The sequence below is a fragment of the Manacus candei genome, unplaced genomic scaffold (assembly GCF_025592945.1).
Source record: "Manacus candei isolate 608988 ecotype Guabito, Panama unplaced genomic scaffold, ASM2559294v1 h1tg000092l, whole genome shotgun sequence".
Classification (NCBI taxonomy): Eukaryota; Metazoa; Chordata; class Aves; order Passeriformes; family Pipridae; genus Manacus; species Manacus candei.
Genome location: NW_026138140.1, coordinates 380814 through 665336, shown reverse-complemented (window position 1 = coordinate 665336; position 284523 = coordinate 380814). Strand labels below are relative to the sequence as shown.

At 42.8% G+C, this 284523-nt stretch overlaps 10 protein-coding genes and 2 long non-coding RNA genes across 19 annotated transcripts; 8 read left to right on the top strand and 4 right to left on the bottom strand.

Annotated features, from left to right (window-relative positions):
- The first annotated feature begins 6786 nt into the window (after window positions 1-6786).
- On the top strand, window positions 6787-29257 carry SETD7 (SET domain containing 7, histone lysine methyltransferase). Its single transcript, XM_051768074.1, has 8 exons — window positions 6787-6934; window positions 11807-11936; window positions 16232-16433; window positions 18497-18686; window positions 20325-20406; window positions 21490-21607; window positions 21891-22048; window positions 23094-29257. The coding sequence occupies exons 1-8, from the start codon at window positions 6895-6897 to the stop codon at window positions 23272-23274; spliced, it is 1101 nt and encodes a 366-aa protein (XP_051624034.1). The 5' UTR covers window positions 6787-6894; the 3' UTR covers window positions 23275-29257.
- Window positions 29258-31392: 2135 nt separating this feature from the next.
- Window positions 31393-37239, top strand: LOC127460953 (uncharacterized). The gene is made up of 7 exons (XM_051768089.1): window positions 31393-31540; window positions 32049-32291; window positions 33140-33199; window positions 33829-33960; window positions 34771-34917; window positions 35723-35783; window positions 35933-37239. The coding sequence occupies exons 2-7, from the start codon at window positions 32127-32129 to the stop codon at window positions 36034-36036; spliced, it is 669 nt and encodes a 222-aa protein (XP_051624049.1). The 5' UTR covers window positions 31393-31540; window positions 32049-32126; the 3' UTR covers window positions 36037-37239.
- Window positions 37240-48195: 10956 nt separating this feature from the next.
- Window positions 48196-56893, bottom strand: RAB33B (RAB33B, member RAS oncogene family). The gene is made up of 2 exons (XM_051768087.1): window positions 56538-56893; window positions 48196-50893 (listed from the first exon to the last, which is right to left on the bottom strand). The coding sequence occupies exons 1-2, from the start codon at window positions 56784-56786 to the stop codon at window positions 50450-50452; spliced, it is 693 nt and encodes a 230-aa protein (XP_051624047.1). The 5' UTR covers window positions 56787-56893; the 3' UTR covers window positions 48196-50449.
- Window positions 56894-63996: 7103 nt separating this feature from the next.
- Window positions 63997-65545, top strand: LOC127460960 (uncharacterized). Its single transcript, XR_007899917.1, has 3 exons — window positions 63997-64071; window positions 65090-65169; window positions 65305-65545. It is a non-coding gene; the product is annotated as an uncharacterized LOC127460960 (long non-coding RNA).
- Window positions 65546-71441: 5896 nt separating this feature from the next.
- On the bottom strand, window positions 71442-109372 carry NAA15 (N-alpha-acetyltransferase 15, NatA auxiliary subunit). The gene is made up of 20 exons (XM_051768039.1): window positions 109166-109372; window positions 95962-96046; window positions 94988-95092; window positions 94207-94364; window positions 91753-91887; window positions 91449-91602; window positions 89011-89130; window positions 88266-88361; window positions 88026-88132; window positions 87518-87590; window positions 86622-86791; window positions 85942-86094; window positions 83774-83902; window positions 81094-81307; window positions 79756-79949; window positions 77511-77619; window positions 77052-77150; window positions 76187-76330; window positions 75661-75758; window positions 71442-72945 (listed from the first exon to the last, which is right to left on the bottom strand). Exons 1-20 carry the CDS (start codon window positions 109217-109219, stop codon window positions 72745-72747), a joined length of 2598 nt encoding a protein of 865 aa, XP_051623999.1. The 5' UTR covers window positions 109220-109372; the 3' UTR covers window positions 71442-72744.
- Window positions 109373-109743: 371 nt separating this feature from the next.
- Window positions 109744-112378, top strand: NDUFC1 (NADH:ubiquinone oxidoreductase subunit C1). 2 transcript variants are annotated; one of them, XM_051768095.1, is made up of 4 exons: window positions 109744-109870; window positions 110514-110617; window positions 111539-111621; window positions 112232-112378. In XM_051768095.1, coding segments are annotated over exons 1-4 (249 nt in total). In that variant the 5' UTR covers window positions 109744-109809; the 3' UTR covers window positions 112233-112378. The 2 variants fall into 2 exon arrangements, with proteins under 2 accessions (XP_051624055.1, XP_051624056.1); XM_051768096.1 differs by having other exon boundaries at window positions 111539-111689.
- Window positions 109957-138759, top strand: MGARP (mitochondria localized glutamic acid rich protein). Of its 4 annotated transcripts, XM_051768076.1 has the most exons (8): window positions 109957-109961; window positions 113348-113448; window positions 114915-115018; window positions 116072-116174; window positions 120780-121058; window positions 134588-134746; window positions 135454-135502; window positions 137326-138759. In XM_051768076.1, the coding sequence occupies exons 2-7, from the start codon at window positions 113364-113366 to the stop codon at window positions 135498-135500; spliced, it is 777 nt and encodes a 258-aa protein (XP_051624036.1). In that variant the 5' UTR covers window positions 109957-109961; window positions 113348-113363; the 3' UTR covers window positions 135501-135502; window positions 137326-138759. The 4 variants fall into 4 exon arrangements, 2 of the variants coding, with proteins under 2 accessions (XP_051624036.1, XP_051624035.1); XR_007899911.1 differs by lacking the exon at window positions 109957-109961 and having other exon boundaries at window positions 113253-113448; window positions 135454-135583; XR_007899912.1 differs by lacking the exons at window positions 109957-109961; window positions 134588-134746 and having other exon boundaries at window positions 113256-113448; window positions 135454-135583.
- LOC127460959 (uncharacterized) lies at window positions 125443-147723 on the bottom strand. Its single transcript, XR_007899916.1, has 2 exons — window positions 147631-147723; window positions 125443-125576 (listed from the first exon to the last, which is right to left on the bottom strand). It is a non-coding gene; the product is annotated as an uncharacterized LOC127460959 (long non-coding RNA).
- ELF2 (E74 like ETS transcription factor 2) lies at window positions 146698-181943 on the top strand. 3 transcript variants are annotated; one of them, XM_051768063.1, is made up of 9 exons: window positions 146698-146809; window positions 153680-153870; window positions 154865-155030; window positions 172682-172795; window positions 173590-173763; window positions 174837-174923; window positions 179058-179250; window positions 179622-179975; window positions 180222-181943. In XM_051768063.1, exons 2-9 carry the CDS (start codon window positions 153799-153801, stop codon window positions 180847-180849), a joined length of 1788 nt encoding a protein of 595 aa, XP_051624023.1. In that variant the 5' UTR covers window positions 146698-146809; window positions 153680-153798; the 3' UTR covers window positions 180850-181943. The 3 variants fall into 3 exon arrangements, with proteins under 3 accessions (XP_051624023.1, XP_051624022.1, XP_051624024.1); XM_051768062.1 differs by having other exon boundaries at window positions 146705-146809; window positions 153677-153870; XM_051768064.1 differs by lacking the exons at window positions 146698-146809; window positions 153680-153870; window positions 154865-155030 and adding an exon at window positions 165798-165962.
- Window positions 181944-187907: 5964 nt separating this feature from the next.
- NOCT (nocturnin) lies at window positions 187908-196447 on the bottom strand. The gene is made up of 3 exons (XM_051768073.1): window positions 196147-196447; window positions 190850-191119; window positions 187908-190009 (listed from the first exon to the last, which is right to left on the bottom strand). Exons 1-3 carry the CDS (start codon window positions 196334-196336, stop codon window positions 189174-189176), a joined length of 1296 nt encoding a protein of 431 aa, XP_051624033.1. The 5' UTR covers window positions 196337-196447; the 3' UTR covers window positions 187908-189173.
- LOC127460941 (AF4/FMR2 family member 1-like) lies at window positions 195934-225142 on the top strand. 2 transcript variants are annotated; one of them, XM_051768065.1, is made up of 24 exons: window positions 195934-196100; window positions 207680-207744; window positions 209933-210053; window positions 210550-210849; window positions 211634-211708; window positions 212060-212104; window positions 213109-213183; window positions 213535-213579; window positions 214587-214673; window positions 215345-215375; window positions 215773-215824; window positions 216551-216611; window positions 216714-216757; window positions 218073-218133; window positions 218236-218279; window positions 219783-219837; window positions 219969-220012; window positions 220642-220783; window positions 221900-221930; window positions 222328-222379; window positions 223108-223162; window positions 223294-223337; window positions 223932-224189; window positions 224935-225142. In XM_051768065.1, the coding sequence occupies exons 2-23, from the start codon at window positions 207710-207712 to the stop codon at window positions 224176-224178; spliced, it is 1746 nt and encodes a 581-aa protein (XP_051624025.1). In that variant the 5' UTR covers window positions 195934-196100; window positions 207680-207709; the 3' UTR covers window positions 224179-224189; window positions 224935-225142. The 2 variants fall into 2 exon arrangements, with proteins under 2 accessions (XP_051624025.1, XP_051624026.1); XM_051768066.1 differs by lacking the exons at window positions 215773-215824; window positions 219783-219837; window positions 219969-220012; ... (1 more) ...; window positions 221900-221930; window positions 222328-222379 and having other exon boundaries at window positions 223932-224277.
- A 3142-nt stretch (window positions 225143-228284) lies between these two features.
- On the top strand, window positions 228285-235872 carry LOC127460957 (E3 ubiquitin-protein ligase RNF4-like). Its single transcript, XM_051768097.1, has 8 exons — window positions 228285-228601; window positions 229986-230055; window positions 230885-230985; window positions 231935-231989; window positions 232718-232727; window positions 233922-234087; window positions 235114-235183; window positions 235517-235872. The coding sequence occupies exons 3-8, from the start codon at window positions 230948-230950 to the stop codon at window positions 235664-235666; spliced, it is 489 nt and encodes a 162-aa protein (XP_051624057.1). The 5' UTR covers window positions 228285-228601; window positions 229986-230055; window positions 230885-230947; the 3' UTR covers window positions 235667-235872.
- Window positions 235873-284523: the final 48651 nt, after the last annotated feature.

Sequence of the window (284523 nt, the reverse complement as noted above, 5' to 3'; positions counted from 1 at the left end):
TGGGTTTCCCAGACTAAACAAGAGAGCAGAGTACAGCTTGAATGTCATTACTGACAACATGCTGTGGTTCGTGTAGTTCATCTGGCGGATGCAGAGCCTCTTCGGCCATTAGATTAGGATGAAATTGGATTTAGAAAACAGAATAGCTTCCAGATAATGTGTGTATTCAAAAGGCTGGGAAATATGATAAACTTCTTCAATCTCAGGCATGACAGGCAATTTCAAATGTTAGGGAAGGGGACAGTAAGAAATGCACACACCAAGCAAACTCTATCTGTTACACAAGACTGATCAGTCATGAGAATTTATGGACTAAAAGTTCAAACTCAGCTTTTCCCTGGAAACTTTTCTCACAATTTACTCTATTACTTAATGTAACTACTTACTTTCCAATACTGAGTTTAGAGATTTTGTCACAGGCAGGCAAATGACTGGGTTAGAGCAAGATGCAGGCACTTTTTGTTGGGAAAAAAAACAACTTCAAGGAAAGAAGAATCTCAAGAATAACTCAGGTTTTTATAGTAAGGTGAGATCTATCTGCTTTATTCCTCCACTATCTCTGAGGAAAGAGAGAACTGAGATACAGAAGAGAAAAATTCTGACACCCTCAGCAACCACCATGCAAAATTTATTATTTGATGCACGCATCAAGAAGCCATAGAGAAAAGATGTGTACTGTTGGTACTAGGAACCATGGGCCATCTGCTCAGGAGTAACCTTTTACAGAGCCCTCAGTTGCAGAGGGAAGACTTCTGTCCATGCTGATGAGCAGCTAGAAAGAATGGCAAATGGCTCTGTAAGCAGTATGAGGCACACAGTCTCTGCCCTGTAGTACATTCAGCTGTATAGCCCAAGTCTTAAGCACAGCTTGTGCATGCTATGATATTATGATGAAAGAATTTGAAAATGTATATATATATTTCTTCCCATAGCATCCATTCTCTGAATTTCTCCACCCAAACGTATTGACAGGTGATCTTCCACATAAATTCTTCACATTAGTGACCTCAGGCCACCCATAGAATTCACACCTACAAATGGCATTCACTGCACCTGGTAAACTCCCTCAAGTAGCCAGTAAGGCATAGGGGAGGCAGGGGTTGTAAATTATCCCTGGAGAGTCTCAGTTTCCGTGAATAAACAGCCCAATCTCCATTAACCTAGCTGTAAAGAAGGGCCTTGGAAACTGGGCATTCCTGTTGAAGCTTTGCCAGTCTGTCAGATCTACCAGGTGAAACATTCCCAAGGAAATAATTCAGCGTTCATTCCAGATAAACAACTGGGACACAACCTAGTCTCTTCCATTATCGTGGTGTGTCTCAAATTTTGCTAGGCTGCAGAGCTATTCCCTCTGCCTTTCCTTAGGCTTGGTGATTTGTCCCCTCCCCTTGAAGGCAAAAGGGAAGTGTTGGGAGTATAAACTGAAAGAAATCCACCTGCAAGTCCCCTGCCACTTGATGATGAGGCTGGACAAACCACACCACCAGGCTGTACTGCTTTTTGCTGCCCATCTTCCCAGTCAGTGTCCTGTGGGCAGAGCTCACAGTTTGCAGTTTGGGTTTGATAAGATACTTCTTGACTTATCCAGGCTCTGCGGTTTTAAAAGCCCAGTTTTTATGGCATTATTTGGGGTAGCTCTGATCCTCTCACAATGAAAAGACTAGAGGAAACTTCAGTCCAGCCATCCAGTAAAACCCACCATCCCAAGGTATTCATACCCAGACAACCCCAGGGGCCTGACCATTCCCTGAATTTGGGAACATCATATAAAAATTGGACAAAAATGGCTGCCTTTACATGTGCTGATGTTGCAACTTTAACATATCCATAATGCTAGACATCCTCAGCATATACCCTGGCTGTTACAGCCCTGGCCAAAAGATATCAACCACAGCTACTCTAACTTGTTTTACAAAGGAAGAGCAATAACCAACTTCAGCAATAAGAATAAAATGAGAGTGTTTTGAATGTAAAATGGATTAATAAATTATATTGCTGCTTTGCTGAAGGGATGAAAAGGTTTTATTTGTGTTAGAGGAGCCATTTCTGTGTTACAAATGTCTGAAGGAACACTGTTCACAGCTCAGGAATCACAAGAGAACAATCCACTGTGCCTTGATTTAAGCCTTCAAGTACTGTCCTCCAAAAAACAGAGTATCTTGTAAACACATTCCAGATCAATTAAGCAACAGTCTGGAGTGTTAAAAGGGTTATTTCTTATTTTCACATTTCAAGTAGTTTTAGGAAGTGGTCATTCCCTTTTCTGTCTTAATAAAGCTTGTCCTACTTAGAGATGACAAGAGCCATTTGCTATGAGGTGACAGGCTGTACCTGAGCTCTGCCAGAAAGGGCAGCTGAGCAGGGCACACAGGGGTGCTGGGAGAGAGCTGGCAGGGCTCAGTGCTGAGGGGAGGGAAAAGAAGCAGGAGAAGGGTAAGAGAGGGAAAGCCATAAGGAAGGGGCAGAAAGGTAGACCATGAGGGATGAGCAGAGATCTAAAATCACAAAAATCTTCCAAAATCTCAGAGATACCAAATTTCTACTTGCTCTCTCCAAGCAGCTCCAACAGCCCTTTGGAAAACAGTCACTACTCCTTGCCCAACCATCTCCTCCCATGGGTGACAATGTCCTGGTGCTACCAGCCCCTGCATGAATTCCGTGACCTTAGGAGCACAGCTGGGATTCACTGGGATACTTTTTGTTGTTTTAATTAGGACTCTTATGAACTTAAATTAAAAGAGATTGTTACTGCTCTTCCAAAGTGAAATACAAAGCAGGTAAAGGAACAGAAATTTCATGCCCAACCTCACCACATTATTTTGTGTGTTTTAGTGCTCCCTTCCGCTGTGAGCTTGTTTCCAAAGGATCCTTACCACAGTCAGAGTAGGGCAGGGAGATTTAGGGTGTTTGTTTCCTCCCAGAGGCTGGCATTAAATAATAGGTAAGGCAAGGGATTGTATCAACAATAATACGATTAGACTGTTGGATGCGGAGTTAACATTTAAGGAGGGCAAGCCAGCATCAAGCCCCTGCTTAGGAGAAAATAAAAGAGGTAACCAGCCTTATCAGCTGGAAGAAGCTTGAACAATGCCTAATGATGTGAAGACATACAGTGAGCCCCAACACATCAGCTTGTCTGTTTAGGCAGTCAAAAAAGCTGAACACCAGCCTAGAGGCGCCCCTGCAGTCTGCCAAAACAAGTCCAAACTGATGAGACCCCTACACACTGCAGTGTTTGCTAGGGATTTTCTAGTTTGATGTTAAGTTTTCCCCCCCACTTCTCAATACCCAGCATGAAATGCTAAAACAGTGTGTTTACCATCATTTTCATTTAGCGTTCCTGTGCTGCTCTTACAGCTGCATTTGAAGTTAATGGAAATTCCTCTTTGAACATGTGAAACGCTGTGTAACTCTAAGAACTCTTGACAACAATCCGGCACTTGATATTTGCCAGACACTTTAATAGCTTCAGCCCCAGTCTCTCAGTTCTCCTGCTGTAGGCATGATAACGTGCCCAGTGCCATCGCTGTGCTGCAGAAATGATTTAATTAATGTGGGAGGAAGCTGGGTGCCATAGAGAGAGAAGCACAGAAGCTCTCACAACTGTCACCCTGTGTGAGGGGAAGGATAGTAAATAGAATAAGTGAGGCCTGAGGCTGTATGTGGAATGATCAGAGCAAAAAGGCAGCACTGTAATCATACAGCAAGGCATGGGCCTCTGAAAAAGAGTCTGTGGTTATGCAGTTAAAGGCACAAGAGCTTGTACACAGAGCTGGACACATTGCATCTGGAGGGGTATTTCTTCTGCTTGGAGAACTTGTAACCTTAGCATTTTTAGTGTGTGATTTTGGCCAAAAGGTGTGCTTTCAGTCTCAGTGCTGCTGTCTCATATCCTGATGAGCTTCTGTAGGTGAGCACTCACCACACTGCCATGTTTAAAGGTTCTGTTGATCTGCACTTTCTTATTTTTTGTGTGTAGGTCACAGCAGTGCCCTTTTCCTTTTTATCTGTTGTATTCCCTGGACTCTTGTTATCTCTTAGTGAAAAGGGTACCTACCACATGTTCCAGCTCCAGCCCCACAGCCTCATCTCCGTTCTGCTCACCAGGCATGTTCACAGCTTAAGCACATCACCTTTTATAACTCCAGCACTATCTATGTGCTGATTATGAATTAATCTCTTCAGAGACTCACAATTAGTGAAACAAAACACGTGCTTTGTATAGGGGGTCCTATTGTGCTCAATACTTACTCTTTCCTTTCTGGAGGGTTGATATCAGAATTGTTTTAAGTATATGGGTTTTAAACCACAAATCTTCTCTCACAAACGGCAAAACTGACTGTTCTTTAGTTGAATTAACCACCAGGACACAGAAGGAAGCCCTTCTGTTCTGCTCAAGGTTTCTGTATGTATCAAATCCTCCCCAAAGCTCTTGAGATTAATATTTTATAAGTTCTCATGTCAATTAGGTCAAATACTAACCTCGTTATTCTCCCATTTAAAGATTTCTAAACTCTCTTTCTGCAGACATATCTAATTATTTTGCTTTGCTAAGCTGTAGCTGTCCTGTTTTCCTGGTGGGATGCTGTCCCTGACTCCAGCAGCACTGCCTGGCAGAATGTGGCTGATTTGGCATAAACTTACTGAAACCTTCAGGTGGGAAGGGACCCCGGGGCATTCCTCCTACAGCCTGCTGCTCACAGCAGGGGCAGCTCTGAGGTCAGATCAGTCTGCTTGGCACTTTATTGGGTCTGTCCTTAAATGCCCCCAAGGATGGAGACTGCAGAACCTTTCCGGACAGTCTGCTACACTCTGCTCACAGGGAGCAAATTTCTTCTTATGTCATGTCTTACGTAAAGTGTTCAGTCATGCCTGTTGTCTCTTGTCCTCTCACTGCTGTGAAGAGCCTGTTTTCATAGCAGTGCTGGGTCCCCCTGAAGCTGCCTCTTCTCTGGGCTGAAGAAGCCTTATTCCATCAGTCTCACCTTATAGAGCCCCGACTGTCTGGGTCACCTCCAGTAGGATGGAGACACCTCCTGTGCTCCCAAGACAGCCGGCTGGAAGACCTAGAAACACTCTGACTTTCCTTTAAGGTGATCCCTGAGCTCTGGTGGAGGCTGAGGTCCCTGCAGTACACTGCACATGGTGACAGAGCACTGTCCTCACAGCCCCTGGGTAAGAACTCCCAGATTGCGCCCTCTGCTTAGGGCTGTCACCCTCCCTGCCACACTGAGATCCAGGAGTGTGATCCTGCGCATTTGGTGAATTAAACCCCTCAGTGTCATGAGGGGAAGCCCTGCTCGTTCAACCTGATTTCCTTCTATGACAGGGTAACCCACCTAGCTGATCTAGGAAAGCCAGTAGATAGAATCTTTCTGGACTTCAGCAAAGCTTTTGATACTGTCTCGCACAGTATCCTTCTGGACAAAATGTCCAGCACACAGCTGGATAACCATGTTATGCAATGGGTGAGCAGCTGGCTCACAGGTCGAGCACAGAGAGTTATAGGGAATGGGGTAACCTCAGGATGGAGTCTGGTCACTAGTGGGGTTCCACAGGGCTCCATCTTAGGCCCAGTTCTCTTCAACATATTCATAACAACCTGGATGCAGGACTCAAAGGAATACTAAGTGACTTTGCTGATGATACTAAATTGGGAGGAGCTGTCAACTCCCTCGAAAGCAGAGAGGTCCTGCAGAGAGACCTTGACCTGTTAGAGGGCTGGGCAATCACCAACCATACAAAGTTTAACAAGGGCGACCGCCGGAATTCTGCGCCCGGGATGGGGCAACCCTGACTGTGTGTAGAGGCTGGAGAGCAGCGCTGCAGAAAGGGACCTGGGGGTCCTGGTCAATGGCAAGTTGAATGTGAGTCAGCAGTGCCCTGGCAGCCAAGAGGGCCGACCGTGTCCTGGGGGGCATCAGGCAAAGCATCGCCAGCCGGTCGAGGGAGGGGATTGTCCCGCTCTGCTCTGCACTGGGGCCACCTCACCTTGAATATTGGGGCAGTTTTGGGCACCACAATATAAGAAAGATATTAAGCTATTAGAGAGTATCCAAAGGAGAGCAACAAAGATGATGAAGGGCATGAGGGGGAGCCGTGTGAGGAGCAGCTGAGGGCACTTGGTCTGTTCAGCCTGGAGGAGACTGAGGGGAGTCCTCACTGCAGTTACAACTTCCTTGGGAGGGGGAGAGGAGAGGCAGGCACTGATCTCTGCTCTGTGGTGACCAGGGACAGGACCCGAGGGAACAGCATGAAGCTGAGTCGGGAGAGATTTAGGTTGGATATCAGGAAAGGGCTCTTTCCTCAGAGTGTGGTTGGGCACTGAACAGGCTCCCTTGGGAAGTAGTCACAGCTCCAAGCCTGACAGAGCTCAAGAAGCATTTGGATGATGCTCTCAGGCACATGGTGTGAGTTTCGGGAAGGTCCCGTGCAGGGTTGGGAGTTGGACTCCATGATCCTTGTGGACCCCTCTCAACTCAGCATATTCTGTAATTCTATGCTTGTAGGACTCTGTTATAAGAGCAGCAGGTCAGTGCTCCTTGGCGTGAGGCGGGAGAAGGGGTGTCACGGCACTGCCAAGGGCTCACAAGGACGTGCACTGCAGCGATGCCAGCCGTGGTCAGCGGGCCGAGGGGGCTGGGCTGGTGTTCTCCATCCCTCCGCGCCGCTCGGTGCCGTGCCACAGGCTCTCCCCGGGGGACACGGCCCCGCATCGTCCCCGCACCGTCACGCTCGGGGACGGGGGGCGTGGCCACCGCCGCGGGGGCGTGGTCAGGGCGCGGCCGCGGCCCCTCCCCCGGGCAGGGGTGGGCGGGGCGTAGCGCGCGCGGCCGCGCGTGTCACAGCGGCTGCGCCTCGCTCGCGCCCGCCGCCGCCGCCGCCGCCGCCGCCATGGACAGCGACGAGGAGACGCTGGAGGAGGTCGTGGAAGGTGCGTGTCCCGCGGCCGTGGGGAGCGCGCCCCGCCGGGCACGGCCGGCGCCGCAGGGCACCGGCGGCCTCCCGCGCTGCTGGAGGAGTCCGGGGAGGAGCGCGGGGTGGCGGCGGCGGCGGCCGGAGCGGGGCGGCCGGGGCCGGCGGCAGCGCATGACATCAGCGGGGCTTATGCAACGGGCGAGCCGGGGCCGCCGCCGCCGCCGCCGCCGCGCACGTGGCGGGGTCTGGGCCGGGGGGAGCCGAGGCCACGGTTCCGGGCGGGCGCGCCGGGGGCCGCCCGCCGCTGAGCGCCCCGGGCGCGGCGGGAGGCTCCGCATCCCGGGCACGGCGGTGGCGGCTGCTCAGCTCTCAGTGTCAGAAATAACTAGTGTCACAAATAAACAGTCGGGGGGTTTTTTTGCCACTGCCGTGCCCCCGCTCGCACTCCTGCAGCCCGCGCTCCCCGCCCCGTGCGGTGCCCGGCGCTTTTCCCCCGCCGGTGGCGGAGGGGCCGGGGGATGCCCGTCCTTGGGGAGAGTGCAGGGAGCAGGGCGCTGCAGTTGCGCACCTGCAGATGGAGAAGGGAGAAGGGAAAAGGAAAGGCGGCTGTAAGAAATAGCCGTGGCCACATCCATGGGCAGCGGGGCGGGAGCCATCCGTAAGGGAGCAGGGCAGGCCACCTCCTAGCCAATATACACGCCCTGTGTGTGTGTGTGTGTGTATACACACCTGTATATACACCTGCATATACACACCTCTTGTCAGTGGAGGACTAACCCTTGGAGAGTTTTAAACCAGAGGAGTGAATTACTCTCCGGGAGTGAATTAGTGCTGGAAACCTCCTTGTCACGCAGGAATGCGGCTCCCCAGCGCAATGTGTCATCCCGTGAGGCGCCCGGGAGCCGGGCACGGTTCTGGAACAAAGCACGGCATCCCTGCGTGAAGGCGCCTGCTCTCCGAAAGGTTCCTCGCGGGGACCGCGGCCCTGCCGGGAGGAGCGGTCCTGGGTTTTTCAGATGCTGGGATTAAGAGCACACGGAGCAAGGAGCTGCCTGCGATAAGATGCTCATTGTTCCGCCATGGGCTGCTCGTATCCCTGTGGCAGGAGGATTAGGCCTCAGAGCATGTTGCTCCAGCGAAGGCATTTTGCACGGTGGCTTAGTCTGGCGACAGGTGCGAGCTGAGCAGCTGCTGCTCGGATCTGGGTTTGTTGTCTCTAGGTATGTGGTATCGGAGCCGAAGGGAAGCTTTGCTGTGTAAAACATGGGTGTGAGGGGACTGAGGTACGAATGGGATGTGCCCTGTGCCCTAAGAGATGTGGTTTTCCCCTCCTTTCCCTCCCCACTCCTCAAATCTGCCGATGGCAATTGTGTCTGGGGCAAAGAGTCATAGTTTTGATCCCTATGTCACAGATAAATACATATTTGCCATATCCTGGATTTGCTTAGCATTCAGCTAAGGAAGTGAATTTTCTAAGCATGTTTTATTCAGCAGTGTATATGAATATCTGTATATGAATATCTCTATTTGAATATCTGTATATGGGTATCTGACAGGAGCAGGGTGCTCTGGGGGTTAGGATGACTGGGTGGTTTTGCATTTACCAAAAGGAAGTTAGAAATATGAAAGAAATCAGCACTTTTTTTGGAGAGGGTGGGCGGGGGGAGGTTGGTTTTCTGTTGTTATCCCAAAAAAATCCATCTGGCACCTTTGTGGCCAGAATCTTTTATTGATGATGCACATTGTATGTCATCTGTTAAGTAATACCGACAATAAAGGGCTTTTATCTTTGATTTGTGTACATCAGTGGTTCCGGTAAGTGACCCCATTGTGAACTAACCCCTATTAGTGTAATTCCTTTTCTTGAAAAGGCTGAGCTTAAGAAGAAATCTTGAGAGACCCTTAAGGAAATAACAAAAGTGAGATATTGCAATAATTTAAAAATACGTTTACACCTTTTCCAAAAGGTTTGCTTTTCCAAATGGAGGAGAGTGATGAGAAAGGGAAGTGGAGCACACTGCTACCACTGAAATAATGAGGACTTTTTCCATTGACTTAATCTGAAACAGAAGGCCTAAGGCCTCAGCCATACAGGAAAAGTTGCATCTATGTTATGAAACTTGAAATTTCTTTTTTTTCCCCCTATTGACTAAGAGAGACTGTGTGTTTCTTGTTTTGTTGAAGTGTGGGGGGGGTGGCGATTTTTATTTTTTTTTAATAAGGGGAAATCTCTGGCATATTAGAATAACTGGATTCTTTGTATTGTGGCTGAGATTAAGACCCTGTATAGAGGCCATGGGATCAAAGCTGACCATTTAAGTCTGTGATATAGTCTCTGTCCTACTGTGCTAAAGTCCTGACATGCGCTCTGTGTGTAAGCATGGCAGCTTTTGTGCTGGGCTTTGCATTCCAGCAAAATCTTGACAAAACTGAATAGTCACAGAGAACAAAGTTGCAAGGGTTTTTTGTTGTTGTTTTGTATGGGTTTTTTAATAGTATAATGTACTGGTATTTTCAGTATGTTTTTTAAATCCAAGTGTTTTGTAAAAGTTTTGCCCCTATAGTGAGGGGGAAACTGGTGCTGTGTTGTTTAGGGTTTGTTAACTTACACCAATGTACCCTTCCCATTTTGATAAAATTGAGGCTTTTAATTAAAACTATAAACGTTGATATAGGTTTTTTGGTTCTAAAAGAGGTGTCCTCATAGAAATTTCACTGACCTTTTAGTTAACTAAACTGCTGACATAACTGCTGAAACTTTTCACTGCTACAGAAAGGAGTATCCTGACTGAATGGGAGTTAAAAAAGCCTTTTTTTTGTTTGGAAAGAGCAGCCTCTGTTTAAAGGGTTCTTCTTCAAAGTTATTAAAAGCCTTCAGTGATGGAGCTTTTTTCCTTCTGCCTTTTTCTCTCTCTTTTTACTCTATTATTTCTCTCACTTCGGTCTGTAAGCAGTGCCTGATTGGTTTTATTAACTTCTTAAACTTTTAGCTGTTTTCGATCTAATTGGGACTGAAGACTTAAACTGAGAGCTCAGTGATGTGCAGGTGTGAGAGAAACTTCGTGGAGCATGCATGGGAAGGGTGAAGGAGGGAATCCTGGCTCTTGGACGAGTTCAGATATCTCACTGGTATTTTCTCCTGTACACCTTTCTAGATGCATTTCCATACTCGATGTATCATGTGCAGGAGATGGGTAATGAAGATGCACAGCCTAACTTGGTTACTTTGAGGAACATTCATTTCTTTTTTTCCCCTTCCTGTATCTCTCTCTCTCTCTCTCTCTCTTTTTTTTTTTTTAAAGGTAATTTTACTTTGAAATAGACCAAAGTTTGGAAATAAATCCTGACAAAGCATCCTGTGCATGTGACATTTTGCTGTCAATCCTTCTAGTAGTTGCAAGGCTTGGGCAGGCCATGTACCTCATAGGAGAGGACTTTTGAACCAGATGTTTACCATGCCCTGGCTGTGATGTCCCTGAGGGGCTGTGGAGCATCCCAAGGAAGCAGTAGCTTATGGTGATGTGAAAGGAACACATGGGCATGTGTGTGCTCTCTGGGTACCCTTGTCCTTGCAGAACCTTCAGGGCTTGCATAGGTGGACCTCTGAAGCCACATAGGTGGCTGGCTTTTCCCACTGCTGTCCTGCCCAGTCCTGTTCCCTCTCTGGGCATAGGGCTGGAGATCTGGTAGTACTGAAGTGCCTCTGTCTGGTTGCCTGCATCAGCCTGGGCTGTAATTGCTTCAACTCACACTGAAGTTTGTTTCTGCCTTTCCATGTGTGTGTTGAACCTTTTCAGTTTAGGGCAAATTTGGTCAGGGGAGAGCTTGACCCAAAGCCTGTAGAAGTGGAGACGTGCTGTCTCTCATAAGGTATGTATGCATTACCAGGAGACTTGGGGAATCTGAGATCATTTTTTATTTAGAAGCATGGAAGAACATAAATATAGGCTGGCTTTTATTTACTTGACAGTTTTCATGCAGAATTTATACCTGCTGAAATGTCACGGGGGGAGTTTGTTACACCCCCCCAGGTGTATCGCTGTGCTGAGAGCAGCCCTGCTGAGCTCTGCAGCCACAGCAGTGCTCAGGACTCCAGCTTCACACAGGTAAACCAGGCAATAACCAGCCTTTAAAGCACTCTTCTGCCGTTTTCTCTGGGCTTTGTAGGGCCACTCAGAGGTGCAATAGGAGCCTTGTTATGCTTTAAATTAGGTTGTGCTGGTGAGGATCCACGTATGTTGCCCCTTTGCAACAGCTGTAATGGGGAAAACTGATATGGCTGGGAAAGGGAACAGGATGTAAAGTGAACACATCAGGAAGGCATTGGAGAACAGCGTTTAAAATATTAAGTACCAAGTTGACAGACATACTGCAAGCATTATAGATATTACATACTTTTATTTCTTTAAATTCTTGTGGATATAGCTGCAAGGTGGCACACCCACATTATTGTAAGACATGTATTTATCAAAAGAAAAAAATCGAACCTTTTGTTACTGTGTGTATTGAAGTGTAAGTTTATTCTGTTCTCACCAAGAAACACATGTTTTAGACAAAGAATTATTATATTTTTGAAGATGTATATTAATATAACTTAGAATAATATAAAACTTGTTTCTTTTAGAAACAATTTTTGCTTATTATTCTCTTCTCTCTTCTGTCTCTCATCCCCTTTCTTTTATCCTGACCCTTTTTTAAACAATGTGTTACACAAGTGCAGACTTCACTTGCACTGAGTCTCTGGTCACTGTTCTAACAGCAATGATTTGAATTACTGTTTTGTACTAGGGAGCTACTGCATTTCAAGCATCTACAGAATCTGAACAGGTTTGAAAATTTATATAATAATTAATGTGTTCTGTTGTTCTTTGTCTGGATTTTATTTCAGGGCATCTAGATGATGATGGGCTACCACATGGATTTTGTACAGTAACCTACTCATCAACAGACAGATTTGAAGGAAACTTTGTGCATGGAGAAAAGAATGGCCGTGGCAAATTCTTCTTTTTTGATGGAAGGTAGACTCTACCTCTTCAGCTTTTCTTCTATATTATTCCTTCTGCTTGCAATGATACAAACTAATTTACATTCATTGTATGCTGCTGACTTTCTAGATAAGGTTTCTCATTAAAAACTATAGCTGGAAAGTTTGTTGCTGCTGTAGCCGTTCCTCTGTAGGCTTGGGGGCCTTGTGTCTAATATGGTGCTTGTAGTTGTTTCCTAGTGGGAGAATACAGTGGTGTGAACTCTTTTAGTACTGTAAATTATGAACTAATTAGAAACCCTAAGAACTGGGAGGTGGTCAGAACTATTAGAAACCATGCTGACAATGGCTTGGACATCAAAGTTCAAATCCATAACTGCAGGTGGAATTCTTTGTCTTATAGTGCTGTACAGAGAGAGCAGGTGGACTGGGAGCTCCCTATGCCAGCCTTCATGCACAGATGTAGGACCTTGACAGAGAGGCTTATCCTCTGTTTGGTCTTGGAAATTGTTTAGTGGTTCGAGGACTGAGTTAAAGACAGGTTTGTTATCAACTCTAGTTAATCCTCTGCTAGTTGCTTGTGGCCTGATTTACTTTCTGAAAAGCCCCTATAACTTCCCTTCTTTTCGCTGGGAATTTGACAGTGAAATCAGGCCAGTCTGTGCCGATGCATGTGTTTTCTTCCCAGATTTTCTTTACAAACACCTTGTAAGTCTTCCCCCCCACTGCAGCATTCCTCTCTGCAGTTGCCCAGAACTTCCTCCAAAGGAGCAGCAGATGTATAAAATGACACGATTCTTCATGGTTTTGCAGCTGTCGGTGGCACTATGAATAGCAGCTGTTAAACTGACAGTCGTGCTGGGTCTACTCTCCGCCTGCTCAGCAAAGTTCTGAGCAGGAGTGGAGGTATTGTGCTGTCTCAGTGAGTCAGCTCCTTGTCTGTATTGGCCTTTGCAGTTGTTTCATACTGGAGATTGTGGGGGTTTTTTTCATGAGAAAGATAATATATTCATTCAGTTACACAGAAACCGATCGGGCCTCCAAGCCTGGATGAAGAAAAATCCCCACTGTTGTTGGTCATGGGCTTATTAAATCTGCTCTGAGTAACTGAAAACCAGGACTACCCAGCAGCTGACTTTTCCAAAATAGCTTTTTTTTTTTTTTTTAAATTGGCAGTGTCTCTATGGACACATGTGCATAATGCTTCTGTGCTTGTGGATGATCTCAGCAGAGCAGTTGCTGATTGTACAGTCAGAGGAACTGACCTGCTATTTTGTTTGTAGGGCTGCTCCTCCGTATAATCCAGGGTACAGGCAGTGCTCTGTGGGAAAAGTCAGGTTGCTGCTGAACCTTTTCTCTACTGCTTCAGTGTTGCCAGCTCTTCTCTCTCTTTTTTTTTTGGTTGTATAATTTTCATAACCCTTAAAAAAATGGAACAGTTGGCTACTGATGACTTCAGGAAGTAGCAGAATGAAAATATGCAAAAATAGTCTGTAATGTGTTTTTGGAAGATGGGGTATTTTTGTAAGACATTACATATTTTAATTTAGCTAAAGCAGCCTTAACTGAGCAGTGCCTAATTACTGAAGATGTCATTTACCTAGCTATGCCCAGCTAGCAAGATTGAGTTGCTCTCTGAAATGGATGGTTCAGGAATCGTGATATGTTGCAGGAAGAATGACCTGGCATAAAGCAGGACATGCTGTTTCCATTAACTGTGCCACGGGCCAGGCTGAGTGCTCATGAAGAAGAGAAATTAATCTCCAGAATTTCTCCAAACACCTCTCCCTTTGCAGTAAGTTAGCTGGTTTCAGCACTCCTGGGTCTGTTTCCCTGGCAGGCTGCTGGTAAAGGCTGACAGCTGCAGTTGGGGAGTAGCTGAGTCCTGTCAGATATTGGACAGGCTGCAGTGTAAGCACTCTCATTTTTTGAGTGTTGGGGAATAGGACTGGCTGCCTGGCTGCCTTGTTTGGTCAACGAAAACTTTCCCCTTTACTGGAATAGCTGCCCCCTTCCTGTTGATTATTTAAAGGAATGAAAACCTGGAATGAAATATCAGCCTGATTTTTTTCTCCCCCTTCAAAAAATGCAACAAACCCCAACATATTCTTTCAGAGAGAGAAGTTTCACCTCTGGCATACTCCCTGTTCTGCATTGTGTACTTGAGCTTTCCTTGGTGCCAGCACTTCTGGAGTGTACTTTGCAGAGCACTTGGCACAATAAGGGCGAGCCTGAGAGCCATGCTTGGCACAGAACTGCAGCTGCCCTTCTCCCTTAACTGGAAACTCCTGTAAACTACCTCCCAGAACACAGTACAAAACTATTCTTTTTGGGAAAAAGTTTCTAGTGTTCCCATATGGAGGCAGTGAGAGATGAATAGATCAGTTTATATGGATGTTAACGTAATACCTGGAGAAGGGAAGGGCATTGCAGTATTTCCTCCCCTCCTCACCCCCAGCTCTTACCACGGGTTTACTTTTTAGGTAATGAGTATCTTTAGTCCCTTCTAGGCATAATGGATAACGGGAAGACAGCACACCTGGCAGATCTTGACTTTAGTAAAACTTTATGTTATCAGAAATATGATCATATGAGAAGCAAACCAGAGAAATATAGGCTAGCTCAGAGTTTGTTTTAACAGGATATTTTTTTATGGAAGACACAGAAACTATTTATTCCTCTTTGTGCTGGTCAGGTTTTAGCTGCAATTATCATGTCTGGCCGCAGACACCACACTTTGAGAGTTAAAGACAGAATGTGGAGCAGGGTGGAAATAACTCAGAAACTGTGAAAAGTATAAATATTTTAGAGAACCTGAGTTTGAAGGACATGTACTTTTTTCTTCAGGTATCTTTCTTTTGATTTCCTTAGATGAGGTGGATCTTTTGGACACTATTTGCAGCTTAATACAAAGAGAGAACATAGAAATTTGAGTTACAGTGAAAGATACTTCTCCAATACTGAAGCACTGTTGTAATTTAGCAACTTGTTAACTTCAACTAATATAACTAAGGGTAACAAGAAGGAGGTTTTTTTGTGTTTTTCATTACTTAAACTAGGGGTGGCTGCTTCTTTTAAAGGGTATTTCTGCATGTGGACTCTGTGTGTGTTGTCAGCTACAATGAAATTCAAATCTAGTAATCTGTGATAAACTAAAGGGGAAAGTGGCATCATTTATAGTCAAGTAAGAACACTGATTCCTGGTGTTTCCCTCATCTACCCTGCTCCTTCCCTGTGCTGTGGTGCAGCTCTGGAGCAGCGTGGGTCAAGAAATTCATCTGACTGAAAAATAAAATAGTTTTCCTGCCCCTTCCTGCTTTGCATCTGGTTTGCATTGAGGCTTTTACTGTAATATATTTTCCCATGGAAACCTCAACCAGCTTGCCAAAGTTATGTAAAAACAGAGCACGAGGCTTTAGAAACGAGAAAGTGAATTCTGGAAAAAAACCATTCCTTCCACAACTCTTGAAAATCTGTTTTGTAAAATCATGTAAAACATGTAGAGTCGTGTGCTCACGGACACGTGTTTGGGCTTATACCTTAGATGCCTTCATCTGAAAAAAAACTAAGCAGTGAAAGTATGTGTACTGCAGCTGACTGTTAGCTGAGTGTGCTGGAGGAAAAGCTGAACAGTTTGTATTCCCTTATCCTAGTTCTAACATGAGAAAGAAGTAACTGAGTAGACCCCCTTTTATGGTTTATTCTTTGTGATGCAGACTGCGAGGTGTTACTGTGCCCTGTCTAAAGGGTTTGCAAGACAAAACCAAATTGTGAAACGTTTCTTTGTTCAAATCCAAGTGCAGCACTAGTTCTGTTTGACAGGCTGTGTTCCATTTTAATAGAAATACATGAAAAATGACAGTGCTTTTAGCAAACTCCTGTACAAATGGCTGCTAAGTGTATTGCTGGGGAGCTGATACCGAACTGTAGCGGGTTGCAGTTCGTGCTCTGTCGTGGTTCATCTGTCTGGCAGCTCAGTTTCACCTTGCCAGAGAGACCTCGGGAAAGATCCACACATGGCAAGTAGAAGGTCCTGATGTGAGAGTAGCCTGCTTGAGCAATAATTTCTCCTTTGACCAGGAGTGTCCATACACTGCTGTAAGTTGCTATTCCAGCCTACAGAAGAATGCTGAGCACTGTGATTTAGATGAGTGATGCTGTGCCCCTGCACTGTGATGAAAGGACACTGTAAGTTGTTTTCTGCCTTTGGAGCTCCACAGAAACAAGTTTCTGGTTTTCCTCTTGGCTTTCCAGTGTGTTGAGGCTTTGGGCTCACCTCAAAGAGAGGTGAATAGTTTTCCACTGCTGTTTTCTTTCTCCCTTTACCAGCACCCTGGAAGGGTACTACGTTGATGACGCCCTGCAAGGCCAGGGAATCTACACTTATGAGGATGGAGTGGTCCTTCATGGCACATATGTGGATGGAGAGCTGAATGGACCAGCCCAGGAGTATGACAGCGACGGGCGGCTGATATTCAAAGGGCAGTATAAGGACAACATCCGACATGGAGTCTGTTGGATTTATTACCCGGTAAGCCTGGCCACCTGCTCGCTTTGTTGCACAATATGTACCTTTCTTTTCTCCCCAGCTGAAACAAATACCCACCATGACTCAGTTATCCAAAAGTCAACACACAGAAATCTGGGTAAAAGATCTGTGCATTCTGATTTTTGGAAAACCCAACATACAGTTAAAGCTTTTCAGTGTTGAATGCTTGCCTGCCCAGTAGGCAAGATGCAGCAAGGCTGCAAGATGCCTCCACTGTCTTCATCTTCCAGGGAACCCAGCCCCTTGGAAGTGCATTTATATATAATTTGTATGTAATGTAAAAATAATATGTATAACAGTTTATGCATTATCTCTTTGAGAAGGCTGGGCCAATAGTTTCGCCACCTTGTAGTGGTGGCTGCAGGTGAGGAGCAGGGAAACCATGCAAATTATTGCAGCCTGCTGCTCTTATTTAATTAGACCTTGTCTCCATTTCTGCAGGGTATGCTGTGACATCTGGCTTTGCCCAACAAATCAAATATGAGGGGTGTGAGAACTGTGCCTCTTGAGTAGAGTGTGGACAAGTGCTTTGTTAATTAAGCAAGCCAAAATTTTATCTTTCTGAATTTTCATAAAAAACTTTCGCAAAAATTTTTGTTGTTCTTATATAGCCATCCTAGTTAAGGCAATAATGGTTGTACTAGTTTTTAGGGTTTTTTTTTAATTTTAGTTCCTATTCAGCCTTACACAGCACTCCAGACTTGAACCTTTCAGTCTTTACCTTGTGCCGAGAAGGGGAAAACATCTGCATGTAATTAAGCTGCTGGTCAAAACCTAGTCTATTTCTGTGCCACATATGGCACAAACTTTAGTTGCAGATTCATTTCTAAATGCTTACCACTTCATTTTATTTACTGGTTTTCACTGTTGCCGTTAAGCATGTGCTAGGATCAACAAATGCTTGGTGAACACTGCCAAAAGATTTTCAGTCCTAGTATATAAAATACAAACAGCTGACCCTTCAGTTCGTGTATCTCCTGCTTCATCTTCCAGCTGTCAAAGTGTTGCTGTACTTTCTGGAAATGTGGGTAATTAGAGGTTGTTTATCATTATCATCTTGCCAGACTTAAGGATGCAAAGTGTTCCAAAAAAACGCCTGTGCCATGGAAGAAATTCTTTCTTCATGGTTCTGTGCATGATGCTATGTGCACAAATTTTTCCAAGACTTCAGGTTCTCTGTTCCCCACTACAGCTTGCTTGAAACTCTTTTCATCCTTGCAGTTGAACAAAATGGTGTCACTTTGAAATAGAGTCTGTGCGCAGTGGTCTTGATCTAAATCAGTCTGTTGCCACATCACACCTGCTGGTTTTGCTCCAGGGTGTATTTGGAGAGGCTTCTCTGTCCCTTTTGAAATAAACACCTGAAGTGGTTAGACCTGTGCTAATCCATGCATCTCATTCTGCAGTTCTGTAAATAGACATAGCCTGAGTTGCAGGCAAATCACAGATGGCAAAGCCCAGGGCTAAAATGTGTAAACCTGAGAGAGGAAAAGTGTTGCTGCTGATGGCTTTCAGCAAACAGTTGTTCTCATTGAGCACCACTTGACATTGTGGGGGGGATACTGGGACAGAGACACTCTCCAGTCATCCAACAAAACTTTTTTTTCCCTTAATAGGCTCAGGTCTTTTAAGGCACCATGAATTAGCAGCAAGCAAGGCAGCGTTTAATTTTTTTCTTTCCTCCAGCACAGTATCCTACTAACCAGACTTGGACATCCGTGTGGCTTTGGGCCTTGGTTTGCAGACTCTTCGCATAAAAATTTTGCCAGTTGGAACTCTGTATTTGTGTCACATGGAAGGAAAGACCTTGGGTTTTGCCTATTCCAAACAACAGAGAAAACCCCGTTCACTTCTATTATCAGTTTTATACTAAGTGAAATGACTTTATCTGGCTTCTTCTTGGGTCTGCTTTCTCTCTCATTTGCACAATTTCATATCTGAATTAGATTGTTTTTTTAAAAAGTTGGGGAAAATCCTTTTCATTTAATGAAGACAGTATAGTGTAACTGAATGCCTTGCCTTTTCTTTCTTGCCTGTGCTTTCAGGATGGAGGCAGCCTTGTGGGAGAAGTGAATGAAGAAGGGGAGATGACTGGAGAAAAAATAGCCTATGTGTATCCAGATGGAAAGACTGCATATTCTGGAAGGTTCATAGATGGAGAAATGATAGAAGCAAAACTGGCAACTCTGACAGCTGTCGAGGATGGGAAACCTCAATTTGAAGTTGTACCAGGCAGTAAGTTCAGCTAACACAGAAACTTGTATTCTGCCAACTCTTTGCTACAGACAGCTTGGTTCCTATAATGCTCCCCCCTAGAGATTCTGGCTGTGATGAGCCAGTAAGTCTGTTAGTGAGAGTCCCCTTCTCTAAGTTATAAAGTTGGGTGGAGAGGCAGGTGGAGGGATTCCTTTGCCCTTGGTACAGGCAGGAAGTGCCCCCTGCCTGGTCCTGCCAAACTGCGTTTCATAGCCTTTCTCTCAGTCATGTGCTCGTGGGCACAGTCCTGTTTGTCACACACACCATCGTCCTCTGTGCCAGCAGGAAAACCTGCTTCACCACGTTACTGCTGGCACAGTTACAGGCTTTTTGTTAGTAAAATAACTACAAATGGAGAGGGAGGCCATGGTTTGGTTGTAGCCCTGACAGCTGGCTCTGTGCAAGTCAGTGTTAGCACTGTGAATGTTCTGGCACCTGTGTCACTGGGCTGGAAGGACACAGGGATTGCAATTAGTGAACCAGATTCAGTCATTGTGTAACAGTCTGAGTCACCAGCACTTCAGTCTGTCTAGTCCTGCTCATAGAGAGTGGCTGTGAAGTGCATGGGGGCAGGGTGGTGTCTGTGACCTGTGTAGCCAGTGCTCCTTCTCTAGGGCAGTGGTGGCTTGGACCTACAGTTCTGGAGTGGTTTTGTTGCTCTGAGGTGTGTGTGATGTTTCAGAGGTGTGTGGGTTAAGCTGCAGACAGGACCATCAGTAACAAGCAGGGACCATGATAATGCATTTAATTATTTTGCCAGCAGAGGTTGTCTCACTTGATATGAAACAGGCACATAAAACTCATTGACAAGCAAATGCACGTGAGTTTATTTTTTGAATCTCTCAGTTATGATAGCGAGTCAAAATTTAACTTAAAACTTACCTTCTAAGAGAGTGCAGTTGTGCTTTGTAAATAGGATTAAATTATACTCTGGAGGAAGCTGCCTTAAGCCATAACAGATCCTGGACACCAGGGGCAATGGCCTTTCATCAAACTTTGTAATACTCTGTTTTGCGGGGTTTTTCTCCCTATCTTATTTCTGCTTTCATCTTGACCAATCTCCCAGATAGTTCCCTGGCAGTGGAGAGAGGGATGTGAGAATCTAATTGGAGGTGTACCACTGAATTGCTTATTATTGGCAAGAAACAAATGACTGTAGCATGTGTGTTCTCTGACTACTGAACATTATCTTCTGTCTGAAGTATCTTCAGGATTTGGACTAGAAAATACTTTGTATTTTAAGTAGTCCAAGATTTTTTATAATTAATGTATTATTGAATGTATCCTTCTAAATTTTGCTTTGCTTTTAAATGATATTTTGAGACTCTGGGAGTGTTAGTTTTGAAAGACTGTCCAGTCCTCCATTACAGGTTGATAGTTTGAAGAAAATACATATTACCTTTTTGTGTTAATACTGCCACTCTAGTATGTTGAGGGGAAGAATCTTGCTGAAGGCTTTTTACAGGTACAGTTCTGTTTAGTACCTTTTTTTGGAAGCATAACATTTTTGTCAGACGTTAAAATTTAATTTTTGAATGTCTTGATTCAGTTAAGGGTTGCATGCTTTCAGTGCTGCCAATTAGTTTATTTCCTTTGTCGGCGTCTGGTTTTTTTTAGGCCCAGTATACAGTTTTGACAAATCTACTTCATCCTGCATTTCTACAAATGCCCTTCTTCCTGATCCGTACGAATCAGAAAGGTAGGCTTTTTTCCTTCTCCCAATGTTTCTTTGCTGTTATATATTTAGAGCCTAATTTTGCAAACCTTTCTCATCTAAAATTTTTAAAAAGGTTTGTAAGGGTTTTGTGAAATGGAAGCTGTTACTGTACATCAGTCAGTGTTTGACTTGATTGACTTTCTTTCCAATTCACACAATAAAATTGCGCTCTGGTGGATGAAACACAATGATACATTTTAAGAGATTAAACTAGGGTAATTTCTTAGCATTTCAAAGGCATGTTCAGTCAAGCCCTGGACTCCACTGTAGCCCACATATACAAAATGTTCTGACAAAAAATATGCTGTTCCCTGTTTTCTAGATGTGTAACTAGCTTACAGGGTGCCGCATTCAGGGTCTCTTGCTGGGTGGCATGTGGCATTTTCTCCCCTCCCTACAGATGTGGGAAAGCAGCAAGAGTAAATCATCAGCCTGGAGGAAAGTGAGATACTGTTTGTGACAACCCTGTAATGTCAAAAAACATTGCTCAGGAATTGCCTCATGATAGATATTCAGGAATATCTCTTCTGTGGTATTCCACAATTACACTTTTACCTAGACCTTTAGGGGGCCTTGCTCTGTATATACCTCAACTGTAGTCCTTTCCTGATACTCTGAAGTGTCTAAATAAGTGATTATTAAAATGCTGGCATTGATTTGCATTGAGTCTTTGAATATGTAGCACTTTACCTTCAGAACTCTTGCTCATCTGTGCATGTACGTTCCAGCAACCTCAGCTTGGTGGGGACCTCTGGGATTTGTGGTGTGTTATTGAGGGCGTTCCTGAGTTGAAGCCATCATTGAGGAGTAATAGTAGATTGGCACTTGCAAAAAGTAATTTTCAAAGTCACACCCACTTCCCACCAAATTTCAGTTTTGCCAAAATAGAGAGTGTGTAGAAGAGAGGAAGGGAAGGAGTTCCATTTAGAGATTCCGAATTGTTGTTATTATTAGCTTTATTGTTATACTGAAGTATTAGTCTTTATCCCAGTAGTGTTGTGATAATACTTCTTGAAAATTAAAACTGTAGCCAGTCACTAATTCCATGCCCTCTTCCTCCTGTAGGGTGTATGTGGATGTCTCTCTCATTTCCAGTGCTGGAGAAGGATTGTTTTCAAAAGTAGCAGCAGAAGCCAGTACAGTGATGTCCTTTTACAACGGAGTGCGAATTACACACCAGGAGGTAAAGAAGAGAAAAAAGTCAGTCTGAATTCTCATTGCTCCTTCTGAAGTTTTCTTCTCACAGGATTTTATACTCATCACCTTCCCACCTTTAAAATTTAATGTGATAGAGTTTAATTGAAAGAAAGTGCATGTTGACTTATGTATGGCTAAAAAAAAGGTGGTGGGTTTTTTTTAAATGACACACAGATGAAAAGCCTTAGTTGCATATATTTTGAATGTTGGCTTTCAAACTGCTGACAAAGTTGACCCCACAGACACTGGATTTTTGCCTTGCAAACTAGGTAGACAGCAGAGACTGGGCCCTCAATGGAAATACAATATCCCTGGATGATGAAACAGTCATAGACGTGCCAGAGCCCTACAACCACGCTGCCAAGTACTGTGCCTCACTGGGGCATAAGGCCAACCATTCTTTCACTCCTAACTGCATCTACGACCCGTGAGTAGAGTGCTGTGTTTTGGGGTAGAAGCTGCAGCCCAGCTCTCTGGGCTCACAGATTGTCTCTGGCAGCTGGATGAGGAGCAGTGGTGGGCTGGGAGCAATGAGTTCGGGCACTGAAGGAGTTTCTGCTCACCTAGGCTGAGTTGGAAATGGGCTGGCATTGCAGGTGCTTGATGTCTCTTGGGACTTACACCGTGGAGTATCTTGAAGTTTGCAGCTGCGTTAATTTTGTCAGGAAATTTATGAAATTCTTCTTGATTCTAAAATGCTTAATCACAGCTCTCTAAATCCTAGCTTGGCTAGGACTGCGCTGTCCTTTGCTGACTTACTGATGCTTGACCAGCACCATCAAATGTGCTGTTGTTTTTGAAACTCAGAAAAAATAAGCATCTTGCTGCTCTGCACCAGGAAGCTTTTCATGTTAGCTCAGTTGGTTAGAGCGTGGTGCTAATAACACCAAAGGCTGTGGGTTTGATCCCCATATGGGCCATTCACTTTAGAGTTGGACTCAATGATCCTTGTGGGTCCCTTCCAACTCAGAATATTCTGTGAATCTGTGAATCTGTATGCTCATAGCAAGGTATAAACAAACACACCTGTGGATACATCTATGTAGAAAAATAGTTTTCCTGCATTAAACAAGCCAGGTTCCTTTATTGTGGGACCCTGGGAGAAGATGTACAGAAGTATGTTACCATTGTTAGGTGGTTAACCTGTACTAAGATGAGCCATTTAGCATGCTCTCCAGTCTCTCATAATCTGTACTGATTTCCTGTCATGCAGATGTTTACCTCTGCAAACCCAAGGCATGTGGCAGTGATTAACTGTTTTATTTTTTATTACAAGCAAGCAGGACTGTTGAAAAACTTCAGATAATAGAGCTACTCCTTTGATATATCAATATTTTTGCTCTTGTTCTGAAATCTTTATGAGGTTGACTCAACGCAGTCTGCTCATCTGATATCAGACTATGCAATGCTACTCTGAACTGTGAGTCTGTAAATTGACAGCTGAGCCTAGCAAAGATGCTTCTTTCCCCCAGGTTTGTTCACCCTCGTTTTGGGCCCATCAAGTGTATCCGTACCATCAGGGCTGTGGAGAAGGATGAAGAACTGACAGTGGCTTACGGATACGATCACAACCCCGTTGGGCAGAACGGGCCAGAAGCACCAGAGTGGTACCAGCTGGAACTGAAAGCTTTCCAGGCTGCCCAGCAAAAGTGAAACGGGAGCGCCTTCTCCGTTCAGCAAACTGAAACAGAAACTTGGATCTATGCACTACCTTTATACTGAAAACTGGACAACCAGGGATTGTTCATACTGTTGCATCATAAATTTGCATTCTGTGTTAAGAGATAAGTTTCTTGCATACTAACTAGGTTTGACTGTGTTACTCATAGAAGATTTAAAATTAGCTAGCATTGCACCAGTCTTATCTGGAGAAATTATTTAATATTCTATACGAGATGTGGTATTCTTTGGTAGCTTCTGCTTTTGCACCATATGCAAAGATGCCAAAAGACTAGACAGAAACTAAAATGGGTATATTGTTCACTTTTAGTCGGCAGACTTAGTGTTGCTCTCTATCTGCCTAGGCATTATTGTGCAACTGCATTTTGCATATATGCCACTTGTGATGATAACAGTAATATTTTGATATTCTCTAATAGTAGCATAATTTTGCCTTTTTAAACCTTTGATCTGAATCTTGCAATAGAGCAGTTTATTTATTAGCATATAGGAGGCTGGGTTTTAACTCCCCTTTCCTCTTGTCTGAACGTTGTTCTTTCTACAAATCCTCTTTTGCAGGAGAAAATCCTTTCTAACTAGTGGAAAGGCTTGTGTGTGTATGTGAGAGTGCTGTGTGTTGGTCTTTGTGGCTCTCTAAATAGTATAGCAACATGTCCAAACATAATATTTATCTAGCCTTTACGGCTGGCTTATTTTATTTAATTTATTATTATGACATGCAAATGAAACTGTTCTTTGCATGAAGATTTTCTGAAAGGAGAGAACAGATTCGCTCGTTGAAGGACTTTCAGAAGTTCATGTTCTGGAAGGCAAGGCATTGCTTGCATTTGTGTCTGTGAGTTGGGTTGTGTATTTCACCTGTTAAAGCAGCCATTTCTCAAGGCAAAAGTTCTGGCAATGAGGTGCTTGCATCTCCCATAAATTCTGAGAAAGGAGGTGTATGTATTTGGGGGCAGGCTGTAGTACTTGGTAAAGGAGAGCTGTATCTTTAGTGTGTGTTCAGTTGACAAAGAATATAGCCTTGTAGCCATCTTTTAGTAGTACTGGCTTAAGACACAGTGAAAAATTAATATAGTATGAGGTATCAAAATAAGATATTTTTTTTTTTAAAAAGAAAAGATATGAAAAGATTGTTTTCGAAAGACAATGAATGTAAAAACATCACTCACTGCTCATATTTAGAAACAGCAGTCAATCCATAGCTTTGTTGTAGCCAACAGTGGGGGGTTGTGAATATTCATCTGTAGGGCTGTGTTCTGGGGTTTTTCAGGGGTAGGGAAATTGTTGTGCATTTTTCAGATACTGTGCTGGTCTTGCCTAATGCTGTATAAGAGAGAAATAATGTATCATCTCGATCTGGATACTGGAGCCTTTCTGGGACTCTTGATGCTCTCTTTTGGGCTTAGCAGCTTAGGGAAAAACTCAAATGCATTTGCAACACTTTCTTTAAATGTTTGTAGTTTAAAGAAGTTTGTATATATGTAACATAAATGATTTGGGAATCAGACCTACCTTTCTATTGCAACACATTTTGGTTGCTTGCTTGAACGGTCAGAGGTGTCTGGCTGTCTGGGGAGCTGGGCAGGGAGGATGTGTTGGGGACCTGCAAGTGGAAGGATGAGGTTGCTGGTTTGTGCAGTCTTGAGAATCCTTGCTTTGGTACCTGAGCAAAGTTAGGAATTACTCATAAGAACCTCTCTAACCTGGGGCTCTGTTTATTCCCTGTGACTGATCACAAACCTTTCCCAGCACCTCACCATTTAAGCTTGCACAGAAGCTACTCTGTGCTTGTGCTGGGGCAGGGGACAGGCAGGCTCAGGGCAATTTGAGGCTTTCAGTGGTGCTCTGAATGTGAGCTGTGGCACCTCCCGTCTCCTCGTGCTAGAGACTCAGCTCTGCACCCCATCCAAGGCAGGTGGCTGGCAGGGACTGAGCTGAGTGTGCAGAGACAGAACTGCACCTCACAGGTGAGGGAGAGTTCTCAAAAGTCAGTCAGGAGCACGGTCTCAGCAAATAATCCTCAAAAAGAAATATGCATGACTTGATCTTTCCCTGCCTGCTCACAGGTTGTTACTTAAATCATCAGCCAACTGCAGAGGAGCATTCCACACTGGTAGGGAGCTGTCATGTGCATCTAGTGGATTATTCTGCCAGGACCATGAAGTTTGCAAAATTGAGGCTGAGTTTTAGTGCAGGGAAGGGGGAGAGGGAAGATATGTGACTGAACCCTGCTGGGAATGGATGGTAACTCCTTCCACAGTCTTGATAACCTGCTTTGGACTGCTGGCCTCTCTGTGCTCGCTGGAGAATTGTGCTTAATATGTTCTGATCTCTAGAGCTCCTTTAGCTTCATTCCTGATCAGTCTCTGATTCCTCTGCTATCTCCTCTTTGTGTGGAGTTGCTTATGTTTTGATAGATTTGTCGGTCTTCATATTGCCTGATTTTTGAGATAAATAGAAAATAGGTGCTCTTTACGTGTCAGGCTTGAAGATTGTATCCTAAAATAGGGAAATTCAAGGAAAAAAAAAAAAAGGCACTGAAGTATCCTGTGTGTTCTCCAAAAATTTGGTGACAGTCAGGCAGATCCTTTTGCACACTGGTGTAGCCTGGTAGCATGCCACAGCTGTGGCTCTTGTCTCTGTTAGCTCTGCTGTCCTTCTCTCTGCTCTGTAAAATCTGTTGGTCTTTCTATAGCTCCCTTCTTCGGTGACCAACCTTCTATAAAAGTTGTGATTATGAAGCTGCTTTGGCTTGATTCAGGACCAAGCCTTTTAATTCTTCCTTGTTTTCTTTCTCTTTCTGGTCTGTTAGAGTGGAGCTGGCTGGGATGGTTTTTACCACTGGGTAGCAAAAGGGCTCAGTGTGTCCTTCAGAGGTGTGCATTGGCAGCCACTGGTTCAAACACAGGTTAGTTACAGAACTCCAAATAATGCCTTAACTTGGTCAGTGTATTGCAGCTCAGCTTCTGGGGCTCACTAGATAGCAAGACCAGCTTTGCAAAACTATTTATCAAGTAGTATGATGACATATCTGTAGACACGAGACCCACACCAAACCACGGTTTTAATTTGGGGCAGAGGAAGAAGTCATTTTGCAAAAAAATCCGTTTGGGTCTGTGGGATGCAGCTGACTGTTGGTGAATATGCAATAAATAAAGAAGCTCCACTTCTCAAGAGTCTGGCCAGGGACCTGTCCTGTCGGCACAGAAACTGGAAGGAGAGCTGATGCCTGTCAGCTGAGCCTGGGTGAGCAGCTGGCTCTCAGAATACTCGTTGTGATTAGGATAAGGAGAACTTGGAATTGCTCTTTCCAGGGAGGGATCAGTTCCCAATGTCTGCCTTTAGTCTGCAGTGCTGCACGTGGCTACTCTGTGATGGGAGGGTTGTTACCTGAGTTCCTTATGAGAAGGAGCCTGTATCAACCTGTATTAGGGGCTGCTGATGGTCTCTTAAAAAAAAAATAAATCTGAAGTGGATCTTCCTGCCGTGGCAGCACAGTGTTTTGTCACCAAGAATACAGAAGCCCAGTTTTCTGGAGAAGTGATTAATCTTGGAGACAAGAGAGCATGAGAAGTTAGAGCTGAGAGCTACCTGCTGCTGGGTCACTCCTCTGGATAAGAAGGAAAAGGGCTTAAGCCGTGGAGGGGGTGTCTCAAGTTGAGTTTCAAGCTATAATTTTACTTTTGGGGATCTATTAAAATACCTGGTTTTCCTTCACAAATCTAAAAAGGCTTTTTTTCCTGTTTTGGTTTTACTTTTTGTAGTAATTATAAAAACCTACCCTTCATAAAGACCTGCAAGTCTTAACTGTTGAAAAAGTCAAAGGAAATATGTGGATGATGCTCTTCAGCAGTTGGAGTGAGAGCTGTGAGAGCTTTTTGACTTTTTCCACAGTTGCAACGGTACCCACTAGGATGGCCCATGCTTTTAATCACTCCTGGGCAACTCTCCGTGCAGGTTTTGGGACCTTTTTGGAGGTCAGCTGCTCGGCCGTGCGGGGCTGCATGCTTTGGGAGTGACTGGGCAGCCTTCTCCTCAGCGCAGTCCTTCCAGATGCAGAGCTTGCAGCGTTGCACACAGTTGGCAGTGGCTGGGGTTTCTTTCCCAGGGTTGTAACCTGTTGCTGGTGTGTAAGCAAGAGCTCCATCAGGGATTGCGCACCCTCTGCCAGGCACTGGAGGAGCAGAATAGCCAACCGAGAAATGGTGGAAATTACCACTTTTCTGTTTCCTTCCCAGCTGGCTGCCCTTATCCTTCAGTCAAAACCAGTGCTCACTGCTTGGGTTGCACCAGGGACTGTACAGTGTCACTTCTGTCCCAGAGACCTCTGTGATTTTTGTCCTTTCGCTCAATTTGATAGTCTTCTAGGAAAATGCTGCCGTTGCGATGAGGTAACGTGTCGTACAGAGCCGGCTGTCTGCGGCTTTGTTTTCCTGTGGCACAGCAGAGTCGCTGGAGCCGCGGGTGCCTGAGGAATTCACCTCCATGCACTTAAGAAAAACCAAATTGTTCTGAAAACAACGTTACTGAAGTGTCTCCTTACATGCTGGGGTGCTGCATTAGACGCCTCTTCCTCACTTTGCGCTGCGCTGTCGTGTGCTGAGAGCATCGGGGCGAGGAGAGCAGGCGTGGGGGCAGCTTTGCCCGTGGGTGCCGGTGGGGCTCCGCGCTCACCCGTGCCCTGGGGTGAACTTGTTCCTTTTGCTTTGTGTACTGGAAACATGAGAACTCTATTTTTTGGACAATGAATTTCTAAGCAGTCTTATAAGGGATTTTTAAATAAAAAAAAATAAAATAAAATAAAATAAAAAGGTGCAAGAATGAGTGCATGTTTACTTGCCCCAGATCAAAGGTTTTGAACACTAAGGTCACTATCTGTTGAATGGACCCTCCTCGTGGCGCTCTTCTGTCTTCGGGCAATGGAAGCTCCTGCTCTTTTCCTCTTACCAGTTTTACTGTAACTATATTTTTTCCCCCTAGGAGAAATATATATACAAAAATTGTAAGCAATTAAACGCTCAAGCCATAAAATCACGAGTGCGGGAAGACCCTCTTCACAAGTTTTAACGTTTGTATGTAAAATGATGTTTGTATGAAATATTTTCATGGTAGAATGAATATTTAAACAAAAAAGTTCCAGTGAGATCTAAACCAAATTTAAAAGGATGTCTTTTTGTAAGACACACGTGTAATTGAATACCAGTAAGTAGATAACTATTTTTTTAAGGGGAGATGCAACAAATGATCCTTAGAATTACAAATGGTCGTTTCTGCTATTTGGGAAAGTATTTATGCAGCATTACAAGCAGCTGCCATAAATAATTGCAATAGCAAGGCTAGTCACATCTTCAAGACATACCTCTCAGCTTGTCCCTTCATGATATTGTACAAACGACCCATCCCTCCTTTCTGCAGTTTCCCTCCTAGAAAACTTTTCCTACTGTAACTGTAATGAATTTAACTCTGAGCTAAGATCCAGACTAAAATTGTGTATTACTTAACAGTTTCTGCTGGGCCTTCTGCTATTTTAATACTCCTTAGCCCATAATTACTGGGTGTCTCTGTTCTGAAGAACTAAGTGCTAAAGAATAATCTTTGGGGTAAGCTTATACACGTGTTAGCGGTTAACCCCGGAGTATTTAACTTGTATACAGTACTTGATAGGTGTTTTATGACATTTGTACTCGAACTATGAGCCTTACTGAACATCTGTAGGTTTATTCATGACTTTTAAAAATGGATAACTCTAAGAAAGATGTTTACATGAATGATGATTGCCCTTCCTTTGATGTTATGAATGAGGTTTTTATAGTGTGTTTGGGCGTATGTGCAAGGAAGCAAGAAAAGTGTTTCTGGGGAAAAACAGACTTGACAAACATTTGTAATAAGTGAATTTTAAAGATTGCTTTAATTGCGCTATGAAGGCAATGCAGATATTAAAATATTCAACAAAGAAGTGTTGTCTCTCCTTGTTATTTGTGTGTTGCATTTTTGGGCATCCTCTGACCTCTCCCCTGGCTTGTGTGTGCTGTGTGGCCACGGTTGTTGCTGATGGAGGGGAGCAGGATTTCACACAGTTAGCACATGTCTAGGCCGTGTTATATAAATAGTGAATGAAAAGCAGAACACTCCTGACACCACTGCTTTGGCATTTTTTCCTGGCACCTTTGCTGCTTATTCACTTCTCTGTTTTTCAATGCACATAACATGGGCTTCAGTTGTGTTGTGGTTTGGAAGAATATCCTCCTTGTATATGCTGAAGTGTCTTTAACAATTTTATTTTAAGACGTGAATGTGCACTGGTATGTTTTTCTCTGAGGCAGTTGGATGTGCAGCAGCTGTGCCTTCCAGGCAGGTAAGCTACTCCTCCGTCTCCTAATTCCATGTACACATCCTGCTGGGTGAATGGTGAGGAAAGGGACAGCGCTTTCAGTGCTGCCCTGCCTTCCTCAGTGCTTCAGTGCCTGCCTTGCTATCCTCTCTGATCACACTTGCTGTGATCTTGGCCTCTCATGCCTGTGTGCAAAAGCTGTGCCCTGCCCTCTCTACAGAGGGGATGTTTGGACTCCCTGTAGGGTCAAAGATGCAGAGAGGACTTGTTTGGCCTTGACATTGCCCCTTGAACCTTCACAGTCCTCGAGCTGGAAGGATCAGTGCTTGAGGTATATTTGCAAGCTGTGTGGGAAATGACACTGGGATTGTGGATGGTGCCATGGGCTGGCTTCACCCAAACTGGCTGTGTTCCAGTGCTGCACTGGTGTAATAATCCAGTACACTGTGGAGGTGCAGTGGGTTTATTTAAAGAAATTATACCTAACCTGTGAATTGATTTCTTAAAAATGTTTAAGGGGTAGGTAGGCTTTAGTGCTATGCTTGCTAGGATTTGGCTGGAGGTGCTTGAGTGGGATAGAATCATAGAATCATCCAGGTTGGAGGACACCCTCAAGATCATCCAGTCCAACCATCCCACCCGACACTTCCACTGTAACCTCCAAACCACTAAACAATATTACCCAATGCCAGATGTCTCAGACACCTCCAGGAATGGTGACTCCACTGCCTCCCCGGGCAACCTTTTCCAGTGCCTGGCCACCCTAACAGTGAAAAAAAAATTTTTTAATATCTAATCTGAGTCTCCCCTGTCTCATCTTAAGGCCATTTCCTCTAATCCTCTCACTTGCAGGCATGGTAGAAGAGACCGACCCCACCTCACTACAGCCTCCTGTCAGGGAGTTGTAAGAGCAGTGAGGTCCCCCCTGAATCTCCTCCAGGCTAAACAAACCCAGCTCCCTCAGCCCTTCCTCATAAGACATGTTTTCTAGACCCTTCACAAGCCTTGTTGCCCTTCTCTGAACACACTTCAGCACCTCAGTGTCCTTTTTAAAGTGAGGGGCCTAAAACTGAACACAGTACTCAAGGTGTGGCCTCGCCAGTGCCGAGTACAGGGGGATGATCACTTCCTTGGTCCTGCTGGCCACACTATTGCTGATCCAGGCCAGGATGCCATTGGCCTTCTTGGCCACCTGGGCATACTGCTGGCTCATGTTCTATCAACCAGCACCCCAAGTCCCTTTCCATTGACCAGCACAGGTTCTTATGCTCTTTCCAATGGAGGGCGGGCACTGATGTGCCAGGGGAGCCTTTGCCTGGGGGGACCTTAAAGATCATCCAGTTCCACCCCTCTGTCATGGGAAGGGACGCCTTTCACTAGACCGGGTTACTCAAAGCCCCATCCAACTCTTAAATACTTAAGTGTTAAACACTTAAACACTTCCAGGGATGGGACATCCAACAAACTTTCTGGGCAGCCTGTACTGGCTTCCCCAACACACAGTATTGCACACGTGTGTATATCGTGTGAAGCAGCACTTAAGGTTGCAGCTGGGGGAAAAAAAAAAAAAAAAAAAAAAAAACCCAAAGCAAGTTGCTGTAGAGAAGGGATGGGTGGAGTGCCCGGTCCCGGCAGCTCAGGAGTGCCCGGGGCAGCCCGCGGTCCCGCCCGGGGCCGGGGCGGGGGCGGCCGCTCCCCGCGGAGGGCGAGGCGAGGCGGGCGGAGCAGGATCAGCGCCGTCCCTGCACGGCTCCCGGCCCCTGCACGGCTCCCGGCCCCTGCACGGCTCCCGGCCGGCACTGCGGAGGCTCTCCCGGCCTCGCCGGGCTCTTTTCGTCCGGATAACGCTCGGGACTCTTTTCCCCCGGAAGCGGAGCCGGAGTTTTCCCGGTCCCTGCCCGGCCACAGGTGAGCGCGTAGGGCGGGGCGGCGCCTCCCGGCCGGCGGGACCGGGACGGGACACGGGAGGACACGGGAGGACACGGGAGGACACGGGAGGACACGGGAGGACACGGGGCGCGGAGCTGGAGCCGCCCCCGGACGGGACGTTCGGTGACCGGCACTAGCGAGGAGAGCTGGGGCTCTGCCCTGGCGCCTTCCTGGAGAGGTGCGGAGCTGAACTTCCAAATGGAACAGAACCCAGGCACCCGCCGCGCCCCTCGGGGCAGCAGAAACCCCGCAGGGAAAAGGACAGCGGTGGAAGTGACGGTCCCACCTTCCTCTCCGGAAGCGTCAGGAGCGCTGTCCCAAGCACCTGCCAGGCAACACGCCCAGGGATTTCCCAAAGGGCCGCTCACCTTTGGTCGCTGTCACCGCTGGCTCAGACAGATGAACTCTGTACTCCTGGTACAGGTCCTGCGCGCCGGTGCCCCCCGGGTGCTGATGCTCCTGTTCCTTCTCTCTCTCTCCCGCCTAGGAAAAGCTGTTCTTCCTCCCCTGGAAGGCCACAGCGCCGCTCTCCAGCCTCCGTGATTTATGTGTGACTCGGAGCAGAATGGATCGCTATCGATACTTCATCTTCAACCAGAGGAACATGGTGGTGCTGGGGATGTTCCAGATAGCCCTCAGCACGGTGTGCGTCGTCAGCGGGTTCATAGATGGCATTTTCAGAACAGAGTCTCAGCTGGGCAGAACCAGAGCTCCAATTTGGGCTGGGATGGTAAAGTTGTACTATAATTTCTATGCTTCCCCCCTTCTCCCCCCCCTATTTTCTAGCACTTATATTGGGAGTGGGAGGGAAGCCAGGATTTCTTGCTAGCTCTTCCCTGGTTTTCTGCTTTGAACCCAGTTAAAGTTTCCTTATCATGATATAGGCAGAAGAGTGCAAACAGACTTCCCTCTGAAGGAGCTAAATTAAATTCATTTCTACTCGATAATGTAGGAAGTGGGGCATAGTGACAGGAGACAGGGGGGTTGTTGCAGAAGCATAGTGACCACAGAGAAGCCACCAAAGATGAGGAGGGGAACACTTCATCCTCACATCAGATAGATGAACATCTGGGTGATGATCTGTGTCCCACAGCACAGTGCCCCTAATCCTCTGTACTGCAGTGGAGGTCCCTGCTCCCTGGCATTCAGGACCCTGCTGAGCCACACTGCAAGGAAATTGTGCTAAAGAGCTCTCTTCAGTCCAGAGGCTGCCCATCTCCTTTCAGTCATTTCTTTCTTTCCTCTGCAAAAGGCGTGTGGACTTGGGAAAGCAGTGCACATTTTTAGCACTTTAAATCAGACTTATTCCATCAGTTTCATTATTTGGCCAGAGCCATAAAGCTCCAGTCAGAGGTAGCAAGGCCATGGGGGAAGCAAGTGGGCAAGATGCACGTCACACATGTCCTGGAGATGCTGCAGAGGAAAACAGAAGAATTGAGCAATTCTCTTCCCGTTTCTGACCCAACAGTTACTCTGATCTGAGCCTTGAAAACAAGGACTTTTCATCTGCGCTGCAGTAGTTTATCTTAGGAATCTGATACTGGTCTCCCAGTTACCAACTCCTTTTGTGCTCTGCAGGTGATGGGAGTCCCAGGCGTGCTGGCTTTGTTCTCCTCTCAGAGGAAGAATCCAATCCTTGTAAGCTGGAGGGGTAGATGGGTGGTCGTGTGTGTATGGGACAGGGGCAAGATGCTGGGGCAGTCAAAAACTATCTGAGTAGGGAGTGAGCTGACTGGTCCTTCTGCAGGATTAAGAGCCCATTTCTTTGAGTTATCTGCAGAAGAGCTGCTGTGTTCATAAGCAAAAGGAGGATGCAGTGTTACCTCGCTTTCTGCTGCAGCAGACAGGCACTGGGTCTAATAACAAGCAAAAATCTGTAAAAGCCCTTGGTTTCAAATGCTTTTCTTTTGGTGGTCCTTCATGTTGTTAAGGACTGTTTACACTAAAGTAGGAAACAAAGGCTTGCACTTCCCAGGCAGGTCTCTCCAGCCATGCAAATTCCAAGGGGGGATATTGTATGTAAATACAAGATCTCTAAGGACAGAGTCTTGGGGTAGCACCTGTGATTTAGATTTGGCACTCAGCTGTAGCTCACAAATTCGGTATCCTGGAAACCTTTACTGCTTTGTGTTTGGCTTCCTAGTGACTGTTGCTACTTGGTACGTTGTTGTGTTATGGGAGGTCAAAGGTTAGTAGTTATAATGCTTGTTAGTACATTTGCAGGAGGATAGCTTTAATTCTTTTTCTCCCTAAAATTCTCTGTCTAGGTGAATGTACTGATAGGTGCTTCCATAATCTCTTGTGTTGCCATCCTCATCGTAATAGGTTATGGCTCCTTCACACTGAACTATGGTGAAGAGGAGGAGCTGAGTTCTGCCCCAGTCCATGTTATCCATACTGTAAGTATTGATATAATGATAATTTCCGGGGAACTAGACACTCTTAATCTGCAAACAGTACCAGGCACAGCTTATAGACAGAACCAGAATTGCAGGAGGTGTGCACACTAGGCCAGGTTAGCTGCTACTGCTTCTGAGTGCAAAAGGCTGTGGATTGAGCCATGAAAAAATACTGGTGCTGCTCATGAAAAGGTGCTGACTGCATTCCTGGCCTGGTTTGGGACAGCGATTGCTAGGCTTGAATCCTTTCCAGCATGCACTTTAGGTGATAAAGTTACAGCAGTTACAGGTCAGCTGGTTAAACCTGGGTATTGTTTCAAGTGTATCCTCCTCAGTAAAGCTGAAGAGAAGGAATGAGTTAGCCCTTTTATGCCTCAAACCTGGCACAAGCAGTGGCTCTCTGTGGGGGTGAAGGCATCCCAGGTGGATGAAGCTGACCATTAGTTTATTGCAGGACAAATCAAAATGTCAGGCTGCTAAGGTGCAGGACAGCAAGAAGACATTTCTCATTTTCAGTGTGAAGAAGAGCAGCCATTCCTTGGGTTTCTACTCATGGTTAAAACTATTTCCAAACCTGATGCCACTGCATAGCATCTCACATTTAAACAGTAGCCTTATTTTACTCCTTGTTCTGTTTGAGGATCACACTTGGCTTGTCCTCCAGAACTCAGAAAAGAAAAGCCTTTAATAACACTGACTATGGTCAATCTCCTACGATGCAGTCTCAGCATTCTTGCAGTCATTAGATTATTTTTGGTGGAGAGTTTCACTTTTTGAATGTGGCTTTAACGTCTCCTTTTCCGTTTGCAGAGGTTCATACTCAGTAAGGTGGTCAAGGGTGCTAACATAGCCATGCTGGCTGCATCTATCTGCAGTGCCTTTGTTGTGCTGGCCATGGCTTACTTGGGGTGCCGGAGCCTTCCACGCTGCTCCTGCTACGACAGCGTGACTGGGATGGTGAGTGAAGAGGCCAGGGCACAAGTTTATTCCTACTGAGGGGGGGTGGGAGGGGGAGAAACTGGGGAGAAGATGTGTTTTACTTCTATAAACCTAGTCTCAGCTTCACCTCAGTCTAATTCTAAGAAATTCACCTCAGGGCTAATTCTAAGAAATTAAGTGGATGTTAGAAGACATTTATACTTACTTTTTTTTTTTTTTCTTTTACTACCTCTCTCTTATTTACAGTCTAATGTACAACTTAACATAAGTTATCTCTATTTTCCAAACCGTTTTTGCTACTGTGGCCCCAGTTCCTATGAATTCCTCAAAAACTGCTCCTCTCACCCTTAAACCAACAATTGCTCCTGGTACAGCATTTCAGAGACTTACTGGTACTTACACACTAGAACTTCAAATTCAGTAATAAAAATATCTCCTGTACTGTGTGTGAAGTGTAGGGGGGATGATGACATGCCACATTTACAGCTGATTTATAAGGACTCTGCCTCAAGTGATGGGGCAGCTGCTGTAGGTCTCTGCTAAGTGAGATCAGTAAATACCAGCTGCTTCTCTGCTAGAATAATTCTATGCTGTGTTATTAAACATGTACCTCTGATCATCTGATTTGGTAAGGAAATAATGGGTCCAGGCCACAGGGCAGCTGTCCTTGGCTAAAGACACTGAGTGGGTAACGTGAGGTTGCTGTAAACTTTCAAGCTAAACTTGTTAGGAGGAGTGGGCTGCAGAGACATTTAAAAGGAATTCAGGTGTATCTTGAACAAATTCACAGGTGAGGTATTTGATGGTGCTGTTTCTTTCACAGGAATGGTTGCAGCCTACTGAGGACCAAAATCAGGCTGTGGAAATGGTTTGTGCTGTACAAAGTGAGTACCCCAGGGATAAGGAACATTCTGAAAAAGCTTTACATCCCAGGCCAAAATCCTGATAACCAAAAGGGAGGCAAAAGGAACTCAGGATTTTGTGCAGGTGTCTACATCAGGTTTAATGGTTTCCTCTTTCCCTCCCCACGCAGGCTCGGGGGGCAGAATTTTTAGCTTCCCAGATCGGTTTCCAGCCCAGGATGTGGAAGCAGAGGAAGACACATCCAAACCTCCACCATACACCAGACTGACTTGAGAAAGTGGTTGAACATTTTGTTCAAACATGGCAAGAGAGATGTAACAAGGTCTTAATCTTTAAAGATGGTTATGCACTTTTCCTTGGCCTCTTGAAAAACACACACAGGAAGAGAGAAGTATTGAATGCCAAACATTCAGCAGAGACCACAGTGCAGAGGAGAAGATCTGCAGGTGGTTTTGGACATTCAGACTTTGTATGGTTAAAATACCTCATTGCCTCTGGAAAGCGTGAGCATTTTTTTCCTCTGGCTTTTGTACTGAAATCATGTTTTATTTCACTAGAACTCATCATGCAATTTGTGTAGCACTGCTAGCCTTAGGTATTTAAATATTAAATACAACTGAATGTTTTTCAAGTGCTGTCTCAATTTCTCCCTCTTACTGAGTGAATTATTTGGATGATACGATACCTGGAGAAGAATAATGAAGGACCCACTTCAACCCTGAGCTTCAGAGCATTTTCCTTTTCTTCTTGGTAGAAGTAGGGGCAGGTAAAGTTTTTGATATGAAGCCTTGACAATGCCATTCAGGTAACTCTGTCAGAATGTGGATTCTGAGAGGTGTACATGTGTCACTACAATTAGTTTAATGCTGAAGTGTAATGCTAGAGTGTGGTAGGAACTGGAGCTGCAGTAGCTCCTCTTACAGAGTCACAAATACTCTGAATTCAGTTCAGGTTTTTTTGTTTCGACTTTGGAGACTGAAAGTTTAAAATAAATGCTTATTTTGAAAAATTAGTTTTCAAACCCAAAGGTATTTAGCTTCAATCTACCTATAAATGACTAAGAATGAGTGCCTGCTTTTAGAGTTTTTCTAATTATATACTTTTTCTTTTCAGTTAAGGTAATATGAGATTAAATTAATACTTAGAATCTTATGACTATGAATAATATGCTTTCAAGTAGAAGGAGGGAATGTTTATTTTTTTTTTTTAGCTAGGAAATGCTGGATACTTAAAAGATATGTAAAACTGAGATGGACTGGTGACTAGAATTTACTTGGTGTATAGCAAATGCTTATTACTTTTCAAGGTGAATGTTACCTTCTAGACTGAGCTATTTTACAAGATCATTGGTACAGACATATTCTGTGGAAAAATTGTGTTGGTGCCTTGCTAAACTTGATTTGCATCAGAGAAATTGCTCTAAATGCTTAAAACCAAACCACAGCAAGAATACAATAAAATCTTTATTCTCCTAAACCTCTTGTTAGGGAACACAGATGTTATTGTGAGGGAAAGACTTGAAGCACCTGTTCATTTAGCTCTTCAGTTTTAATTTGCATTTGATGCTGTAGTTTCTAATAGCTATCCTGATAGTCCAAATAATCACTCAGATGAAAAAGATGATAGCAACAGTAACCAATGCATAACAGGTAATGTACATAATGGAATAATTAGGGATTAGCAGACAATCCCTTAATATTTGCAGCCTAATCCTATGCATGCCAAACTCACACTTGATCTCCATTTTCCTATATCACTCAATTTTTACCCTTAGGCCTTCATCTTCATTTCCTATAGTTCTACTCCATTAAGCAGATCATCCTGAAATAGCCAGTTCCATTTGTCAGTCCTCTGTTCTGGTCCAAGGGTAATATTTCTCATGCCCTTCTTCCTTTTGTGTCTTCAGTGAAGTTTATCATTCTGTATCATACATTGGTCCAGAATCAGACATGTGATTAAACAGTAAAATGTAACTAGTTCTGAGCACTAAATAAGACCACTTGTTTCATCTTCCTTTCTGGACTAGGTTGGGAGTTATACTTAGCCCAGTCAAACTTTTGCTTACAGAAGATTAATTTGTTTTTCGTAGCATATGGCGTAGTATTTTTACTTTTTTCACAGGCTGATATATAAGGGATTAGACCTCAGGGACCTAAGCACTGCATTGTTTGGCATAAAACTTTGAGGCTCCAAATAAAATTTAATCCAGGAATTTTAGGACTCTTGGGACATTGGGATTAGATTTTGTTTTGAAAACAAAGCTGGGAAGAGCACTGAACAAGTGGGAAGTTGCTGCTCTGCCCCTTCTGAAATGCAGCCAGAGGAAGCATTGCTGCTGCAGTGTTTTTGTACAATAACTCTTTGGCTGAGCACTTCCCCAGGGTGTGTGGAATATAATTAGCACTGGTCTTTGAGAAGAATCACAGTCAGTTCTTCACCTGTAGCAGGACTTTTAACCTCCAGCTAATTCCAAGCTCTGGGAAAAGGAGCTGTGCTCACTGGGCATTCTGGTGTCTCAGGAAAAGTTCATGGAGAGCTTGTGGAAGTCCTTCAATTTATTGCCTAGTGATCTCTGAGCAAGAGAAAGTCCCAGATTCTGCTCCCTACTCTCTGGGCAGTTCCATGTGTTTTGGGTACTCATAATCACCAGATAAAATACAGAAATAAACATCACAGGTCATAGGAACCCATGGAGGGAGTTTCCAAATCTCTAATCTTCAGCCACCTTTTGGTAAGATACCTTATTTTATTTAGGATATAGACACTGGTCTTTTAGAAGACAAATAAGTTTTGACTTTCTTGTTGCTGTTTAATTTGCCCTTTAGCCAACATGCTGAGAAGGTATGTACTGCTAATGAAACACTTATGTGGAACTATCTTTACAAAACCAGCTCCCTCGACATCTGGACTTCCAAAAAAAAAAAAAAAATAAATAAAAAGAAGGGTTGGAGGTTGGACCTGATGATCTCAGAGGTCCTTTCCAACCCGGCTGATTTTATGATTCTATGATTTTGGGGCCCATTCTGCTAAAACTTATTACAGATCTAGACCAAGGTCTTCTGCTGTAGTTTCTCTAAGGGACCTCTCAGTCCTCTAAGGCAAGGAACTGGAGCTTCCAGTCAGCTTCTGTCATCTCCTGAAGTACATAAAATTCCCATATGTGCTTTATGATTCACTTTTAGGTGAATATCAAGTGTTTATCTTGCCTGCACGTTCTGAGCATGAAGTGGTAGATGACTTATCCCATGATGCAGACTAACACAGCATTTGAACAGGGCTTGGAGAGTAAGTTCCCATCTTGAGAAAGTGCTGTGAGTAGAAGGATAAGTCATGCCCACCATGAGGCATGTAATTCAAGGAATGACCTCAGATAAGATTTATCTTATTGAATCATATAAAGTGCCTTTTGTGGTCCCAAGAGTAGTTCTTGATTTTTTTTTTCTCTAGAGACTGAAATCTTTTTCATCACTAAAGTAAAAATGTCAGGTTTAGATTAGATACTAGGAAGAAAATCTTCACTGTGAGGGTGGTGAGGCACTGGCACAGGTTGCCCAGGGAAGCTATGGATGCCCCATCCCTGGAAGTGTTCAAGGATGGAGCTTTGAGCAACTTGGTCTACCAGAAGGTGTCCCTGCCCATGGCAGGGGGATCAGAATGAGATGATCATCAGAATGAGATGGTCACTTCCAAACCATTCTATGAAGACATTTTACACTTTTTATTGTAATCTTGAACAGAAAAATACTTAAACCTGTGTAATGAAGTCCCAGTGGACTCTGGCACCCCTCTGTATGTAAACCAAGTGTCTGTCTTACTGACTTTAACCATTAAGATTATTCACTGCTGGAAGTACAAAGAAAGGTACTCAGATCAAGAGAGCAGCCCCGAGCACCAACCTCCTTCCCCAGCCCTCCTCAGGTCACACAGTGCTTCCTCTGCTGCCTGGCTTCAGCCAGGGGAGCTGTCCCCATCTCTGGGTGCTTGGGCCAGCACCTTATCTTGGGGCTGCAGGTCCTACTCTGGCAACTGGAGGCTTGACTACACATCACAGAAAGCCAAAATCTTTCTAGCTTTAGTTCCAAGTACCTTCATGTGTTTGCCTACAGAACCACAGAGTGGTTGGGGTTCAAAGGGGCCTCTGGAGATCATCTTGCCCAACCCCCCTGCTACACCAACCAAAACACAGCTGGTGTCATGTTCACTTGATGGTGTCAGTGCTTGAATTACTTTAATATAGTAGTTCACACATTGTAATTCAAAAGGGATGCTGTGCTTTTTTCTCTGGTACAGTGCCTGTCAGTGAGAATCAAAGCACTGAGCGTGACTGCTTTCCCCATCCTCAGATGCTCCTGGCATAACTCCAAACCATCTGCAATGAAATGCTGGGGGTTTTCTCCTTGGTTAACATAAACTGCTGTTCTTGTACATTAAAAGAAAGCAAGACTCCCTGAGAGGTTATTGTGATCACTAATAGCTAAAAGCAGCCTGGCTTTATCAGTCTAAAAAGGATTTTGAGTTGCTAAAATGCACTGCTCAGCCTCTGCATCATTTCTGGGTGGAAGTTATGGTCCCATCCAGAAGTACTATTCCATAACTAGCCATTGCAGTATGAGATGGTACATACTAAACATCATTCAGCAGCGTTTGACTGCTGGTTGAACAGAGAAATCAGCTTTTATTGTGAGCTTGCAGAGCACACACGCTGCTAGTCCTGGTTTGAATGCTGCGCTGTTGCATCAGCTCAGGTAACTCCTGAGCTGAGGGTGGCCCCTGCCACCACAACTGGTGCAGGTCAGGTCCTCCTGGCACAGCTCTGAGGCACAAACTGAATACCCAGCCCAGCTTTGCAAGCCTTTGATCAGTGGCATTTAGTGACAGGCAGAGCTCTACCAGCATGGCAGGTACTCCTTTGGCTGTGAAATAACCTTAGCAGCAGACATTAGTGTGTAAAAGAGAAGTCTGCTCTATGCTACTTCTAAATAAAAATATAAGTAATTGATTCAGCAGCAGCTCTAAGGCCTTGAAGGCCCTTATTTTCTTTTAGAGTCCTTCCAGTGGTGCAACCACAGCATCCCTGTTGCAATACCAGCACCTCAGGTCACTCGCAGACACCCAGTTTCAGCAGCTCTTTCTAGGGAAGGCGGGTTGGTTTTCCAGAAAAGTGACAGCTGCAGTATGGAAATTGGTGGAAACTGATTTCCAGTTTAATGTCAGTCCCTCTAATTGGTTAGCACTGCAGAAAACACATTCCTGATTGCAGTTTCCAGTGCTATATTTAGTGACCTGTTCCACATGCTGGTTACGGCGCCTTCCCTGAGCCTGCCCATATTTCCGGGGACATTCCATGGCTTGTGTCACCCCCAGCTTTCACTGGTGGAATTCAGGTGCATTTTTATTTATCATGCATACACACATCCATAGCACCTCCAGTGGAAAGGGCCTTGCCATTTGTTCCCAGACTTTTCCTCACTGGCAATATCCCAGGAACCAAGCTGACTTGCCCTTTCCCTTTTTAGGGTGGGCAGGGTGGCTGCTGGAGGGAATGGTCACACACGACAGGGTGGCCCCTTGTGTCGAAGGGTGGGTGTCACAGCAAGTGCACCTCAGCATGATGCCTGCAGAACAGTGAAAGCAAAGTCCAGGGGGAAAAAAAATAGAAATTTCAGGTTTCACCTGAACCCAGAGCTTCCTCTTCACCAAAACAGCCTGCACACATGAGCGCTGCACTTCAGTCACACTCACCTTCCTTCACTTCAGAAATGGAAATAACCTGGTGTTTTGAAGAGGAATGATAGATGCCAACGTGACCCCTTGAAGCCAAACATCCACCTCTTGCTTGGTGTGTTGGAAATTGCTGGTCAAACCGGAGCAGCCAGGAGCAGGACACCAGCATCTCACTTTTGACATGAGTTCAGGACCCTGGTTATGGACACCAAGCACTTTGTGCTCACCCTGTGCCAGCATTATTTGTGTTAAGTCAAAGGCAAGGCGTTTACATCAAAAAACTTTTTTATCTTGAGTAGGCTGAGACTAATGTTGCCCTATTCCCTGATGCACAGAACAAGGCACACAAAATCCCCAGCCAGAGTTAATCACAGGGCCGTAATCAGAAAGCTAATCAGGGAAGCTGATTCTGTAAGCTAATGTTCAACTAAGGGCAAAGAATTTTCTGAAGTCATTTCCCGGACAGAAGGGGCAGGAGGTGCTGGGGAGGAGGGGAAGAGGAGGAATCTTCATTCCAGTGAGAATCAGGGAACCATTTCAGGTACTTTTTTGACAACTAGCCTGTTTGGCACTTTTTTATAGATAGTATTTTATATGTTTATATTTATTTATATTTTTATTTTTCATAGATATATGTTTGGTGCAGTTCCTCCCCTGTGATGCTGGGCTACTGGTGCTCAGGGTCAGGGCAGTCTTTACTGGGAACAAATCTCTTTCCCCTTTGCTGGCAAAAGGCAGCAAGAAGCCAGAGGATTAAAAAAAAAAATATCACAGCTCTGCATTTTCATAGCCCAGCCTCTTCCAGCATGAAGTACTTAAAAATTGAAGCCAAGCTTCTCTATAGGTCAAAGAACTGGCCTACAGAAGGGAGCCTTAAAAGAGCTGGGAAAGGACAGGAGTAGCAGTAATCAATCAAAATACAGATACATTCTGAAAACAGAAAGTGGTATTTGCCCGCAGCTGAGAGGAGGAATATTCACTTTCCTGGTTTTTTTTTTCAGTCAGTAGAAACCCCACCTAACATAACTGAAGCACGGCATGCATTTTTTGGAGTCAGTGTGTGTGATTTCTTGAGTCTTAGGATCATAGAACCACAGAATTGTTTCGGTTGGGAAGGACCCTTAAGTCCAACCACTGATCCTTACGGGTCCCTTCCAACTTGAGATATGATTCTGTGATTCTCCAACACTAACAGTGTGTAAGTATGGGGAAAAGTCCTTGGACTTAAATCTAACTTGCGGAGGGAAAGCCCATCAAAGCAAACAGCATAAACAGCATAACAGCATAAACAGCCTGCCACAGCAGCTTCTCTGTAGAGATAGGAACTGCTCTGTAAAGATAGACCCTGCAGCTCTTCAGGTCAGTCTAACCAAAACACACAATTAAACTGCAGAGTTTCACTTGCACTTTCTGAGCTGCTGCAGTAATGTATCTTTTTTTTTAGTTACATCTTCAACACTACCAGAAACATGTGCTTGACATTTATATGTCATCTTAATTTAAAAGAAAATTACTGTGGTTTATAATTCATGTTTCATCTTCTGGCTTCTGTCCACTACTTGTTTCTAAATACACTCACCACTTACTTCTTTAGTCAATATTAGTTGCTGTGTATATAGTGTTTATACTAAAGCAATACATGCAAATATTGCTAAAGCCCTTGCCCCCCACTCAGTAACCATGACTTAGGGTGATGGCTGGAGTTTTCACTTTCCAAATTCTTTGCCCTCAGGGCATCTCATAGCAGTTGCTTCTGTGTCTCTTATTTTGTCTGATGCAGGCAGCCTCCCAACCCTGATTGACCTAAATTTTTGCTACATCCAACAGCTCTTCTCTAACAAAGCCCAAGAGCTGGAGCTTTGAAGCAGATGCTGTTGCTGGACTCCCACCTGTGTCACGTACCACACAGGCACCTCACTGCTGTCACAAAAACAGTCTTCCAAGTGCTGCATTATGATGCCAAAGTGTGCATAACTATGATGGCCAAAAATACATGCATGTGAATATCCATGTTTTCTGGTCATCATTTTATATATATAAAGAGAATATATGTTATATATCTTTATTTATAATCTCCTATCACCATGTATAAAAATGAAATATACCTATTTCATGACAGGCAAAACTACTGAAATTGATTCTTTCACTTCAGATGCAATTTGACAAAAGCACAACCTCTGTAAGCCTTGGAAGCCAAAGGCAAGGGCTGCCAACCTTGTGCTTTCAACAGCAGCATCACAGTGACTTAGATATTAGCTCAGTATGGGAGTTAGTACTTCAAGGTAGTAATGAGGATGCACAGGAACCTGGAAACCCCCTCTGGATAGCACATGCCCTTTTTTTTTAATCTGCAGCTGAATTTTTAGTTGCCGAAGCCAGGAGCCCTTCACTGCTTCTGATTTGTGAGTGCATTAAAAATATCTTGAAGTCAATGGAAAAGCTGTTGCGTGTATTTTAGGGTCAGTTTAATCTTTTTCTTGTTGTGTGTTCTTCCTCAACTAAAGGAAGCACCAAGGGACAGAGGATTATGAAGGACAAGGAGCACCTCAAGCCCACTGAGCATTCCAAAGCGTTTTCTTGGGCAGGAGTGGGCGTGAAGGGTGTGGAATGACCAGGCTTTTATGTAACAGCAGCCAAGAACAAGAACCTGTACCTCCACCTTCTGCAACAGCCCCAAAAGTGCATATAACACACATTCCTGTACTTCACCAACTCCATTTGTAGCCCGGAGCCCTCCTCCTACTCTTTTAGCCACATGCAAAAAGAAATTCTCTTCCATGAACATGTATAGGGTTTTTTTTCTTAAACCTTCAGAAAATCCTAGCAGTCCCATCATCCCATGGCCAGGACTTCCAGTTTAACTGCAGTGTTAACAGATAGCATTTTACTTGAACTTCTCTTCTGACAGCTTCACTTTGTAGCACTAAGCCAAGACTCAGATAGGCCACTGGTCACGGGAAAGGAGAGGTGTTTTTACAAACACAGCCTCTGCTCTGTGACCTGAGATTTAGATGCCCAGAATGCTGTTTTTAAAAGCAAATAACCAAAGATTTTCATTAAGAGGGAGTTTAGCATATTGCCTCATGCCGGAGTCTTTTCTGGCTGTGACCTTTCCAAAGGAGCAGTGCAAACAGTACAAAAAATAATAATAAAAAAGGAAGTACTGAGCTAAGATCAGGGTCTTATGACTCTTCATATGCTCACATTCACACTTGTTGCTTCTTCCTGTTTATTTAAATACATCTCTCTGTGTGTTTGTGCATGCACATGTGTGTATGAAAAATAGAGGCTGTAATCACACAAGGTCCACGTTATTGTGGTTTTACCACTGGGATTTTCCATTCTCACAGCTACATCTGTGCAACACTCCACTGTTTTTCAGGGGGCTGATGACATCTGAAGCAGAAAATTCATTTCAAAAGGTGCTTATAAACTGTTAGAAAGACAGTGCTCTTTGGCACTCTGTTAACTTGCTATTGAAAAATATTAATATTAGTAGAAAGAAAAAACATGCACCACTATTTTCTGAAATGAAGATCTGATTATATGATGTGCTGCTCTTGCTCTCAAACACAGAGGCAGAGTTGCTGCTGTCAGCTTGCACTGCAAGCTCTTTGCTGTGCTATAAAGAGAGTTACTTGTTCTAAACAAGCACCTGACGTGAGCTGACTGTACAGAAAGATGGATTATGACGGGCAGATAAAAGGAGAGGGCCCTTGAGCTCTTTGGTGTTGTCAAATATAGTTGCTTTTCCTTGTTTCTCCGGGAGCAAGTAACTACCTGAAGATTTTTGTGGGACTGCTGTTGTTATTTTCAAATGTGTGAGCAAAGTCTGTTTTCAAACTCCATCTCTTAATGGAAACACAGACTGTAAGATCCAAATGCACCCTGCAGGTTTCAAAATAAGATGAAAGCAGACAAGAATCCAAAGCACATGCCCCCTCACCTTACTTTTTTTTTTTTTTAATATGGTCCATGTATTTCAAAGCCAATCTTAATTTGGGGGAAGAGAGAATAGGCTGCCTCCTTTTGAACGTTTGATACTGGCAATGCCAACTCTCATATACCTGAGGGCAAAGTGAGTTGCAAGCTCTACTATCCCAAAATAACAACAAGGAGGGAGAGAGGGAGAGTCATAAATCATAGCCTGATTTGGGTTGAAAGGGACCTTAAAAATTGTCTAGTTCCAACCCCCCTGCTGTGGGCAGGAACACTTTTCACTAGACCAGGTTGCTCAGAGCCCCATCCAGCCTGGCCTTGAACAATTCCATGGATGGGGCATCCACAACTTCTCTGGGCAACTTGTGCCAGTGTCTCACTGCCCTCACAGTGAAGAATTTCCTCCTAGTAAGCACAGCACATTTGTTAAATGCAGGCTGGGGAGAGGATTACATTTTGTTGGGGTTTTTGTTTTGATTTTTTTTTAATGGTCATTGGTATTGCTGGGAAATTTGCTTTCCAATAATTTCAAATGATTAGCTAAGGATTCTATCATTCCTGAATCACAGTGGTGATTCAGCAAAGGCAGAAAACAAAACATGTCTGTAATACCCACATGGAACGGGACTGAGCACCTCATGGAGTGTCCCTGAGTGACTAGCAGCTCTTACATGGCCTTCCTTTGGGACCTGGAAATAGCTTCCTGAACTACAAGGAGTTGCCTTCAGGAAGCACTTTAATACATATCAGTCTCTGACATGCCTGTTTTTCAGCTGGGAGGCTGTGCAGAGTCCAGGGAGCCCCAGGACATCACTGGAATCCAGCAGCCATTCCTCCTCTCTCTGTGTCTCTTCCCAGAATGAGGCCTCCTTTTGGCACCCAGGGTCAACTGACGAATTTCAAAAAGTCCTTCATCCTAAAAACTATGGAGGTTTTTTGTGAGCCATAGGATAATGAGTTTCTAACGTTACTTACAACTTTAGATTTAAGATTACATGTTGGTGTTGCGTTGATTTGCACAGGAAATCAGGCTGCCATTTTAAAAGGAACGTTACTGTTGCTTTAAAATGACCCAGGGCTCTCCTTTTTTATCTGGGAATTGCAGGTTGTTCAGTAAAACATCAGTCAATGACCTTGAAAAGCAGGACTTTGGAAAATAAAAGCCCATTGGAACTATACGTTCTGGTGAAAGTGAAAATACTCACAGAGGGCACAAGGAACACGAACTTCCGAGAATTTATAAAAGCAGGAAGTCAGCAGATGATCACCCAGGGGGAATGCTGGTGCAGGGCTACAGTTTAAAGATGGCACTTCTACTGCGTCATACAGGATGAACCAGGTAACAAGAGCATGATCAGCACATGATCAGATGTTATGGGAGACAAAGACAAAACCAGGTATTTTCGGCTGCAGGGTGAGCAAAGCCATAATCGTTGATCGGTTTTGTCTTCATGCAAAGCTGCCATATTTGAGGGGAAACAGTCACTTTTTTCTGCCTTCCCATTTTCCTGATTCCAGGAGGGAGAGCACTCGTGAGGCACAGATGAGGGTGGTGAAGGTCACAGGGAGCAGCAGAGCTGCCTCTGCCTAAACTCTTGTATGAAGTCCCACAGTACACCCTTCCATAAAAGTCAGAGCTTAACTTGTTTTTTAGATCATCAAGCTGTATTTTAGAGCTGAAATTAAAGAGAAAAATATGACTTTCATTAGGGGTTCTCATCTATTTTCACTATATCTGGAATGCTGGTTTTTAAAACTATTGACTTATGAAGATGAAAAAAACCAACGACAAAGGTGGAACTGTTTCATCTTTAATGACTTTTTGCTTTGGGGAGATTACAGTACACATAAAACCCTCATGGATTTATTTTGATGCTTCCTAGCATCTTGATCACGACGAAGACATGAGACATTAGAAGCCCCACGAAACCCTAATGCACAGCATGAGTACTAGGACACATCCAGAGCCTGTATCTCGACCTCTCGCCCTCCCCAAGTTGCAAACTGCTTCCTCCCTGGGCAGCTTTCTTTTACCAAGGTCCCTTCTGGTCACTCCCAAGGTCCAAACTCACATGGCAAACCATCAAGATAGATTAACAAAGAGATAACAAGGAAGTTAAGAGTTTTTATTTCTGAACATGATGAGACGAGAAGAGTAATGGAGAAGATTCCTTTAGGCTCTTGACATACGTTCAAGGGTCAGTAATTCCTAATTTTGTAACGGTTGCATCACTTGCCATTCTTCTGGAATCTGAAATAAATCCCAAACATACTTCTGAATCATCAGGTGGGTGCCTCGGATGCCTCAGATCCACCCGGAGCCATCACAAGGAAGCACTGACAGCAGTCCAAGTGTGGTGGCAGTCTTGTACAAAACTGTCACCCACACATACAGAAACCAGAAACTCTTTTTCCTCCCTCATAGTTTTTTTTAACCATAAGAAATTAGATCATCATTCCTTGTGTAATTATTGAAAACAAGTGATAACAGTTTGTGGCAAAGACAGTTTATTAGGTTTCTGGAATTGTGTCTTGCCCTCCCCCAACACATAGAAAATAACCCGACTTTACAATTTGGTTAAAGTGAAAATGCACATACAAAGTATTCAGTATTTTTGACATCCATTTTGGGGGCAGAATGTCACCACTGAAAGCCAGGAAGCAATACTGAATCCTGCATTACTGACCACGTTACTTTTATGGCAAAACCATTAAAACATGCTTTGTGCTGAACATGAAATTACATACTTGAACACCATTTCCACACAATTTTCATGACATGAGGGCCTTTATTTACAGGCTGTGACAACTCAAATAAAGCTTAACAGGAATGCAAATTTAACAGTAACACTGTAGCTACATCATTTCCTTACCTCAACCCCCGACCTGATCGACTGACTTTGAAATTCTGGGGTTATTTTATTAAAAAAGGAAAAAAACCCAAACACAAACCAATAGGCAAAAAAAACCCCCACACTTGTCAACCTCCTTGGTAAACAAATAATTAAGATGGATCCTTCTGAGAAAAAGGATTAAGGACATGAGTGAAAAACAAGCTGTCCAATAGGACTGTAAACCATATTTATTTACAATAGTACACAGATAAATTTAAGATCAATCCTTTTCTTAAAAAAACAATAAGTACACTAGTGTTAAAAAGGTGATTGTTTCTGAAAGGACTGTAAATTCTAGTAAGGTTCAGAGTGAATACAAAAGCTCCCTTTTACAAGTGTCTCCTAAGCAAAAATACTGTCACAGTTGAAGCAGCTTTATAGTATAACCTTTTGTTTAGATTATTTTTAAACATCTTCATTGTATTAGACCAAATTGAACGCTCTTTCTAAATCGAGCAAAAAGTCAATGCATTTTTATTTTGTCGGTTTAAGTTGCAGTGGAATTACATCTTAACAACTGTAATAGTTTACATAATACTAGTTATCTTGTTTCAATGATTTGTTTCGAATGTGATCACTAGGGTGGCAGCTTCTGAACTGGCCCTTCCATATAGTTTCCAGTCAGCAACACCTGCTACATAATAATAATAATAATAATAATTAAACAAACAAACAAACCCCTTCATTTATACTTCAATTCCTTCAAAAACTAAGTCACAAGACACTGTTTGACATGGCATGTGAATGAAGTCATAGATGGCATTCTATGGCTTACATTTTGCTTTATGAAATTATGTGCAACTTAGCACCATTTTTATTATGAAACTCGACCTTATTATGAAACTTGACCTTCGACAGAAGTGAAAAAAAAAGCGGCTGGAACTACAGAAGAAGATGGTTCTGGAGCAGTAATTTCCCTCCTCTGACCCCTACTAACTCACACTAGCAATGCCAAGGATGCCCCACATACAGCCACGACATTACAAGCAGGTTTTAGCTCAAAAATCTGTAATAGATGATGTACTTGGTAGATTTACTGCATGTTTCAAAACCTACTCTAGTTTGGATTCAGAAATATTTTAAGCAAGTCCCATATTCCTAACATTCCATCCTAGGCGTTCCCTTCCCTGAAATATGTTCTCAAGTTGGTTTCTCAAGATATTTGAGAAGCACTCATTGTCACTAAAATCCTCCAAACCCCCATCTTAAAAAACCAATATGCTTTTGCCAACTTCACTAAATCTTTTATTTACTTAAGTGTTTTTACTTACCCTGGGACACTCAACTCAAATACAGCACCCTTAGAAATATGTCCTCATTGAAGTTTTAGTAAGGTCAGAGAAGTTATGGACAGTCAAGACCCCAAATTTACCCCAAATCCTGTGCTACAGTACTTTCCATAAGAGGCAATGCATAGTTTAGTACCACATGCTAAACATAAAAAATTAATGAAGTTTTAAGTATCAAATAATAGTCTAGAGGTAGGGATAAGTTGGTCAATTCCCTTACCACTGCCATGAAGAAACAAAGTTCACAGTGGAATGACAGGCCAAACACCAGCAGTTTGCACTTACACTGACAGCCCAAACTTTGACAGTCCTGGTTTTTGTTTTTATAATAAAAAGGTATCTGCTTACTAATTTGCTAGCAGTCACCAAACATTCCTTCATATGCCAAAAATCTCCCCATCTGCTGACCCAAAACCCAAGCTCCCCGGCTGTCAAAAAACTCTCTTTCTCCTACATTATTCCAATGCAAGTAGCAACCAAAAATGTTAGTAAACTGGCCTACTATTTTATAACCTTACCACAAGTGATGAAAAACAACCTCAGGCAGCAAGAGTTCAAGCAGAATTGCTCTGTCAAAACTTCACATGAAAGTTTACGTTCCCATATATTTATAGTGAAACTTCAGTAATTCAGAAAGTACAATTACAAAGTGCAAGAGCATGAGATGGGCACATCTACACCAGGGAAAAAAAAAAACAAAAAAACAAAAAAACAAACAGAAAACCACATTAAAGTGCCAAAGGATTTGCTATAATTGCTACCAAAACCTGGAACTTTGCCAAGATCATAATTCTGAAGCACTTGCAAACAAGACAAGGTGACAGGCAGTGACAGTGGGATCTAACACCAGCAGGACGTGGCAGGTTTTGGTTCAGGCTTTATATGTATCTCGTCACGATCTGGGGGTTGACTAAGCATTAATGGCTTGTGACTTTTAAGCTTGTGAGCCAGTGTCATGAATATGGCCTCCACATGGTCATTGTCATTGGGGTTCTTGGCAGAGGTCTCAAACAAGGGCATGCTGTGGGTATCAGCAAACTTCTGCGCCAGGTCCGTGGGCACCTGAATGGCACTTCTCAGGTCACACTTATTTCCAACCAGAATCCGTGGGATGTCGTTGGCAAGAAGGTGTTGTTTGCACTCCTCTATCCATGAGGGCAGACTGTGGAAGCTGGCAATGTTTGTCATGTCATACACGAACACCACGGCGTGTACATTCCTGTAGTAGTGCTGCACCATGCTCTTCCTGAAGCGCTCCTGGCCTGCAGTATCCCACAGCTGTATCTGGAAAGGGAAAGGCAGCGGGAGAAAAACGTGGTTTACTACTCGTGTTGGAAAACAACACAAATTTACCCGTAGCAAGGGGAGTTACATGATCACAGAAGTCCACTCTTCTGAATTAATCGTACTGAAAAGTTTGTGCTGAAGAAAACTGTTGCATTTACACAATTTCTGACACTTTGGCTTTCAAAGATGCTCACGAATGAGGCCAGGAACAATGACGGCACAACTTGATAAAAAATAAAAATTTCTGAAGGTTTGTTGGAGACTGTACTTTTTAGGATTTTTATAAAAACAAATGCTGAAACCTTGGCAATAGCACTTTCATTTGAAAGTAACACAAAATACACGTTACCTCACAGTACAACCCTCAGATGACACGATTTTTGTTACTGCCAAAAATGTCATCTTCCCCAAAGTTTTGTTCGCCGTCTATTGTGGTATTACATAAAAGCAGGAAGAAATCAAGCCATGCTTGATAACACCACCACCACCACCAAAAACAGGGCAAAGAAATCTGTCCCTGCAGTGTATCCACTGGAATAAAACCCTCCCATGAAGAACACCTAACTTCAGCTTATTTAATGCCTAAACTGGGACCACGCTGTGGTTTGTAGTATCAAAATATGCATAAAAGGAAAAAAACCCCAAAGAAAATAATGCATAAACCTCTGCATGTTAGCTTAACATGTGACTATTGTTTCCAATACTAGGGTGTGGCTCTATCACACACATCTGAAAGGCAATTCCCATTTCTCGGGAAAAAGCTGAGTCCTGGCTTCCTGTCTGTCATGCACAGCTGATCCCTGATGGCTGGGGCAGATTGATTAGTATTCAGGCTTTTGAGCAGAAAATGTTTCCTCCCTGGGAATGAAAGCTGAGTTCTTCTTGAGACTCAGAACTCAAGGAATATTCAATGTTCTGTAGACAATGAAGGTAAATTTAAAATTCAATCTGTCCTCATGAAAGTTACAGCTGCTATGTAATCGTTGAAATTGTTCTCCCATTACCACAGTTCTGCATTCCTTTGATCCAAATGTTTCAGTAAAACTTCTTTTTTAGAAATTGCAAGCGTCCTGAAAGTTGCCTTGTTTACCACTTTTACCAGTGTCTTTTTACATTAAAAAAAAAGGGAAGTCCAAGTGCCAAGAAAATCTGCTGACAGCAAGAATTTAAGATGCATCACTGAGAGAGAGAAGGATTACAGTATCACACAAAATTGTTTTGAAACAGTAAAAATAGGGTGAAACCCAACAGAAGCAGATGCAAAGTCTTGATAACAGTGACTACCAATGAAGACTCTTCCTTTAAGCACAGGGTTCATCAGGTTGGAAAGTATTAAAACAGATGACAACCCAAATACACGAGTCAATCACAGGATGTTATGAATCACACGTGTGACAGACTGAAGGAAAAACATGTTTCAGATGGTGTGACTTTTCCTGCAATGTTATGTTCAGCCCCAGCCACCCATCCTCGAGAAAAACTCAGACCAGAGCAGTTGGAAAAGGCAGTTACTGGCTGCCTCAGGGGAACTGAGGATTTACATGAAAACATGGGAACAGCTTGGCTTCTGCAGCCTAGTCCAGTTCTCTGCAGCTTCTGATCCACAGACTTAAAAAGACCCGTGTGCAGCTTCTAAAAGGGTCCTTAAGATTATTAAGAAAAACAAGCCAAGTTGCCCTGCCTGTGATCACAGAAAATGATAATCAGTAGCAATCTGTCTCATTTTAGAGTAAAAACTCGCTTTTTGCCAATGGTATTACACTCCACACACAGTTGGCTCCATCTCCATTGTCTGTTAAGGGAGTTCAGACAATCAGATTAAACACAGGCTCCTAAGTTTGGGTAAGATTCAGTAACAGACCCAGGTGAGAGATACTTCTAGTTCTCTGCACTTGCATAGAAAGTGTTCATGAATGTGACAAATTAAAGAGAGAAGAAAGAAGCACAGATTGAAGCAATCCTATGTTCAGACAACATAATGTTAAAGAATTACTACAGATAAATCTTGGAAAATGCTGTATCAAATTTATTTAAAGAGGGAGCTCATTTCCACAGGCAGCTGTGAGCTTACAATTCTCTCCCCTGCTCATTCACAGAGCAGAAATCAGTCATGCTTCAGTCAAGCAAGTTCCCCAAGTGTATTGCCAGCCTTGGGTAAAGAAGGGGAAATTAAATTAAAGTTTTACATATCTTCCAAGGTAAGCTTAAACTACAGTTCCTCCTAAATTTTATTTACATGCAGCTTTCAAGCTTGAAGGGTGCAAATTAAAAATGTTAATATTCCTGGCAAGGAGTAGTTTGCACTGAGAGGAAAATCCTTTCCCAATATTGAAAACTTCACACTTTGGAAGTTTCTCTTCTCCTCTTTCCAGGTGAACTTGAGGACACTATTCCTCAAGTTCTATTTCTGCCCCTCCCCCCAAGTATTTTCTCCACTGAAAAAACAAGACTGAAAACATCCACATTAAGAGATGTGCACTGATGAAGTAACATTAAGGCTACTGTTTCATTATAAGTCCAAGACCATTCATCTTCAAGGGAACATATTTTTTTATAACAGCCCTTTAAAATGTGTATTTTGAAGATGTGGTTTAACAGCATAACTCAGTTAATAAAACTGTGTACAGAATCACTTTAGGGGAGACAAATGGCCTAATATCTATTAAATATATTGACTCAGCTATCACCTCCCACCTTCTGACTCCTTCTTGTGGATCCAGAAAGGCTGTTTTCTAAACAAGGACTCACTTAGCATGCATGGTTTGTAACACACTGCTAAAAACATAACTGGCCTTTGATAAAGATAAAATGGTAAACTATGTCTCCTTTTAAAAGATTTGGGCAAAAAAACTTGGAATAGCTCAAAGGTACAGAACACGATGTTCAGACTTTCTTCCCTGAATTTCATTTGCATCCTTTGCTCTTTTAATGTAGGTCAGCGAAGAGTGACATCATTGTTTGCATCAGTTTTCAACGCTTAGATCAACTGAGGGAGAGGAAAATTCAGAATGCAAAAAATTCATTTGTTGAAAGCTTTAATTTACTCGTCACATTTAGGTGCCAGTGTTTCATATGAAGCTGTTATCCTGCTGTAAAAGCTATGAAGGAATACATGTGTACCTATGTCCTGGAATTCTACACAATTGCTGTATGGGAGACCCCCGGACGAGAAGAACTGTGCCTGTGTTCCTGCCAGTGACACAGCATTTCTCCAGCTGTGAGGGAAACGCTCAGTGCTGTAGCAGCACAAGGAAGACCATCCAGCTGGCTGGGGGAAGGGCAAAGGGAGAAAAGAAGACATTACTTTATAACCTCCTTCAGTGCAAGAGGAAAAATTCCCTTCGGGGTACAGCACGGACCACAGTAACTCAGTTCATTGAAGCTGCTCTCTCCTGGTTCAACAGGCACTGCTGGAGCTCACTGCCACATGGGAGAAAGGTGAAGATGAGTGAGAGGAGGTGCCAGAAAACCAAAAATTGGTTCAAACTTGACAACACTCAGCATCCCACTAAGAGCTAGAGTCCTGGCCATGATGACAGAGTTTATTCCTTTAAAGCTCAAACAGAACTTCCACAAAGAACATGCCTCAGAAGAGCCTCCCTCAGGTCTCCGCCCCCCTCAAAGAGAGGTGGTGTATTCTGCAGGTAATTCTCTCAAGAGTGCAGAAAAACAACCTACCACAACATGTGCAACAAAATGGCACGATAACCTGTCTGAAGCACCTCAGAGCTGGGGATTAGGCCATGTTCTTCTTCACTTCTCTCCAACAAAGGCCAGGCAGAGGCGATGACAATGCCAGTCAATAAGATGGTGCTGACAAGACAATATCCCTCGGGAGTTTCTCTCCTCTGTCACGGACAGCAACAGACAAGGGAGTACAGAATTTCAGCTGTCAAAAAAGTTCTAGTCAGTGGTTTTCTAAAGGAAAACAAAGACTCCTATTCATCTTTATTTTTTAGTTAAAAAAGGATACGAGGTAAAGAACCGCACAAGAGTAGGAAAGCAAACTGGCTTTTCTACTCTTGTATGCCCTACACAATTTACTCAGCCAGTAAGTAAGCAAGGAAAAACTATAGCTTTCAGCTACATGACTGTAAGCTGTAATTATAAACACCAGGACTACTGTTACTTCCTTTTTCTACACAACTGAACTTTGGTCATGGAAACAAACCCTTATACAGAAGCAGACTTGTGCAGGGGATTCTCTTTAAAACCTGTTACTGCTGGTAAACAAACTGCATTTGTAAGCTGCTAGAAGACTGACCTGCAAATGACTGTCAGGATCACCACCAGCATTTCTCTATCTACCAGGCAGACTAGGTGTGTTTCATATGCTTTTATAATTTGCTTTCCAGCACAAAGAAGACAAAAGAGCATTTTTTTCCTCCCATCCAATTTTCCACTAAATTTAGTTCTGCAAGAGTAATCTTCAGCTAAACCTATAATCAGAGTAAAAGCACAGTCAAATGCAAGCCAAGTATCCAGCCCGTCGCTGTCCAGTTCTGCACCACATTTGCCCAAACCAATACAGCAAACAGAATCCTAAAAATGAAAAGTTGAGCCCTATTGCTCGATCCTGAACAACATTCAATTTCCTAACATTTTTAAAGCAAAATGATCATAACAGTGGCACCTAAGCAGCTTGAAGGTTCAAGTATGTAACTTGAACTTGAAGGTTAGAGTAACTGCAACCCTTGCCTAAAGACAAACGCAGAATTTCTGTGATGCAACAAACTGATGATACCACACTAAAACAGAGGTAAGAGATCTACCTAAAGGCCCGTTTTAAAGCGAAATTACTGATTAACACCTGGCAAAAGACACACAAAGGTTTGGCCTATGGTAGGAATTGTTCATCATCACAGAAACCTACACAGCAGCTACATTTCCGATAAGACCCAATCACACCAAACAGCTGGAGTGTGATGGGAGGCCTGGAAACTCCTGCAAGGGGCACGGTGCCCGGGACGCCCAGAGCTCAGAGAATCACAGAATCTGTAAGGTTGGAAAAGACCTATGGGATCATCGAGTCCAACCTCTGACCCAACACCACCTTGTCTACAAGACCACTGAGTGCCAATCCAGTCTCTCCCTAAACACCTCCAGGGACGGTGACTCCACCACCACCCCGTGCAGCACATTCCAATGCCCAATCACCCTCTCCGTGAAGAACTTCTTCCTAATGTCCAACCTAAACCTCCCCTGCCACAGCTTAAGACTGTGCCCTCTTGTCCTCCTATTGCTGCTTGCCTGGGAAAAGAAGCCAACCTCCGCCTGGCTGCAACCTCCCTTCAGGTAGTTGTAGAGACCGATAATATCCTCCCTGAGCCTCCTCTTCTCCAGGCTGAACACCCCCAGCTCCCTCAGCCGCTCCTCACAGAATTTGTGCTCCAGACCCTTCACCAGCCTCGCTGCCCTTCTCTGGACACGCTCCAGCACCTCAACATCCCCTTTTATCACCCACGGGCGCCCAGCCTTGGCGGCTGCCAGGGGCTCTAGGGGCGAGCCGGGCACCCGCACCCTGCACGCCCCGCGGTGCCGGGCGCCGTGCCCGGAGCGGGCTGTCGGGGCGGGCCGTGCCCGGAGCGGGCTGTCGGGGCGCGCCGTGCCCGGGCCCGGCTCGGGGAGGGCCCCGCAGTACCTTGATGCGCTCGCCGTCGATGGTGACGGCCCGCTCGCGGAAGTCCACGCCGATGGTGGCCTCGGTGCGCTGCGGGAAGCGGCCGGCGCAGAAGCGGAACGTGAGGCAGGTCTTGCCCACGTTGGAGTCGCCGATCACGATGATCTTGAAGATGCGCGAGCGGGCGGGGGGCAGCGCGCCGGGCAGCGCCCCGGAGCCCGTCAGGCTCAGCTCCAGCGAGGACTCCACGTCTCCCGACGCCGACGCCATCGCAGGCCCCGGGAGGGAACGGGACGGGTCGGGAATGGGAATGGGAATGGGAACGGGACGGGACGGGCGCGCGCCCGGGAAGCGGCAGCCTCCCGGCCTCAGCGCGCGCCGCGTCACGCCACGGCAGCGCGCGCGCGCGACGGTCTCGCGAGAGCGCGGCGGGCGGGGCCTGCGCGCGGCTCCGCCGCCGCCGCCAGGGGGCGCCAGGCACCGGTACCCCGGAATCGGGAACGGGGAACCGGGGATGGGGAACCGGGGATGGGGTCTGGGAATGGGGGCTGGGAATGGGGGCTGGGAATGGGGGCTGGGAAGGAACCCGCAGGGATGCGGTGGGACCCCCTGCACCCGACCGGGCGTTCTGCGCGTCGTTGCAAAACGTGCAGTGTGTGAACACTTTTTCTTAAGACAGGGTGTTCCCCGGTGTTTGGTCTTCGTGCGCCTTTTCCAAGCCTGTTCAAGGAGAAGGGGGATTTAGCCCGTGGAACAGAGAGCGGCTAATGAGCAAGCTTTAAGTGATGCCCGTGTGTTGGAAAAACAAATTACTTCTTGGTGGGATTGGTTAAGGTTTAGGGCTGGACGTGCTCCAGTGACCTCAGCGATGAGAAGGTGGCTGGGGGTGAAAATTAGAGGAAACGGAGAATTTGTATTCACATCCCAACAGAACTTATAACGGTACGGAAATTACAGGGTAAAATGAGGGTGCTGCTCCCAGGATGGAACACAGTCCACACGCTCCACGATGACTCCCCATACAACAATAAGCACCCGCTAAAGGTGGAGGGAACAGAGGGTGGAGCAGTGGAAATCCCTGCGGGGAGAGGAACTCAATAGCACCTGTCACTCAAGGGAGATAGGAGGAGATGCCCTGCTGCTGAGCCAACGACTGTGGCGAAATCTCTCTCCTTGGATGAACTTGGTTCATTAAAGCCTAACTGTGACATTAACACACACCTCCCTCCCAAAGTTACCCGCCTCCAAGGCACAACTACCCCCATCTGGGCGTGTGCCCTCTGGTTTTTTTGACTGTACCTTGAAAAGGGAAGCGGGAGAATTTTACACCAGTCAGTAACAAAGGTATTTATGACTAAAGTCACTCAAGCTCCATCTAAACGTAAAGAAATAGTATAAAAGTAAGTTGAGAATGGAGGAAAAGTTAGGGAAGACTCCACCAGAACTCCTGGGATCAGTTGACGGGCGGAACCTGTCTTCTCATTCTATAGGGACATCTGTTGGGTAAGAACCATACTCTATGCATGCTGGATACTTTTATCGGGATTAGAGCTTGTCTGTTTATTGCTTTAAATACATTTTTGCAGTCAGATACTGCCACTGGCAATCTTCAAACCTTAACCTGTCACAGTTTGTATCAATAAAGGGTGTTATTCTGTAAACTGTTAGTGTCAGTCCTTCCCCTGGGCTGGCAGTTACCTGCAGCAGGAACACACTGGAATAAAGTGGGAAGACCCACTGAGGAGTCTCCCTTAGGCTCAGCTCCCTGAAAAGGGCAGTCAGATCGCCCCCTCATGCAGTGGGACTGTTCAGTGAAGGGTCCCCATAACAGGACGCTGGCAGAGTGGTTGGGCACAAGGGTCTCGGCTTTCCTGGGGCACTGACAGACAAATCAAACACTAAGGGTCGAGGTGACATCAACCCAGGGAGAGGTTAACAAAGCTTGGGATGCAGGATATGCCACTGACAGTGGACACAAAGAATGAAGGATTTATGGGCCACAAGGACATGCAGCAGAACTCCCAAGATAAGGAGAAAACTAATAAACCCAAGTCAGCAACTGTGCTGGAATCAGCTCCGACTGGATAAAAGGTAATTCCAGCAGGGGGAGATGGGAACCACCGACTCAGGGACCCCCGACCCAAGAAACCCACCCACCCAAGAGAAGAGAAAGACTGAGCATGAGGACTAGTTAGCACAAGGAGTGATAGAGTCATTAACCAACAGAAGATAGAATACTAATTATTAAGTCACATCACTATGTGACTTGTAGCAAATAAACACCAGAGGGTGACCACAACAAACCCACCTTTGTTCAGCAACAAGCTGGGTTTTGAGCCAGATAAGGGAAAAGGCCAATAAAAACCAGATCCTGTGAGGTGGGATCATGCTTTTCTTCATGCCAATGTCCTCCCTTACACAGCTGGCTCAGGTGTAAAACTCCCTCCTGCCCCAGGGGAGGTGTTGGGACATTGACAGGGAGACCTCAAGGTGTTCATCCCTTCTGATAAGGCACAACTGGCTCAACTACAGTGGTGTGCAAAAAAGCAGTCATGTCTTAGAAGGGCTCATAAATCATCAAAGACCTCCAAAGTGGCCCCAGACTCATTTCTGGGGCTTTCCACCACAGGACGGTGTTACATCAGAGAGTGTAAACACCCTTCCTACCTCCCCCCCCTCACCCAGGGGAGATACCTGGATGTTACCACTTGAACCTGAGTGTGTATTAACCCATTGATCTTTGTGTTTCAGGGGCTTTCCCCACCCCCAGTGGATCAAGACTGTGACCATCACTTCAACCAATGGACATCAAAATTCCAACGGTCAAGTCTCCACTATCTACTCTTATCCTCTCTTTCTTTCTTTTCCATATATATTTTTTTAAGTGATATCTTTATACTTTTATATTGTTGCATTTCTATAGATAATAACCAATACGGCTGCATACCTCCTTTTCATTGCAACCAAACTGTTCTAAAATAAAACCTATGTATATATATATATATGTATATATAAACACACTGGTCATTCAGTGTCGTTTCCCTCTAACCCGCCCCAAGGGATCTATTAACCAGAACCTCAGCTACCCCACCTTCAGGGGCAGGATCATAACACTCAAGCAAGGTCACCCTAGAGCACATTGCACAGAATTGCATCCAGATGGTTCTTGACTATCTCCAGTCAGGGAGACTCCACAACCTCTCTGGACAATCTGTTCCAGTGTGTGGTCACCCACACTTCCTCACATTCAGATGGAACCTCCTGTGCATCAGTTTCTGCCCGTTGCTTCTTGTCCTATTGCTCAGCACCACTGAGAAGAGCCTGGCACCATTCTCTTGACACCCTCCCTTCAGATACTGATAGGCTTTGATGAGGTCCCTTCTCAGTTGTCTCTTCTTGAGGCTGAACAGGCCCGGCTCCCTCTGCCTTTCCCTGTAAGAGAGATGCTCCAGTCCCTTAATCATCTTTCTTGTCCTCTGCTGGACCCCCTCCAGGAGCTCCATGTCTCTCTTGTACTGAGGAGCCCAGAACTGGACACAGGATTCCAGGTGAGGCCTCACCAGGGCTGAGTAGAGGGGTGGGATCACCTGCCACGACCTGCTGGGAATGCAGATGGCAAGCAGATGGGAATGCTCTGGGAAGCAGATCTTTGCCAGCCCCTCTGCCTGTGCTGTGCTTCAGGCTGACCCCTCTGCTGCTGCCATTTACAGTAAATGAGCAAGTTCATCCCTGACAGAGAGGACACTTGGATTAAAAGTGATTGATGTATCTCTCCATAAGAAGGGAAGTATGGCATTGCTTTAGCAGTCTGTTAACTCACCAAGGGCATCAGCCTAGGAGACAGGTGAGATGTAGACATCAAGTTTAAGCAATGTCCACCAGCAACATTATTTTAGAGAGCTTAACTCCTACACTGCAAAGCAAATGTAGATTGCAGTAGTTGAGAGAACTGTTACTCGTTGGTGATTCTCTGGCCTGCAAACTGATAGCTGAGCCAGGATTCCTAAGGTTTGGATCAGATACCTAATAATAGCCACTGGGAGTCCTCCTCTTTACACTGTTACACACACCTCTGACCACTTGGGGCTTCTTGCCTGCACAAACAACAAATGATCCCGGGATCCTATAGAGCAACTGTCATGTGATTGAAGGGTAGTGCTTTGAGCAGCCTGTTATTACTAATATAAAAACAATAGGCTAGATTAAATAAAAAAAAAGTTAAAATATCCTGAGTTCAGAGCGATTTCAGTTACAGTGCCCATCTTAGTTTTTGTCACACCCCTTTCCCTTCCCTTGGACCAATCTCTAAGATTGTAGAGATGTTCCTCCAGCCTCTAGTCCTCTTCTGAGACAAGATGCCTCCAGTTATGCTGTCAAATAATTCATTCTTTCAAAGAAAGAGGAATAGTTTTGTTCTGTTGTGAAAGTGAGATTAAAAGGAGGTGAGGAAGTTATGTCACCAGTGAGTTGCTACTGTCCCTTGTACAGAATTGCTCCCTTTTGCAGCTAGAATGTAAAATGTGTTTGGCTGAGGAGAAGGAGCACGAGCAAACATATCTCTATAGCCCCATGATCAAAGAAGTAGAAAAATGCTAGTTCTAGTGTGGGGGGGTGCCCTGATTTGGGCTCTGACTAGTGTGCTAAACGGTGAGTTTAAACAGCTGTTCAGCAGGGTCTGCCAACAGCTCGTTTAACTGATTTTGGTCTGGGTTATGCCAAGAGGGCCAAAATGAATTATAATTAGATCTGAGCTCTTCAACAGCTTTTAACTTCTTTTATTTCAATGGCCAAGACACACCATCTAGTGGCTGAGGGCATTCCTAGTCATTACACTATTGTACTCTGCTAGTTATAAACTGACACTCCCAACATTTTGCCAGTGAATTTGCCTCACAATATTGCCAACAGCCACCACAGTTCCTGTTTTGTTGGCTGTGGACAGGCAGAACCTCCTTCACAGGGATCCACTGGAACACAGCTGGGCCCTGAAGCAAAGGACGTGCAATAAATAACCTGAGAGTTTAACTTTTGTCCCAGATGTGGACAATACCTGGGTATAGAGAGAAAAGTTCACTTTACTGAGAGACTAAAGTGCTCTTTACTTAAAAGAATTCACAGTTCTTCCAGGGGTCAGAATAAAATCCTGAGTGCAGTTAATGAAGCTCCTCATTCCCTTCGGGTTTCTTGGTGGTACTCAGGATTTGCCCTCTCCTCTTGCAGCAGCTTGCCTTAGCTTGAGATAGTAAAGGTACACGTGGGAGTTTTGACTGTCCTTTTTGAAATTCCTCATTACTCCAGTCATGAGACTTTGGCATCAGCCTTAACAAATCAGTAAGATTTGACATAAGGTGACTCCACCCACCCTCCCCACTCCTCCTTCTTCCAGGAAAGCTGTCCCTCAAGAGCAGGAGTTTTGGAGGAAGGTGGCTTCCCATCAGGAGGACAGCACTCATTGCCTCTTTTCTGCACTTGATTTCCAATTTAATCCTTTGATGGGCTGATCTCAGGAGATCTCAGGAGGCTCTTGGCTTAAGTCACTTTTATGTGAGCTATTTCAGTGTGGTACTCGAAATGTCATCACTTCTGTTACACTTGTAGGGATAAGGATGTTGATTAGATCCTTACGTTTCATCCAGCACAGACTATTTCTGGATGCTCCTTTTCCTTTCTGATGTATTTGAAGACCAGCAAATATAATTGAATTTATTTATAGTAACAGAATAAATTAAAAATGTTTCTTTCTATAGAAGCATTTGAAAAAAGGTTTTGGTTTTCTTCTTTTGCAAGGACAAGTACTTTTAATGTGCTCTTCGGATGTGCTCAGTGAATGAAGGCACAAGAGCCCAAGTTCACAGTTATTTTTATTTAGCAGATGTAGAATTTTCTAAGAAAAGGGATTCTGAAAATAGTTGCAAGTCTCTGGACTTGTGTAGCATTTTAAGAATAGTTATTTCTGTCTTCCCTTGAAGGCATATTTTAACATGTTAGTCCCATGAAAATGCAGACTGTTCAATGTCTAAAAATTACATCTACCAGGTTTTAAGTTAAGGAACAAATTAGGGGAAAAAAGAGTGAGTCTAAGGTTTTCTCATGTTGCTTGTTATTTTCTGAAGAGATGAAAAAGTTTCCAGGTGTGCCCTACTAATTTAATGACAGGTAGTTTAAAAATGCTTTTTAAGTTTCCGCGGAGATACTGTACCTCTGATTCCTTGTGGGGGCTTTGTCCTTTGGTGTGAGGCCCCACATCCTCCATTTTTGCAGGAAAAAGTGCTGTGGTTTTGCAAGGAAAAGTTCTACTATTGCAAGACTTGACTTTGCAAGTCTAAGAAGAGTTTGACCTCCCACTAACATATTTCTTTATGATAAAATACAGATGGCAGAAATGTTGGAGGCACAAAGGACAGCTTTTCAGGAGACAGGATTCAAGGACCCTGTATATAAGACTGAAAAAGCAAGTATTAACATACCCTGTTGAAATCATAAGGTCAAATGTCTCATCTATCTTTGCACTGAAATGAAGCTTTGACACAGCTGCTTTTGCTGCTGTTACCAGAGTGCGACTTTCTCATTCACTTCCAAGCCCTTGTTCTCATCAAAACTATAAACTGAAAAACCTTAAGAAAAGAAAAAGAAGTAAAAGCTTTCCCATTTCTAGCTTGTGCTTGGATTTTATCCTCATTGAGTGCCTGATGGGAGACTGGGGCTTTAATGTGGAGATCAGTGTGTGTTTTAGGTTGTCCGGATGATAATAGGCCTCATCCAGCAGACACGTCATCATTGTATTTGTCTGACACAAATGCAAATCCTCTGCATGAGAACCCTCTGCTTTGCCAAACATGGGCAGAGAAACTCTGGACCCTTAATGTTAAAGGCAGCAACCTCAGCTTTATGAGTGGTATTTCTGTAGGAGCACCCACTTGACATCCCTACTCATAAGAATGGGAGTGGCTGTGGGATTGCATCCAGTGCTTGAAACGCTGCTTGGCCATCTGGGTCTGTACAGAAATGTAAGGTCGTGCAGCCCTGGGATGGCAGTGACTGGAAGAACGAGCCCTTGGCCTGTCTGGGTAGCTGAGGGGACAACTGACTGACTTCTGTGTCGAGCTTGTCACAGAAACCCAGGCTCTCCAAACCTGTAGTGACGCTGCCTGCGCATCCTTGGTCCAGTGCTGAGTGTGCCCTCTGCCTTGTTGGGCTGGCTTATCCAAGGGGGGGAGGTCAGAGAAAACAGGGAGCACCCTTGCCAGCGGGGCTGCAGAGAGCACTAGCGAGCAGCAAAGCTGCTCTGAAGCGTTTTGATCTGCCAAGCAAGTCTTAAACTAAAAGCCATGTCCCTGCTTTCTCTCTCCCCGCAGTCGTACACACTGTGCTTAAGGGCTGTCTGCATGTCCCAAGGCAGCACTGCAGGAAGGCTCACCAAATGTCACAGAGCTTCTATATTTACCTGTCTTTATCAAGGCCCCCAGTCAATCATTCCAGGCAGCAAACAAATCCAGTTGTGATCTCCCAGCGATTTGCCTGCATGTTGGGCCCTTGACTCCCCAGACTGCTCGAGGTGAGGATACACCGTGCGTTTTGTTTTCTGGCAACAGGTTTTTCTTCAAATAGTATGATCTCAGGGTGTGGTTTTGTTACTTGCTTCTGCAAGAATAAGCTTCCCTTCTTCTCCCAGGCTCTTACTTGTCATCAAGGGCATAGTCCTACTGCGATTTCAATTAAAACGTTGAATAAAAAAAAACCACTGTCGTGGATTAACCCCAGCCAGCAACCAAATACAAGGGGTTTTTATTGTATGCAGAGTATACTGAACAAATAAATATAAATACTGCTTGTATTTATCCCAGTGGCTTAATGCTTGGCAACAGCTGGTGCATCAGCCTGGCACTGAGATTGGTTTGCTCCCTCAGTTTCAGCCCAGTTGCCACACAAGGCTTATCCTCTCTTTAAGTATCTAAGTAAATTTAGGTCACCATACGTTGTTCACATAGCATACATACAATCTGTGTACCTGTCTATAATTTATAAAAGGCAGGATGGCAATCAAGCCAGATTTGGTATGCTCCCAAGTTGTTCATTCATGCTTTTGTCTGAAAACCAGTGTCTCACATCCTTTTGTGCTCTCTGCTGGTGGAGATTTTCCCTTACTGGCACGCACTGCCTTGTGCAGTTATTTTTTTCTCCCTTCTGTCCAGGGAGGCAGAAATCCAGCAACCTCAGCAGCAGAGGGAGTTGTGGGGATAAGAGATCAGCTGCCCAGTGGTCCTTGTCACCTAAACTCTCCTCTGGTCTGTGTGGCATTCCCGATCCCCTCTCCATGGTTTTGACTGGAGTGGAGAACACAGAACAAAACTCTGAGAAAAGACAGTGGCAATGGGAGAGCTGGACGAGACTTGCACTCCCCCATCTCCCCGTGATCCCCTGGTGCCAGAAGGATACCCAGTGGGTTTTCCCAGTTTGAAAGTGCTCAGGGGTCACCTGGGCCAGACTACATAAAAAAGGGGGGTTGTTTGCCTAGGAGTGAGAGGAACCAAAAATTATGTCTTCTCTATCCCCCTTTGCTTTCTGTATTGTAGTTTGGAGCACGGGGGAATTCAGGAAGGAGGCCATACCCTAGGGGTCAGTGCCTTTGAACCGTTGCATGGAGAGGATTCAGGTGGGTGAGGTGCCTTTCAGGACAGCCCCTGCTGCTGCTGTACAGAATATATGGCTGTATAACGAGATCTCAGCCAGTTCTGCCAAAAAATATATAAAAATCTAATTGAAGGGGGTAATCATTCTCCACCATCAGGGTCCTGCAATACAGAATGTAAAGAACATGGTGAAAAGATGCTCATCAGAGGACAACATAAGAATTCAAAAGCACAGACAAGTTCACTCTGCAATGAAGCAAAGATTGGGTTTTTTTCCAGCTCAAGCAGTTACATTTCATTAAGACATTTATTGATACTGCAAGTGAAGCGAGATGAAAAGTTATGAACATTTGGTGATTCCTATGAAGAAAAAAAATGCATGATGTAGACAGCCAGAAGCCAACATTTTCCTAAAAAAATTATAAAAATACTTGCAGATTATAAACATAACTGCGAGAAAAAATAGCAGCTAACTAATAAAAGCAGCTTAATATATTATGAGTATATGGTGTAAAGTTTCATATTTTTGCAATAAAATCACACAATATATATGCAGTGGAGCAGAGCTGTTCCTGCTCTCAGGGGCTGACAGACATCCCTGTAGTGCTCTCAAAGGCTGGAGCTGTGGCTCGTGGTTTTGAGTTCAGGAGAAAGTGCCAGACACTGAACAAGCCCTCAAAGCCCCACAACTTGCACTTACCATGGAAATGCCAGTCTTGCAAGATCCACTCAGCAGCCACATCATTGCTCACAATTTATTTTCCCCCAAATAAATAGCATTTACACAGCCCCTGGGTTCACTGCATGAAGGCAAGATGTGAATAAAGTTAAGAGCAAAGTCTACTTTTGGAGTACTGCAATGGCTTCATCTGTAGCACAGGTGAGGCAGAGACTGAGGGTGATTCCTCCTTCCCTGCTTCACAACAGCTTAGGCACTGCAGAAATCATGCAATCCAAAATGAAAACATTACTTTTGTACGTATTCCTTCAAAAAATTAAGAAGATTAGAGTCCAGAACTCTGACATTGCTTTTCCAACTGTTCAACAATGGGTTAATCAATTGGGTTTTGTTTTTAGAGCAGTTTTTATTCACCTCCAGCAGGACCTGTGGAGGTTTCGTAGGTGGAGGAAGGCACTTAGCATGCAACCTTGCAGCATTTTCAGGGACAGAGGGACTGCAGAAAGATGTTGTCTTTCTGCTACTGCAGGAGGGACCTTCAGAACAGTTTCTAGAAGCATAATGAATGACAAGGTAGGAAGATCCTGATGGAGTGGAGGGGTACTGATGAAAGGTCAGAACTGAGAGATTTATGCAGATAAAATAATGCATGAACTGCCAGGCTACCCTGGTTCCTCATAAATCTTCTGTGCTTCAAGTCCTCTTGTAGACAACCACGAGGTGCTGTTCCCAGAAATGGAAGGGTGTGGTTTCAAAGTATTAAAAGTTCAAGGCAGGTGGTTTCCCAGCAGGAATACCCCTTCCCTCCCCAGAAGAACAGTGAAGTTACTGAGGACATGGATAAGGAAGGGATGCTATTTTTTAGGGGATGCTGTTTTTCAGAAGGGTACGAGGTGTCCAAAGGAACCTTGACTGCAACAAGCTCCTTTCCCATCCAAAGGGGTGAGTATGAGGATACTGCTGTAATCACTTCAGTATCACACTCACCTTCCCTGCAGGCATCCACAACCAAATGCAGACCCTGCAAGCACTGGAGTCCTTGTGCTCGCTGCAGACAGTGTTAACCAGAGCTTGTTATTCACTGCACACAATTGTTAACAAACATTTTTTTCAGGTAATGTTAACTGTCCAGTCCACAACACATTATAGGTTCTTATACTGCTGTGTCAGCAGTTTGCTGGCTACTTTTGCCCCAGTTTGTCAGCATTACCATATTATTTTGCCTGATAATTGCTTACAATCACAAGACATTCAGGGACACTGGGTCAGGAAAACTTCGGGACCAGGAGGACTTATGGGTGGGGAAGAGAAAGCTACATTTTATTATTTCATCCCCCAAACCCATATCTGAGGAAAACAGCAAATGCTTCTTCAGTCAGCTTGCTTCTGAACACCTCTTTTTCAAACCCCCAGGCTCTTTGGAGCCTGAAAAAAGCAAAGGATCTTTTTCTTTGTAGCTACAATTAGTTTCTAGGCTAGGACAGACAGCTTCCTGCCAAGGTGGTTCTTCTGCAGCCTGACTTCAAAAAGAATCACATCCTTTCCCTACTGACCTTTCTTCCTTTTGCGAGACCCACACCCCAATTAACAATCCATCAGCATGGAAGGAGACAATGGGGAATTAAGGGAATGAGCCAAGGGATCGTTTATTACAGAGCTGGTGGGCATCTAAGGAGGATGCTGGACCCTACAAGGAAACACTAGCACTCATTTACAAACAGAACTCAGCATTTTTATTCTTTGATTGACTTCCTGCCAGTTTTGATATTTGCTACCACCAGAGAAGAGCGTAAAAACACAGTACAACATTGTTAACCAGTTAGGAAGGCTGGAAGGGAAAGCAAATCCCGGTACAATAGCAAGTGGCTTGGTGGAGTTTATCATTAAGATTTTTTTTTTTTTAAACGGATCAGCAATGAAGCAATAAATATGCTGCTGCACTGAACCAACAACAGGACTTTCACTAAGTTCGTGGTTTATTGCATTACAGTTTAAAACTAAATGTTATCCATCATCATACATTCACCGACCAGGTAAATGACACTTTTTCATGTGTTATATGCTAAATGGCTAAAATTATGCAGTAGCTGAACTAGACTAGGACTAGTAGAGGTAGATATTGAATGGGCAGTGCCAGGCAGAAATATTTTGTAAAAGTACTTTTTTGTGTCTCATTATGAACAATTAACAGGTGTAACACTTTCAATTAAAACAAACATCTTAGGGAAGCTATTCTAAGATGCTTTGGATTTTTCAGTAATATTTCTCTTGCAATATTCTTACAAACCCTTTGATATGGTCCCTAGTAAACTGGACAATCTTTGTCCTCCACGTTTTCTGCCACGATTTACGTGAATACTAACATACAAAGCTAGAATCTTTGCGAACATACTACTCTTTGCTTGTACCACTCTAAAAGTAATACACATTTACAGCTTCCTTGGCATGGGAAGACAGCATTTATAGTATTTACAGTTTCAGTCATCTTTCTAGTAGTTAAAAAGCTATTTTATATTTAATCTAAAATGGGATTTCTATTATGCCACCTCGTTATAATTCACTTCAGTCTCCCTTTGCTGAGCTGCTCTATCAGTTGCTCCTTGCCATTCTCACTGCTGACTGTGTGTATGCTCCTGGGAAGAAGAGTCTCTGCCTGACACAGCCATTAAAACTGGTGTTTGCAGACTGCAGCTTTAATGTCCAGGAAATAAAGTCATGACAGCATGACCACAGGTTTTGTAAAAGAATACACCTTTCACTCCTCACCATATCACAGAACAGTTCACTATGGGAATGCTCCTGGAAGCAAGAGTCTTTCCCCAAGCTCAGCAATCATTTTCCTCCATCTGGAACTTCAGCTTTCATTAAAGAGCTTAAAGACTTCTCAATTCATTTACTAATAGACTGTCTAATTATACTACATTTGCACTGTTTTCCTGCACAGAATCCTAAAGCAGTGTGTTATCGCACAAGCATAACTCTTACTTCCACATAGTTCAAGCTATTATAAATTACCACGTAGGTCCAAACGGCATTTTTAAAGCAAAATTCCTTAGGGAAAAAGATTTCAAAGCCAGCTAGTTACCCCGTACAGAACACTTAGAAACTAACAGTCAAAGCAATCAGAAAAAGGGAAAAATAAGATTTTAATTCAGGTGTACTGAGCTGGATGATGATATCCAGTGGTTTTGTTGGCATGAGTGGCACATGTTCAGAGCACAACTGTGGCGACACAATGTGAGTGCTGCAGGAACGATGGCACCGCTGCTCCAACCCTCAAAGGCATCACATTAAACAAAAATCTTCAGGGTTCTTATTTGAACTTGCTCACGTGATGCTGAAATTGTATTTGCGCCTCTGGCTTCTCAGGCCTGATCTCACCCTAACCTCACCCGTGTTTTCTTCTAGGAAGACACTGACAATTCAATCTGGCTGAAGGAAGGTGCTGCACCAGCTTTCAGGACCTACTGTTACAGCTGTAGCTCCCCCAGACCTGGTAAACCCATGTTAAAGGAAGATTTAACAGGGTAATTATACACACCTCATCAAGCCCTAGAGAGCCCCCCGGGAAAAGTGGAATTTTTTCCCCATGCCGGGGGAAAAGCTGAGTGGCAAACTTCCTTCCTGACACAGCAGACATCAGGACGTGACTCCTTCCCTACGACCATGGAAGTACCAATACCTCTACTGAAAGAAACCCCCATAAATGCAGAAGAATATAGCTTTTAAGGCATTTAAGATGCAAAGGAATGAGTTGCTGAATAGATAACTTTGAGACAATTTTACCTGTTTGTTCACATGCATGCCTGTACGCTCTGTTCTCCACAGGGAGGAAGTGAGTACCTCAGGCACCATCATGGGGGCGAATGACCACTCTCAGCTACTTACAATTTGGGCCCACTTCTGACTCTGGCATCGCTTCATGCAACATACATTTGCACCATCTACAGTCTCTCATCTAGGGAAAATCTGTTGTTTGAATTCCTCCCCCCCTCCCCCGGGAGATATCCACAGCATGTCATCACCAGTGGCTCCACTGATGGTGAAAGTATCTTTCTCCAGCAAAACTCATGCATCAAAACAAATCATGACTCATGAGTAAGCCAACACTGACCATGAACGCAATCCCTGCTCACCTGTGTTGGCAGCCAAGCATCAATAATTACAATTTTGGATCTCAGCACGCAAAGGAAAGCTTTCACTGCAGCACAACACTCTGTGCTACCACTTCACAAGACTCATTGCACTGGATTGTAACTTCATTTCCAGCTCTTAAAACTCTTCCTCAGAAGCTAGCCTTGCATCTAACAGGAGAGAGATGAAGATGAAGGAATAAACAATTCCTTTGCCAATTAAAGAACCTTTGTCTTTAGGTGAACTCTTGGCTTAGTTTCCTTTCCTGGGATTGCAGTCTTCTGGAAGGGGATGAGGAACCTCTTTAATCCAAAAGCATCATCTCTGAAGCACTAATAGATGGCTTCAAGCAAGGTTATGAAGTAGTATCCTTGGGGAAAATCACGACAGATGGGTAGACGGAGGCTTTTGGAAGGCCCACTGAAATATCCTTTCCCACATTTGCATAATGACAGATAACAAGTAACTTCTTGATTCTAGTTCATCCATTTCAACGCAAAAACAGGCAGTGAAAAAGTAAAAGAAATAATCCCATTTATAGGCAGCACCCAAAAAAACAGTATTTGGAAAAACAGAATTTGCTCGATGCAATTCACAATCTGTTAAGAGTGAACACTCATCTGCCTCCAGCTAAGCATCAGAAGCCAAGGAAACGGCAGCAATACTCAGAGGCAAGGCCAAAAGCTCGTAGCTTGTGTAGGCAAGACTGAACCATCTTCAGTAGTTGCAGAAGACATGCAGTCCAAGTATCTCAGGCTGCAGAAATGACTGAGATTAAGACATACATACCAGACTCAAGTAAAGGCTCTGTAGGTATTCTAGTCCCTAAAAGCCCAGCAGGTTAAATATACAAATACAGCAACACAAGTTACATTTCCGACAGAAACTACACTGCAAACATACACAAGGATAGTCTAACCATGAAAAGAAAGTGGAGCTGAATATACAACAAAAATCTGTTCTTCTGACAGTTAAAAAACTACAAATCCCAATAAGTCTTCCAGGATTTCTTAACTGTACATGTCAATATCGCTGAATCCCATGATGTGGAAGAGGAAGGCTGTGTATCCACACGACAGATACTCTGTAACTCAACTTCTGCAGCAAAGAAGGCACTCACTTTGTAAGCTGTAGTTTATTTCTGCTCTGTTTTATATGATGAACCTACAAAAGAAAACATTTGAGCACTTATCTATATTATTAACACAGTAGACTCGTAGATTGAAGCTTGACTTGGAAAACAAAATTCAACCTAACACTGGTGGAACTTAAAAGCCAAGTAACAAAGCATTCTGTGTTATAGGACTTCCCAGACATTCAGTATTTACATATAATGCATTTGCATTTTATACTTGATGATCACCCATCAGGAGTGACATTGTTAGCATGACTGGACAGCACAGTAAGCCAACCCTGAGCTGCACTCTAGCAAACCCATTCATTTTCAAAGTACAACATAGATTGGTTTAAATATTCACACAATTGTTTTTCAAAACGTTTTATTGCATTATATTTGGTACCTTATGTTCGACAAAGGAAATTACATTTGTAACTGCAGGAATAAGAAGCTGGTCTGTTATTGAAAAAAAATTTTGGGCCCCTTAAAAGTTACAAAGTCTTGGGCTTGCCTGAAACAACTGAGCAAGAAATATATTCTTAAGAAATGTAGGGCTTCAAGTATTACAAACCTGTGACACTGTGGAAAAGTTCCAGAGGTATCTAAACTGCAGCACTTTTTTATTTTTTTTTTTTCTGCATAACATGAACAAGGCCTGCTGAGGTTTTAATCTATTAGTCTCTTGATCAGTCAAAATGGTAGTCAGGAGTTTTCCTCTTTGCAACTTCAAGCCATAGTATGTTCTCATTTTGTTTTCACTCTATGTGAAAAATGCATGCGATCTTTCTAATTAGTTGGTGCCACATCACAGTGCATAATTTTTATTTGGTTCTTGCATTACAGTTTTAAAAAGTTTGGCCAACCCACGCTGATAAGTTCACCTCAAGAACAGCAACGTCGATTCTCCCCTCCCCACCTCCCCCCCACCCCAGCCAAGTTTAATCCCAAGAGAGACCGTTTTAACTGGTTCCTTCAGTTAAAAACTGTGGTGCAAGAACACCAAACCGATCGTGTACAGTGAATTTCAGAGACACAACAAGCTTATTGAACACACTATGTTTCTTAATTCTGCTTGATATCCTGTATGTCCAAGCACCCCCAACATAGCACGTATGTTGCAGGTTTCTCTGTATATTCTGATTCGCGTTGCATACTTCCTATGGACACAATCATCCCCCGTATCAAAATCAGTCAGATGCTAAAGCCCCATCAACTCTTTGTGCTCAGTGAAAGAATCCAGTGCTAAAACAGCAGTTTTGCTGTCTGAGATAACAGTAATCTCACAAGACAAATTTAAAGTTAATATTTCTGCCACACACCTGCTCTGAGGGACACATACCCCTTCAGGTCTCATATAAATTAGTTTAAAAACATGGGTGGGTAGGTAGGTAGGGAGAAGGGTTGTTGTTTTTTTTTTTCCTTTTTCAATTTTAGCAGCTTTTAATTTTTAAGAAACCGAACAACCTATAACCAGTAATATGTTAGATATTTTATATATATATTTGTCAGCAGGATAAAAAAAAAAAAGTAAAACTATTTGAAGGCAACCAGGTTGGTTTTTTTTTTTCCTTCTGTTCTTTTGTGTAAGTTAGAACAATTCAGCAGGTGCGTGACAAAAATATTATACACCAGATATGGTCCAACGTCATTTTTTTCCAATAAAGTTGTTCATATTTCATTGGCCAGTTCTTCAGGTTCTGCAGAGCTGTCTCCATTAACTGTGATCTTCATATCCTCTTCATATCCAGGGGGCATGAAAGCCAAAGCATAAGGGAAAAGCTTATGACAATTTGCTCTGTAAGTTTCAGATGCTTCTTTACAGTCTCCAAGGCTACCGTCACATAAAGCTTCTAATACCTCCATACAAGTCTAATTAAAGAGAAAAATAAAGAAGGGTTATGGTTTTTTCAAACATTCAGCTGAACACTCACAAACCAGAAATACAATACTACGAAGAAAACAAACTCCAAGTATTTTTTACAGGTTTCAAACAGCAGTTTTGCTGTGTGAGATAAGAGCAAACTCACAAGACAAGTTTAAAGTAGTATTTCTGCCACACTCCTCTGAGGGCTACACGCCCCTATTCAACATCAAATGCCATTTTAATTAGACACAGCATGAAATACAGGGTAGTCTGATTTAAAGAATGCGATTTAAAAAGAGATGTGAAAACCAGTTAGAAATCTTGACTGGAAAATGAAAACACTCATTTGTCACCTGTTCCTTTTTTTCCTAAAAAATTTTTTTTCTTACTAGTTGGCAACCAAGAACCCCACCAGTTGGGGGATACACTGACTGTTTTAACAATACATAATGTACCTTTAGTGTTTGCAAATAAAACAATGAATACAGAACATACACTATAATTTCCTAGTAATGACTTCTGTGAAGTGTGGAATATAAATAAGATGTGAAAACAGCATTAGCTGAATAACCATAATTATAGATGTGAAAACATTTCTGGTAGGGAAAACCCCCCACATTTTTACACTTAAAGTCATGTGAGTTGCTGAAGTGTACCTGTAACTAGTGAATCAAATCAAAGTACTCTGATATTACCACATCCTTCAGATATATGCAGTTCCCTATCCATTTTTATTCGTGATTTAGAAGAGAAAAAGGAGATTTCCTGTGGGTTTTTTTTTTTCCAACCTGCACTGCAAACATCAGAAACCAACCTACTGAGCCTCACTAAAGCCTGTCAGCATTTAACATCTGCCTGTGCTGTGTGTGCAAGCATTAGCATAATAAGTCAGTCTTTTCCCACTCCTATGACATTTGGTATAGCTTTCATTTCTTCTGTGTATTGAGATTAACTGCTCTGTCCTCCTGCTGTGGGGTTATGAAGTTCTCTTCAACAGCCCCTTTTGCTCACATTTGCTCTTTGCTGGTCTTTACTAAAATGAAATGTAATAAATTTGATCTCACTGCACACAAAAATGCCTTTCAGCAAATGCCCTGATTCTCAATTTTTAGGGCACTTCCAATTTCCCTTCTAAAAGTTTAGCAGAACTCCATCTCTTACTTTATGTTGGCACCCAGAATTCACCATTTTCAGTTTTATCACAATGCAGCATACAGCATGTTTATACACTCTGAGTTGCTAAATGCTTCCTCTAGTCCTACCAAGTTAACACCTCCACAATGACCAGGCATTTTTTATTACATTTTAATCTCTCCCCAGTCCAATTCCGAGAACCCCACTCCCAGGCAAAAAACAGCAAAAAGAAGGCTGTTAACGCTAAATTAATTTTTGTTTTCTAAATCTATTGATAACCTGGTTTAAGCTCTTTGAGATCACTCAAACAGTAAAGAAAAAAATGCTATTCCAAAAAACAACACCCAAACAAGACAAGTTTATGAAAACTGCTAAATACGTATTTAGGATTTAAAACACACAAGTTTGTGTCCCATACCAATCAGCTAGCACAGAGAAAGGATCTGAATCTTTAACATCCTAAACAAGTTTATAAATCTCAGCAATTTGCTTTTTATTGTCTCTTTTTCCCCTTTCTGTCTGGTCCAAAAACTCCACTATGAACTTAAAATCCTTCACAAAAAAATTGAAGTTCTATTGAACCCAGTCTATTTCCAAAGAGACATTTTTTGGAAAATATCGATTTTTGCTCACGGAAGAACAATTTTATAGTAAAGTTCACCAATTTTACTTGCAATACATCTAAAAAATTCCTGAGTGCAGAAACAAAGAGGACAATAAAGAAATAAGTTTGCACAGCCTGCCAAAGAATCTCTCTAATAAAATGTGCTGGACACTCTTACATGATACAAAGAAAACAGTTTGTCTGGGATACAGAAATAGTTTAGAAAAAGCTCAAAAAAAACCTTAGAGGACATTTTATTCCTTCTCTGTTTTGCCAGGTAAGTATGTGGTCAAAGGAAGAAAAAAGACCACGTTTATTAATTTTTATAAGAAGCATATGAAAATACAAAGAAAAATTACCTTTCTAAAACACTGTAAATTGCAAGTCACAACTGACAGTCTTCCCAGATGAACGTGGGGCAGTGGTACAGGGAGATTATTCCATGACCACCAGAATGGAGCAAAGATTCGAAATTTGGGAAGCTTTTCGTTAAACTACACACTAAGGCTAAAATGTGCATATGCAACTTTTACTAAACCTCAGGTAATTCCCACAGCTTGCAGAAAGTTGACTATGGAAAGCCCTCCCAGAGTCTGGGCCACTCATAAGTCAATCTTTTTCTTGTGAGCAGTCACCTGTGTGACAGCCAAAGCTCAGACAGACTACTGTCTTTTCTTACAGGAGAGCTTAGCATCTTTTGCCATGTGAATTCTCTTGTGTTTAGTAAGTTTTCCCACTACCTGTGGCAATAACATGGTTTCTGCTGTTGCTATTTTCGTATTATCACAAAACTAAATTAATTTAGAAGTGTGAAAAGGATGTTAACCATTTAAGTTCAGATGAACCTGACACCCCTCTCTCTCACAACTCAACCTCCTTACCATAAGGCACAGTAACCATGTCAGCTTCCTCTTACCTCCAAAATTTGCATAAAGCTCCCACAGATACACCAGAAATTGTTTACAATTTATTAATATGTTACCTGAAGATTTCTGTTAATAAGGGATTCATCCAGGGTCATTGCCAGCTCCACTGCCCTTTTCTGACTGGAAGGATCTAAATAGTACATCATTTTGGCAGCTACAGGAGGAAAAATAAGACTCATCACCAAGTCAATGACCAAAAGTGTCTTATATACAAACATAAAGTAGATCTAATAGGACTAAGAGGGGGACTGAACTCTCCAGCAGGAGTTCAGAATGGAACCACTTGGAGCACAAAGCTTGACACCTACTCGGGTAGACAAAGCACTAAAACATTCAGCAGACATCAGAAATTACAACAGATAGGGCAGAGAGGTCCAAACATTTGTACTACAGCAGCACAAAGATAAAATTAAAGAAAACCAGAGACAACTTGGCAATCATGTCAGAAGAACTGAAATGGAGAACAGAAAAGCACTCCTGAGGGAAAGACTGTAACATCACCTGGGCTGACACCGAGATACCACTGCCAGGTAAACACAGAAAATACAGAGGTAGGGCAGAACAAGGATAAAGGCAAAGTACCTGATAACCTATGTGGCAGTGAGTCATAATTCTTTTTAAGAAAAGCTTCATTGAAGTTCTTTGGATTAGTTGCTCCAAAAAGCCGATTCATTTCTTGGTTTAACACTGTTCTAACAGCATCAGGCAGATCCTTACTTTCAGATACTGCTCAATTGGAAAAAAGAAGTTAACTGAGGTGGGCACAAGTAATCACAGTAAAATATACTTTATGTATTTAATATTTTTCATGTTTACATTATTAACATAATTGGAAAGGATCTTGAAGGAAGATGCACGAAATTTGAAAAGGTAAATAACTGGATCTGGTTGGAAAAAGTTAAACTATGACAGTTTTCTGATGCTTAGAAAAAGCCAAAGCTTTTTTACACTCATACAGTCCCACCCTTACTAATTAAAATCTATGAGGCTCAAAGACTGTTGTCATACAAGCCTGTTCTGTATCTAGTTTGTAGCCCCCATCAGAATGGGTGACCTCTGGGGCAAGGGAAGGGGCAGAATCCATCCAACCTTTTACCAAAAAGGACAGAATTCAAAGCCTTCTCCTTGCATGCTGACACAGGCTGCCAGCAGAAAAGCAAGGTTCCTCACTGTACAGTTCCCCTTCTTCACTCCCTCCCTCTTTCAGGCTTCACCATACTACTCACAGTCCTGAAAAGACTAACTAATACTGGAATAACTCCTAAATCCAGCTGCAGTCATAACAAACATGCTTAGTTTCAGCATGAACCAGTTGTTTAAAGGGCTTTCTAATATGTGTATTAAATATTTTGAATTATTGCCTGTAAACTAAAAATCAGTGATTGTATGCTGGCTCAGCATCACCTGGAAGTGTGTACAGATGAAGTCCTACCAAACAGACACATACCACTGCTGAAGAGATGAATCATACACTCGTGAAGCCAAGGATGACTAGAATCAATAGCAAAGGCTCTCTTCACAGATTGAAGCATCAGAAGGAACTTCTCTGGAAAAAAAAAAAAGTGTTGGGAAATTTCAAAAACCTGTGGTGGGAACACTACATTGTGTTGCAGGAGTATTTAGAGTTTGAAACTGGAACGATCAGAAGAAATTACAGCTGAGTGTACTTGCAACAGCTGTTTTTTCTAACATGCATGTATTTAATCAGCCAATTAAGTGGATAATCATCAAATGTTCACACTTTGGTTTGTCACAGACTGCTTGTGGCTGGGGTGTCAGTCCAATGAATAGTTCTGTGTCTCAAGAGAGACTGGCTCCTCACATCCAATGAATAATTTCTGCTTAAGTTCTAATGTACAGCTTTACGAATCACCAATTTCTTGCTCTCATTAGTTTTCTCACCTACCTTTTCGAAAATAAATCTCGAAGGCAAAAAGATGCGTCTCTATTTTGTTCTTCACTAAGTTCTTCAGGGGTGTTAAAAATTTAATGGCTTCTTCCAAAGGCGCTTCAACCTACGGATTCAAGGAAGTGACACACAACCAGGTCAAAGTTTAAACCTACTCTATAGCAACAAAAATTAGCTATTCTTGAGACAGAGAGTTACTCTCCTAAGGCAGTGCATAAGATGCTTAGAACCTCTTCTGTTACAAATTCTGCATATTTCACTCAATATTAGTGTCTAAACATAGAATAAAAAGTCTAAAAATTTGCTTTGTGATGGTTACAAATCACATTTTCCTATAGAGATAAAAGTCTTTGCCTTGTATCACACACCAGTGGTGAACACAGCTGGAGCTGAACCTGCTCTGAAATGGGCAGTAGGGCTGTCCACGACAACCTACACACATAGGCCTGAGGTGATGGTAAATGACTAATAAATGACCATGACATTCTGCTGCTGGGAACTCCAGACAGGTTCCTAAGAGCTGCTAGGTCATGGCAACATTCCCAGCCAAGATACAAACAGCAAGCTTGAAGCAAATAGGTATTGACCAAGGTCTCCTGGTCTTACCCAGTGTAATCCAGTAAACAGGCAGACTGAACACAAATTAATTCTAGGCAAGGATTCTTAATAGGCTCTTCCATCTAGACATTCAGGATTAGTCAAACAAGAACTGTCTATTGCCCTTCCTATTTTTGTTTTTATGAACATAAGCCACTCTCTAAGAAGCAGATAAATTTGTTGTGTGTCAGTAACAACTTAGTAATGTGGAAGTGATACACTTGATGGCAAATAACCGAGTTGAAGACAAGGACAAACACCTTCCTGCTAAACATATACTACAGCACCTTCCATAAAAACAACTGCATTATTTCTGTGTGCTGTTGATTTTACACGTCACTGTGCACATCAACTATTTGGAACCCACAATAAACCAGATTTCAAAGCTATGCCTCTAATGCCAAAGCTATACACCTAAACAAGTCCGGGGCAACTGTTTCAGGAAAACTGTTTGCAAGTGATCAACTCTGTCAGAAATGGTCCTCTGGCACTAGGAACCAACTGTGCTTGGAAGTGTCATGATTCCGATACTAACTTAGGAATATAATTATATTATACAGACATCTACATCTTAAATACATAACTAGTTTTGCCAAAGGAATGCATTATACAGCTGCAACTATTCCCTGTAATCTTGGGGACTGCTTAGTTTTTTCTGGGCTATCCCATGACATCCCTCTACTCCAGAACTCAATTTCAATACACACCACTGAGACCATTTCAATCTTAACCAGCAGTGCAATTAGTTCTGCTTCTTGCAGCCACTGAGCTAAACATTAGGAATATCAAAAATATTCTTAAATAACTAGTGCAGTTTAAGTCACTTGCTTCCTGGCTACAGAGTGAATTTCACTGTCTCAACCTTCAAAGACCACCTCAAGTGCAAATAATACTCATTGTATGTGTAAAGTGAACATCATGAATACTGTATCTATCAGAACTTGGATACTATTCTACTATTGCTATAAATTAATTTTTCCAATCTCTGTATTTTCCTTATCTTCCCCCACATTTTTCGAGTGTTTTCCTGCTCCTTACAGGTATAAGTTTTAGCAAAAACAACAGCCTTCTGGGTCACCTCCCCTTCATATATCTCTACAGCTCTTAATCCAGATCTCAAAATCTTTCTCAGTCTAGTGTACTACTATGTACTACTACAGCTGCTTTATCCCTTTTTTTTTCCCCAATCAAAACAAATGCAAACAAATCCTGTTAAAGCATTCAATGGCTCCTCTTCCACAGGTTGACTATGCTTAATAAAAAAAAAAAATATTAGGGGACATAAAAGAGCAAATGATAATCACCTTACATATAGAACAGAAAGACTTCCATCTGACCAACCAGAAGTAGGGTATAATCAACAAGTTAGTGCAATACACACATGAAAATAGTTCCACCTGTAGCTAATGTTTAGGACTTCAATTGGTGCCTGTCAGAACTAGGCACAAAAGCCATGATTTCCACCATGCTGACAGTATATGTAACAACCTACCCCTAGAAAAGAATTCTTTTTAACATGCTGCCTGTGAAGAGAAGCCACACCAAAAAAAATAAACAAGTTATCTGAATGGCTTTCTATTTTTATCTGTGCTCACTGCAACTTCTGTAGCAATTTCTATGACTTCATTATTACATTAGTAAGCACCTTTGCCAGTTTCTCAGGGATAAGTTCTTCTTTAGGTCCTCCAATTTCTTCGTCATCATCATCTTTCTTCTTTTTCTGATTCCTCTGTTGCTTCTCCTTCTCAGCATTCTTCTTTTCCTCCTCCAGCTGGGCTTTCTTCTGTGCTCTTCTCTGCTTATTTCGTAGCTTCTTTAGCTCCTTGTCAGACATATTCGCTGTACACACACAAAGGGCAAAACCAGACAACATTGATGTCTAATATTAACAGTCTCCATCAGTTGTCAAGACACCACCACCTTCTTTAAACCATATCTACTAACAAGCAGCGCTGCCCTTACCTCTGTAGAAGCTTATTACTATCAATAATTACTTTACAGTCTGTGCTTCTGCTCCACAACTCACAAATTCCTTAGTGGAATCAGGGAGTTGGAATTAGAACCACATGCTGAAGGTGGGACAGAGTAATTACTGCACAACTCCACAAATCCAGCACCAGGAGTAAAAGTGCACAGCAATACTCATTGATTTCTCCCTGAGGCATTACACATGTTTAATGTGGTAATTAAATGGCCTAACAAAAATAAGGTGAAATAGCTCCACTTTGGCATAGACAATTTCAGCTTTGCTTCTGATGCCCTACAGACATATTTGATTCATATTCAGATCCTCTCTTCCCTCCAATTAGAATATGGAGAGTTAATTTAAAACACATCAGAAGTGGCTGCAACAAATTCTATTACACTTCCACCTGTCTTAATTTGAACTGAAAGCCACACAAATGAACTGAGATAAAAAATACTAAAAGTTGACGAATTCCTCTTGAAGGACTGATGAGCCTCTATTCATATTGTTTGAGGTACCCCAAGCCACTTAAGTTGCTCTCAAATTAGAGATGAGGGGAAAAAAATATATCAATAGATTTTAAAGTAATTGTTACATCACGAGCCAGATGATAAAATTTAAGTTGCTACCTAGTGAAATTTTTGCATATTCTTAAAATGCTCAGGATGATACCACCAGGCACATTGGCTTCAATCTGTTATTTCAGACCAACCACCAGGAGAATTCCATGTTTTCACAGCCACTCCATAACACAAGCACATTTGTACTTAAGAATTACAACTCTCACTACAAACCCATCATTGTTTTACAATAACCAAGATAAAAACATGTATTAGTTTAACTTTCAGCAGAACATCTACTTTTACATGCAGTCAAAGTTACAATTTACCTGCTTTGAGTTGTGTAAAACTTTTATTTTTGGCTACTGCAGTTTACAACTCCAAGAACGCTAGATCTTCATAAAACATCCACTAATTAGTGAAACTGTACAATTAATAAATCCTGAGGGTTGCATACCTGTATCAGCCTCGTGTTCTTTATTTTCATCTGTTAAGGGATTATCGTGAAGTTTCAAATATATCTCTATGGCAATTCGTGCTGCTTTGAAGTAGAACGGATGCTGTCGAAGCACATCTTCTAGTTTTAACAAGTCCACATAAGACCTAAGGGTGATCTTCCTCATACAGTAAGTGTGGAAGTCAAACTGGTCGTCCGTGATTTCTACAAAATGCTAACACAGCGTAACATAGCATTATTTAGTCAGTAGTAACAATCAGGTACTAACCTGGGCTTTTAAAATACGCCCTCCCCAAAGGAATCGTTCAGTAAAACTCTGCTGTTTGACAAATACAACCTAACTGTCAGAAAGGTTAACAAAACCCTCCAAAAATAAAGTCATGGTGAAAAGGACAGAAGGCACCTTAGGTCAAAAACAAAATTCACCCATTTCACAGCCTCTTAACAGCAACTACCCTCTGACAATTTGCAGTTTAAGGGGAAAAGGTCCTACTTTCATTGTATATAAACTTCACTAATTCTTTTTCAATGAAAAGTATAATTTTGACTTCCACTAAATACCATGGCAATGAATTCCACACTTAAACAATACGTAGTGTGACAAAGTATTTCCTTTTGTTCAAGCTCTGCTTTCCTCATCATCACCTGATATCCCTTTTTGTTTGAGAAGCAGTGAAAAGCCGTGCCCCTCTTGAACTTCTACACGTATTTATGATCTCATAGGACTTCAACCTAAACTCAGCTGTTGTTTGTCAAAGCTGAGGCTAAAACAGTGAGCATGACAAGCTAATTACAGTCTCTGTTTTGAAGTTACTCCATGCGTATTTTACCAGCACGTTTTTAAGGAGGTGTGATACTGAGACATAAACAGTATGACAGTCACATGATTGAATAAAAGCATTTCTATAGTCACTTAATTCCCCACTTGTCTTTTTGACTGCTGCTCCACACAAACACAGAAGTTGTTGCAGTTTTGTCTATAATGGTGTTAGGATTTCTTTCCTGAGCAGCAATAATTAATGCAAGACCTTTTACTACTTATGCATAGGCATTTTTCTTGCCCCTCATTCACTGACTACACCACTGAACATTATGTTTCATTGGCCACTTTTAGTATTGAGACAGCACAGGTGTTGTCCTTGCACTATTCAGTCCTTTTCTGTGATCATTTATCGACATATGAAGCAATGGAGACTCTGCAGAGATACCTTAATGATCTCCATGGTATATCCCTTCTCTTGCAAAAATTGATTATTTATTCCTACTCTGTTTTCCAAGCCATCAATTAACTATTAAATCCGTGAGATCAACTTCCTACTTTTTCTGAGACAGTTTAGATCCTTTATGGTGTGAAGGATGACATCAAAAGTGTTTCTGAAATCCAGAACACATTTTAACGACTAGACTGCCCTAAACATGACTGGTACCACTAAAGGATTTAAGAGGTACTGCTTTTTCTTACAGAACACCAAAGTTTTGTTGATGGTTTCTGAATTCAACATATTTGTCTATTTTATTTTTGAACTTTACAACACCTTCAATCAATTAATCCAATAAAAAAGTAAACATAGTGACTTAATTCCTTAGAAATTTTGTTTTGGTTTGTTTGTTTTTTAGGATGGCCTAAATTAACACTTTATTTCAGCTTTGCTAAGCTCTTCTGGTAACCAAGACAATTTACAATAGACATATTCTTTTACAAGAATCTAACTTATTTAAAGGATTTCTGTGAACAAACCATGGTCCTGGCAAATCACAGAATGGTTTGGGTTGGAAGGGACCTAAAGATCAGCTATTTCCAACCCTCTGCCACAGGCAGGGACACCTTTCACTAGGCCAGGTTACTTTGATAATTTGCTCTGAGAATATTCCACAGGCAATATTCCACAGAGAATATTTCTCTGCAGAAAAGCAGCCGTGCTGAAACCTCCTAAAGCCTCTCTATTTGCAAAGAGGCACAGCTTCTACTAAGTTCTGCTCTTTCAGCACTTCATTTACATCCTCAGCTGTCTGGTCTTTTGCTAGACCCTAATGTGCTTTAAAAAACCCAAACCCATACTTTTTTTTTTTTTTTGAAGTTGTGGATCCAAATTGTGTTGTTTGCCTTACTATGGATCCGCATTTAATAAGCGAGTATTCCCCCTTTTTTAAACACAATTTCTACTTTAAGAAGTTGTTGTATTTCCAATAGCTTCTTTTAAGTTGTAGCTTAATTTTATTTTTTTTTTAAGGAGAAGATACTCAATATTTTTGATGGTTTTTTTAAAGTTAACATCTACTACTAAAAGAGTGCTTAAACAGTAACTAAAATGATGGTTTTTTCCTTTACTTCACGAATGGGCTTGTCAGCTCAGTCATGTTATTTCTGGACTTAAAGTACACTTAGTTTTTATTTTTACCCAAATAAGTATTTTTTTATGCACACTGCCAATATTTCTCAGAGCTTTCCTCTCTCTTCTGGATCTTCAAATAACTTCAAAAAAATCTCTTCATAACACACAGTTTACAATGGCACTTTTAGGAGGAAATGTAAACTTATCAACTTGCCAGTAACCAACACGAAACAAAATCTCTCCTGGAGCTCCATGAAGTATACTTTTACTGCTCAGAAAAGAAACATATCAGCACAGTGAACTTAAGCCAGTGTTTTCCAACCCAGGCAGTTTAACTGGATACGTACTCTCTCGATTTCATGGCACTTTTTAAGTGCTTCTCCGAATTTGTTCATCGCCTTGTAAGCTTGTGCACACTCTGTCTGAAACCACATGCACTGCATTTCATTCAAGTTCTCTACTGCCGAGGTTCCTTCCTAAAAGCAAAAACAGCATTGCATGAAAAATAAATCTCTCATTCCATTTGTTGACTGCTATTTCCTTTTTATCTTGTCCTAATTAAAAGTACAAATAAGGATGCTATCCAAAGAAATACTTGATCTCAGAACTGGCGTCCTGAAAGTCGGAAATGCCACAGTTAAGATGGACTTGCTTTGTTCATCAATTTAAGAAAAATATAAAAACCTTTGTTACATTTACTGGAAGAGTCAGAAAGAAACAATGAAGAGCCAGGTAGTGACCACTTAACTGTGATGGTTCCTCAGCTTCAGGATAGCTGAGACCTTCATTCAGTATTTTTAACACTGTGTGCACACAAGTAACACACTGTGGCATGAAAAAAAATGGCAGGAAAGTTCTAGCACATGGCAAGACACTGACAGCTGCAGGAAATCCTGCAGGAATTTTTTTTTTTTCTCTTAACTAAAGCTGCCATCTGTACCTTCCAGAGAACTGCTGATTCAGCTAAGTGTACTAACTGACAGCAGTAGTAGATGATTTCTTATACCATCAGTACTAGGGAGCAGTGGCAAGGCAAAAGGAATACTGTCAACTCAAGACACCTTCTGGTTCAAAAAAGGAGGTTACAGTTGTCTTTCAAATCTGGTATTTATATATACTTGCACAGATCTGGAGAACTTAGCAATGAAAGAGAAAGGCAGCGTTCAAAACAGCCTGATTTAGGCAGCTAGAAGTGAGAAAAAAATGTCAGTTCCATTAGCATTATGGTGACTTTAGGTCTTCTTTAACTGTTTTTTAATTAAGAAGCTTGTATTTGAGCACTAGGCATAAGATCAAAGAGATAAAAAGATTACATAGAGCAATATCATCAAATTATACTTTTCAAGTTCAGTTTTGGGTAACTGGTATGCTTGCTTTTTTGACATCATCTTAAAGCTGCTTAAGGCATTGAGGGAGGTCAAATCAACTAAATTCATATCAGATTTGCAACAAAAACCCCACATTAAGTTACTGAGTTTATATAAAACAGAACTTCCCCTGCCCTCATGTTTGCCTGCACACATTTCACAAAGACTCTCCAGATTTCCCCTTATAAAAACTGCTCCCCCTCCTCTCCATTCAACCCAACTTATTCCAGGTTTCTCTTGCTCTTCAAGAGAGGAGAAAAATGGGACAACAAACAGAAAAGGCTTTACCTTTGAAGGTAGATCCCAAGAGCTTGTTGCCTGTCTCCCACAGACAACATAAATGATATTACCTGTATCCTAAAACTATCACTTGATAAATAGTCTGGGAAGACTTCACTGAGCTGCTCTGACTTTCAGTTATGAAAGAATAAAATCAAGTGAAGTAAATTTAAACGAAGTAACTAACCTGTGTGACCATCAAACCTATCAAAATGGGTTACTGCAGGGACAAAAGTGATGTATGAAATTAAGCAATCTGCACAAGGCAAAACTTTTTCTACCAGATAACTGGTCATGTGTAAGCAGATGGAAAAATAAAAAAAGATGTAACATGCAGCTTCCCTCCATCACAGTTAAACATGGCCTTAGGGATGAAAGTTTGTTCACACAAGAAAGACATCTCAGAAAGCCTGGTAGTCACACAAAAATTATGTTCCAAGAGAAGTTTGAATTCTCTAACTTACCATCATTAGAAAAAAAAAAAGCTTAAAAGAGACATTTTACCAGATGGGCAATTTTACCAGATCTTTCAAGTATCCTACAGAATCAACATTAAACCCAAAGATTACTGTGAAAAAATTATTTACTGAGAAGTTCTCTCTAAAACAAAAATGCTGTATTTTTCCTACTTAGCAAAAATAGTCAAATCCAAGCTTTATAGACCCTTCAATTAATGCTATGGATCATGCCTATCCTAGAATAATTCAAACCCTGCTATGGACTACCACAAGTGAAGCAAGAAAACACAGTTGCTCTGAAACAGAACTTAAACATTACAGTAAAGGTCAGTGCAAAGTTAAAACACAAAGTTATTCCACAAGGGATTAGGCCCAGGTTATCCAAAAGAGCCGTAGCTAAAAGCAACAAACCCGTGTAAACTTAGAACACATTTCTTCTGCTTCTTTAATGGAGTTTGCTTTCAACATGTATTTTGCACATTTGGAGTTGATAAATCTGTCTGCTGTGTCCAAAGCCTGAGCCTCATCCATCCACCTTGCAGCTTCTTTAATATTTCCAGCATGCTAAAGAGATAGAAATTTGAGTCAGATTCAGTAATTATAAAACATGCACATTTTATCTACTTGCTGTTTAACATAAATTGGTTAACTTTCTAGACATTTTTTAATAAATAGCTTTCTTCAAAAGCAACAGATCTTTAAATTAAAAAAAGCAGTAAAATCACTTTCCCTCATTATGGGATTATTGGTCTTTTAGCACTAGATGTTTTTCCTGAAAATGCTTAAAGGACTGCTTTGGATAATCCCATTCTGATACAATATCATAGTGTAGTTGGGAAACTGTTTCTAAGTAGTTAAACAATCCAGGGTAAGAATAGACCCAAATTTATCAGTGTGATTTTTAAACTGAGAATTTACATTTTGCTGTACATTTGTCCTTTACTTACTTAAAAACCTTCACAGGGGCTTACTGATATGGAGCAAAAAAAAGCCCCCAGGTAGTTGAACAATATCCTTATCTAGAAACTCACTAAAACTCACATTCATAACAAATGAATAACCTCTGGTCACTAAGGATAAGCCACACTTACCTTATAGATTTTTGCCTTCACAAGGAAGAGTTCTATCAAAGTGGGAGTACTTTCTATAGCAGCATTTATATATTCTAGAGCCAGGGACGGCTGCCCAATTTTATCATAATGTTGAGCCAAATAATACTGGACCCAGAGTAAAGTGGTTGGAGGTTCTTCTTTGCCATCATCTGGAGGGAGCAGAACAGAGAGAGGTTCTTTTGTTCAGTTTATTAAAACAACATGCCAGAAGCAGAGTGCTATAAATACACACACTGAAGTTAATTCTGCCACTATATCAGGCTGTCACACCAGACCTGGGAGTGCTTCCAACCAACTGGGTCCAGGTAAGTACATTAGCTTCTAAGTCTATGCAAGACTTGAGCATATCCTGTTCCCTTGTCATTCTGTGGTTTTAAAGGAAAGGGAGTTAGTGGGTCAGAAGGGAGCTGCATTTTGTTCCAAGTATTCCCTTAGTCGGGGCAATCGATGTGCAGAACCTCCAAGAACAGAAAACCCAGCCTCCAACAAAAGCTCAAAAACTACCTCTCCATGAAGGTTGTGCTATCAGCACATATTCTTTTTTGTTTGACGTTCTGTAATTAAAGATTTGACGCAGCTTTCAAATTTCACTTCCCTCAACAGTGATAAACTCAAGTCTTTAAAAGAGAATATCTGAAGTCAAAACTGCAAAGAGATGACCAAATTCATGGATCCGGGGAAAAAAGTTCAGAACAAGTGACTACATTTTGAACACAGATTTTACATTTGACAGCTATGGTAGAGTTCCATGTTAGGGGGAAAAAGGAAAAAAATCATCTCTATTTCTTCACTCCCCACTAGTTCCCCACCTCTGAATGGACACAATGCTTACACCAGGCATTACTTCCATGGAGTACAACAGTCTTGGCACTCACCATTTGGGTTAAATAACCTGCAGCTTCTTAGAGAGGTTTCATAACCTATCACGAGCTCTTCTATGATTGCCACCTACACATGCAAGACAAGACACACAAAAAATAATCTGTGGGCCAGATGGTATTTTATTTCAACCTCAGCTACTTGGTGTTACCCAAATTAGCTATTTTTGGTAAGAAAATTTTGCAATATCCTGAATTACATTACATATGGGAACAATATGTATACTCAAACTCACATCTATTTTCAACAAATTAAGACCAAGCCTCCTTTGGTGAACATTTACACAGCGTAGAATACATAAATCTGAGTTTTCTACATTTACCAAGTTGGCACAAGACTATGCTTGCTTGATGTATGCATGTACTTCTTTTTTTTTTTTAGCTATACCAGGCTGTAACATGCAGCAGTGCTGATGGAGTGAACACTGAAGAAAAGTCTCCTTTATGTCTTCAATGCACCACAGTTACCATGTAGAACAGGTAAAAAGTGGTTAAAAACACTCACCTTCTCCTTGTCTTTATATAACGACCTCAAAGTATTGAAGACTGGTGGGCAACCTTTGCTGAAATTCATCCTTAGAAACTTGTCCAGACATTCCTTAAACTTTTCACCTTGAGAGGAAAAAGACCTGTTGATTTTGTTTTACCAGACATTACTCATCAATTGCAGACTGTTTATGCTGTTAAAACAGCATCTCAGAAACACAAGTGTTGATCACTACCTGCTCAGCAAAAATGCACTTACCAGACAAAAAGTTTAATGGTAATCTTCTTGGAACTAGTCCCCTCGGGTATTTAGTCCAGGCCTCTTCATAGATCTTTAGCCTCTCCATCATATTAGCTGCAAGAGAATTTTCCAGTTTACTTTTCCCTTCCTTTTTGGCAAGAAGGGAAAGGGGGGCAAAGAAAGTGATTTGTATCTGGCTAAAAACAGGATCAGGATACATATATCAACTAAAAGCTCCATGCTTCCTAAAGAACATCAATTGCCTCTTTACTGTTTTTAAAATTGATGCACTAAATGATTCCAAGGTACTCAGTATCTGTTAATTCCTCTTCCCAAGACTAACTGCTTAATCTCTCATCTTTTGAGTTCCTGCCTTATCACTGTGCTAAAATCTTTGAAGAAAGCCCTTCAGTTGTATTAGCTACAACATAAGATAACAGACAGTAAAGTAAAACTCTAAATTAAAACTGTCTTCTAGGAAATAATTCTATTCTTTCAACCACACACAAAGACTACTGCATTTCTTTGATTCTATGATTTTAGATAAGACAAGGGTAACAACAATACCAGAAATATTTCCAGTCTTTCTTAAAAAAACCCCAGCATTATGACAACATGTACACACTATGACTAAAAGGGAAAACTTAAATGAGGACTTTTAAAATAATAGTTTTAATATTTAAAGCAATACAAGTTTTTCATACATATATAAATTTCAAACATGCAGAAAAAGCTTATTTGCTACAAGATATCAAATAATTACCTGGCTTAAGTGCCTTTTCTAGGCCTTTGTAGTAAGCCCAGTTTTCAGGATTTCTTTCTTGCAGTCCTTTGTAGACTTCAACTGCTTCTTCAAGTCTGCCAAGCTGAAGCAGGAGTTCTCCTGTGTGAAATTCAAGAAGTTTTAAATTAAGGTAACAAGATACTGAAGCAGTCTAACATTAATCACTCTACAGGAAGACACCAGATAATCTTAACTCTCTGTAGATTCTAAATTCTTTGAAAAAATGACCACAATGGCATTACAAACTAGCTGACAGATATGCTTTTACTTTGACAACAGCTGTGATTACAGTAAGATTTTACAACTCAGCCCATAACTCCTGAAATTTACTTGAAAATTTACTGTTAAAAGCAAGATGCACATGGGTTTTTTCTCACTTACTGAAGTGACTGGTTACTTTAAATGCAGTTTTTACCACAGAAGGCAACTAAAAGCAGTACACTATTTAGCATCTTGAAAACCAAACTGAAACTGCAGAGTTGCAAATAAAAGAATGGTTCTTCAGTCTGGTATTTCATAAAACTAACTTCAGTGTTTTTAATCAAGCCACTGATTTGATGAATGGATTCTCAAGATTCTGCAAACAAGTTTCCTTTTAACAATACTTCAACAGAAGATAAAATTGTTAAAAATAAAATCTAGGTCTAACAACTGTGTAAAGCGTCTTTGCTAATGCTGGAATTGCAGGAGTCAATTTCCCATTTTGTGTTTTACATATTTTACAAAAAAAAAAATGGAAAAAAACATATTTTATGAAGTTTTGCTACTGGCAGATGTTAGGCACAAACAGGTCACACGCCACAGGTGAACAGTGTCATTCTACATTAAGGTAAGATTTCCTCATCTGGTTTCAAGAGGAAAATGCAACTCAGCATTGCCTCTCTTCTTCCCTGCATCACACAACTGACATGCAATTTTGCCATGAGATGCTGCTTCCCATAGTTTGGATAACTCAAGGAATACACACAGAATCTAATGCCCAGGAAAACATCAGTAGTCCACCCACTGAGAAGGAATTGGGAAAATAAACCTGAATTCTTTCTTCAAGGTGCAAGCTAATTTTTTTCTAACAGTGGCAAATGTCAATACAATATTCAGTGTTTGTCAGTTGTATTTCATTCACAATGGCTTTTACACATGCATTTAAAATTTGTACACAGCACTTATTTATTAGCAGTAGCATATGCAGCAGCTAAGCCAGACCAAACAATACAATGGGAGCTGTGCCCCAAAAAATTAATTTGTTGACCCTGTTGAAAACACAGATTGCAAAGAGTATTTCCATTCTTTTTTTTTCTGGTAACTTACTTGGAGGTTGTGTGTTTTGGTTTGGTTTTTGGTGCGGGGTTTACTTTTCTTTTTTATGCAGTCCTACTTGAAAATTCTATTTTACTACCAGCCTTGGACCTTTAAACACTTAAAAACACCAAGTATGCCAAAAGATCTTTCAGGTAAGTGATAAAAACACACTCCCACCCCCAAAAGTCCTGCTACTATGTTTCAAAAATGGTCTGTGATAGTGTAATTTCTACATCCATATCCTTTAATATGCAAATCAAATAATATATTTGCACCCACGGAGAGTCATCTGCAAACATGTTCCTTGAGGAAGCACCACACATCTCCCATAGTACTACCACTACTAAATTCCTAGGTTCATTTTGCAGGACAGTGAGATTACCATTAGCAGAAAACAGGGAGTCAGCTACAACATCTATACGAATAATATGAGGGAATAAAAAATTTCTTCTCTTTGCTTCAAGCAATCATCCAAACAGAAGTTTCACAGAAAGACTGTACAAGCAGTAAAGGAAGAAAACATGCTTTAAGAAAGTGCACCTGTTAACAGAGCTGTGAGAATGAACTATCCCTCTGCAATTCCAGCTATGCAATATAAGATACAGTATTGCATTGATCTGCTATAGTATTACACACTAAGTTTATAATAATAGAACAGCAGAAGCCTATAGATGGCAACCCAACAACGAGACTATCTCTGTATTCTGCAAGGGTGACTGAGTACAACTAAAAGCCTTCTACTGTGCCAAAGATGATTCTTCCCCTTCAGCAAGTGGCATCCCTGTCAGGACCACTAGGAAAGCTGTAACAGAATGGGTCTGGGTACACTATTCTAGAAGAACTTCAGGACACCAGTTCAGGATCAGATGTCTGAAACACCTGTTAGATTACAAGTTTTGGTCTGTTGATGCTCTGTTGATGTCTTACATCATGACCTGGGAGAAGAGCATGACCGGGACTCAACAGCTGCAAGACAAGCAGTCCTTTACACCAGCAAAATTAAATAAGTTAAATCTAAAACCAAATCAAAGCTGAAGTTACAAAAGATGGGGAAAGCTGACAGTACAGGCAGCCCGCTGTGTGCTATGTATTTAAACGTATCTTCACAAAGTAATTACCTTTAGTTTCCTCGACAGCCAGTTTATCACAAATCTGCTTTTCATAGGTACAAAGATGCTCCAAGGCTTCTTTATATAGTCCTGCCTCCCGGAGGACTTGATTTTGATAGAGCAGCAGCTCACTGTACTCATAGTCCACTTTATCAGGTGATGTCTACACAGGAAAGCAAAACACAGGAGACAGTTCAGCCTTCTGATTCCAGAATTTGGGGTCAGATTCATTTTGACTGAAGAAACTGCACAAAGTTTTCCCATCATGAAAGGAAGCAGTAATCCACACAGGAATTTCATGTTCTCCTCTTACCTGCTGTGTCTTCCTGAATTCCTCTAAAATTTTTGCTGCCATTTCATAGTCTTCCAGCAGATGGTAAGCGATGGCATAACCAATCCATGATGCTCGCTGTGCAGGTCGGAGCTGGAGCAACTGGTATCTCGTTTCCTGCAAAAAAGTAGCCACTAATTTTTCTGACTTTATTTTGATACTCTGTAGAATCCATTAGGCAGTAATCTGTCTTCAGTATTCTAGTATTTAAGGAGGTCACTAAAAGTTAGTTTTCCACATGCATTTTTTTTAACCAAAAGAAAGAATAATCTTTAAACTACGATGGTCTTCACCAAATAAAAAAAAAAACAGCACACAAAATAACACATCATGTCCAGTTGAATCCAGATGAGTCAGACTAACTTTGTTAATGTATGACACACATGCTTTTCCTGTCTTACTGCTTATGAACAGAAGGTAATTAAGGATACTTTGGGTTGAGTTGCAGGAACATTTACTGGTGTTTCAAATTCACCTTGAAAGTATGTATGTATTAAATCCTTAAAAGTGTTGTTAGGCAACATAGGTCACGCAAACACATCCCTGTCCTTTGGCAAGAAGAAAATTACAGTTGGAAAATGCATCAGATTTGCTTGGTATCACACAGTTTTAATCCGACAAAAAAGTTATTACTTGTTTTGTTACAGACTCCTGAAAGGCATCTTCAAGTAATTTAAAATAAAGGGGAAAAGTTACTATCTACTGAAAAAGCCCAAACTTTCAGAAGTAGGAATTAACAAAGAATTAAAACTAGTTACAGCACTTTGACTAGAATGATGATCAGTCAAAATATTACAAAGTAGGAGAGGGTGGAAGTTAAAGCAAAATAAAAGACCCAACCCAAAACACAAGGTTATTCCCAGTTTTGAAAGTAATTTCACATTCTTCAGAAACCAGCATATGAACAAGTCATGCATTACTGGGTTCTAAGCATCTTAACATTTAATTCTTAATGCATTCTATAACCACATGTTACTTGTGAATACAAATTCTGTAATTGCTAAACATGTGTTTATCCAGAGGCCAAGAGAACATACATTTGCAAATGTATTTGGCACCTATGCTAAGTGTTAGCTATCTTGTCTCAGCAAGAGAGGAATCACATTTCTGAATTATTAATATGAAAAAAAGTAGTGATTAAAAATTGTCCTGACTCAGGAATAAGTCCACTGAGGACCTGTACTAGCTGATGGTTCCACACAGCTCTGGGGACAGAATTTGCTCTTGGCATACCTGTAATGTAAACATGAGCATTATCCTAATTTGAAAAGGAAATAATCTATTAAGAGACCAACTAATTTGTTTTAACAACCACGACTTTAGTGGTGCAAAGAACACCTGAAAAGATGAAAATGTACCCCCAAAAAATTATTCAAGGTCTCTCAGGTAAAAATCTCTCTTTTTTTTTTTCCCAGAGGAAAGGAATACTTTATTATACCAGTCTACATTAGATGAAAATCAGACAAGTTTCCAGGCACAAAAAAATGGAGGAACTAAGGGTTTTTTTCCAATTCATTAATGTTCAAGTGACCATTGCCATCTCTCCTTGGATGGCACAGTAATAAAAAAACAAACCTTCTACAGTAATCGCTTTCTAATCCTATGTGAGCCATCCATTGATCACAGGTTGCAACTAGAACCACATCAACATCTCTGCAATACACATACTAAACAGCAGCTGCTAGTTTTTAAGAAAATAAAGGTATTGGCACACATCAGTTCACAATTCGAGGTGACAGAAAAAGAACACTCTAACTACATTAGGAGCAGCATTTGTAGAGGAGACAACAGAAAGTTTGTGTTCTTTACAGGAGTATCATTGCCATGGCACTACCATCTTGTAAATGTTGGGTAGCATAAAACAACACCTCACATGGCAAATAAACAACTGACGCAAGGCAGCAAATAACTGGGTGCTGCAGTAACAGGCAGGAAAAGGGCTGTGGTCTAAGTTAACAAACTGCAGTCAGCTTTACTAGAAAGCAAACAGCAGAAAACAAGACAGTAATCTAAGCACTCTGAGAATTAAATCAAGAAAGAAGAGGTCTGACCCACAATCTTACAGCTCGCAGGAAATATTTGGACCCAAAGGAGTCGGAAAGCAAAGTATGATAGTTCATGCAGCATACTGCATGAAATTATATGATGAAATTTGCCTAGTATTATTATTATTTCAAGAAAATAATAAGACTGGAGAATGTCTACAGCTGGATTATACAGCACCAAAAAAATAAGAAACGCAAGCAATTCTGCACTAAGCTGGAAACACATAATTTAATATGCCATTAAATCTGCATACTTTACAGAAATTGTATTGAGTGGCACATAGTTTTGACACTGGATCTAATGTATATTTTTTTTCAAAGTGTCATTAAACAATCTGACATGTTTGCTGCAGTTTCCTAGATGATGATTAAAGGCAGTCTGTATACTTACCCTGTAACCTTCAAGATCCCTCATTTGAATCTGTAGCAGAGAAAGATCTCTCAAGATTTGAAGATTGTCTTTGTCCCATTTCAGTGCATTTCTATAGCATTTGATAGCTTCATCATACTTCTTGTCTGACCTCTGAAGAAGGCCATAGACATGCCAACCTAGAAAACTGTTAAGGCTTCCACTGAATTAGAGCAGGGAGAAAACAGATCTAACAGTGATAGAACAGTAGGCAACAAGCCCTCGAGCTGTTTTATAAAAGGACAGTAACATTACAATTCTTTTCATCAGAGAACTTTGCCAGTTATATGTATAAGGTTCATATAATGTGCTGTAAGTTTTCCTTTTCACATACTGGGGGAGGAAATAAAGTAAGAGGATCTCTGAAAACACTACTAGGCTTACTTGAACACATTTTTAGATAACTGAAGTGCTTGCACTTCCTGCACTCTATGATAAGTCTTTAACAATGTAATGGCAACTACTAATGTTTTTAGAGCAAATCACATGCTTAAATGCCCATCACAAGTTTAGAGTTGCAGCTCAATGATCAAAATAACACACAATGCAAGCCAGAGTAATTTTTGAGCTAACTGTGACTGCAAGGAGAGCTGCAAAGCCCTTTGGACAGCTCAGACAAAATATTCTTATGTACTGGAAACCAAACTGAAAATTCTGAACTTCCAGTGTGAAGGTCAGTGGTACTGGCTATGCTGTAAATCAAGTAGTTGTAGAAATAAACCTTTTCAATTCATAAGCAAAAGCCTTGTTTCAAAAAGGATACAGACATGACTCTTCAAGTCATTCCTTAGGCCTCTACGCACAAGTTCATAAGCTTCCTCTTTCTTCCCTAGACAGTTTAATGTTAGTCCTTTCATTGCCAAGGTTTCTAAAATAGAAAAAAAAATATTAAATAAGTATCACTCATTTTCATAGGTTTTAAGCTTAGTATAGCAAAACTAAATATAGTATAAATGCAAATTTAGAGTCAGTCATCAGCATCAATATTTCCCATTCTTTTTTTCTCGTGAAAACTATACTGTCAGATTATTCATTTAAGTGTATCATACATGACAACAAACCTCATATATTACTTCCACCAAAACAAAGTAACATTTTAGTTTAAAGGCACTAAAAACTGTCTGCTCTACAAACACTTGGAGATTTTTTAATGTAAAGGCACGTTATAACTACTCAAGTATTTATTCACAACCCTGAGACTTCCACACACCCAACCATGCCAAACTAGTTGCAAAAAACCCACAAAACATTTCTGAACAGTGGAAAGAAACTTTCAACTCAGTATTAAGAACTAACTGAAAGTACAGCAGAGGACAAACACCTTTTTCTTCTTTCAGAATGAGACTACTCCTTCAGAGAAGTGGCAGACCACAGAGATGACAGACATACTGAACAATATTCAGCCTCTTCCTTTCATCTTTCACTTTCATGTGAGTGAACACCAATTTCCCCTGAAAAGTGATCTAAGCCATACATACTTGTATTGAGAAACCTGCACCATGCTATAAGGAGTTTTAGACTTGGAGGCTCAAGAATGGCAAGCTATGACTACTGGTAAGATCAGTCTTAAAAATGACAAATCTTACCAGCAGTAAGTGCTTAATATGCAAGTTTCTGGACACTCTCAATGCTTCACGGGTAGAAGGTTAGCAGCAACATGCTATCAAAGTTTAAAATTATTACTCTACTGTAAAGTACAGGGGGAAAAAAGAGAGCACATACCATTTGAAAACTTACCTCCATGTTCTGCAAACTTTGGGTTGGAAAGGATCTGTTTACAGAACTTCAGCCCATTTCTATACTGCTTATGTTCATAACACCTCTGTTGAAGAAGAACAGAATACATTTATTCAAAAAACTGAGTGAAAGTATTTCTGTACCCCTGAGATTAAGCATCAGTGCAGCTAGGGATTTCAGAAAATGTATTAATATTTTAATGAACCCTGTTTGGTGAGCTTCCTGTGTTTAAAAAGTCTTTCCATTGCCAGAAAAAAAAAAGAGTATATGTTAGTAACACCATGAGTTTGAATGCATAACGAAAGACACATCATACAGCAAATTCTCCAGAGACCCCACAGGAAGCATAAGTGCCTACAGAGATTCAACTTTCCTTTAACATAAAAGCAAATCTTATGTTGTAACATATATTTCTAAGCATTCAAATCACTTTGACTCAGTCATCTTGCACAGAAAACCCCACAAGACAACTTCCAACAACCACACAAGCAGGAAAGAATTTCCCCCACTGCAACTTGGCTTAACTACCTCTGAAAGCAACACCATCAATTTGAACACCACATATATCTCCAGTACACCCAAACTTTCAAAACTAGTGTATACCAACATTATCCTGCCATACTGGAAAATTTAAACATTCCTCTACAGTTTTATTAATCCAATTCTAATGATTTGCTTTTGTGTGAGTCATGCCTGTCATGCAAAGTGACTGCAATGCACAATGGCACACAACATGAACTTTCACAACCAGTTTTAGTATTTTGCTTCTGTCAATTCACTTCCTGTGTTCATCTTTAAAAATATAAGCCAAAGGAGGAAGAAATAATGTTATAAACACCGAGTTCACTTCAGCAAGTGGTAGAGGTTTCTTGCATTTCATTTTATTCTAACAAAATAAACATCTATGAGCACAGGAGTAAAGGAACACACTTTGCTTGAGCACCAACCCAAATCCAATGGTAATTACAAAGTCAATCATAACAGGACCTCACTGACTCTGGTTGATCTGTCCTGGTGGCAGGATGGCTGACAGGGGTGTAAAAATTTGGTACAGCTGACAGCTTTCAAGTCCTCCTAAATAACTCGTTGCTCAGGATTCCACATTTCCTCACATTGCTCCAAAGTAATTATCCAAGAGCGTTCATAAGCACATATGGACACCATTTGTCATCTAAGCACTCCAGAGGCAGACCCAACAGCAAAAAGTTCTAAAAATAAAACTTTACATGAATGTTAGGGAAATGCTTAAAAAAGAAAATGGCATATTTACAACTTCTCTGTTTTATGTTGCTTTTCATAATCAAAGGTGCTGTTTAGTGTCCAGTTTTGTCTTTCAAAGCACAGATGGAAACACCAACAATAAACTTCAAAGGGGTAAAAAACTGATAAAACATTAAATAGATGTATTATTTTCTAGGTACTGAAGTCATATAGCTGAAATAATATGGCTGAAGACCAAGATGTATCATAAACCAAGGATCTTGATTCCCCTACACTGCCACCACCCTTCAGAGAAAGGCAATCATGGAAATGAAAGAGGAGAAGGAACATACTCAGATAGAGCAGGCAAGATGTACTCAAAGGGGGACATATCAAGAAAAGAATGATAGAATGGCTTGGATTGGAAAGGACCTTCAAAGATCTAGTTCTAACCCTTCCCACCACAGGCAGGGACATCTTTCACTACATCATTTTCTTCGATGCCTCATCCAACTATTACTTTGAACACTTTCAAAAGACAACTGAAAAATCACCAAGGACAGGAGAAGTTAGCAGTGCAACCACGCAGCAAAGGAACATTAAGGTATGAGAAAATCTGTACAGCCAGTTATTTTTTTTCTTATTATTATTAAACTTGGCTGGGTATTAGTTATACCTTTCAGTCATTACCTGCTTTCAAGTAGCTGGTTGAGTCACTGTAATCAGCCACGGGTCAGAGCTGACAGAGAGCTTACAGGTGACAACACAACAGGATCTAGCTTTTTTTTTATTTTAATTGAAACCATCAGTCATAGAAGTTACACCCAGGCCTCCTCCCCGAAAAGTAGAGCCGCCATTTGCCCCCACCCAGGTAGTTGTGAAAGCAGCAAAACCTGTCACAGAAGTGGTGCAGCCACAGGAACTGCAGAATGTGTCTCCAGTGTAACTAAGGCACTGTCAGCAGCAGAAGGGGCACTTTGGGGGTGGTTTGCAGTTTGGTTTTAAGTACAGCTGCTCAGATGTCGGCTATGAACACAAAATCTTATCTCTAAGTGGTTCCATTTAACAAACTCTACCAGTCTTTCACCTTGAAGCAAAGTCACCCAAGTTGGTATATAAGCTAGAGACAGGAAATATTTGAACATAAATTTTTCTCAGGGTGATACAGAACTCACAATGAAAGGTAGCTTGTAACAGAGTAAACTCACTGAGAATTCTAACAAAGTCTTCCTTTAGGCTTCACAAAGGAAAAATTTGCAAGTTTATATTCATTACATCAACAGAAAGGTTCCCATCAATCCAGAGAACACTTGGATAGGACCAAGAAGTTACCAGGAACCAACCACATACCTGCTCCTCTTGCAGTAGCAAATGGAAAACTAGCCCTAGTTGTGTATATTCCCCAGTGAGGCATCCTAGGTCTCCATTTTCAGGTATTTCTAGATCAAGACAAGTTGGAGTGATTTCCTGTATACAACTTCTCTAACCTTTCAGGTTCATACTTCAAGCCTATTTCATTCTGCTAATGGAAACATTTCAAATTGTGTCATTTTATGACTTTCCTTATTCTGTGTATACACTGTTACGTTCTGACAAAGGAAGGAAGGGAACAAACGAAATTGAGGTCATGTTTCATTCCTCTTCAGAAAAGAAGAGACTGTTTCCTCAAAGTGGGCCCAACAGCATCACTGAGATTCCACTACTTGAAGCCATGATCATACTTAACTCATTATCCAAAGAGATTATGGACTAACAAGCTTAAATGAAGGGAGAAGGAAGCCAAGAATGCAGCATATGCAACCATGGCTAGTACAAACATCACTGAGCCTGTGGTTTCAAGGAACAGAAACGTGAAATAAAAATTTTTTAAGAAAAAGGAGACAGAAAATACTGAAAAAGTGAAAGGAAGGACAAAAAGAACAACACAAGGAAACGTGTGTGAGTAATACACAGCCTGGAAGAGAAAAATCTTTAAGGGGAGTCAGTAGTTTCTAAGAAAGAGGAGAAAAAAGAATGAGCAATTTAAATTTAAAAAAATAATCAGAGAAGCGGGAATGGTGACATCTTAAGTATTCTTGGGACATAAAAGGATACAGGGATTCAGGAAACAAATATTCATCTGGGTAGCTTGTTTCCTCACAGATGAATAGCTTGTAGAAGTCATTCCCTACCTCCAACTCTTACTTTGGGACAGCTGTTCTGCAGAAGTAACATATTTCTCTGTTCCAGAGACATCTAAAAGAGCACAGTTGCCTCCTCTAAGTTGAATTCCTGCACATATAAACTGCCAAAACCATCAGTCAGAGCCTGCTTATGATGCTTAACAGACAAGTGTTGCAGCTACAGCTTGTGACATCATGCAATGAGGAAACATGAAAGCTAAACTTCTAAAGAGTGAGGTTAGGGCTAATGTGTTAGAAATCAGAATCTGATCCTCCCTCAGTACTGAACCTATTACACATTTGCTGTCCTTCAAAGCTTTTCCTTTAATAAGTTAACAGATCTTTTAAGATATCTACCAAGCTTTTTTATACATGCTGTGGCCAGAATTACAACCTATTCCAAACACACCACGATTCTTTTTATAACCCTTGAACTAATTTTCCCTATTCACAGCAAGGAAATAACATTTGCTTTAATACAATTCTACAAAGAATTGATGAGGCAGGCAAAGTATGACTCCTTCAAAATCATGCAAGACCATAGGAGGTAGGAAAGAATTTGCATTTGTGCTGCTCCCCCCAACATAAAGTATTTATTTGATGGATTTGAACGCATGGCAATTACCAGACAGACTGACAGGGAAATTATAAGGAACAGAGATACACAATATTCTCCAGAATCCCAAGTCTGAGATGGAAGGAGGCATTCAGATCTCTAAATTGTATCAAGGCATCTGTGCAGACTCAGATTCTGGCCAGCAGATGCCTTAAACACACACACACAACCCAGCTCATCGTGCCAAGCGTGAATGAATTCCTCCACATTTCTTCCTTGATGGCTGCCATGAAGAAAGGTGAAAAGACTCCCCTATTTACAGCTTACCTACATCTAGACAGCTGACTGCTGGATGGAGTTTGTTCTCCCCTTGCCCCAGTTTTCCAGTTGTGAATCTTCCCCCCATCCACTCTCCATATCTTGCTACCAAACCCACAGCTAGAGAATAAAACTGATGTGGATTCTTGAACAACTACTCCAGGTACCCACAAGGTTATAAACACGGGCCATGCTACTGATTATAGCAGCACTCAGAGCTGCTGACAATAGCACATCCAAACTTAATTCAACACTGTTTTTTTAATATACTGTATAAACAAATACATTGTCACAAGTGCATTTGAGAAATTTTACATTTTTGAAATGTACACAAGTGGGCTCTTTACTTATTTGCTGCCTGTAAGCAGTCAGCACATTCTACCTCTCAAAACAGACATTTCAATGGACAGATACATATGTTTCCAACTAAAACCCAAGGATAATAGTCAGGTGCATCATTTTGACATGCAGGGATGTACCTCAGCATCAAACACACAGCACACAGCAGACCAGACCCTGCCACTACACATGAAATATTCTGCACATATTCACATCCAGGGGTGCAAAGCCTCTTCATCACAAAGCAGTCTTCAGGCAATGCAAGTATTTAATAATTAAACTAAATAACTTAATAGCCATCCCAACTTAAACCAATGTCTTATTGGTAAGACATTTTATAATAACTACACTGCAGATGAAAGTGCCTTGTACATTCAGTAACATTGATAGTTAACAGGAGCTCTAACTCAGCACAACACCAGGAGTTACCAGGGGTCTTACCAGAAGCTTCACAGTGAATCCACACTGCCACCAAGTATAACTCAACCTATGCAAAGAATCACCAGGATCACAACACAGAAAGTAGAGAACTGCCTTTCCAGCAGGGACATTTGAGAAAAAAACATGTAAAATCTAGCTGATTCAAGGGGGTTTTAAAATCAATTTGCAGCAGTAAAACAAAATTAAAAAGTCTCAAAAGAGTCCATCCAGGCTGGATTTTGCAGCTGATTAAACAGATGAGAAGTAGACCCAGAAGTGTTTCATGAGCAAGCTGATGGTAAGTCACAGAAGAACAAAATAAATGAGAAGCTGCCTTTTGTCTTCTCACCTGGAAGCACACAAAACTAGAGTTTTTTTCTCAAGAATAAGTACCAAAGAAAAGAAGCTACCATTTGCTCTCTAAACTCACAAGTGGGAGCACTGGGGTGTTATGACTTATTCTTACTTGGACCAGCATTGTTACTTGGACCATGGTTGTAAGCAAGAATGGGGTGAAAGTCAAAAGGATATGGCAGACCCAGGTGGGTGGGATGGGATCACATTCCCAACTGTTATGCCCTTTTGAAAGTGAACAGGAACAAACTAATAGTGTGTAATTTCTATTAAGAAGGCAAAATTTTGCAAAAAAACAGTATGAAGAACTTTTAACTGTATTCTCTTCTGTAACTCTGTATTTTCCCAGGTCAGACTTTTAACTCCAACTTAACACCATTATTTTTAAAATTCCCATATCTGCAAATTAACTGAAGTATAAAATGAATGCATACCACCCAATGCCCTAATACTTAAAAAACAACCAACCCAAACCAACCAACCAAAAAAAAACCCCACCAAAACCCCCAGAGGAAATCACTTCTTGCTCACAGTAATGCAGTAAAAGCAAGTATCCTAATTTAGTCAGTGTTGTGATAGACTAGCTAAAGAATATGATTTTCGTCACTGAATGAGTGCCAAAATTGGATTCAGCCCCAAAAGACAGCAGAGCTGCAAACTTTTCTCATTACTAGTCCACTGTACTCTCTCTCTCAGCAGTGACACTGTAAAAAGCAACATATTGCAGATGCTCTGCACCATATACAAGAGTTACCAGAACAGCTGATCCACATATGGGCACAGATGAACATTTTACTTGCATCTGAAAGTCCCCAGGAGGAAGTACAAGGGAGAATGGGCTGCTCATTCAGAACAATTCATGGATTTGACACTCTGCTATTCTCTTCCCTAAGGGTTTCTGAGGCTCCTCGACTTAGGAGGAGGAGCTGGACTAGATGACCTTTAAAGTCCCTTCCATCCCAAACTGTTCTATGATTCCATGACAGACTCTTTCAACTCTAGCAGTGTGCTCCTCAGAGGACTCTCTAGTTTCTCCCAGTGGCAGTCATGCACACGTACACTTGTGGCATCACACAGTAATGTTGGCAAATACAATGCTGCAAGACCTTTGGAAGCAGAAAGTGTCATCATCCTTGGCCTTCACATGAGCTAAGGTTTGCACTTACAGTGCACGACGTGCACATCTGCCACTCAGATCCAATCTCTCTCTTCCAGCACAGTTCAGATGCAGCACTTGAAAGACAGTAAGTCCAGGTGCTGTGCAGCTCAGGGCTGTTTTCCAGCACAGTTACTCTCTCTTCAGCTGGACTAGATCAGGTTAAGTCACTAAGGTGCACTAATTCAACCTAAATGTAGTGAAGAAGATTCTGATAGCTGGGGGCATTAGGAGCTACTACTCACCACAAATTAGTGGGTCTTTTGAGCACTAACCATATCAAAGAGCTCAGCAGCTCTAGGCAAAAGCTTCCACCACACTGATTCAGTTTTGTGACAAATATAAGACGTATAAACCCAAAGACTGGAAAAACCCACACAAACCTTAGAGACATTTAATGATGAAAAACTCTGGAGCAAACTCGCATAATTCTTGCTGTCAAACTGAAACCAACTATCCTCTTTCATTGCTCTGTGGTGTTGACTGACCAAACTCTTCTGTGTAAGAGACAGCTTCAGCAATTGCCTGGTTCTAGGGACTAAGAAATCCTCCTCTGCACAGCATGCCTTACTTTCTGGAGTGACTGATACCTCCATAACTAGCAGTGCTTGGTATAGTACAACCAGAGGAACGGAGCAAGTTCAAACTCAAGTTAGTTAAGAGAAGGTAAGAAATATGTGCACCTTTTTATCCAATACCAAGGCAGCAAAAAAATAAATAATCTATGCTTTTGAATTGGTCTCATTTCTTTATTTAACAAATCCAGCTGGAAATGGGGGCTGACAGTTGCAGCTCTTCTAGAAGACTAGAAATCTTCACTTACTGAAGACAGACTTGCTGAAACCCCCATTATTCAATATCAGCTCTGTTGGCCAATACTTGGCTTACTTTAATCTCTTCTTCTTGGGGAGAATTACCATGAATTTGGCCATATCAACTAAGCTCAGCTGATTTCTGCCCATGACCCTGGAACCCTGATGTTCAGGCTCCACCTGAATTCATCAAGAAACTGACTGTACCCCACAAGAGATCCAGTATGCACAGAGTATGTTTGGTTTTTAATTATCACCTGAAACAATTAAGTATACCAATTCAAATTCCAAGACGGGGCATGAAAGGGACTAAAGGAGCACAGGTTGTTCTGGAGTTACAGCTGAGTTGAAACGTGGATGTATCTCACAAAATAGTCCAAGGTACAGAGTGAGGTTACATTTTCTACTCATGTATTATGTCCAGAGCTCTCTTCACCCTTAGCACTGAGGTATGAGATGCAGTCTGGTAGCACCGAGCCATTGCGAAATAGTTACATGTGTCTGTTAAGATAAGAAAGGTGGTTCTTCAACATTGAAGTTCACTAACTTGATTGTGTGGTATCACAGAAGCAAACAGAAATCCTTGTTAACGAGTCCCACTGACCTCAGTTCTAAGGGTGGCAATGAATAATTGTTGATTTTCTCTAAATTCCCCATCAGCAAAAGCAGAAGATATGCAATTCTTTATTTTATCCCCACTCCTGCTGCATTGACAAAGGGCTGTTGCAGACAGGATTTAAACCTGAGATGCCCAGAAAGTGCCATCAGCAAAAACTCAGGAATAAACACACCTTGATCAAATTCTAACCAAAATAAAGGGTAGCACCATACAAACAGGACTAACTCCATTGCCCTATGATTAGTTTCAAATCTTACAAAAAACATTTTGGGTTCAGTATAGAGTATCTACAGTCATAACATAAGACTGGCTATAATCCAGTGTGAAGAAATTAGGATGTATTTCTGTTAATAAGTCTTTTATTTTCACCACTGAAACAGGTAAAATTATGCCACTCCTCAGAAATTTACAGCAGGGAATCAGGCAAGTTTCTACGATTTCTGGCAGTTCTGATGACAACAAATGGCCTAATTTGGTGAACAGGCTCTATTAACAGCAGTATTGCTCAAGTGAATCCTTAATGGCATCCTAAAGTCTCAAACAGTAATTAATTACTTCAGCAAGTTTGAGAAACAGTTCTGAAAAACAGGATCAGTGATTCTGCTTAAAGCAGCAGGTCTGTTCTTTACCTCCATTAAAATGTTTCAACCAAGACACGGTTTTTACTACTACTACCATTGGCCAAGCAGGGTATTTCTTTTGGCAAAGAAAAACCAAGTGATTGACATCTCAACAGCCAGGATATTGGAAAAGCCTTGTTAGCAATTCCATATTTCAACTGAGACAGTACATGGCGAAATTCCAGTGAACATACTTCATCACTGTACAGTCATGCAAATGCAACAATGATTGCAAGCAAAATGAGCTAATTTATTTGGCTACTGGGAAGTGAAATTCTGGAAATGAAGTCTTTAATCTTGAATCAAGATCACTTAAGAGGAGATTTCCAAGTCTGCCACCTCAGTGATCTTACACTCAGCACCTGAACTTCTACATACAGAATATAGCTTTTAAAGGACTGGTGCTGGTGAAAGTATTAGCAAAGGAGAAGCACTGGTCTGTCTAGTTTTAAAGTGGAGGGACAGGGAGCAGATTCTGGAATGAAGAAACAGGAAGATGGCCCAGCAGGAGGGACTTGGCATATTTACAGCAGAGACATGGAAGAGACGCTGTTCAACAGGCTTTTTTATCATTAGGAAGTTCCTGTATCTTTTAGTAGGACACTTGTCAAAGCCAGCATGGAAAGGAAGACCACCAGCTCAAAGATAACACCCCCAAGCACAGCAGTGCAAAAGTAAAAATTACCATCTAAAGGTGAAATTCAAACACCCCTTTCCTGCAGGAGACACACTGGATACTCTAAAGCCCACTCAGGTTCTGGCCATGCCCAGTCAAGCCTGCCAAGCACTTAAGGTGACCAATACAGAGATGAAAGATGCACAGTTCTCCATGCATCGTGAGGACCACTGATAACCCCCAGCCCTGACCAGAGAAACCATGATCTCCATACAATGCAATATACACAGCTCAGACCAGCAAGGCATCTTGCTTCCTCAGCAGGCCACTTCTACAGCATGTACCTGAGTTATAAATCAGCAAAATTGCTTAAACAAGGCCTGAACACAGTTAGTTCCACACTTAAACTGCTTGTTTCCAACATAAAACACAAAGATGTTTCACTTCTTAAATACCTGGGACTTCTTTTCTCTTTGCTTCAACCATATTTATTTAGAGGCTAAAGCCACTAGCTACGGTGAGGTGTTTGCATAACCTTACTCTGCCAGAACATCATGACTCCAAAGACTTTATCCTCTGCTTCTTAAAGGGACTAAAAGAAAAAAATTCTTCCACACAATATATGGCACCTCTAATAGCTTTGTATTTAATATTTCTTCAATGCATTTTCAATATATTTAACTTCCACATCCAAACAAAAGTTAATCTTTGGAATTTGTGAAATAAAACTGAACATCATTGATGAATTGCACCTGACCAGATACAGTGGTTGAGCAATTTGGCAAAATGCCAGGAATGTTCATCAGTTATACTGAATTTAAAAAAAAATTAAAAATCAGTCTATCTTACTTCCTACAACTACTAGTTCTACACTTGATAGTAAGGGAGGGTTGAAATGGAGTAAACTCCATTACTTCATAGTGCATCCAGCCTTCTGTGTACCAAAAAGCCAACTTCTTCATTTCTTTGCTGTGTTTACTATTCTACCCTTTCCTCTGTCTTCACCTGAATTCTTCTCCAGTAATTTCTGGACCACCTAGAAGTTATGTGTGTTCAAAAGAATCATTTTAAATGTTCAAATGTTGAGATCCACTTTTCTTCTAAGTTCCTCAGAACCTCTGAGCAGAAGAACTGGAACATCTGCCTGTAGACTTAACAGCAAACAGTTAAAACTAGAAAACCAGTGTAAGCTAGACACTTTCTTTCAATGGAAGTGCAAGTTTAAGTAGAACAGTGATTGCTAATCCTGTGGGTGGTTTTTTTATTCAAAGAAATCTTGCAGATCCCTTTCCCGTTGTACTACAGGAGCTCTACATTGTAAAATGCCTTTCAAATGGAAAAATGTTTCTGTTAGAACCTCCACATACCTGTAAAGTGACTGGAAGAGGTTAGTCTAGTTATAGTGTGTTGGAACATGCAAAGGCAAAGTGCACACGCTTCTGAACTCAGCATTTGTCAGTTGAGTGGAAATGCTGGCTTGTGAGCAAATCCATATGCATAAGAAATGTCCTGATCATGCAGGATGTTTACTACTAAACAAACGAGAAAACCAAACTCTGAGAGCTAATTATTGCCCTTTGCCATGGAAAGCTGAGCAGCTTGCTGCAGACCTTAAGTGTTTGTGTTACAGGTATATTTCTTAAAAATGGCAAAGAAATGAGGCCTCAGGAACTGAAAACACACACAGAGTCAGGTTGCTTTTTTCAATTTTATGCTTCACCTGCAAAAATACAAGGCAGCTATCTATTTAATTCCTGTGTTTATTACCTCCATGAAAATGAGAATATGAATGGTTTTATGCTTCTGGTTAACAGCCTGTGTACCAGTAATCATCTATCTGAAGGGTAATGTATCCTTTCAGTAGCACCTGGGCTGGTTCTCAAAGCATCTGGTGAAAAAAGATCTCATCCAGATGTGTTCAACAGAACATGTATCAGCCTGGGACAGGAGGCAGCATGTGCTGAGCCAGGGCCAGGCAGTCAGGCCACCTTGGGAGGTGGCAGGGGGCTCAGAGGTGCCCAGCTAGAATCCAGCTCTTCCTGCTGCTGTTCCACCAGCCATGGACCACGGGAAGAGGTGGCAGAGGATTAAGTGTTACAGTCTCCAGAAAACAAGGCGTAGAACAAGGAGAGGCTGCAGAAAGAGAGAGGTGGAGAGAAGGCACAGAAGCAGGGAAGTGATTTTTCCTAGGGCCTGCACTGATAAATGGGACTTCCTAAAAGACGCCCTACTAATTCAAGGCAAACATGTAACCAAAAGTTCACAAAGTAGAGCCATTATCCATAACAAGGCAGACAAGCAGTTCATTAGCCAAAATTCCAGTGTGACCAAAAATCAGCTTCAAGTCTTTTTTATTCACCACATGTTACAAAGCCACCTCATCACAGGGCAGTCTTAAATACCAGACTACACACCACAGGTTCATCCCTGTGAGATACAGGAAAATATCAGAATGACAGAACAGCTTTTAGCCTACCCAGTACCTCAAACTCTTGTATTTTCATTAAAGATTTTCAGTTAAAAAAAAAAAAAGGAGAGTATGAAGAAACCTGCTTCTGCTGGGGCACACCTTTCCCTTTTCTAATCTGAACCAAATTAGGAAGCTTCATCTAACTCACAGCTGCTGAGCCAGCACTTTTTCCAAAGACACTCTTACTCTCTGCTTGTTCCTCCACACAAATACCCAGCCATGTCCCAAGCCTAAGGAAAATGGAAAGGAAAAAAAAAAAAGGGCACCAAAAAGCAGTCAGACACAGACAAGCTTCTTGATTCAGTCTGTCCTGTAATCACACAAGCCATCCTCAATGCAAAGGAAGATGGATCAGCGAGCAACAAGGCTACTACTTCTCCAGCTCATAACACATCAAAAACTACACACTTAGTACAAGGTCATACCAACTCCCAAGCAGGGCTGAATCTTTCAAAACAGAAATAAACTGTGTAGCTCACTGTGTTTACTTTTTAAGCCTAACTGAAGCTGTGTGTCTCAAGATGAGGGGTCTGTGCATAGGAATTTCTAGTGCTACCCATTTCATTTTCACAAAATATTTTGGAAAAAGAAGTGACAAAAGATTGTACACATCCCTCCCACTTAAGGAGCACAAATTTACAGAGCCTTAAGAGCGCTGTTATTGTCCAACAGGACAACAGTACTCATCTTACTTCTGATCTGTGGAAGGACTCAAAATAGTGTAACTCTCTTTGAAAGGGAACATACTTAAAATAATAGTATAAGACTCTTTGAAAGAGAACATGAAATTTTTAGACACAACTGACTTTTTTGAGAGAAAACAATGTAGTGCCTGACCCAAATAACAGAATCTTCTAAACAAATTTACTGAAGTTGCTCACTATCAAAATTCTGACATTTCCAGTTCACCCCAAGTCCTTAGAAATGCAATGTTCCTGCAGCAACGCATCAAATCTGCAACAAGTTCCATAAGATGCAACTGAACTGAGCACACTTTGATAGTGTTTGGACTGGACGCTGTCTTAAACCCATTCTAAAAAATCAGATTTATTCCCTAAATCCCACTGAACTTCCTTTCACCCACACGCCAGAAAAATCGACTGTCAAACTTTCCAAACAGGAGCTGGCTGTTAAGTTAAAACTTCGGCAAGACTTCAAAAAAACCTTCATCCTTCCTCCACTTCCTCCTCCTCCTCCGAAAGCCATCTTCCCCACCGACCAAAATCTGAGTTATAAGAGAGAGCCAAAAAAAAAAAAAAAAAAGCAAACAAAAAGAAAGGAAAACCAAGCCCAGGCAGGGCGGCGGCTGCAGCGGCGGGCGATGAATGAAGAGGCCGAGGGGGGACTTCAGGGAGCCCGGAGTGAGGGTCACGGGGGCGGGGAAGGGCAATCGCGGCTCCCCCGGCCCGGGTGGGACGCGGCGCGGCCCATGGGCAGGAAGGATCCAGGGCTGGGGCCCGCCAGGCCCGGGGTGGTGCCGCCGGGGCCCCGCTGCCCGCCGGCCCCAGGACACGGTCCAGGGCCTCCCCCCGCTCCCCGCAGCCTCCCGCCCCGCCACTCACCAGGATGCGCTTGAAGAGCGCGTTCTCCTTGGGCGGCAGGCTGACGGACGGCATCCTCCCCGCCGCTCCCGCCTCCGCCGAGGCGCTCCTGGGAGGCGGGTGGGCGGGCGGGCCCGCGTCCCGTCCCCGCTCGCCGCTCGGCCGCCGCTGCCGGGAGCCTCCCCGCCGGAGCGCGGCGGCCGCTACCGCCGCCTCACCTCCGCTGGCCTGGCCGCCCCCCGGGCGCGGCCGCGAGCGCGGCCCCTCGCGGCCCTCGCCGGCCCGTCCCGGCCGTGCAGCGCCGGGCCCGCCGCGCTAGCCCCGGGCGCGCTCACGTGGTCCCCGCTCGGGCCGCGGTGCCGCCGCCAAAATGGCACCGCCGCGCTTCCCCAGCCGGGTCACGGCGCCTCCGCGCATGCGCCGCGCCCCTGCGGCCGCCCCGCCCCGGCAGGTGTGTGGGGGCGAGGCCCCCCTGCCCGGTTCGGCCCGGGGAGGCACCGCCCGGCGCCGGGGGCGGGCGGGGAAGGGCGAGGAGAACTGCCAGGGCCCGCCGGGGCTCGCCTGGCAGAGCTCATGGCCCCCGGCGCCCCGGGCACAGGCGGGGCGGGGCGGTGTCGTCCCGTCCCACCCCCGCCCGGCGGGCGGGGCTGGGCCCGGCCGACAAGATGGCGGCGGCGCTGAGGGCGGGCAGGGTATGGGGGCTGGTGACGGCGGCGCCCGGCCTCGGTGAGCAGGGGCGGCATAGCGGGGTCCTGCGGGGCTGGGCGGAGGGCTCTGTGCCCCGGGGCTGACCCGGCGCCTCGAGGGCTCCGCTGCCAGCGCGGGAAGCGGTGGCGGCCCTGGGAGCTGGAGTGCGCCCCGCTCCGCGGCCGGGATTAAAGCAATCCCTGTGGTGGCAGCTTCGCTATCCTTGGTGGTTTTGATCAAAGCTAATTTCTGTGTTAAGACAGTTGATTAGGAAATTGCCGCCTTCGTTCCCGGGGGAGGGCCCGCCGCGCCCCGCCGCGATGGTGGTGCCGTCGCTCCTCCGGGAGGCGGTGCCCGGGGCGCCCTTGGTGAGGTGGGAGGGAGGTGAGGAAGGGATGGAGGTGGAGGCTTTCGGCAGGGAAGAGTAAGAGGCAGCTCTGTGGAGCAGAAGACGCGGGGAAGGTGGGGTTTGTGGCCGGGGAAAGGGCAAAAGGCACTGCTTTGAGTGGTTGGCAGCGGCCCGTCCCCTCTCCCACGGATCATGTGCTGTAGTGTGTCCCCCACAAATGTTATGGGGGACCACTTCATAATGGCGTTTTGGTATTTGTTCTTTTTTCCTGATTGCACGAGTGTCAGTAACGACTTGGTCTTTGTTAACGCATTTGTAATCTGCCTTTTTTAGCTTTTACTCGTTCCGCGTTTGTTGCGAGAAAACGTAATTATGCCCAACCAAACTGGCTGGGAGTCGGCTTGGCGTTTGGCACCTCTGCTGCCTTGTGGGCTTTTGTAAGTGTTTTCATTCGGTTTTGCTGAACTTAACTATTGCCAAAAAATTTACAATAGTGATATAAACACAATGACTGCAACCTCCTGAGTCGTTTGGGGTAATGGGTGGTCATAGTGGGTGTCAAGATTGAAGCATAATTATGTTGATCCTTTATGTTTTCCCAGCTTCATGTTGTGCTTTTCTTTATAAAAATAAACAACTTATTAAGCTTTTCTCTATTTCAAACTTAAAACAGCCACAACAGAAGAATTAATTCTTCAAGCCTGCCAGCTTAATGCTTTAACATTATTTTCCCCATAGATCTTAAAAAAAACCCCAACAACAATAACTCCCAAACCAAACCAACAATAAACAAACAAAACCACAAACAAACAAACAAAAACCCACTACGGTTGTGCCCAGATAGTCTTGTGTTTATCAGACTCCTAATGCATTCTCTTCTCATTTTTCTGCTGATTAAGGTGGTCATTAGTTGATTTCAATAGATTAAGACCCCTTTTTTTCTGAGCAAAATGCAGGTGTAAGATACTCCCTGTTTTAGAGAACTCAACAGGCTTGGTGTTGTTAAATTGACACAGCGTAGTAGCTCTCAGGAAGAAACATGCAGGATGAGCAGCACTCCCATAATGAAAGTGTTGTCAGGGTGGGGTGGATTCCCTTTGGGGTTTTCACCTTTTCTGGGGGTGGTGAATTGACTGATAGTATGAGCCCCCGCCTCCAGTTGGTCAGTTTATCCAATGAGGCATTCTTTCCACAGGTTTTTCAATTGATAATTTACAGATGATGTATTCTGTATTGTCCCAGTTACATATTGGTTTGCGTTCCGATAATAGGAATTTTAGATTCTGTAGAAGTCTTGCTGTTCTCTGGATCCAGCTGCGAAATTGTATAGCTGTTTATCCTATACTGCTATTTTATAGCTTATCAAGCAGCATAATGAAGATGTAATGGAATATGAGAGAAGACAAAAAGAGGGACACCATAAGTGTACGGAATGCTCATAGTAAGTGTGCACATACAGATGCTTTTGACTTAACAGAAGTTCTGAAGATCTTTGACATCTGATAGCAGGCAAGATATCAGACTGACATTCTTCCCTTATTATTTTCCTTAATACTTTACATCTTGGCTTTTGCTATTCTTCTAACTCATTCCAGCTTTAAAATGATAAGGTGACTGGTCTTTATTTTCATATATTCACTGTTGGCTCTCTGTCTTGGACATGTGACATGTCTTTTACAGCGTCTATAGTGAATAAAGTTTGTAAATTGAACACCTTTCAAGTGGCAAGGAGATCAGTGTAGCTGACATACATAAAAATGATGTAAAGTCAATGCCCTTAGATGTGCATTACAGGGCAGATTGTATGTGGTGGTGTGCTTTTCAATGTAAAAAACTGTGTATCTGTCTGCCAGCTAAGTCTTTTTGGGATTATGCATGATTCCTGTGAGTAATTAATATTCCACATGGAAAAAATTCCTTATACTAGATAGAGGAAAAAATTGTGGTGCTGTGGTTTTTTTCCCTGTAAACATTTTTCTCCAGATAAAAATACAGGATGTTATGAGATGTTTCTAACCATATTCATCACATTTTTTTTTCCTCTTCCTTAGGTTGATGATGTGCTCAGTGAGAAGTAACATGATCACCGGTTGTCCTACAAATAAGTGAGCACAGCAGGAGTGCAGTTATGTAATTACTTGTATGTTCATACATTTCATGTGCATAAATATGAAATAAATTATAAAGCCTAGAAGAAACTTTCAAGGACTTTTGTTGCCATTAATATTTCATTCTGCTGTTCTCGAAGTTGTTTTATGTTGCATTTCCATTTCATAGGGAATCGATCTTATTTTTAAAATCCTCTGTGTTATTCTGGAAGATATATTGGGGAAGCCTAATACAACTAGTCTGTACAAATGCCAGAAGGTGCATTTTCCTGTGTGCATTTTGGGAATTGCTTATGCTAGAGAGGTGCCTGCAGTGCTCACACAGTGAGACTGCACAGGCGCTGTCAGTCTCCGGCGTGAGCACTGCCTTCTCTTCGTGCATCAAGGTCAGCCAAGGACAAAGGCTGCAAAAAGGGGACCGCAGCAGTCGGCACAATAGGGCATTAAATAATCACAGAGGGAACAACACAGCTCTGTGTAGATGAGAAACAGGGGGCAACTGCCTGACAATGTAGGGAGGAGAGGAGCAGCTGCACAGCTCTGCCCCCGAGACGCCCATGACTGTGACAGTCACCATGATCCCACAGCAGCGCTTCCTTTCCGGTGTTCTGCTGCCAACACGCCGGTGTCCCGGTGTTTAACCTGAGTGCCCTTTGCCGTCAATTTAGGTGATTTCTCCATTTCATTTTTTTTCCCCCCTTCCAGGAACTGTTGGCAAAGGAATATTCTTGGTGAACGCCCTATTTTAGTAGAACAGTAGTTCGTTCCTCACCGTCCTCCCCCTCCTTGCTAAATGCAATCCCTCATATTCTGGGTCTGTTTCAGCACCGTGTACGGCGGCGTTCGGCGCAGGGCTCTCTGCCCTTGCGTTCCGGGAAGGCGCTTCCCGCTGCTGCCGGTCCCGGTCACCCCCGGCGCCCTCCGGGAGCGGTGTCCAGGTGTTGGCGCGGGGCGGGGCCCGGCCCGTTCCGCCCCCGCGGCTCGGCGGGGCGGGGATCGCTGTCCGTCTCCGCAGCCCCGCGCCCACGGGCACAGTCGAGCGCCCGCTCCGCTGCCCGCCGCCGCCGCCGCCACCATGTCCCTGTGCAGGGCCGCCTCGCAGGCGCTGGCGTTCCGCCTGAGCAGGGCTCCCGCCGCCGCCGGCCGCCTCAAGCAGCGCGGTACGAGCCCGGGTGGAGGTCACCGGGACGGCGTGAGGGGGCGCGGGGCGGGGCGGGACGGGACGGGACGGGACGGGGCGGAGGGGACGCGCGAAGGTCGCGGGCGGGCGGCGGGGACGCGGGGCCGGGGGCAGGGGCGGCGGGGTGGTGGGAGCCCGGCACGGCCGGTCGGGCACCCCCGGCTCCAGGGACCGGCTGCCCCGGAGCTCCGGGCGATCCGCTGGGCAGCCGACCCCGCCCGGGACCCCCCTTCCCCTCTTCCCGGAACCCAAGCGAGGGTCGCTGCTGCATTCCCTTGCGCCCCCCCCAGCACAGGGAATAGCGGGGTGCAAATCGCTCGGGAGAGCATTGCCGGCCCCGGGAGGGAGCGGGGATCCACCCGGCGTGCCGCAGCCATGGCTTTTGGCGCATCGGGAGTTGTGTAACCGATGGCAAAGAAACCCCTGCCAGCCGTGCTGGGTGCTGGCAGCTCGCTGATGCACTCTTCTGCTATAGCCGGCAGCCTCGGAGAGGAGGGTTAACGAGAAACTGCTGCGGAATGAAAATGTAAATATACAGAAATCCATTAGGATGCCTGGCTATCGAAGAGGAGTCCGAGAAGTGTGTCATGAGACAGATGATGCTAAACATAATCTGGCACACCGTGTCAACGTTTTGAGGTTGTGACTATTTTTGCAGCCGCCAATTGCAGTGCTCGGAACCATTTTATCTTTCCTGAGCACTCTTTCGATGAGATGTTTCTCATCGGGGATCAAGTCGGGAAATTCACCTGAAAGCTTTGTTGACCAAGAGAGTTACGTGTGTTTTTCGTGGGTCTCTTTTTGAGATGTACGGATGAATCGAAGACTGTAGCAAGCATCAAAGCTACAGGAACAGTGGACACAAATCAAACGTGTAACACTGCTGTTAGAGGCAATATGTACCCAGTCGGGGATAAAATTGTGTAACCCTACCTATCTGCCCTGCTGGCCATTTCATGAGGTTAAGGTTATGTGTTGAAATGTCAGCAGTCTGTTTGGGAATGAAAGAACGTGAATTCAGAGGAAAAGGCTTTTTTTTAAATTCTCTGTTACTAAACTGAAGAGAATTCATTAACTCTGCTGATCATAACAAGTAAGGACAGATTAATTCTTTTACATACTGTAGTCAAGAATTCTTTTACTTTCTTTTTTTTTTTAGCATTCCTTGGTCTATATAGACTATATCCAGTACTTGGCAGCTGATGGCAGACAGTGTAGTTCAGAGAAAAACTCACACTCTTAGGAAGATCTCAACCATGCACCTCGTTCAGTTGGGCACCATGCCCTGTGTTGCTCGGCTGTAGGAAACATCACTAAGCTGTACCTCTCTGTTTTGTTACACCTTTTTGAATCATCCTTTCCCAAGCAGTGTTCAGACTCCGTCGTTCTGTTTTGTGATCGTATTTCAGCAGCATTTTACATCAATTTACTTAATGGTTTTTATAGCACCTCTTCGCCAGATGTCATCTGGGAGCGTTCCTGGCTCTTCTGGAGAGAATATGCTTATCTATCTACTTGCTGGTGTTGCGGCTTTCAGTGGTTTATTTTATGTAAGTGTTTTGGGGCGGAGCTGCTCGTGCTTTCTGAGTTGCCATGCTATGAGGTGTGTTCTGGGTTAAAGAACACGATCAAGGTTCAAACCGTCAATAGAACGTAGACGTTGTGGCGTAGAGCTAAGTACAGCCTAACTGAAAAATCAGCTCTAGAGAACTAGTGAACCTGAATGCCTATTGCTTGCCTGATTTACTGTTGCTTTGGTAACTAGTGCTGGGTCATTCTTAGTGGAAAGCATATTTAAAACTGTGTGAAGTGAATGTGTCCAAAGCTGGAGTGAGGCACCTGCCTCTAACTCCTTGCCTCTTCTTATCAACCACAAACATTAGGAATATCTCAAAGTGGGTGAGACAGATATGAAATAAGCTGTCTGAAGCTGCAAGGGGAAGATTATGAACCTAGTTAATTTGGGCACAAAAAGAAAGATTAGTTACTTTGAAAAAGAGTGTTAAAGTTTTGTAAACATCTGCTTTTGTTAAGCTTTTCAGTAACCATTCTCTTCCCTGCTTCTAAATAAGTCAGATTCTGTGCTTCACAACCCTAAATCCTCCATTTTATAGCTTACATCCACCCCTCTGAGATAGTGATTAGCACATCCCCGGTACCTATTTCCCTGTCCCACAAAATAATCCTCTTGAATGGTAAGTAGCTATTTGTTCAAAATACCAAACTTGTTTGATTGCATATCCAGAGGAATAACAAGTTCTCTTGCTGTCACATGTTTACCACGTTAGAAAAATAATAATAATAATAATCTTATTGTAATTACCTTTTAAAACACTGTTTTCAATTCCTGAAACACAGCAGCACTTCAAAAGGTGCCTGGTATATTGTATTTGCTTTCTAACAATGGAGAAATATGAAATGCATAAATATATTCCTATAGCAGGCTGTTAATTTTTTTTTTTAACCTTGCTTAGCATAAATTTTATATGCCTTTTAAGATAGGCAGTAGCACTTGCTTTAAAACCCTTCTCTCCCTCTCCTCTCTTTGTGTTTGGTAACTTTGTAGGGATGTGGCAATAAGTTCAGGTGTAATTTCCTTTCAGGCCTACAGAGTAGTCAGTTCATCCCGCAGCAGGTTTATTGACCATGTGAATGTTCTTCATGAGAGAGCTGAGGGGCGGAAAGGCAACCCTTGGTCAAGGAAGGGTGAGTTGAGCTCTTCTCTCTTGTTCCCTGGGTACACGAGGATCTGGAACAGATTTCTGGGTTGTCTAATCAGGCCTTAACACTGTCCAAGTCCTTGTCTGAACCGTGTGAGTGGGAGTCAAAACAAAGGTGGTTGTGCAGCGTTGTTCTGTTACAAAGCTGCTGCTGCACAAATCTTGAGAATGGTGTGAGTAAGGCAATGAATCTGACCTTTGATCTGCCTGTGAGAGTCTCTGTGGATGGAAAGAGTTGATGTGTGAATCATTAATCGTATAGTGGGTATTTGATTTACTGGAAGCTTAATGAAACTTGACTGGATGCATAATGCTGTCAAAATCAGTTTTGTTCTTTCATTTGTTGGGGTGTAGGAGAAGATACTAAATTTTTCTCAATCAGCAGGTTGGGTCCAGGCCACAGGCCATCAAGAAACACAGTTCAGTAGGGGGAAAAAAAAGCCTCTACCATTTTTTTAAATATTCTAAATTGGACCAATTTTTTTTGTCCCAAAACTTTGATTTTGTCCTTTTTGATTTAGGGTTAAATGAAAAGCAGGCACTACGTAAATGTATGGCAAATCCTTACTTAGCTCTTCGTGCTTGGATAATTAGACCATGTTAGTTCAAATACTTGTAATGGAATGTTGTCTCTGTCTACATCAATTAGTGTTACAGTGATGTTAATGTAAAAGATAGAACTTTGGCAAACATGGCCTTGCTAGGAAAAGCAATTATCAAAATTACCTAAGGAACTTTATATCTTTTTATTTAGTTGTTATTTTAAAAAAATAAGTAAGCTACTGAAGCCAGAGCACTTGAAACTCTTCTTTATTTTTTCTGATACTGACATCTAGGGAATTGATTTAATATATTTGCATGCACACAAAGAATAGATTTGAATAAAGTATGCTGAGTTTAAATTTTGTTTTCAATGTGAGAACATGATTTGAATTGTCTGCCTCTATAATTATTTCTTTTGAAGTTGTTAGCCTTGAAGTTCCACAACACATCCTTTAGTTTTAGAACTTTAAAATTACAGATTTCAAGATTTAAAATGGTAAAACACCTTAATTTCCTTTTACTTAAGCAGCTGGAAGCAATACAGTTTTTATACTCCATTCTTTAAATACTGAGAATTCAGCCACGGTTTTAATGCAGTCCTTCCTTGTCCCTAAAATAAAAAATAACCAGGACCAAAGGATATAACTTCTTCCACTGACCTGGTATCCTCCTGCTCAGGGCAGAAGTGAGGGTTGCCCTCATTCCATTCTGACTGCCACAGTCAGAAGAACACAGTAGATGTGGAAGCATTAAGCAAACCTCCCAGTGCACTCCCAGTGGTATCAGTATGCTCCCTCTTTTCTCTTAAGGTTCACTTCTGCAAGGTTCACTGAGTTTTAACCCTAGCCTGCCAAAATGTTGGAGTGGGATACCTGCAGGGTCAGTGGGGTTGTTGGCCCACTGAAGGCTGTACCTGTGTTGCCCAAGGCTGGGGTAAAGAGAGTACTCAGTGCTCTGCAACTTACCTAATTCTGAATTCGGGTACTCTCCAGATGCCCCATAATCTGATGCTTTGTGCTGCTTCTTAACGTACATAAATGTCGCAGCCAATGGCAGATGATTGCTGCCTCTCTTTTTATTGGTAGGAAGAAGTCCATAAGAAGTCCAGAACATTTCTAAGGCCGTTCAGTGAACACAGTTGAAACTTGTTTCCTATATTGTTTTCAATATTGGACTTCTGAATAAATGCTCATCCTGGAATTCTTAGTTGGACTTCTGAGTAGCTAATTCCAATTCACAATACAAAACTACAGTTGAATCAGCTCTTTTTAAAAATCCTTCTTCATTCCCAGCTGTGTATTCCCTAAAGAGGTTTCTGTTCTTACTTTTCCTACAGAACCCTCTGTGTGCCTTCTCAAAAAGGATAACATCCCTCTTCTTCCCCCATTTTTTCCCATTCCCTGCATAGTTGTATTTTGTGTGTATCTTGTCATAGAGTGTTACCATAGTATTGCTTTTCCCAGAAGTGCCACTGCAGCTTCTTTCCCTGTGCATTTTAGAGTCAGTCCTTACACTTTTTCACAGGAAGCATTGCTGATAAGAGCAATTGAAAATTCCATTGTCAAAGTAATCCAGTATGTTTTTTCAGGGTCACATTAAATCAAGCTCAAAATAAGATCTGAAAGGGGGCTGGTAAAAATATGAAGTGGCAGACAGAAAAGCAGCACATCAGACAGCACATCCATGGCATATTTGCTGCATGTGTTATCATAACTGAAGAACTTTCTAGGTGGAAGAACTTAATACTGGGGAGCAGGTGATCAGAGAGAGAGTCTTCTGATAGGATTTTTGTGGTTTCTTATCCAGGGGAAGATTCACCCCTCGTGCCTGAACCCAAAATGCCTATTACAGAGAACTGTACACAGCAAACAACTCTGTCAAAACAAGAGAAACAATCAAATCCTATTTTGGGCTTGTTTGTTTTTTAGAGGGTTGCAATATATTTAATTGTATTTTAATTAATGATATCAGATTTTAAAAAAAAATCTGATAGCAAATGTCCTGTAGCTCTTTTTAACTGAAAGCTGTTCTCAAATTTAGTGGGATGTAAAAAGCCCCTGGTAGAAGCAAGACTCGAAGTAGCAGTAGGAAATCTGGGACATCATTTGAACTGTAAAATGATGTTTGGCTTGTAGGACATTCTAGTTGCTTATTTAGCAAATACTGGGTTTTGTCTTCCATTCGTGTGTGTCTCCTTTAAACTTGTTCCTGATTTCCTTCCTTTTTAGCTATGACTTTTCTTTTTAACATGATGCAAGCTGATTCAATCTTTCTAATCTATACTCTGCTTTTACACTTTCCAGACTAAAATACAAGGGAAATCTCTTTCCAAACCCGAGGAAGTTAAATACAAACAAAGGACAGTCGTTCACCATTGAGTACCTTGCAGCCTACCTTGGGATGACTTTATACCTTCTATTGTAACACTCCATACTTGTGAGACTTTAAAAGAACTACCTGTGTTTGCAAGGCCAAACCATATTGAGCTTATTACTGAACCTGCTTTGTAGAAGGCAGTTCTGAGATGGAGAAGCTGGCTGTTCTGGATGAATGCACTCTATATTTGACTGTCCAATAAAGTGTACTGAATGCTGAGCTTGGCTGTTAGTCTGTTCTTTGTGTAATGAATTTAGTTTGTTTGGGTTTTTTTTTTAAATATAGTGTTTTCTTAAAGGGACATGATCAGGTTGCGTAATGTAAAGCTTTGATTTTTTTACTGAGCAATGAATGGACTTGTCTTTAAATCTGAACACAAAAAGGTAGGCTTGCACTAGCATGAGAAAAACAAGAAATAAAATCGATCTGTTTAGTTTTTAAACAGATATAAAAGAATAACATAAATTCTGACTATGTCTCTTTAAGCTCTTTTGTTTCAGTTCTCACGTAGTTTTTTTACACTGTATTACAAACGTTATTTCCAGTTCTGTTTTTTCACACGGTGAGTTGGTTCTAGTGGCGAACTTGAGGTGAACACTTGATATATAACTTTCTTTTGTTAACTTGGTGTTAGTGCATGTCTGCATGGTGGTTGTGCATCTTTGTTGCTTTGTGCTGTTAGTTTTTCATTACTTGTCTCAGCTGAGTTTGAAGTAATGCATGACTGGGAAACACTGTTTTTTTGAGGTTCTGAAGAGCCTGACCCACAGTGGTGTAGACAAGTCTTTAAAAGAGACCTGGGACTTGTTAAGGAGAAAATAGTCATAAGTGGTCATATCTTCAAGAAAGTGAATCCTGACCACTTAAAAGTAGCAAGTTATTTTCTTACTTGTATACACCTAGTTTCAATAAGGGTTTTTTTCAGCCCTGCAGACCTTGCCTTTCCTATCTGAGCACTATGGCTCTCACAGGGGTCACAGGGCATTCAATATAGCTTTAGAGAAAGCAGAGGCAGCAGGGATTGCAGAGTACCTGTGGCTAAGAGAAGGCCCAAAACCCATCTGAAAACTGTGAACTCCTTGGGTACAGCATTACTGTAGCTATTGGCAGCCAGGTCAGCCACCTGGAAAACAACCCTGTGCAAACTGAAGGCACACCTTGGCTTGCAGTGCTTCTAAGCTTGCAAGAGCTTCCAAGTAGGTTAGCAAATGTCTTATTCCCAGTGTGTTAATTCCACTGCTGGGTGCAAACAGGGCAAGAGTCATGCTCGCTGTGTCACCTGTGATGGCATCATCACTGGCCCTTTCAGCAGGGTGGGTCTGAAGCAGCACTTGGCAAAGTCCCTTTTTATCCTTCCCTGCACTCCCACCTCTTAGGGTCACTTGCTTTAAGCCACAGTTTCTTTTCTTATTCCACTGAAGCAGTTATGAAGCTCAGTAATTAAGAATATGGTTTCCTCATCTTGTAAACATCTTTTTTTTGATGCCACATGAGACAATATGGAGGGATTAATTATTGATTTTTGCTGTTGTTTTTTTTTGTTTTTTATTCTGATCCCAAAGCTTAGCTTCCCATTTTAAATTCAAACAAGGATGGTGGTAAAAAGTAGTTGATGAAATTTTTGTTGCATGCATGCACTTTACTCTCTTTATTGTATTAAATAAATCCCTAGAAGGTGATGAAGAGACGGATGAAGTCACTGAAGCAGAGAAAGCCACGGAAGAGGCTGATGCAGCAGACGCTGCTGGACCTGCAGCACAGGATGAGAGTGCTGGACCCGCAGCACAGGATGAGAGCTCTGGGGAATCCCCAGAAGCTGGAGGGGAGAATGACTTACCGGCTCCAGAGGCATCCCCTGCTGTGGAGGAAGCACAGCAGGAAGCTACTGCTAATTCAGAAGCTGCTGCTAATTCGGAAGTTGCTGCTAATTCAGAAGCTGCTGCAGTGCAAGGTTAACTTATGAATGTGGTTTTTGAGTGTGTTGTGTCGTGCCTCTTACAGAACATTAAGAACAAGCATCAGTGTTCCTGATAGAGTTTGTCCTGCAGTGAAAACTAATTCAGGTGTTAAAATGACATATATCATGAGCGTAAAGTAATTAAGGTTATTAAATCAGTGTCTCTGAAAGCGTCCTGCCTCTGGCACCAGAGTTACTGCCTGAAACAAGTAGAATGAAACCTTTATTTTACTACCCCATCCTATTTCTCTTTCTTAAGATCTTTTATTAAGTTAAGCATGTAATATGATCAGTTAAACAGTTGTTTTAGGGACCTAGTTCTTAAGGGTTTGTTAAGGAGTCTAAATACTTTATTTCACTGGCCTTTCCAAAGATAATCACACTAAATAATTATATCTGTATCAATGTAACTTCAACAGAATCTTGCATAGCAACAAAAATGCTGTCATGGTCTCAGTTTTAAGGATATACTAGGTTAAAATTTCAACTAAGTTTCAGATTTCAAATGAATACAATAATACATCAGATACAATAAAACATCAGATTGGGGTTAAACACTAAAATTGATCGATGGCAACATATTCAGTATTTTGAACTGTCAGGGTGTTTGAAATATTTTGGTTTACTGTGCCTTTACAAAAATTACAATAATGCAAATGCAAACCTATCCGTAATTTGCACAAGATACAGGATTATAATTTAATTTGCTTGGGGGTTTTTTAGCACTCCTTTTAAATTTTTTTTTTTTTTTTTTTTTTTACTACTAACCTTGAGAGGTTCTATCTAAAACACAGGTCAAACTGAGATTAAACGTATTTTGTCCACTGGTCCGTGGTAGGTTGTCACAGTACCTGGAAAGGTGTTAGCAGATTCTGGAATTGTTGTTGCCTTTTTCCTCGGTGACTCCAGTGAGGGATGGATGCATCTTGCCTGCCTTTTTAACAAATGGACTTGAGGAGTGGTGCAGCACTTCCAATGCCTTTGTGAAAGGTCTAGGTACGAATGGGATTTTAATTCAAGTGTGAATAGCTCCTGTGCTTGTCCATAAAACAATCCAGTGCAAACAACATTTAAAAACAATACTCAGTCTGATCTGTTATAAGTGATACAGCTGGTAGAAAGCAGAAGTAAGTATCTTGGTAGTGATTATCACTGCTTACATATAAAAATATTTATAGTATCTAGATATCTTATATATATATAAAATATATATAAATATATTATATATATAAGATATATATATATCTAAAGACATTATATATATATCTAAATATTAAAATATCTAGAACCTTAAAAATTTCCATTTCTGTGGAATATTTAGACCATTTCATTTAGAAAAGAAACAGTCTGGTATATGTTAAAGTTAGTGAATTAGAGCTGTTCTAAGAGGTGTGTTTTAAAATGTCTTGCAGTGTTTACCTGCTCTACAGAGCAATTGCAAAATTTCACTTTAGTTTCGTAAGCACTTGCTTGTATTTGGAAGTGGTCGTGTATTCCTTTCACAGGAATCCTTTCACATTATCTAGGAATAATTGTTAATTGTTGGATAGGGTGGGATCTTCTGTATGGTGAGTATTTCTGCCATTTTATTGAAGAGGAAGCAGCTGTAGGATCTTCCCCAAGAAACATCGTGCATAAGTTGGTTAGACCTTGAGAGGAAATTCTTTCCTGTGAGGGTGGTGAGGCTCTGGCACAGGTTGCCCAGAGAAGTTGTGGATGCCTCATCCCTGGCAGTGTTCAAGGCCAGGCTGACTGGGGCTTTGAGCAACCTGGTCTGGTGGAAGAGAAGGTTATGGCAGAGGAGTTGGAACAAGATGGTCTTTAAGGTCCCTTCCAACCCAAACCATTCTGTGATAATTGTGTGATTAAGTCTGAGGATCCCATTCTGGACACAGTGATTTCATGTCCTTACTGATCACTATTTGAGAAGAAGAAATATGTCTCGTAGCTGTTAGTTACTGGTGTTGTCTGGAAGTGCAGGAGCTATTTAGAAATTACTGATTTCTTAGATCTATTTTCTCTGGCAACATACTGAGGAAGACAGCACTAGAACCACACTTCTGTCATGCTGAGATTTACAGGGGAGTCTGAGGGTCATCTCAGGTGTCCTCTGTCAAACCTTGCTGCAGTGGTGATTCTTTGCTGTGTGGTAAAGCTGGCAGAAACAAACATGTGGGATACAAAACCATCGAGAAACTAAAGCAAGGGAACGTTCTCCCCAGTGTAGCGTTGCCTGATGTCGTCAGTGTTCCTGGGGCATTAAAACTGCTCCTGAGCACAGCTGCCCTGTGCCACTGGTCACCAGTGAGGATTGCTGTAAATAGCTGCTGGTGACAGGTGTCTCCAGCCAAGGGTGAGCCCTGAGGACCTTGTCAGGAGTTCACACGAGGTCACATCCCCGGGGCTCCCTGTGAGCGCTGTGTAACCGGAGTCCTGCCCTGGGAGGCTGGAGAGGCTCCAGCTGCCAGGCCGCCTTAGGACTCACTGCTCCCCTCATCCCAGCCCTGCCTGCAGGAGAACAGACCCTGGAGCAGTTCTTCCAAGGAGTTCTGGCCGCGGGAAGGAGGGCCACAAGCAGCACGTGGTCTGAAACCGGTGTCCCTTTCCTTTAAGCTGTCTAAAAACTAGTTTTCATTGGCATCACACTTACAAGAAGATGGGGGTTTTGTTTCAAAAGTTCTCTGCACTCTCTGTACCATTTTGCTCAGTGCCTACTTGCAGACAACAGCTATTCTGTTTTAAAAAAAATTGATATTCCTAATTAAAATCCTTCTGGAGGTGCCTTTCAGTTTTGTATTCAACCATCTTTATCATTTGTATTATCTTCATTTAGAGGGGAAAAAATGTGTATCTCCACTTGTACTGAGGTAGAGAAGGACTTTTCTTTCAGAGCTTTTGAAAAAAATACTTATTTAAGTAACTTTTATTGGTTTTGTTGGCAGCTTGATGTTACTTCTGCAGGTGAAGGTGCAAGTGTTTTTACCATTACCAGCAAACCTCTGCTTTTTCAAATGTAATTGTTTCTTTTAGTTTATAAAGCTTTCTGTAATGTTTGGAAGTGCAGGGTGCCAATGGACACTTGTCTCCAGCTCCAGTACACATACCTGGGTATATACCTCTGGTATGTATACAGATACCATGGATGTGCAAAAAAATGCCACCCAAACCAAAACAAATATCAAACAAACAAACAGAGAAACCTCCCAACCCAACCTTGGAGGTAGATGCTTAATACTTAATTTGGGTAATTTCTGTTCCAGAGAGTTAATTACGATTGTACCTGCCTGGAATTTTCTCCTCACCTCAGTTTAAACAATTTACAATCCACTACTGGTATCTGGAATTCTGTGCAATACTGTAGCCGAAAAAAGTACTGTGCTGTGTTACTCTGTTACCAAAGTTTTAGTTTCCTCTAATTTCTAATTTTCTTTCTCTTTTCATTGCTTGAGCTGCCATTCTTGGTCACTGCCTGATGCTGGTTAAGTTCCTGCTGTTCTCCTTCTGTGTACTCTGTGTCTGGAAGCCGTAAATTAAGATAATTTTTTCTTTATATAGAAAAATGCTATAAAATGCACAGATTGGCCAGCTGCTATTTGGATTAGACAGGGTTGTGACTTCTAGTTTTTGTATTACCACTATAAACTTTTCTCCAACTCTGGTACTGAGGCTTGAAGTTTTGGTATTATCAACTGGAATAACAAAAGCAATTAGCCCCAGTCCATGCTTGCTGGCACTCCTGACTTCTGTAGCATAGGTTCTTTTCTAATTTTCGAAAAGAAAATGGTCTCTTCTCTCTTTGTTATTTCAAATACCATTTGGGTGAGTGACTAGGTTTGGGGAGGATTAGTGTGTGAATGTGCCAGTGCTTTCCATGTCAGGCTTCAAATGGCATTACAATGCCAGTTGTCTGCAGCCTAGAGAAACAAATATAGGCTGCTCTGGACAAGAGTTGCTGCTTTCAGGACAGGACTTTTCGCTGACCCAGTCACACAGCGATGCCAAGCAGACAAAAAAAAACCTGGCATGATCAGTGCACATTGTTTTTGCTTGGTAAGTTACCAAATTCTGGGTGTGCTGACACTGGAAGTACTTCGAAAATGGCCAAAGAGTCATCAGAGTTATTTGCAATTGCTCATATTCAAAGGCTTTCAGAATGACATTGCTCAGTAAAACAGACGCATCCTTCCAGGCATTTGTTTGTGTGAGGTGGAGAAATGAGGATTGTTTTCCTCTTCGTTGAGTGTGGTAGATTAATCTAGCTAAATTAGGCTCTAGAAATTTGAATTATGTGAATATTATCCTACTGGGGAAGCATCTGTATCTGTGGAACTTCCGTTGGGTATTTCTGTTTCACATTTTATCACTTTCTTTATCTGTCTCTTGCACTGCTGCACTTACCTTTTATCTCTCTGATTGCCATACACTGGCCACCAGTCTCTTCTCTCTTCCTCCTGTTTTTCCTTCATAAAACCGAGCTTGTAGATGTGTCATCATAGGATAACTGGAAAATCCCTGTTGGAAGAAAGTGAACAATATTTAGAAAAGACTTCTGTAAAAGTTGTGAGCATCTGAAGACCTAAGTTGGTAAATGGAGAGACTGTTCATTTTTGAGCAGCTTAGCTGAAAAGAGAATTTTACAGCATGCTTTGGAGGAGGCAGATTTTGGTAAAAGGGAAAAACCCCTAGAGCTTCCCAGCTAAGAGTGCAAACAAATAAATGGGGGAGAACTACTAAAATAACTGTCTTCCTATTTGTCTATTGTAGAGCAATGAGACAAGTAACTTCTCAAGAAAAGATTAAAGCTGGTAAAAACACATACAGTGAATAATGCCTAAATGATTACCACTATTAAGGGGAAAGTAGACTTACTGCTTTTACTAACATTTATAGCTCATTCTCAAGACTTAAAAAGAATCCCGAAATAACTGTATGTATATAAATTGGAAAGCAAGAACTCACTTTGGACAACAAAAACTGTTAGCATTTACTTTACCTTAAGTAGTATTACCTGTGTCTGAAAATTTCCTATAAATACAGCACCCACAGGAATACTATTAGTGTCCTGCTTTAGAGAAAAAATGGCATCAGGGACTCCTTTCTGCTCTCCTGTGGTGACAGTTCAAACCACAATGGTTTGGTGTTAATTTTTGGGCAATGTTTCTCATTGCAGAGAAAAACATCCTTTTCAAAAAACAACATGCTTAACTTTGCTCCCTTGAAAACTAAGTGGGTAAAACTTGGTGCATTACTTTGTATGGGGAATGTTCAAGAAAACATCTAACTTAATTAGGAGGGCTTTTAGAACCTTCTGGAGGATTTAATACACCAAATTATTAGTGCATTTTCATATATGCTGATTATATTAACTTGCACTAGTTTTCCTCCTGATCTATTCCAATCAGTGACTAGACATGATTCTGTGTTTAAAGCAAATGAACAAACACAATGTGAGTTGCTTCTCACTGCTACAAATCCACGTTACAGAATATAAAACAATATACTTGAAATTATATGAGGTATTGTAAACTATTCTGGATTAATGTGACATGCACTGTTCTGCTTTTATTCTGACCATTACAGGCTTCTCTGAATCTTTTTTAAATCCATTTCATTTTTCAGCCATTGTAGAATGAGCTCTCATGAAGTGAGTCTTCTGGTCATTAGTATGAACTAATGAGGCTTTTCTTGAGGACTAGTGACCTACATCAGGCACAAACAACCTGTGACGTGTTTGGCTGATTGAACTTGTTTCTCTTCTTTCTGTATGGAGTGAAGAAAATTTTTGTTTATGATAATATGCTTCACAATGCCATGGTTTAGGCTCTTAGCTGGACCTCGTGGGTTTTTATCTGGATTACTTATGGATGGGATTGCAAAAAGGGAAAGATGTCAGATTTTTATAGTGGCAGGATTATCAGAAATGCCAGCCTTCCTCTGTTCATCGGTTTCCCAAAGACCTTGGGCTCTGAACCTCTGGTTTGGGTTTATCCTATGGAATAACTGAAATGCCAGGGGGAGAAAACTCCTGATGCCCATGGGCTCTAGCAGGGTACTGCAAAGTAAGAAGGTCAGGAAGGTTGGGGCTGTCTTCATGCTGTGTCCAAACAACAGCATGATCAGGCCAGGGCAGTTCCACAAAAAATATCTTGGCACTATATGGGCTTCAGCAGCTGCCAGCCACTAGTTCCTGTCCTGTGCATCCGAGGAGCTGATCAGACTGAAAAATAATCAGTGCTTCTCTAAATAATTGTTATTTCCTTGACTCTGTTTAGCATGTAGAACTGAGAGGTTTATTGTTTCCCTGTGTGAAGCCCAAGTGCTGGTTTCACAGTGCCTCGCAGAGAGGCGTTGGTCTGTGGTTAACCACCCAGTGCATTTTCTGCTTTTTAAGCCCAATGTTTAGGTGTTAAGTGTTTTTTTTCTTTCCGAAGAGTAACTTGGATAACTTGGTCTAGCTGTTCAGAATCCTAAGTGGTCACTGAATAAGATGCCAATGAGCAGAGAGAGAGCATTTCAGGTGGTTCTGCGTGACATTCCTGGTGCACAGGATATTCCTGCAAGCCCTCCGTGCTGAGCTCCCTGTATCTTCCTGGCCAGTGATACCTGAAGCACTTGGTCCTGTTCCAGGGACAGATGCACAGTCTGGCCTATTTTGCCCCAAGCTGCCTTGGTGGTGATGATTTCCCCCTGTTCCTCTTGCTGATGTGGCTGATGGTGGTTTGAGCCCCCAAGAACAGAGGGAGGAGGTGCTCAGCCCAAGTCAGCTGTACTTGGGGTGGCAGGTGGCTTCTGATGAAAGGATGGAAGAGGACCTTAGCTGTCACCACCACCTCAGGATTTGGAACAAAAGCCATTGTTGAATGAACTTCTTTCCATTTTCCCTAAAGCTGATGGTGGAACCAAAATATGTGAAGTTGTTCTTAAAGGGAATCGCAGTTTCTTTCTGCTACTGCTGTCTTCTCCCCTGGGTCAGATTTGAAGGCACCAAGTCCCCCTTTTTCCTGTGCTCTGTTTTGCAGCTTCTCTCAAAAACATTCTTGAATTACTTTTCAAACATGGCAGAATCTGACTTTTTAAAAGTCAATTCTACTCCTCTGCCAGTTTTCCAAAAGCAGGTCTTTAACCTAAGAAAAGGAACTGGGAATATTTTGCTCTGCCTATCCTAACATTTCAGAGGACATCCCAAGACCCTCAGTGGACCTGACTGAGGAAGCTTTGTGTAAACAAAAGCATCACATTTTGGTATAAGTGGGTCTCTAAAAAGACTGTAAATAAAATATTTCTGTTTTCACAATTAAATTTGACTTCCTTCCCCCCTCCCCTTTGGAATTGGTGTGTGACACTGGTTATGTTATAGGTACCTTGAAATATCAAAGCCTTGTTTTGTACTCCAGCTTTGGTTTGTGTGCTCCGGGCGGATTCCATTTGTATTATGCTGGCTAACTTGTATTATTTCAGCTTTATAAAGCCAAATTCTTCTGCAAGGAATATTTTTTAAAGTAATTGGACCCGGTGTTGTGCATTTCAGATATCAGCTTCACCAGGAAAAAAAAAATCACGATATGAAGGATACTGTTTTAAGTTAAATGCTTCACTCGGAGAAGCGTATTTTAAAATATTTTTAAATATCTTTAAAAATTGCAGGAAACCAGTGCCTGTTCAAATACTTTTGCTGTTGTTTCTAACTGGAAACATCACTTTTCAATGAATCAAATGATTAGGATTAGAATCAAAATATGATGGTTTTAAATATATTGGTAGGGAAATGCAAAACTGAGGGAAAAAATACAGACTGTACTGAGAAAGGTGTGGTTATCTTGTATGGTCTCATTATGAAACTTCTGTCCCACAGGAAGGAATCCCCACCTCTCCCCAAGCAAGGAAAAAATTGAATATATCTTTCATTTTAAAATCTGGAACCGCAAACAGCAATCTTTCCATCTGTATTTTAAATAAGGAAAACTTATACTTACAAAGCCACTTAAAAATACAGGGTAAAAGCTTAAAATCCAGTAAGATTTAAAGTTAGTTTTAATGGGCCTGCAGGCTATTTGTATCACTCATCTACAATTTGGTATCAATAGATATTAAAAAATCATTTCTTTCTGTATGTAAAATAAGCTTTACTTGTTGGTTGCAGGCTAGCTGCTACTTCAGTGGAAGTGGAAAGACTTGACCCTCACATTAACATGGCTGGGGGTTTTTTTGAAGGGCTGCTCTAAGCTTTAAAGCAGTAGCTTAAATTGGAACTCAAAAAACCTCAGTGTTGTAACAAAGGGAAGGTACTTTGCTCCCAGAGTAGTCCAAGCTTGGTTAGACAGAGGGCTGGAATTCCTCCCTCTGGACTCATCTGCTCGCTCCTCTTGGCACTGCTGACATAACCATACATGTGTAGAGTAAGAAGAGAAGTCAACTATTTGTTTCCTCTTCTCCCTAATCTCATGTATCCTGTCCCTTTCTTCAGGAAGTGTGGTCCATGCTGATGTTTGTGTTGGGGCACTGGTAGCTGGCTTTGTTAGCTTTCACGTGTGGTGTGTGGGATGAAGCACAGCTTGGAAAATCCAGCCTTGTGAACACTGAACACTAAAGCCTGACAGTATTTGCCCTGTAGAAATGCTATCAGGAACATCTTCTACAAAAATTCTTGCAAGAACCAAGTTCGTGGTAGGTTTCAGATCCCACTTATCATCATCAGTGCTAAGTGGATTCTCTCTATACACCCTTCCACCTCCCTGCTTCAAGGTCATCCCATAGCATGTTGTTTACCAGGGGGTAGGACATGACTGTCACTGTGAGCTAGCTTAATTTTGCACTGGAGCTTTGTGTCCCAGACAAAAATCCAGGCTGATTCTGCTTAAAAACTCCCCCAGGAAAGTTGCAAAGCTTGTTTTAAAGGCTGGAAAGCTTTGGGGGGAAGGCACTATGCAAGCAGTAGGATCTGCCCTCTGGAAGTCAGTTCAAAAGTGTGTGGTTTTCCTTATTATTGGCAGGAGAAAGTCAATCTGTGTGTGTTATTTTTTATTACCAGCTGGAGCAAAGATGAGTCAGTCACACAGGGCACACAAGTCCCCGCTTATCTTGCCTCTCTGTTCTGCTGGAGGAATGCTGAGCTCACTAATAATCACACAATTCAATTGACCATCATGAGGATGCAGAATCATCCTGGATTTGGACTGTTTTCTGTTCTGCTGCGAATGCACCAGAATGTATAGTCCTGCACTCGCTCTCAGGCCTGCAACTGCAGCATTTGTGAGAGTAGAAATTGTCTTTAAAGACTGCAAGAATAAGTACTGCAGGAAGCAGTTTTGGTGTTTTTTTTTTTTTCCCACTGAAATGATAGGGATAGTTTCCTAAAAATTGCATTTCTAAGTGGAACTGGTTTTGGATATTGTGCTAATAAGCTACTGGAGCTGTCTAATGCTGCTGCCTTATTTAAAAAAACCCATCCAAACACAAGCTTTCAAAACAAAACCACAATTTCCTTTTGTCTATAAAATCAATTTCCTTCTCTTTATTTACTCAACTCGAACCAGACATGTTTTCACAACAGAACTGGTTTTGTATTGCATTTGGTGCATGTGTAATGTGCTCCTGGTAGTTGCCCAGTCATGTTCTCTTCCTGCATGTGCAATTTGGAAGGGTGTAGTTCTTCTCCAAATGGTTATCTCCTGAAGCAGAGGAGCTGAAGACCACTTGGGGGTGCCTGTAGCTGTCCTGGGCAGAAAGCAGGTGGTGTTTTGGTGAGGGTTCCCTGTTACATGTAAGCAGTGGATGTTACACAGATGGCTTCACAGTGGATATGTGCTGGGGCTCTAACTAGCCTTGAGGATGTTTGTCCTCAAAATCCTTGGGATGTTCAAATCCCTTTGAATGCTTTGGCAACAGCTGTTGATGCAATATGCAAAGCCTAACCCCTTGCCTACAGTTAGTAAACATGATTAGTTTGATTTCTCTGAGGCTTGAAGTTCCTTTATGTTGTCATTTGCTGAAATCACAAGGAAGTTAAGCTCCTGATTCAGATCTTTAAGTGCTACAAATGCCTAGCAAAGTTGAAGAAAGCTGTAGCCAGTGATACTGGGATGTAGCTACTTATCCCAGGGGAAAACTTAAAATCAACAAATGCCCGGTGAAGAACCATAAGAGAAAAAAAAAATCCAATTTTCAGAAAAAGTGGCTAATATTATACACAGAGGCTGAGAATTTTGCTGCCAGTATAATAGCTTGTATGAAACTGTGAAGTATACCTTCTGTATACCTTCTGTAGAGTAACATATCCTACTAAGATGGGGGGGAAACACAACACACCAAAACCTCTATGAAACAGGAAAATTATGAGGCCATTTAACTCCAGTGCTATCAATAAATTATTATGTGTGCGTGTGGGACTTCCCCCTACAGAATCAAGAAAAAGCCCAATGAACACCACTTTTGTGAATATAAGAGGAAACTAAAACCCAAGAACATTCCCTTTTATGGCAGGTTTTAAATCGTATGAGTCAGGGTGAAATCATCACTTGACTGAGACCCATTTGACAGGAATGCTGCAGGTGGGTGTTTTGCTGAAGATGTTTAGGGGCTGAAGTGGTATTGTGCTACATGGATAATAAAGCACCTAGGGTATTCAGTGGGAAGTGTAATATGAATAGGACTCAAATACCACGTGTCCTCATGGTAGAGAAGCAATTGCACAGGGTAGATTATTTTGTTTAGTTACACCCTGTAGAAATTGTAAAAAAGCTGGCATAAGTGGACAAAATGGGTTGCAGTTATCACTGCACAAGGAAACACAGGGACTTCAGATTTTCATTCATCATTCAGGAAACGACACAGAACTAGTTAAGGTGCTGTAACTCCTCTACGACTATTTTGAAGAAATAGAGAAGCTTAAATTTTTGGTATTTGAACTATCCAAAGATAGAAGTGATTTCGGTTACATCTGTTAATTGCTGGAGAGTTTCATGACAGGCTTATTAACAACTTTGCAGTAATTGAACAGACAGAAGAGTAAAATCCTTCGTCCAAGGATTATGGAAAATGAGTCATCATTGTATCAGGCATAGATTAAAGTATCTTGTATGAAATAGGGTCTTACTGCAGGATTTTACGTGGAACAACTGTGAGAGATTAAATTGGATTGAAAAAAAATGAAATGCATGCAGATTTAAAAAAAAAAAAAAGAGAGAGAGAGAGAAAGAGTGTGAAACAGCACTTAGGTTAAATTTAATATCTAGGGAAACAAAGAGGAGAGATTTCTAAGCTTTGTAAAGCTTTGTGCTACCAGTGGTCAGTAAGAGAAGATGAGAAGGACTCGGGCAGTATGCCTGATATTCCTCACGTAGAAGAGCCCATGTGGCAATCCCAAATCTGAAATAGGCAGTTCTGAGCTCGCCAGTTCATCATTCTTCTGGTGTTCCCCTGGGATCACAGCAATTCCCTTGGACAGAGAAAAACATGTTGGCCTTGTGAATGGGATACAGAGCATTTGTTCCAAGACGTGTACGGATCACCAGAAATATGCCGAGGTTTGTTTTGGTGTCGAATGAATGCTCAGGATTGCCTTCATGAGGTTATAGACTGCTTTGTAATCCCACAGTGCCCAAAGCACCAGGAGGCACTTGGATAGCTGGCTGTAATAGCAATAGGACAAAGAACTGATGCCAAAATGGTCTTTGTTGGCCAGTGTGAGTCTCTGCTGGAGATAATGCCTTAAGGTATGGATTATGACCCAGTGCAAGCTGCCCTGTCTGGTGCTGCCATGAGCACTTGCACTTGGACCACCACTACTGCCATCTTTCTCTTCTCCACAAGAGCCCTTCAACTGTGGCACCAGGAAGGGGGCTCCTATGGAACTCTGGCCACACGTGCTCCAGGAACGGATGGGAAAGCCACTTGAATAAAAAAAAAGTACCAGCTGGAGATTTCTGCACTAAGCAAGGACAATTTCTTACATAAACATTATACGCTCATACTACAGACAATGGGTTTTCAAAGTGCAATGCCTGTCCCAACAAATTCCTTTGTATTTTAGGGAATGACAGCCACTCCACAAAGACCTGGATGGACACACTGGGAGGAATCCCTATTTTGTTGCAGTAGATTGCCTCTCTGATTACTATAATGAGCAATTCAGACCAGAGACAAATTTTTCAGTACAAGTGGTATAAGTGTTAATGTTAGGTTTCAAGGCAGGTATTCCTACAGGTGACAAATAAACACACTTCCCATCCAAAGGAAATGAAGTTTTATTAAAAAGCAGGAGAGACCATGTCGCTCCCTCTACTTCCTTCCTGATCTACTCTTCTCAGTGCAAAAGAAATAAAAACACTCCTGAGAAAAAAATGAAACACTATCAGTCAGAGAGTGAGTTTTTGGTAATATAAGCTGAATGTTTGATGTTACAAACTCAAACCCACCAGCTTTTTACTGTAGCAGATATATGGCATTACATCAAACATTGCTTGCTGTAAAATATCTAAAGTTCCACATTTCAAATATACTACTTTCATTGCATGGCTGTTTCCCATAAAGACAAAGGTAGCAATTCCTGAATATTTCTTTTTCTGTTGCTTCTTCAAAATGCGGTCAGTATTCTGTAAAGTGAAATAGTTGATATTCAGAATACGCTGTATTTAACTAGCTGCAAGGTAATATTTGGAAAAAGGCATGGGATGCTAGCTCTATAAAACTCCTGTTTAGTCCATTTATTGAACTTCTGATGAAGCTGTTTAGTTAGCTGTATTTAACAGATGTGTAGCTTAGTATGGGATGTAACAAGAAAGTCTTTGCAAACCTTATCCCACCGACCAGTTGAGGTGTGTGATGTTGGAGACCTCTGACAGGAATGTTAGAAGTACACGGTCAGGGAGAACTTAAGTAAAATTTAACATACAGCTGCTGGTTGATGTGTTCACTCTTGCTGCAGAGGGTATCTACAAAGAGATATATTACCTATTACAGACTTTTTTATGCAGACAAATTGCTTTATGCTTAAAGGAGGATTAAGAAACAGCTAGTTGGCAACCATGGAATTGCAGCCTGAACCTTCAGCCTGATGTTAGGATATTTCTACATTAAAACTACCCATGGTTCTGTGGAGCATATATGTAATGTCCTATGGTTCTGATCCGACCAGGATTATATCTCCATGGAAACTTTACCATTAGCCTCTTGCACATCATTAATAATTTGACAGCAATCAAAAAAAAAAAAAAGAACCTAGCAGTATCTGCAAGAGAGAATATAGATGTTAGAGGATACTTGTCTATGTATAAATACATGAAAATAGCTCAGGTTTATAGTTCTCTGCCCCAGTGCTGGAAAGAGTTAGACTTTTCCTGGAATTCCACTTCCAAAGCCTTATTTGCATGATAGAATTTAATCATCTGATAGATCCTGTTGTCTTCAGTTACTTCAAGCATGTATGTTAGGCAGGTACTTCATGCTTAGTGAGCCTTGACTACTCACTCTCGTTTACTGTGGTGAATGGAAAGAGAAGACAATTATCTCTCTAATTTGATTCATAGAATCTGTGAGTGGAGTCTTGGATGTTGCAGCTTCTTCTGCCCTTGAGGAAAACTTAGACAGTGGCAAGGAAGGAGCAGCCTCAGCAGCTCAAGAGCTTTCTGACACAGCCTCCGAGAGCCAGGACGCTGATGCTGAGGAGTCGTGGCAAACTGCAGAAGGTGCAGGAAGAGTACAGCTGGCTCTGAAATGCCTTGTCCCTGAAAAGCTGATGGCTGCGTGCACTGAACTGGCTGCAAGAGCATGCAGAGCTCAAGTGGTGCAATGTGGCTGCCTGTGCTGGCTGTGTTTGGCATCGTAGTGTTAGCAGAAAATCTAGTTTTGAAACTATATGCTGTGCAGTAGGAATAGGCTGTTACTAAATTGGATCGTGGTGGTGTGTTGAGCTCAGTGCCCTGCTAAGTAAGTGGCTAGATGTGAACTTCGTTAAGAACAAGAAATTCTCCTTGTGCTGCCTGTAACACATTTTTTTCAACATCTGACTTAATTTTCTAAAATTACGTGGGTGTAAATAAAAATATAGCTCATGTGGTATTAATAAACCTTGCAGTGTTTCAATGGAGCAATAAACAATCTTACATTATTGCTATTGAAGTTGAATGATGTAACTGAATGCAAAGAAAAATGTGTGTTAAAATCATCACTGCGGAGATTTTCAAAGGAGTTTAGAAGTTTGGCCTCTAAACTCTTTTAAAACTAGAATTAAAAAGCTAAAAGAAAAAGTGTCTGTATACCTAATATGACTTTGTAAATTGTATCCCTTTAGTCCAAAGGATCCTTTGGACTAAAGGAAACAACTTACTTGACTATTTTTCATTGAATAAGTTGTTTCCAATGTTTTTCACTGGTGTTTTGTCTCCATTTTCAGTTTCTGAGGAGGAGAAGACACCTGAAGAATCTGCTAAAGACCCCTAAAGGTACACAGTACAGTTGCAGCACGTGGTTTCCTGCTCTTCACCTATCTTTTTTTCTCAGTTAGTGGCAATTTGCAGCATGTGGTAAGTCTGCACATGCACTGTGATGGTGAATTTGTATTTCTGCTCCCAAGAAAAAAAGAACTTTATTGAAGTATTTCTTAATTTTGGGGAACCATTGCTGGCATCTTTTAGAGGCTTGGAAGCAAAACTTTCCTATCCCAATTGTCCTGTTGGGTTTTATCCAATGCAAAATGGATAAAGACCTGAGATTTGTAGCTTTCTCCTAGGCAAAAATATTCTTTGGACTTTTGATTTAAATTATACAGCTACTGGACTTCTGAATTATTGGTCTATACAATAGAGCAATAGCCTTCTGGATGTTTTATTTTAAATACATTTTTTCCCAATTAGTGTATCTGCACTTTTAGTTTGTGCTAATGAAAATTACTGAATATAATACTCATTCTACTTTGCTAGTGTCTTTGTCAGTTCGTTTTATTTTTTTTTTTCATTGTCAGAAAAGTTGTGCCTCCCAAGGTTGTTATTTTTGCTCAAAGTGAAAGCTAAGGGTACCTGAGGGTATCACTTGGAAACCAAGTTACCAAGAAATTGTCTCCGCTATGGAACACATAAATGCAGTGATATAGAGAAAGAAATTGAGTTAAGAATCCTTTTTTTCCTTGTAAACATATGGCAACCCCACAAATTGTCTCATTGCTATTCCAGATTTTCATTTAGACAACAAATACCCGGTATAGCCCATTCAATTAATGAAGGCAGAGACAGTAATTGAAAAGGGTGGGAGTGGCAGGGAAGGCAAGCTGCGGGAAGCACTTTTGAGGGGACAAAATGGAAATAGATGAAAAAATAGATTAATCTGCCATCAGAATACAGGTCCACTGAATTCTGCTTAAACTGCTTGGACTATTTTTTGATCAAAAAACTACTTTTTATGAGTATAGCGTCACAAGGTTGCAAAAGGGTCTGTTATTGAGCTCCAATTTGATCTTGTTGGGGGTGGGGAAGAGATTTATAAAACATTTTACTACTTAGTGCTGGAAGATTACTGCCTGTCATTTTACCAATGTACAAGTCAAGAACCATGTTGCATTCCTAGTCAGGAAAGAATATTTTCTTCCTGTTATTTTTCTGTGTGTTTGTTTTGATTGTAAGCACTTTGGAGTTTGGAGCGTGACTTCTGCATTGAAAACATCATACTTTTTAAGGAATTCAAGGCAAAGAAAAAGAAACAAAAAACATGTTGATGTGAGAATCAAATCATTATACAGTTAATTTTTTTAAAAATACTAATTATTTGGCGAAGGGATAGGAGTGGTAGTGATGGAGTAAATCCTCAGATAAAGCCTTAAGTTGCTGCTGAGAGTGTGCCAGAGTAAGGATGCCCAGTTCTACTGTGTGTGGCTGTTGGCCCCAAACTGACACTGCTATGGAGCTACTTACATCAGTAATCTCAGCAAACACAATTGGTTTACTCTGTGCTTAAAGTTAAGCAAGTAGCTATTTGTGGAAGTAAGACTTAGTGGAATGTGTCCAGCACGCAGGTAAATTCACTTGTACCTGAGCAACGCTGATGAAGATTCGGGATTCCTTGAAATCTGGCTTCCTTGGTAGAAACAGAGCAAGTTTTCACAAGCCATCAGATAAGCATGATTTACAGAGCAGTAGTGGTTATATGCTGTAATTCACTCAACTGATAACCCACAGTCAAATTTACAGTGTGCTTGGAATGTCTGGTCGTGCTTGTTGCTAAACATCACTTCTTGTTGCTTCCTCTAAACCGGGTTCTTTTTTCTGTTCCCCAGTAAGCAGTGCTGAAGGCTTTGAAAAGTTTAACGGAAGTATTTGTGGCAATCAACCAGCTGATTCCTGTGTGAAACCTCATACTCTTCCTTGGAGACACAAAAGAAACTGTGCAGTTTGTCATGCCACACACTGCTCATTAGGACCAGTATTCAGTGCTGCAACAGATAAGATTTAAGTTGCTTAGAGAGATGCTTCTGTGATTAACATCTCTGCTGTAGAAAGTAGCACCCAGTCAAAGCACCACTCAGCATGTCCTAAATACAAGTGCTAAGAGAAGCAGTAGACTTAACTAAACCATGCCAGGTGAACTCCTTCTAGGTCTTTGTTGTCTCGTTATGTACATTGATTTCTTACTCTTGGTCCAAGCTGCTGTGCATAGTTACACCTTTGTAACATTCCATGCTAAAACGTAAGTAAAGGGTTTTAAATCGAGTCAAAAATCTTTTAAAAATTACGTGTTAGCATTTTTAAATTGGATCACGGGGAAAACAGCAACCTGTTTGCTCTCGAGTTTGGATTTAAGATTGTAAGCATAGGACATCTGGCTGTAAGCATAGGACATCTGGCTGTACAATATCTAATTTCCCCCCTGCATAAACATTTCAGATACTACCCTTCCTTGCACAATAATATCCAGGACTAAACACTTTTAAGGCTCCTTCTTTGGGAAGAAAACCTGTTTGCAAGTGCTACCAATAGGTACTTCATAGCATGACAATCAAAATAACGCCAGTTGATGTTACTGATGATGGATTGAAGTGGTGGCTCCTGCCTCAGGGATGCTGGGCTCTGCTCCTACCAAATCTCAAAATCCCAATGGAAGGCTATGCAACAGGTGTTCAAATGGACAAGGATTCTTAGGGACTAAGAAAGAACAGAATAGATAAATAATCTTGTGTTCTTAGTATTAACTTCATAAAGAATACACCTATTATGAATAATGGATTTGTATGACACTGTTCTCCTAACCCTCCGTTGTGCTAAGTGCATGAGTGTGCATCTAAGACAAAATGCTGAGACCCATTACAGCCACCACAGAATGGCAACAATTCTAAACCAGAGCCAAAAAAGGTATATTATATACTATTTATATAGAAAGTGTGCTTTATAAGGTGTATCTGACTCTTTTCTCTCCAAGCAGAACTCTGGAAAATGTTGAAAGGGAAATGACAGCATTATGACATTCCTACCCATGGCACAAAGCAACACATGCTGCTTCCCCCATCATAAAGCAAATTATAATAGTGTTCCAACAAAAATATAGCCCGTTGCCCCTGGACCTGCTTAGGAATAACTGGAATAATGCAGAGGCAAAAGCAGGCTCCTGAGCTTCGAGAAGAAATACTACGGCCTTCTGCTTAAAGGATAAAGCCACTGTGATTAAAAGCAATTTTTGTAGACAAAGCTACTGGAATAAAAGTCTTAGACTGATATTTTGTTGGATAAGAGTCTCTCTTTATTTATCTGGTAGATTAAACATCCTGTGATGGATGCATACTCTTAAATGTTCTATTTCTTAATTTTCACTTATTCCCAGTGAAAGAAGCTGTTTTTCTGCAGCAAGCAGTAGGGTTCCTGAAATCATAGGCTTAGCTGAATGGCCCTTTATCTCTGGAACTGCTCTGGTACATGGCAAAATATGTTAGCCCTTCGGAACAGCTGCCTGAAGGATTGAATCACAAACTGTGGTGAGCTTTCCAAAGCTTTTAATCCCTCCAATTTAAAAAAAAAAAAATTGAGTCCCAGGATAGCTTTATGTCAGGGATCCTCTTTTTTGTTTGTTTTGTTTGGGTTTTTTAATTAAAAAAAAAAAAAAAAAAAAGAAAAGAAAAATAAAAACATTACTCTTGAAAGCCAAAGGAACTAGGAATATATTATGAACTCTAGCTGTGATGACATGTAGCACAGCATGATCTGCTTCAGCTCTTGATTATCCTAGATTAAAAACAGAGATATTTTGCAATTCACAGAGGTCTGGCCATCGTTGAATATTTTCATCAGTCTTGCTAGTATCGAGTCTAATTACCACATAAATAAATATTTCTCTGTCCTTCACCTTCAAAAGAGTGAATTTTTGAGTTGCTGCACAAAGGCTGTGACCAACCATAGGAAATGTTGAAAGGGTGTTGTTGAAATGGCTCCTTAAGGAGAGGCCACAGCAGAGGACAGACATAACACAAGACTAAAGGAGGTGGGAGCAAAGGTTTGTTCATGAGAATACACTTCAAAGGCCAAAGTAAAACTTGAGATTCACAAATTTGTCCAAACTGTACGTTTCTCCTTTGCTGTCAGCAAGTATCTGTGGAAACACCTGGCAGAGCATTTCACCCCCCTCTAGCGCTGGTTATGGTGAAGGGGGACAGCCTGCTGCTGCTGCCAGCTGAAAACTCTGGAGACAGATGAAGTCCATCTAACAGCTTCAGGTTTACTCTTTGCCTGTGTTGACGTAAATATAGAGTTTCAATCCCATATTCATTTGCTTCTTCAAAACAAAAGGTAATTACTTAAAAAGACAGTTCATACTGCAAGTTGGGACTCAACACTTGGACTATCTGAGTGAAATACTTTAATTGAGATTTGTTGTGCCTGTGCAGCAAACTTTGATGATATGATAAGATACTACTTTTTATCTACTTTTCTAGGGGAAAAAATCACCAAAAAAACCCCCAACTAAACAACCCAAACCCAAACAAAACAAAACCAACCAAACAAAACCCCAAAATGCACACCAAAAAACCCCAAAGACAAAACCCCAGTGAACTCCGACCAAGCCAAGAATATGCTGTGATTTTTTTCCCCTAACCTGTTGGCCCCTCTCCCTCAAACATTTTGAACCACCTAGCCACCCCAACTTCTGTTTTACCAGACAGGTGGGAGGGACACAAAGTTCCTACCAGCTGAGTGATGACTGAGGAGATCAGTAGCTAAAATAAGTTACTTGATGTGTTTTTCAGCAGATAAGCAAACTTATGATGCACCTCTGCAGCACTGGCTACAATCGGCTACTGCAGGTGCCATTTCCTCTCTGCAGGTGCTGTTCCCTCTCTGCAGGTGCTAAAAGACTGAGCCAGCAGCACTGCAGGAGAGAGCTGAGAGGATACAGGCACGTACAGCATGAGGGAAGACAAGCAGGGACAGGAAGAATTTTGTGTGAAAGGACACAGGAGCTCACTTTGTCTGCTGCACGTGGCTTAGCTCATTTCCATGGAGTGCCATCCTTATTGCCACACAGACAATTCTGCTCTTGAGGAAGCTATTTCTTGATTGTGTGCTTTTCTTTCTTGTTCTGCTCACCTGCTGCAGAAGATGGAAGCTGTGCAGGATGATGGAATTTAATTCCATCCTAGAGTGACAGGCATCGAACATTACCACTGGTTAACTGGATTCTCCTGCATCCTGGGCTTTACTCCTTTTTATGGGATGCTGCAGGAGATGTTGTCTCCTCTAACTCTATTGGAGGGGGAGAAGGGCTAAAAGTAGAGGTTTCTGTGCTGGAGTTATTTCTGCTATTTGCTTTAACTACGGGTAATTAAACAGGTTGTAGAAACAGCATGATCTGCTTGTCGTTCAGGTGTCTGCAGATGTTCTGCACTTCCTCCTGACGTTTTACTGAACTCAAATGATGGCTTTTGCAAGCTCTGGAAGGCTGTTTGTGATTAATGCTTAACAGCTCCTGCATAGCACACAAACAGGAAGCTTCTGAGGAATAGAAGACTCTTCTTCATGTGGTCAGTTAATTATTTGCATCAGCTTCATGTGCAGATCCAGTCTCTTAATTACCTAAAAATCTTAGGGTTTTTAGTGATAGTTTTCCTTATTTTAAAACCTTCATGACTTAGTGATCTTCCTGAAGGTATATATGTGAGCTCTGCTTGTGTCCTAGGAAAAGTGTTCTACATTGCTGTAACTTCTGTGTTTCATCTCAGGAAGCTAGGCTGCCTGTGCATTCCCTTCTCAGTTCAGCAGTAACTGTGGTATGCAAACCAATTAAATTAAAGGGGAAAATACAGAGGATAAGTGGAAGATGAGAGACGGTAATAAGTATCCAGATCATATTTCCCCTTTCCCTTTCTATCTCTGTAATTAAATTAAATTACTAAGGTCCGTGGAGATTCATCAATCAACTTCCCATAATGTGATTTTTTTTCCCCCTGGCTTTTCTTCCTGCATACTACTTCTTTCTCAGTAGTTAGTGGGAAATTTTATTCTCCAGTGAGGGCTAATTGAGAACAATTAACCATTGGACAACATGCACTGACATTGTCAAGCAGAAGAGGGCAGTAAATCAAAAGCAGTATGATTGCTAAAACCTGGAACAGAGAAAGAATCCCCCATCCCCAAAATCTGGAGCTGAACAATAGAGGAAGAAATGAATAATCTATGTTTTTTTTCCACTGGAGAAAATTTGCTTGATTTTTTTTTTTTTAATTGTGGTTTGGAGAAAATCCAAATCATACAGATACTTTTCACTCCACTGTTTTAGTAGCTGACTAATTTCCAATGCAAAGTATTTGGTGCCAGAGGAGCCAAACCTGGAGTAAATGCTTAAGGCTTGACAGGTCTTGCCAATGGGAACACGAGGAGGGTGGATGTTTCCATTTAAATTATTAATGAAGTTCAATAAAATCAAAATCACTGCAGTCTCGCCCCTTTTCACTTACTATGAGTATTTGCAGCAGAAGGAAGTTACACAAACTATTCAGTCCTAGTTGTAAATGAAGAGAGAAGGACTTTAAAGTGTCTGAAGTTGTTACTTTATGAGAAAAACCTTAATGGCTTGATTTGCACCCCCTGCCTGTTCCCTTTCAGCACGTCTCTTCTCAGAATCTTCTGTTCTGTACCAGTTCTGAGATATCCTCACTCAGCTCTGTCCGTATGAAGACAGCTTGGCTGTTCCTAAATGAAAAGTAGTTTTCAATGCTGAAATATTATGCTATGGAAAGACAAATGTGCCTTTGAGGACAATTAATTTTTACTTTTTCTTTAAGTCAAACTAGTTAGTCTCTGTAAGGAATTTTTTCTTGTAAAACACCACCGTTTCCTAAAGGGTTTCCCTGTACAAGAAGGCTCCCTTGTGACCATTTTGTTTTCTGCTACATCTAAATTAAGAAAACATATATGCCATGTACATTCCATGTATTTTTGAGTGAAAATGAGGTTAAGTCCTCTTCCACACTTATTCTAACTTACTTTTTTTTTTTTTTTCTAAAATATTGCAACTGCTGTATTTTAAAGTCTATCTAGTAGGCAGCAACAAACCACTTCTTCCTTTATTTCTGTATAATTCTTTCTATCTTAAAAGTGAGACAAATTTATTCAAGACTAAATCCTGCCTGCAACAGGCTCGTTTCAGCACTGCATCACTCCCCTGCTCTAATCACATAACTCCCATGTAATTAGTGGTGTTACAACCCCTGCTGAGGATCAGAAGCTTCTCATGCTCACCTGCTCTACAAGCAAAGTAGCATTGCAGCTTTAAGGAAAGGAGGGGGTGTGCTTGGCTGGGGTTTTTTTGAGGTTTTGTTTTGTTTTATTTTATTTTCTTCTAACTTGCATGCCATTAAGGGAAAATTATAAAGGAGCTGGTGAATTCAGAAAGGATTAGGCTTAGACATGCAATTTAAAGGCCTTTACTGTAAAATATAAGCTGCTTTAGTAGCATACATTATGAATAAAATCAAGGGGGTAGGTAAGAAGTTTAAATTTGAGTTAAGCTGCCACTAGTCATGTGTCTTCATAGCACAGAAAATTTGCAACAAGTCTGAAGCTTTGCCTTAATTCTGCTGGATCTGGAATTCTTCACAGATGGAACCTTTGTTTATTTGGTATTTCTCCTTGGCAAAAGAAATATGTGAATCAACAGATATACAGACCTCAAATTAGGTCCCATATCCCTGCAAAAATAAGTCCAAAAGCCAACTGGAACTAGACAATCTTCAATGCCCCTTGCAAACCAAACCATTAGATGATTCCACGATTTGGGGAAACATCTGTCCCTTTGTCATGGAAGAAACAGATATCCAGTGGCCCTTTCTGGATTCAGCATTTGCAGTGTTGCCTGAGACTGGTACTAAAGAACTGTTCCAGTTATCAATAGTGTGTCAAAATAGCCACCTCCATTTGGGATCTGTCCAACTTGGTCCAGACAGAAAACCCTTTTCTGCACTGGGGTACAGCAATTCAAGAATAGGACTCTGTCCAGACTACTCCTGGTTCTTACCATTCCCAGTGATATTTTTCCACCAGCAATAATCTTTGAGCTCTCAGCTCACGATGTAATTTTTTTTTTCCTGTGAGGTGTTGGTAGGATCTTAAAGGTCATCTTTTATAAAAGCAAGGCCACTCAAGTGTTTCAGGCTTGTGCTACTGAAGTGAGCGCTTTTGTGACAAACACACGCAACAAAATATCCATCCCAAACAGCCCATCCGGAATTTCCTTCCTGCTGGCACAGGCAGCTCCAGTAAGGTGCAGATCAGTAGCGAGTATGTCCTGCTGCACCTGAACAGAGAGGTTTTCTTCTTTTTCTGAGGTTTAACTTGGACCCATTGAAGGAAGAATAAGAATTTAAAAAAGCCGAAATCAACCAAACCCAAAAAAGTGAGCACATCAAGTCAGGGCTAATTAAGCACTACAGACAAAACTGACAGCACTTCGGTCTGCCAGGCTGCAAGAAAATTGTCATTAAGGGCTAAAACTCCCACACAGCTGGACATATTTTCAGTCTATAACAAGACAATTTTTACCAGGAACTCTTTAATCTCTTCCTCCTACCCTTTTCTTGACTTGCTCTTTACTTCCATTTATTTTGTACTGGCATCTGCTATCTCAGATCTAAGCCCAAGGCCTATAAAACATGAACTTCCATCATCCACTGCCAATGAGATTTTAACTTTACAACTTCGTTACATTTTTTATACAATTTGCATGCTAGAACATTAAAATAATTACACTTTCTGATGTGCAAACACTGAACACTATTCTATAATTTCTAGCAGCAACACGGATGTCAGCTACATTGTTAATAAATGAGAACTTTTTTACCCATATACTTTGAGCCTTGCTTTTAATTAAAGGCAAACAAAATATCTAAAAGTGTTACCTCTTATCTCCTAAAGACCAGACAGAAAACTGAAATTTCATATTGGTTAATGTAAACCAGTAGCAAAATCTGTAATTGATGACATCCAAGTGTATGCGTGTAGTAGAAGCTCAATTTTGCTACGATGTGTGCTTTGTTACAAAGTGACAGCTAATTTAACTTTACACCTCAGCAGTGGCCACTTACATAAGAGGCTGCTGGTTGCACCATCTATTATTAGTAATGCCTGACATGTTTTTGGAAAGAAAGAACCACCAATGTTTCCACGCTTCAGGGCACAGGACTGATATTTTTAGGGCTACCTTTATTGTCAGGGAGATGTTGGTGCCATCTCTGAGGAAAATAACTGCCCATGTTATATATCCTGGAAAACTCAAATTGTATGTGACCTGTAAAAGTCAGTCAGATTCCAGAGCCTAAAGAACCCTGAAAGATTTTATTTCCTTAGGAAAGGAAGCTGATGCCCTGAGAATGCAGAGGCAAGAAATACTCAGTTCAGATGCATAAGGAAGAAGAGCCAGAGCTCTGGAGTAATGGTTAAAGGCAGAAACTGAGGACTGGAAATCAGACTTGGTGGAGGAGGAGATGCACAGGAGCGCCAATGGAGCAGTAGATGTCGGTGGTCAGATGGAAACTGAGATGTAGCAGAGAGGTACTTTTGCACACAGATGGAGGTGAGGAGCACATGTATGTGACTGTAGTGCCTGTGTGCACTGCTCAGGGCTGAGGGCTGCTGTTAGAAAGAGCGTGTCAGACTCCTGCAATGTACAGGCACAGCGGGGCCTGAATCAGTCTGAACAGAAACCTTCATCCTAGAGCTCCTTACAGCAAGTGGCTTCGCAATGCAGAAAGTCTCCTTGGCAGTGGAGGTTTTTTTCTGGCATAATGGTTAAAGCCCAATATTTGCAAAGGAGAAGACCAATTCTATTAAAAACTCCAGACCAGGCTGGATCAAGACAGTCTTATATATGTACTTGCTTTGTGAGCAGAGTCTGACGGTGTGTCTCCTACTGCCAAGGGGATAACAAAAGATGCATTATGAATTCGGCTGGCTTCAAAACCACACGCTCTACAAGACACCTGTGACTGGGTAAAACTGGAAAACAACACTTCAGCATTGCCCTGACAGGTCACTGCCTGGAGTTGGTTCTGTAGGCCTGAGGCTCCACAGCTCATCGTGTTGCAAAATGTGGAATATGCAAAAATTTTCTTAGGAAAGGATGTTCGTTGATGTTTGATTTTTGTATATTTTCAGGCCTAATCAACAAGAAGTGAGATTTAACCCATGAAACAGAGAGTGGCTAACAAGCTCTAAGTGATGTCCATGTATTAGAAAAACAAATTACTCGTTGATAGAATTGCTTTTTTAGAGTTTAGGGGCTGACATGCTTCAATGGCCTCAGACCTAGGGAGAGCTTAACAAAACTTGGGAAGGAGGATGTAACACAAAGATGTGGACACAAAGATGCAGAATTTAGGGGCCATCTGGCAGAACTCCCAAGATAAGGAGGAAAATAATAAACCCAAGTCAGCAACTGTGCTGGAATCAGCTCCGACTGGGTAAAAGGTAATTCCCTCAGGGGGATTTGGGAACCACCGACTCAGGAACCACCGGCCCAAGAAACCCACCCACCCAAGAGAAGAGAAAGACTGAGCATGGGGACTAATTAGTATGAGAAGAGAGAGAATAATTAACCAATAGGAGACAGAATCCTAATTAATAAGAGAACTATGCAACTTGTAGCCAATGAACACTAATTCCTTTGTCTGCTAAAATGTACACACAGTAAAAGCTTTTGATAGTCGGGGATGCTCGTTCTGCAGAAACCTCCACCTCGCAGAATAAACAGTCTCTCTTTCCCACACCAGACCCCTGCGTTCGGAGAGCTCCTGGAACCGGCAGCAACCAGACACACGGACAGCTCGTTCTGTCCGTGAGGAGACCGCCGCGCCCGCGGCGCTGGGAGCAGGCACCTGCTCCGGCACGGGGCTGAGGGGGAAAACCCCGGGGCAGCAGGGGTCTCGATGCCGCTCAGCCTCGCCCTTTATGGTCCGGAACAGAAGGGACGGAGGGGGACGGACGGGCACCACGGCCCGGGGGACGCTCCCGGCGCCGCCGCCGCTCCCTCAGGCGCTCCCCGTCCCCGTGTCGGCCGGGCCCGCGCAGGCGCGGAGCGGCCCCGCCTGCCCGCAGCGCCCCCGCGCGCCCGGCGCTGGCGCGGGGGGGGGCCGGGCCGGGCCGGGCAGGTCGCGCCGCTGCGCCCCCGCCCCTCCCGCCCCGGCCCGGCCCCGGCCCGGCCCGGCTCTGCCCGGGCGGCGCCCGCCGCCTCCCGCTCCCGGCCTGCGCGGCCCAACGGGCGCGGCCTCCGCCCGCACGGATACGGTAAGGGCGCGGCGAGCCGCCGGCTCCGGCTCCTGCCGCCGCGGCGGCGCTGACAGGCGGCCCTGCGCGGGGAGGGGGCGGCCGCGCTGCGCGGGGGCCGTGAGGGGCGGCCGGGGCGCGTGGGGCGGCCGCGGGGGCGGCGGGGCCGGGGGGTCGCTCCGGCGGCACCTCCCGCCCCCCGCCCTGCCCTGCCCTGCCCTGCCCCGCCGCACTTTCGGTTCCGCGCGGGGCGCGGCGGGGCCGGAGGGGCCGCCCCGGGTCCCCCCTCAGCCCAGCGGGGTCCGCGCTCGGCGGCGGGGCGGGCGGTGCACGCCGGCTGTCAGTGTAAACACAGCCCCGGGGCGGCCGCGGCCTCCCGGGCCGGGCCCGCAGCACCCCGGGCCGGGCTGGGCGCGGGTGGGCGGCGGGAAGGGGGAGGCGGCCGGGGCAGCGCCGGGGGGGCAGCGGCAGGGGGGCAGCGCGTTGTTTACACGGGGCGCCGTGAGAACATGGCAGCCCGGGCGTGCGGGCCGCTCGCTGTCATGCGTGTGTGTGCTCGCTCCTCCCGGGATCGGCGCCCAGCTCCCCGCGCCGCTCTCACCCTGCATAAAGGGCCGGAGTCTGCCGTGTTCGTCGTTATACCGTGAGCCCAGTCCGTGTTTATCTGTTACCCTTTTTGGCCGGGTTCCCTCTCTTCTCTCTCTCTCTCTCTCTTTCTCGCCGCTTAACTAATTCGGGTCTTCGTTTTGCTCGCTCCCTCCCCTTATGGCTGGGCACTGTCATCTTCCTTGTCACTTTTCTATAATCGTTTAACTTCTTTAGCAAAGGCGGCAAAACCTTACCTTACACGCGGCCAATTCGTGAGGACGGTTCTGGGTCTGATCCGAATTCCTCTCTTCCTCCTTCTGCTTTCACTCCATCTCTGACAGTGGACAGGATCAGTTGCTTTAGGAAAGGTTCTGGGAACAGGATGGTTGTTTTGTGTGGTACTGTCAGTGACATACCCTTTCCGTACTCTTTTTCTGAAACCGTCTCTTAGGTTTCACTAATATCTGGTTCAGAAGGTCCCTAAACTTTAGGCTGTTATGCGTGTCTTCGTGTTCGACAGTCTCATAAGCCATTCAGGAGCTTTACCTCTCTAAAGCTGTTGGACTTAAATCTTACAAGTTTTTTGACCTCCAGAATATCCTATGAAAGCTAATTACGGAATTTGCGCGCACTGCTTCCTTTTAGTGTGTGTATTGGGGGTTTTTTTTGTTTTTTAAACCCACATCCTCACCATTTAATTTAATCGTCTCTGTTCCTTTATTATGTAAAACGATGAATAATTCCTCCCGTACTCCGGCTTGTGGGGGAGTGGAAGTGGTTGTTAAGGACCAACAAACGACTCGCTGGGAAGAGAAGTGGGGGTACAAAGTAAGGATATGTGTGAGAGACTCCTGTCAGAGGGAAGAGAAGGCTTCAGGCTATCTTTAAATAGAGAGCAGTGGGAAGAGAGCCTGCTAATAGGATGAAATACGGGAAGGTCCAGAAGAAGCCTGCTGAAGCCACAAAGGTTTTTGCAGAACGTTAATAGTTTTTAAGTGATTATGAGCTTATGTGTTTTGGGGCTCGTCAGCTTTAGCTATTGAGGTTTTAGAGCAAACTTTGGATGTTCAGATGATCAAATTAAATATGTGTGGAAGGAGTTCCTCTGATTTCTTACTGGATTTGATGCATCATTAATTTGATCCAACATAACGATTTTCTGTGCATTCTGCAATAAAATTATTGCTTAGTTGTATGGAAACTTGGGAATTATGGCGTGGCCAGGACTACTTTGCTGATTGTTTATTTTGATTTCCTTTTCTGTAACTTTTAGTGATTGTTGTAATTTTTAAGGTACTATAAACTGCATGGGTTGTTTTGTTCTCCTGACCTTGTGGATGTAAAAATTTACTTTGTATCTTCTTTTTGAGTATACCCCCGGATGCTTTAGCAACAAGTTTAAATATTTTTTTCTCTCAGCCAGCTTTTTCAGCAACCTAATTTTTCAGTTTTTAGACTTGTTCTGAGTCTCAAAAAACCCAGAAAGTTAATTTGCCATTTCTTCTGCACATGCCAGTGTGAATCAGTTAGCCAGAGCTGTAAAAAATTATCTGGGAAAGCATCTTAAAAAAACCCAACCTTTTCAGTTGACATAAATTTTACAGAGCATGCTGTGGTTTATATGTATCAGAGTGACAGTGACATTTACTGGTATATTTGAGGGGCTGCCTATGAAAGGCCACCTTTGGACCCTTAGGAAGCTTTGTTACTCTTAGTGGAATTCTGCAGAGGTCTTGGCCAGTGTATTTCTGCACGTATAACTAACTTCATTTTCAAGCCAGCTTTCTAACTTTTTTTTTAATTAAACCAAAAGAGGGCCTTTTTATTAAAAAAAAAAAAAAAAAGCTGTGTGTGTGTGATGCTCCTGCTGGCTACAGTCCTGCTCTTGTGGTTGCATCTGTGTAGGTATCCGCATAAATCTCTCCTCAGGATCTGGGATGCCAGCTGAATAAAAGGGGGACATTGTTCCAAGTACTCTTGTGGTGGCTCTGAGTGCTGTGGGAGCAGCTGCCTCTGGTCACTGCTGCCCAGACTTCTGCATGTTTGTCTTGGTTTTGTGGGGGGGCATCTTTTTTTTTTTTTTCAAGCATTGGGTTCTTTCTTTTTTTTTCTTGCTTGCTTGTTTTATAATTAAAACGAAAGTGTACTCAAACGATTTGCAGATTTATATTTAGAGTTTTGTTTTGATTCACTTGGAGTCTGGCCTAGTAGAGATGATGCTCTGCCATCCATTCCACACTGTTTTTTCAATTATTATTTGTAATCCTGTTGAGCTGCATCTTTGCTTCTCTGATAATTTAGTAGGTGATTATGCACGGGGGGATCAACTTAAGGCACTGTTTTTTGGGGGATGTGCTCATCACAGTTGTGATCTGCAGTGGTTTTAAGCTTTCTGCTGAAAACATAACCATTTGGATTTCTTGTAAGCAAACACTTGGATGCACAGTGTAGGTCATATAAATGTGCTATTCAATATGTGAATGACCTGCTTGGTATTTTGTAGCCTTTATGACAAGTCCCCTGTAGCCTCTGAAGATGTACAGGCTCTAATTGGTCATCTTGACCAGTGAAATTATCCAAAATTTGAGGTTTTCATATGTCTTTTATAGTGGTAAACAGTTATAAACTTCTTGCTGTTGAGGCAAAGAATTTAAGGTTCAGATTTTTTAGTTTAGTTTGGTTCGTTTTTTTTAGTTTATTTGGCGATGGGAGCACCTAGACTTACTTTTGTTTTCCCATGAGATACATACAAAAATAACAAGTGATGCAACAAAGCTGTTTTTGTGGTTGGAAGGGTTATTCCAAATGTTTCAAAGCCAGTTTTTCCTCTGCTTTTTCCATTACCAGGAAGAACAGGAGTGGATGTCACAACTCTGACAAAATGATTTGGTAATTTCTTTTGGAAATGTTACTTTTTTTTTTTTCCTGAAGTTATTCCATATTTTGCTGTGTTGTAAGCATCTATCTAGAGAGGAATTACATTTGTAGTGTGTGGGGGTTTTTTTTATTTTTAATCTTCCTGCGTGTTGTTTTGTAATTCAAAACTAGTCATACTTTCTCTACTGGCTATTTGTATCACTGGGGACAGTCTGTTCTCTTACAAACCTGAATCATCTCTTCCTTTAAGAATCTGAGTCTAATTGTCTTTTGGCCTTTTTGTCTCAGTTAGCCTTGGGAAATGTGAATTTCAGTACTGATCTCTGAAAGTGGCCAGGCAGCCTTTTCCTTTTACAGGAGTCAAATGAGTTGTGACTTGATAGGGAGAGGATGGGGAATAGATTCAGTGTTCTGCTGAAATTTGAGGGACAAGCAAAAAGCCTTCCACAGAGACATACTCCTTAGGGAAAGAAGGAGGGCAGATGCCTGACTGGTTCATTCAGAAAGGGCCGTGTCTGCAGGACACAAACACGTGGGTGTGTGTGGGGTGTTTGTGCGTTTGCTTCAACTCAGAACTGAACTGAAGCTGTTTGAACTTCCCACTCACCTTTTTCTGTATCCTGACAGAGTTTTGAAAACGTTGCTGAATAGCAGGACTCTCAGTATGAAGTTCAAATCCTGTTATCTAAAGACTTCGGGCCTTTCATTTATTCCTTGCCTGGACTGTTCCACACATTCAGTCTGAAGACACCATCCTTTTAAGGAATGCTGGGATTCAGTGTCTCACACAGTTTTCGGTAGATTTTCACCTGTAAGGTTCTTACTAGGAATTTCTGCCAGAACTGGAAAATGAGGATTATTGTTTATGTTCCTGCATTGCCCTATCTTCATTTCCACAGGTAACTGTTAATTAATGTACAGACAAATCAGCACAAAAGTGACCTAAACTTCCTGTAACCTAGGAGACATAAATGGCATGTTTTTGAGATAACCTGGTCTTGAACAGAGTATTGAGTGGTTTCAGTTGCTACTGTTTGGCCACCTGTGTGGGACTGTAGTACATAAAATATAAACACACAGTAGATGTGGTCTAGGATGTGATTGTTGATTTGCATTAATATTCTGTGTGAGAATGAAAATAGCTTTGTGACATCCTTAGGCAAAGGCACTCTGTGAAGTGCTGTATGTTCTTATGTAGCTACAAGTCTGAGTTGCAGGAATAACACTGATTTTGAGAGTGGTTGGAGGCTCTGCTTTCAAATTAATGTACCATTTCCTTTCTTTGGACTTCTCCTTTGGGTTATGATTGCTTTTTGGTATTTATAGCGTGGATGTAAATGGAAAACTATAGAAGAGGAAAAAGTTTTGGCAATAAAACTTGTTTTCTTATTTTGCCTCCTGACTGATTATTTTAGTGCATTCATAAACAGCTCGTTTTCTACTTTGCATGTTTCTGAATTTAAACACTTTTAGAATAATTGATAGGCAGATAAGGAGTAGGCTTTTTGTGCTAAAAACATGGAGGGTGACAAGTATATATGGCTACAAGGGATGCCTGTTAAAGGCTTTCCAGCCCGAGTCTTGTTTGGGGAGCAGAGGAGGTCTTGGCTTTCTGTTTCATCTTGAAAATGTTGATAATCAAAAAGTGGTGCTAGCTTTACAAATGAAACAATGGAAAATAAAGTATTAACTGGGGAGGTTCTTTTGTGCTGTTACAAATGAAATATTGTTAGGTATGAATTGTGCTTTGTTATGTAAAGTTGACCGCCTATGTAAGCAAAAAAGCCTTATTTTTTTATTCTAAATTGCATATATTTTTTTCTCCTTTCTTTTGAAATATATCTTGTGCTTATTCTGCTGCTACTATGATAGTGATTTAACATAGTTTCCTGTTCTTTGGTTTTGTTTTGTGAGGATTCATTCTCAAGAAAGCTGGTATCAGAATTTATTCTCCTTTTTGTACGTAAGGGTGAAAAATATGGGTATATTGCTCTGTTGTGTCAGGATTTTTTTTTTTTTGTTTGGTATGTTGCTTGGTTTTTTGGTTGTGTTTTTGGTGTGTTTTTGTAGTGACCTGCCATGCACTGTGTGGCAACTGACTCTGTGCTACATTGTTACAGCAACATCAGTGATGCCTTTCTGAGCATATTTTTATGGCAGGCTGAAGGATCCTCAATACCTTGATAAATTAAAGTTTTAAACCAATTTTTGCATAGTATTTTTTGTTGACTTTCTTGCTTAGTTGACATCCTGTTGGGAGATCAACAATTGTAGTTTTTGCTAGTGCACCTAAGCTGTCATGCCCATAGGAAGTCCAGTTGCTCTGCATGAATCCAAACTAGTTTTTCCCTGTATGTGCAAGATTAATTTACTTTAAGCTGTCTGCTGTTTAAAAGCAGACTCGTTGAGTTTGCCCATTAAAGTATTGATTATGATTCTTTTTCCTCAGTATGTATTAGAAGATCCTGTTTTCTTACAGACTTCAGTGATTGTGCTAGCTTTCTAAATGGATGGGTTTTATTAAAAACGTTGGTCTAAATTCTGGCTTCTGTTAAAAAGCATTGATCTCAGTGGAGTTACTTGCAAAGGTAATTGATAACAGGTTGGGCTCTTGTGCCTCACATGGAACATGGGCTTTCTGTTGTTCAGCTAAGGAGCTTTAGTTGCACCTTGAAGTAGTAAACTGCTCCTCATGACCCAAAGTTTATGAAGGGAGATTATTTGTCTCTTTGAAAGGCGAGGTATGAGTGATACCAGTTGGTTAGAAACAAAGCACTCTTAAAAAACATTCACAAAGATGAAAGTTGTGTCTCTTTGTGAGCTCAGTGAGTCCATGGTACACACAAATTGCAGCATTACGATGTGCAGCTACATTTTTAGATTCATAAGAATTTCTTCTGTAAAAGATGAACTGCTAGAATACTTTGTATTTCAAAGAAAACTGTAGATTAGAAATTAGGTGTGTGTTTGAGATGTGTAATAAATATGCATTGCTTTAAAAAGGCAGTATGTTTGAAAGCGTTGTGAAACTTTCTGAAATGACTATGAAACAGTAAAGCAAGGAAGAAAATGTAATTAAAAATAATCTGATCATTTGATATGAAAGCAATAACTTTAGGAAAGCTGCACTAACTCAAATGTATGTATGTCTCAAAAAAAATTAGTTAACATTTTACCTCAGTGAGAAATTAATGATTCTGGCTGAAATTGTGAAAAGCCAAACTGAGATTGTGTTCTCTTAGTATTAGTGTGAAACTTGTGTGTCACTGCTAACTTCACCGAGTCAGCACATTCTGTCCCATCTGTTGTGCTTGCCCATGTCCTGTTTTGATGTAGAGATATAACATGCAATAGATTTCATAAACATTGGAAGATTTTTGGCTATAAATTATGCAAATAACTTAAAATTCTTTTGTGTTTCAGCAGCCTCTGCCTAGCTGTTTAACAGCAGTGGATTGGGAATTCAAGCCTTTGACATCCTGAGGTTATCAGCGTTACTGTCTTCAAGAGATAACAGCTCTCAAAGCATCTTCAGGGGATGCACCATGACATCAGCAGTGATTGACACTGGGGGCCCTGGCCTGGAGTTTGACAGCAATGGAATCAAAAACCAAGAGGTTAGAAAAATAAATAGCATTTATTTACTATCAAACTTCGCAGCTTTTATCTAAATTTGAAAGAAAAATTCACTGTAAACTTGCTGTGAAGACAAATGAAATGGATTTGAGATTGTTGTGTAAGGAGTAAGACAGCAGCCATTTTTCAAGTATCTTTTATTAGAAGATTTTGTTATCACAGAGAAGTGGAAGCAGTAAGTTTTGGAGTCTGCAGTACAACTGTAGACTCGGTTTACAAAATTACATTCCATACTAAGCATGTCTTTAAAGACCTCAGATGTGTCTTGAGGTATAGAACAAGTTGAGCAGAACAATACAAGGGCCTTTTTTAAAGTTAGCCAACACAACATATTTGGTTGCATTTTTGCATTCTTATCAACAAATAATAAATATATTCTACTATCCTGTAGCTTTCAATAAATAGAATCTGGCAGGGTTCCACTTCTGCAACACTTTAACTGATTAAATATGCTTTTACAGACATTTTGATCCTTAAATAAGTAGACATAAGCATATGGGCTGTGAAGTAGTCAGTTCTGCTGTGATAGCTTATGTACTTAATCCAAAACATGGGTGTTCATGAGATACAGGTCAGATGTAGGTATCTTGCAGTACCCACAAAAAGCCTTGATTACATTTCATCAAGCAGAGGGAGAAGAAACACTTCCCACAGCTGAATGACTTCATTAGAAAGCTCTTTTCCAATATCTTAAAGCTCTTTGTCTGATGCTTTAAATTTTAAGTGCTTAAAACCAGGAAAATATCTCTGAGTTTGAGGGAGGTCCCTTTGATGGCTGACAAGCCATCTTTTATTCTTTTCATCTCTTGCTTTAGAAGAAAATTTCATTTAAAAATCTTTAAAATTATTATCATTATTCCATAAAATATGTAAGAGCGTAAGAGGAAAAATATTGATGTAGAGTTCAACAGTGCAGTATTTAGAGCATTTTTTTTTCTTTTCTTCCCTTTTTTTTTTTTTTTTTCCTTTCTATAGGAAAATGAGCCAGTCTCTGAATTCCCAGCAGTGATTGTGGAGCCAGTTCCTAGTGCCAGACTAGAACAGGGTTACGCTGCTCAGGTCCTGGTTTATGATGACGAGACTTACCTGATGCAAGATGTAGCAGAGGAACAAGAAATTGAGACTGAAACTGTGGAAACAGGTAGACTTACTTCATTTTTTTTTTCTTCCATGAGGTTTTAGTACTTCTAGAAGTCCCCTAGGAGTGTGACATTGTATTTACCCACGGGATGGAGATCCTGGCCTGAGTTCACATCTCTTCCCTCTAAACTTAGTTGTGCTCAGCTTGAGTGGTGACAGGATTACCTTGGCAGGTAAAAACGTCCCCTTGTGTTCAGGATGCTGCAAACTGTGTACCCTCATGAGCAGGCAGATCTTCATTTGTGTCTTTGTTACTTATGCAGGGAGTTAGCTAGACAGCTAAACTTGGAGTTTTTGAAAATCAGCTGAGCCAGGAAGCTGGTTAGAACTCAGTTTTTTGATGTGTCTGGGCCAAATACCTGCAGGGCAGCTGGCAGAATGGACTGTGTGGCTCTATTTACCCCATATTCCTGTCTGTCCCTTGCTATCCCACTTTTTTGATCAAAGAGTGGTTTTATTGCTGGTTGGATGGCAGGAGTATGTGGCTAGAGGGGATAGAGTTGGACTGTCTTTTTATGGGCAAAAATTGAAATTAACTCATCCAGCTGGTAAAATATCAAGTTAGGGATGAAGCAAGGAGGAGAGCTTTGGGTTTAAAAGCTGAGCTGGTTAGTGCTAAGCACATGCCTTTCTGTACACCCTCTCTCCAAAGAGCACCACTGGGAGGTCTGCACCTCCTGAGGGGCACCAAAGTCTGTTTAAAGTGTCTGAGGAAACAAAAGTTGTGCTCCTACAGCTGCCTTATGACTCCTGACTGCTGGGCTGCGATTCACAGGATCACAGAATATGCTCAGTTGGAAGGGACTCACAAGAATCATTGAGTCCAACCCTTAGTCCTGCACAGGACACCCCAAAAATCACACCATGTGCCTGAGAGCATTGTCCAAATGCCCCTTGAACTCTGCCAGGCTTGGAGCTGTGACCACTGCCCTGGGGGAGCCTGTTCCAGTGCCCAACCACCCTCTGCGGGAAGAACCTTTTCCTGGTATCCAGCCTAAACCTCCCTTGACACAACATCAGGCCATTCCCATGGATCCTATCACTGTTCACTGCAGAGAAGAGATTAGTGCCTGCCCCTCCTCTTGCTTTCTTGTGTTGCCTCTCATACTTGTTAAACTTCTTTAGCCATTTCAGTTTGCTAAGTTTGCAAGAGAACGTAGCAAGGAGACCCTCAGCTGTTCTGTATTTTCGTTGGGTTAAATTTCTGCTGGATTAGCAGAGTGTTGGCATAGGGAGTACATAGAACTGCAACCAGAGGGAGTCCAGGTCCTCTTGGGCACTCCATACCGAGCTGGTGAGACCCACATCACATGGGCAGCACACATTCCTGTCCTGAGGCTGCCTAATGTAGAGCTGGAGTTTAAATTCATGATGTCAGGCAAGCAAAACAATGGTGAGAGACTCTTCTCTCAGCTGCTTACCTTGGCAGCCCAGTAACTCTGTGTGCATTCCCATCAGATTAGGCAAGTTTCAGTGCAGATTTCTCTGTAAACAGTGGATGCAACTGCTCATACATCCTTCTGAATTTGGATGTTATCCAAATGTTTGCACCGCAGCAAAAATCACATGCATCAGCTTCATAAGATGTGCCTGAACTAATGATTCAGATTTTGGGACAATACTTACGATTCCAGTCTGCTGAAAAGTGTTTTGAATGAAATATGCTAATTAGAAGTTCAACAAATTAATTTAAAGAAAAGTTATGAAATATGTATTTTTTTAATTCTATTTTTTACTATGGTAAAAAACTTTTAAGATTAAGGTAAGTGAGAAGTGAATTTTAGAACTTAAACTTGTATTCGAAAACCTTTAAGAGCTTATACTTTGAAGGTTTTTGTACTCAGAAGTTGTTTTTTAAACATTAAATATGCTGTTTCTTGTCAGATTTTTGTAGATTAATGGCTAACAGGGCAACTGTTTCAGGATAAAGTGCTACTGCAGATGAATTCTTTCTGTGTTTAAGTATAATTTTATGGCCATAATAAATTGGTGGAAAGGACAATTAAAAATTTGTACCTCTTCTGTAGTAATATTTTTATTTAAGCTACTGTTCAAAGAAATAGACATGTGGGTACTTACAAGCCTTGATATTTGAAAGTATAGTCTTAAAATTTATAGAGCAGTCGATATGATAATTTGATGAGTTCGTGGCTGGAGATGTTAAGAGATGTGTCTTGACTGCATGTAGTTTGTTAGTGTTCTTTGTGTTCTTTTTTTTTTAAATTTCACAGTTTGACATTAGCATGTCCTTAAAAATTTAGTATGCTTTAATAGTTTTGAGCTAAGAACTAGTAGGCACTAAAAAACCAATGTACAGTGGAGGAGAAATTAAAATTAACGAAGATTGAAAAATTTATGAATGCACAGCAGTTGCCATGCTCCAGCTTTTCATTATTATTTGTATACTGTATAAAGCATTAATCCAGTGCAGTTTTCATGATGTAATTATACATGACAATGAGTTGTTGCACAGAACTTGCATCCAGTGTTGGCTTAGACTGTTTTGAGGGAGGCAGTCCTGCGGGGCACGTGTTTTGACCAACATGTTTTGGCATAGCCAGGAGTCTTTCTCAATTCCTTGCTTATACAGAGAGGTGAGATGGGTGGAGAGAAGGTATTAAAACCACAAGAAACATCCCCTGTGGTAATGCACCATTATTAGCAATGCCTTGCAGGACAGGGAATCTGAGTGTGTTGTTTAATTTTAATTTTCTGGGAGCAGAGAGACTGGGCTGTGGGTAGGAAGCAATTTAATGTAGGAGAGCTGGCAACAGGTGCCATAGTAATTGTTAATGAGAAAGCAGGCTAAGGCAGTAAACAAAGCATAATGTTTTTTAAAGAGCATAATTTTAGGGTGTTAATTTTCTGAAGTACATACCTTTATTATGCTAATGACCCTAATTTAGAGAGAGGTGCAACAATTTGATTTCTGTGCATCTTAGAAGAAAATTCTGTTATTGCCAAAGTAGTCTCAATAGATTCTGCTTCATAAATGACAGAATTAATTGCTATAATAAATTCTGTGTTATTTGATAAATGTATCATTGTTGCACCAAGAATGAGCCAACTTAATACCTTTTGTAGTTCCGGACTCTACAGGCAGCATGGCAAATACTAAAAACTCAAAGAGTCTGGTCAGTATTTGAAAAGGACACCTATTCTCATAACATAATATACACCCTTTTCTGTGTCTTTACTGCTGGCCATGGACATGATTTTTTTTCCTTTCTTGTGACAGTTCATTGGCACTTCCAATGACTTGTGATTTACATGCTTTATAAATAGCATTGCCACATACATGTTCCAAGAGCCTCCAGCTACTTTGCAGTTAATCTAAAGCTTTGTAATTTAAAATGTAGCCTTATTCTGGCCTTCAGAGATAGGGATCAGTACCCTTTGTGAAAAATGTAGTGGGGCAGCTCCTCAGGACACTGAAGAGATGATTTGTGCTGCGCCTTGAATGGGTCTGTTTGTGGTTTGCTATTGCATGAATGGATTTGAGACTGTGTGGACTGTAAGGACAGTCAGTACTGAGCCAAGGGCAGAATCAGGACCTGTGGTGTTGTTTTGTATTAAAAAACTTCTTGCATTTATGAAACCACAATTCAAATAAAATATGCTATATGATTGTTATAAATACTGATGAATTTTTAGCTAATTCCAGTGGAGTATGGGGGGTTTTGCCTATCAGACTCCTTCCAGCCTGTTTCCCACTGATCTATCTCGATTCGTTAATCAAGGATCATTAATTATAATTAATCCTTTAACTGTAAAATTAATCCATTAACTATAAAAGTAAGACCCCAAGAGTCTTTTAGCACACAAGAAAGACTTAATGGTTCAAGTTATGTTTTTATTCTAGAAGGAAAAAAATGCCTATCTGCTTGGAATAGAAAAACATCATGACAAAGGGTGCAACATACATATGTATGTTTTTCTAGAAAAACCAAAATGTAGGAAATTTGTTTTTTACAGGTGACCTTCTGAAATTCTTTGTGGAGGTAGTGAGTGCCTTTTGTAATGATTGAAAGGGAAGATATAAGCTTTAAGTTGACATAGTGTTTAAATTTCTTTCCCTGTTTGTATGATATTCTTGGGAGTGGTACCTTTAGATTATTGAGGACTGAGTTACAACCTTAGAATGTTGTTTACTGCACCAGTGACAGTGTTTGTATAATAAAAGAGACATCCTTCTTAACAAGTTTTTAATAATATCCAAATTTTATTGGCTGTCATCTCCTGCATAGTTTTCTGTCCTTAGAGTAGTTAGGCCTTAAATTGTAAGATTTATTCAGCAAAACCTTTGTAGTTTACGTTACAGCAGAAGCTGCTGTCTTTAAAGAAGCAGTCATTTTGAAATTAACAATTGCTGCATTTCCAAAACCCACGTTATTGTTTGTTCACAAATTTTGTTGAACAGTGGTAGCTATTAAGGAAATGTTGCTGTAAGTACAGTAAAGCTTGATTCCTATGAGAGGTGTTCCAAAATCGTATTGCCTCTGTAGAACCCTGATGGAATTGATTTAGTGACTCTAACATCTTATATGAATAGCGTTTTTTCCCTTATTTTTTTATTAATCGCCAAAGGAACAAGTACAGGTTTGGGGTTTTTTTTTTCAGTCACAGCTTTAAGATGAAAGAGGAGACAAACCTACTATGTTCAAGAAGTCGAAATGTCATTAAATTTGTGAACTGTCACCAGGATTTTTAATTTGATGTTCCATCAGAAATCCTCCTTGTGGTTCAAGTTGAAAAGTCTGGTTTAATTCTAAAAAATATTATTGGCACAGGGAGGCAGAGAATCTGCATGAAAATAATGGGGATCTTAAAATGAGCCTCTGTAGGGTTATGATCTGATGGAAAAATATTGGGCTACAAAGATCAGGAAGTTCAGTTGAAACTATCATGTAAATTGACAGCCATCCTTAAGGAGGGAGGAGGTTGAATCAACAGGGAGCTTAGGCTTATTCCTCTCCTAATTTAAACAAATGGATGAACAAAATACATACTTTAAGGGAAATCTTTTAGAAAGCAAATTTCACATTACTACTTGCACACTTGCCACCGTGGGAATCAGCTTTGCATATCTATGTCCAGTCTTCAGTTATTGCCTGTTCTTCATTCTGCCTTTATATGTCTGTTCTTATTATAATTAAAACCGCTTCCTTCTGACGTCTTTTATGTGAATTTGAACCCATGAACTCTTGTTTCTCAGATAAGTTTTCACAAGTTAAATATCATATCCTAAGAACTCAGATCTGGTTAGAATCTTACCTTTGAGTATGGCATGTGCATGTAAAGGATAAACAAAACAGTGTTATAATTCATTCTGTCCAGACACTATTGGATTAAACTCTTACAAAAAATGAGTTCACACAAGAATCTGCTGTACATTTTGTTAGTGCTGACGTATCCTGTTGACTGTACTTCATCTTCTTACACTGACAGGTCTGTGAGAATTTTACACATGGAGCAGTTTGTTTTAGAGGACCTTGCTGTCTTAAAAAAAAAACAAGATCAGTTTGGACATTCTAACAACTTGACTAAACTCTCATAAGTGCTAAGATGAAGCATGCTAGCTAGGCAAAAGCAAGATAAAGCTTTGCTTGCTCTACTGCAAGAATTACATGTCTCTAACACATGAATGGGTTAAGAGTTTGCCCTTTGAATGTGAGCTAATTTTATTTTTTCACACCATGCTGCTGCTTCATCCTTGTGAATCCTCACTCTGCCAAGAAATCCACGGCATTTTTGCCAGTTAAATGCTGGTGACAGCGAGGCAAAAGGATTCCCCTCTTAATTCACGTGCTGTTGTATAGTACTTGCAGCAGTTGCACTAAAGGCAAATACATCTGTTCTCAGTAACATTCTTAATTCAGAAACAAAATTCAACTGCAACTTAAATTTTATGTCGTATTTGCTGGTGTTTCCTTTCCTGAGAAATTAAGGAAAAGAGCTCTAGAACTGTGGATGATAGTGTTTTAACATGACCATAACTGGTGTCCAGTTCTTTCTAGATTTCAGGTTTCTGCCTTGCTGCATTCAGTGGTCCATCCATATCAAAAGAATGCTGCAAGATTAACTATTTTGTAAGAAAGCCTAATTTAACTACACATTTCAGGAATAATTTTTATTTCCCGAGGCTAATGTGAGTCTAATTCAGTGACTTGCTGGTTTAGTGCATTAAGGGTTTGGACTTCAGATGTACAGATGCATGCTCCTCTAAACTCCCAACCCCAGTTGTAATTGTGAGTGAGAATTTGTAAGCTGTTACCATGAAGACTCAGCCACAACATTTTACTAATGAAGGCTGAAAAATTGTGTGGCTTCTACCTTGAAATTAGAATGCAATATGGCAATGCCACACCCATTGTGGTACGAGCACACAAGAGTTACTGGGATTTATTGATCAAAAATGGAGCCACAGACTTGAAAGTAATAATTTTTAAAGGTGATCTGCACATTAAAAGGGAGATGGTAGTTTACAACAAACTCTAGGATGACAGTAAAGCCACATGTGTTTGAGCAGGGCATTTAGTCCTTAGAAATGTTCAGTGGGACCCCTTTCCTCAGTATTTCCCTGGCTCCTCCAGGAACATTTTGTGGTTATTTTGCTATTTGGCAATTTTTTACTGTGGAATCCACAGTGGATGGTAATGATTATGCTGATCTGCTGATAAAGGTGACAGCTGCATTTTCTTGGATGGTTTCTGGAATTTAACAATTTTAATATTGTTAAAAATATTTCTTTGTATTGTTACCTTTGCAATGCAGTAATAGCTATCAACAGTTTGATAGCCTGCTGTTGAGGACAGCAACTACATCTGTAATTATCAGCTGTGAATTTCTTGAGGATCCTGGGCAAAACTGACCTTTCTGTAACTTTAAAATTTGTAGGTGGTTTGGGCACTTGGGACAGGACATGCCTGGACTTCTGAAATTATTTGAGGCTTTTTAGAGTGGTTGGCATTTCAGCACTGTTACTCCGTTATCATTTGCAATTTGTCATGCAGAGTGCAAATACTACCCTCAGACAGATTGCCATCTACCCTCCTCTACTTACTTAAATGAAGTCAAATCACCTCTGTAAGGATAAGCAACTGCTTTATAATAATTGCCTTTTCCCAGAGTAGGTCTTACTAGAATACAGCTACATCCTCTGTGGCTAAAAGTCATTAAATGCACACAGGTTTTCCTTTCTGGTTAATCATTTGCTGTTAGTGGAGGACAAAGGTGCCATTGGAAGGTTGCACTTTTAGCATTTCAAGTTACAATACTTGTGAAGTATTTTTCCAAGAGGAACTACAGGCTATTATCAGGGGAATATTTTCATCATATTTGTGAGAACTGTGGGAAAGGCAGCTTTGCATAGGCGACTATGGGAGTGGAGACTGACAATTCCTCCATAGCCACTGAATGCTCTACTAGTTTTGAGGATTGTTCAAAGAGATGCTTAAGATAATTGATGATCTTATTCCAGTCCACTTCTGCAAATCTGCTGGAACCTACCAGTTCTTTGTATTCTGAATTTATATCTGCTGTCTTGGATGCATTTAATCACATCCAGCTGCTTTTCTTCAGCTGTCTTTCACTTTTTCAAAACAATCAGGATGAGGTTTAACTGGTGTATATTGCAAAGAAGTGACACATTTCCTTTAATGTGAACAAAGTTGTCCATATTAAACATTTTGATTTTTTTTTTTTGTCTGGCACTTGGTAAATGTAGATGTGATGATGAGCATGTAGGGGTACCTGGCTATCTTGACAGCTGAGCTTGTTTAAAAAATTACAATACAGCTGAATCTTTGTATTCTCTAACAGTAAAACAAACAAACCAACAAAAAATAGGTTAATAAATATATTTCTGTCTGACAAAGACTGATGCTGTTGGGGATCTGTTAATCTATATTTTTTTTTCTGCTTTTTTCATGCCAGAGAAACATAAGTACATCTGCAATTTCCTGTGGCCCTGTTCCATTACAGTAAATATGTCTTGCTTCATTGGGCCACCCACTGAGTAGACTTTGTAGCCCTCTTTGTTAGCCTTTTGCCTAGAAAGGAGGCTTAAAAACAGGTTAAAAAGTTAAGTGCATGTTTACTTTTTCCCCTGTTGACTCTTTTTTTTCCCTGAAATAATAAGATTTTATTAGCATGACAAATCAATTAGCATTCAGCATGAAATACTAAAATCATATAAACAGATGAAACTGCAGAACTTCCAGAGGAAGTTGCATTCCTCCTTAAAGACATATATGTCTATATATGTAATACTATATAAGGTGTGCACAGATCAAAATGATCGCTATATAGATTTATTGTAGTTTTTTACATATTAATCTTGAAAGTGCCTAGGCTTGGACTCTTTTCAAGAGATTGGAACCCCTCAGGCAGCCAGTGATATTCTCTCTATGTGAGATCAGAGAGAGCAAAGACTCAGAATATACTGAGTGCAGCTGTTCAAGTCCATTTCTTGTGAGTTGGCAGACACTGTGCTAAATCTGTGCTTGCAGTAGTAAATAAATGCTGCCTAGAAAATTGCTATTAAACCAAGAGCTTGATGTTTTATGCTCTTTTTTTTCCTTTAATTTTGGACTCATGGTGTTTGTCAAAAGTTACATAGTGCACATTGCTTGAATGCACTTATTCAAGGAGTCCACGTATCCCAGGCAAAAATTCATTGGATCTGAATCAAACACTTCAGTTTATGATTAAAAGTTGCAATCAGTAAACAATGCTCACTGAATTACATAGCAATCAATAAAGGAAAAAACTATGAAGGTACCTTTTCCAAAGTATGGAAGTGTGAACTCCTATTGACACAGGTCTGGATCTTCAAGGGTATTTAGTGTCTCAGTGCACCTTTTGATCTGGATCTAAACAGGCAAACTTTTAAACTGTATTTTACTGCTGTGGGCTAAATGGCTTGAAGTATGGGTAAATTACAACTTTTAGCAACAGTAGGTACATGGGACAAAGTGACAGGAGTACGTGGTTATTGCAGTACTCTGTATTTAAGCTGAACTTATGGTGTTGCTAAACTGCACTGGGTGAGGTTTCCACTTCAATTTGAGGATGTTTTAATGAAGGACTATTAAGTTTTATTGCACATTTAAGTGTGCGCCTACTTAAAATGACTTTCCTTGTCCTTGGGCTTGTCTCCACTCGGAAAATTTCTGCTGGAGGATACAGCAGAGTCCCCTAGTGGAAATATGCTGACGGAAGGAATTCTTGCTAGCACTGGTGCTGCACCTCTCTGAATAACAAAAGCTGACAGGAGCACTCTGCTTTTGGCAAAGCTGGGTCTGCATGAGAGCTTTTTGCCATCACAGCTGGATACTTGCCTTTTTTGTCCATGCTTCTGGTTGGGAAGAGCTCGGCTGGCAAAACTTTAGCAGGGACCTACCCTTAGATAGGTCTTTAATGTGAGAATGAATGATGTTGCTTGGAGGTCTTGCTTATCTGATGGTGATGAACAAATTTATTTCCTTACAGCCAGGAATGGATGAGTGAGGTCTACGAAACGCCTGAATTTTTGTTTGTGCGTTATAAATATTATATATAAATACAGTCATTAAAATGTATCCTAAAAAGCCTTGGGCATTGTAGTGTTAGGAGTATGATTTGTCAAAAGGTTGAAGCACTGAATTTACCAGCTGGAGGTCATTTATGCTGGATACTATTTTGTGATTTCTGTGGTGGGGAAAAATGCTTCTGAATTGTTGCTTGTGATCTAGGTCCTAGGACTACTAGAACTTGAGAGGGGAAGAGGTTCTGTATTGTCAGGTTGCAGCCAGTGCCCTTCACCTGCTTTTAATGGAGCTGTGGTGTACAAGGAAGGAAGGAATTCTCTTTAGGCAGGTGTTCGCTTGATCTTTGGCTTAACAATATGGGCCTATTCAGGTGCGTGTGGTGTCAGTGAAGGAATTCCTATGTGTAATCTCCATGCTGCTTTGCTTATCTCGGGGTAGCTGCTCTTTGCATGCAGCTCTGAAGTTTTACCCTGGGAGTGATCGGCACAGGGAATGGACAGACACATGTGGAGGTTGTGTTCTCCTGACTGGTGTCTGTCCAGCTGCAGCACTCCACACCTGGCTGTGGTGTCACTGAAGCAGGTGTTCTTCAGATGGGAGAGCACACAACCCTAAAAAAAGCAGCAGTGGTGGTTTTTAAAATATATTTTTAAATTAAGAAAGCAATGTAACTTCCCCTCCCTCCCCCCCCCCCCAAATCTGCTCGGGGGCTGGGTTTCACGAAGGATGGACAGGGCCTGTAGCTAACTGGAAAAGACACCTACAAGTTCCCTTGGAATCAGCCCCGCTGCTATTCAGGAGACGAGGTGGATTGTGGATTGCAGGAGAGGAGGACTGAGGCTGTCTGGCGAATTGTTACTGAACGTAGAGAATCGCCAAGGAGAAAACTTGTTCCTGCGTCAGTGGGGACTGTCAGGCTTATCCTGGTGCCCGAGGCACGTCGGTGCCGGTGTGCGGGGGCTGCGTAGAGGCGGACGGGAAGGCGCTCGGGGCAGCGCCGGGACGGGCCGCGCTGCGCCCTGACCCTCTGTGTCCGTTCCCGCGGGTGCCTGCGGGCCGGGGCGGGCGGGCAGGCGCTGCCCGTGCGGGCCGGCGGTGCCCGGCGGCTCCCCCTTCCCGCGGGCGGCCCCGCTCTGCTGCCGCTGCGGCGGCGGGAGCCGGCGCGGCACTTCCTGTGTGGGGCGGGCGGCGGAAGGATCGCGCGCGCGCCGCCCCGCAGGAAGCGCTCTCGCCGCCGCCGCGCGCCGTGGCGGTGACCGCTCCGCCCGCGCCGCGGGAGCGCGCCTCGCCCGCCGGCCCCGCGCGCGCCCGCCCGTCAATGTGAAGCCGCTCCGGCAGCGTAAACATGGCGGCGTCCGTGCATGAGGGGCCCACCAACCAGCTCGACCTCCTGATCCGCGCCGGTGAGCGGCGCCGCGCCGCCGGGGGGCGAGGACGGCTGCGGGGGTGGCGGGGCGGGCAGGAGCGGGGACGGGCGGCGGGGGGAGCCGCGGCGCAGGGCGGGCGCCAGGGCTGCAATGGAGGGCAATCAGGAAGTGATCACCTTGGTAGCGGCCGGCCCGGCGTGCGGCGGGCCCCGCGGCACCGCCACCGCCGGCACGGCCGCCGCCGCGCCGGGAGTTGCGGCGGGGTGCGCGCGGCGGAGTTTTGCGGGGCTTTTGGCGGCCGGGGCGAGAACCAGGAAGTGCGCGGGGTTGTTGTCCTCCCGCCCCCGCCGGCCCTCCCCTCGCTCGGAGCGCCGCCGCCGCCGCCACGCTGTCTGAGCGGGCAGGCCGAGGGCCGCGGCCCGGCCTCCCCGTGCGTGCCCCCCCTCCCCCCCCTCTTCGCCCCTAATTCCGGCGTCCCCCCCCCCCCGTGCCCTGTTAAACTCTGAGCCGCCGGCGGGGCGGGAGGAGGCGCCGCCGGCGGGGCCGCGGCCCCCACGTGTTTGGGGCGGGGGGGCGGCGGTGCCCCCTCCCCCACGCGCGCCGCGCAGCGGAAGCGCCGCGCGCGCCCCCGGGGCCCCCGCGCGCCCCCGGGGGAGGGACCGGCCGGGGGGGAGGTGGCCGGGCCGCCAATGGGCGCGCGGCGGGCGAGGCACCGGAGCGGAGCGCGGTGTAAACACGGAAGTGGCGCCGCCGCCGCCGCACGTGGCCGCACCTGCCTGCGGGCGCCCCCGGCGGGCGGGGGAGGGCGCGGCGGGAGCGCGGGCCCGGGACGGAACAGGAGTCGGAGCCGGCTCTCATCCACTCCTGCACGTGCCGCGCTCCTTCTGCTCCCTCCTCTACACCTTGGAGCCTCCGGGCCCAGCCGCTTTACCCGACCTCTGACACTTCCTCGGGGTTATGTTCAGGATCATGGTTTGGCCTCTCTTGGTTTTATTAAATCTGTCCGAGAACAGGACACATTCCAGTGATCCCAGGATTTGTCTTAAACTGTGGTAGAGCCACTGAGAAAGCACGAGCAAAGTTACAGCTGACTAAAGCCACAAAAGCACTGTCCAGCGTTTAGTTCTCCACAGAAGTTGTACTAGCTCTGATTTTATTTTTGTCTTTACAACGTGTAGCTCAGTATTTAAACCTACTCCCTGAAACCACACACAGCAGGACGGTGGAGAGCATTAGAAGTAATGACTTGTGCAGTTACTGCCTGGACAGTAAAGCCTAACACTGGTTTTGCATTGACATGGCAGTGGGTTTGTACAGGCCTGAATGTGTGCTAAAGGTAAATGCTCTGTCGTTTTCGAGTGTATAAAGATACCCTTCCAAAAAACGAGAGCCGTCATGAAATGTTCACAGTGCTTTATTTTATTTAATGTGGAAAAACACACAGTGTTTTTCGTAGGAGGGCAACACCAGACACACAAAAAACCCCCAGTATAAAGCAGCAAAGAACTGTTCTGCTGCAGAACAGAAGTAGAGCAGGTCATAAGCAGTTGGACACTCTCCTGTCAGTGCTGGAGCAGGTGCTTCATTTTGCCAGTGGAACACATCTCTGATTCCTTCAGGGCTCACCGCGCATTTCAGTTGTTTTTTACTTTTGACTGTCGATGAATGGAGAACGTTTAAGTAGTTGATTATTGTGTCAAGAGCTTCTTAAGTCACTGTAACTAGATTGCTTGTGACCTAACCCTTAGATAAATGACAAGTGACCTTTGCATTGCCCTTTCTGATGTCCTTAATGTCCTTAGCCCAGACAACTTAATTCCTTTTTTTTTTTTCTTGTTATATTTGCATTGCAGTGAGTGATACAGATACCTACACAGGTCTAGTATTCCCATCATCATACTATCAGGATACCATATCTGTTTACTTACGTTTGTATGTAGATGGTATCATGTGGATTTAAGTGAGGAATTCTTTATCCTAAGGGATTGTAATAATAATGACGTGCTGCCTTTTCCCCTGGCTCCTTGTTCCAATGTTGACAAAACTTCAATGTCGATAACAGTAAGAGGGACCAAAATTGTTGCTGCTTAGTGTTATCTTAATTGCAGGTTGTACAAGCAACTCCTAAATGAGTTTACAAAGACGTGTTTTGGCTTTGTAGCTAATATTTGTGTCAATATCAGGCTGATAACATATGGCTTACAGTGGAACAAGTGTTTTGGGATGATCTCTCTCATTTTCTTTATTGATTGCCTTTATGCAGTGGGTTGTGCATCATCCTTAAATTGTGTGCAGCTGAGAGTCTTTGGAACCAACAGAGCCAGGCTTAGGGAAATACTGAAAAATCCAAGGAATTGTTCTTCACTTTCTGAACAAATGTCTGCCATAAAACAAGCAGTAAACTGAAAATACTTTCTTTTCCAGTCAAATGTTGCATGCAGAAAGATTTCTGGGTATTACTATATGGGCAATTCAGCTGGTTTTAATTAAAATGCAGCTTAAGCACTGTTACAGCTTCCACTTCTGTTTGCTGTGGTCTTTTAAGTGCTGAGATAAAACAAGCATGTAAGCACCAGTAAACTTTAATGAGCTTTGTTAGTGTATGTGTAGTCACTCTTGACTGAGTTCCATGCTTGGAATTGGGAATTCTTCATTAAAGTATTCCTCTGGTTGCCTGATAGTATTAAAGGATAAGCTATTGCAGGTGCTGCAGTTAAGTGTTGGCCTTGTAAATGCATTGATAACACTTCAGATAAGGGGGGGAAGAGCTGTATTCAGTGCCAAAAAATACCATTTTGTAAGTTCCTGTCCCATTTTTTCCCTCTCATCAGTTGCTTTTATTAATTTTGTTAGTCTTATGTTAAAACGGGGGACGTTTTTAACAAATGGATATATTGCCACTGCATTCTTCAGTGAAAGCTGAAGTACAAACTGAAGTACAAGCCCTGTCAGACTTAATTACCAAGTTTGGTGTTTTGTAACAGCTGTTGAGAACCTTGGATAATGTACTGTACATGCTATTTGTTTAGAAAGTGGAGCTAGAAGGCATTAGGTCAACAGTGAAGATAGACATCAACTAGCATAGTTAACTGTTTACATTTTTTGAGGTTGTTTTCAAAGAGGATTTTTTTTCCTACAAACAGACCAGAAAATTTTTAATGGAGTATTTTAAAATAATGAAGTATTTTAAAATAAAATGCCAAGGACTCAGAATTCTTCATAAAAGCAGTAAGATGAGGCTTAGTTTTAAAAGAATGAGAGGTAAGTGGTGGTGTTAGCTCTGATGTGTTCTAGATCAGTAAATGGCAGATCTCATGTCACTTAGTTATCAAACTCTGAAAAATTTACTTTCATCCATGTAAACTACTTTGCTTCCTTTGGGGAAGTGACAGTTCCTCCTGAAATGATTATATAAGGTTACAGACCTGCACCTTACTTTTTTGACTCAAGCAATACAGTCTATTTTAGCTTTGGGGTATTGTATATGTGCACAGTGGTACCATAGTTGATAGCATAAATAAATACAAATAGAATTGGGCATATTTAAAGAAACAGGTGAAACACTTCACTCTTTGATCAGAAATGTTTCTGCCCATTGTGATACTGCACTTATGCACCAAAGTGGAAAGTTGTCTTTTTTTTTTTTGTTTGTTTGCACAATCCTTATCCCTTGATTTGCTTTTTTCCCATCTTTATTGTGGGAAGTGTTACCAGGTACTGTGATACAAGTGTAGTTTGGTTGATGACACTTGATCCAGTAATCTGCAAGAACAGCCTCCTGCTTTTTTCTGGTCTCATCCCTTCTCTGAGAGAGCCTGTTTCCCCACTTCCATCTTTTGGGTTATCTAATTTAGCTGTGTTTTTCATCCGTGTCATGCCTCATGACTGAGCACTCTGACATGCTGCTGTCTTCTATTAGATATTTTCCAGCATGTCAGAAAGATGTTTTACATAAAATTTGTGTTGAAATACAAATTTGTACTTTTTTCTTCCCACTGTGTTGGCACAGTAACGTTGCCTGTGCATAAATGAAAACTCCTGATGCTCACTGGGTAGACAAATGCTTCTGAGGCTAAAATCATGCACTGTTTAAAGAAGAATTAGCTACCTGAAAAGGCTTGAAACTTGGTAATAGCACTCGTTTTAGTAGGTGTTTTAATAGCTGTCTTTTTGGCAGTGTAAGGTGCGTTTGTTGGCTGTCATGACAGACAGACAGCATGTGTGTTCCAGCCAAAGCCAGAAGTGTTACTATTTTTTACTTGATATTTTTTAGGTGGCAATTTTAGTGGAGTCCTAAGTAACTCACGTTGGAAAAACATTTGTGAAGTGTGTATTTTCAAATGTCACAGGCTTTTGAGGAGTAGATAGTGCTATTTTTATTGGAAATGGAAGGGTTGCTTAGGGGAGAGGTCGAGTGGCTCCTTGGCTCTGCTGTTACGGTTTTGCAGCGTTAGTCTCTAAAATGCTGAGGGGGCTGTGTCTCCTTTCCCTCCACACTAGCACCTCAGCAGAATGCCCTAGTCCTGGAAAAGTATGAAGATGGCTTTCTGCTATTCTTTTTGCCTTATTCCTGCCCCCGGCTAGGTACCTCATACTTGTGGTAAAGCATCTAAACTGTTCCCTATAGGAAAATTTTGTATGCTTTTAAGCATTTAGGAGTAGCTAATTGGGTACTCTCTTACAAGTGAAATTTGGCAACTGTTGTTTGAATTTCTTTACAGATTTCCTTTACATACTGAACCTGCTGTCTGCACAGAAGCAGCTAACTAGTTGTCCCCAAAATGGTAACCAGCAGAAATGAAAACTGCACAGCTCTTAGCTGCAGGGGAGGCAGAGGGGTTGGTGGAGAAGCTTTGCTGACATGCTTTAAATCTTACTGCATGCTTTAGAATAATAATATATTCAATACTGATTTGGACTTTCTAATTTTAGTAGTGTTGTAGAATTGATACATTTATGATGACTCTCTGAGTATTGTTCCTTTATTCTGATGATCAGTGGAAAGTTTTATCAGATAGATGAAGGGAAACGTACTGATTTCTGTACAACTGAAGCTTTTCTTTAGTGAGAGAAATGTTTAGGCAGAGGGTTTCCTGCAGGGCCACTCTGTCACAGTGCAGGTGTTCAGCCTCTGACTTGGGATACTCCCAAACTGCTTCATGAGGAAGGAAATAGCTTGGCCAAGCATGGGAAGCACCCAGGACTTGGAGCTGGGGGAAGGGCTTACAGTGCAAAACTCTTGCTGATTGCCACTGGTTATCCAAGGGACAGAGCGTGCAATAGAGACCCTTTCCTGATTTCCCTGTGCTCCCAGCCTGGGGTGAAGCACTGGTGGAATGTCAGCTTTATCAGGCATCTACTGTTCCAAAAGATAAAGCCCTCTAAATAGCATCCCAGGCTATAACTAATGGGCTGTAGTGGGAATTCCATCAACCAGCCAGCAGGTGGGAAGCAGGCTAGTTCAGCAAGAAATTTCAGGCACCCAAAATTTTGCATCTGGGCACTTTCAGTTTCTGGTTTATGTGTTTAATTTGCTGGCTAGTAGTTTTTTTGAGTTTTTAAGCCCTGCATTTGAATAAACTGCAATGTGCTGGAAGGCTTTTATCCACATGTGTGCCTGCAGGAATCTTTGTGTATCCAGCGTTTTCTTAAGTCAGAAGCAACTCTGTTGTTATTTTCCCAACAAACCTCGAGTTGTTTCTTAGATGTGTTCAGTTACAGGATAGGTGCCTTGAAGTTCTCATAGAGAATTACTCCCAAATCCTCTTTAGTTGTGTGACACTGGAGATAGGTGACCCTGCTCACGCTAAAGATAGATCTCCTGGGTTGCCTGCTGCCTCCCTGGAGTGGTTCAGCTTGGAGCAGATGGCCATAAATGGAAAGAGCAACTGGAGAGAGGCAGAGTACCTTAGCCAGTGTGGATGATGGGCAACAGGTGTTTCTGCAGTCACTGCTTTTAAAAACCTTCACAGGGGTGAGGAATGTGGAGTTGGCTGTGAGTAGAATTGTAGTTTTAGTTGATACCTTGGGGTCTTTAAAGTGTTGCTGCTGTGTTCAAGTTGCTGTGAGCTGCACTGTATCAAACTTAAATGTGCTTTCTTGGAGTTACATTATTTTTTATTAATTACTTAGTTTTCCTTTCAGAACATAAGAAAAGAGCTGGTTTTACCTTTTTCCCTTAAAAAACCCACACCCTTTATACTGTTTGTTGTGATTTGTGTTTTTTTAACAATCAAGCCTGCTAAACCCAACACACAGTTATTTTTAATGTCAGAAATCAAAACAGGAAATATCTGTTTTGCAGACTAATATTGTATTTTTATATATATTTATCCAATAGACTGAAAACTTGAAGAGAGGTGACCTTCAGAATTTAACGGGATAATAATTGGAGATAGTACTACTTGTCTGTTCTGCTGCGTTAATTTATAACCATCCTGATCACAATCTGGTTTGTTCTGGTTAATTTGAAGGCAGAATATAAATCTCAGAGTCTGCTTTTGTAAGCTCTTGAACACCTCATGGAAATGAGGAGCTTGGCTGTGAACCAGAAATCTAATCTAGAGAAGTGACAGTGTTGGTTCCTCTTGTCCTGTGTCTTCCCTAAATGTTTCTGTCGACAGAAAGGTATAAAAGGTGTGAAGACACCTGACAATTTTGCAATTTTCATGTTAGAGATTAAGCACTACAGCTGTACAGGACTGTGGACTTTCATAAGTAATCTGTTCTCATTAACTTTCTGTATCCTTCTGCAGTGGAAGCATCAGTCCATGGCAGTAATGTGCACTGCACGGATAAGACAATTGAAGCTGCAGAGGCCTTGCTTCATATGGAGTCTCCTACCTGCCTGAGAGATGCCAGGAGTCCTGGTATGTCAGCCACAGCTTCTGCTCTGGCAACTGTTTCTCCTTCTGCTAATTAATAAAACAAACAAAGTGGGAAACTTGTTTCTGGGGGGAGCTGTATGTGGTTTAAAGCATTTGCTTGCTTATTTCAAAGCTACTGATTTGGTTTGAGTTTTTACATGATTTTTTCACCCCCTAATGAGTATAGTTACAGAGTAAATCATTTATCTGTTGGGTAGAGATATTTGAGTGACTACACATTTAAGATTAACTTCTCTGCTTAAACATCAGGAAGTACTTTTTTCACTGTGCAGCTGACAGAGCCCTGGCACAGATTGCCCAAAGAGACCATGGAGTCTCCATCCTTGGAGATACAAAAAAGTACATGATTCTAGGTGGCCCAGCTTGAGTAAGGAGTTGGACCAGGTGCCCTTCTAACCTCAACCATTCTGTGGTTCTGTGAATTTGACATTTTAAATTGCTAAAATAAAGACTTATTTGAAGTGAAAATATGTGTTGCAAAGTTTTCCTGGTTTAAAAAACCAAAACTGGATGATTTCTTTAACCGTTGTTTCTTCTGAGGTTACTTAATTTATGTTGGATGAAATAATGGGCAAACTGAAATGCAAAAACTACAAAATAGGAAATGGAGATCATAAAAGTGTGCATGTTTTGGGGAGTTGGATTGATTTTCTAGGTGACAGGTTGTTGGAGCAGAAACATATTGTATATGCTTTGTTGAAATTAATTTTGTGTAAGGTGCATTAAAATAACCAGATAAAAACTTCATCAGATGTTCCTTTTTCCTTCTCTCGTAGTGGAAGTTTTTGTCCCTCCTTGTGTGTCAACCCCAGAATTTATCCATGCAGCCATGAGACCTGATGTGATCACAGAAACTGTGGTGGAAGTGTCAACAGAGGAATCTGAGTCAATGGATGTATCTCCTGTCCCAACTTCCCCTGATATCCATGAACCAATGAAAAAGAAAAAAGGTACATATGGCTCTTGGTAGGAGCAATGTCAGAATTTATTTCTGATGTGCACTGCTGTGGGTGGTGCAGCTGATACAGGTGGAGATAGATTGGATGATCTGTTATCTTTGCTCATATGAACAGACTGACTGGAGTCTGAAGTGTGAGTTCTTAGAAAATGGCACTGGAGCAGGAAAAAAGAAGGAGCAAGAGAATGGGCTTTGCCAAGCCATAAAGGCAAATGGTTTCTGTGTTTGTTGTTTTTTAACACAAAGTGGAGGAAGGATAGAGAAAGATGCAAAGAGGATTTACGTGGTGTGTTCAAACCACTACACCACTGGTGTCTGAAATACGGATATATCTGGAGAGTGGATAGACTCAAGGTAATTGCAATGAAACAGCATGGTAAATACTAACCTAAAAAACCACAAATGAGTTTGCAAAAACATGAGAAGATCTTACTTGTGATATTTGTATCTTTCCTGTCTGACTGCCGTGTCTTTGAGGAGAAGCAATTCAGAACAGTGTTTGATTTCTAAGCATTCCACTATCGTATGGGAGGTTAGCACCTGGTGAGGTTGCTCTCTCTGTATCTATCTGGTAGTTTTCTTACAGGCATCAATAAGATTTACATAACTTTAGGGATATTGCTTTAATAGAGCTTCCAGACATGCTAAGATGGAATATTTGTAATTTAGAGGGGAAAAAATGCAATGCAGTGGTAAAGTGATATAAATCCAAGATCTTTGAATTTCAGATTTAGTAAAACCACACGCACATAACCATAACTCTACTGTAAATTAATTCAGAGTAAAACAGGCACTGGGCTAAAGAATGCAAATACACTGAGTTTTACTCAATACGTTTGGTCCTTACCTCACCTGCCATTAACTTGTCTGAAATTGAGTTAAATCTGCAACCAAATTATTAATTAAACTGGTTATGCAATAGTAATCAAACAATTTAAGTTTATCCATATCTGTAGCAAGGAAACAGCAAGGGGAAAATACATGAACTGCTTCTTTCAGCAAAGACAAACTGTAAAATACTTTGCATATGATTAACACTTGTTTTTCCTCATGTTTTATGTGCAGCTGGCCGTAAACCCAAGACCCAACAGTCGGCTCTGGCTGATGGGTCTCCAGATCTGGGTATAAAGAAGAAACCTAGGGAAGGCAAAGGTATATTTTTTTCATTTATCGAGTCTTTAAAAATATGCAGTGCGTGGTATCTGTCACAGGAAATATACACATCTTCAGAGGTTTGCTGGACGAGTTTGTACTGACTTCATTAGAGTTGGATTCGATGTCTTCACATTTGTTTGTACAAGATCTGGCACAAGGATGTGTGCTTTGGAAGAGCTCTGTAGTACACTCCACAGTTAATAGGATTTCTCATATTTTATTTGCTTTGCTTTGTGTTTATTGACTTGTGATGTCTTTCGTGGTGTGTGTCAGCTTAGTGCTACACACATAATTTATTAAGCTACTGCTGAAAGACTTGTTCTCAAGTAGTGGCAGCACATGGGCATTTAGAATGGTGATGGCTGGAAATAATGTTTTCTTAGTTGATTCACAAACTCCAGTGGGAATATATTCCTTTGACTAATAGGTTCAGTTTGGTTTAAATGGTGATCTGTTTCTGTAGTGGCTGAGTGAGGCATTTTGTGCTTGAGAGTCCTACTTTCCTAATGTTTCTCCTTATAAACAGTGGTTCCTTTCTTGGACTCCAAGCCTCTGCTATTCACTCAGCAGGGAGACAGATTGGGACATTTGCTCACAGGTTACCTTTGAGGTGGCGTGCGGTGTATCAGCTCTTCCCCTGTTTGTAGGTGAAAAATCTGGATCTCTTCCCCACTTACTGCACTGAAGGTTGTTTGGAGATGTTGCTATGGCAGGGAGTAACCAAGTTTAGTGACTTGTAGTGGCAGCACCCTAGAAAGACTGTGTAGTGGTCAGCTCCACTGTTATTTTGAGATCTGCTTGAAAGCAAGTTCTCTACTGTTTACATAATTCCTTATCTGGCTACAGCTCCTGAGTCTTGTCAGTAGGGCAAGGAAGAATGGGACTGACGTCCTGCAGATGTTGGCTCATGGAAAGCAGTGCAAGTCATTAAACTTCCCTGCAGTGCCCAGTGGCAAATCTTTGGATTTGGTGTAGGAGTGGACTTCAGTGAAGATCACAGATTTTGTATCTGCTATGTTTAAAAGTGCATCTTATTTAATTGTCTCTGTCCTTTTTTTCTTTTTTAGCATTCTTAAATCCTTCTTAGCTTGCTTTCTAAATCAGATCTTGCTATTACAGCTTTCCATTACCTGAATAGTACATGTAAATTGTCCCAGGTCCTGGTTTGCTGCACAAATAACTTTGAAAAAGGAGACCTGTATTTCTGTCTCTTCTAGTTTTTGTACTGGTGATTTAATTCTGTAGCTGTTTGTTTTACCAAGTGGGAGATGGTACTGCTTTCTGGTTTTGGGGGGATTTTTTTGCCTTTTTTTTTTAATCGTATTTCCATGGACTCTTATAATGATCTACTTATGTCTCTTGTTCTCATGAAGTATTTCATTCCATATTTTACACTACAACTGGAATAAAATATTTTTTTCTTAATATAGTCTAGCTAGATGTGCTGCAAAACATTTTGTTACTGGATTTAATTTTTGTTACTTATTTAAAACAATTACTTGCAGATATAGGCTATTTAATATCCAGCATGTGTTTGGAAAACCAGAAATTATTTTAGAGCTCAGTACTGTCAGAGTGAAGTCTTGGAGGAAGAGAGCTGGTTGTGCACATTTGGAAAGGGTTGGCATATAGGTAATCCTTCTTTTGTGCATTCCTGGTGCTTTCTGGTGCAAAGTGAAGCAGCTGTAAATCTGATTTACTTGTGCCTTACAGTTTGTTACATGGGAGGAGCTGGAGACATCGTAGTATTTTTACTTTAAGTGAGACAGTGGGGGGTTTTTTTGTTCTCACATAGTGGATTGCCAGTTTTTGGCATGGTTTCTCTTTCCATACTTTGTTTTTCATTTGCATAAATACTCTCTTTAAACTGTAGGCAGTTAGAGGGAGCAAAACTGTGTTTGAGCCTCTCCTCATAGATGCAGCAGCTCATTGACACACACAGTACTTTGTATAATTCACATACTCCCTGGCCATTGGTCTCTCTATTTTGAAATGACACTTAACATTCTTAAGCAGCTGGCAGCTGTAATAATCATCTAACCACAAAAATGTCTTTAAAATTTAAAATACTCTGGACTGAAATTAAGACAGGTAACAGTAATGTCTAGCTCAGTGGCTGCTTACTGGTTAACCTGAGACCTTTCTGATGGTGATGGGAGCTGTATGGTAGTAAATAAAGCTTCTCTCTTCCTAGCAAGGTGCAGGCAGCACATGTTCCTAAGTCCAGCCTGGTACACAGATGCTTAAAAGCAGCTTGAATTTAAACCTGTTCAGAAAATAGATTTTACAGGGATGTCTCTCTCTTCCTCAGGAGTCTGTAAGCTTGGATTCACAGTATTGGGAGTGTCTGGTTCTGAGGAGAAAGGGTTTAAGAGTGGTTCAAAATTGTGTTAAACATTTGTAAAATGACCTTTCTGTGTTAAATGCATAGCAGCTTCAGCTGACACAGCAGCCCATCTGAAGTATCACTGGGTCTTGCTGGCAATAGTAGATGGCTTCAGAGTGGTATAGGTATTACACAGTCTTCCTGGGGAAAAAAAGCTTTTATTTAGGTCAATACAGAGCATGAGAGGAAAAGAGAAACCTGCTGAGTCAGCAGCACTGTTCCTGCAGAAAAAATTGGGCACACTCAAGAATGATTTCTCTTGAATTTCCTTTTTACTTCCTAATACTAAAACCCACTTATGTTTTTGCAAAGAATTGCTGCAGACCTGCAGCATCTGGCGGTGGACCCAGAAATTCTCTTTCTGAGGAGCTAAAGAATAAACCCCCAAGGGATTAATTCCCTAAAATGCAGGATGATTTAAACATTCCTGAGTTCTCTTCTTGACTCTTTCCTCAAATGGGTCCTATTCAAATTTCTCTGAAATCTAGTGCAAGTAGGATTTTGGTAGCTCTGGAGTAAGTACTTGCTCTCGTTTGGAGCATGTGGTAAAGTACTGTTTTTTCTATCTATGAGGTGGTCTTCCAGAAGATGGAAACTAGTTTTTTTTACCCTTTGGGGTTTATAGCTAAGTTCTCAAATTCTGCAGCAGTGGTCTTGAAGCTGCCTTAATGTCTTCAGCATGGCATAACAAGTTCTATGCTAGGCCACTAAATCTCAGGAATTAAAGACCTTTTCACACACACACACAGACACACACACACACAAATTGGTGTGTCACTCCCATGTCACTCCCTGGGAGTGAAGAATTGGGATTAATGTTCTGAGGTTATTATTCTTGTAGATCTGTCATAGTTCTCCCTTCTCAGAAACGTGAGGAGTTGTCTTCAGCTGTAGAAACTGTGGTGTGATCTGCTTTTTTCTTTGCTTCTCTTACCCTTTTCCTAGATGGACGTGGTCTAGTCAGAGTGCAGGCAATCCCCATGTTATGTTCAGTGCCATCCTGTCATAAACCCTCTTTTGGGGCTTCTCCAGTGGGAATGGTACAACCTCTTGAATACCTGAGAAGTGCATTAAATTCTTCTTTAGGGTGACTTCATTTTATATTCCCCTAATTATAGAAAGGTACATGGGATTTCTGCCATGTGAGTACTTGCTGTCAAGGAGTTGGACTGTCTTTGCACCTAGAAGGATGTTGGTCACTCTGCAGCATGTATTTGGGAGGAGTCAGGACATGGGGCTGTCACCAGGCATTGTGGGAGCCCCAGATCCTGGACAAACTTCACTGCAGTTGAGATGTTTTAGTATTACAGGTTGTATGTCTTTTGTAAATTACTTACTTGTGTCCTCCTGTCCTTCAGTGTCATAAAATACACTGACATTTTCATTCCCTGTTCAATCAAATATGAGAAGAAAATTCTGAGCTCTCATCCTGCTGAACAGATGTAGGTTGTAGTGACTTTGAACACCCTCCCACACTTCTTTTCAAGAACTCAGAATGAGTGTTGGATTGAACAGGCTCCTGTGCTGTATAGCAGATCACTTGGATTAGCTCCTTTCAGAATGTAAATATTTATGGAAGCTTTACAAAACTTACCAAAATGAATGAATATGTGCAGGTGACATGACGTGCCATCCTCTGCATAACATTGCTTGTAATGCAGGTCACTCAGAGTTACCTAAATGTGGAGAACTTTCTGTTGTCTTTAAAAGTGATTTCCTAATATTTAAATGATTTCTGATTATAGGAAATACAACGTACTTATGGGAGTTCCTTCTGGACCTTCTCCAGGACAAAAACACTTGTCCTCGATACATTAAATGGACTCAGCGAGAGAAGGGAATCTTTAAACTTGTGGACTCAAAAGCTGTCTCCAAACTCTGGGGAAAACACAAAAACAAACCTGACATGAACTATGAGACTATGGGAAGAGCCCTGAGGTAAAAATTCTTACAGCCTTAAGTTACCTACCATAATTTTAAATCTGATTCTTAATTTTGCCTCCAGAAATAAAACAGTGCTGAAATCTAAAAGTTTTGCCCTCTTGCTGACTTAGCCTTCAGTCTTGCAGTCCCTATTGCTTTTTATGTTACCAGCAAATTTGCAATTAATTTCCTGAAGTATGTATTTAAAAGGTCAGATTTTTTTTTCAGGTAGGTCCTTCAGATCCCTTGCCAGGGTGTTCTGCCACCTTCTTTCCACATCTCTTCACACTGTAGATATTAGTACTGTGGTTACTTCAGCTTTACTTGTTAGTACAGAATGAGGTTTTCTACTTGTTGCTTACTACTTGACTGTATTTCTCTTGCAGATACTACTATCAAAGAGGAATCCTGGCAAAGGTTGAGGGACAGAGGCTTGTGTATCAGTTTAAGGAGATGCCAAAAAACATAGTTGTCATAGATGATGACAAAAGTGAGTCCTGCAATGAAGATTTGTCGATGCCTACAGATGAGAAGTCATTGGAAAGAGTGTCTTTATCTGCAGAAAACCTTTTAAAAGCAGCAAGCTCTGCACGTGGAGGAAAGAATTCCTCTCAGTTAAGCTGTACCAGAGCAGAAAAAGGAGTCACCAGAGTCGTGAATATCGCCTCGCCAGCGCATGACACATCCTCATCTCGGCCCTCAACGACCACCACTACTGTCCCAGCAACAACAGCTCCCAGGTTTGTGTTATTATGTGCCTTAGGTTTGTCTTCTCTTCATGACAAGCAGCTTTTTTGTTAGGAAGCTGTCTTTTAGGGTTTTTTGTCTGTGTTTTAAATGTTGGAAATAGTTTCTGATTTGCAAGTGGCAGTGTAATTTAGAGTCACAGAATGGTTTGGGTTGAAAGGGACCTTAAAGATCATGTAGTATCTGTAATGGTGCCCTGTGTTTTGGCATAAACACACACATCTTCCTTTATTTTGTAGGACTGTTCGTGTGGCAATGCAGGTGCCTGTTGTCATGACCTCTCTGGGACAGAAAATCTCCACCGTGGCAGTGCAGTCGGTAAACGCGGGGTCACCGTTAATAACCAACACGAGCCCAACAACAGCGACAACCCCAAAGGTAGTAATCCAGACAATCCCTACTGTGATGCCAACCTCTGCTGAAAATGGAGACAAAATCACAATGCAGCCTGCCAAAATCATTACCATCCCTGCCACGCAACTCACGCAGTGTCAGTTACAAACAAAAACGGGCCTGTCCGGCTCAGGAAGTATTAACATTGTGGGAGCCCCGCTGGCTGTTAGAGCACTAACCCCAGTGTCTATAGCTCATGGGACACCAGTAATGAGACTATCTGTGCCTGCTCAGCAGGCCTCTGGCCAGACTCCTCCCAGGGTGATTAGTGCAGTTTTAAAAAGCCCCGAAGTTAAATCAGACACAGCGGCTTCAAAACAGGAGTGTGAAGTGAAAACACTGCAGCTGGTAAAAGAAGAGAAGCCGGCAGATGGAAGCAAGACTGTGACCCACGTAGTAGTAGTTAGCACGCCCTCAGCTATTGCCCTTCCTGTAACAATGAAAACAGAAGGAATCATAACGTGTGAAAAATGAAGAATAGGCTGCTTCCAGCATGGACCTTGCCTGTAACGGTTTTGAGTATACTGACATAATTGGGGGAGGGATGTGGATGCCACCACCAAGTCAAAAAGGAGAGTTTTGGAATGTTAATAAACATGAATTTGTTGAAGACTTACTGGAAAAAAAACAAAATTATTTTCCCGTGTTTCAGTGGGAATTGAACCACATTTGATATGCTGACAAAAACTGCCTCTTCCAGTTGGGAAACAGCTGAACCTATGGAGAAGGAGAGATAGAGGGACTGAAAAGGGACCAAACTATTCACTACGCTACCGGTTACCAAGTTACACTAAGACCTGGAACACTAAAAGAGAGCTGTGTGAGAGGTTTGCCTTGGTTTTTAGTTTTCAGGGGGAGAGGAAAGTCTCATTGTTACACAAATGGCAAATTTGATGCAGTTTATGTGCATACCAGCGATTACTACTGTGCCCACAGTACTCAACTGGTGCTATGTGAAAAACTCTGCTATACTAGGCATTGTAGAAAGTGAAATAAAGGAGGTTTAAGAGCTTCTAAAAGAAGACAGAGACCTAGAGGGATTTTTGTATCATACAGCTTAAGCAGATTCAAAATGAAAGCCTTAGACTGATTTTCAGTTATCTTTCTTGAAATAAGCTAATGGCTTGTTTGTGTAAAGCTTTTTTATTAAAACAAATTTTTTAAAAACCTTGTACCTAGCACAGTATTGTTATAGAATGACATGTAACATATTTTGTATGGTAGTTTAAAGTCTGTCTAAATTTCTTAATCGTGGACAAAGTAGCAGCGGGCTTCCTGCCTTCTGCTGTAACATGCCTGTGTCTCTCACTTAGCCTTGGCATCTGTGCATACATTTCAGTTTCAGCTCTACTCTGTCACTTGAAAGGTCACGCCCAGCATGAGCTTTTGTCAGGTAGTTCTAAACCTGTAAATTTTTTTTTTAGTTGAAGTTAAGAGGGAAGTACCAGTGTTCGGAACGAACTATAATAGTTTGTATATTCAACATTTGAAGTATATTCTATTTTGTTGTACTCTTGTTTCAAAGTGTATTCAAGTAGGTTTTACTGAAATACAGAAACAAAATTTAATGGTGTTTGGTCTGCTTTTTATTTTTTACTTTTTCCTTTCAACCTATTAACCACCTTTTCTGCTTATTTGAAATTTTCCAGGCGTTCAGCCTAAGATAGATGATATAGCATGAAATTTTGGAACTGCTCACTACTCTGATGAATGGCTGACCAGCTCTTGCACACAGTACACCCAGATATTTTTTGTTAAAGTATCTGTGAAGCTTGTGGTAGCTTGTGGTGAGGTAACTTCTGACAGAGGTCTAGTTCTCTTACACTTTTTCAGGTTGTTGAGCACACCCATGAGCTCTGGGAGCTACCTAACTGCTCCTCCAGGTACACCTCAGTTTCCTAAGGCTGCACTGCAGAGGAAAGCTAGAAATGAGCAGTGTTCTAATCTCTGATGATCTCACAGAGGCAGGCTGAAAGTACTGGGACACAGAAACAAGAAAGAGAAATACTGAGTTAACGCTGCTGGTTCTTTTGATGTTGTCGCCATTGACATTTCCAACTTGGCTTCAGCGCAAATACATGACTTTTTTTCTGGATGGAGTAAGTATCTGAATAGGTTTTCCATTTGTAATTGCACTGAAATTAGAGGTATCATGATACAAGGCTACGGGGTAAAGCTCGTGTGAGAACACACAGTACACAGATATTTGCTCCATGTTTGCAGTCCATGGGCATGACTTAAAATAGATGCAGGGGAGCTTCTCTTGTCTTCATGGGGACCACACTGGCACGTTGGCTTGTGGGGACCCAGGTCCCCAGTGGACTCCCAATTCCTGGTGAGATGCCCTGGAAAGTCTTCAGAGCGGGAACTCGGGTAATCTTGAGATTATCTAAGTCTAGGTGACCATCTTAGTACTTCGTGTCTGGAAGAGCAATTTCAACAGATACCTGGAACTGAGGTCTTGATAAAGGAAACCAGAATGAATACTTAGGTGTGAAAACCAAGCTACCTCTCAATTCCTAGCAGTAAGCCCTGTTCTTCCCTTTGACTGGTAAGAAGTGTGGGAATAGCTCCATACAGCCAAGCCAGCAGGTGGGGAGTTTTGAAAGTCTTTAGGAAAATGTATTCTTTTTCATAACTCTAAGCGAGGATGTGGAGTTTAAGAACAAAGCAATGAAAAAGCTGAAGCAGGTAAAAGCGTGATGTAGGTGGCAGGAATCCCTCCCACCAGCAGCAACCCAAAGAAGCAAAGGTTCTTATGCAGGAGCTGTGCTTCTGGCCTGGGGTAGGGGACAAAGACCCCTTCACAGGAGGAAATGTGGGAGAAAGAAGAGGAATTATGTTGCTAAGAAAGTATTAGGACAGAAAGGGGAAGGTGGGCAATGGCTCGATTAATTTGGTAGTCTGGGGTGCACTGTTATGGGTAAAGAGAAATGGAGCACTGAGAAGAGTGCTCCTCAAAAGACAAGAGGAGAGAAAAGTAATAGGTTTTTTAAACCTACATTTGTAAGTCCTGTCTGTAAGAAGTCTTTTTCTAAATGGTTGTCACTTGATCATACATGAAAGATGCTGCATCTCGGAGCGTGAAATGTCTGCCTCCAGTATTTGTAATTAAAACCTTTCTGACGCCTAATTTAGATACACTGGAAGTCAAATGGGGACAAGCTATTTTGCTGGAAATAGATAAGGACTTGAGCTGATGACCTTCTCTTAAGTTAGAGCCAAGACTTCATTATGTCATGGCAAAAACGAACGGAATGGAGGTGCACATGTACTACTCGTGGGATAGTCAGCTCGGAGCCCGTGCTCTGAGACACTGTTACTGCCAGTGCTGCATCTTGCCACAGAACTGGTGATGGTCTTTTGGCTCTCTCCCCTGGCCACCCAGTGAGCAGCACACAATGCTGGCTGACAGAGGACATTTAACAGAGGCTCGAGAAGTGAGAACCTCAATCTGTATGAGGATGTGCCGTAACTGAAATGGGAAGGGAACTTAACCCGACTTGAAACAGTGAGGATTTTGTTAACCTTTCCATGTATGCCTTTGTACTCCTCACTTTTTTAAATTTAGCTGCTACCTTAGAAGTACAACAGGCTTTTTGTCACAGTCAGGTAGTGATTTCAGTGTATCTGCTTAAGCACAGCTCTTCAGCATTGCTTTGTGTGCATGCGGCGCCTCTGAGTTCTTCTGAGATCCGGTTTCCTTCAGAGTTGGTGTGTAATCTCAGTAGCAAAGCCTTTTACAAGAGGCAGCCTCTCCTCAGGGATTTCTTCAGCCAAATGTCAGAGGGTTGAGTCCCATCTGTAACTGAAAGTCTCAGAGCATTCCCTAGTGTGGAAGTTTGCTCTTCAGTGTGCTGCTTTCAATGAGATATGAGGAAGGAATTCTTCACTCCGGGGGTGGTGAGCCACTGGCGGTTGCTCAGATAAGTTGTGGATGGCCCCATTCCTGGAGTGTTCAAGGCCAGGTTGGGTGGGGCTTTGAGCAAGGTTGGTGTAGCAGGGGAGTTGGAACTGCATCATCTTTAAGGTCCCTTCCAAACCAAACCATTCTATGATTCTATGAATTAATTAGTATGTTCTTACTGGTGGTGGTGGAGGATGTGATCTTAGGATGAAGGAGCTTTGGTCAGGTTTGTAACATCTACAATGAAGAGAAGAACACTAGAGTATTGGAAAAGTCAGTATCTAGCTGTACTCCCAGACTTTTTCAATCCCATTGAAAAACCTGTTATTTTGTACCTGTGTGAAAGCAGGACTCACTTTTACATCTGAATCTGGTGGCTCATGTAGGAGAGTCCAGGCTTAACTCATCCTTGGCAAATAGTAACTTTTCTAGATGTGGGAATGGAATGAAACTCATGTGAAGTGAGCACGCTTTATACAGAAGGCATTGAGACATATACAGTCAAGGTATCACTGATTTTACAGATACATTTTTACTTTTCCTGTAACTACTGTTGTAAGTTATAGGATGAAAAGGTTGATGCTGTGGGAAGAAAAAAGTCTTAACTGAGTTGCAACTCAGAAAAAAGATCTAAGTATCAAAATTTTGGGTGGTGACAAGAAAAGTTGAAAGGGAAATCCTATCCTGGAGCCTGCTGTTTTTGTTAACTCTCTCCTGGACACCTTGCTTAGAGAAGGGTTCTGTGCCCTGACACAACTCAACTTGTCTCAATAAGGCGTGTTGAAAGAAAGGCTGAGCTCTTGGGATCCTCTGCTGCTTGATTTCATCAATTTTAGGGCTTTGGAGAATTACATCTGAGGTGATGAAGGATGCGTGAGCCAGTGGCAGTCAGGAGTTGATGAGGAAACAAAGAGGTGCCCAAAGCCCCAGTTCTCACTCGCCCTGACACGTGCAGCAGGGATCTCGGTTGCATGTGAAGATTGTCACTGCCAGAACAAGATAAGTGCAATTCTGCCTCATAGAGACAGTTCAAACAGCAGGTGTTAAGCTTATTAAGTGAAGAAGATCCAAGTGACACTATCTACTTGTGATCTAATTGTTCTCCGAGAGAGATAGTGTTTTAATAAGCTTGCAACAGCTTCTGCCTTTCATCAAATTAAACAACTGGGTCATTTCTTCCTTCATCTCACTTGAGGGTGAGGGAAAAGTGTCACTGATAAAGCTAATGCAGCTTTTATTCAAGATCAGAGCAAGGGATCTGTTGAGACTTTTTTTAGCCCTGGTGTGCTTATAAGGCAGACAGCCACGAGAAGAGCTTTTACTGTAAGAGTCATACTGCTACATAGGAAAAACAAATCAAAAACCCTTCTGCTTCTTCCTATGAAAAACATTCAGTATATTGATATTTAGAGCTGGCAAAAGCATTTCAGTGCTGCAGGCCTGCCTCTTGCTGTATAAAACAAAGCAAGAACAGTATGTCATTTAAGTCTTTCAAAACAGACTTCTCTGCAAAATAAATTTCATGGCAAGTACTGGAATAAAAGGGTGAAGACGTCTGGGAAGTTACCAGTTAATTTCTGTGGCTTGTCTACCTTTTATTGAAATCCAGCAGAAAGGGTTCACTGTTGTGCTTGTAGCAGGGAGGTGTGATTTTCTGAGTATGACAGTATTAAGAATTGCCTGGAGATGGGGAGAGTCCCCAGCCTTTTCAATTATTCCACCCTCCCCTTGCCTTCAAAATTACCCTTTAAGGAGATGAAGCAGTGCACATCTACTGTCACGTGGCCAGGGTGGAAGAAGAATCCCAGCCCTCTCCACTTCAGGAGAGGTCTGCAGTGATGGCAGCATCATATAAATCAGACTGTTCCTCCACAGTTTGGTTTCTTTTGTGGGAGAGGTAGCATTGCAAGCCAGGGTCTGAGTTAAAGTGCCGTAGATACCAAATACCACACTGTGAGAGTGACAGGGGGAATTCTGCAGCTGTGACAGTTCAGCTCCTGTGGTAAACAAGGCCTTCCATAATCAGTGCTGTGGCTCTGTGCCCTGGCAGTGGTGGAGCCGCCACACTGATTGACACCTCGACTGGCTTTAGGAAAATGGAGCTGCTTAGACAGGAGTGAAATGAAATTAAGGGCTTTCTGGTGTTTGGTGTGGTTTTGTTTGGTTTTTTTTTTGGTTTTTTTTGGTTTTTTTTGGTTTTTTTTTTTTGGTTTTTTTTTTTGTTTTGTTTTTTTTTTGTTGTTGTTGTTGTTTTTTATGGTTTAGTTTGTTTTTAAATACAGATCTGAGTACAAGTATTACCCTTGTTCTCAAGTCAGGGCTTTCTACCACAAGTGCAGTTTCTTCTAGAAACTGCCAAAAGAGTCTGGATGGAAACTCCAGCTTTCTGGTGTGACTTTTTGTGGTAGATGAGCAAGGATTTGACTTATTAAAGGTATCATCTTGTATGTCTGCATTGTGGTGTTCCTTTCAGAAGTGCTTAGCTACAGATGACTACAGACCTGCATTAACAGGCACTTGTATTCTTTCTCCTCCTTGCAAGACCATTTGAGGGAAGGTCCTAAGAGAAGATAATCCTAAAGGAGAAGGATTGCATCTCATCCCCTCAGAGAGCAATTGAGGGCAACCAGCACCAGGAAAAGGAAGCTGTCACAGTCTAATTGGTGTGAAACGCTCCTGGCAGGGATGCTCCAAGGTCTGCCTTCCTGTGGGGCATTAGGAGCATTGCATCTCTGGCCCAAAATCTCCCCCAAAAGAGCCACCCCTTGCGGCTTCCAGGGACACAATTTGCTCTTTCTGAAGTTCCAACTGAGAGAGGTGGGGGCATGTCCCATCTGCCTGGTAAGAGTATTCACCAAGGACATTATCCCCTTGGTTGTAAAATCCTTTCATTCTGGGGAAATTCAAATCCACATAAATCCCAGGCTGGTTAAAGGGGCCTCTGCGTGGAAGCAGATCACTGCCCTCATCCTTCAAGGGCCAGGAACACGTGCAGAGTGTGTTACAGCCCTGCAACAGCACTTCACTTGTTTGCCTGACAAGGGAGTGTGTTTGTGTAGGAATTTGGGACTTCCAGTTGCCAGAGTCTGTACTTCACTTATCAGCAATGCAAGTACAGTAATTTATGGGCTGTGTAAAGCACATAGCTGTGGCACTTCTTGCTCTTTAAATTAGGTTTTAAAATAAGGTGATAAATTGAGCTGCCTGCTGTGGGGAGCCAGCCCTGCCAGGCATCTGAGTAGCTCTCGGGGAGGGATATTTGCCCTCTGCTTTGCAGGACTGGCCAGGCTTGTAGCTCCACACAACTGCTGGAAATGGTAATATTTACAGTAATACTGACTGTAGGCTTCATCTCTACCTGGGGGAGAGAGCAGCTTAACAGTGAAAGGTGACTCCCCTCCCTACAGATTTGCTGTGGAATTTGGGCATTTCAGTTTGGAGAAACAGCACATGCTGTGAAGGCAAAGCAGCTCTGCCACCCTGTGAGATCAGGACTGCGGGGTGGGGGAAGAGGTCTGGAATGGGAAGCATCACCACTAACTTGAAGCTCCAACTAGCTGAGACCGGTCACTTACTTGGGAACAGGAACCTTGGACAGGGACATGAGAAAGACAGCAGCAGACACTTTATTTTTTTTCCCAAAGACTTTTATTAATAAACACATGGAACATTTAAGAGTTACTATGTACCCTACTTTACATGGAAGTACTGCTTTATTTGCCCTGACTCATCTTTCTCAACTATCTAAATGTCAGCCCAACCCCAACTGCTGTCTCTGTTCCCTTCTCTCTCCCTATGGCATTTTCTGGCATAGTGGCATATTTACAATCCATATATGCAATTCCTATGTCATACCAATGAGCATCACATGAGTTACTATACTAACACAGCTCTGTTGCAGCCCAGGTGCTTGGCCAGAGTTCCCCTGGGCCACTGCATGATTTCAAACCAACTTTTGTCAATAAATAAATTTTATCTTGTACCAGGTTCCAGTGTAGCTTTAGATTTCTGAAGATAAAATCTTTCAACATTAAGATTGGCCCTTTACTGAAACAAGATTGACAAGACTACAAATTTAAACCATTTAGAAAAGTAATACTTGAAGCAGAGGAAGAAATACTCCCTGGTTAGCTGTGCCCTCCAGAGGGAAGCACAGAAGAGACAAAGGTACCAGTGCACAAACCTACAGGCTGTATGTGTGTAACAGACACATGCACATTGTTCTGGAAAAGTGAGGGTATTACTCCAGGTTATAGTTAGCCTCTATTTCCTCACCTGCTCTTACTGGAGGGGCCCTTCCTCACACTGCACCACTACCCATTCACTTCCAATGAATTCATCACTTCAGGTCATGTGAAAATGAGAAGACCACACCAGTATGAGCTTAGATTTGTTCATGTCTAATCTGCATTAAACTTTCTTCGTATTGCAACAGAAAAAGATTTAAGAGAATCTCACTGGGCAGTTGGAACCTCATTCCCTTTGGTACTTGCAAAAGCTTAACAGGAAATAAATAAAATTAGCATGCTGTCAGGGCAAGTTGTTTTACAAACACAAGTGGTTTAAGTACTAAGGCCTCCACATTCATTAGAGGATTAAATCCTTAAACAGGGGGCTTAGTGAAAGGATAAAGCTCATTTGCCTTCTGGTTTTCAAACCCTGACGTGGCAAGAAGACCACGATGAGAACACTGGCTTCTTTCTTCCTCCCTCAAAGGCTCCACATTAATGAGGGCTGAAGGACATGCGTAACGCCAAACAAGTGCCCGAAATAATGTTTAGTCAACAACAGTGTTTCCTCATCTTCCAATTGCTTCCAGCTTCAAAAGTCTTCTCTAAAATAAAATAGTGGTGAGTTCAGTCACTGCAATACCCAGTGGCATTCCAACACATTACAGCAGCCTGTCAGGGTCTTGATTAAAACTAAAGTCACACACCAGGGACAGGTGATCCGAGGGGTAATTGAAGGATGGCAGCCTGTTGGGCCCAATTTGCTCTTCAGTCAGCAAGCCCAGGGCTGAGTTCACATTCAAGGCGTGCTGGGAATACCAGATATAATCCAGCGTGTGCCGGCACTCTCCCGAGGGCCGGATCTTCCAGGTGGTGTACGGGGGCTCCGACTGCCCGTCGGGGCTCAGCAGCTTGTAGGCGCTGTTCAGATTGAGGCTGGAGTTGGAGAACTCCCTGTAGACCTCCTCGGTCGGCTCCGCGTTGAAGTCCCCGCAGACGATCAGGGGGATCTTTGCCCCTTGGGTGATGTTCTTCAGGTTCTGGAGGAGGTCGCAGCCCTGCGCGGACCGAAACCTCTCCCAGCCGGTGCGGGCCTTGAGGTGGGTGACGGCGATGCAGAAGAGCCGCCCCGTCTCGTGGCACTTCAGCGTCTGCGCTATGGCCACCTGGTTGGTCTTCAGCTTCATGGCCGTCAGGCGGATGTTGGCGCTGTTGACGAGCTCGAAGCGGTCCTTGAGGAAGAACAAGGCGCAGCCATCCGGCCCGTTGTTGCGCTCCACATCCAGGCACGGGGACCACGGCTTCGGGAAGAAGGTGCACTGGTAGCCCAGCCGGCTGAGGAGCGGCTCAAACGTGTCGAAGTAGTGGTCGACTTCCTGCAGGCACAAGATGTCGGGCTTATACGCCAGGATTTCTTCCAGGATGAGGCACTTCCTCTCCTCCCATTTCAGAGCTTCCATGGGGCACTGAACGAAGTTGTCTTTGCCTTCCCCGAGAGCTGAAATTAGCAGGGATGGGGAGAGAAAAAAGGAAGTTACTGATGGCTCCAGCAGGCTGTCCTCCAGGTTTGGCAGAGGCCAGAGGTGCATCAGTTTACAATGCAGGTCATGGGCTTTTTAGCAGTAGCTGGTGACTTTAGGAGTGCCAGGTTTGCCAATGGGTGTGAGAACCCCTTCTCAAACCACTGGAGTCACTCCAAAAAAATTAAGTTCCCTTAACAGATACAAGACTTCCTCTCCCTTTTCCCCCTATGCTGTGGCAAGTACTTTCACATGTGGCTGCTGCAGCTTAAGCTTAAAAATAAAATGCAATGGGATAGGAGTGACTTAACTGCAGATTGTTAAACCAATCCCTATGGGGGGACTTCCCATCCCAAAAGATTTTAAGATGAGACTGTTGCATAAGTCAATTTACAGCCTTGATTTGAAAATACCAAAAATTATTATAACCGAAAGGTAAAATTATTTTGAAGCATTAAGAATTCCCATAGCAGATCTAAATTCCTAGATAATTCACCAATAAACTAATAAGAAAGCTTTAGACGAGGTTTACAAAGAATAAAATTTAGGGAAGGATGAGTCTTTTCTGGGGGTTAACAACTACCTAAAAACTGATGGGTCTTTTTGAATACACTGTGTTCAGCTAGGACAGGAATCCAGGACTACCTTTGGCATCACAGTTGTAAGGAGAGACCCTTTTTCCTTTCCTACAGGACAGAAGGAAAGCCCCTATTTCAAGTGCTCGAAATACTCCCCCTGGCCCTCAGCCAGTTGTACCTCATGTAGTTCACCTCTCCCTTTGCTCTGCCAGGGAGCTGCACTCGGTCTCAAGGTCATACCTTGGGCAAGGATGTTCCACTGCATGACCCGGATGGGGCGGTGGTTGCTGGCAGCGTTTTTCTTCAGGTTCACGAAGTTCCTCTGGAACCGGGGCGGCCGCTTCTGTAGGACAATCTGACATTCCTCCAGCAAATCCTTGGGGTCTATAGGATCCAGCCGTGCTGGGTCTAGCTGCTCCAGGCAGTCCTGGTGCTGGGACACGGCGCCGCTGCTCAGCGTCTTGGCAAGCACGCTGTAGAGCCGGCTGGTGCTGTTTCCCATGGAACACACTGGAAAGGAAAAACCGCTGTTAAGAGATGTCCACCCTGACTCTTTTCATCACTTGGGTGCCTTGTTGCAGTGCCAGCAATCTGTGGTTTGTGCAGGAGCCCGTTCCTGAAGCTGAGACAAAATACGAAGGATGCAGAGGCAGGGTTAGTCCTGTCCGGTCTCATCACGTTCTGCCTGCCATCAGGGGCTGCTCACCTCCGCAGCCTGCAAACAGCCTGGCTTAGAACATCAGGCTGGTCTTTTTAGGGAAGGAAGGAGTCTTTCATCCATAACAGTAGGGCTAAGATTAACTCTGCATGCACTGTAGGAAACAGAATAGAGCACACTTTTCCCTTGCTCAGAGAGGAGAGAGCCCAGCAGGGAGACAAATGCTGCCTGTTCCTCCTTTTGTGTGCAGCATTTGCCTGTGATGGAGGTGACAGACACACTGTTTGACCTGGTACCTTGTCCTGATTTGGGATGCCTCCAGGCTGCGGGTTCCTACCTGCAGAGCAGCAAGCAGGGTGACTCATTCCCTTGGGTTAATATTTAATAGGGATCTGTGATCACAGCTTTATCTGCTTTTGCAGCAATGTTTTCATGAGCGTGAAGCAGCCAGATGCTTCTGTTGGCTTAGGCCTTAAGATGTGCAATGGAGAGGGCAGTCTCTCCAGCTCCTGCACACAAGCAGCTGTCCCCAGCTCTCCCCCTAAGGCAGTCAGCCCTCACCCAGCCCCATGTCTCCTGCAGAGAGGTCCCCCCATCCCAGGTGAGGTCATGGCTGCCATGGGGAGGGTGCATGTGTGTCCCCACCCTGTTCTGCCCTTTGGCTTACACACAGGAGGTGACTGCAGCCCTCTTCCCTTAGGAGGGTCAAGGAGCAGAGCCACCCATTCCTTTCAGCCAGCAGCCCTCATGCCTGTTGTGCTGTGAAACACCTCCTTCTCCCACTTCCCAAGAGCACAAGCAGTACCACTGCACAGCCACAAACCCTTCAAGGCTTTGCTTAGTGCACACACAGGGGACAGCATCAAGGGCTGGCCTTCGGGGGAGCTGTGGGGGAGTTTGGACAGTTGGTGATGTTCCTACACAGTGCATGCCCTAAGAGCTCTCCAACCCTTTCTCAGAAAATGCCAAAACACGTAGGGAGCTCTTGGAAAGAGGCTGTGTTTGCACTTTTCCATGCTCAGCACTCTGCCCAAGTGTGCCAGGACACTTTGCTTCCCTTCAAACACGGGCAGGAAGGGCAGTGTTTGCGTCACAGCAACTTGCACAAGAGGCAGCGCTGACCGAGTTTTGTTGTTGTCTCACTTATTTACTCAGGATGCATTTTGCAAAGGGAATCTTGGGCAAAAGAACTTCAGTGTTGCACTGCTGTTGGCCCACAGTGGTTTTTAAGCAAATTTAGTTGTATGGCTGAGTTACTTAAAAAAGGAAGAGGAAGAGAATTGTCATCTTGTGCTCACATCTTGCAGCAGATTTGGGGGGCTACTCCACACACAACATGTTCAGACTGAACTACAGCACTACCAGCTGGTGACAGATATACAGTAATGACAGGCTAGAGGGGCAGGTAGGAAGATGGAATCCCTAACAGTTCAACAAACATACTCAGAAGGAGTAAAAGCAACACTCTGCAGAAGCCTCCTGTCCTTGTATTTAGCAAAATGAATACTTTTGAAGACACCAAAAACCACTTAACATGTGTTTTGTAAGCCCATGGAACAGTGCTTCTTAACAGTTCTAAGGAAGTTGTAAACTGGGACCTTAGACTGGATGGAGGACATTTCTCCCCATCTCCATCCTTTTAGTTAAAGTTTAAAGTACCAGGAGTTCCTCAACTGAGATGTGAGCTTGAATTCATTCATAAGCATGAATGTCTTTCTAGGGAAACTGTGTGTAAAGTGTTTCAGTTTCTGCAGTCTTTCTCAGCTTAGAATTCTTATCAGAAAGGAAAGTACTGCTGAAAGTAGAAGAAATGCCATTTAATACTGAGGGAAACATGAAATCCCTAAGCACAGGACCCTGACATGGCTGTGAGGAGATGGGGATCAGGAACCAAAGCATGCTCTGTGCTGGTCACAGAAGGGTCCAGCTTACACACTACCAGGGCTGCCAGGCAGCCACGCAGAAAACCAAGGAAATCAACAGAGCTTTTAATAGAAGCTGCACAGGGAGCCACTCACCTATTTTTAGGGTAGGTACAAGCCATAGCTAAGTGCTGCAACTGGAGATAAGCGCACGGTGCTTTCTGCTCCATCAGGGATGCCGTCAGCAGCAGGGTGCAGCCACGAGCCCCACACCCCAAACATCCTTCTGTACAGCCCCTGCCACGCCAGGGATGAACATGGCCAACATAGGGCTTTTCCAAAGGAATAAGCAAGAGCTTAGGCTGCTTGTGGCTTGACCTGAATCAGAGGGATGATGTTGAGAGAGACAAGGTAGGTGTGATGCAGCTGGAGCCAAAGGTCTACAGGCAAAGCCCTGAGCAGCTTACATCTGTTACAGCAGGATGCAGGCCAAGTTCAGCCACCCACCTGCCAAGCTGCAAACAAAGCCAGAGTACTGTCTAAATCTCATCATCCCTGGGATCATGGGGTATCCAGCTCTTTACTGGGGCATAAGGCACAGCCTAACCTGCACAGGATGTGCTATGGCCCAGCTGCACAGATCTGACAGCTTTTGAAGTCAATCGTGTCAGGCAGGAAAAAAGAGCTTTGGTCTTTTTTTGAGGGCCCAGGAAAGATTAGGTGAAAGAAGGTCTGGACTGTAAATCAAACACTTTCAGTCCTAGTATAGGTGAATTGAGAGTTCTTGGCTGAAAGGGGGCTCCTGGGGGAAGACTTCAGCTTAAGATGACTGCTGATCTGCACAGGTTCTTTGTCCCCAGCGTGCTGAAATCATCACAACATGGTTTGAGCTGTTCTGCAGAACAGGGGCCAGAGCAGCAACCTGAACATGGAAACTCCAAACACAAAAATCCATTCTGTTATTTCTGCAACACTGAACATGTCCACAGCATCCAGGCAAGTACAAGGTCACCATTTGAAAACCTTACAGTCCAAGCTAAGTGACCTGTAACTTGCTGGGATAATGTGTGCTGTGACATTGTGGTGCTGGTGTGTGCAGAGCAACAAGCAGACTCCTGAGCTCGAACTACAGCAGTGGGAAGTGAACATGGAAGTGATTCTCTTGGTGTGATGTAATAGGTAACACCAATTCAGCAACTACTCTTAAAGGTGCTTAAAATCAAAAAGCACCTTCCTCTCAGCAAAGGGGGTACCTCAGCACAGTAAGGGCAAAGGAAGAATTCAAACTGCTCATTAAACCTAAGAACAGGGTGTAAGTATCATCCAGCACAGAATAGATGAAATTCTAGGATTTCAGGCAATGAGACACCAGAAATTTTATTTTACTGACTTTGCTTCAAAGATGAGGGCTGCAGAGGGGTATTGAAGCCAGGGCCCTGACCTTCTGCGTAAGGTGAACAGCATTCTCACTTCCCTTCATGTCCTACCTCCCAGCACTGGCCAAAAGCCCCAACCCATTTACCACCTGGATTTCACTGCCAGGTGAATGGTTCCACCATACCTGCAGCCTGGCCTGTAGCTCAATCAGCCTCCACAGCCAAGGAGGCCAGCAGCAGCCAGAGGTGCGCTCCCTGCAACACCAACTCTAGGAAAAACTTGACAGGTGCCATCCCCATGTGACAAATCCTATGCTACTGAGTATCATACTACACCTACAGCCTTCTTTGGGACAGCGATGAGAGCTCATCACAGCAAGGGAGGTGCTGCCTGTTTGTCAACAGGCAACACCAGAAAGAAGAGGGAACCTCAAATCCTGCTTCCAGTAATATACAGAATCAGTGCTTGGCACAAGCTCTGGAAACCTTTTTCCTCGTGAGTGCTTTAATCATGAGCTCGATCCTGCCAGCTCTCAGGCACATATGCTCCTCTTCCCAGTAGTGCCATGAAGCTTCAATCCTGCCATATGGTATCCTGGCCTGGTTTCAACAGGAGGAATAGGAGCAACCTGCCCCACCCTGGTTTTTATACCTCCCCTGTAACAGCAGGGAATGAACACACTTCACCCCAACCCCAGCTGAGGACAGTAGGAAAAAGTGGATCTCCAGCACACCAGGCATGTAACACAGCCTCAGATATTGCAAATATATCGGCCAGAAAAGCTGTAGCTGCCCCATTCCCTGGAAGTGTTGAAGAGCAGGTTGGATGGGGCTTTAAGCAACCTGGTCTAGTGAGAGGTGTCCTTGCCCGCGGCAGCGGGGCTGGAACCAGATGATCTTTAAGGTCCCTCCCAACAGACACACTCGTCAACACGCCTGGCTTAGGGCTGAATGCGAACCGCAGGGCTCCAGCGGGTGCGTCACCGCCCCGCTCCCAGTCTGGCCACGGGTCAGCGAGCAGAGGGGAGGGAGTGGGGTGCATGCCAAGGTGTTGTCCTCACGGGCACCCAAGGACGTGTGGGCACTTTCCAAGACTCATTCGGGGAACGAGGAACAGGGTGCAATTATTTAACGGTGCAGGCAAGCAGGAACCTGATGGGCCGGCATCGCTGCTGCTGCTGCCTGCAGGAAAGTAACCCGGGCTCTTCCCACACACTGCCTCCAGTAAAAAACACCAAACCACTGTGAGTCAAGCTCATTCAACACAGAGTGCAACGCTGGGAGAGAACACCTCAGCTACTCGAGAGCGGTGTAAGGACACTGCCGCCCTGGGTGACCGGGCAGGTTACTCCAGCGATACCCGGGTTTACTCCGAGGGTGCCCTGTCACCCAGCTGGGTGACACCGAGCCACAACGCCCTGCAGCACCGGCGCGATGCCTGGCACCGCCTGTCGCGACTCTGCGGGATGTCGCCCATTCACACCGAGCGAGCGAGCGCCACGGCCTTTGCCTCAGAGCCGCAGGGCCGGCCCAACCCCAGAGAGGCGGCTGGTGAAGGCACCAGGGCCGGGGCTGCCGCGGGCAGGAGAGCCCAGGTGCCCTTGTCCCGGTAGTTCCCGCACCTCCCCGCCCGGTACCCACCTGTGCGGGGCGGCGCCCCCGAGGCGGGCGGGCCGCCCGCTGTTGCCCGCGGGGCAGCGGGGCCGAGGGGCGGCGGCGGCGGCGGGGCGCGGGGCCGCGGCGGCAGCGGCAGGCGGGAGGCTGAGGCGGCGGGGGCGCAGCAGAGGGCGGGCAGCGCCGTGCAGAGGCAGCGTGCGGAGCTCTGGAACATGCTCCTGGCGGGACGGGGCGCGACCGGCTGGGATCGGACGGGAGCGACGGAGCAGCAGCTCCCGCGCCCGCCCGGCGCCCGCGCTTATAGAGGCGGCGGCGCGCGGCGCGGCCGGCACATCCGGCACATACCACCCGCGCCCGGCGGGGGGGTGGGGACACACAGCACAAACACGCACCACCGGCCCCGCCGCCTGCACCGAGCCCGCCCGCGCGCACAGCGGCGGGGCGGCGCTTCCAGCCGCCATCCCAAACCTCCCGCTGCCGCGGCGGGCGCTGCGCGGGCAGGGCGCGTCCCGCCGCATCCCCCCCCTCGATGGCCACGGAGTGGTGTGGCCCGGCGGAGGTTTGCACGTCAGCGAGGGGCGCGCGCCCCCTCAGGGGCGTCAGGGCGGCCCCGCCTCCCCCGGCCGGGGGCGTCACACCGGGGGAGCCGGAGCGTGGTGGCTCTTCGTGCTTCGGTCCCTCTGTGTCTCCCTCTCATTTCTTAGAGCTTTGGGTCTGGTGCCTTGTCTACAACTCCCGCGGGAGGGGGAGAGGAGGGGCACGCACTGATCTCGTCTCTGTGGTGACCAGTGACAAGACCCGAGGAATGGCCTGAAGTTGTGTCAGGGGAGGTTCAGGCTGGATATCAGGAGAAGGTTCTTCACCCAGAGGGTGGTTGGGCACTGGAACAGGCTCCCCAGGGCAGTGGTCACAGCACCAAGCCTGACAGAGCTCAAGTGTGTGAACGATGCTCTCGGGCACGTGGTGTGAATCTTGGGGATGGTCCTGTGCAGGGCCAGGAGTTAGACTCGATGATCCTTGTGGATCCCTTTCAACTCAGCATATTCTGTAATTCTGTTATTCTTGTGCCATTTTGTTGCTTTGAACCCTCTTGGCTCTTGACTGATCTCACCCTGATTTCATCCCCCGAGGCTTATGCTAATTCTGTCATTTCTCATGTGTGATTTTATCCATCTGTCTGTGTTCCTCATTTCTTTTTATTTTGATTATCAAAACATAGATGGTGGTAGTCTCACAAGCCCTCTACTGACAGTGTTGTTCTCTCTATGCTGCTTTTCTATTCAAAAAGAAAGTAAGTTGGGACGTGTGTAGAGCAGCTGCAGTTTCAAAGGTGGGTCTTAGATCTTGGTGCTTAAACTTCCACCTGGCTCTGGATAGGCTCATCTCGCCCTCCCTAAGCAAAATGCTCTAATGATTAAATGATTTTAAGTGAAGGAAAAAACCAAGAAAGATAGTTAAACAATGGATAGGTACTTAGTACCCTGCTAACTTCTTCAGTTTTGTTTTCTGTGAAATGAAGCAACCATACTGCCTGCACTCAAAAGGGAACGCTGAGAGCACAGGAGAGGCAGCTGGAGAGCCTTGAAGGGAAAGGCTGGAGCTTGGATTTCTCTGTTTTCAGACACACGGACCACTCCTTGAAGATCTCTGTGCTCTGATTCACATCCTCTCTGCTTTAAATATGCATGGAAGAGACAGAGGCTTGATTGCCATGCAAGACTGGGAGCCCTGGTTCCTTGCTAACCAGACTCTGCACCTGACTGGGCTTGTCTGCTCTCAAGTCTGGACACCCTTATCAGAAGGGCAAACTTGTGATTAAGAGTTTATTTCCATGCTTCTTGTGTGAGATCATCTGTAACCAGCTTTTCCCTCCCTTTCTAGAAGACGAGACCCTTCTAGAAGGAAAGAGTGGTTGGTGATTCATGAGCTAGTCTAATGGCCCTGCCATTTCTGGTGGGATTTGGCAAAGAAAATACCTCCCGGCAGTGGTCCAAGGAATAGGCAGCCTGGGTTTTGTTGCATTATCTGTCACACTGTCACTAACAGATTAGAGTCTTGATGGCAGGGAAGCTGATGGCTTTGTGGGCCCATCTCTGAGCTCCAAGTGCTCGGCTCCTATCACGTTTTCTGGCATTCAGGTGCCTCTTAGCCTGATGGCTCTTCATTCTGCTCTCCTGCCCCATGGGAAAACCCTTGGGTTTCGCCCAGGGCTGGCTGCTCGTCCTCCTCACCTCCAGTTCCAGCAGATTTCCCGGAGCTGCTTGTTGCCCAGAGAATTCAGCAGTCCCTAAGTAGCTAATGACTGGTGGTACAATATGTTTGTTATTCATTTTATTTCTCTGATGACTCAAGTAGCTGGGTTGAGGCCAAACCACCTCCTTGTGTGATCTCCAAGGAGGAAAGACAGAAGATTTCCTTCTTTCCACTGTACTGAATGTGCTTTTCCCTGCCCTTTTGAGTACTGGCTTTCTTTAGCCATGTGTGACCAAGCCAGTGTGACAGTAAAAAAGGTGGGTGTGAAAGAAACAAAAGTTACTGATGATGCACAGGGCTGTTTTCTGGGCATACCACTCTCTTCCCAGATTTGGGAAAGAGTGGTGATTGAGCTCCAATACGTGAATCATTGTTTGCTTGGCATCCCTTGGGAATGGTCCTAATAGCCTTCCCGGAAAATAAAATCCTTTCAAAAATACACAGAAGATGCAATTAATCTTATAAATAACTAAATGTATATGTGACTTAGAGAAAAAGGTTTCTTTGGAAAATGATCTCAGCTGTCCCATGTGCATCTGACTGATGTTTCCACTAGCTGGGAGCAGTCAGCAAATGGAGAGAAGGGGTCTGGGTCAAAGGGTGCATAGGCTGTGAGAAATGCTTTTTTCTTAGCTTTTTGACCTGTTCTTACCCTGGAGATGTTTCAAACATGCTGGACAGACTGTTAATCCTTTTCCAGTGCTGTGGAAATCCCAGGTCCAGCAGGGTGTTACTAAAAAATACAGCTATGACTGAAGTTTTTCCAGCATGTAGTAAAAACAAGGATTTCCACAAACTCCACTTCCTTGGGATTAGTAATGGTCTGAGGATAATAATCCTTCCACATCCTTGATCAGTCATCTCTTCCCAACCGGTCATCCCTACATCAGGGAAGTGTTTGTGCTGTGTTTGGTACAGCTGCTTTAACTGCCAGTGTTTCCAGCTTGGAAAAGCATGCTCTAAAAAGGAAATTACCATCTCAGGGGAGCTGGACAGTAGTCACTGAAGTGTCACAGGAAAAAACCTATGGCAGTTTGACTCTGCACAGCACAGATGGCTATGAGCATGGTGATTTTGAACTTCAGGGTGCACGTGCATCCCAACACCTTCTTGCTTCTCCCATGAGAAATGCCATCGCCTGGGCTGCTGGCTGCATTCCTTTGGGATGACTTGCACCACCAGGATGCCCTTTTTCCCTGTCACAGCACCAGGAACCCTTCACCTCCCCACCATCACCCTGCTGTGGGTCTTCCTCCCTCCCTGAGCCGCAGGGCTGGGAATGCTTACGTGCTCTCCCCTCCCTGCCTCACCTTGGTTTTGGGCACCTGGGAAGAAGCTGGGAAACAGAACTCGGTGGCAGACGTGGGGATCACAGTAGCTTTGAGGGAGGCTGCCCCAAAACAGGTTCACCTGAGGTGACAACAGGGCAGAGATTTGGATGTTTAAAACAGGCAGCCTCGCCATAGTTAACTGAGTTTCCAAAGCACTCAGCTCTGATTTTTCAAGCGTTTCAGTCACTAAAGCATCTCAGAAGGGGGAGCTTTGCCACTTGAACCCAATATCTGTCTCGCTGAGAAATGAGTAGCATTAAGTCTGGACAGCAGATGGCAAAGTGTTCCACACGGCTGAGGAAGAGAGAGGGAATGATAGTGACACTTCTGACATCCTGTAAAAGAAATGTGCATGTATATTCATCTCAGATATGGATGCACACTACAGTGCAGATGATTAAATAGAGTACTTCATTTCTGGAAATAGGTGTCTGTCTAAGAGGTGTCTACCTGTGGAATCAAAATTTCCAAGACTTCCACCTCTCTTTGGAGCCACTGCAGCCACTTGTGCTACAGTGTTTAGCACATTTAGCAAATATTTCCATTTAACTCTTAGTCTGCCTTCTGAGAAACAGAAATGGGCACATTACCCATTTAGGATGTCACTGTGACCTGGCTGTAGCCTCTGAGCTACATGATGGTGCTACAGATGGTGACATGATTTTTAGGGGTCTTTAGAAAGGTCAGGCTCTGTGAGGCCTGGCAGGGCTGCCATTTCTTGGCCTGCTGGAAAGAACTGGGACACTTAGTGATGCAGGAGTGGTTTGCCTGCCTCTACTGAGAGACTGAGGCAAACAGGGGGCAGGTGGAGTGAGCACCACAGAAAAGCCTGGGATTTGCACAGGTTTTCCAGAGCCCAAATCAGTAGAAGTGCTGCCAGTGTGGAGCTTCTGGTAGTAATGCCATTCCCAGCACACAGGCATGCAGGGGCAGCAGGAGTGGGTCTGGGGCTGCCTGATAGCACCGTTCATTGCTGCTGGTCTTCCCTGCTGCCCAGTCAGAGGGGGTCTGCAAGGGCTGCTCTCTGCCACGTGCTCCAAGGGGCTGAAGATTCATCCACCATCCCAATGACTGCCTCGGGATACCTTAGGCTGAGGTAAGGACAGTCTTCTTGGCGTAAGCATCATTTTTCCTTCCTTCTTTCTTGCCTTCCCCTTCAAGATGTGGACAGAGCTCTCTTGGGAGGAGGTTGGTTTAGTGTCTTGAAGGATGCAGTTTTTGGGGACAGGTTGTGTAGAGGAGGCTCCTTCTCTCTCTCTTCTCTCTCCCTGTCTCAGGGAGGTCTGGCTGGGATCTGCTCTTCCCCCCCTTTCAGCAGATTACAAAATGATGTATTTGATTCCTGCATCAACAAAACAACCTCCAAGCAGGGGCTGAAATTCCAGCTTGCCAGAATGATGACCCTGAGCTGAGAGGAGAGGGGAAGAGCAAGAAGGGCCATACTAGAGAGCTTTAACTCTAGTTTTGTACAGTTCTGAATTATTTTGTTATAGAACCTCACCCTGGCATTTGTAAGGGGCAGTGAAGGAACTTCCTGTGATCCTCCCCTGTATGCATTTCATTGGGCAGCTGAGGTCTGAGGTGGAGAACATCTGCCTGGCTTTAAAGTTGAGCATCTCTGCCTGCTGCCTATGGTATGGCCTGCAACACGCCCAAGCATTGGGTATCTGGCACGTGTGTTGCTTGTGCAGGTTGTGTTGCTTATTAGCAGGCTTGAGACTGAGGGGTGAAGTGTAACAGGGACCACCTGGGGACTGACCCCCTGCACCTTTCTGTTGTAGCCCTTGGGGCCATCCAGTGTCCTCCTTCCAAACACACTTAACAAAACTCAGCTGTTTTTCTAGTGAAACGGATGCAATGGCTACACTCTGCGTGATCAAAACAGTCATATATCAGAGTTTTCATAGTCAGAGTTTTCCTATCTGACTAACTGTAGTTTGGAAGCTGCTCTGCAAATCCTATGTGGGATATTTATGTCCTAAGCTACATTGCTACTCTCCGGCCTCCTCTTGAAAAGCAAAGTGATGGGCACTGATGGAGAACTCTCTGACGTAGAGATGCTGAGGATCCTTGGCTGGGCACTGCAGTCCTCAGGTGAAACGATGCTAATGTTCATCTTTGGAAATAAACACAACTTCTACTTTTCAAGCTCTGTTACCCTGGTTTCACGGTACCTTGGTGCCTCAGTAAAGAAGCCCACCAGTCATCAGTTTCCAGCCAGTACGTTTGTAACTCCAGAGGGGCTGGAACGGTGGAGCTGGCAGCCAAACCTGGGACTGGACTTTCCCCGGGGGGTTGTGCTCCATAGCAGTGCAGTGGTTGGGCTGCCTGGAGGCAGGGCTGCGGGCAGCTCCCACTTTTTGGTCAGCATCCAGGCCTGGCCAGCACCCAGCTCTGCCCTGCGTCACTGGCCCTCCTGGTTATGTAAGTGCCCCTGTGCCGGACGTGCCCCCTGTGGCTTTTGTAACCAGGCTGACGGGGATCTGGAGCAGGGGGGACTTTGCCCTCTATCACACCAGGCGCCCTGTGTTCCCCCAGCACAGAGGCTTTGCCCAGCTCTGACTGGCCCCAGCAGGAGTGAGAAATCCTGAAATTCAGGCTGAGAAGCTCTTGGTGCTGCCAGACACACCAAACTGGAAGCTCCCTTCTGGGCATTGGGTGGGGCTTTGGGCTTCTCGCTCTTTCTGCAGCCACCCTGACCTCAGGGCACCTTGGTGTGCGTGGCTGAGCAGCCCCTGACCCCTCTGCCCCGGTTCCAGGCAGGTGCGTTGGCAAAGCCCGAAGTTTTGCTAACCCCCAGCCAAGAAGGCCAAGGTTGGGAACTGGCTGCTTCCCAGGTGTCTGGCTGGGCTGTCTCCTCTCCCCAGCTGGGTGTCAGGGGCGCTGCTTTGCCAAGGTAATGCAAACAAATCATGGCAAAGGCGACCTGGACTGTTCTAGAATAGGCTTTTCACCCTGCAAAGATGTTATACTTATTCAACAGCAAATTCCTCTGTGAATTCCCTACTTGTAGTGCATCAAACATAGCTTTAATTAGGAATAGATTTTTGTTCTTTCAGGGCAGCTTTAGGAGATGTGGAGAGGTACTCCTCCCTCTGCGAGCACGTGCTGCTGTTTTCCTCGGAGAACAGCTGAACTTCTTGCATTCATTGTGTTCTGGTTTCTTTTTTTTGAAAGAAGTTCTAGTTTCACCCCTATATCCCAAGGATATCAGGGGATTGATGCAGGCTCTTTCTAATAGACTTTTAGTAGCTTTAAATCCAGAAGAGAATTTGCAGAGAAAGTCATGGTCGGAAGCTGATCCCTGCAGGGTAAAAGCATCACTCTGCCTGGCATGGCTGTCTTCAGGGGGCTCTCAGGGCTGTCTTCTGAATCCCTTCACTGCCATGTGTCAGTCTCCCCTGACTTCTTTTCAGCTTGTTTTGGTGCTTTACCATGCTGGGGTTCAGCTCAGACCTGGCTTTTGGAGCCGGTGCCACCTCCATCTCCTGCTCCTGGGTGTACGGCATGGAGAAGGCAGCCCATGACTTACAGGGCTGGCTGATGCCACAGAGACACTCCAAGGTGGCAGTGATCTGAAGCAATACTGGTTTTATTATCCCTTGACTGCTTGGTGAATTTTCCAGGACCCTTCTGAGCTCCTGCTGAGGGTGTGTAAGTGACATTTAATCCTTGGTTTCTCTACATGAAGTAGGGATGCACTCAGTGACTGACAAGGTGAGGGTAGTGAAAGAGTAATGCAATAGATCCAAGAATGTGATGTAAAGATACTTCTGGGGTGATTTCAGTACTTCTGTGAGGGCAGGGGGCAGTTTTGAACTACTTGGGAGCTCCCTACTACAAGGGAGCTGAGTTGCCCCGTTCCAGTGGGGTGTGTAATTGTGACATCCAGGTGACAACCGGGCACCTGCCAAGGGCAGAGCCCGTCCCTCGGCAGCACTGCGAGGTGTGCGGCCGCACGGATCGCAGCGCAGCTCTCAGTCTGAGAGGTGTTGGTTGTGTGGAAAGCGAGTGTTTGTCTGGACCCCTCACTCTGTGAGGTGTTCATTGTCCAGAAATACCATATTTACCAGGACCATCACTGTGCGAGACATTCCTTGTTGGGAAAGCCTCTGTTTATCTGGACCCTCACTCTGTGAGGTGTTCAGTCTTTGGAAAGCCTCTGGACCACCACTCTGTGAGGCATTCCTTGTCCAGAAAGCCCGTGTGTATCTGGACTGTCAGTCTGTGAGTCCTTCCTTGCCTGGAAAGCCTGTTTGTGCAAGGTAATTCCCTGCTTGTCTGGAAGGGAGGGAAAGGTCCCACTGCTGAGAAAGAGATGGTTGAGGGGAGACCCATCTGTGGCAAAAGCGACTCTGGGCACGGGAATTAGTCATAATTACAGTTGAGCTGTTGCAGTCAGTAACTGCAGAGGAAGATGGTAAAGCCTGTGTGGAAAAACCCCAATTGCGGAAATGAATCCAAAGCTCTTGATTTATTATTTTTTCAGTGTTAATAATCAAGGCTATTATGAGAAATATGTACATTATATGTATTTAATGACACTGGCCATTAGAATTTTTTAATAATTCAAGGCTAGGCTGGATGGAGCTTTGAGCAACCTGGTCTAGGAAAAGGTGTCCCTGCCCATGGCAAAGGGGTTGGAATTGTAAGGTCCCTTCCAACCAAAACCATTCTCTGGTTCTATGGTTCTGTGGTTCTATAGTTCTATGGTTTTATGCTTCTATGGTTCTATGAATCCAGTCTCTTCTGTGAGTGTCCATCAAGCTGTCCCTTCAAAGAACTGAATGCCTGCACAGACATCAAGTTTTCCCCACCCTGTCAATGTTAGTGATGGCAGCATTGAAGGGAAGGGAAGCTCTTGGCTTGGGTACACAAGGTGCAAGTTCCCCCCCATCAATACTCAGGCAAGATGGCAAGAGAGCAATACTCAATACAAGACGGCTTCTTTTCTTGTAGCCGTCAGGTTTGCAGGACTTGGCACTCCAGCTGTTGGCGAGGCTCTGTTTGTGTTTAATGCTGGTAATCCAGAGTTAATACTGGTGCTTTTCCAAGTTAGTACCAATTACAAAAGTTGCGCTTTGTGCCACAGCAGGAGTTGTTGGATCAGGGTGTGTAGGTGCTGCGTGAAGTAACTGCATTAGAGCCTCCCGATTTCTTTTGGGATTGGGGTCGAGCTTTGCACCAAAAAAGCACCTGTCACAATGGGGCAGATGCCAGGCTCGACCTTTCAGAACATCAAAGCCCAACAGGTTTTCATTGTGATCTGTAATTGCAAAGTGAGTGGCCAACATCAACCTCTTGTTTTGGGGCCATAAATGAATCTGAGCAGCTTGGCAGGTCCTGCGGCTTGTTGTCCTGCAGTGACTGTAACGCTTTGCCGTGCCAGTTGTAATCTCGGCTTCTGGGCATTTTGCTGCCTCAATAGTGCTGAATCCTGATGTTGGGAAGTGCCGAGTTCCACTGTTCCAACGGGGTGTGTGGGCTGGGCCCCGGCAGGGTTCTGTGATTGTGACATCCAGGTGACAACCGGGCACCTGCCAAGGGCAGAGCCCGTCCCTCGGCAGCACTGCGAGGTGTGCGGCCGCACGGATCGCAGCGCAGCTCTCGCTCCGAGAGGGGTTGGTTGTGTGGAAAGCGAGTGTTTGTCTGGACCCTCACTCTGTGAGGTGTTCATTGTCCAGAAATACCATATTTACCTGGACCATCACTTTGCGAGGCATTTCTTGTTGGGAAAGCCTCTGTTTATCTGGACCCTCACTCTGTGAGGTGTTCAGTCTTTGGAAAGCCTCTGTCTCTCTGGACCACCACTCTGTGAGGCATTCCTTGTCCAGAAAGACTGTGTATCTGGACTGTCAGTCTGTGAGTCCTTCCTTGCCTGGAAAGCCTGTTTGTGCAAGGTAATTCCCTGCTTGTCCGGAAGGGAGGGAAAAAAGGGCAGGTACTTGTGTCTGCTGCCTTCCATCACTGTAGATCAGCAGGAACAGCTTGAAATCCAGATTCTTGCTACTGCCTCTGCAAGCTGAAAACAATTGTCTCTGCAAGAAATCTCTCCAGGGAATTTATTTATTTTTATTATTAATATTATCCAGCCTGCAGTGGGAAAGATTAATTTCAAGTAGAAGGGAATGTTCCGGTAAGGCTTGCTGCTGCCTCAGCTTTAAACTCAAGTGTCTCTGAGGAGTAGGATAGTCATGGAATCCCTCATTAAGGAGGATGATTTTGGCAGTGCAAAGCCCCCTTGGTTGTGGCCCAGGTGCTACCAAAAGGTCCCACTGCTGAGAAAGAGATGATTGAGGGGAGACCCATCAGATCTGTGGCAAAAGCAACTCTGGGCACGGGGATTAGTTGGAATTACAGCTGAGCTGTTGCAGTCAGTAACTGCAGAGGAAGATGGTAAAGCCTGTGTGGAAAAACCCCAATTGCGGAAATGAATCCAAAGCTCTTGATTTATTATTTTTTCAGTGCTAGTAATCAAAGCCATTATAATAAGCAATATGTACATTTTATATATTTAATGACACTGGCCATCAGAATTTCTTGATAACTCAAGGCCAGGCTCGATGGGGCTTTGAGCAACCTGGCCTAGGAAAAGGTGTCCCTGCCCGTGGCAAAGGGGTTGGAATTGTAAGGTCCCTTCCAACCAAAACCATTCTGTGGTTCTGTGATTTTGTGATTCTATGGTTCTATGATTCTATGCTTCTCTGGTTTTATGCTTCTATGAATCCAGTCTCTTCTGTGAGTGTCCATCAAGCTGTCCCTTCAAAGAACTGAATGCCTGCAAAGATATCAAGTTTTTCCCACCCTGTCAATGTTAGTGATGGCAGCGTTGAAGGGAAGGGAAGCTCTTGACTGGGTTCATAAGGTTCAAGTTTCCAAGGAGCTTCCATGTTCAATTAGAGCAGCTGTTTGCCTGTGGCTTGATGGAGAAAGGCAGAAAGAAGGGGGATCAACTATATCCAGCTAAGGGATACAGCAATTGGTCTGGTCAACTACAGCACTGTAAAACACTTGTAAAAATTCCAATCAGGGCCACTTGGGTGCCTGCTTTCGTCTGTGGGTGGTGGCTGTATAGTCACGTAGGACAGTAGCTGGTAAGGAAATCCTTGGCATCTTGGAGTCCCCTGAAACATCAGTTTGTGGGGAGCTGCAGGGAAAGATGCAACACACACGACTGAAAATGAGTGCAGCAACAAACTGTATCAAGCTTTTTGAGCAAAAGGCACAAATAACAAGCAATGACAAAGAATAGAACAGTTGCTTGTAGAACAAGAAAAGCCATCTGAACTAAATTGTCCAGCCAGGCAAGTGGACATCAGGGAGGAAAGGCTGTGTTCCTAAACACAGCTTGGTTGCAAAAGCATTTGTGTGTTGTAGAAAAAATAATGCCACGTTAATAAGGCCCACGCAACCTGAAATCCATGGGGCATCAGTGGTTGCAAACCTGGTCCTGTCAAAGGCATTTGCAAAAGTCTTGGATTGTTTATTGAAATCTAGATGTCACTGCTGGCTGCTCACAGGCCTTATAGCCACGTTAAGGATAAACTGGTGACAGAACAAGTGTCCTCTGTGTGTGTGCATCTCTGTCTGCCTAAGTTAGGACAACGTGAGGCCCATCCAGCAGAAGTTGAAAGAAAACTGGAATTACTTCTTCTAGAACACACTTCCTACTTGTGCCACCTTTCTTTGTTTTTCCATTCCAGTGGGCACCTTGTTCTTTTAAGGCAGTTGATTTAGCAACCAAAGTTATGGTTTTCATGATTCTGAGGAGGGAAGAAATATGAAATGTTTATTTGCTTTCAGATCCATACTCTCCTCTTAGTGTGTGTGTCTGTCCCTTAGGCTTTCCAGCTGCAGGCTGAGGGGGAGGTGTGATAGGATTCCCATCTGTAGTGGCCTGTGTCTTTCTGTGGCTTGCACTATTGTTATCCGATGGTCCCTTCCCTGCTGAATATCTGTTTTTTCTCTTCTAGGGAAGCTGACTCATATTGGAGTCACTCATAATGGAACCCCCAGACAAGGGGAAGAACGACGAGAGGTAGGAACTTGTTGGGTGTAATCTTAACCTCCCAGGTGCTGTGACAAGTGTCGAGATGGTTTCAAAAAACTAATCCCCTCCTCAATGCAAGAAATATAATCCCCGAGGGAGAGAAGTAAGTCAGGATTGTCATGTCCCTGAGAGTGGCTTCAGAGCATGCTGGTATTTTCATAGCTTCTGTGACAGACCCAAGCCTGGGTGACATCCTGCTCTTCCAACCCGCTTAGGTACAGAGTGTGCCTCTATCCCTAAATGAGGGGAGGATTTTAAGTTCCAAAGTACCCAAAAGTGAGATTAAGACAGAAACCAGGTCAAATGTTGGAATCCAAAACGATAACTCAACTGGATTAAGTCCAAGAGAGGCAGAGAGAGAAAAAGGAAAAACAGAAGGAAGTGGGAAAAGCTAGGAATAATGACAGGAAGCCTGGAAAAGTTTACCACCACCATGAACTCGGTGGTGGATTTTGTCTTTGGTGGTGTGGGGGGAGATCTCTGTTGAGTCATTTTGTCTTTGGTGTGGGGAGAGATCTCTGTTGAGTCATTCTCTGGTCTTTGGTCTCTGTGGCGTGAGCAGAGTTCTCGCAGCGAGTGTCGGCCCCGCGGTGCTCCCTGAGGGAGTGTGTTTGTGTGTGTGTGTGTGTGTGTGTGTGTGTGTGTGTGTGTGTGTGTTTGTGTGTCTGTGTGTGTCTGTATCTGTCTGTGTGTCTCTGTGTCTGTGTGTCTGTGCCCTTGGTCCATGCCGGCCGTGCCTGTGGGGAAGGTTTCCCGCCTTGGCCCGCACGGCACAGCCCCGGTTCACTGGTGTGTGGGGGGCAATCCCGCCCACACGGGGCCTGAGCTGACTGTGGATCTCCGAGGCTTTCTGCCTGGCTTCCCAACAGGGAGCCTGGGGGAACTCTGCAGTGTTCTGAGTTACAGCATAGCACAGGTTTTCAAAAACCGGGAAGAGCAAATTGACAAACACCCTCCCTGGCCACGGGAACGATGGGCAGAAATGGTGTCTCCACAGGGGTGTGGAAGCTTATATTAAAAAAGGTACAGACTTCTCTTAAAAAAGTGGGTGTTTCAGTAGACAGCAGACCCTCCTGGTCTGAATTAGGAATGTCATCTAGTGTGATACAACTTATTTCTTTTAAAGAACAGCCCCTCAGCATGAGACGAGGCAGCTCTGCCTCTTCTTTAGGGATGTTTAAACTTGCAGGAGGTGATGACTGATGTGGTATTTGAGAAAACGTCAGTGCTGGGGAAGACAAGGCTCTTGCCTTGCAAACTGGGGCACTTGAGAAGAAGAATCTAGAAATTGTGTGTTGACAGTAGTCTGGAGACACAGGAGAGAGATACCTGCATCCACTATGCCTGTATGCTTTTCCTTCCCCAATGTCCATAAATATTAGAGCAGGAGATTCCCTTCTTTTGCCGTGGTATTTCACTGATGAGGTGTAGTTTAAAGGGTCTGGTTTTCCATGAAGTCACTGTGCAGGGTGTGTGACACAGCTTTCCTGGTGTTTTGCTGTGGGGCTGGTGGAACTGAGTGCTGGCAGATGTGGCTGAGGAGGAACAGGGTGATCTGACCTGCTGTTTTCTGAATTTCTGAGATTTCAATTTATGGGATTGTTTTAAATGCAACTCTATGGTGTCCCAGGTCAGCATCTTTCCAAATATCCATTTAAAGTAGAGAGTGAGTTTTCAAGCTTGATTATAAAGTAGGCAAAATTCAATCTCTGAAAGTGGCAATACCTTCAAAATAGTGGATTCCCTTTTACCCTCAGGTGGAGAGTTGGGGCAGAAGTCTGAAGGAGAACAAGAATGGTAGTTGCTCAGACCAATCACTGCAAGGGGATCTGCCAGCTCATGTGCTTATGACCCCCGTTGACTGCTTCTCAATTTGTTTCACAATTAAATGGGTGGACAGTTTTTCCCTTCCCACCCTTCTTGATGGATGGTATCAGGAGTAGAAATACCTTTTAAGAAAGATGCATGCTGTCCCTTGTGTGTCTCATTCCTATGTGGGACAGCAATTGCTTGCCCCAACTGATTTGTCAGCTGTAACCAGTCTGAGGATTTCCCAATTACTGTCATGCTGGACATGTGGCATTGTCTGACAACCATGGGTTCTGCACAGAGTATAAAGGGGTTGATAACACTGGTGTAAGATGTTCATCATCCTTTCTCTTTCTCTTTGTCAAAGCTTGTCCAAGAAGAACAGAGACTTGCTTCGTCTTGAGGCGCAAGAGAAGAGGAGACGGGAGGCTCCAGGGGAGAAAGACCAGTTCCCTGGGAAGACTCCCATCTTTGCAAAACCCTACAAGGTAATGGCAGTGGGGTGTGGAGGGGAAGGAGAGGAAGGAGAACTGTGCCTTCTGCATGGGGTGTAGCAGACTTGAGCATGGTACAGGCAAACACAGCATCTTCCCATCTGCTGAACTTCAGTTCTTCAGAGGATGTGCTTAAAGCTCTGCTGGCTGTGCAAGAGCACAATGGACTTGGGGTTGGTCTCCTGTAGCAGGAGGGAGAGCAAGAGCAGCTTGGCTGCCTGTCTGTCTGCAGCTGTGGTGATAAAAAGTGGATCTGATGTTGGTGCTCCTGAAGGCTACAGGTGCACCTGCAAACTTGGCTTGGAATGACTGGCAGTGGCCAGAGCAGTCCCTTTTGCTTTGGAGAGACTGTCAGGATGTAGACCAGCTTGCCTAACTTCATTTGTGCTGATGCAGGGTGATTCAGTTAAGATCCTGAGGAATGCCTCTTGCTGAGCTGGATCTCTTGGGGTGCTCCTGAACTTTCCAGCTCTCTATTCTTGTGTTGCAGACTGATAACAAAGATGCGCTGTCAAAGCGCATTAGGAACGTCCTCGGCGATTACAATGATTTCAAGGAGTACATGAGGAAGAATTTGCGGAAGGTCATATGGTTTCCAAGGAAGTTCAAATCCAGGTCACAGACCAGGAGCAACTGTCGTGAACCGAGCTCCAGACAAACCAAGACATTTCAGAGCTCAGTGACAGAACAACCACTTAAAATTTCTAAGACATCAGAATCATCTGAGTTTGAACCTTTCCTGGAGAAAACCAACTCCATGGATGTGCCGTCCATTGAGGACATTTTGAGGGTAGGTGCTCTCAAAGAACAGAGCTCTGTGTTTCCTTCTATTTTGCGTGAATTAAGGTAAGGGGTGGGGAAAAACACAGCGCTCCACTTCTGCTCACTCAGCGGGTGTTGCTGTTGCTGCAAGTGTGTTGTGGGCTGTGCTGAGGAGCAGTAAAGATCAAAGTCAGCCTCAGATACAGCTGGAGTTGTCAGATCAACCTTGCTCTCAGGGTGTGAGTGTAATAGAGTCTAGTGCAGTTCAAGAGCCACACTGACAAGGCACGTGAGACAGACAGAGCTGCTCCATCCTCAAGTCAGGGGTTGCCTTTCCTGACCTTCCTTCCTCCCAAGGCACTGGACATGCTGCCTCGTGTCCATGCTGCCAGCACCAGCCCTGAGCAGGACCACGCACCTGAGTCCTTGCACCCGCCTGTGCATGGCACTGCTGCTGCTCCTTCCCTGGAATTCCAGTCCACTCGTGCAAAGGCAAGCCAGGTCTGATGCAAAACTGTATCCTGGTGTCCAAGCTGGCTCTGTGAGCAGCACACAGGCTCCCAGTGCCTGGGTCTGAGTCCGTGTCACCCCTTCCCTGTGCACGGTGTGAAAATGCCGTGTGCTGGCTGGGGTTGCAGCCCGAGGACTCCACCTGGAAGTCTGGCATCCCTTTGTGTTTCACCAGACAGCCTGTGTTCTTGCCTGTTAGGAATGCATTTTGCTATTTTTGTAGGCACCCCGGGGAAGTGTGAAACTTCCTCTGTGTCTCTCAGCAAATATCCTGAGAGCTGCTTCTCTCAATTGTTTTCCAGGAAATGACCTTCTCATTTTCACGTCCCGTGTCACCTCTGCAGTCGCCTCCAAAAGCAGAACCGTGCTCAGAAAAGGTAAACCAGCCCCTTTTTGCCAGGGCTGTTGGTGAAGTACAAGAGAGCTTTCTGCCTGTTGCATGTGCTTTCACCTGCTTTGGTGCCTAGTGGATCTCGAGTTGTGAAACTCTTTGAAATGCAGAGGCAGCCTGGGCCTTTGCAGGCAAAGCTCAGCTGCTTCAACAGCAACTCAAGGAAAGCAACTGCCCTTCTGAAGGGGCTTTTAGTCCTTACCAGCATTTTGTTATTAATAGTCTTACATGCCATGCCTAGAGCAGTTGGTAAGCAAATGTTTGCTGAGTGCCTGCTGGTCTCATGTCAGGAAAAAACCCCAACAAACTCATGCTGCTTCCCTCTTTCTTGTCTCAGCAAACCAACTCCACGGATATGCCATCCATTGAGGACATTTTGAGGGTAGGTGCTCTCAAAGAACAGAGCTCTGTGTTTCCTTCTATTTTGCATGCATTAAGGTAAGGGGTGGGGAAAAACACAGCACTCCACTTCTGCTCACTCAGCGGGTGTTGCTGTTGCTGCAAGTGTGTTGTGGGCTGTGCTGAGGAGCAGTAAAGATCAAAGTCAGCCTCAGATACAGCTGGAGTTGTCAGATCAACCTTGCTCTCAGGGTGTGAGTGTAATAGAGTCTAGTGCAGTTCAAGAGTCACACTGACAAGGCACGTGAGACAGACAGAGCTGCTCCATCCTCAAGTCAGGAGTTCCCTTTCCTGACCTTCTTCCTCCCAAGGCACTGGACATGCTGCCTCGTGTCCGTGCTGCCAGCGTGTTTTGCCAAATGATGGGTGACAGAGAGGACACAAACAGCAGTAGAGAGAAGGGCCCTGCTTTATTAGCAATATTATGGCAACACCAAACCAAAATACTGCATTTAATATGGCAGTAGGCTTAGCACGTGCATTGTTTAGGCAACAACCAAACTGAGCAAGGTAATGCATCTAATCATTCCTATACCAGTAAAGAACAGTGATTAAGAAGGTACATCCCCAGTTACCCCGTTAATCCATTACCCTCATCCAGACGGCTTCATTTGCTGGGGGAGCCCCAGTCACAGCAAGGGGTGGGAGAACCACTCCGGGGTCCTGGGGAATCCTATGCAGTGCATCCATTCGTAGGTGAGGTCTCCATCTTTGCTCTGTGGGCAGCACACAGGCTCCCAGTGCCTGGGTCTGAGTCCGTGTCACCTCTTCCCTGTGCACGGTGTGAAAATGCCGTGTGCTGGCTGGGGTTGCAGCCCGAGGACTCCAGCTGGAAGTCCGGAATCCCTTTGTGTTTCTCCAGTCAGCCTGTGTTCTTGCCTGTTAGGAATGCATATCACTACTTATGTAGGCACCCCGGGGAAGTGTGAAACTTCATCTCTGTGTCAGCAAATATCCTGAGAGCTGCTTCTCTCAATTGTTTTCCAGGAAATGACCTTCTCATTTTCACGTCCTGTGTCACCTCTGCAGACGCCTCCAAAAGCAGAGCCATGCTCAGAAAAGGTAAACCAGCCCCTTTTTGCCAGGGCTGTTGGTAAATTACAAGAGAGCTTTCTGCCTGTTGCATGTGCTTTCACCTGCTTTGGTGCCTAGTGGATCTCGAGTTGTGAAACTCTTTGAAATGCAGAGGCAGCCTGGGCCTTTGCAGGCAGAGCTCAGCTGCTTCAACAGCAACTCAAGGAAAGCAACTGCCCTTCTGAAGGGGCTTTTAGTCCTTACCAGCATTTTGTTATTAATAGTCTTACATGCCATGCCTAGAGCAGTTGGTAAGCAAATGTTTGCTGAGTGCCTGCTGGTCTCATGTCAGGAAAAAACCCCAACAAACTCATGCTGCTTCCCTCTTTCTTGTCTCAGCAAACCAACTCCACGGATGTGCCATCCATTGAGGACATTTTGAGGGTAGGTGCTCTCAAAGAACAGAGCTCTGTGTTTCCTTCTATTTTGCGTGCATTAAGGTAAAGGGTGGGGAAAAACACAGCACTCCACTTCTGCTCACTCAGTGGGTGTTGCTGTTGCTGCAAGTGTGTTGTGGGCTGTGCTGAGGAGCAGTAAAGATCAAAGTCAGCCTCAGATACAGCTGGAGTTGTCAGATCAACCTTGCTCTCAGGGTGTGAGTGTAATAGAGTCTAGTGCAGTTCAAGAGCCACACTGACAAGGCACATGAGACAGACAGAGCTGCTCCATCCTCAAGTCAGGAGTTCCCTTTCCTGACCTTCCTTCCTCCCAAGGCACTGGACATGCTGCCTCGTGTCCGTGCTGCCAGCGTGTTTTGCCAATTGATGGGTGACAGAGAGGACACAAACAGCAGTAGAGAGAAGGGCCCTGCTTTATTAGCAATATTATGGCAACACCAAACCAAAATACTGCATTTAATATGGCAGTAGGCTTAGCACGTGCATTGTTTAGGCAACAACCAAACTGAGCAAGGTAATGCATCTAATCATTCCTATACCAGTAAAGAACAGTGATTAAGAAGGTACATCCCCAGTTACCCCGTTAATCCATTACCCTCATCCAGACGGCTTCATTTGCTGGGGGAGTCCCAGTCACAGCAAGGGGTGGGAGAACCACTCCAGGGTCCTGGGGAATCCTATGCAGTGCATCCATTCGTAGGTGAGGTCTCCATCTTTGCTCTGTGGGCAGCACACAGGCTCCCAGTGCCTGGGTCTGAGTCCGTGTCACCCCTTCCCTGTGCATGGTGTGAAAATGCCGTGTGCTGGCTGGGGTTGCAGCCTGAGGACTCCAGCTGGAAGTCCGGAATCCCTTTGTGTTTCACCAGTCAGCCTGTGTTCTTGCCTGTTAGGAATGCATTTTGCTATTTTTGTAGGCACCCCTGGGAAATGTGAAACTTCCTCTCTGTGTCTCAGCAAATATCCTGAGAGCTGCTTCTCTCAATTGTTTTCCAGGAAATGACCTACTCATTTTCACGTCCTGTATCACCTCTGCAGTCGCCTCCAAAAGCAGAGCCTGCCAAATTGCCTTGCTCAACAAAGGTAAACCAGCCCCTTTTTACCAGGGCTGTTGGTGAAGTACAAGAGAGCTTCCTGCCCCTTGCATGTGCTTTCCACCTCCTTTTGAGCCCAGTGGATCTCGAGTTGTGAAGCAGCTGCTTCCAGTGCACTCTTTTGCTGAGAATTAGAAGCGATTGTGCTGCTGAGTGTTTTGGAGTGGGCTGAGATGGTGCAAAATGATCTTTCCTCTTTTCAATTGATTTTAGCAAGTTTTGTATTTTTAGAGTTGTAAGACTTTTGAGCCAGAGGAGGCAGATGTTGATGTACAAAAGCCATTTGAACTTCATTGTCAACAAAAGATATTTGCTGATTCTGTTAAGCTGCTTGTCACTTCTTGTAAAGTTTTTAAATACTTCTTGTAAAGTTTTTAAATACTTCTTGTAAAGTTTTTAAATACTTCTTTTAAATACTTCTATTACTGGCATCTAATGTGCCAGTAATACATTTTTGGTGGCAGTAGCACGTATCATTTCTGTGCATGCTAAGGTATGTCAGGCCAGCTTGGACTCTGGGACACTTCCCAGTCAGACTCTGACAAGCCAGTCAAAGTGTTTAGTCCAGTCAGTAACACCTGGGAAACCAATCATTGGAAAAGTGCTATTGAGAGAGCTGATTTATTTCATTCTCAACATGCACTTTGTCTTTCTTTCTAGGACATGGACAGCTCTGCAGCTCAGAATCAGGGTAAGCAGAAATCCAAAGCAAACACCCAGTTATGTATTGACAGGTCATGTTGTGTGTGGTGTGTGAAATGTTGTGGAGAACATCAGATGTTTACATGGATTAAGAAGGATGATTTCCTCTGCTTTGTTGATCAGGGATGAATTTAGAAATGGCCTTAGAGACTGTAAACATTAATTACCTAGAAATGAAGGTAGCAGTCCAGCAGGGCACAAGCAGTATTTCATTAGGAAACCCCCTTAGGAAACTGCACTGGGAAAGCCCATGGAGTGATGAATAATCTCAGTGGCAAACATGTCCTGGAAGAAAGTGACTTTCCAATCTGGTGCTCAGAGATGATAGGGTGAAACAGGCTACAAGTGAGGCAAATTAATCCAACCTATTCCTGTTTGATGTGCAGAGCAGTCTGGCACAGCCTCAGAAACATTGCCAAGCTGTCAGCCAAGACCATCGTAAGTAACCAGACTCTGTTCTCAGCTCTACTGGGCAGTTACTTGACAGAACCTGGAAGGCACAAAAACTGGTGCTCCTTGAGGACTCTGAAGATTAAGTTTTATCAGTCTGTTTTTTCTTAGAAAACTTGAGTGCAGGGAATTTTCACCCATGAAACATTATTATTTCTGGATGGACTCCCAGAAAGCTTTAGGTTGGAAAAGGCCTTTAAGATCCTCAAGTCCAACCATTAATCCAGCAATGCCAAGTCCACTAAACCATGGAATGGTTATATTGTCTGTGTTGAAAGCAAACCAAAACTGAAGGGAAAACCCCCGAAGTATTAATGTTGTAGCCTTGGGGAGCAGTGCAGGCTGAGAGCATGGGAGTCTCTTCCTGTGCAAGGATCAGACTCCTTCCCCCTGCAGGCTGGGCCAGGGAGCCTTTTGCGAGCAGCATTCCCTCCCTGAGCTTGGTCTTTGCTGCCTCTAGATGGCAGCCCTTGCTGCTGACCTCCATTGCCCAATATCCCCAGCTCTGCTGGAAAGCCCGATGAAATGCCTGGTTGTGTGTTACCATTTCACCACCCATTCAGGCAGTGACAGGCTTTTGCAGACTGGACATGCCAAACGTTCAGAAGGGATGGGGGAAGTTGATTTGTTTTGGCAAGCCCAACCCAAAACTTGTTCAGTTTCTGGTGCTTGAGAATGTGTCTGCCTTGGATGATATTTCTGTTCTGGTTGTAGTTTCAGTTGGCTTCCAAATGTCCCTCAGCTCAGTGACAGTGAGGAGAGTGATGACAACCAGGTCAGTTTTCAATGTTGTATCATCTCAACTTCTTGCATTGCTCTGAGTTCCTTCAGCTAACGTTTCTTCCCCCTCTCCTCTTTGTTTTTGTGAACACAACAGGTTCTTGAACAGCCACCTTCTGCACTTGCTCCTCCAAGATACAGGTTTGTTCCCAAACTAGTAGCTAGACCAAATTAGGAGAAAAACAAAACTCCGATTTCTCTGAGAGGGAGGTGGGAAAGTGTCCTTTGCTTTTCCTGTAGCCACAGGCTTTGGTTTCTGGCTGCCTGAGGTTGCTGTTAAAAATTGGCTTCAGCTGTTTGGGGTTTTCCTGAAAGCTACAGTTAGAAATGTGTAATCCAGGCATGCTGGAGTTTGCTTATGAACCAGAACTGTGTTAATGTGTGTCGAGTGCTTTGGTAGGAGTGATAAAGAATTTCTGTAGGTAATGGGGATAGTGTTTAGATAAGGAAATCAAAGTTTTATTCCAGGATTTTACTCCTCTATTGCCATGGAATCATAAAATCAAATCACTCAGGGTCTTTAGAGGTGACGCACAGAACTGTAAATCTTGTTCTCTTCGTTCATACATTGAAATGAAAGAGTGTGAAGATTTGTATAGTTTTCCTAACAGTCCTCAGGAACACCAGTGTTCTCCTCCTTTTTCCAGGATGATGGGGCTCATTGGTGATCATCCATATTTGTTTTCTTGCTGTGAACTGTGCTGTGATGAGGGGTTGGCATCTTATTTTTCTCTTATGCCCATGAGAAAAATTTCTCACAGAGAGCCCTTGGATGGAAATGAGGTTGCAATGAAGAGAGTTGTGACCTGATTAAGTAAAATCACTGTGCTGGTTCCCAAGCTTTTTCCCTCATTTTTGGAAGGACACTGGAGGAATTCTCTGGGTTCATGAGTCAGGCCCCAGCCAGTGTCCAGAAGGAACAGGAAATAGCGTTGACTCTTGTATGTGTGTCAGGAGACTCAGCAGGAAAACAAGGAGTCCTGTGACAGGAGAAATATTGGCAGCCCTTGAGCACAGAGAGTGTGAACATGCACAGCTTCTGGTGCACAGAGGGTGCTTTCTGTCCCTTGGGGAGCAGTGCAGGCTGAGAGCATGGGAGTCTCTTCCTGTGCAAGGATCAGACTCCTTCCCCCTGCAGGCTGGGCCAGGGAGCCTTTTGCGAGCAGCATTCCCTCCCTGAGCTTGGTCTTTGCTGCCTCTAGATGGCAGCCCTTGCTGCTGACCTCCATTGCCCAATATCCCCAGGTCAGCTGGAAAGCCCAATGAAATGCCTGGTTGTGTGTTACCATTTTCCCACCCATTCAGGCAGTGACAGGCTTTTGCAGACTGGACATGCCAAACGTTCAGAAGGGATGGGGAAAGTTGATTTGTTTTGGCAAGCCCAACCCAAAACTTGTTCAGTGTCTGGTGCTTGAGAATGTGTCTGCCTTGGCTGATATTTCTGTTCTGGTTGTAGTTTCAGTTGGCTTCCAATTGTCCCTCAGCTCAGTGACAGTGAGGAGAGTGATGACAACCAGGTCAGTTTTCAATGTTGTATCATCTCAACTTCTTGCATTGCTCTGAGTTCCTTCAGCTAACGTTTCTTCCCCCTCTCCTCTTTGTTTTTGTGAACACAACAGGTTCTTGAACAGCCACCTTCTGCACTTGCTCCTCCAAGATACAGGTTTGTTCCCAAACTAGTAGCTAGACCAAATTAGGAGAAAAACAAACCTCATTTTTATATGAGGGGGAGATTGGAAAGCATTCTTGGTTTCTCCTTTAGCCATAGGCTTTGGTTCCTGGCTGCCTGAGGTTGCTGTTAAAAATTGGCTTCAGCTCTGTGGGGTTATCCTGAAAGCTCCAGTTAGAAATGTATAATCCAGGCACGCTGCAGTTTGCCTGTGAACCAGAATTGTGTTCGTATTCTCATTGTAATGACAGGGAGGGGTGCAATCTGATAAATGAATGGCTAGGATAGAAAATGTGAAGTTGGTCTGTGGATAAGAGCAGATGAACCACTTGTGGTTTGTGGAATTGCTGTTGGTTGTGAGACCGTGGCCAGCTTTGGCAGTGACATGGACCTATTTCCCTGAAAATGCCCCCATGTGTGTCAACTGCTTTGGTAGGAGTGTAAAAGGATTTGTGTAGGTAATGGGGATAGTGTTTATGTAAGGGAATCACTTTTTTATTCCAGGATTTTGCTCCTCTATTGTCATGTAAACATAAAACCAAAGTGCTCAGGGTGTTTAGAGGTGACCCACAGAGCCGTAAATCTCGTTCTCTTCGTTCATAATTTGAAATGAAAGAGTGTGAAGATTTGTGTAGTTTTCCTAACAGTCCTCAGGAACACCAGTGTTCTCCTCCTTTTTCCAGGATGATGGGGCTCATTGGTGATCATCCATATTTGTTTTCTTGCTGTGAACTGTGCTGTGATGAGGGGTTGGCATCTTATTTTTCTCTTATGCCCATGAGAAAAATTTCTCACAGAGAGCCCTTGGATGGAAATGAGGTTGCAATGAAGAGAGTTGTGACCTGATTAAGTAAAATCACTGTGCTGGTTCCCAAGCTTTTTCCCTCATTTTTGGAAGGACACTGGAGGAATTCTCTGGGTTCATGAGTCAGGCCCCAGCCAGTGTCCAGAAGGAACAGGAAATAGCGTTGACTCTTGTATGTGTATCAGGAGACTCAGCAGGAAAACAAGGAGCCCTGTGACAGGAGAAATATTGGCAGCCCTTGAGCACAGAGAGTGTGAACATGCACAGCTTCTGGTGCACAGAGGGTGCTTTCTGTCCCTTGGGGAGCAGTGCAGGCTGAGAGCATGGGAGTCTCTTCCTGTGCAAGGATCAGACTCCTTCCCCCTGCAGGCTGGGCCAGGGAGCCTTTTGTGAGCAGCATTCCCTCCCTGAGCTTGGTCTTTGCTGCCTCTAGATGGCAGCCCTTGCTCCTGACCTCCATTGCCCAATATCCCCAGGTCAGCTGGAAAGCCCAATGAAATGCCTGGTTGTGTGTTACCATTTTACCACCCATTCAGGCAGTGACAGGCTTTTGCAGCCTGAACGAGCCAAACGTTCAGAAGGGATGGGGGAGGTTGGTTTGTTTTGGCAAGCCCAACCCAAAACTTGTTCAGTGTCTGGTGCTTGAGAATGTGTCTGCCTTGGCTGATATTTCTGTTCTGGTTGTCTTTCAGCGTGCTCCTGGACGACCTGCAGCTCAGTGACAGTGAGGAGAGTGATGACAACCAAGTCAGTTTGGGATATTGGACACACCAGGCACACAGACGTGCCTTGGAATCATCTCACCTTGTTGCATTGTTCTGAGTTCCTTGAGCTAACCTTTCCTTCCCCTCTTCTCTTTCTTTTTGTGACCAAAACAGGTTGTTGAAAAGCCTCCTTCTGCACTTGTTTCTCCAAGAGACAGGTTTTTTACCAAAATTCTAGCTAGACCAGATAAGGAGAAAAACAAACCTCCTTTTCATATGAGGAGGAGATGGGAAAGGGTTCCTGGTTTCTGTCATGTATTGTTAGTCAGAAGCAATATGCAAGACAGACTAAAGTGCCCCGGGCCAGCATTAGAGGAAGAAAGGTGGAGAAGCTCAGAATTTTTCCTGTAAGGCAGCACTGACCCACATTTTTGGGTTGACCAAGGAACACAGATGGAGAAGGGAAAACTTAAGGGGAAGAATACAAAACGAGAAATCTGGTAGCCTTTATTGGAAATTTTTTTCCAGTTGAAAGGACTGAGGCTTTCAGAAAAGCCCTGGCCAGTTTTGATGGGTTTTTAAAGTTGAGTTGGCCAAATGCAGCTTCAGAATGTAGCAGTGATGTCCTGCTTACATATTTGTCTGACTGGGTTGAAGTTGAAGGATTTATTATTTCCAGAGGTTTTTTCATTCCAGTGCTTTATGTTTTGAGTATGGCAATGTATTCTCCTCTCATTGCCAAAACAGAGGGTTTCAGTTTTATTTTTGAATACTGCCATGTCAATATAATAAATAAATAATCTTCACCCATGCTTCTTTGTAATTTCATCTCCTGGTGGCTTTGCAGTGCCCTACAGTCCCAGCCCAGGAGTGTGGCATCATCTCCATCCAGCAGCTCCGAGACCTGTGACTCAGAGAGCTCCTCTGACTCGGAGACCACCTCGAGTGATGGTGATGTGAGTGACCCTCCAAGTGCACCAGCACCTGAGGTGAGTGCAAATGAAATGTAGGAGCTGCTTAATACAGCCTCCTGCCTCAGCCTGCCTGCTGTCTGAGTGCAGGCAGGACAGGAGACCTGAAATAGTGTTGTCCTTCAGGTGTCCCCTTGTGTCAGGGGTGTGTCAGAGATGCTGCTTCCCTTCTGGAGTTTGTCAGTGAAATACCCTCAGTAACAGCGTGGTTAGACCTCTGGTGGTTTCTGCTGGAAGTGTTCCCCCTTGTCCCTTGGCATCGTTGTCTAGTACTTCTGGAGTGTTAATTCCATGCTTAGTCCATTTTGAAGCTGACAGATGAAACTTTTGGTGAATATGCTGAATGATCCTCCTTTGCAGTCTTTAGGCTGTGGCCCCTGACTGTTTTCTGTGCAGAGGCGTTCTGGATAATGGCTCTGTAAGCTCCAGTAAAAAGTCCATGGCTTCACTTTCTGCTTGTTTCAGCATTGTCATTGTCATCCTTGGTTACTTCTGTTTGGCCTCAATGATCAACATCTATTTGATAATACAGTCCTCCAGTGCTGAAGCTGGAGAGGGAGGAGGAAGAAACAGTGAGGTTGCAGCCCTGGCTGTGTGCCCTGTGTGCTGCATGTACAGTTCAGGGGTGGTGACTGGGGAGCAGGGCTGGGCTGGTTTGCTTTTAGGAAACATCCTATGAGGGCTGCTGCACACAGGTGAAAGATTCGCCCAAAGAAAGGATCTTGAGAAGGCTGCTCAGGGGTCCTTGGGGTGAAAGGTCGTCCCTCCCTCTTGTTTTTGCTAAAGAAGAGCTGCAGGGAGGCTCCTGCCTTGCCATGACCCTGACAGTGAATGGGTCTAGACGAGCAGAAATTCTGCTGTTCTTCCCTCTTCCTCCCAAACCCTGGGAGCATGGTTTTACACACTGTAGTTAAACTTTTTTGGTGGCAGTAGCATGTATCGTTTCTGTGCATGCTAAGGTATGTCAGGCCAGTTTAGACTGGCAAGAACTCTGCCAGACTCTTGCCAGACTGACAAGCCAGTCAAAGTGTTTAGTCCAGTAGGTAACACCTGGGAAACCAATCATTGGAAAAGTGCTATTGAGAGAGAGCTGATTTATTTCATTCTCAACATGCACTTTGTCTTCCTTTCTAGGGCACAGACGGCTCTGCAGCTCAGAATCAGGGTAAGTAGAAATCCAAAGCAAACACCCAGTTATGTATTGACAGGTCATGTTGTGTGTGGTGTGTGAAATGTTGTGGGGAACATCACTTGTTTACATGGATTAAGAAGGATGATTTCCTCTGCTTTGTTGATCAGGGATGAATTTAGAAATGGCCTTAGAGACTGTAAACATTAATTACCTAGAAATGAAGGTAGCAGTCCAGCAGGGCACAAGCAGTATTTCATTAGGAAACCCCCTTAGGAAACCCCACTGGGAAAGCCCATGGAGTGATGAATAATCTCAGTGGCAAAGATGTTCTGGAAGAAAGTGACTTTCCAATCTGGTGCTCAGAGATGATAGGGTGAAACAGGCTACAAGTGAGGCAAATTAATCCAACCTATTCCTGTTTGATGTGCAGAGCAGTCTGGCACAGCCTCAGGAACTTTGCTGAGCTCTCAGCCAAGACCATCGTAAGTAACCAGACTGTTCCCAGCTCTACTGGGCAGTTACTTGACAGAACCTGGAAGGCACAAAAACTGGTGCTCCTTGAGGATTCTGAAGATTAAGTTTTATCAGTCTGTTTTTTCTTAGAAAACTTGAGTGCAGGGAATTTTCACCCATGAAACATTGTTATTTCTGGATGGACTCACAGAAAGCTTTAGGTTGAAAAAGGCCTTTAAGATCCTCAAGTCCAACCATTAATCCAGCAATGCCAAGTCCACTAAGCCATGGAATGGTTATATTGTCTGTGTTGAAAGCAAACCAAAACTGAAGAAACCCCCCCAGAGATTAATGTCGTAGCCTTGGGGAGCAGTGCAGGCTGAGAGCATGGGAGTCTCTTCCTGTGCAAGGATCAGACTCCTTCCCTCCTACAGGTTGGGCCAGGGAGCCTTTTGCGAGCAGCATTCCCTCACTGAGCTTGGTCTTTGCTGCCTCTAGATGGCAGCCCTTGCTCCTGACCTCCATTGCCCAATATCCCCAGGTCAGCTGGAAAGCCCAATGAAATGCTTGGTTGTGTGTTACCATTTTACCACCCATTCAGGCAGTGACAGGCTTTTGCAGCCTGAACGAGCCAAACGTTCAGAAGGGATGGGGGAGGCTAGTTTGTTTTGGCAAGCCCAACCCAAATCTTGTTCAGTTTCTGGTGCTTGAGAATGTGTCTGCCTTGGCTGATATTTCTGTTCTGGTTGTCTTTCAGCGTGCTCCTGGACGACCTGCAGCTCAGTGACAGCGAGGAGAGCGATGACAACCAAGTCAGTTTGGGATGTTGGACACACCAGGCACACAGACGTGCCTTGGAATCATCTCACCTTGTTGCACTGTTCTGAGTTCCTTGAGCTAACCTTTCCTTCCCGTCTTCTCTTTTTTTTTGTGACCAAAACAGGTTGCTGAAAAGCCTCCTTCTGCACTTGTTTCTCCGAGAGACAGGTATTTTACCAAAAAAACAAACTTCTTTTTTATGGGAGGGGAAAACGGGAAAGGGTTCCTGGTTTCTGTCGTGTATTGTTAGTCAGAAGTAATATTCACGACAGACTAAAGTGCCCCTGGCCAGCATTAGAGGAAGAAAGGTGGAGAAGCCCAGAATTTTTCCTGTAAGGCAGCACTGACCCACATTTTTGTCTTGACCAAGTAACACAGATGAAGAAGGGAAAACTTAAGGGGGAGAATTACGAAATGAACATCCTGAAATCTGGTAGCCTTTATTGGAAATTTTACTTTTGAGGACTGGGGCTTTCAGAAAAGCCCTGGCCACTTTTGGTGGGTTTTGAGAGTTTAGTTAGCCAAATGCAGCTTCAGAATGTAGCAGTGATGTCCTGCTTACATGTTTGTCTGACCCCGTTGAAGGATTTATTATTTCCAGAGGTTTTTTCATTCCAGTGCTTTATGTTTTGAATATGGCAATGTATTCCTCTGGCCTTCTCCCCTCTCCTCTCATTGCCAAAACAGAGGGTTTCAGTTTTATTTCTGAATACTGCCATGTCCCTATAATAAGTAAGTAACACTCTCCATGCTCCTTTCTAGTTTTAGCACACGGTGGCCGCGCATTCCCCTACAGTCCCAGCCCAGGAGTGTGGCATCATCTCCGTCCAGCAGCTCCGAGTCAGGGAGCAGCAGTGACTCAGAGAGCTCCTCAGGCTTGGAGACCCACAGGATTGTGGGAATCAAAAGGCCTGGCAAGCCCCTGGTGCACGATGGGTCCAAGAGGCACCGGAAGGAGGACAGCAACCCCAGTCCACTGGAGATCAGGGCCCAGTCTTCCAGGGACTGATGCTGCAGTCTGTGAGCTGGGACTCACTGTTCTTGGAGTGTTCTTGGAAACCTTGGAACGCTGAATAAAAATGATGTAACTGAGCAGTGGTGAAGCAAGGTGCTATTTGGTGTCCCCTGGTCATCCTAACTTCAGAGGATCACTAATCTGATATGCCACTGTATTATTAAATGGGATGGTCTCTGCCATTTAAAAGCAGAGCATTTTAAGTCTCTCTCCATTGAATCCTCTCAACTTTGTAAGTGCTGTCTAGTTGAGCTGGCAAGTCAGTCTAATTCAGTCAAAGCACATAGAGGAGATGTCAGGAGGGGTATTTCTGACCACAGAAGGTACCATGTACCATAAGGAGGAGAGAGAGACAGTGCTGCAGTTTATTTGCCTTGTTGGGTGATTTGTCCCAGGGAGTTTAGTTGCTGTAATTACCCCTTCACTCAGCGACAAGGGGCTGTGTTGGAGGGATACCTTTTTTGCAGTGTCCTGATAGTCTGGGTGCAAGTGTTGGCTCCAAGGACAAGTCCTGAGACTTGCTCCTACTTGAAAAGCAACTTGTGTGTTGTTGGCTGATAAAGGTGTGATATCTAATGCACAATGAACTGAACAAAGTTTCATTTCGCTTTGGTTGAATCCTCTGTATTAACAAGTTGTCTCACACTTCCAGGGGAATTTAAAGAGAGTTGGTAGAGGATGTAACTGAGTCTTAAAAAAATCCCTACAATGTATATACACCATATTCACAACTTTGCTTCCCATCTCCAGAGCATCAAAACCATCATTTGAAACCCAGAAGAAAGACGTGCTGCCCCCACCCCAGCCAGCCGTGACTCCTGCACATCCTGCACCAAAGCCAACAGACATGACCCAAAAGATACAGAGCTGAGACACAGCTGAGACCTGGAAGAGACACAGAGCCGAGGCTGACAAACTGCCTGCCATGGATAACCCCAGGGATCCTTTGTTCACCAAGCACTGGCAAGTGAAGGGAAATTACACGGAGCTGTCAAAGAGCATCAGAGTAGGCATCCAGGATAACTGGTGGGATGTTTCCAGCAACCCGTGGGTGCTGTGTGATTTTCTTTAGAAACATACTCTAAGATTAGTCAGGGTTTCAGTACTTGTAGGAAACTGTAAAGACAATATTAGTGTGAAAATAAAGGTGTTGATAAAAAGAAAGGATGAGTTGCTTAAAAATAAGAAACTTGCAGTTTTGTCTGCAGCCCAGGTTTAAGGATTTATAGCTTCTTTACAAAATTGTTCATGACCCTTGCAGCTGGATCTTTGCATTTCTGGGTTCTAAAATCAATTCCATGGCTGTTTACCAGTGGCTTGTGTTCTGTGTTGTCCCAGGCACAGTCTATTGTCCAGGTGCTCCCCCTCTCACCTTCTTCCCCAGCAATGTTGTTGTTATGTGTGTGTTAAGCCAGACTTTGCACAGTGTATTAGGTGGCTTCTCACTGCTTGCTTTTCCTTGACACTGTAGTCAGTAATGGAGAGTCAGCAATTGGTGTGTGCTTAAGAGGGAAATAAGTGGGAATGGATATCACCCATTCCTGCCTTGGCTAGTGGCCATGAGAAATGTGCTGCTTGCAGCCTTCCTGCTCTTTTAGCCACTGTGCAAGGAAACCTGCTACTGAATTTCTCCATGCTTGGGAAAAGTTTAATGGTACTGAGCATTATGAGCAGCCAGGTGAGAAGCCAAGTCTCCACTTCCATTCTTGGATGGATTGCTGAGGAAGAAGGTGAGAGGGGGAGAGCCTAGAGAATAGACTATGCCTGGGGCAAATACACAGTTTCTCTTGAAATTTAAGAAAGCCAGGCTTTGGAATTGGTTTAGGCCTCTCTCTCTAACCAGCTTTATATCTGTGGTTTTTCTGGGATTTGCAGGGCATGTCACAAAGCCTTTCCCAGTGCCTTCTCTGCCGATGTCACCTTCAAGCCAAGGAGGTCTCTGCTGAAGTTTGAAAAGTAAGTATCTGTTTTACACCCCTTGTCTGTAGTTCCTGAAGACACCAGGCAAGAATGGCCCTGCAGCCACTCTGGCTCCTGCTTCTTCAGGAGCACTTCTTTTGGGAGGACAGAGAGAGGGAGGGATGTGTGAGACCTGCCCTGTTGGAGCAGCACTTGCTAAAGGAACTTGGCTCCTGAGCAGCACTTGAATTTTGGAGTCCTTGCTGGGCACGTGACCAGTATTTGCCAGTAGCAATTTCTAGAATTGTTGCTCCTCTTGTTATTGTACAGTTTTGTCATTAAAACTGTTGTGTTCTCCTATGGTGCAAGCAGTGGTGCATCTTTAAAAGCTGTAGAGGGGGTGCAGTTCAGCCTGTAACCTGCCATCCCACGTGGCCTTTGCAGTGCCATTTTCCATAAAACACAAGGCTTTGTGAGCTACTGAGGATGAAGGGATGCAGTGCCATGATGTGCTGGCAGAGTGGCAAAGGAAAATAAGCACGATGTGCGGTAGGAAGGCTGTCAAAAGGCTCACACTGATGAGGCAGTTGCTGAAATTCTAAAGGCTTTGCAAGTGCCCTTTGAATCAAGTAGCTGTACTTGCTGAGTGTCCTCTGTCAGATGTGCCTGTTGTATGAAAGCAACCAAAGGTTTTCTCTCTCCCTCTCTTTTTCCAGAGATCTTTGCTGAAGTCATCAGAGAGACCCGTGCTCTGGTATTGACCAGGAGCCTGACAGACCTGTCACACTCCACCAGGCAGGGATTACAGTGACTGAGACTGGAAGAAAACATGCCGGAATTGTTTCTCCAGGATGTCAAATACCTCCCAGTTTTTTGTAGTTGTGAAGCCTTTGGAACTTAGAAACTCAGTTAAGCTATTTTTTTGAATTTTTCGAGAAAGCATCTTGAATTTTTTTGCACTTCTGAAAACTTAGAAACTTAGAAGCTTAGTTTTGTTAGTTTTTTGAATTGTTCAAAAAGAACTGTAGGCAAAACTAGAAACAGCTTAGTTATTTTTTTTAATTTTTGAAAAAAGCACTGCAAGCAAAAATATTTTAAATAAAGTTCAAGTTTTCTTTTTCCATTGGGAAAACTTTGCACTGTGTTTTTTTCAGGTAGTGCTTTCACCTGCCTTTAAAATGACAAAGTGCAATGAATTGTGTGCATGGACCAATCTATTGATGATCTATGCACATTTCTATTATGAGTAACCAACAGGACAATAATTGCACATATTGCTGACAAGGAGATCTGCCTCCAGAGGTTATTAGGTGACATCCCACAGTCTGCAGTAGTTGTGTGCCCAGAAAACACCAGAGGAATGTTTTCCAAGGTCTGGCACACATCCGCGCCCTCAGCACTGGAACTGAGTTACTGCGGGTCTTGCTCAGTTTCAGCCTTGGAAGCCTCAAGCTGGGGTGGCAAATGACAAGGGGTGTTTGGGAACAGCTCTGTCTGTCTCCTGTGGTGGAGGGATGTCACTCATGGGCTCCTGCTCAGAAATCTGCTGCAGAAGTACACGTCCCATGCTTTCTAATAGTTCCTCCAGCTTGCAAGAAGTGCATGGTTATACCTGCAGAGCACAGCTGATGTAAACCAATCTACTGGCAATTCTGAAGTACTCTTAGAAAGCTGAGACACTTTGTAGTTTATTTCTTCTCCCCTGTCTCAGCCATATTTTTCCTTTCTTTTGCCTCAGAAGCACATGAACAGGGGGTTCCACAGGGCTCCATCTTAGGCCCAGTGCTCTTCCACACCTTCTTGAATGACTCGGATGCAGGGCTGGGAAGGATACTAAGCATGTTTGCAGACAACACAGAACTGGGAGGAGCTGTGGACTCCCTCGAAGGCAAGGAGGCCTTGTAGAGACACCTTGACAAATGAGAGGGCTGGTTAATCACCAACCATATGGAGTTCCATATGGGAAAGTTCTTTTCTGTGAGGGAAAGTTCTGGATTCTGCACCTGGGATGGGGCAACCCTGGATGTTCGGACTGGGGAATGAGATGCTGGAAAGCAGTGCTGTGGGGCTGGTCCTGTGCAGGGCCAGGAGTTAGACTTGATGTTCCTTGTGGGTCCCTTCCAACTTGGCATATTCTGTTATTCTTTGTGCCCAAAAAAAGCTTTGAGAAGGCCTATCTTTTCATCTGATGTCTAATACTCTTTACTCTCCAACAGTTCACTTACAGACTTTGCCCGGTGCAGTGTGGGGGTCTTTGGAAGGAAACATGTTATACTACTTCTCTCTTACCAAATCCTGCCTGGTTTATCTTGAAAATACTAAATCCTAAGACCCCCCTCTCCCTCTAGTGAAGGCCTGACTATTTGCCGTTGACCGTTTTGTCCTTTTCTGTTCAGTAAACGTCCGCCCACGGCGCTCAAGGAGCAAGTTAGTGCATGTGGCCTGTCGGTTTATAGCCAGTGCTTCACATGCAAAAGCCCAGACTTAAAAACCTCTAGGCAGCAATCTCTGGACTCTGGTAAGTTGTGCAGTGATAGAAACAGCCCATAAAAGCATCAGCCTTGAATCCTTCTTTTGTCTTTGTGTTGGCAGCCTGAACCACCAACTTCTATTAAGTGACACCTTGTCAAGTGTTATTTTATGGGGGGTAGGGGTGGATTTCTTTAGCCACTGAAAGGCTACAGTATTCCTCAGGCTGAAGGTGGGAGGAGGTGAATGTCTCCCTCTGCTTTGCCCTCATGAGGCCCCGCCTGGAACGGCCCCCAGCTCTGGGGCCCAGCACAAGCAGGATGTGCCTGTTGGAGCAGGGCCGGAGGAGGCCTCAGAGGGCTGGAGCACCTCTCCTCCACAGCCAGGCCGGGAGAGCTGGGGCTGTCCATCCTGGAGAGGGGCAGGCCTCATTGAGGCATTCCAGTGCCTGAAGGAGGCCTGCAGGAAAGGCAGAACGATTTATTATGTGGGCAGAGACTGATAGGAAAAGGGGGAATGGTTTTAAGCCAAATGTGGGGAGATTTAGATTAGATACTAGGGAGAACTGTGAGGGTGGTGAGATACTGGACCAGGCTGCCCAGAGAAGCTGTGGATGCCCCGTCCCTGGAAGGCCCCATTCCAGGACAGGGCCCTGAGCACCGTCATTTAGTGCACGGGGTCCCTACCCATGGCAGGGGGTTGGAACCAGGTAATCTTTGAGGTCCCTTCCAAACCAAGGCATTCTGGAACTCCGTGAGGGTGTCCTGTTACCTGGACATGAAATGTTACCCAGTGGTTGCCATGGGGACTCATGGACTTCCCCTCTAGCTTTGGGCAGAAACTGGTGGCTCGGGAATGGGAATATTGGAGTGAGGGGATATTTGCAAGCCGTTGGGATAGGCTTTTCCTTGGTGAGGCAACTGGTAAGAGATTAGAGGTGATGTCTTTTCCTTGATGTGATGCACTCAGGTAGGAATGGCCCACAGCACCATTCAATGCATATTCCAGTAGTTTGTCATTAGCTGTGCCCTCTACCTCAAGGGAACATGTACAGCACGGTACCACAAAATTAGAATACCCTCTGATTCTCATTTTGGTGTTTTTGTTTCTGGTTTTGTTTTTCTGTGTGATATACATTCCCCTATGTTAAGTGAATCTTTTGTTAATTCCTATCTCCCACAAGCTGCTGTCATGCAACAGAACTGTGTGAGGAGCTCAGCCACTGCTCCTCTTGTGCTGCCACTTGTGGAAGACAGGGCTGGTAATGCTCTGTATGGACTGTTGAGGGCAAAGCTTGAGTGAAATGTTGGACACGTTCCTGAAGAGAAGAGAACCAGGACACCATTTGAATCTTACCTCACCGTATTCCACCATGGCAGCCCATTTCATTCCTCTGCCATCTCTGATCTTGATTCTAACATTCTGTTTTTCAGCTGGTGAAGAATTCACAGATCTCACAGGTGAATCTTCCAAGCCAATCTAACTGGCGATAGTTCTGTTGTGGTAAGCAGTGAATGGCACCCTTCTCTCCATCCTGCAGTCTCTTGTGCTCCCAGACCTGTCTTCTGGCATGTGACTGAGCAGCCTGACCTCAAGGGTCTGATTTACCACTTAAGACAGAGTTCCCAGTCAACTCCAAATGCACTCATGAACACCTCAGCATGTCTATCACTTGCAGAGGGTGAAGAGTAATCTAAAACAGCTTGTTGCTTCAGAACTCAGGGAGAACATTTACAAATCATGGGTAATGTTAACAGAAGGAGATACCATTTAAGGCTGAAGCTATTCTAGAGATACCCAAGACATAGGCCAGTGATTTAAAGAAAAAGCAAAGGAGAGGACAGGAAGTCTTTGACTTCACAAATATGAAATGTTTAGCTGGTTTAAGGTACGCCTGTCACTGAGGTGCCAAGCATAATTGTAGTGGATTGGGGCACAAACGAGTTCTGTTTATTACTCCAAGAAGTCTGTAAATAAGATCCAGCCCACAGTGTAGTTTATCCCCTCAGTTTTGGGATGCCACTGCTGCCTTGTAAAGCAGAAACATTTAGCAAGAATAGGAAAAGGCCTCAAGCTTTTTTACTAAAGGATCTGCATGACCCAGCTCAAGTTCCACAAAAATAATAGTGGACTTGGGGTTGGGGTTTTTTTTCAGCAGCAGTTCATCTAATACAGAGTGCTTATGGCTATCACAGCTGAATTTGCCTATTTGAGGGAGAGAGAGGGAATGAAACACCTACAGCCCAAAATCAATTAGGGAATTGAAACAGGGGAGCAGGGAGGAGAGGCTTCAGGTGGCTCCTAAGCTACTTCCATTTCTACTCCATTGCAGCAGCAGGACTAAAACCAGCAGCACCCACTTGTTTCCAGAGCAGCAGATAATTCAGTAGTGACAATGAGTGACAATGAAGAGGAACCAAGAAATATTAATGGGTATGTGACAGATAAAATGTCTCTAAAGTCTAGTTTCTGATACACATACAAACAGGTTTTTGCCAAGCTTTTGGGTTTTGTTTGATTCTGTGTGAAAATTTTTGAGCTGGAATATAGAGGCCTGCCTGGAAAAGAACTAATTAAACAGAAAAAAAACCCACAAAACAAAACAAAAGAAACCACTGTGAGAAATAAAAATATGGGTTTTTATAGGCATATCACAAAGTTGTAAGATATTCAAGTCTCAGGCTGGGACTAGGTATCAAGGACTTTTTTGGCCTGATAAGGGAAATATAAAAATTCCTAAAAATTAAAATTTTTGGGGACCATGTGAGAATTTTGTACACAGGGATTTCTCTTCTCTCTTTGGGCTAAGAACAAAGGAAGATCTATCATTTTTCACAGAGGATGTCCAGTGGCCAACTGGAAAGAAGTGAAAGCCCCTTTTCAGAGAAAAGAAACCTTTTTAGGCAAAAAAGAATATATTAAGCTTATCTGAAAAGGGTGGGGATTTTGTGAAACTATAAAATGTGTGGAATTTAAACTGAAGGGACCTTTCCCCCGGAAACTCGGTGCGAGAAAGACCCAACGTGTTGAATAAATTCTTCCTTGTTTCTTTGTTCCCTGAGTTTATGCCGTCTTTCTAAATTTAAAAAGAGGGATATTTCCCACACCACCAAAAAAAAACCAAACCAAAAGCATCAAAATCCAGTAGGAACCTTTCTTCTTTGTTCATGAAGGCATTATTGAATGTATCTTACACTATGACTTGAGATATATTGAAATGCTTGCAGTACATAATAGTTCTTGGAATAATTTTGTTGCTGGGGTGGGATGATGCTAAATCTGAATAGGGGATGTTTTCATTTCTGACATTTTATGTATTGGTAACCCTTGATGCACAGTAAAATTAGTGGCTGCATGTTTTTTCTGGTTCTGTTCTCTGTAGCACATGGCCAACAGGTCCTGTTAGTTCTCCAGTTTGGGTGGATATGAGCTCAGAGGTAAAGATCCACATGTTGTCATCCTTTCTGCTTTGTTGGGGGGAAGGGGCAGAGGGGGGGCTGTGCCTCTCAGTTGGCTAATGTGGGGTGCTATGGGCAGCTGGCTTGAAGCACAGACCTTGCTTCGAAGCTCCAGCTAGCACGTCACTCCCAGTCACTTCTTCGTGGTGTAGGTAGAAGGGGAAACCCTTGCCAAGATGGCATTCTAAGAACTGAGGGTTCATTATTGTTCTAGGAGTAACTGGCAGATCCTCGAAGTCCTATTTCCCTGGTGCCAGTACAGCAGCAAACTGGAATTCTTTACTCCCAATCACCGTTGTGGTTTCCTTTCTTCAGCAGCTGTTCATTTAACACAAAGTGTTTAAGGCTAACACAGCTGAATTTGCCCATTTGAGGGAGAAAGAGGGAAAGTAATACTTTCAGCCCAAATCCAATTAGAGAACTGAAACTGAGGAGCTGGGAGGAGGGTCTTCCAATGGTTCTTAAGCTGCCTCTGTTTTCTGCCCTTTTGCAACAGAGGGAGCAGAACCAGTAGCAACCTATTACTTGTTTTCAGGGTAGCAGCTAATTGACTACTAGTTTGAGTGTACTTAACCAAAATAGGAGGTTGATAGCATTCTTCCCCTATACTGTTGTAACTGCTTCACTGAGCTGGTGCTGCACCAGGGGTGCAGACCAAAGTCTAATTGTATTTTCTTTTCTCTCCCTTCCCATATGCATTGATGAAGCTTCCTGAAGGTGAGTTGACATTTTACAGTTGATCATGGAAATGTCTTAAGCATAATTATTATGTTTTGTTTGTCTTTTTCAACAAACTTGAGGAGCAGGAATTGAAACTGCATTTAGCAAAATGAAAGTACAATGCTAAAGCCTCTGTGCAGCATCTTAGAGAATGGATCCAATCTGAACCTGATAGCCACTATCAGGCACACTAGAAAATCCCTGCAAATAAAAGTTGTAGCTGAATATTTATGCAGAAAGGAACTTTAATTTGGGGACACTTTCTGTAATTTTGATTGATTAGTACTTGATTATTGTTACATGGACTCTGGAGTTGCAGAGTTGCCTGTGGTTTCTGAGAGTTAAAAAACAAACAATATTTCTTGACCCTTTGGATGCTATAGAGCAGGCCATTAAAAATTGATCTCCTTTTAACTTGGGCAATATAACTCCGTTGTCAAGTTACCTTAACTCAGGAGAGAGATGATGACAATTTCTAAGGAGACTTTAAACCACTTTATAAATTCCGAGAACTGTTCTTAACAAGACTCATCTGATAGAAACTGCCTTTGAGTGGGGAGGTTTGGTTTAACACAGACAGAGTGCAGCAGTTTAGCATCATACAGCAACAAGGAAGCACAACAGCTCTGGAATATATAGTTTTAGATTTAAGCATCTCTTCAATCTCTTATGAAGGTTTCTGAATAAAGCACTCTGTGTTTTACCAGGCCTTTTGTTGTGTATGTGCTGTGTCACCATGCTCCTTGGAAACTTGACTGCAGTCCTCTCTCTCCACTATCACACAGCAATTGTTGCCCTTCCTGGCCATAGGATTGCAGCAGACACTTTTAGTAAGAATGGGGTGAGGGACCTTCCCTTTACAGGGCAGCTTTATTCACAGGTAGTGTAAGTCTATAGAACTTATACATTGAGAATGTCTTGGGTCACCTTTTCAGCTGTTTGTAGGGTGAATAGGGCAAATGCTTTGTGTTGGTCCATAGCAGAAATGTCTGGAAAGTGTCTGGAAGGCTTCAGCCTTAATATTTGGGAAACTAGTTTGTTTAAGATTGCATTTAACCCAGGTGAATAGAGTTCATTTAAAACAGGAACCATTACAGACTATTTATGATAATGCATTTGAAGGATAGTTCCGGGGGGAAGAGAGAGGGAGAGAGAGAATAAGAATTTTAACTTATCAAAATTAAATTACAGAGTATATACAACAAATGAGAAATCTTTCACTTACAAGCCATCAACAGTCAGACAGGTCTGTACTGAGCAGATATGCTGAAGATGAAACAACAGTCAATGATGTGTATGGGACTGCTACAGCATCTGAGCAACAGGTATCACCAGAAGAGCAAACTGCAAGATCAAAGTATGTATTCCTTATGACCTACCAAACACTGAATTTGCTTTTTAAAAAAATTTTATATAGATAGGACTAAGTTATAGTGCAATGGCCTTCACTTACTCTACTTATTTCCCTTTTTCAATGAGGATAACATCCTGTATTGTATGATGATCAAATGATACCATTTGCACTTTAGGAGAAAAATGCAGCCCGAGACAGATGCATAGCTTTGCATACAACCTTAAAGATGGGAGTGGGGGTATGGTAAGGAAGGGAGATAAGTCACAGGCCATAGCTCACAATGTATTGTCATTTACTTTTTATGCCAAGCTCTGGTAGTGATGTTAGATACAGCAACACTTTCATTGGTATGGATGAGGCTTGGCATCACGAGACCAGCAGGCAGCAGCCAGGCAAATTCTCTGCCAGTTTTAAATAAAACTGGTGTGCTTTGAGCCTTTTGGGTTACTGAAAGGCAACATAGGAGAAAATATTAAAAAAGGAACATTGTGTTCCTTCGGTCTCAAGCTTCTCCGTTACAGAATGCACCTTCCTGCTCTGTTCAGGTGAGGCTGAAAGAGCTCAGAGCTGCAGCATTTAACATTGACCAAAGGGTCCTTCCTGGGGCTGGAGCTTGCCAGAGCCATCTGCAGTGTTACTCTGTAGTGTCAGACCTCATTCCCTTCTGGGGTGAAGAGTTCCCAGAGGATAGCTAAATCCTTCAGTTACAAAGCTGTTACTGATGACCTGTTGGAGGTTAATGCTGCCATACATAGGCTGCCCAGTGCTGGAGACTGCTGTTAATTCGAATCCTAGAGCAGGGTGGCTGACTGCATCTGTCTCCCATTGAAAACCAAGATGCCGTTTCCTTTAGGACAGGGAGCTCTGAACTCCTCATTACATGCAGCAAACTGAGAGAGTTACAGATTTGCAGGGTTCTTCAAAAGAAATGCATCATGGCTACTCAGTGCAGTCAGATGATTATGTGACGTTTTATGTATCAGTAACCCTCAATGCCCAGCGATAGTAATGGCTGCTTGTTCTTTCTAGATCTGTTCTCCCTAGTCCATGGCCACCAGGGACTATTTGTTGTCGAATTTGCACGGATTTGTACACAAAGGTAAGGCTCCACATGTTGTCATCCTTTCTGCTTTGTGGGAGGGGGAACGGGGCAGAGGGGGAGCTGCGCAACTCAGCTGTCTTATGTGGGATGCTACGGGCAACTGGCTGGAAGCACAGACCTTGCTATGGGGCTCTGAAAGTCACTTCTTGGTGGTGGACGTAGAGGGAAAAACCCTTGCCAAGATGGCACTGACAGATCCGTGGGTCCCCCATTACGCTAGCAGTAACGGACTGATTCCAGATCCTCCAAGTCCTATTGGCCTGGTGCCAACAAGAGCAGCAAACTTGAATCCTTTCCTCCCAATACATGTTGTGGTTTCCTTTCATCCAGATTCTGCGAAGTCAACGACTGGTTTTGGCAACCCGGTGTGGCCATATCTTCTGCAGTCAATGCCTCCATGCTGCCATTGAGGTTACCGGGGCTTGTCCAGCCTGCAGCAGACAACTCACTCACAGACAATATCATCCCATTTATTTATGAGTACTTCTGTTTCTCAGCACAGATTCAGATGGATTTTGGTGAATAGGTGGCAGAAAGACTTTTTGCTTCATGTATACAGTTCTCATTGTATACAGCTCCATTTTTTCCTGAATTTAATTCTAAATAAATTGTTGATTTAAGTATGGTCAAGTCTGTTTGCTCATCTATGTTGGACTCAGCTGGTAGACCAAAACTTCTTGTAACAGGTGGAAATAAAACTCTTTGTTGGATCAGTCAGAAGCAGTCGTTCTTTTCATCACACTGAAGTCATTGATTTGGCAGAGAAAAAATGCTAAAGGCATAAGCTTTGTAGTTCTTGGGGCAGTGTGTGTTGTGTGGGGAAAAGGAAACAGGCACTGCTTGGGCTGCAAGGACTTCTGTTTCTCAGGACAAACTCAGCTGGATGTTTTGGTGAAAATTTCATGATTTCAGTGTCCTGAGGATTGAAAGAGCAGTAGATTGTGCACATGTCCAAAGAAAGCTATTCCCTTGAAGAGTAACTTGTACATATCTAGACAGCTTGTTTATGGTCCAAGCTGCTCCTTGTTACATCCGTGGTTGTAAGGTTCCATTGATGCCTGCCAGCTGATGACAGGAGCACTGCCAGCTTCTATGAAGCTCTCCCCCTTCTGAAAAGCCGGTAAGCTTAAGGGCAATTGCAAGAATATAGCAGTGTGAACTGCTGTGTTCAACATTTAACCCGCAAAATAGAAGGTGCTTTAAGTAGCGAGGTAAAGACATAAAGCAACTGCCCAGGAACGCAGCGCCACCTTTTGCCATTGCCCTCACTGTCATCTTCACCGGGACCATCGCCATTTGCCTTTTCCACTGCAAAAGCAAATTGCGTACAGAGGGAATGAGGAGCCTGCAGCAGCTCCTAGGTCCAGGGTGCTGACATGGGCCGGCAGCAAGTGTCCCTGTCAGTCACGGGGAGTTACACCAGACATTGCCAGCGAGTGCTGATGGCGTGTACCTGTCCGTATTTCTGGGAGAAAGCATCCTGCTGAACGCACAGGTCATTTCTCTAACTGCCTGCAGGGCTAAGCGAGACCTGCGCTTCCCACGCTCTGGGTTCAGCGCTTGCAAACGTCTCCATCTGCCAGCTGGACGTGGTACTTCACAGCTCAGGGGCTGTCGCTGCTGAAATACCCTTCCCTCCGTGGGAGCCCTGCACAAAGGCTCGTCTTGCATTTCTCCTTGAAAAATTCTTCTATTTCATCAGAAGAATTTTCAGTTCCTGGGGATGGAAACCCCAGGATAGAATAAACCGTCATGGACTTCAGGCATCGTTTATGTGGCACACTCAGGGTAGACCTAAGAGCATTTGCAATCAGAATGCCAGATTTCTTGCTGCTTGGGGAGAAAGAATAAAAAGACAACAACACTGACACTTCTGCTCTATTCGGAGTAAAAGATAAAAGTTTGCTGCAAGTTATCCTATAGAAAAAGCGCTGCTTTATTTGCAAAGCAACTTTTAATAGGAATTCTTTAGTTCTCTGTTGCAGTTTATGGATTTCATAGGTTGTATATTTGGGAAGCTGTACTTTTACTGCTTCCAGCAGGACTCATGGAAGTTCAATCCAAACCACTGCTTTGATTTGGTTTGTTACTAGTGGGGAAAAAAAAAGGACAAGTATGGTATATTTAATTTTGTAATCCTTATTGTAGATTATGGAAGGTTTCTTCAGAGGTTAGACAGAGAAGAGTGTGACCAATACTTTATCCATGCAAGTTTCACTAAATTCTAGAGCAGTACACAGCAAAGAGCTGCACGTTACCATCCCCAGTCACCAAGTCATCCATATTCTAAATTCCTAAATGTATAACTCTGCACTTTATTATCAGACAACAGGACCACATATTTGTGGTTTCATCACTTCCAGCCCTATGTGTGCAGTCCACCTCAGCTTTGCGGAGGAGCAATAAAAAGCTGAGCTCCTTTTAGCAAGAGCTAACAGTGTTCTGAGCTCACCCAAATCTATTACTTTGAGTTCCTTAAAATGCATCTCTGTAGATATTTGAGAAGCTACTCTGCTGGCTATTTTGAATGGCTAATAAACTCTCTTTGTGTCATCCTAGTGAAAGGTCCAGTCAGAACACAGCGTGTCCTACAGTCCCTCAACTATGGTAGGCAGAACAGGGGAAATAACAGAATGATGGGGAAGAGGTACTCAGGGATACTAAATTTTCTTAATAATCATACTTGATTGTTGCATGGCAGACAGAACTGCAAGGTAAATAACTAGTCTTCAGATAAAGGTAAGGTGAAAATTGTCTTCCTCCAGTGTACAGCATTTTGAGCATCTTTTTGTTTATTTGCAGGATGGCTTATGCTTCTTCTCCCACACATTCTTCCAGTAATATTAGTGACCTCTGATCCCATTTCACATTCAGATATTGTCAGAGAAGCAGAAAGTGCGCCTCAAAAAGACTTCTTTTTTTTTAACTTTTCCCAGGAATGTGTATCTCTATTGGTTTATAAGAGTCTTTTATCTAATAAGGTATTAAAAGCAAGTTATAAATTATGTGTGGTTAACTCTAGAAGAGATTTTAAATAAGAGGACTATTACCATTCAAATCTAACCTGGTCAGGAAGCTGGAGTTAATATCTTTGACTTTGGAAGACATATAACAGGATCATTAGTGAACAGGAGTGGCCAAGGTGCCACTCTACAATTCATCCACTAGACAGCCACTTTAGTAGGACAATATCCTCTAGCCCTAGTCTGTAGCACTGGTTCTTTGCCCACTGTCACAGTACATTTGGATCTCTCAAATTTACAGAGCAATGCACTCTGTAAATTAAACTTTATTTTACAAACACACTAAGAAATGTATCAAACAAAGATGACAAGCAAGGGCTCAATCCCCTTTGCACAGGTTAGTCTTTCGTGAATGCACTAATTCATCACTTAAGTCATGAGATTTGTCACTCACAAGTTATCTAATTCATAATGCTCAACTCATAACTTACTGCCTTTAGCTTTTAACTTGTGCATCTATGAGCGAATTTAGTTACCTGAGTGTTCATCTTGCCTCTTCCATTACAGTGTGGGCATTCACTGAAGCACAAAAGTCTTACCAGTCAAGCTGGGGTTGATTTCCTTTCAAAAGCATTTTGCATAAGCTGATTGGAAGTTTTTTCTATACCATTTCCATGAGGTAGCAAATTCTTACAAAATGGCCAGACAATCAATATTCAATATTCAAAAATCAACATTCAGAATGATGGCTGCAGGGCAGAGCAATTTATAGGTGATAATGGCTGCAAAACAGCGTTTTAGCCCTTTCTGGCCACCTTTCCTGCCTGCCTGGTGATACCACTCCCAGCATACCTCCAGATTTAACGTGAGTTGCATCAGACAAACACCCAGCAGGAGCTGAGTGAACAGTCACACTCACACACAGAAAAGTAATGTCTCAAAAATCACAGTGATAGCTTAATGTCTCAAAAATCACATTTGATTTTCTGTGGGGAAAAAAAAATTAGAGAATAGTTTTGTCTTTTCTGAACTTCCCAAAAGTGGAGGAAACCCAGATGCAATCCTTAGTCCTCCCTCACCTCGAGAGAAGCTTGGATAAGATGGCTCTGTGTGTCTGCCGTAATAATGAGGTAAATCTAAAACTAAGCCAAGAAGTCCAGTCAGCAGCGTAAGGCCAGCTTCTGCAAGGGGCAGGGGTGGGCATGGGCATAGCTGCAGCATAGCTCAGACAGGGACCAAGGGTAAGAGCTGGAGCTTAGTTGCAGCTTCTGAGCGAAAGACGAGAAACCTCAGGGGAGGCATCTCACATCTCTTTCTCGTGCAAGTATTACTCACAAGTTCAGTGCTTTCCCAGCAGTCTGATGTGGAGGTACAACGTGTATATATTTTCAATAACTGCTTTAGTATTTGTGTGTAGTTGGGGACTTACCTCTACATCCATTTATCGTGTGTGTAATAACACAGTGTGAGTTCACATGAAAAGACTTCCCCTATTCAGGTCACATACAGGGCAGTAGCCATTTGCTTTCATAAAACTTAAAAATCTTAAGTCCGTGGTCCCTTTCTCAGATCAAGCCTGCATCAGCCAATGAAGTAGATATTACTAGGGAAGGGGGCACTTGTAAATAAGGTTTTCTTCTACAGGAAGCCAAGCTATAAAAATAGAAGTAGGTTCACTGAAGCAGATGGACTTGTGGAGTACATGTGTAGGTGAGGGGAGAATCAACCTATGGTACTTTTACTTAGGATCAAATTTCTGCTTCAAAGTGATTTATAAAGCTAAATTCACAGCTGCATAAACTTCTCTTTAGTGGATCCTGGAAATCAAAAGCACCAGAATATGACACTGCCCTGCTATTCTGAAAGGGATCATTACTTTGGCAAAGGTTGATTGAACCCACTGAACAAATGTCTCTAACAAGTAAAAAGTATTAAGTACACAAACCATGTATATTTTCAAGGCAGGCGAAAAGGACAAAACAACAAACAAACCCAACAGAAGACAGAATTGAGTAGCAACTCATACACTCATCACTCAGCTCCAAGAAATACAAATAATTAAATTCACCTCTCTGTTTCTCAAGACAGGTAGGAATTCTGTTCTTATTGATAATGTGTCTGATGCCTACCCAAGCCATTGTGGATGCCTCTAGAAGAACTGCCACAGAACAGCCTTCAGAGATAAGACAACTGCTTTCTTACCAGTATCCCATTTCTGTGCTGACTTGAACTCTATATAGAATTGTGAATCCCTGGGTGGGATGAGGATTGCAAAGGATTAAGCTTTTGTTAATCCAAGCACAGACAAATACAAACTACTCAGATGGATAATCTGTTTTGTTAGCCATGAAGATATCAGTTTTTGATTAAGCTGTCAGAAGGCTTAGCATGGTCTAAAAGTTAAACAAGACATTTATTTTAAGAAGATCCACTTGTCACAGAAAACCAATCTAAAAATGGTAAGGTGAGAAAATTGCAAAAGCCATTTCTTTAAGCCAAACTGTGTAGGATCACTGAATTTCAAGATCTTATTAATTTTAAAGATTGTATCTCAATACTAAATGAAAGAAACAGAATAATATCCTTGACATTATTGTTTGGATTATTGTCATGTTTCAAAACCAAAATTTGCTTTAGAATAAAGGAGAAACAAGCAAACATCCCAAAAAACTTTCCAGGGATTCCAACCTTAACTGTGCTAAAAGCAGTATGAACTTGTGAGAGCTCAACATCTTGAATCCAGACCCACAAACTAAGATTTGTGTACAGAGAGGGATGGGCTAAAGATTCCTTTTGCTTCTCAAAATCTGTGTGTCCCATAACTTCATTCCTGCACAGTTCAGCAGCTCTGGAGTTCCCACAAAACAAGGTATACTGGCCTAGGGTTAGGGTTGGTTGGGGGAAGTGTGGCAGGTGCACCTGTCCTAGCAGGATCAAGGCTCCCCAGGTGGTGACCTACAGTTGACCTCACTCTTGTAATTGCTGGCTTCAGGTGTGTATTTGACCACAGAGCAGATTTGGCTAGGGTATAAAAGGAGCCCCACCAAGGGGGCTGTTAGTTTTGTTTTCCTTAGAACAGAGCTTCTGCATTGAGGGATTATCCCCCTGGCTGGGAACACCATTCAAGCTACCTCCCTGAGCTCAAGAGTCTTTTTGGGTGAGTGATTGGGCATTCTGGGTTACCTTTCTAAAAATTAAGTCAGTTGTGTATTGCCAATTCCATTTGACATCATTAATCTGCATTCAAATGTTGATGGAGATTTAATTGCTTTAATGGGTTAGTTTGATTTAACTGGTTTATATAATAAACCTCATTTGAACATACTATTGGTCTCTATTTTAGGTCTCTGCAGCAGCCTCTGCTCTGAGCAAATGCAGAGGTTTTCTACCAGGTGGAATTTGTAGGATTATATTATTTCTTATGCCCAGCAATGAGCAGCTGCCACAACTTCTGAATAATGCATGCTAGTTCTCAGTGTTTTTTCCAAATATATACTTAAGTGACCTACTCTACAGGCTCTCACCAGTCCATCAGCTTAGTGAACTGACTACATTCAGTACTTGAGCAAGCATCCAGTAATGACCATGTGGGTAATTGTTTGATTAATTTTTTTCCTTCTCATGGTACAGAGGCCAATTTTTGCTTATTCCTTTCTCAGACTTTACTACAGCTGATGTCCTTATAGGGCAGGCTGAGGGGTGACTTCATCACAGCCTACAAGTTACTCAAGGGGGATGGTGGAAGGGGAGGTACTGATCTTCTCTTTCTGATGACCAGTGATAGGACTCAAGGAAATCAAATGAAGCTGCATCAGACAAATATCAGGTTGGACTTCAGGAAAAAGCTGTTCCTGAGAGGGTGGTCAGTCCCTGGAGCAGGTTCCCCAGGGAAGTAGTCACAGCCCCAATCCTGTCATAGTTCAAGGAGGGTCTGAATGATGTGGTTAGTCATATGATTTCAATTTAGGTAGTCCTGTGAGGAGCAGGGAGTTGGACCCAATGATCTTTATGGGTCCCTTCCAACATGAAGTGTTCTTCCTCACCTTCTCCAAAAAGGTGTACTTTAGGTCTGTAATGCTAACATTGGTTTTCTAGTCATACCCAAAAATCTGCTTTTACTTGACAGCTTCCAAGTGATAGGTTTGTCTCATGACCAAAGCTGAAAAAATAAGTCTGAACTGAAAATGATATTGCTTTTCTACATAAATTACAACAAATAGAAACAGGGAGACAGCAAGTATCACTTCATAACTGTGTACAGGTGGTAAGTGAATTCAGCTGAGTTGAATTCTTTTACAGAGCCTTAGTTAAATTCTTCACCACTGCAGTGTGATCCATTTGAAATGCCTTTGTTTCTCCCAGGAGACTCCCCATACTCCAGCCACCTCCCCAGTGCATATGAGACTGTGTGATATCAGTCAGTGTTGTGTTGCCTGTTATTTAGGTTGCTCATTTGCAACTCAGCTGAGCTGAGATCTGACTGCTGAGACTGGAAAGATTTGATTTTAATCTAAGTTCTTTTGCAATAAGGTATCTTCAGCATCAGCTATATGTACAAAGTAATGTATTTCTCTCCAGCAAGTTTCTCAGGCCTATATTGTAACTCTGCAGTTCTAAAATATTTCTATCAAGTTAGCAGATATTAAGAAATGTAAATGCTAGCAGGGAGTCTCAGAAGAACTCTCATTCATATGCATCATCTTAAAATACATTTTTTTAAAATATTACAGAAGATAGATGCCACAGATACAAGCAGTTGATGCCTGATGGTTTCATTTTAGGGTATAACTTTTTTCGCATCTGGATTTCTCTTGAGGCACAACAGTGACAAAGAATACCCCGATCCTCTGTAATAATGTCTACTGAAAGTGAGAAACAGCTTTATGAAAAATGATTATAGTATTCCCCCTTTGACATAGTTTGATTTCTTCTATTTCAGAAGGTAGCTTTCGTATTTCTAGTTTTGAAATGGTAAGAATGTAGTTCATAGCTGTACCAGCCACTTGGTGTCACCAGCACGCTTGCTGAGGATGTGCTCAGTCCCACTGTTCCATGTCACTGACAATGTCAAACGGTGCTGTCCCAATACTGACCCCTGAGGAATGCCACTGGTCACTGTTCTCCACTTGGACATCAAGCTACTGACCACAGCTCCTTGAGTACAACCCTCCAGACGATTCTTTATCTGCTGAGTGGTCCATCTGTCAAATCCATGTCTTTACAGTTTAGAGCCAAGAATGTCATGTGGGAGAGTTTAAAAAGCACCTTGCACAAGTTCAGCTGGATTGTGTCACTCGGTCCTCCCTTATCCACCAACCCTGTAACCTCGCTGTAGAAGGCCATCAGATTTTTCAGGCACAGTTTGCCCTTAGTGAAGTCATATTGGCTGTCACCAATAGCCTCCTTATTTTCCAGGTGCCTTAGCATAGTTTTCAGGAGCTGGGAGGAGGTGATATTAACCAGCTGAAGTCCAAAAAATATCAGGGTGGTTGAAGTCCCTTGTGAGGAGCAGGGCTTGTGAATGTGAGAATGCTCCTATCTGTCATCTGTTCTGTCTTCCTGTTTGGGTGCCTGCTGCAGACCCCCACTCCAGTGTCATCTCTCCCTGCCCTCCCTTTAGCTCTGACCCATAAGCTCTTGATTGGCTCCTCACCCATCCCCAGGCAGAGCTCCACGTGCTCCAACTGGTCACTGACATGGAGGGCAACACCCCTTGTGGCCTTCCTACTTTCCTTTACTCTCTTCCCTCTCTCTAATACCCATCTTTGGACACATACATGGTTACCACACTGGCAGCATCAGCCATACTACTGTACCAGAATGACCATTATGGTCAGAAAAGTTAACTTTTGTTGACCCCCTCAGTGAACACCAATTTTTGGCAATTGCAGTGCATTTAATGTTGCAGGTAACTGAACTAATAAGAGTTTGTGTGAGTTGATTGTGACAAGGATGACTGAGGGTTTTTGAGTAGTGCACAGTTCGTGGGGTTTGGTTGCTTCTTCTGAGGTAAAATATGATGAGAAGTAGGAGGGAGCTGAGCACTGCAGAGTTTGCTTCACAGGTGTTTCTCTGGTGGGAGTGTTCTCTAGTGGCACACCAGGCATGGGGCAAACACGTTCATGTTGTGCTTAAGTGGAAAATCAGTACCCTTACAAAGGCAATGGTTCAATTATGCTGTGGCATAACTCACCCATCAGGGAAAACATGCCTGCTGCAATGACTTCTTAACAGGTTGGCAGTATCCTCTCTCCTTGCTGCCAGAGGAGTGAATTTCTTGATGAATGGTCACCTTTCTAGTGAAACCCTGTCTCACAAGCCGTGTCAACAGCACTGACTGATCTCTTGCCAAACAAATCACCTGCAGCTGTCATTGACTGGGGTTTGTGTCTACCAGCTACAGAGAGAAGGCTTTTCAGCACTGGCTGTTTTTCTATTTGTCTTTGCCAACGTGTTAAAGCTGAAGTTTGTGTGTTCTACACATAGCACAAATGTATCCCTAGAATTAAAGTATTTCTTGAAGGCTCATACTCAGTGTTTAGAGTGAAATAATAATTTGGTTACCCTGTTTGACATGGAAAAGTACAAACATTCTTTAGGATGCCTACTGTCATCAAACACACAGTACTCTTCTAAAAAATGATTGAAGTATATCCTTTCCTAAGAAAGCATAAGAACAGCAAACATTAGAAAATAAAGGAGGTAATGAGTTAAAGGATTAGTTTATCAAAGGGGCAAGGGAGAGGGCAGTGTTGCTGTTAACTGTCATTATCACCTGTATTGCTGAAAGAAACTCACAGATCAAATTAGTCCTCTGTGTTAAACTCTTTTTGATGTTGAGGCTTGTTTTACTTGCTGTGTTCGAAAAAAGCTCTGAAGAAAAGCCTAAGAAAATGCTGATGTCTGTCAGATATAAATCCTGTTCTTAAGGCTGTTTTCTTGCTGTGTGAGAGTTCTGTGGTTTGAGTCATGCTGCAAGCAAGCATGCTAGAAAACTAGATAGCTGTAGATAATTTGTCAACGTGCAAAGTGTCCTTCTGTTTAAACTGTTGTGTGACCATGAAGATCAGGTGAGAGGACTTGTGAGGCTTCTTAATGGAGGTATGGGAAGAAAAGAAATTGTGCTGCAGCAAGAACTAATAGAAGACTCAGTTCAGCAAAGCTCTCCCCAGAGCAGGCAGGAGATGTGCCAAGACAGCAAGAGAATAGGGCTAGAAAGGCACTCTTCTTAGAAGGTCATTACAGAAGCAGGTGAAGGTGTACTGTACTGATGCTGTACTGAAGGGTTTTGAAGAAGTGAATGTAAGAAAAAGTCTTTCAGAAGTGAGACAAGTTCTTTGTGCACTGTAGAGCTGGAAAGCCTGTAATCTAGTCCATATGGTGTGTGGGCCACAGGATATCTGGAAATTAATTTGGTTTTACAATATCATTTTTGGTTTAGAAAGCCATCTAATTGCCAAATCTTTTGCTAGTGATGGGCGTTCATGTTATTTGACTTGTTTATTATGTTTTATAAAACTTATGATGAGTTAGTTCTATGTTTCCTTGGGATTTTTTTGGTGTTTGAAAACTGTAGGCCAAGACCTGACCTCTGTGAAACCCCTGCTGTGGAATTAAAATGCATTTAGTGATTATTTCCTACCTGTGTTCTGAGGAATCTGTCTTGGATACTGTTTCAGACACTCTGCATGGGGTACATCATGTAGCTTAAGGCTCATAAATTTAAGTGTCCATATGTAGGCATGTAAGCTACAGCCAAGCATCTTGGCTCTGTTTATAGTTGGTGGAGAGGAGATCTACAACAGACAACAGAGCTCATTCTTAAGTATATAACTGGAGCCAAGGTAGCCTGGAAGCTGATTCCCAGTCTTACTGCATGACAGAACGCATTTTATATTTTAATTTAATCAAACACCTTGTAATACCAAATCACATGCCTTCCTGGAGTGGGAAGAGCTACTGAAGAAAGGAGAGAACAGTAAAAATGTGGAAAACAATAGCTTTATAAAAGGTGGGCAAAGGCCTGTCAGAGAGGAGAAGGAACAGTCCTCCACATAAGTCTGAAGTGAAGGGGAAAGTGCTGAGATGGCTAGAAGAGAAGTCAGGGCTAGGAAAAAGAATTGAGGGATACACGCAGGAGAAAGGAAACATAGCAGTCTCAAGAACTGAAGGTGAAAGCACCCTTGGGGGGCAGGTAAGTACTGGAATAACTCTTGATGGCTGTCTTGCAAGTAACCAAATACATTTTGTGTAAGAGAAGAGAGCAATCTGCTAATTACAGGTCTAGCCTTATTTTTAGTTTTTTGAAATAGTAATGAGGAAGTTATGAAAGAGGGGGAATGAACTGCAGCAGCTCGTCTGTCATCACACAGTGTGGTTTGAGGTTGGTTTTGTGGTGGCAAAGTGGAAGTGACAGTTGGAATATTCAATTACCAGCACTGCTGTGCACTTAGGGCGAGCACCTCTCAACACTGTGCTGCTCCTGTCTCCCATGGATAAAAGAAAGCTGATGGGATATTATTTGTTTATTTTGCAAGGATGATTTAGGCCAAGTTTCTTGGACTGCTGTTTCTAGTTTTCAAGCAGTGATAGAGAAGATGGAAAGTTGCTTCTTAAAGCCAAGTCTTGATGGATCTGCACAGCCTCATCGGTTTAAGTGGTTTTCTGACTGACAAGAGATGGCTCTTTTAAATTAACTTGGAAGTTTTCACATGTGGTTCTGGCACTGGTTGAACTGAAATTGGCTTCAAAATGCTAATTCAATTGAGATAACTAGAGAGCATGGCCTTGGAAATGCAGGATCCTTCTCTGAAGGAAGACACTGAGAATGATGGCAGTATCTCACAGATATACACGTTCTTGAGGTTGGACTTTCAAGTATGAAATGTTTTTAGGTCAATCTAATTGAACAGAGCCTTTTCCCACCTTCATGGCTGTAAAATATATCCATTCATCACTTCATGGTCTGCAGGCTTTGCATTGCTTACTTCTTATGTAACAAGCTTGAGGAATCAAGTTAAGGCCTAAACATGTTATCAGCATTTTATTATAATGTACCGCTGTTCTATCCCAGTCTGGAAAAACCGGTTTTAATCTCCTATTAATGAACACCTGGTGGTCTGTTGGCTTTTCAGGGATCTGTAAACAAGCAAGCTTAGCTACCCATCCCACCTTAAACTTACTCTTTATAAGTTTCTTGACTTTCCAGAAGATTTTTGAAGGGAGAACAGAAGTTTAAATGAGGTAGAAGAAAACTAGTTATTTCAAAAGAGGGGAGAAAGTTTTTTGGTTCAGTGTTGCAGTTAAGTATCAGGATATTGAGGAGTCTTGCTGAGGTCTTTGCCCTCTTCTGAGCAGAATCTTGGCCAGAATGAGCCCATAAGGGAATGTAAAACACATAAGTAGCTGCTATCCAGAAATGTACCTGATTTCTTGATCCCAGGTGGGCACCTAAAATTACAAATATCAGGTCAGAGAAAGAATATTAGGAGCCAACCTATTCACAGCAGTGAATTCAGTAGGAAAATGTTTCCTTTGGGGCATTGCTTGCAGATGTTTGGTTTGTTTTTTTTTTAATAGCTTTTCAGTATAAAAGGTAGAATGCAACTGCTTCTTGGCTGTGTAATATTCCTCTGTAATAATCATTGCATATTTACCCTTCAAACAAACCACAGTGCTTTTAATGCTTTGAAATACTGTTTGTGCCCTGGACTGTCTAGGTGGGAAGGAGAGAAGCGTGGTGCCTTTCAATCTGTAATCCTGCTTGCAAATAAGAAGCTTAAATCTCACCAAGTCTCTGGCTCCATCTGTTGCTTTCTCTCCTTCTCCATCAGTCTCTCTGAAAGCAGCAATGAAATCCCAGTCACAGATTGCTTTTCCTCAATTGAGAGGCCAGGGGCCTGTTCAGATTATTTATAGACAATAACAACAAATGGGCCTCAGTGCAAGTTTCAGTTCTTTTACTTTTCCTCATAACTTTGCTTTAAATTTTACTCCTTGTAACTGCATGGCTTGCAAAGGGTGTTGAGCAGACATTCTCATTGTAGCAATTTCATGTCAAGCACCTGTCTTTTGAGCTGACAATGTCAGGTTCAAGAAGCACATAGATAATATTTTTCCAAGTGCTTTTATAGTGAGATAAAATTGGATAGGTTTGCCTTTCTATTTTTCTTTCTGGTAGACTGAAAGAGATATTCTCTCAATTTTCAGCTTTATGCCAGTACAATGTCAATTTTATAGGTAGTAAGTCAGCTGTAGCACAAAAAAACATTCTCAGGCTGAATAGGTAACTAGAATGAAACTCAGAAATGGAAAGAAATGGAGCAGCTGCCTCTGAGAAGCTTAATGCTTAGAAATGAAGACAGCAGGATTCAGTGTTTTGATTACTTGATTGCAACACCAACCAATAGATGAGGGGGAGTAAGCCAGATATAAATTTTTTAATGCAGGAAAAAGTTATATTACCTTCAGCTAAATGTTGTGTATGTTGACAAGATGGTCTGGTGTGTGTGGTTTGTTTTTTTTTTTTAATTATCCTTAGGTCATACAAACTTAAAAAAAAACTCTTCCTTGTGCCCAGTGAGCACTCTTAATTCTCTTCTAGATGAACAAAAACTTCCAATCTATATTAGTCATTCTTAAAAATGGAAAAACAGCAGGGGGGAAATCATAGGATGGTTTGGTTCAGCTTGTGAAGGTCAGGAGAAACTCAAGTATACTTCATATTCCTGTCATAAGCCCTGGTATAGATGGAGTAGGTGCTTGACCATGATGCAGTCATGACAGTGGATGTGATGAGGGCAACACCTACACTCTGTCTTTTCAGGTGGAGTAGTTCCTGCAGCTACCTGTTCTGACTTGGAGGACTTACTTGGAAAAATACACTCAACCCACTTCCCACTGCTTTGGCATTTTGCTCTGTGTAACCAGTCTGAGCAGCTCTCAGCCAGCAGCAGCATCTGACCCTTTGGTCCACTCAAAAGGCAATCTTTTTTGTGTAGGGTGTGTGGATCCCTCAGGCTTTATCATGTGCTTAGGTTGTTAATTGTCTTCTCTAGTCTGTAGTTGTTATTTCAGGGAATTAATGCAGTTCTCGGATTGGGAACAAATTATTTGGGAGGAGAAAATGTGTCATGCCACTCTTAAATGTCCTCTTTCAGAGACAAAAGAGAACCCTTTTGTAAATGATCATTTCTGTAGTGCTTCAGTGTCCTGCTGGGCCTGTTCTTGGCAGGAAAGCTGTTTTTTTGTTGGAAACAAAGGAATAAAAGACATGTCTGCTGTGCTAGTCATTGTTAAATGGCCCTGCTACTTAACTTCCTGTTGCAGGGACCTTTATTTAAAGCTAATTACAGAATTACTTGTAATTTCATCTCCTGAACTAGTTCTGATGGTTTCAAACCAAAAAGGCTGTTTGCCTGGAGCTGGTGAATAATTGCACAAGTTCTCATGACTTGTGCAACCTCAAGAAATTAAGTGAAAAGCTGGAGTTTGGAGGAGAGCAATCTGCCTGATTCTAAGACATGTCTTAATCCCTAGAGACCAGGGTGTGTGTTATCTTGTCACCTGCATAAAGGATGAAAAGCCTGGAAGAAAGTACTGTTGAAAGTGCAGTCACAAAGACCCTGGCATGAGACATGACCATATTCCTCTGTTGCAAAGATTCAACCTAAACATGTAAGGAGAGCTTTTCCCTAGATGGTCATCAGTTTAGGACAGACCAGAGTATACCATAACCATGCATATGACAAGAAGTTCAATAATTTATTCACAACATCATCAAGATATTTGTATATGAATGAGAATATTTTCCTTGTACTTCATGCTCGATGTGCTCTCCAAGAATGTGCTTCCAGAGTGTTGACAGTTATGTCCTTTCTATTGCTTGAAAGGAAACACTCTTAATGAAGGATTGGACTTGTTCTTCCGTGCAGAAGGTCAAGGTTGAACTGCTCAAGTACAGGAAACAGGTTCTGTCAGTGATATGTTGTTATGGTGTATCTGGTCACAATGGTATTCTGTGGTTAGAGGTATGTGTGTGCACAACATGACAGGAAAAAAACAAAAATTCAGTCCTTCACTGACAGAAATCATTAAAGTAATGGTGGTCTAGGCCCTTAGCTGATACCAATTCTGGTTAATCTTCTTGAATTTTAAGTTGTGCTGCTGTAAACCCAGTGAAGCCTAGACCCAGGGCTTCGTGGTGACAGAACTTGGGAAAAAGTAGATTGGGCAAACTTAGATAGATTTTTGCTGTCCTAGCCAAAGGTATGAGGGTTTGAGCCCTCAGACCTAAGAAAAGAATGAAATGTGGTTCTCTTCTTACTGACCACTTTGCTGTTAGTGCTGTGTCTTGTAATAAATCAGTGGTTTATTTTGCCAAAATGGTAGTAGTGATCTTGTTTCTATGGTGGGCAGCTGATGCAGTGCTGAAATACATGCAGTGTCTGTATGTAGTTTGCCTCTAGGTGATGTTTGTGTTTTGGTTTTTCCTTGATCTGCTTTAGGAACTGTAAACATCTGTCAGTCTGTTTATCCTGTGAAAATGCCTATAGGAAGTACATGTGAAATCCTTGTGACCTTTGTTTTGATTTGTGGTGTCTGGAAATTTTATTGCTCATATGGACATAGTGACTAAATAGCATTTATGTGCCACTCTGACATTAACATAAGTATCACGGGAATAATATGTGTCCTGTCATGTCAAGCAAATATTATAAAGGTGGCAAAACTAAGAAAATGACAGATCTTCTGTGCACTATTTCTGCTTAGTATTTAACTGCTGCAAAACAGTCCATAGCTTTGGTGGAGAGCTGAGAGCAATCCAGTGGTAAAAAAAACCATCTAACCAAGAAAAACCCAACCAAAATCAACAAAATAATCCTTTTAGCTCAGCCAACTACTGATTAACACTTTCTGCCCAGCTTTCCACTAGCTCTTTGTGACTGTATTTCTACCTGGGGAAGGGGTATTTGAAAGATGTCTTTAAAAACAACCCAGGAACTTGGCCAAGCTGCATGACTTGCTCACAGTAGGTAAAGTGGAGTGGTTACTGGGAGCAGAAGAGGGTTCCTCTTGGTTCCCTGTTTGTGTGAGTTGGCACAGACAGGCGGCCGGGGCAACCACAATCCCACGTCTGAAACACAGAGTAAAGTTATTTCTGTTACCTCAATAACCAGGGGATCCCCAAAGCAGCACCCAGGCAGAGGTACTTAAGCAGAGACATAAGCACTGTTAAACTCTTCTTATACCAGGGGACCACTGGCCTGCTGTTCACGCTGGTTTATCAAAGGCTCAAGGTCACTTGAGTGACTTACAATCCTTCTCGCCAGCCTTCCTCTTTTAACACAAAACTGCTCTTTGTTCTTTCAGCAATCTGGTTTCAATGTATTGCTTGCATTATTTCGCTCCTCCTGTGACCAGGAACTGGTGCTTAAGTGGCAGTCACAAACGCTGGATCTTACAGATCTGTTTGCACAATGAATCCCAGGTCGTTGAATGGGCGGTACTACAGTTGTTGCTTTGGAAAATCAACTTGAAAATTAAATTTATTGCATGCGTGAGCATCTGAACGGTAAATTTTTGCTGAGTTTGAAATAACTGGAAACATAATTTGTTTTCTACTTGAAGTTCAAAGTATCAGGTCTTGGAATTCAGCTCTATAGTCACTCAAGATGCTTCCCCTGCCCCCAAACCCCTGCACAATATGTTTTAACCTGAATCTTTTTTGTTACTGCACGGAAGCTTGTGGGTTTACAAATGAGAACTTCCCTTTTTTCATCTGACAGCTCTCTGGGTTTTGAAGGAAGCTAAAGTAGTTCAGATGAAGAGCATTTTCTTACAGTAGGGGGAGTAAATTAACAATTTATGCAAATGTGAGGTCAGTAGTCTACTATTATGCAAAAAAATAATTATGCTTGAGGGCATCCGTTTATTTTAATGAATGTTATTTGGTTATTCAAAGAGATAAGGGATGGTATATGCTGAAAGGGAATTATGAGATGATAAGAGACAGAAATTAGACAGATCCTGAATTTGCACAGTCATAAATTTGGCAGCAACAAGGGGCCTTACTTGCTATCTCTTAGGTGGATGGTGGTGCATCCATCCCTAAAACCATTACAGTATTGTGCTATGGAAAGTATTTTTTATGTAATATTCTCCTGACTGAAGCAGTTAGGAAAGCTGTAAGGAAAAAAATCCTCTTCGTAAATTCTTTTCTGTTCTGCTGCTGTTTCACTGTGTATATGGCCAGAATTATTTGTATTGCTGTTAGAGACTTGTCTCCTGAGCCCTTGGTGATAGCAGGTGGGTCAGTGAACCAAGTTAACAGCTGGTTCTGTGACTGTGTGACATCAGTATTACTGGCTTTGTAATTCTTGTTACTATTTTTTATTTGGTACTGTAAGAGGCATGTATTAACCCTGACTGAGATCAGATGTGTTGTCTAAACATATATTGGAGAATTAATCTTCAGCTTAGATAAGATCATTGCATTCAGCAAAGCCTGGTTTTGGTTTCTTTTGAACTTGGCAAACTTGAAGACTGAAATTTGCCTTACTAAATGTCCAGATTTTCTTAATATTTATATTTTTTCTATCTCTGGAAGTTTTAACTTTTTGTTCTTATTGACTGTAGTTTATAAGTATCATTTCTGTGTAGTGCCTGAGCAGTAGCTTAGGGCCTGTGTTAGGTCCTGTCATACTCCATGCATTTTAATGATAATCTGCTGTATGTAATGCATTGTAGTGATAACCTGTTGCTCAACGGTTATAGGTACTTTTGAGAAGTGAAATGAAAAGTGATTTTTAAAAATAAGGGAGATCAAATTTTTCACCAGGTTGTGTGATCTGAACAGCTCACAAATTATAAAATCTTTTTCAGAAGTTTAAAAACTGGTACATTAACTCAACGTAGTTGTTTAATTTTTAAGAATCTAGAGAGAATCCAGAGTCATTTCCTCTGCAGTCACTCAGAGCTTTGCAGTTGTAACTGCTGTTCAAGGTGAACTAATTGAAGAGGTGATTGAAATTGCTTCTATCCCTCTTTGCACAAATGCGTTTTATAAGGTATGTGCTACTTATTCAATTATCTCACTGTGAAGACAGAGAGGAATTTCCTTTCTGGATAAGATCATCTACCCCCACTTATTACCTGAAATATAGGAGACTTTACTTTTTTTTTTTAATAGAAAACCTATTGAGCCTTTGTCTCAAATGACAAAACAGGCTCTGCTTGATTACTCATTAATTTACAGTCAGATGTTGCATAGTGCTCCCAGAAGTCAGATGGTAAAAAAACTGCTGCCAGATTGAAGGGAAATTTGTCATGACTTCTGTGCTTTTAACAAACACTGCTCTCCTCAGACTTCTGTATCCTTCCTACTAAAGTAATTACCCTCATGGTACATTGAATTAGATTTGGATATTGTTTATTTTTACTTCTGAGTTGTCCTGAATTGTGATGGCCTCTTCCTTAAACCACATATGTGTCATCTTCCAAGATGAGTATGAAGCATACACTTGATTTTTATTTTGTGATGGCTGCTGCCTTAAAAGTACTTGTTTTAAAGTATTCAGAGAAAATACAGTCATCTCATAAAAAGGTCGGGTGACTGAGGAACACTGTTGCAAATACTGCTGTTTGCAGGGTGTTGTGAGCACCTGCAGTGATTTGCTGCTCTGCCTGAGGGCAGGCATAGCACCCTTACTGAGAGGTACTTTTTTTTGGGGGGGGGGGGGTAGCTTTGGTTGTTCTGTGTGTCTATTTTTTTTTTTCCCCACCTATAATTTATATCTCTGATACCTCACACACACCCTTCCCTGTACTTCCTCGAAGCTGGCATAGAGGTATGTCACTAATTGGATCAGTTAGGAAACGTTGCAGGTAGCAGAACTCATGTTCCTGAATATTTAGTTCAGGGTAAGCATGAAGGTCTTTTCCTAGATCTGGGCAAGATCCACATATTTTAATGGCTCGTGTTAGCCCCTGGAGAGATGGGTGGAGGGCAACTGACCCTGTCTTATTCCAGAGACATCTCATATTTCTCCACTTTGGTAAATAGGTGAAAAACCCACAAATTTAGAGACTTACTACAGTGGATGAGGCATCTAAAGCAGAAGTCTGATCAGCCTTCTCGTTAGAAGGGAGGCTGTGATTCAGCTCAGAGCCTCTCTCTGACCCTCAAGTGTACTGTCCTGTAGTTTGGCATAGAACTGAGCTTCTGAAACAGCACCTCTGAATGTCAGAAAGTGAGTTCTCTGGCCTTCTGACCTCTCTGTTGCAGTGCTGTGTCCTACTTCTTTTGCTGAAGAGTGCTCTGGCTCATGGGACAGGCTGTTTTCACACATGTATGTCTCTGGATTCATACTTGATTCATGGGCTGATTCTTTCCAAAGGTCTCTAGGACAGCTTTTTGATGCCAGCAGTAGATGATGGAGAAGCCTAAGTATTTTTTCTGTTGTTTGATACTACTTTGAAAGACCACTTGTCCAGGTGTTCTCCAGCCCATTTGTGGCTGAAACCCTGAGATCTCTAAATTTTCTAAATTTTCTCTAAAACTTTGCTTTTCAGAGCATTGAAAATAGGGCAAGAGTTGCTGTCTTGAGCAGTGTTTCTCACTGAAGAGGTTAATCTGAACAGCATTTGGGGGGAAAAAAAACAACAAACAACAAGGCATAAAGCTGAGAGATCTGAAACACAATAGCAGCCTCCTGAATGGTGTTTACAAAATCTAGCTACTAAGTGGGGTTCTGAAAACTCCAGCTCCTCATGTGATTATTCCTTGAAATAATCCTGAAATAACAATCTTGTTTGGAAAGTCTGCAGGTTCAAAAGTGAAAAGATAATGGGACAGCAATCATGCATTTGCAAACATTTAGAATCCTGCATGTTCTAAAGATTACTGTTCAAATTATGTGGAGGAAGTAGCTTGTTAGGATGAGTGACCTCAGGTTTGGAAACACTCTTTCTTTCAGGCGTCAGATCTCTTTAAGTATGCATGTAGATCCACACAGATATCTCTGGTGTAAATGGACATAGTAAGGGGCTGATGACATACATTGCCAAAAACGAATATTAAAAAAAAAAATAAATTAGAAAACATTTACAGTTGGCTTGATGTAGATGTCTAGTTGTGGAAGAGTTGTTGATCCTTGCACAAGGGCATTGGTTTCCTACTTTTTTCCTTTAAGGAAATGGAGCTGATCTTCAGGTGTCAGAATATCATAGAAGCTGAAGGAAAGATGTGAAATGACACAAGATGGGAGAAAACCCTGGACAGGCATTAAACATCGTTATTTTCTGGGCAAGCCTGTATCTGCTTTTTGGCTCCAATTCAGAAGGAAGGGATCTGGCAACTGAGAACTTTGTAATATGATATAATGCTCAAGAGTAAAAGCTCAGGGCTCTGATTTTTCTGTCTTGTGGTTTAGGATGTTTTGGCCTCAATTCAACAAAGCACTTAAGTCTGTATGGTACCTTTTCTTATTAATCTGGGTAGAACTATTCATGTGAATTATCCTATACCAGAGCTTACTGACCTTCCTGGACCGGAGGCTTTATGATATGTGAGAGGATGAATTGGTCAATCTTAAAAAGGCTATTGATGTAATAGTGCTACAGAAATTGAAGCATAAGCAGCAGTGAAAGCCTGGAGAGAGGAGATAGTTTAATCTTTGCTGTCTGTCACCGTAGGCTAGCATTAGAAACTTCTGACAAGTGTATTTCTTGAGTTCTTAATGTGCTCCATAGAGGGAACACAGCATAGACTCCTGCTCCAAAGTGGTGAAAAGTCAGTGCTCTATCACTGAACCTGTTCATAAATATATGAAGTGATACTGCGTTGATGAAGTTCTACTACTGTGTGTGTTGCTACACCTCTGGAAATGGTGTTACCAACTTTGCTACCAGAAGTTACCCAGTATTGGATGTCTAAATGCACTGTTAGGACCTATCAAAGTGTTTGGTTCCCTTGGGTCGTCATGTGTCCATAGACAGGACCATTTCAGTGCTGATGAACTGACTGTGCATCTCCTGGTAGTCCTGGTCTGTCTGCATTGAGGCTAGTAGGTTACTCAGGAGCCCCAACAAACTCAGGGTGAATAAACTGCTCTGCTATGTGCAAAGGGCAGCAAAGACAGCCCTTGTTGTCTCCTAGAAAAACTGGTAACTGAATTCATCAATTTGATATTTCTGCTGATGGGCTCTCTGAGAAAATCGTAAAAAGAAAACCTAAACAAAACAAAAAACAAACCAAAAACAAACAAAACCAAAAAACTACTTTAAAATGGCAAACCACAAACCCCATACTTCTTTCTGAATTTCTGGTACCAATAATAGTAGCACAACAAATGAAGAACATCTTAGCAGTTCATTAAATGAGTGCTTTCACCTACAGAAACACTGTAGTTCCTCACAGGAGTTACTTAACTATCAGCTTGCAGTTTGACAACAGATGTATCTTGATTGAGCTTTCCAACATGTCACATGGAAACATTCAACTGCTGTTGCTTTCCAGCTCACTTTCTGGGATGCTCTGGGACAGCATCTTCTGACAAAGGTTCCCCTTGGCCAGTGTCTGTCCTCACAGATAGCAATGTGTCTGAGGGCAGAAGTGCTGCCTGCCTGCAGCCCTTTCACTTAAAATTCTGTGCTTCACATTCCTCCATTTTAAAGTGCAGCTCTCTTTTTAAGAAGTAAGGTAGTTAGCTCTGAATTCAGATTCAGAATGGGAAAATATGTGCTTTTCTGCCTTTTTCAGATGTATCTGGCAACTAAGGAAAAGAGTTGCAACTCTGTGCTCTTGTGTATTCCAGCAACTTTTTTCTTGCTTTTGTAGCTGATGAGTGGCAACTATTGCTCTATTTCTCAAACTAGTATATCTAGCCCCAAACATGAATCTATATTTCAAGGTGTCTGAAAACACTGGCAACATAGAAAACATTATGCAGAAGAGCATAATTACTTCTGAATTGGAGCAGTTATTTGTTTTGTTGGTGTTCTGCTGATGTCTGGCTTTGAGAGGTAAATTAACAGCAGCCTAGTTCATTGCCAGGGGATTTTATACCACTGTAAAAGCGAGGTGCAGCAGTGGTGAGTTAGGACTGCTGTGTTTCTTTAACATCTTTGGCAAGAGTATTTTAATGCAATTTGGAAAATTACCCATTTTAAAGCCATCTCGTTTTGGCATCCCTGCTTTCTTTCTGAGATCCTAATTTATAGCTTTCTTTGACATGTGCTCATCGTAGACATAATCTGATTTTAACTAATTGTGAATTGGAGGTTCTGATTTCTTAGAATCATAAACATGCTGAGTGGGAAGGGACTCATCAGGAACATACTGGCCCTGTGCAGTAGGGTGCTGTTGCCTCTGTTTGGAACCCCTGGGTAGAGTTCTGCCTACCTGAATTGCTTTTTAGGTTCTTGGCCGTGTGACATAGTTCTAAACTTGGGTTTGGAAAATGTGTCTCTGATTGTAGCACGTGTCATCAGGCCTGTACCCACCTCACAGTAGTATTAAGACCTAGAGCATAGTAACAATTTACAGGTTCTGTCTGGATCCTCTTTAAGTCCTGGGGTTGCTGACACAGTTAAAATGCAGATGACATTGAGCAAGCAGAGGAAGGTATTCATGTGGTAGGGAAAAAAAAATCCCTATAATGGTGACAACTGGAAGTGTAAAATTTCTCAAATACTTTCAGTAATTTATGTCCATGTTAGAAAAAAATCCAAAACATACTGTAAATAAAAATCCTGTAGATCACAGCAGTGAATGTTCCCACTTTTAATTTCAGTCATTTTTCTGGCAGAAGATTTACTTGGTAACACTGACTCTTAAGTTTTCTGAAATGGAAAGTTATCTGAGTTGGATTTTGACTAGAGAGAAGGTTTTTTTTTTTTTGTTTGGTTGTTTGTTGTTGTTGTTGTTGTTTTTTATTTTTTTTTTTTAGAATATATTAGCAGCTGAGGATCATCTGTATTAAAGTGATCTCCAATTCAGCTCCTGTAATCAAAGCAATAGAAGAATATATATTGACACTATAATTGGAAAAAAAGAAAGGATACAGGAATACTTCCTCCCCTCTTCCCCCTTCAGAAAGGATTAGATTATCAGATCTTGAGGTTTCCACTAAGATTTTTTCGTGCTTTCCTGATGCCAACAGAAATTTTACTGCTAATACCTTAGAAATTGAGGCTTATTGCATCTGGTTAAAAGGAAATAAGTGACCAGCATCCACACTTTGAAAACTTTATTTTTTCATATGTTTTGTTTGTTATTTTCTTGAATTTGCACTGTGACTGTGCATGGACACTGTGAAATAACAGTGAATCTCCAAACTTTTTTTTTTTTTTTGGAAAAAAGTTTCAGAAAAATGTTGTGTATATTATGCAATCTCAGTCAAATAATAATTAAATTGTACTTAAAAATTGTATTATATTACGTTTTGAATTAATGGAAGGGTTCAATTACCCCTGTTAATGTCCAGGTAAAGATAGTTCAAGATTGTCTTCTCACGCTAAGTAGGAAAATATTCAAAATTTGCTTCCCAGATAATATCCAATTTATCTGTCACTTTCAGAATTCATAAACTGAAATGACAGCAATGGGTGAGACAGATGCCTGGTATTAGTGCAATGAGTATTTTAAGCATAAGCAGCTAACTTGGGGCAGGATGAGATTCCTGTGACTTTCAAGGCTTCATAGCTTCCTTGGGGACAGATTATCACCTAAGTGCTTTGTGGCCTTTTATTTTTCCTTTGTATTATCCTTGCTGGATGTCACTGAAAGCAAGATATTAAAACTACAATGACTGTTGCTGTAATATAGGGGCACTTCAAAGAGTCCTGAGGCTTACTGGGCTCAGAACTAACTGTCCATTTACAGTCGTCACCAGATTAAAGTAGTATCAACAATTACATAGTAGCCCATAACAAGAGCATCCTGGATCCCTGTGCCTTGAAACCCGCAACTTTGACTCATTTTACCACTTCACAAGTGGGAAGATGAAGTGGAAAAGAGAATCTTCATCCCTTGAAGAAAATGAAAGTTTGTGTCATAAGCAGAAGTCAAGGCCTGAAATATGGCCATGGCACACAGATCAATCAGAGGCAGTTTGCCTCTGAAGAGGAACTTTGCTTTTCTGCATACAACTTTTGGATTATCTTTTTCTGCATACAACTTTTGGATTATCTTTTTCTGCATACAACTTTTGGATTATCTTTTTCTGCATACAACTTTTGGATTATCTTTTTCTGCATACAACTTTTGGATTATCTTTTTCTGCATACAACTTTTGGATTATCTTTTTCTGCATACAACTTTTGGATTATCTTTTTCTGCATACAACTTTTGGATTATCTTTTTCTGCATACAACTTTTGGATTATCTTTTTCTGCATACAACTTTTGGATTATCTTTTTCTGCATACAACTTTTGGATTATCTTTTTCTGCATACAACTTTTGGATTATCTTTTTCTGCATACAACTTTTGGATTATCTTTTTCTGCATACAACTTTTGGATTATCTTTTTCTCCCTAGACACACCCAAGGGTGTGGGTGGGAGAGGCAAAAGTCTGCCAGGGGTCATCAGTGTTTTGCCTTCGCTTCCAGGCACAACACAAGGAATATGACATCTCTGAAAATGTGACTCACTCAGAGCTTTTGGCTGTGATGTGCCTGTAAGGATCGTGGCAGAGAAACATCTGCTTTCCACAGTCTGTTGCCAATCTGTAGTATACTAACAGTGGTGTGGTAGATTAAATCAACTTCTGAAGCAGTCTGTCTGTGGGACAAGTACTTAGATGACTTTAAAAGGAGCTTTTTTAATATCAATAAACAGTATTTGTTGAAAGCTTTTAATAGTCTGAGTGTGTAAGGATCTGTTCTCATAAGGAAAAGCTTTTATAACAGAAGTTTGTACAAGGTTCTTGGTTTGGAAAAAGTATTGTTACCTGAGCTCATTTTGTAAGCCCTATTTCTTGTAGGATTTGTCACACCACATTTGTCCTTTGTAACAGAAGAAAATCAGAAGGGACAGATGGTATACCAGAGATCTGTGGGTCAGATGGATTTTAAGCCTTTGAGAGTAAAGACCCTTAAAATAAAAGCCTTAACCTTGTGAACTGCACAGCAAATATACATTGCAACAGATATGGAAACACTACTTGTTCTTGAATTGGCTGAAGTGATGTAAAACATTGCTGTCAAAAGCTGGGACTGGGTTTTATTTCATTTTTCAAACTTGGTTTCAGCATACCTCACTCAGTGTAAGCAAAAGCACAGATGATTAACAGGTCTGGACTGGTGAATTCAAATCCAGCACAGTAATTTGTCCATTGCAAACTTATCAGCTGAAACCTCATAGTTTGTGCATGTCTTTGGAACCCATTCAGAGGAAGCAAGGGCAGCTGGTCTGAGAGTTATATATATCTCTGTACAGCAGGGGACATATTTTCAGTTCTGGGCTTTATCTTTTATCAGAGATGATCAAAACCACCACACAGAAAATGTAGATATGTGTCTCTATAGAAGGCAGAAGAAAAGGTTTGATTGTCCTTTGTAAGGACTCTACCAGCATGTGGGCAAGAAAAGGTATTGAAAATTACAATGCAGCATGAAGAAACAGTCCTGATGGCAATCAGGGGCGATTGTGTGAAACAGGAAGGGGGGGTTTTTGCCTGAGTTAGTCCTGCCTTTATGGCTTATAAGCAGGGTGTACGCCTGGGTTAAGAATTCACAAAGAGGGTATAAAAATACCTAAAGTTTTCAGATACGTTTTCCATATTTATTTTTCAAATGCCTGGTTGCAGTCCCTGCTAGACTGCTCTCTTTAAAGTGTTCATTATCTGGTAGATACTGTGTTTGGCTCAAGGCTTGGAGTCCTAGGCATGATATTTTATTTTATTTTGGCTTTGTGTAATGCTATTAAAGAAGTCTGCAAGTTTCAGCTGAGTTTTTGTTTTGTGGTGATCACCAGGTACAGGAAGAGCCATTGGAGCCTTAAACTGAAGAGCTCTGGGGAGGTAGAGAGCCTGTAATGGAAGTGTACCCACCTGTCACACAGCCACAGGTAGCAGAACTGATGTTTCCATAACAGCATTGCACAGAATTGGAAACTCAAAAAGAAGAAAGTTTGAATGTGTGAAAATAGAAAATGCTATTTGTTTAGGCTGAACCGTTGCAAACCTATAGTTAGCACTCCTACAGAACTTAGCCTTGGCACAGGATAAAACAGTATTACATTTTCTGAAGCTTTTCAGGCAGTACTTGAGAGAGTGTGTAGTATGAAAGACCAAACCAAGATAATCTGATGGTGAAAAAAGATTTGATGTCTTTTTGATATCTTCTTGAAACATGGTTTTTGTCCTAGGTAGTCTACATAATGTACATGATGCCATTGTCTTCAGATTAAAATGGATGCTAATTGCTAATGAGATATGCCATCTGTACAGCTTTCACTGGGAGCCATGAGTCACTTTGGGCTGGAGAGTGCACCCTCTCCACAGATGTATCAGAGCTGAAGTGCATATGTTTAGAGCTGCACTAGACAATCAGTCTTTTCCTTGTGACAAGAGGATCCAATGATGCTGAATTTAGCTTGCTGTCCTTAGTATTTCTGGTTATTTTTAAAAGCCATTATAGCACACTTTGTTGTGATTGCTTTCTCCACCCCTCAGGAGCAACAGCTGCTCTTAACTGTAGTGCAATAGAAACATGAAGTGCTGCTGTCACACATTCATGGGCAAAAGCCTCGGGAACCAGGGTGAGTCTTTGGCCCACACTGACTGGCACTGAGTGTGGTCCAGGGAGGGCAGTGCTTTTTGCTTCTCCCAGCAACTGAACACTACTTTTGACACAAAATAAAGAAGACTGATATAATTGCTTAGTGGATGGTAACTGCATCTCTGCTGAAAGCACCAACTTTAAATGGCTGTTAGAGAATCTACTTAGATTTCTGAAGTCTCATGTGAGATTTCTGTGTCTGTTGCTTTAAAGTAATTTCTTTACTCTTGTTTCTGAGGCTTTAACAGACCTTAACAGCTACTGCTACTCATTCCAGGATTTAGTAATAGTATATGAGAAATGAGGGTGATCCTGTCAAACCAAGATACTATTCTACATTGAGGAAGGGGGGAAAATGTATTTATTCTTTAGAGTGGTATTCAGGCAGGTACCTTCCTGTGACTGTTATTTCTGAAAACACCACCACGTCAGACTTTTGTAAAGCTCCTACTTGGACTGAGCTTTTCCCTAGTTTTAACCATTAGGATACTTTCCAAAGTCTATTCCTTTCTAAATTCCTCTCTTCCCAGCCAAAAAGAAATGCAAAAAGCTGCTAGAGTCCAGAGGGAACTCATGCCATGGTCTTTGGGGTCTGTTTGTATCACGTTATCACAAAACTGAAGATTTCAAATTACCTTTTTCCTTGTTGGTTTATGTTGGAGGCTTGGAAACTATCACTTTTAAAGTGGAGTATTTCAGAAAATGGTTACTGGGTGAGTAATAAAGAAAAAAAAAGACTGCAGGATTCTGACTGCTCACCTTGTGAAAGTAAGAAGAAAGTCCTGCTCCTAAAACACTGATGCAATTTTGCTTCTAGGTTACACTCATGAAGTATTGAGTGTTACAAGAATTACCTGAGATCCCTGGCTTAGGTTTAACAAGGTCAGTGTCACACACAAAGGACAAGATTTGAGCTTTCTTTAAATGTAAGCGAAGCACTAAAGCTACAGCAGTAATAAAGGTATTTGAAAACAAAACACTAAAAACCTTTTTCTTGATTAATCTGGCACATTCTTCAGTGAAAGTCTGTTGTTGCCTGCTCTTTTATTGACTCACAGAAGATAGTTCTGGTTAGTTATTGGTTTCCTGCCTATAAGAAACACCTTTTGCACGTCTGGTTTGTTTTTCCACCTGTCATACATTTCCTGTTTGTCTTGTGTTCTGCTATTGCAGGGGGAATGAAATCCAAATTCTACATATTTTTTTTCTTTGATGTGAGCTGTCAAAATTAGAGGTCAAAACAATAAACTGTGCTTCATCTGCTAGTACATTGATAAACAGAAGAGGTCAACATCAAGGGGACAAAATTTGCAAGTGGCATCTGAGTATATGTTAGCAAAAACTAGAAGAGTTTACAGTGCATTGGCAAGACATCCCAGAGCTGCAATGATCTGAAGTGCCATAGGAGATGAGATTAAACTCAAGCCAGGGCCAAATAGCACATGTTGGAAGGAAGAACTCTGGCACAGATGTGGTTGACTGTGGGAGAACACATTAACTATGAATCGTGGAAAGAACGCCTTTAAGAATGGGATCATAACAACATCAACTCTCCATCATCATCATTCTGATCCATCCGGTCGTCATGTCATATCAACCTTCTCCCACAACTCCTCCTCTTCCAGATTGGATTGCTACTAATCAAGGAAACATATGGTCTTCTTTGGCTAAGTCCTTAAATGTTGGCTCATTGTGTCTTTCAGTTTCAGATCCCTCTAACCCGCTAAAAACATGTTTAATTGCAATTCCCTGGTCCCCTCAAAAATGGACAGGATTCTGAAATCAATATTTCCCTTGGTGCAGTGATCCTGACGAAAATGAAAACTGGATTGTGTCCTGCATCCCCTGTCCCCCAAAGGCCAAAACAGCTCCACAATATTTTAACAATGATCCCGAAGAATTGGAAATCCCCCCCGTTGTCCACTGTCTTCCCCAAGGGGGTGTTCCTTATCTGTGGACTTCGGGTATGGAAATCAATCCCTAAAGAGGCAGTTGGAGGACCTTGCACCTTTGATCAATTAACACTTTATAATCCTGTAAAGACAATTCCTTTCCTAGTTATTAATCTTCACAAGAAAATTACAAAGTGAGACATCACAGTCCATCCTGAGAAGCTGGACTCACTCGCAGTGTGGTGACTCAAAGAGAGTGGAAAACCATTCATTGTAGGACCAATCATTACAAACACAGCCCCTCACCCTCCAGCTCAGCAACATCCCCTTTCTAAATTTCAAAATTTGCAACAGTTCACAGAAGAATTGTGACTCTAACCTTCACTTTTGGTCACACAGCAAGGATATTTGGGGCAGCATAGTAATTCTGGCCATTGACACAACACCCACCCTAAATTTGCTTACAAAAATGGGATGTTGGTTAGCCAAAGAGGCAAATGCAACTAGCGCAGCACTAGAAGACCTTTTACTGGATTCTCAACAAACTAAGAAAGCAACATTACAGAATAGAGCTGCAATTGATTTTCTATTATTGGTTCATGGCCATGGCTGCAATGAGTTTGAGAGCCTGTGCTGTTTAAATTTCTCAGACCATTCCCAATCCATCCACTCCCACGTAAATGAACTCCACTCCCTCATTCAACAGATCCTAAAATCAGATGAGGTTAGTTGGGACGATATGTTTGATTGGTTTTCCCTAAAAGGACTTTCACTGCACCTGAAAAAATTCCTATTATTTTTGCTTTTAGGCTTGTTTGTGTTAGTAATCCTTCTTTGTGTTCTCCCACATATAGCTAAATGTTTTCAGGATCTTGTTATGCATAATGCTACTCAAGTTTGTTTCATTAATAAACAAAAATGGAGGAATGGTGGGAGAATGCATTAACTATGAATCATAAAATAGTGGAATGTGTCACCTTTGGTGGCTATGTCAGTATCCTAAATTGTTGCAAGAAAAAAAAATTTGAGTGGAGGAGCCTGCTGCTCTGTGACATCAACATACATCCCTATCCTGTCCCTCCTCTGGTGGTGTTCTGCTGCTTAGCCTGATTCCAACACACATTCTCCAGTCAACCTGTGGCTTCAGCATTGACTCGAACATGAATCCTCTCTTCCCACTCTTCCTCCAACTCTTTTTTTCACATATTCTTTTCTTTCTAAGTATATTTCCACTTAATGGACTCTACCTCCTGTAGTCTTCAAAGGGAGCTTCTGAAAAATCAGTCTGTATCCAGGACTTGTAGGAACTGGTAACTAGTAAAGTCCAAGACAAGGCACATTAATGATGGCTGAGTGAGATAGGAGATGCATTACATGAAAAAGAATAATCTCTTCAACAAAAATCTCAGGTTGCCTTTACTAAGTGGCATGTTTTCAGTTAAACTTCAGAAGTGTTCTGGGCTGTCATTAATCTCCTGCTTTTATTAACTAGTAGATTCCCAAAGAGACAGACAAATAGCTAAACCAGGCTTTCTGATCCCCCACGCTTCAGCGTCAGTTGTTCACTAATTTATCCTCCTGTTCTGATATATATTCCCCACCTGGAGGGCAGGTTGTTTAAAGAACAGTCCCAGCTTGAACTGTCATCATCTTTCCTACTGCATTGCTGACGCTGTGTTTGTTTGATGGCATCTGCTGCGTTTCTCTTGAGCAGCAGGTTGCTGTGGCACAGCTCTGCTTGGCCTACCACTGCCCCAGAGCTCAGGCAGCTTTGTGAAGGTGAAGAGTTAAGGGGCTTTTGAGGGGCAACTTGATTTATTTATTTATCCCCCCCTTCTCCCGTGCCAATCCTTTTTAAACATGGACTTTTAAGATCAAGGCCAGGCAACCTCGATCTCTGTCCCACTTTCTGTCGAGTTAACAGTTAATGGAGCTCTGATGTAGAAACAATTGTCTGCTTCTGAGGAGCTGGCAGTTCTGTGCATGCAGCAAAAAAGCACTGTATGCAGAAATAATTGTTTTTCTTATTTTAACATCTGGTGTTTCAGTTGAAAAGAGGCATACCTAGTAATGGAAATTGGCAAACCATTAGTACAGCATCCCAGAGCCCAAGTCCACTCATTTAACACTAAGTGCTATCTACTTTGACTTCAGCAACTCTTAATCTAATAGCATAGTTTTAAGCCCAGAGCTTTTACTGTAATTGAGATTTATTCCTGCTGCGGTCATTTCAGCTGATAAGTCAATTAATGCTAGGATTAATTTTCAACTGTTAAGTTTCAAAGCAAAATAGTGAGGGTTTATGTTCAGATTTATACTGGCACAGTACAGGTTTCTACTTTCACCCTTCATGTTCTGAATAAACTTAAGAGTTCCCTCCTAGCACATACCTGCATCTGCAGGAGCTATGGTCTAATTGCTACCTTGGATGTTATATTCATAGTTTGAGTGCCTGGGCAGAAGAAGTGAATACAGTTTAAAGATTAAGTATTCAGCTCGTAATCTTTTGTGGCAGTACTCAGGCTACAATGCTGATTTTGTAGCATCTGATTGACTCTATATATCCATGTCAAACATAGCTGCTTTGTAAAAACAGGGTTTGAGTGTCGCTGTTCCTAATATTTTCAGTGTCCTTCATGCTTTCACATATGAAATTTGCCTTTCCCAATTGGTCTGACACCCCGACCCCTCTTTTTTCCTCTCTAGTTGTTCCAAGGCTATATCATTGCACATAGACAGAGTTTTGGGTGATTATATTAAATGCTGTATGAAGCATACTTGCTATTAAAGTCTAGGAAAACTACTTCTGTGTTTTTTATATGCTGATTCTACGACAGTGAGGTCTGTTGATTTCTCCTTCTTGCTCTGTGTGGGCTGGGAAAAGAAACGAAATCATTCCTTTCACTAGTAACTTTCCAAAAGGTTTTTGGTAGGAAAGCTGTTGCAAACCTACTCACTTTCCATGTGAGAAAGATAACAGCTGTCCTGATCATGGGGCTGCTGAAGCCAGCCCATTAGGGAATGCACGAACCATGAAAATTGCCTTTCAGGATTACATCTCTCTGTGTTCTCAGGAACACCAGGAAAATGTGCATTGAAGTTTGGCTTTATTATGTTTGCATAACTCATTACTTGGCAACACGTAAATGTGGTCTCTCTCTTGTTTCAAGTCATGTTTGTGTGGTGACACGGGAAGCCTTGCCAACAGCCCTTTCCTTCTGTGAGTAATTTGGGGTGTTTGCATATGTCCAAACCAGTCTTTTGTTTTACATGAATCTTCCCTGGTTTTAAGGAAGCGTAGAAAGGAATTGTATGTGCAGACAAGAAGAACAGTGATGAACAGATCACATATTATGGATGTGCAATATGGGTCAGTACAAAAAACATACCTGATTAAGATGGTCTTTATCCACACAGGGTCAGACCCAAGATGGCTTTAGTCTGCAACATGTTCACTGTTTAAGAATACATTTAGTGCATGTGGGTCAGTGTGTGAGCTGCAGGTTGTGCCCTGGGTGGGGGAAAATGTCTGGAGCTGCAGGCAAGGGGCTGTGAACTGACACCAACGCAATAGGAAGACCCCAAACTACCGCACTCTTGGGCTGTAAGAGCATAAAAAGCTCAGGGATTCCTTTTTTTTTGAGTCCTTCGTTGGAGGCACCAGCTCAGGCTGTCCCTGCAGCACAATTAAATTGTTTGAAGGATCCAGACTTCTGGGAGTATGCTATAGGAAACCTGGGGTCCAGCCAGGGAGGGAAATCTGTCTGACTGTGTGAGTGTGGGGTGTGTAGGGAGTTAAGTGGGGAGTCCATCACTTCACTGGAACCCCTCACTGTGAAGGGGGTTCATTCCCAGCAGTGACAGCCTGGGGTGGTTGTGAGTGTGACTGACAGAGTGACTCCTGAATGGTCAGACAGGAAAACTTCCTTAATACCTCTAACCATTCTAGCAACCAACACCTAGGGAGCTTATGGTAAAAATGGGGCACACTTAGGTGGGACTTGCCTCAGCCTTTGAAGTATTTTCACTATATGGCTTTTTCTTAGCTAGATACAGATTTCTCTTTCATGAAATTGGTTGATTTCCTTTTGAACTTAGGTGAACTTTTAGGACCCACAGTCATCTGTTGCAGGGAATTCCCCGTGTCATATTCTCCCGTTGATTTTTTTGACCTGGCTCATGGTAGTTTGAGTGACAGTTTGCTAATTCTTGTTTATGAACAGTCACACTCAAACTAGCTATCTGCTGTCTCACACTGCAATAATCTTTCAGTTTCCTGCACAGAAAACCAGTACAGGCAGTCTCTTAAGACTGAGGATAAACATAGTGACTAAGAGGGAGCATGCAGTGTTGGAAAGGTCCGCTCAGCTGGGTGGATTTGTAGGAGTAGCCTTTAAATAAACTTCTGGCTCTTTGGCTCATTTCAAGCTTGTCTTTTAACTTGGTAATCAGCACTTCTGTTTTGGGGTTTTTTCCCTAAAAATCTGAATTGAATATATCTCTATTTCCTGTTCTCTGGATATGATAATGATGTAAAGTTTAAATGTAAATGTGACACTCTCTTCTGAAAACATCTCTGTAAAGTTGTAGCTTTTTACTCCTCTGATATTTTCATTGTGTATTCAGTTGCGATATTTGATGTTGGCTTAACAGAACTTGGAGAGCATGACCCAACCTTTCTGCCTTCTGATGGTTGATAACAAAAAGCCTGATTAAAACTCATTGAAATGAATGTGTTGCCTTCTGATCCAGTCCATGGATCCAGACTTCACGCATAACCCTCCTTACTGTACCCAAGAAGACAATTCCTAATCTTGTGAATCCAAGTGTGACACTAGTCACAGAAACATCCCACTTAACAAAGAGAAGGGAGGAAAGAGGTGGGCCAGCACTGAGTTTGTGTGAACTACTTGGAGAATTAACCCCTTGAAAGATTCAGTTCTTGTAACCTCTCATTATGATCAACATCATGAAATATATAATTATGTGGTGAAAGTAGAAGTACCTCTATTGCCCAAACATCAAGTCATCTGCTACAGTACTATGGTAATATTGTATCTCTAATTTTAGTCTCAGACAAATCAATTTGGGTTTTTATTTCTTGGCCAATAGTCTTGTAATATGAGAGTTTCTGCCAAAAATCTGAATGGTTAAAAACTGTCAGTTCAGAAAGGGAGTTCCACAGCTGAGTAACCAAACAGGCCACTTGAGAAGATCACCAGAGGTCAAAACATCACAGTAACCTGTTTTCAGAAGTGCAGTGCATCTGGCAACTGCCACTGACTTCAAAGGAAGCTTCCTGGTGCTCAGATCTCTCTAGCAGGTTCTGTAAATATCACCCCTCACAGGAGAGTAATTTCTTAATGTTGTTTCAAATGCCCAGTACTTCTCAGTTCCCAGAGACAGTTGCAGCTGTCAAGAGGCTGTACTTGATTTCCTAATTTCTGTGCAATGGTTTTGTGCTACTTTTTACCAACTGCATATGCCTTGACTTTTATTTGAACATCTCAAGACCTCTAAAATAAGATATTAATAAAGGCAAAGTTGGAGATTTTTGGTTTTTTCCTTCAGACTATGGAGAGGAATCAAGCAAGAAAATGTGACTGATGGAAGGTCTGATAACTTTTCCTTTCCTTCACTGAGTGCCTGCCATAGTCCTCAATTCTAGCCTCCTCTTCCTCTGAAGATGCACATGCTTATTTTCAGCAATTGAATTCACAAACAGAGTTTGTAATCTGATTTTAGGTTTCTGTCTTCCAAACAATGACAAAGGTTCTCTTTATCTTCATATTCTGAATGGCTATTCATCTAATTTGTTCAGTTTGATCTGAACAGAACCTGTAAGACATTTCCACGCCTTGAGTACTTTAAAAACTGAGGTGGAAGTCTGAAATTTTCCGAGTCAGAGAGCCTTTGACAGAGAATTGCCTGTCAAGCACATTTTTCTGAGCCCTTACTCAGGCAATATTTTCAAGCCTGCAGTAGTTCTACCAGGTGAGAACCTGATGCTGATTTGTGTTACTGCTTTAAACTAAAACTTGAACTGTAAGACTTGGGAAAGACATCTTTTCATTGAGCAATTTTTGTCTTGTTTCTTCACATATGACCTCATACATCAGAATTTTGCACAGTATTAAGGATGGTTATCCGTAGAAGGTCACTTGGAAGTAGTTTTGGTTAAACCATACTGACATATGCCATAAACATGGCAGCTGAGGTACAGGACAAGCTGAGGCAATGCAAGCATTCATTCCAACACTGAAGTATCTTAATGAAACCAGACAAAAAAATCCTCACACTCTTCATATTTGGATTTGGCTTGGTGTGCAGAACATCCCTTCAGGGATCCTTTTTTAACTCAAATGAACAAAACAATAGGTTTATAACTGGCAATGTGATACAAGTTTATGAATGTCACTTCACTATAAAATGAAACTATACTTCTTTATATCATAAATACAGTAAATATTGAAAATATTATTTTATTATACTCGAGGGTGAGTCATGAGTTCAGCAGACAATTTATTTTTGTAATTTTTCACTTAAGGAAGCTGATGTAAAAGGTTCCCTTGTGCAACTTTGCCTCTGTCTTTTCTTTCTCTCAGCTTTATAGCCTGGACTGCTTCTCAGTGCTTAATAACCTACTAGCCCAACCAGGCAGTTAATTAATGCTGTAATTGATATGCCACTGCTTAAATGAGAGTGAGTGGGTCATCCTGAAGGAAGCTAGTGCTCCTTCTGTCACAGCTGGCTGCTGCTCCTGGGGCTTTTTTTGTTGTTCCCTGAGGTTCTTAAATAAACTAAATGATAGTTCCCAGATTTCTGGGCTCTGTGACACATGTCACTGCATGTTGTAGATTCAAGGCTGAGTAGTGAAGGGTGATCATTGATGGTTTGTTAAAACCTCCCTTGTAATAAGATAAAAGGCAAGGGTAGTTGCTCTGTTTTCTCAAGCGTGCTGCCTGGCCACAATTTCCTTTTCACAGAAGTTTGGTACAGTTTTACCACGGCAATTAAGCTATAGCATTCACAAATGCTCCAAAGGATAGGAACAGGAGCCTGACTATTTGTGAAAGTTCTTGCATAGAGCTATTTGGGTTATCTCTGATCTATAGAATTGCTCTCATGGGGCAAAAACACATAGAAAGATGATATAACATTGTTTTATACATACACTACTTTTCAGCCTAGAGGAAACAGCGACTGCACAGAACATATTAATTCCCTCTTGAATCTCATCCTGACATCAAGTCATTGAATAGTACTGTCAATCTGTCATGTTGTACCTACTATCTCTGCAGTGATTATTCATAACAGTTCAGCTGAGGGACACTGTGGTGTTACACATATTCCATGCAGGAAACAGGCCTTGCAAGGGATAACATGAGCTTCACAGGGACCAAACTGCAGTGGTTGACTCTGGCACAGAGACCAGAACTGGCCCTGCAAGAGATAACATGAGCTTCACATGAGACAACCACAGAGAGGTTGACTGGTACAGAGATCAACCCTGATCTTTGCCAGCTGAAAAACTTGTTTGGTTTTCCAGACGGTGAAATCTGCCTGAATAGATCATTGCATTTTCTAACAGGAGGAATGTTTTGATAGGTTATTTTCTCTTTCTTGTAATTTCTTTCTTCCTAAATCAGCCAGCATTAGTGTCTCTAGGCTTATCCTTATGAAAAGCATTGCTGGCATGAAAAATAGAAAGTTCCTGTGCTAGTGAGGATACAAAAATAGAGTTGAGCTCAGAGCTAAATCCGGAAAGCTGGCAAGCATCTGAGTCTTGTGCTAAATTGAACAGAAGGTGCTCAGCAGGTCTTAGTATCTGGCCTTTACTGAACAGCAGGAGACCGGCCTGACTGACATAAGGTGGGCTTAGTGTGCTCTAAAGGGCTTTGTTCACCACTTGATGAGGTCGTAAAGCTTCAGCATTGGTCACTCACAGCACAATTCTGAGATCATTCCTGTAAAAAGCGTAGGGAAGCTGTGTAGATGTGGAAAGATGATGACTTAGCTGTAGTGAAAAGGAACTTTTCTGCAGCCACTGCCCCAGAAAAGTATTGACTGATGCTTTCTCCATAATTAAAGGGTAAGCTACCTTGTGTGATACACATTAAGTCACTGCTTTTACTCAGACCTCATATATGTGTGAGTTCTGATTATGTACTCAGACTACAAAGCAGTATGTTCCTTAATCCATGTATGCTCACTTACTCCAAAACAGTGCAACACAACCTCTGGGGACAGATGATGAGAACTTGTCAACTTCCTTTGAAGTCAATATGGTAGCTGTGTGTTGCACTGTCTGACCATTTGGCCTAATAAAACTGCATTTATAGTGGAATCTATCACCTCCCCTTACTGAGACTCCTTAAGAATTTGCAGGCTGACCTGGCAAGCAGCCTCAGGAGCTCTCTTTTTGTTTAAGATCTTTTTCATAAGACTGCTCTGACATTAAGCCCAGCTCCTGGGACAACATCAACAGACTATTTCATGAATATTAGTTGCAACTAATGTGATTTTAGATGTTATTTTGTATTTGAGGGACAATCTATACTGAGAAGGAGATGAACTTTTCTCAATTTATACACATCTATATCTGCTTTTCAGTTTTCTTTTTATATTCCCTCTGCTAGTTAAAATTAGTGTCAGGTTATCTGCAACTGTTAAGTCATAACTTTGATGCTGCAGGTCTAGTTCACTTTGAGGGAAATAATATTGACTAGATTAGTGCAGATGAAGTTACCTCTTTCTATCAGATATTTTCTGTGGGCATAAAGATGCAGTAAGTATATGTGGTATCATTACTTCCTCTGCATGTGGTTACACTCTGCTGTATTGGCTTTTGAAAACCCATGAGTTGTTACAGAAAATACTGTGTGCCAACTGTGTTATAGGGTTAACTGTGTAAACAGGAGGTTTTGGTGGCAAGACATGCCAGGCAAGAATGAGAAAAATTTAAAAATTTAAAACTTAAAGAGATAGTCTGAAAATGGTTATTCTTACTGAATTAGTCTCAGCATTGGACTAACTCTGGTGGTGTTGATTAACTCTCTTGAACTTGGATGTTAGGTCACTGCTGTCTGTTTCCAAAAGCAGCACCTCTATTTACAGTGGTTGTATTAGCCCGATGATAGCCCAGAATGGCACAGGCTGTCCTACAGCTTGTCAAATGAATGAGTGGGCAGGCATCTTAGACTTGCTGTTCTCTCACATTACTGATGGCACCCAATTCACATGTGGTTAGTTTTGGCCCAGCAGTCACAGTGATGGTGGCTTAAAAAAGTTTAAATTAAAATTGGATTTCATTTGCACAGACACAAGAAGAGACAGTAGTTGTCAAGTTCTGGTGCCTGCCTCCACCCAATATCCAGTTCTGTTTACTTGAATGATGTCTAGCAATTTTACCCCTAAGACAACTACAAAGTGGTTGGTGGGATAAAACATGTTCACTATGGATCTAGGAGAAAGCAAACTTTCAAGAGATGAATGCTACCTACAGCAGTCAATATTTTTGAAGGACTTTGCCCTGACCACTCAATTAAATAAGTTTCCCTAATGTTTCCTGGATCATCCCGTTGTCCATGTCGATTGCTTTCGGGATTTCAGATTGGTCTCTATACTAAGGAAAAGGTTTTCAAAAGCTCACTGCATTTGGTTGCAACTGTCATGGAAACTTGAACATGTTTTATGTATCAGCAGTATTGGTGTTTTCTCCTTTCAGTTTGTTTTTCTAGGGAAATGGGATTTTTCTTTCTTTTTTCATGCTTATTATACGTTTGTGATCCTTCTCCCCACCCTGTCGTCACTGTTGACATATGAATTTGTACAACAGAAGGCTTGAGGAAATTCAACTTCTGCATGAGTAATGCAGAAGAGATCAGAATCAATTCACAAGGAAAGGTTGTAGTATGAGATCTCCTCCTATTAGACATCAAAGGATCCCCGTGGAAACACAACCTTTCTGAATGAATTCACAGAAGATTACTTGTTCTCTGCTTAGGGAGTTATTTAACATTCTTACGTGGCAGGGCAAATCCTCTCAAGGGACAATTTGTTTCTGCAAAGCCATAGCTGAGAAGACCATTAAAATCTGAGTTGCTATTTTGGTTTTGTGTTTTCTACACTAGTACAAAAAAACTAAAACATTGGGTTTAGCTTCTAATTATGCCACAAGCTCATTCTGGACCTAGAGCTAGTCACAATGCCTCTGGGACTTGAGACACTATTTCTCATCAAAGCTAGGGACAAAGTTGTGCTCTTTGTATCTCTTGCCTCGTTAGAACTTAGTTTTCTCTTAAATTTTGTAGTAGACCTTTACCTGCAGGAGTAAAATGTCTGCATTTTAATGTAGCAGTTCAAAAATCAACACAACTACAGCAGTGACCATGTTATGGTCATTTACCATAGCCAGTTTTCTGACAGGAGTTATGGTCGTAATGGGATATGACTGGCAGAGCCCTGTTTGCACTGAATAGAGAGACACAACAACAGTGGAGTGTCAGGAGGGAATTACTTTTGAAGATCAGCTTAATTGTGCTCAGTCTTCCTTTGTTTTCTCGGGGAAATATTCAGGGGAATATGGGTTAGTTGGAAGATGAACCCCTGCAGTTTCTGCACAGCTGCAATTGCCTACCATGCTAGGCAGAGTTACTGAAGTGATTGAAGTTCCTCAATCCTCCTCTTGTAATATCAAGTTCATATGTGATAGTACAATAGAAACCTTCCATCTGGCACTGCTGTAAATGGAGCTTCTCAAAACCAAAGATCAGGCCAAGCAGACTCTGTTGCCTGACTTTGTTTCAAGAGATACATTGAGGGATCTAAAATGATGACAGTGCAAATCAAGACCTTTTCTTCACTATTTTTGCTTTAACTTTGAAGAATTAGCTAAATTTAGCCCAATCTTTTGAATTACTTGCAGTACTTAGAAGGGCAGACTCAAGAATGAAGTCAGGTGACTGTTCTGTCCCAGAGACATGAAAGCAGAACCCCAGCTGCAACGCAACTAACACGTCAGCTCACTGCCTGCCCAAATACAATGACACCTGCACCACAAAACAAGCTGAAAATAAAATCAGCCCTTTACAGTGTTTAAAAAACTCAGTCTTGTTTAATGGGATCAGGAGAATAAAATGGAAAGAGGAAGCTGAAGCAATGACAGCAAGAGAAGGAAGCAGAGAGACCAAAGGTTTTTTTATGTTGGAGTATAACATGTACTTAACAGCTGCACAACTCAGTGGGTGAACTGAGTGGAATTTACTTCTAACAGTCCCAAATGCTACTGTGATCACAGGGATATTATTAATGTCTTTTGAACTCTACTGTTATTAAGGGAGTAGAATTGTTGGGGTTTTTTCCTGCAAGGGCCATGGAAAACCAGAGGAATTGCTAAATGCAGCATAAGAAACATTCAAGCAGCTATAAAACAAGAGAAAATCTATACAGGGACTTAGAGCGATATATTTACAGGGGACTACTGTGCTACTTGAAGGGTTTTAGTAGACCAGAATAAAAGGAGATTTTTGTTAAAAATGATGGTGTTAAGCAAGGAGGTAGTGCATTCTGCAGAGAAATAGCTGGACCAGGATTGTCATGCATGAATGTGTTCTTAGAGCTTCCAGAGGTGGGAGAGGTCATATGAGCAGCCATATAGTGCAAGTGTACCTGTTCAAACAAACTGATTGCTCCATGTGACACTGAAAAGAATAGCATGGCTGTTGTCAGCTGAGTGATTCAGTGCCATGCTACTCTGTCCTGCTTTCCTTGGCTGTGGATTCCTCCTTTTCCTTCTCTCTGCCTGCCTTGCAGGGTTGCTAACTCTATCAGAGGGTAAGATGGGAGCATTTATTCACGACCTGTCAGCCTAAACACCGGCACACACAGTCAGAGTGTCTCTTGCCCCATCTGCCCCTTTTACCTTTCCTTTTAGTATTTCTTGTCCTGTGCCATCATAGGCATAAGGAGTTCTTAGCATGCTGGGCTCACTTCTTTGTCAGTGTGTTCCCATGACAGAAGATTTCCCAGCAGCTCCCCAGTCACCTTGTCAGTCTTACCTTTCTCTTCTAGCCCTGGGGTGAGATTGCTTTGTGGCAGCAAGGACAGACTTCCTGGATTCCCTGCCCTCTGTGACTGACTTGGTGTGGTTTTTCAGCAACTCTGACACACTTCTAACAGAAGCCACCCCTGTAGCCCCCCCCACTACCAAAACCCAGCCACAAAAACCCACTACACACACACAGAAAAATTCTACTTCTGTAGCTTAGATGTCTCTTCCATGTGAAATGTGACAGAAGATAGTACTAAAGAAAGAACTAAGACATCAGTTGGAGATGCATTAGATTCACACAAAACTGTTTTTCGCCAAGTATTTCAGGCTATGTGGCTATTAAAAAGAAAAAATCCAAATAAAATCATAGAATTGGTTCTAGACTCAGAATAGTGTTGGTAGTTTGCACTTATCTTCTGTTTTTCAAAATATGTAAACAGCCTGAGATTTGAGTGTGTCTTTGAAAATATTATGGTAATTCAGAGAAGTTATATTCCCTCAAGAGGCTTTTGAAATGATTGTAGGACTCACACTCCGGCATAATCAGCTAACACTGTGAGACCTTGCATGGTTGGAGAGTTGGTTTATGCTTGAATCTGGTACAAGTTGTTATTTATGGGGCAGCAGAATCATCCTAAGGGAAAGCAACATCCCTGACCACAGGATCTTACTGTTTCGGTATCTAAGTAGAAAGTCTGAGGAAATTTTATGGTCTTAACTGTGGTTCAGGATTAGGAGTTTAAACCCATCTGAGCTTTGTTTAGTCATTGATTTTTGTTGTACTTACTTTGCTTAGCATGGGTGTCAGCAAAAAAGCTTAGCTCTGAAGTAAGAGCTCTTTTGACTCATGAATATTTTACCTGCTGCCAGCTTCAAAGCCTGACATGAATTTCCACTCTGACCAGCCAAGTTAAAGTCTTAACCATATAAAAGCATATTCTGCTTGGTGACCAGCTTCTGGCAAGCATGTTCTCTTTCCTTGAGAGAACTGGTCATATTCCTTAAAACATCCAGCACATAACTTTCCATTAGCCGTCATAGCCTATAGACTTTTTTTAGATTCTTCATAAACATAATTATTCCAAAACAACAAGTGCATGTGACTGTCCCTTTAGTTTGAGTGCAGTGCATCCCAGGCACACAAGAGTAGCTGCACTGGGTGAGATTTAAGGTGTGCCAGTCCCCTTCTGTGTTTTCTGGCAGTGGTTGGTAGCAATGCTCACAGGAGGCTGCAAGGAGGGCGATGACAGTGATGTATCTGGGCCAATGCATCCTCTTAGCTCTCTGAGACTGCATGGAACAGCTTGTGGGTAGAAGTGGTGGATTGGGTTTTTCCAAGGAATGTCTGCTGTGAGATAAATAAGCTTAGGCTAGCGATGTGGGAAATCAGCCCGAGCAAATCACCCTCATTTGTAATGTCTCGAATTCCTTTATCTCAAAACGGATCATGTTTTGCACTGAGGCTAAAGAGTGTTCCTCAGAGAAGTGTAGACAGCCCCTCCCAAGGCTGCTTGGTGACAGCAGGGTCACTCAGCTTGGGTGTTAGCAAACTGCCCACTCAGGTCTAGGTCTGAACATGGTTCTCTGGGGCCCTTTTGAACACGCTCTGTGTATTTACCTGCCTTTAGGTGCCCTTTGCTTCAAACGTTATGTTCATTCTCTAAGATAACTACTCCATTCTTACCTGTACCTTCAGCACTGTGCTTTTAGTTTCTACAGAGAATGCTCTCTCTAAGGGTCATCTTCCATCCTCCAGTTACTTCATTCAGTGGAAGCCTTGCTATAGATTTAAAATTATATCCCCCCCGAAATGCAGTTGCAAATGTAATCTGGTCTCAAGTAGTGGTGTGGGCCCAAAGTTATTGTCTTGTCATCTACTTCATGGAGTGTATTTCAGAGCATGTTTCAAGCAGTAAGATACTTGTAGTATGGAAATATCACAATCCTCTACAGATGACAGTAAATATGGATTCCAACTAAACATGTAGTTAAAATAATTAAGCCTAGTGATGCAAAAAAAAAAAAAAAGTCTGACTTCACAGTGGTCCTAGCCTTTTATGGTTTTTCAGATTGTCTACTGAGAGCTAACTGTGCTCAACATAATGAGGGGAAATAAAGCAGAATATTTTTTACTACATTCCTATTTAACATATTCATATAATAAACAATTAGTTTCATGGTAATGCCTCATGAGTTTTAATCCAGATCACAGTGGCTTTGTGGCATCTTTCCAGAAACAGCTCAAGTCATATATATTTTCTTTAGATTTCTGATGAGATGGTATGTTTGCTCCTGCTGTGTTGTTTACTCACAGGAATACCTTTAGTTTCTTGTCTTTCAAGACTTTTTGCAGGCTTATGTCTATTAGTTATAGTAATTTCTTGTTGTTGCTGCTTGCTGATGTGCCCAGAAAGCTTTGGGCAAGACCGAGGCTTTCCTATTTTGAGGAGTAGCTTTGATTTTTTTGTTCGTGTACCCAGTTTGACACTCTCAGAACCTGTTTAATCAACAGATAGAGGAAATAATTTGTTTTCCTGAATGTAAACGGTTTGGAATGAATAAATAAACATTCTTAAATGGGTGCTTTATTTAGTCTTAATATACCCAAGGACTTAAGTATGTTTGGTTTAAAACAAACATGCTTCAATGAATCACCCCATAAAAAAATGTTATTTAATGAAAATCACGGGAGGAGTTTGTTTATCCTTCTTCTCCTCCCAAACCCATGCCCAAGGTTCTGCTTTTCCAATATTTACCTTAGTTGCAAGAAACAGGGCTGTGGAGAATACACACAAGCCCCCAAGAAATAAAGTACCTAGTGCAGCTGACATTCTGCTTCTTCTGTGATGGGATGGACAAAGCAAGAGACACCTTTTCTGTTTTATAGGTGAATTAAGCACTTCCTTTGCATGTTTTAAGCCCTTATTCAAGAATGGTTTAGGTGCTTTTAGGAAACAAGTGAGAAATAAATAAGCTAGCACAATCACTCCCTCAAACCAAAGTGTGGTCTTCTGGGGTGTTATTGTTGTTTAGGGGTGGGTTTCGGTGGTTTGTAGGGAAGATAGAGCTTTTCACCATTAGATCAGTACTATGGTGTTCTAAAGTCCAAGAGGATTTGAAGTTACAAGCCCATTTTAATCTACTGATAAATGTCTAACTGGGTTTTTATTGCCTGTTAAGATCCAAAGTGGAATGCTTTGCTGGGGCTATTTGTAGATTAATTGATTTGCTGGATAAGAGCTCTAAGGGACTAATTTCTGCACCGGTGTAAAGCCCAGAACTGGTAACACCTCTTCCATCTTCTCGATTTAAACAAAAACCAATGGAAGGGTTCCCATTTATTTGAGTTTCAGTACCTTAATTCTAAAATGCCAGTTGCTTTTATGAGAAACCGTAAAACACTTCAAGATGGCCAGAGGACTTTCTCAGCCTGAGGCAGCCCTGCTGTGGAAGATGCTGCTTGTTGTGGCTCTGCAGCCCTCTGTGCCCTCTCATATGGGGGTCACAGAGCAGCTACAGAGCAAGCTTGAGGAAGGGGACTTGGCAGCCACAACTGATCTAAATGGAGTATCTATCCTTTTTAAGGATTGGGTTTTTTAAGCTGTCACAATTGCTCTGAGTATATGTTCTGACCAAGGATTTAAATACTGATTCTGAAAATCCTGAAATCCCAGGAAAGGCTCAAACACAAAACTACTTACGCTTTTTCTGCATCCCTGTCAAGGTTTAGAAGTTTTCCTCCAGACTTGTTGACCTGTATGATCAATGACTGAAGAGCTATTTGCTAATCGTGCTTGGGGTTTTATTTATATTTTCACTAAAACTATCAAAACAAACAAACAAAAAAGGGCATTTGTCTTCCACGGGGGCGATGTTTGATGCAGGAGCAGGAATTGGTGCTTAGAGTACACCTAGTAAAGGTTAGAGCTAATGAGCACTTCTTAGCTACTGTTGAAGAACATTTTTGAGTCTTTTTGACTCACTGTCAAGTGTTCTGCATGAGCCAGGATTCCATAGAAGGGGTTCGTGTGTAGGTGCAGGCATGTGTCCAGAGGAGAGGAGAATCCTCCTTGTCAGGGTTTTTGACACTTTTCAGGTGCAGTGGCAAAGCTGCCTTTGCATTGCTATTTTGCACTCTGTGCAGTGAGTGCCTGTACTTTGCAGTATTTACGTAGAGCAGTGTTGAAAAGCAGATCATCTGGAGCTGATATAAACTGAACCATTCTGAGGGCACAATATGTGTGGGCAGCCTCTTCTGCAAGGAAATAATTCTCCCCATCTGTGGTTTTGTTTACCAGAGGATTCTAAATATAGTCTCATATCCTGTTGATGATTAAGAATAAGCCTATTCCTGCATTACAGAGTTAGAAATCTGTTTTTCTTGGAGTACACTGGGAGCAGTTTCACTGTCTGACTTTAGTTACCCATTTAATAATGATGTGATGCTATCACTGAAATCATGAAGAGCTGTTGCATATGTAGTGCTCTCTGCTACAGTTCTTCCCTTCTGTGTTAGGATATGCATATGGCTGCTGTGAGGGAATGTGAGACACAGTTGTTATGGATCAGAGTTATCCTGAAACCTCTGTGTTTACTCTGCTACAGGTTCAGTAGCATTAGAAGAGGATCCTGAGAGAAATTATTTTTTTCCATGTCTTTCTGTTAGATTTCATTAAAATTGATTTTTTGAAATTTGGAGGAAGGGCCCCACATTTCTCCCCACTAGAAAAAGGTAAAACAAATACTTCCCAGACACTTGATTTACTACTGGAATTATACTCCTACTTTTAATCTGCTTCTTCAGAGAGGAAAGATGCAATTGTGGATGTTGGTCTCAAGTACACGTGTTGGAGCTGTCAGATTTGCAAATGCCATTAGCATTGTGAACTGGATGGAAAAGGCAGCATACAAACAAAACCTTTGCAGGCAGAGGCTGTGCAGATTGTGAGCCCTTATTTATGGTACATCTAAAGCCTACTTTGTAATTGCTGGTTAAAAATAATGACCATTTCTTCCACAGCGGGACTGCTGCTTGGTCAGTAATAGTGCAGATCTGGGCCTTTTACCTGGCTCAGATGCAAATATAATTTAGTTATGTGTTCAGTGAGGGCCAGTGCCAGGATCTCTCTCAGCATATAAAATATGCAGGCTGTACCCCACTGCTTACTGAAGCCTCAGTTAGGATGCCATGATCAAAGGGTTCTATGTCAGCTCACTGTACGTGCTCTGCATTTCCTCAGTGGGTTGTCTACAACAGCGGGAAATCCAGAGCAGGTGAGGTTCAGGTCACAGAATGACAGATTGGGAAAGGTTGCAGAGGACCACTGAAGGTCATCTAATCCAGTGTCTCTACTCAAGCAGGGTCTCCTAGAGCATGTTACTCAGGAGTGTGTCCAGATGGGTTTTGAATATTTCCAGGGAAGGAGACCAGAACCTCTCTGGGCACTTGTTCCAGTGCTCCACCATCCTCATGGTAAAGAAGTTCTTCACGTTCAGGTCTACTCTCAGAAGTACAAGGTAGAGAAAAAGAATGTGACAGAGACCAGGATAAGTTTTTTGGAGACTATCGTTCCAGTGCTGCAAGTCATACAGGGAAAGGCACAAATATTTGAGGAGGAACTGCCAAACAAGCATGGAGGAGGAAAGAGAATGCAAGCCTAGCATGGAAAAATTAAAGATACAAATGAAAAAGAAAAGGCAAGCATATTTTAAAAACTACTTACAACTAAATTAAATAATTGAAATGTTCCATAATAAAAGGAATTGGTTTCTGAAATACAGCTTTGTGGAACTGGATAAGAAAGCATTTTTCTTTCCCCTTCTTGATTCAAACTGCTTGATTATGAGAGATGAACTTCTTGAAACAATGTCAGGGATTTGAAAGAGCCACTTCACAGCAGATACTCTTGATGTATACTGGTGCAGCTTGTCAGGAAATCAGATTTCATTTCATTTACCTATATTCTGCAGCTATAATGGAGCAATCTATTTCTTAGCTGGTGTCTGGACCACTGCTGTGTTTGGTGGAGAGTCAGCAAAGGTGCCATTTGTCTGACCTATTTAGAAGTCTGCCTTCAAAGGCAGTGACTCACTCCTGAGAAGTGCGTGTCTCTCCACGGACCTGTGGGGGAATCTCAGAGATAAGCTCCAGCATTTGTATTGAACATGTTTATATTTAGGTGAGAAGAATCCTACTTCACTTCAGCAGTGAGACACAGTCTTAGGAATCTCCAGTTCTGTCTCTCCAACTGAGTTGTTCTAATCTCATTTCAGAAAATCTTACTCTTTGATGTTTTTCTACAGTTTCAAAACCCTACCTTCCATGGTATGATGCTCAGCAAGTCACAAAGGCATGACAGTCAGTGAGGACGTTGTCTATCTAAAAGCCCTCCTACTTTCCTTGTAGCTCAGTCCTCTGAGATTGCTTTTTAGATCTCAAACCAAAGAGCTGAGAATGGAAGTTTTTATGAATGATATATTTCTGAACAGAACCCTTTTTCAACTTTTAAAAGCCAATTTTATGCTCTTGGCTTGCAAATTTGTCTAAAATTGACATACACAGGTCATGCAGCTTGGAAAATTGATTTATTTCCTATGGGAAATAAAATTTTTGTAGTGACTAGTGACTGGTTAAGGAGCAGTTTTCTCAGAGTTAATTTAGGATATTGGTAGTAGATCAGTCAAGTTATAGACTGCTTGGATGGAGAAAGCCTTTTTTGATAACTCGACATGCCATTTGGAGGCCAAATGTAAGCTTGAAGTGTGGCTATTCTCAGACTTGAGACAGCAGTGTGCGTTGTCAAAAACGAACACAAAAATGTTTGTGTGCAGATCAGTTCAAAAGGAACTGACCCCTCAGAGATGTGGTGCAAGCCACTAGTTTTTCAGAGTGCTTTCTGATTCTCACACCTGATTTTCATCTTTCTTTGCACAGGGGTGTGGCTTTACTCTGTCCAAAGTATGCCTATTTGTACACCATTTCACAGTCTCCTTGCCTAGGTATAAACAGATATACTGAGGCTAAGACGAAAGCAATCTCTCTTAAAATAACTTTTCCTCAGTAGCCTGCTTTTAAACCTCAAGGACCTTCACAACACCAAAAGAACAGACCTGGAATAAAATAGCTGAGATAGGAATATCTCTTCTCATTATTGCAAGTGTTGAGCTTTCACCTTGAAACACCACAAAGAGGATTAGATTTAAGGAAGTCATGGTGCAATGCTTTCTGACCATCTTTTGGAAAGTACCACATAGTGACTTTCAAAAGATAAAGAGCACAAGAATACCAGTCAAGTCAAGAAAACCTTTGCCAGGCTTGCTGTAAACGGGCAGAACAGATGGAACAGATGGAATTCCTTACTCTGAGTACCTTTAGTGAACCAGATAATTCTGAGTAGAAAAGAGTGTGGGAGGAATATTGCATGTGGTAGTAGATTTTGAGAAGTTATTTTGCACTACTTTCAAGTTATTTTAATTAATTTTTTTGTTACTCAAAACTATTTGGAGTGGAATAAGAGAGGTATTTTGCTATCTTAATACAAGATGAGTCACTTTCAAACCCTAAAAAAACCACTATTGGGTTAGAGTACTGAAAGAGAAAAGACTTTACAAATATCAGATGAAAAGGAATAAACTGAAGATTCTTTAGAGGGAAAGAGAAGCAAACTAGTGACATTGAAACAGAGCATTTTCGGCTTACATAAATTCATTTTGGTATAATGGATCAAATAAAAGGAGACCCAGATAAAAAAGAAGCAGCAACTGGAATGGTATTTAACAAAATGAGCTTTCAAAAGAGAAGTCTTTGTAAAGGAAGATTCTGTGCAAACTGACAAAATGGACTGCTAACAGAGAAAACAACTGATCTGGGCTTTATTTGCCTGCAGCAGAGGCTGAGAGAGCACAGCTGATACTGTGTGAACGTGTGTACCCACATGTGAACGTGCGTGAGTTCTAGCAACGGGGTGAGTGTGTGTGTGCACCTACATAGTGCATGCACACCAGGAATTTAGGGTACATTTATATGGAGGCATTTTCAAAGTGCAGAACAAATGTTTCAGACACGGGAAGGGGGAGGGGGGGAAATATAATTCAACCCAACAGAAGCGTATTCAGTTTTCAAATGACGTGGTTTGACTTTGGTTTTTTTATATGACCTTTCTTCACATATTGTGCTTCAAAATGTGTTTCATTGAAGTAATAGGTAAAGTGCTGTATAGATGGTTTTTTCCCTCGTGTTTACAAAGGGACAGATGTGTTCATCTGTTATTATTTATTCATATATTCCTGAGTTGTACTGACATTTTTGAACCAAAATACAATTAAAGCCGCGGAAGATGCTGAGATGGCTGTTGTGTGGTAGCCAGGAGCCATTTTTGTCCTTACAGAATTTTTTTTTTCTTTTAGTTTTGAATTGTAGCAAATTTTAGGGTTTTTTTAAGTGTTATGTAAACTGAATGTGTCACTTTGTCTGTTTTTCAGTCAGCATGCAGTGCAACTTATTTTTGGGGCTGTTCTTAAACATAATTATCCAAGTGCTGGTTAATCCTTGCGGTAGTTCTGTAGAGTGGGAAGGATGTCACTTGTCCAAATCACAGTGTCTTCAACAAGGTGAATACTCTTCCTTTGTCAGTTTTTGTTCTGGAC

What these genes read in the sequence shown, in the direction of transcription:
- LOC127460941 (XM_051768065.1), top strand. Translation starts at nt 207,710, where the DNA reads ATGGAACCCCCAGACAAGGGGAAGAACGACGAGAG. An exon ending in CTTGTTTCTCCAAGAGACAG is followed by an intron (nt 220,013 to 220,641) that starts GTTTTTTACCAA and finishes GTGGCTTTGCAG; the next exon opens with TGCCCTACAGTCCCAGCCCA. An exon ending in CTCTGCAGCTCAGAATCAGG is followed by an intron (nt 221,931 to 222,327) that starts GTAAGTAGAAAT and finishes TTTGATGTGCAG; the next exon opens with AGCAGTCTGGCACAGCCTCA.
- NAA15 (XM_051768039.1), bottom strand. Translation starts at nt 109,219, where the DNA reads ATGCCGTCCGTCAGCCTGCCGCCCAAGGAGAACGCGCTCTTCAAGCGC. An exon ending in AATTCAGGAAGACACAGCAG is followed by an intron (nt 91,603 to 91,752) that starts GTAAGAGGAGAA and finishes TTTCCTGTGTAG; the next exon opens with ACATCACCTGATAAAGTGGA. An exon ending in AGTGCCATGAAATCGAGAGA is followed by an intron (nt 81,308 to 83,773) that starts GTACGTATCCAG and finishes ACGCTGTGTTAG; the next exon opens with CATTTTGTAGAAATCACGGA.
- LOC127460953 (XM_051768089.1), top strand. Translation starts at nt 32,127, where the DNA reads ATGGATCGCTATCGATACTTCATCTTCAACCAGAGGAACATGGTGGTG. An exon ending in CTCCAATTTGGGCTGGGATG is followed by an intron (nt 32,292 to 33,139) that starts GTAAAGTTGTAC and finishes TGTGCTCTGCAG; the next exon opens with GTGATGGGAGTCCCAGGCGT. An exon ending in AATGGTTTGTGCTGTACAAA is followed by an intron (nt 35,784 to 35,932) that starts GTGAGTACCCCA and finishes CTCCCCACGCAG; the next exon opens with GCTCGGGGGGCAGAATTTTT.
- SETD7 (XM_051768074.1), top strand. Translation starts at nt 6,895, where the DNA reads ATGGACAGCGACGAGGAGACGCTGGAGGAGGTCGTGGAAG. An exon ending in TTCTTCTTTTTTGATGGAAG is followed by an intron (nt 11,937 to 16,231) that starts GTAGACTCTACC and finishes TCCCTTTACCAG; the next exon opens with CACCCTGGAAGGGTACTACG. An exon ending in GATCCGTACGAATCAGAAAG is followed by an intron (nt 20,407 to 21,489) that starts GTAGGCTTTTTT and finishes TTCCTCCTGTAG; the next exon opens with GGTGTATGTGGATGTCTCTC.
- NDUFC1 (XM_051768095.1), top strand. Translation starts at nt 109,810, where the DNA reads ATGGCGGCGGCGCTGAGGGCGGGCAGGGTATGGGGGCTGGTGACGGCG. An exon ending in GACGGCGGCGCCCGGCCTCG is followed by an intron (nt 109,871 to 110,513) that starts GTGAGCAGGGGC and finishes TGCCTTTTTTAG; the next exon opens with CTTTTACTCGTTCCGCGTTT. An exon ending in CTGCTGCCTTGTGGGCTTTT is followed by an intron (nt 110,618 to 111,538) that starts GTAAGTGTTTTC and finishes GCTATTTTATAG; the next exon opens with CTTATCAAGCAGCATAATGA.
- NOCT (XM_051768073.1), bottom strand. Translation starts at nt 196,336, where the DNA reads ATGTTCCAGAGCTCCGCACGCTGCCTCTGCACGGCGCTGCCCGCCCTC. An exon ending in GGGGGCGCCGCCCCGCACAG is followed by an intron (nt 191,120 to 196,146) that starts GTGGGTACCGGG and finishes TTTCCTTTCCAG; the next exon opens with TGTGTTCCATGGGAAACAGC. An exon ending in GTGGAACATCCTTGCCCAAG is followed by an intron (nt 190,010 to 190,849) that starts GTATGACCTTGA and finishes TGCTAATTTCAG; the next exon opens with CTCTCGGGGAAGGCAAAGAC.
- LOC127460957 (XM_051768097.1), top strand. Translation starts at nt 230,948, where the DNA reads ATGAGTGACAATGAAGAGGAACCAAGAAATATTAATGG. An exon ending in GAACCAAGAAATATTAATGG is followed by an intron (nt 230,986 to 231,934) that starts GTATGTGACAGA and finishes TGTTCTCTGTAG; the next exon opens with CACATGGCCAACAGGTCCTG. An exon ending in GAGCAAACTGCAAGATCAAA is followed by an intron (nt 234,088 to 235,113) that starts GTATGTATTCCT and finishes TGTTCTTTCTAG; the next exon opens with ATCTGTTCTCCCTAGTCCAT.
- ELF2 (XM_051768063.1), top strand. Translation starts at nt 153,799, where the DNA reads ATGACATCAGCAGTGATTGACACTGGGGGCCCTGGCCTGGAGTTTGAC. An exon ending in GACTGAAACTGTGGAAACAG is followed by an intron (nt 155,031 to 172,681) that starts GTAGACTTACTT and finishes ATCCTTCTGCAG; the next exon opens with TGGAAGCATCAGTCCATGGC. An exon ending in CCAGCAACAACAGCTCCCAG is followed by an intron (nt 179,976 to 180,221) that starts GTTTGTGTTATT and finishes TTTATTTTGTAG; the next exon opens with GACTGTTCGTGTGGCAATGC.
- MGARP (XM_051768076.1), top strand. Translation starts at nt 113,364, where the DNA reads ATGTCCCTGTGCAGGGCCGCCTCGCAGGCGCTGGCGTTCCGCCTGAGC. An exon ending in CTTTCAGTGGTTTATTTTAT is followed by an intron (nt 115,019 to 116,071) that starts GTAAGTGTTTTG and finishes ATTTCCTTTCAG; the next exon opens with GCCTACAGAGTAGTCAGTTC. An exon ending in AGAAGCTGCTGCAGTGCAAG is followed by an intron (nt 121,059 to 134,587) that starts GTTAACTTATGA and finishes TTTGATTCATAG; the next exon opens with AATCTGTGAGTGGAGTCTTG.
- RAB33B (XM_051768087.1), bottom strand. Translation starts at nt 56,786, where the DNA reads ATGGCGTCGGCGTCGGGAGACGTGGAGTCCTCGCTGGAGCTGAGCCTG. An exon ending in TCGACGGCGAGCGCATCAAG is followed by an intron (nt 50,894 to 56,537) that starts GTACTGCGGGGC and finishes TTCCCTTTCCAG; the next exon opens with ATACAGCTGTGGGATACTGC.